Below are 288,358 nucleotides of genomic sequence, written 5' to 3'. Positions count from 1 at the left end.
AACTTTGTGGGAACAGTTTGGGGATGGCCCCTTCCGGTTCCAACATGACTGCGCACCAGTGCAGAAAGCAAGGTTCATAAAGACATGGATGAGCGAGATTGGTGTGGAGGAACTTGACTGGCCTGCACAGAGTCCTGACCTCAACCCGATAGAACATCTTTGGGATGAATTAGAGCGGAGACTGCAAGCCAGGCCTTCTTGTCCAACATCAGTGCCTGACCTCACAAATGCGCTTCTAGAAGAATGGTCAAAAATTCCCATAAAACACTGCTAAACCTTGTGGAAAGCCTTCACAGAAGAGTTGAAGCTGTTATAGCTGCAAAGAGTGGGCCAACTCCATATTAAACCCTACGGATTAAGATTTGTATGTCCTTAAAGTTCATGTGTATGTAAAGGCAGATGTCCTTTTGGCAAAATATATAATTATTGTGGCCCACACAAATAATTTGTTCTTGGAAGAATTTGATGAGAAATATTTGAGGTTTTCACTGCTTTTCACTTGAATGTGGCCTCTTTCATGCATCTATATTAGTTTTAATATTGCCAGTCCATCAAGAAAGAACTTCATCAGCTCAGGTAAAGCTGCTGCTTTGATTTCTCATGTGAGAGGAAACTCTGTCCTCTTTGCTTGTCAGAGCTCATTGAGTCCTTAGCATTTCACTCTATCATTAACTGTCTTAATGATCTCTTCTCACTGGAGCAGCACTGAAGCTGCTGATGTATCAGTGTAGCTCAGATTTCACTGTGTTCCGCTCACTCACCTGTTTCACAATCAAGGCATCTCTTGATGGTCCACTGAGATCCAGGGATTCCACTCAAATAGGTACATTTCATAACTGTAGGATTTGTTTAGTTACAACTATGTAATTACAATATTATAAGGCTATAAAAATTATGTTATTGCAACATTGGGTATTATTAATAATAGTAATCATGAGCTCTTTTTAAATAGGTCCTTTCCACACCTTTTTTTAGCTGTTTCATTTGCCCATGATTGATTGTTTCTCGTGGTACATGCACTATTAAGGGATATTAGGCATTAATGATGCTTTTCTGTGCTAAATGGTTTCAAATGTTGCCTAAATGCACATTTGCCCGCTAGCATGTTTACATTGTGCACACAGCTGCCACCTGTCATGTGAAAAGACTTTGCAGACCTGACACATAAAGACCAATATACCATTAATTCAGGAGATAACCTGTTGTAGGCGGATACTAAAATTTAGAAAATGCTTGGCTTTAGCCTACAGATAGACTGAACATTTGAGTTTTCCATCTGATGCAAGAACAGAGATTTCACCCTTTATATCGGTTACACTTTATTTTAGCTTTCAATTCTCGTAATTAAGTTGCTTATTAGCATGCATATTATAGGATATTGGCTGTTTATTAGTACTTATAAAGCACACATTAATGCCTTATTCTGCATGACCTTATTCCCCCAGTATCAGCACTCTAAGCGTTTCACCTCCATAATTTTACAAAAACTACTGTTGTTGTGTTACGGAATAGTAGTTTTACGAGTTTTTTTTAGGCCAGAATGTAGTCATTCAGACCTTAAATATGCAACTTGTATAAACAGCGCATATTTGACAATTTGCTTAGATGTTATCGGGTTAGGTTAGGTTAGGTTAGGTTAGGTTAGGTTAGGTTAGGATTAGGGTTAGGGTTAGGGTTAGGTTAGGTTAGGTTGGGTTAGGTTTAGGTTAGGTTAGGGTTAGTTAGGGTTAGGTTAGGTTAGGTTAGGTTAGGTTAGGTTAGGTTAGACGTTTTATGTAGATAGTGTTTAAACATGAGGTATAATTCATTTTGGGTATATCAAACGGGCAATTTTTGGTCTTATTCATCTTAGTATCAGTAGTATTTTAAAAATTATTCAGGTTTTCTCCTCCGCCATTGACGCTTGCTTGTTGGTGCGAGGTGCATTCTGAGATACCTGGCTGTCTCGAGTTTGTAAATTAGGAGTTTATTGAGTCGTAGTTCATCGTGAATATATGTTCGCCATACTAAATTGTTACCGACTTATCAATCAAAAGAATCTGCACACTACAGAATTTAATATTTTCTGTGATGATTCATGTGGAAAATAACTGTTGTATAATATATCCCAATTGTAATATTTCGCTTGATCTTACATTATTACATAGACAAAGGACAGCACAAAGAATTCTTATAATAAAGCTAGCAAAGTGCAGCAAAGGAGACTTCTAAGATGGTAAAGCATTACACATTATCAATAATCACTTTGTAAACTGTATTGTGGTTATGTACTGCAGTATTTTCATGAAAAGCTTATCATATTCATGTTTAAGCAAATAAGGTTCTCACATATGGGTTACATTACCTCAGACAGTGATAAATGTGCACCTTTGACTTCATACTGAAAGGTCCTATCTCTTCTCTCCACAGACGTCAGATATGGTGAAGTAAATGAAAAGATAGTGGCTGACTGTGGATGCTAACATCGGTCCTTGTGAAACCTGACCTGGAAAAGACTGAGCTATGTGATATGCCGGCATATGGATCTGATCTCAAAACAGTAGCATGGTTTAGTCAATATTCAGCCCTGATATAGGAAAAGAGAAAAAATAGCTTTCACATTTCAGTCATGAAAGTGAATTTGAATTGTTAAATGCACTATGATTTTAAGATTTTCTCCAGAGAGTCTGCCACATGTTCCCAGAAACTCTATGATTATTTTATGGAAACATAATAATTCATCTATGCTGCATAATGGAAGAATTTATTCAGACGGTGTTTCCAGAATAACAGGATATTATTAGAATCATAGAATATTACATTCATATATCGTTACAAAATATATAAATGTTTTCTGTATTGTTTCTAATTCATTAAAATGCATCAAATGTGGTGGCGCTAAAGACGACATGAAGTGGCTTGATGAGTTTAGCACTTATTCAATTGTCCCAAAGTCAATAGGTGTTTTCTCAGCAAACTTAGCATATATACAACAGCTCGTTCTGGTTCTTGAATCTGATTGACCGAGAGCCTTTTCCAGCGGTGCGATATTCCCCCAGTATCAGCACTCTAAGCGTTTCACATCAATAATTTTACAAAAACTATTGTTGTTGTGTTACGGAATGTAGTTTTACGAGTTTTTTAGGCGAGAATGTAGTCTTTTAGACCTCAAAAAGGTCTTTTAGACCTGCAACTTGTATAAACAGCGCATATTTGACAATTTGTTTAGACGTTACGTTAGGTTTGTTTAGGTTAGGTTAGGTTAGGTTAGGTTAGGTTAGGTTAGGTTAGGTTAGGTTAGGGTTAGGTTAGGTTAGGTTAGACGTTTGATGTAGTGTTTAAACATGAGGTATAATTCATTTTGGGTAAATGGGCAATTTTTGGTCTTATTCATCTTAGTATCAGTAGTATTTTTAAAATTATTCAGGTTTTCTCCTCCGCCATTGACGCTTGCTTGTTGGTGCGAGGTGCATTCTGGGATACCTGGCTGTCTCAAGTTTGCACAAGTCACATCCTGATGCATCCCCGATAAAAGGGATGGAGCAAAAACACATCCAGGGATTTGAACTGTGCTTGGCTAGATGTGAACTTTGAATTGGAACAGTACTTGGGCTGCGACTGATGACGGCTAATGGGTTTTTGAATGGGCTTTTGTTTAAATGCCTGAAATAAGTTCTATAGTTAACACAAGCTCAAGACATTTATTTATTTATTTATTTTTCTATGGCTCCTTGTGATTTTTATTTTTATTTTAATCTTTTACTTGTCTTGAAAAGGTAAGTATGGAGCCCCTAAAGGGACATAGTGGTAAAAAAAAAATGAGATTGATGGAAAAATTATATGTTAATGCTTTTGCGTTCAAGCTGAGGGAATGCAAAGTTTCTCTGAGGAATGTAAAACTTTTGTGAGTGAACTTGGCATATTATTTTCCACCACCATGTCTTTAGTGTCTTTGATGTTAAAGTTAGTGAATTTGATGTTAAAGTCATGCAACCGGTGTGTAATTTGTTTATAGCCTATTTAGCTTTTTACTTCTGCTGATTGTATTTATGTTCCGAATTTTATTTCATTTGTAAAACGTATTATGATGAACAAAACATGTACGAATAATATACTTTTGTTGTTCACAGCTTTGGTGTTTCTGCAATAATCCAAAAGCTAATGGAAAAATACTATTGGTTTTTTGTCAAGGGAACCAGGGTGATGCAAAAATATGTATTCACTGAAGCTCTATCATTTTTATCTTACGTCACAGCTGTGATCCATGATTTTGATTGTAATTGCAATTACATTTCATTTTGCTGGAGGTCACAAGAGAAATATAGGGGGTACTCCTTAATGTATAAAATAAATAAGTAAACCATCAAAAATATTGAAAACCCCTGTACTAGTGCTAGACAGCCACAAATCTAGCAACATGGACTAAAAGCCACAAAACTCCAATTGTGATTTCATGGAGTCTCAACGGCTTGATGTCTGCATCAAATCCATACAACTCAAATGATAAGGAACAGGCGGCTGACCACAGTCAAAAGCTGTCTTGTGCTGATACACTCTAATTATCCTGTGACAGGATAAAAACCTCACAACTTTCGATGTCCCTTTAAACTGTCAGCAAGCCGCAAATTAGCTCACAACGTACTATAGCCACTCCAGCCACTCCAGCCCTACCAGTGTAACCCCAGCCCTATGGAGGAAGAGCAAAAAATCCAACGCGACATGCAATTGTTTATTAGTGTTGGATGGAGCCTGAGGGAAGTTTGGACATGTGTGCTTGCAGCGGTGGAGGTGAAGACGGAGGGAAACGTCTGTGAGGAAGAGGATCTAAACAGAGTCCTCTGCTGAATGTTTGGATAATAAACACCATCTTTGTTAGGGTCAGATTAAGATTATAAATCATGTCAGGCCAAGGCACGTGTTATAGAGGATGTGCACAATAAAAAAGTAAATCCAGTCCATTATTACACTGTTAGGCCTGTTTCACACTGCACAAGCGGCACACATTTATTCCAATGCCCATATTAAGATTTTCCAGTAATCACACTGCCTGTATTTATCCACACAATCTTTAGAAATATGCTTTTAGCAACTTAAATACTACTCGCCCAGTGTTTAAAAAAAAAAAAAACTATAAAAACAAGGCACCTTTTGGCCTTGAAGTTCCACATAAAAAAAAATTCCCTTGTGAAAAAGAAGTACACTTTGGCATACTTTCAAAAATAGCATTTACTATGAAAAAAAAGATACCTTTTAAAAAAAACGTGTGAATTGAATATAATGTTTTCTGTCAGTTAATTGCATGTTTTTGCAATTAAATAAAAATGTATAATGGTCTAAATTTATTCTAGATGCATTTGACTGAACTTTAGAGTGATTTTTCAACACGTCAAAATAAGCGTTCTTCTTTAAAGCATGACAAAAGACTATTATGACTATCAAATATTATGATTTAAAATGTACTTTAAACAAATTACAAAGAGCACTTATCAGAGTGTGATAAGAAACATAATCATTTAATGTACTCTTTTTAAGTCCTTTTAAGTGTAAGTTTTAATTCATAAATAATATATTATATGTATACATTTTTTAAATGTACTTTTAAAATTTGAAATAGAATTCAAGTGCACATTCAATACTATTAAGCACACTTATTTTTTTCAAAGGGTTTTTATTAAGTAAGTCTAAAAACTATAGCTAAAGAATAAAGCATTCAAAGCATTGTATTACTTGTTATAATGTTATTTCAGGAGCTCATGTTTTCACGACAAGGACAGTTTGCATGTGTTTTTGGTTTAATTTAGCACTTCTTGTGAAATAAATTTTTTATATTTGTCAATAAAAATTAAAAGTAATTTTACCAAGACTAAAATTAATATACACTACCCGGCCAAAGTAAAAAGTTGCTGTTTGGATTTAAACAGGCAAATGCTTATGAGTCTATTATTGCGTTATTATTGCAGTGATTATTATGTTTCAGCATGTTATATGTTTGGCCACAGTTCTTCTAACCCTAATTGATAGAGTGTTTTTAGATTTCCATTTCTTAAAGGGGTGATGAACTGAGAAATCAACTTTCCCTTGAGCTTTTGATATATAAAAGGTCATGGTAATATAAGAATATCCTGTAAGTTTCAGAGCTGAAAACTTCCTTGTCAGTCAAAGAAAATCTTTTATTGACACAGGGCCAGCAAACGATCAATCTCAAAATGTGCCCGGCTATTACGTATAAGTGTAGTGAAGCACCGCCTCAACAGAGGAAGAACAACGCCTCGCCCCACCCACCGAATTGTGCCACTAACATGACAGCTAAGAGGAGCATAGAGCTAAACCGCGTCAAATTTCTAAGCAGTAAACATCCCACATAAGCTTTTCGGATTCGGATTTTTAAGCATTCGGATTCCAATATTATGAATACATGGATGAACTTTATTTTTAATGAATATCCAGCTCACGTGGGGAAGACATTGCACGCATGTTCATTTAACCACGGAGTCGTTTGTAAATAAGAGACTGGATTTGCAGACAGGATGAGATTACATGAATGGATGAAGCAACACACTAATGTGAGTAAAAAATGTTTTTTTATATGTGATAGTATTGCATTGTTACAAATCGTTTGATATCTATGGATTATGTGTACATGTCTTACAGAACATATCTTAGCACGCTGTCACAGGCTGGAGAATACTTTATTTGTGGTGTTCTTGGTTCATTACTGTCTTGATGTGCGTTGTTCACTCTCTTGACTTGATATTTGAAGGACGCACGCGCGCGCGAGTATAATTCCAATCAATCGCAGGTGGATGAGAGATGAATCATTGTGTTTGTTTGATAAAGACATTTTGCGAGCCCTGGCTGTGGGCTGGGCGATTCATTCCGGTTGCTGTTTGCCACACGCTTTCACTGACAGGGGGAGCAGGAGCTCATTAAATATGCAAGTCTTATCCAATCCTAGCCGTGGGCGTTTACTTCCAAGTCTTCAGTGCGGCACGCCCATCAAAACCGTGTCTTGAGAGAGGTCAGAAAATAGCCTATTACTTATTCACTATGATGTTTTTGAATGTAAAAACCACGCAAACGCAATAAGTTGACCTCAGACAACATTATACAATTTTTTTAAAAAGCCAGTTCATGACCCCTTTAAACAACCATGTAGGAAGACACATCATGGCCATGATACATGTCAAGATTCAAATTGTGAAAGAATGATTGGGAGGGAGCATGAAGAATCATTTTCACACATGAATTGAAACCTTCCAGACCTTAAAGTCACAATATGTAAGATTTTTGTATTCAAATATCCAAAAGCCACTAGAGCAATGTTATATATTTTGTTGTACTTAAACTATCCCAAATGTTTCCAAGAATGTTTAAATCCCGAGAAATAAGCCATTTTAACCCTGTGTCACCGATATCAATTACCCCGCATTACCCTCAATTTCCGTTTTCATTTTGTAGAAACCATGGAAACAAACTGTGACGAGCAGGATGAATGAGAGCCGTGAAAGAGCGACACGAAGACGGGGCGGAGCAGGGAGCGCGGGAGGAGCTGCCGGCTGCCCATAACAGGAGGAGCCACCGCCGGCCGCCAGGGGGCGGAGGAGGATCGAGGCGTCCACCAAGCGTCCAGTGCCATCGCATGGCACCACTAGGAAGAGCCTCTCAGCTGGCTGAGGACCGAGCGGCAGAGTGTCAGGGAACCAGATGAGGATTTTTTTTATTTTATTTTTCTCGTCTCTCTCGTCTATGTCGCTCCTCAGGCTTCCGGCTCCTTTTCTCTTGTCTCATCTGTCCTTACCCCCAGGTGCTGCGGCCGCCGAGACTGGTCCCGGGGGAGAGTAGAGCATAGTCTCGTGGGTACCCCCCGGCCTGCGAGGGGCGATGGGGGTATGTGACGAGCGGGACGAGCGAGAGACGTGAGAGAGCAATGCGAGGATCTCTCAGGGAGAAGCTCGGACGCAAAAAAGGAGGAGCGACAACAGTGAAGGACAAGAGAGGACCAGGACAGGACAGTCGTCCATGAGGGGCTGCAGCTTTTACTTTCATTTTGTGTTTATTTATTAAAGTTTGTTGAACATTCACTGGTTCCCGCCTCCTTCTTCCCATAACAATGAAATGTATTACACAAGAACAGAATAGCATTATAACATAACTTTCAACACACTCAAATAATGTATATTGTGATAAAACAGCGCTGCGTTACCCCACATAAGCATGACCAGAAGAAGCGGAATTGGCATAATAAAAGCTCCACTGCTCTTGAGCCACATGTTGTGCTTGTCTCTCATTAACAATCGCTCCAGCGGCCTCGTTCAATTCCAACAGCTTTCAGCCCCACCCTGCTTCACACTACAGTAACGTTAATAAATCTTCAATACATTAGCTCATCCATGAATATAATTTCTGCCCGATTCCCATCGGATTCTATTCCAACAGCTGTCTCCTATGATTCCGCAACATCAAATCGTCATCCAGCTATGCTTTTTTTTTGAATAAGCGACCTCTAGAGGCGAAAATTACATTTTGTGCCTTTAAATTCATTGAAAGTCTTTGAGATGTGCTGGAGTAGAGTGCTTGACTCTTGCATTATCAATACAAGATCTGGACCAAAAATGTATGCACCTCTTGATGGATATATATGTTGTGGTGTTATTTGCATCAAAAGGTGCATTGTTTTTGGTCAATTCATGTGTTAAAAAAATGATTCTTCATGCTCCCTCCCTAATCATCACTGCAATAATGATCCAATCATAGACTCTTAAGCATTTGCCTTTTTAAATCCAAACAGCGATTTTGCTGGGCAGTGTATTTGACATGATAAAATACTGACTCAATTTAAAGGATGCTTTCATCACAAAAGAAGAACACAGACAGCAGAAGCGCTGTCAGGCTGAAAGCTCAATGCAGGTCTGCTGGTTTATGTGAGCAGTGTGAAACAGACCAGCATTAGCACAAGCATTATCCACACCAGCTGGAGATACTAATCAAACACTGAAACATCGGCACAGGAAGTTTGGGGTTCACAAAGTGCAGCATGCTGCTTCCTTTTCTCTCCCAATTTCCTAAAATTACATTCTCATATCAAAGCGGAACAGATATAGGGCAGATAGGAAAGCTGGAGTATGCTTGATGTGAAGGAGAACACTCTTTAAATAATAAACTCCCCCGCTAGCCTGCTGAGAACAACAAAAAAAGGAAGGAGAGTGTCTCAAGATTCAAGGAGATGCTATAAAACTGCTCTTCGCCTGGAGCAGGGCCGAGGCTTTTGGGAAACCGAATGAGATTACCAGTACATTTCGGAGGGGGGTCAGATAAGGGCCATTTTAGGGAGTTCGTTTAATCCATAAATTACTAATAGAACTTTGCTTTATAATAGCACCCTGAAAATACCTGCGGTGGTCTGTTTTCAATAACCAAAGGGAGAAAAATATGATACAAGAGCAGGTCAGTACGGGTGAAAAAGTATTCACAGCGTCTAAACCACCGGCAGTAATCCGACTGGTGTTGAACTGTTTTTTTTTTTTTTTCTTCTTCTTCTTCTTCCACGTCCTGTGTTGGTTTTGGACTGAAGACCTTAGGAAATAAATCTAGTAATAATATGATTTAAATGTACTGTTTTATAGAATATATGAAGCCTATATTGTCCAATTTGAAATTGAATGTGTTGAAGTATTTGCGGTGTAAAGAGTCTACTATAAGAGTATGAAGGGGGGAAAACGGAAATGAAAAATGAAAACAATTTTTTTCCCCAGAAAGTTTGGAACAGTACAGCAGACCTAGGATATTTTTGGTTTCCATTTTGATGTCCAGTGACATCTGCATGAACTAATATTTCTACCTGATTCACAACAGTCCAAAACCACCAACAGCTCTTTGCATAAACATCTGAAGTTCATATGAACCATTCACAGAGAATAACTCTGCCAATTTGGTAAAGTGTGAAAAGAATTGTAAAGACAACAGTGTAAATGATGAGATCCCTCAAGAGATATAATAATTAGTATCTAATGTTCTGTTTGTGTCCCAAAGGCCTTATTATAACTCAGAAAAGTCACATTGTTCTTAAAATTGAATTGTCAGTTTGATAAAAATTTTAAAAATATCATAACAGTTAAAAACATGCTTTGACTTCCATTAAAAACACTTCTGCCGGCGCTTATTTCAGTATATTTCTGCCAATTTGATTGGATTTATTGTATTTTTCTACAATGTGGTTTTGCTGGGGCTCAACAGACCCCAAACAGAAATAATCCTTTTTAGATAACAAATCTTATTTGCGAAAAGTGCCTTATTTTGAGAGGTAAATCTTTAATCTTTTACTGTATTCAGGTCAAATAAATAGATAGAACTTGATGGGGAAATAACAGATTAAAAGCACACTTACTGCATCCCATTTTTGTGTGTGTGTGTGTGTGTGTGTGTGTGCCCTCTGCTAATATTGGCACCCTTGGTAAATATGAGCAAAGGCGGCTGTGAAAATTAATCTGCATTGTTTATCCTTTTGATCTTTCATTTAAAAAAAAAGTCTCCAATGCATGTTGGCCACAATTAGATATTCTTATGAGTAACCTTTTTAGCACACCAGGGTGACTAGGAGCATGAAATTGTCCAGCCATGACTATAGGAGTATAAATATGAGGAAACACAAAGGCCAAATTTTCCAGAAAAATCCTCCTCACTCACCCGAAAACAATCTCCAGCATATTCAGTTGTCAGACACGACTGGAACTTCAAAAGGGACCGGATTCTATGGTCAGATGAAGCTTAAAAAATAGCTTTTTGGCAGCAAACCCACCAGATGGGTTAAAAGTACCCCGTGTCCATGGTTAAAAATACTACTGGATCTTTAATGTTGAGACCCTTTTTTTTGCTGGAGGTCCAGGACATCTTGTTCAGATACATGGCATCATGGATTCTAGTAAATATCAACAGATAAAAAAAATCGAAACCTGACCGTTTCTGCTAGAAATCTTATAATGGGTCGTGGTTGGTCTTCCATCAGGACAATTCAAAACAAACATCAAAATCAACACACAAATGTGTCACTGAGCACAAAATTAAGCTTCTGCCATGACCATCCCAGTTCCCTGACATGAACCCTATATACCACTTTTCCGCCCGCATGAACCGAGTGCTAGTTCAGAGCTAGAGCTAGGGCCATTTCGGAGTTGATTCGACTGCCTTCTAAGAACCGGTTTACCATTCCACATGCTAGAGAGCCACCACAGAGCCAGGTCTTATGTCACTGTATACATCTCATCTTTCTCAACAACGCTAGCGAGGCAGCAGGAAACACAAACACACCAGGCTTGTTCGTGATGCATCGCCGCTGCAAGATATCAAAGTACCGCAAGAGCGATTCAAAAGCATAAGGAGTAGTATGCTCTTGTACTTTGATGTTATATGGTGATCGGTCTGCACAGCGCAGATGCATCTCGAACAAGCCTGGTGTGTTTGTGTTTCCTGCTGCCTCGCTAGCGTTGTTGAGAAAGATGGAAAGTCTTCCATCAACAATGGCGAACGTTGCGTTACTATTGATGCACATGGCTTTGCGATCCTAAATATTGGCATCAAAACACAGTGAATTCAACACATTCGTGTATCTCGTCGTAATTTGTAGCCTATAGACTGAGATTACAATTGAGCAGCTATTAGCTCGATAAGCTGCTATTTCAAAACTGCCGGTCACAAGTTTGTGTTCGTCTTGTTGGTCACGGTAACCCTGCCCCCAGCCCCTGATGCAAGCGGTTCTCACTTCTAGACCAGCAATGTTTTGGTGCTACTTAAGAACCACTTTTCCTGGTTCGAAGCTGGTGCTTTGGGTGTGGAAAGACAAAGAACCGATTTGAAACTAGGCTCTGGCTCCGAACCAGCACTCAAACTGCCTTGGTGGAAAAGGGGTATTAGAAAATGAGTAGGATGAACTGAAGAGAAGCAGCACCAGCATGGATCTGGGAATAGGAAGGATCTGGAGAGATTCTGTATGGAGGAATGGTCTCTGATATCTTGTCAGGGGTTCTCCAAACTCATCAGGCATTATAGAAGAAGACTCAGAACTGTTATCTTGGGAAAAGGACATTGCAATATTTAGCTCCAATGATTGTGGCCAACGTGAACTAGAGAAAAACATTTATTTCATAATGAGATTTTACTCATATTTTCCAAGGGTGCCAATATTGGTGGAGGGCGCTGTGGTATGCAAAAAAACAATACAGCAAAAGAGAAGTAAATTCATAGTATTCAAAGAGGCAAAAAGTGAATGACCTACTACTTCAGCCCGATTTATTTAGTGTGCATTCGATGGACACTTTACTATCCCATGAAGCTACGGGAGAGGATTTATGAATGGCAGTGAAGTGATGCAACTAACGCTGGTAGGTCATGTGACAGCGACAACATGGCGGATGTCCAAATTTCATTCATAATACCCATATTCATAGAACACACTACTAGAGTCCCTACTAGAGAATGCGATTTTGGATGCAGCACCAGTCATTTTTTTGTTTATGTTGGGCTGCTTTATATGGCGTTCAGCTTATACTGACACCTAGTGGTGTGAATGCAGCATCATGCTAAAGTTACTGATCAGTCAGCCATGATTTATTTATTCCACAAACAAAAATGTCTGATAACACTTATTCGTAATCGTGTGGTTATTTGATCACTGAATTACGGTCTCTAGGAACCCCGCATAAGTCAGTATGAACCGAAAATGAGGGTTAAACTGGCAAAAGGAGCATGTTCCAGACAGAGAAAAAGAGGAGAATGTGTCCGCAGGAGGATATGCCCTGTGACTCTTTTTTCCTGTATTTATCCTGGACCGTCTGAGATAGTGATAGAGTTGTAAACTGTTTACGGTTTGCGTCTCTCATCCTCCTCAGAAGAATAGTGGGTGAGCTTTTCCTGCGCAAAACATCACTCATAAACAAACCTCTTGCGCAAGCATTGTGTCCTCACTATTTCAACATGTATTTACAGACGCAGATGTATAGACAAATAAACAAGCGTTGTCTGTATAAACACACCTCTTTTTCTCATCATAATGCCTCTTTGAGAACAATTTCATAACTTAATATGTCCAAATCATTCGTCAACCTAATGCATACGTGTGTGAGTGGCCTGCAAGCATCAATCTGTCTAATTTTTTATATGCATACACACACATTAGCTCACTGTAAACTAAATATCTGGGTTAATGTAGGCAGCAGCGCCCAGCTCACCCTCTGTTTACAGAGCCCCGTTTGATAGTCAACACAGGCTTATACACACGCACATGGCCACACACTCTCATACACAGGTGGGGGTTCGTGCCTGCACAGGCTGTTGCATTCTATGCTTTACATGTGATAGAATAAATAAACAGCAGCAGGCAGAAGGACTGTAGCTGTGCCTCTGGGCTTCCTGCGATTCTAGGAGACAGAAGACACTGCTGTGATTTTACATGGTGTATGGGACAAAGGCTGCGTTCGAAATCGCATACTCTCTTCAGTAGGTAAATATATATTGAATACTTCAAGACCGCTGAAAATGTATGTGTGCAGAACGAATGTAATCTGGACATTCTACATTTGCCATGTTGCCCTTATCATGTGATCTACCAGCGTCAGTTGCGCAGCCATTCACAAATCCTCTCCCGTGGCATCATGGGATAGTACATTTTGCTGTATTGTGAATTCAGACATACTTCATTTGTCACATACTGTTTATATAGTAGGGAAGCGTGCGATTTTGAATGCAGCCAATGTCTCTGGAGATGAGCAAAAAATCGGACTTATTGCTTTATGCATTATTTCTCTCACACAGGGTGTGCAATGAAATCAGACAGGCAGCGAGTACTAAACATGAGTGTGGATATTCAGTGCAAAGTGAATATTACACCTAAAATGGAGTGTGATATAATGACAATATAAAGGACACACATTATTTAAAACCTTATTTAAACATTCCACACTAAAAAAACACTGATCGGAGGAACACTTGAGAAAAAAATATTAAAAAGCCTTAGTAATAAATAAATAAGTAATAAATCAAATATTGTTTTCTGTTTTTGGATTGTAATTTTCCACTACCAAAGAGCGCATTTGAATGTCTATCATCTGTTTTTGAATGAATGAATGAATGAATGAATGAATGAATGAATGAATGAATGAATGAATGAATGAATGAATGAATGAATGAATGAATGAATGAATGAATGAATGAATGAATGAATGAATGAATGAATGTAATTTTACATTAAAAATAAATAAGAACACAAATGATCATAAATTATCATATATTTGCATATATTATATTATTATCTTATATTAATTATATTATATTATATTATATTATATTATATTATATTATATTATATTATATTATATTATCTTATATTATATTATATTATATTATATTATATTATATTATATTATATTATATTATATTATATTATATTATATTAATTATTTATTATATTATATTATATTATATTATATTATATTATATTATATTATATTATATTATATTATATTATATTATATTATATTATTTAGTGCTGGTTAATCTATTAATCATATCCAAAATCAAAGTTTGTGTTTACATAATATATGTGTGTGTGTGTGTGTGTGTGTGTGTGTATAATTATTATGAATATATAAATACACACACATGCATGTATATATTAAGAAAAACATGTTATATTTATATATAAAATATTTATATGTATATATAAGATCAATTATATAAATATATATACAGTATATACATACATTTCTTAAATATATACATGAAGGAGTGTATATTTATATATACATAATAATTATACACAGTACACACACATATATTATGTAAACACAAACTTTTATTTTGGATGCGATTAATCGCGATTAATTGATTTCCCAGCACTAATTATATTATATTTATTATATTATATTATATTATATTATATTATATTATATTATATTATATTATATTATATTATATTATATTTATATTATATTATATTATATTATATTATATTATATTATATTAATATTATATTATATTATATTATATTATATTATATTATATTATATTTATATTATATTATATTATATTATATTATATTATATTATATTATATTATATTATATTATATTATATTATATTATATTATATTTTATTATATTATATTATATTATATTATATTAATTATCCTCTGTCCTTCCTCATCATGAATATATTGCCTTTATGTAAATGTGGTAATTTTTTTTAAATGACTAGTACTATTTACATAGTTACATAATAATTATCGAGTCCTGGGGGGTATTCCTGAAAGCAGGTTATGTGACATACCCGGGTTTGTTTAAGAGTAAGTTAGCGGATAACCTCAACTTTCGGTTCCAAAAATGGAGGTAACTTTCAGGGTATGCAAGTAACCATGGCAACTCACTCTCTGAACATAACCTGCTCCAGAGCAGCTCATGATCCATGGTTAGTTTGCTTAAGAGGTATTCAGACGTGTTTTATATAATTAATATAGTTATTAATATAACCACATTTGTTTCAGTTACATAATATACAATATTATTTATTAATTCTAAAGAATTAGAATAAAAAATTTATAAAAAATAAGTCTGTATCTGCATTCAATTAATTAACATCAAACAAACAAAAACATTTTTATAAAGATTACTTGTTAAACGAAAAGATGATTGCACAACCACCAAATAGCGATATGCACTAAGTAGGTTATATAAATCGTCATTAAACAAACGAAGAAGAGGAAGTAGAATGGCGCATTTTTTCTTAGCGTCTGTTTCAATGGTGAATAATCGATTCGTCACTCTGTTGAGAATGCCTTGTGTGTTAACCGGGAACATACTCTGAGTTGGCTGAACTTACTCCCGGACTCGTTTTTGGAATCAGCATACCTTGAGTAAGCAAGGTTTGGGTTAATCAACTGAGAGTTCAAGGTATATGTGACGGTAAATTAACCTTGCTTTATGGAATACCCCCCTGGAATTATTCATAAAAAGTTGTTTTTTTTTCTTCGAAAATTACCATTTCAATTTCTGTTTACCAAAAGAATAATAGTTTTGCATGCTGCCTTTGTTTGATCATTTCTATTTGATTTATTTTTGCACATAATAGGGTACAGCGGGGCTAAAGGCACACCTTAAGAAAATGTGCTTTTCATTACTCCCATAGTGTATGATTACAGAAAAAAATATATATGTTTGTATTGAACATTTATGAACATTTATTATCATGTTTAATATGGTGCCTTTTGCCCCAACAGCAGGGGGCCTTTTACCATAAATACCATACTTTTACATTTTCTTCCGCTATTGAAAAACTGTTGCTTTAATTACCTTGAACAAAAACTGAAAATCATTAACAAGACCTTTGTCTCAAAATATAGTCAATAATTTAGCCGATTCTTATTTGCTACTTAAATATACAAAAATTTTAAAAACATCAAATATTAGATAAAATTTGCACAGAATCAACTTTGTGCTATACTGCCCACAATTGTGTCAAATATCAGTACATTTCGAGGTGCATCTTGAAAAGCAGATGTTTTGGAAAGTGCTGAGGCTAGTTTTTGTACCATGTAGTGGTTTAAAGGAAAATAAAAACAAAGGAGCCTTTTACCCCGTCATGACTTTACCCCTGTTGCACCCTACCTCAAGATATAACCCTACCTAGAAATATTCACTGGCATTCAAGACATGACAGCTAATCATGGTCTCCCTGATACAGCTTTCCTTACACAAATAAATTTGAACACAAAATCTTGATGTTGATCTTGAAGTGTGAACTTGCTGTGAAGTATATGGATGGATGGATTAGCATGAATACCGTAAGCCATCATGACTAAGGGCTAGGGTTCATTGTTTCAGACTGCTCTGAATAGAAAGACATGACATTTAGTGCTGGTTAGACAAAGGGATTGAGATGATTCAGACGACCACAGTTAAGACATGAACACTTTTGACAGCAACATGAAGAAAGAGAAGGATTTCATCATTTTTAGAGCTTCTCCGGTGCTTCAGTGATGAGCACATGGGAGGGGGGTGACAGTGATCACGGCTGCACATCATGAATGGCCCAGACTGGAGCACACTTCCAGATGTGCTGGCCGGGGGCCCTGATGGGTCTCGCTGTAACCTCAGGCCAAGCTCAAGCGAGGCTGGGGGTGGCGGGGTGCACACATTCCAGCATGTTCCACTGCTGCCTTGGGACCGCTCCTGGAAGTGTTACACAGACCCTGATGTGTGAGCAGGAAGTAAGCATGTCAAAGCTCTGATTATTAAACATCCGACTGTCCGGGATCAGCCGGAACAGAGTTATCACTACACAGCCATGATTGTCTGAACAAGTCAAAGAAAACACACACACACACACACACACACACACACACACACACACAAACAACTCTTATGATAGTCACATATCTGAAAGTAGCCTGAAATTTGCCCATTATTATAATTTATCTTCTCTGTAACCATACAACAGCTGAACTAAAACAACAAAGAAGATGAGGAACAGAGATTGAGAGTGGAAGAATGAATAAATGAATATAAAAAGTGTTATCTCAAACAGTCTGCCTTTCAATCAGTACAATGCATAATTTATACTTTTTCCATACAAAAAAAAAAAACTGCAAATCGATCTGCAAACCAAAAAGGTAAATGTGAATTCCCTATAAGGCTGCATTGTCTCTACACTGATAAACCTGCAATTGTAACCTTAAAAATGTTGTGCATTTTCTAAAACAATCATTTTGGGCTGGACATATTGAAATTCTCATTTAAATAGTTAGTTGCATGTGGAATTAGTGGGACGGGTATTCTCATTCGTGAGAGCATTTGAATGGACAAACATCTGTGTAGTGCAACATGAGTCATTTTTCCAGAAAGTCTGTAAATGTGTACATCTGCTAAAAGTTGATTTCAACAACTTTTATGAGTACACTAGCATAAATTATCTCAAAACGTATATACAGGGAAAATTTAGATTTCATGGCTTTGAATATTCTTGACTCTTCAACAAACTGCTTGCAATGTTCCTCAAGTTTCTAGGAATAATAGCATCTGCTGAGTGAATAAATGTTCATGTAAATATTATTTTGTGAAAATTGTACTTGTGTGCTAAAACTGAATAGTTTGCTCAATTGCATTACAAGTTCAAATCTATCCTCTAAAAACGAAGAAAAGCTGCACTGGCCAACACATTTCAGAACACATTTCAGGATATAACTTTCAGTTTAACATTTGGTGTGATAGACCTAGAGCCTTTCAAAGTACATTGAAGAAATAAAGATCAAACCGATATTCTATGATACTTTTTTTTTTCCTTTTGTGCTACAAGAAAGACAGAAAAGCTGTCATATGTCTTGGAACAACACAAGGATAAATAAATGAAGACAAAAGTGTCATGTTTAGATGAACTTGTGAACTTTAATTACAATTAAATGTGAAAACAGTGTGAGAACATTTTTAGCAAAGTAGTCAACTTTAACCCAAGCATAATTTCAGATTATAATTCCGTCCATTTTACAGATTCTATAGTGGCAGTGATTTATCCGGTGGACACAGCTGTGGTTTTGTGTGGACACCTGGGCACTTCTGGACCTGCCGTTCTAACAGCTCTTAATTGGAACAATTGAAGTGAAATGTGAGTAGTCCATGTGAGAGGAGCTGGAAGTAACAGCATCATAAGAGGAACACACGATCCAGCCCTGCAGTGACAAAAGGGCCACTGTCCACTCAGATGCAATTTTTTTTTTTTTTATACTTAAAGCATTAGAATAATTCTCTGGAGAAAAAAAAAAGTAACGTCCAATTATGCTGTTTTCTATAGATAAACATTACAAGATTTTAAGGGATAGTTCACCCTGAAATGAAAATAAAGCCATCTTTTGCTCACCCTGCTGTTTTTCCAATGCCTTATGTCTTTTTCGGACCTCAAAAAGCAGAAATTTAAAAAAAACGTCCTGCATGTGCTCCTCCATTTAATGTGAGTGAATGGCGACCAGGCTAAAACTTCACAAAAAGGATACAAAAGTATCATGCAATGATACAGGGAGACGCGCGCCATATATGAAAAGTGTTCAGGAGGCAAACTATAAGGTTTTGCGAGAAAAAAAAACTTATTATTCAGTCAAAATACTGAGTATACTGAGTCTGTACGTTCCTGTGAGTGCGTGCGAGACGTCAGCAGCCACACTGTTGTCATGGCACCCAGGATAAGTACACACACACACCATTTTGAGAAAGCAGGCTCAATAGAAACAAACGCGACTCTCGTCTCTTCGATAACGTAAATAATAAGAAATAATACAATAATACTAATAATAAGGTAAACCTCCTGAAGTGAATGTTGTGTACCGGTTGTCATGACAACATTGTGTGAGGGGGCTGCTGACGGCTCGCACGCATTCACAGGAACACGCACAGATTAACGGCCGAGCTCAGTATTTTGACTGAATAATAAGGTTTCTCTCTTGCAAAACCTTATAGTATGCCTCCTGAACACTTTTCATATATGGCGCACATCTCCCTATATCATTGTGTGATACTTTTGTATCCTTTGTGTAAAGTTTTAGCCTAGTCGCCATGCACTGCCATTATATGGAGGAGAGTGTGCAGGACGTTTTTTTGTTTTAATTTCTGCTTTTGAGGTCCGAAAAAGATAGAAGGACATAGGGCATTGGAAGGGTGAGTAAAAGATGGCTTTATTTTCATTTCAGGGTGAACTATCCCTTTAAAACCTGAGTGTAGAAGAGGAGGTAGAACTGTATCAGGCTCTAACAAAAATGTTAAGGAGGCAGAGCCAGTGCATTCAATCAACAATATTACAGCAAAACTTTAGGAACATAGGCTCATTGGAACACATTTTTACAAAACTCCAAAAATGTACCTATACACAATTCCAGTTTTCAGCTGAAATGAACACTAGTGGCAATTTTTTAATAACACTTGTGTCACCGCCAGATTGATGTATGCTGGACCAGTATCTAGGTTCAGAGGAGCATGCAGTAATCACACAGACCATCAAATCATTTCACATTATGAAAGAATAAAAAAGAAAGAAATATATGAAATGAAAGTTGATTTATCCAATTTAGTTTAGACATAATCTATTTGAGTTTTGTTTTTCCTTATTTACTCAGTGTTCCCTTTCGAGGGAACTCGTGCTGCGTCAGAAGTAGCGACGAATGGAAACGCCTCTGCCTGTTTACATCTTGAAGCACGTGTGAAATTTGTCCAATGGCATGCGGGACTTCATTCTGTAGCACAGCATGTGCTAGAGAAGCCAGTTTGGTTGTGCCCTGCCATTCATCAGCTTCAGGGTGCCGAGCTGACTACTCGAAATATACCAGAGACCAGTCTCAAGAGACTGATTTCCTTAGTAGACTATCTGGCAGCATGCAAACTGCCAAATGTGTCTTAGTGAGCCCTGCAAACTATAGAAAAAGGCTACACAATACAGTTTGGTTCTCGTCCAACTCGATTCAACAGGATCCTGCCCACAGTAGGAGACCCCAAGCAGGCTCTGGTCATGGAACACAAACTCAAAGCTCTTTTGGAGAAGGGGGGTTGCTTCTGATTCTAGATCTGCACCAGCTGAATCGTACATTGAAAAGGATCAAGTTCAAAATGTTAACTTTGAAACTAACTCAAATCAGATCTGAGGACTGGCTTGTCTTGATAGATCTCAAGGGTGCATACTTCCATGTATCATCCTTTCCCAATACAAAATTGCTTTTGGGGTGGGGGCAAAGCTTACCAGTATGGGGTTCATCCTTTCGGTCGAGCGTTGTCACCCCGCACCTTCACAAAGTGTGTAAATGCAGCTCTGGCTCCGTTGCGTCTCCAGGGCATCCGCATACTCAATTATATTGACGATTGGTTGATTCAGGCTCAATCAGAGCATATGGCTGTTCTGCATCGAGATGCCATCCTCGCCCATGTGAAGGATTTGGGGTTAATGTTACTAAATAATGTTCACCAACAAGACACATATATCAAGAACCAGCATATGAATCTCAACAATGGTGACATACTTAATGCTGCAATGCATGCTGGGAGCCATGAGTTTTATATTGTGGTGGCTTAGTAGGATTGGAGCTAAACTCTGCAGGACATCAGCATCAAACTTGTCTACCCCTGATTTAGAAGTACAAAAATGTACCCTTAAGGTTACCACCCGAGTGACGGCCACTTGTACCTTAAAAGGTACAATTTTGTACACTTTTTTTTTTTTTGAGAGTGCTGGCTGTGCCGGATTTAATGCTTTGCAAGAGCAGTTATAGAATCACTGCATAGTAAAAAGGAAACATCGGAAGTCTTGCTATTTTGTCTAATTGTCAGTAATTCTATCTACATTTGGATACTCTCGCACCCAGACTGGTTTAATGTGCCACAGTGCAGTTTCTCTGTCAATTCTTTATTATATATTCCCGCATATTTTTGCTATTTGATCTCCTGTCCATCCAAAGCTTTCTCTATGTCTATGCTCAACATTTTCTTCACTCAACCGATCATTTTCAGCGTCACCTTCCATCTCCTCATCTAGCACACTCACTCTCTCTCATCAACACGTGCGCTGTCCTTAAAGGGACCGTGTGGGTTTTTTTCTCACATTATAACAATGTTTTATACATTTCAATTGCTTAGTTAAGTAACCTGGAATGTTATTTTAAGATGTCCTTTTTTATTTTGGATACTTAAGGTATTTTTATTTCTGTTACTGTTGAAATTTTAACCTGGGTCAATGCTGTAATACAGGGAGTCAGTTGATACTACTGTATATTATTGAAGGTTTTAAAAAAAACGATTTGTACAAACACTGAAATTACACACAAGGAAGTTTTTATAATAATAAAGTTAAAATACTAACTTTATGATTACATTACGTTTCTACTCCAACTTGTTTTTTGAAATATAAACATTTAAATGGTGGCTGAGAGATGTGGAAGAGATGATCCGTTCATGGTAACTCCCCGCTGCCGCTTCGCTTGATCTGAGGTGGCAAAAGCATCTGTCACGGCACATTAAATATCGCCAAACTGTATTTATTGTTTGATTTTCATTATAAAATGGACATCATTTGAAATGTGAGACTTTATTTCATATGAAAACAAAGCACAAAGCTTATTGCGATTTAATGGATGAGAGGTAGGCCTATGCAACAATGTTCTGTTCACTCATCAACTGAAAACAGTATAGACTAAAAGATTAATTCTGGGGATTTAAGAATCACTATCGGTTCATAAAAATAAGAACCAATTAAAATTGAGAAATCAATATTTTTACCCAGACCTATTTTCTATAGGACATTGCTATGGGCTTTCTAAGATGGTGGTTGCTGGAGTTTTGTTTAGTTGTTGCTAGGGTGTTCTAGTAATGGTTAGATGGTTGATACTGACTCAAGTCAAAAGAGATCCGTGACCCTAAGTCAGGGGTTTTCAAACTTTATGATGCCAAGGACCCCCAAATGATGAACCTGTTATGAGGGACCCCCTTCCTAAAATCCATTTATATGTTTTTATGTATGAAAAACATTAAAAACTGTTAGATAAATAGTAAGTGTGACATTATAAATACTACATATTGTTTTTTAAACTTAAATTGACTATATTTAAAGGGATAGTTCACCTAAACAGTAAATTATCCCATAATTTACTCACTCTCAAGTCATCCTAGGTGTATATGACATATACGTCTTTCAGACTAATACAGTCAGAGTTATATTAAAAATGTCCTGGCTCTTCCAAGCTTTATAATGGCAGTGAATAAAGTGCATCCATCCATCCATCATAAAAGTGCCCCACACGGCTCCGGGGGGTTAATAAAGGCCTTCTGAAGTGAATCGATGGGTCTGTGTAAGAAAAATATCCATATTTAAAACTTTATGATGTAAAATATCTAGCTTCCCGCGGACCGCCTTCTGTATTCAACTTACGAAGAAAGTGTAACGCTTCTCGCAGTTCAAACATTTTTTCATAAGTTGAGTGTGGAAGGCGGTCTGGCAGAAGCTAGATATATTACTTTACAACCCCAGTGAGCAAGATAAAGGGGACTAGTGAGAAACTCACTAGAAAGATACAAAGCAAACATATACAATTCTGGAAAGTATGTACAGCAAGACGCATTTAGTAATGAAACAGTTAGAATGTTTGGTAGACTTTAACCATTTTTGCTTTGTCTTTTTTATTCTCTGAAATTTTCTGGGGACCCCAGTTTGAAAACCCCTGCCCTAAGTGATAATAATGAGTAATACAAAAGAGAATTAATGGAAAGAAACAAACGTTGTCAATCTAAACATTTCCAAATTGCTTTTGTTGCATAAAAGAATATTAAGCTATATATAAACAGGCTGAAAACTAATAAGGTCAACAGACTGAGCAGGAGAATAAAAAAATAATCAAAGAGAGGGAGAGAGGAAGACAAACAAAAGAAAAAGCCCAGAGACAGAGAGGAAGTTTATTAAGGCAAGAGAGAGCATGAGAGTGGCAGAGTTTAGATCATTAGTCTACTGTGCTGGTTTCCATTATTACCGCGCAATGCCAGCCTTCTAGTTAATCACACGGCACCCATTTAAGACTTCTGCCTTCAATCACAGGAGCGTACAAATATATACACACACAAACACACACACACAAAACCCTAAAGCCTAGGTCATGAGGACCCTTCATGTCAGAAAGCCCTCTCCGCCCAGCCTATCCATTGGTGAAGGCACCTTTTATAAGGCTGAGCGAGAGGAGAGAAAGGAATCCACAGGAAGCAGACTGAAAAGCCATAATGGTACTTCAGATGGATTGAGAGGAGGAGACGAGGAAGGAAAAATCTTAATGAATCTAGCATCCTCCTCTCCCAGAAAGACGCTAAACCCAATATTTTGTTCCCTCTGATGGTGATGTAGACAACATTGCCAACTAAAATGAAATAGTGGTTGTCATATATATATATATAAAAGTACCATGGTATTAATATGTTTTTGGACACTCCCTAATGGTATTCTTAGATGTACAGTGGCCACTTGAACATTTTATACCATTACTGTGTACCGTATCACAACAGTGTCTTGGGCACTTAATAATTCTTTATACAAAAGAAAAGTAGCTCTGAGTCTCCACAGTTGCAGCTATGTCAAATGCCCTTTCAAATTCCCTGAACTACCATTACTAAATCACCCACTTCCAGATTAAAAAGTGTATAGGAGCAGCAGAGGAAAAGCTTTTCCCTGCAGACACAAAGCAAACAAATTAAAATGCTCGTTGTAGAGATGCTTTTGGGAAAACAGCCTTCACAAACGCTGTTTCTTTAGTAATTCACAGATAGTCTTTTAAAATCTAGTGTTTGCTTATGAGATCAGCAGTCAGGCCTGGCATTGGCTCAGAATGATCAGTGTGAATGTAGCTCAGCTCACCAGGGAACTTTAATTCAGAAGACTGAGACCAAAATTATCTTTAGCTTTGAGGCATTATTGTCAAAACATCAACGCTGCTCGTTTCCATACATTTTGAATACATTTCCATTTTGTTTCCAAAGTATTATTTTTATTCAGCAAGGATTCATTCAAATAATCAAAAGTGATGAGTTTTACATTGTTATATTTAAAAAAAAATCTATTTTAAATTAATGCTGTTCTTTTGAACCTTCTATTACTCAATGAAACCTGATAAAAAATATTAAGGCAGCAAATAAAAGGGTGAAAATTCAGCTTTGCCATCAGAGGAATAAATTACGATTTATGTAGAAACTGTTATTTTAAATAATAATATTCACCAAGATTACTGTTTTACTGTACACTGTAAAATCCAACAGTGATTCTAACAAACATTTTTTGTTAACTTTACTTAAAGTAATCTGTACTATTCACATACTATTCCTTGTTTACTTTTTGTGTCTTTTTTTGTGCCAAAAAAACAACAACTCACCATTATGGTGATCAGTGTTCACTTTGGTTGGGCACTTGGAACATTTATATTATTATAATTCTCTTCCAATTGATGCAACATGAAATCATAATTATTTGGTTTCAAAGGAGAAGTAATAAATAGGTTGCTTTTAAATGTTGACCTAATAATACGCCATAAAGTATGTATCATATGCACGTGAAAAATGGCGTACCATATGCACGCCAAAACTCATTTTGGCGTGAACTATACTAACTAAGCATTTATTAGCACAGCATACTATTCCTATTTCACTTTATTTGCTTTTGGTTTTTTATGGCAATCAGTTTGCATGCTTTTTTTAAGTAAGTCTAACTAATTTGATTTTACAGTGTATATGATCAAATGAATGCAACCTTGGTGAACATACGAAAAAAAAAATCAAAACATTAAAAAATCTAACCAACTCTGAACTTCAGAATATATTTTATATTAGACTGATAATTAAACCCAAGTTTTCTGGTATGCTATAAAAACCTACACTTCCCTTCAGGCATGTAAAACTGCACTTTTCTTCAGGTATGTAGGCCTATTTTCTCCCCCAAGCACCAAAAATGAGTCAAGACTACCACAAGTGCCCTTAGAAATGTTGCATGGTAACCCTGAATACAACTTCTAACGTTTACTACCAGGGTAGTTTGACACTAAAACGTTTCTCCGATGAAGTGTTTGTGCTGCGTTGCTAAACCCCTCACTAAGCCGAACTGGAAATGCAGTTTAGAGTCCCATTCAATGAACGAGAGAACGGAAAATACAGCCCGAGATATAATCAATGGGTCTTAGCATGTGGCTCTGATCAAGAGAGCATAATCTGATAATGTCAACTAACTTAGGCAAATGTGGTAACAACACTGATTATTAAAGTCATGAAGGACCTCGGCGTCCAAAAAGCACGAAGAGAACGAAAGCAAGAACATCTCAAGTACATTTCGCCACATGTGAAATTCAATTAAGCAGCGGTTGGCTCATTAAGATGGCGACTGCTGCCCAAGGTCACCCAGAGTTGGACGGTTTCGTTGAATCGCAATGCTGCGTTCTCATTTGAAAGGGTGAAAAGGTTAAAAGCATGACGTGGACTGTTAGATCTCAACCATGAGACACAAAATGATTTCTAAACAAGGAACATGGCCTGTTATAAAATGGAGAAAATATTGATTGTGGCAGATGTTTATTGCAGACAAAATATTAGTGGGCTCTCATGAAGCAATGTAATCTAAAAAACGTAAACTCATTATCGATTGATTTAATGAGGACTGGTCTGTTTTTCAGTCTGTTATGAGTAAGTGCCGGATGAGGGGGGCCTGAGGCTCTGAAGCGGGTGGTTTGGAGGTGGGGAACTCAGTGATGAGCGACAGACATCTCAATCATCGTTTCAAAATCTCTTCATGTAAGGAAGCCAAGCTCTGAAAATAGTCAACCAAACAGGCTACATTCACCTTTCTCTCAAACAATCAAACAGAAAAGTCACCAAATGCCTTTAAAACAACATATTTTATGGCGTCCTAAATAGGAGAAGATCAAAGTGTCTCATTGAAGCTTAGCAAATGTACAAACAGAGTTATGGAGTGAAGGTCAGACAAGCATCTGTAATCTCCTTTAATGGTTCCTGGAGAGGGATTCTTTCAAAAAAAAAAAAAACAAGAAGAAGAAGAAGAAAAAAGAAAAGAAGCAGAAAGAGAGAAGGAAGTAGCGAGAGAGAAGAGCGAACAATCTCGGGGACATCCCTTACTAAGACTAACAGCTGTTTAAACATTTCCCAGATAAAGAAATTGGCTCAATTTATACAAAGCAGGACTTCAAAAGGCAGGAGTGAGCTGCTTATATTTACATAACTCACGGCTTGAAAGTCTCCTCACTCCAAAGACATGGAGCCCATTAATGCCGAGCAATAAAACTCGAACCCCTGTCCCGTTCCTTCCATTTTCATCCAATTTGAGCTTGCCGATGGGTCGGTCTACTCCGCTCGGCTGCGACTGCCCCACTGTCAGATATCTGACAGCTCAAGTTTACATTAATAAAATGTGATCATTGCAAAACCATATGCTCCCTAAAACCCCTGCGTTTATCCAACTTATCCCAGGAAATCGCCCCTCTCTGTGCCTAAGCACTGTGTTCGTAGTGAAAGGGACCTTCTTGTTAAAGATTTGGGGAGAGATTATAATTAATAGCTTTGCATTTCATTCCTATGTTTTGAAGGAGTGTAATTTGGCCGTAACAAATAAGACCTGTGAGGATTATGTGTTAAATGTCTATGTTGATTGTGGATAGAGGGATATTAGTGGTCCTGGTTCATCTGGTGCCCTAAGCGAGATAAGACTCGACCAAAGGGGGGGACAAACATGTAGTGGTTTATAAGTGCGATAAGACGGGATAGATTAATGGTACAGTTTTTCTTTAGCACGTAAGGGGACCTGGGTTCAAATCCTGACTAAACACATTTCAAATTCCATGGGAAAAGGTCATGTAGATTCGGAGACTTTGGAGTTTAGTCATGTGAATGGATGATTTCTGCCACAGTTTTGTTTTACCCACAGTAATTGTGCAACTTATTTTCAAAGGTACAAATACGTTTTTGCGAATTACTCAGAAATGTGGCACTTCTGAGACTGTACCGTATATGTCCTCCCAACTGAGCTGAGCTATTATCAGTGTAATTACTCATGAATTAATTACTAGTTATTCATGTAAAAATGTAATGATTCATAAAAAAGAATTTTGATATTATTTTTTACAAATCATTGATAAAAAAAAAGACGGAAAATCAATGCTATTTTTTATGCTCACCCCACAGCATGTTGTGTATTTATTAATCCATGAAGCATAAGATCATGGCGTGAGCTCATAGAGGGGAAGTAATGCAGTTCAGAGCCCTGTGCGTTTCTGTCTGGATGAAGCTTCAGCACCCCTCATTGGTCAGTCTAGGTAACATCCTATTATGACTTACCATTTCCATTTCTTTACGTTCATCTATGTTTGTGTTCAAATGGCATTTAAGGATCCCCCCAAAATAATTCTGCTTAAACTTTATGCCAACTGTAAAAACAGTGTTAACTGTTTACAAAGGATTTTTCTGTATATATATATATATACTGTATGTTAACTCTTTAGTAGTGAAGTTTACTCTTTAGCTGTTTAGCTTAAAACAATAAAAAACGGAGTTAAAAAGGCGTAAATAATATGCAACAAAAATATATACGTCTTGACATTCTACACAGAGATAGAGCATTTTGTGCTTTTTTGTTTTAGCCGTTGCAGAAAATGTCTTTACAGTGTAACACTTTATTTTAGGGTTCAATTCTCATTATTTTCTAGTTGCTTAATAGCATGCATATTACTATTGCCAGTTTTGACTGTTTATTAGTACATATAAAGCACATATTAATGCCTTATTCTGCATGACCTTATTCTACATCCCTTAATCCTAAACTTAAACACTACACCAACTACCTTATTGAGGTAAATTCGTAGTTAATAGTGAATATGTGTTCCCCATACTAAAGTGTTACCCTTATACCCTTTACGGTCACACTTACAATTGCGGTTATTCAGTCATAATGGACCTAAATCTTTAGATATGACCACCGTAGAGGTATTAATAATATAGAAGTTTATTATGGAGAACTTGATCTCAAATTTTTATATTAGTTTCAAAACAGTAGAGTTTTGCAAGCTGTCCTTTATAGTGTGAATTAAGAAATGCCTGGAAGGTAATGCCTAAATAAACAAGCATGTATAGAGTTTAAATTATTTCAGCATCACATCCGTTCCAAATCTCAAGAGGCTTCTCATTATATCGAGCTCGCACTGCACAACAGTCTGTAATACTGTTACAAAAGATTTTTTTCTGAATTTAGTAACAAATATGTTTTGTTACTAAACAATGTAGTTTCCAAATGTAGTAATATTTACCTTTTTTAAAGGCTAAAAACGCTCATAACAAGAAGATTCATATTTTAAATATACCCTGTTAAAAAAAATCTTATTTACACATTTGAGTCTGCAGTCTGTCAGATTCTTAAAAAATGTGAGGATGAAAAAAAATATTTCCAATCCAAGATAATGTACAGTAAATAATAATATCAGGAAAACTCTGAAAGGCATTAGCAAAACAACTTTTCTTGTTTTCTGCTTTAGTATACCTTCAGAAAGTACAAGTCTGCAGTGGGCAGTGCTAGTATTAGCAGAGAGACTGAGTGCAAGTTTGCCCGCGCTGACAGGTGGACCCCACGGCTTTTCTTTGAACAGCCGGTCTGATTTACAGCTAAGAGACACAAAGCGTTCCAGCCCTCTGATATCACCAGCTGACATTAGTAATTAATACAGTCTTAAGGAATGAGAGCACACACTGGGGAACACTTAAGAACCGGTAATTAGGCACAACAGTTGCTAGTTTGACAGTGATGGTTTAGTAGTCTGATTTCTGATGGGCCATAAATAGCCATGAACGTCACTGTACAAAAATATGACATAACTGTAGCTAAACAGCAGTCAAAATCAATATCATTTAAACTTGCATATAAAAACTTAGCCTTATTTCTTGACCCAGACTGAGTTTCCATTCAACACAGATGGGACGCAGAAAGGTAAAGGTGCAGACAGCCCAAGACGCTGACTAATTCACTCATCTGCCGCGACTCAACGCTCCATTCAGACTGTCCCCGAGACAGACAGCCTCCTCCAGGAACATAACGCATCTGATAAAATCTCCCCAAATATTCCAGACATGCAGTTCAGACAAAGGAGACAGGGTGGGGGGGAGGTCTCCCATTATCGTTCCGGTCTTCAGATAGCCCGCCGTAAAATAGGGACGTCTCTTGTCACTTTTCGTGCTTTTGCGGGACAAGGTCACTTCAGTTGTGATGGCAAGGACCTGGTCAAAAGGAGACTGAAGTCTGAGTCCTAACGCCAACTTGTCTCTGAAATTGAAGGGATAATTATCCAGGCTTTGGTTGCAACAGGTAATAGCCATTGAATGTGGACTGTGTCTTTTCGTTTTTGGAAAGTTGTTGCTCTGATTAACGATGCAGGTATGTACTGCATGTGGTCTTGATGAAGGTTAAATATGGTACACTTCACAAAGTGGATCACTAATGCCCAAGGGTTCCCACAATTTTCCCATTTTGATTAGGCACCGTCATTTTCTCAGTACAATTTACATAAATATGTACGTGGCTGCGTTTACACTGATTACTGTATCCTGGGAATGCAGGCACATATTCTATCTTTCCTGTCTCGGCTGCTTTCTGCTTTCATACAAAAAAAGCCAAGAAAAACTCCTCAAATAAAATAAAGAAACTGACAGACAAACGAGAAACTTAGCACTAAAAAATCTATATAGATGTGTGTGTGTGTGTGTGTGTGTGTGTGTGTGTGTGTGTGTGTGTGTGTGTGTGTGTGTGTGTGTGTGTGTGTGTGTGTGTGTGTGTGTGTGTGTGTGTGTGTGTGTGTGTGTGTGTGTGTGTGTGTGTGTGTGTGTGTGTGTGTGTGTGTGTGTGTGTGTGTGTGTGTGTGTGTGTGTGTGTGTGTATATATATATATATATACACAGCTTTACAGAAAATCATGATGTTAATGTTTATAATATCTTAATATCTTCTTGCCTTATAATTGCATTTATCAGATTAAAGAAAGGTAATAATATAGTTTACATTTTGCAATGATCCAAGTGATCAAGCAGCTGAGATTTGTTTGAGATGTATGCAGACATAAAGAACTGGGCAAATAAAATGGTTAAAATTTGTGAAAAATCAGGCAGTTGATATTTGCTATATATGACTTTGCAAGAGTATACATTAATAAAGCTGGATATAATATAAATCCAACTTTATTTATATAGCTGTGTGCAGCTGAGAATTGCTATATAGTATATATTGCTTTACATTAGTATACAAGTTACATTTATCGACAATATAACAATCAAGCAGTTGATATTTGCTACACTTAACGTGAGTATACTGTATGTGTATGGATAATTCTAGATATACTTATAGTAGTAGTATAAATTATTATTAAGTATTAATTCATTATGATTATTTTGTAGGGGTGTAACGATATGCTCATGTCACAATTCGATACATATCACAATACTGAACTCACAATAGGTTAACAAAAAAATTTACTTTTTAAATTTTGTATTACATTGGTGGTGAAAAATTAATAGTTTTGGACTTGGTGCTGGTGCTGGTAACCCAATGCACAGGACAATAGTGACACCAGAATAAAAATTAAAAAAATAAAAAGCTGAAAATACAGATTTATTTTAGACAAATATGCTTGCACTCGGTCACTGACTAGACATTTGGCATTATCAGGACCCACAAATATTCTCCCATTGAATTAGTATAACATTATATTCAACATTATATAGTAGTTTAATGTAGTACTGACACTAAAACGTTATTTTAATGGATTTTAGTTTAAAAAAAAATCATACAGAAATTTTCATTTTGGGTGAACTATACACAATACAGATTGTCACTATCCGCGATACATGTTGCATTTTTGTTTTGCGATATTGTGACACAATATATTGTTACACCCCTATTAGTTTGCTTTAACTTTATTTGTTTTATATATTATTGGTAATATAACCTGGTATTGTTCTTTTTTTGTGTCAGCCGTAATTATAGTGTATATATATATAACAATGGGTGACGGTTTTTCTTATTAACATGGCCAAGTTAGCTCATATATGTTGCTGAACTACACCATCACTGGGCTGCGAAGAGCCATTCAAAAAATTCTGTGTAATCACTATATGAGCCACCATTAGCAAAGATGGCAATATTCACAACATACTGTATACATCTCTTCAACAGCCAAGCAACTGCCAATGACATGAATGAGAATGCGAACAATGAATGCTAATAGTGTTTACATTGAAAAACCGTGACGTCACCTTTGAACAGCTCGTTGAACATCAAAAGACAACTGGGAATGTGTATTTGGTTTGTGCTGCTAACTGATCCAAAGGTGGCCTTTGTGAGCTCTGGATTAGGTTAGCTGCCTTAGAATCAGTCCCAAACAATAACTGGATTTCAAAGTGAAAGGTGACCCCTCTTAGCCCAAGGTGCAACATTAAAGAGATGTTTAGGTACACGGCGTGTGCCAGGCGGGTTTTTATGTACCCACACGAGCTGAGGTCAGAGCGGCTACAGCTGTCAATGCAACAGAACAAGCAGAGTTAGGCGGCCACGCAGATAAGCCATGGATGCCAGGCGCCCTGCGGACGCCCTTATCAGGTCTCCACTGCACTCTGGGATAGATAACGCCACTCTCAGGACGCTTGCTGCACTCCCTCTCATGTTTACTGAGCCACATCAAAGGCCGACGCGTGAGCGGGCCGGTCATGTTAGTCATTGACAAATTAAGCAGGGACTCATCTGGTCAGGGAGCTCCCCCCCTTTCTTCTCCTGCACTACTGGAGTCGCTACGCAGCCCGTCCGGTTCTCTTGCTCTGCCCTGAGGTGTTCTCCACACAGTAATTACTCCTGGGTAATGACAGCCAACACTTCAGTAGGTTGTAAACGGCAGGAGGCTTGTAAAGAGGCTGTGACCGGTGGAGGCGTGAGTGTGCTGGGGTGAAACTACAACAGCAGGGAATCAGGCCCACCCACCAAACCAAGTCTACTTTGCTCTACTGTACACTTCTCTGCTCTTACTCTACTATACTACACTCTAAACAGCTCTATTATTCACAATTCTACTCCATACTACTTTTACTTTACAATGCCAAGAAGCACAAATTATACTCTTTCAAGAAAATGTTGCTATATTCTCATGTTAACACTTTAAATGCATTATAAAACTGTTCAGTCATATTACATGTATTATATGTACTATAGTAATAAATGAGGCATAATTGCATGCAATTGACCCTAAACCAAACCCTAATCCTACCATCAGAGGTGGACAGTAACTAAGAACATTTACTTGAGTACTGTACTTAAGTAGACTTTTTGAGTATCTGTACTTTCCTTGAGTAGTATTTTTTCTGGAAACTTATGACTTTTACTTCACTACATTTGAAAGACAAATATCTTACTTTTTACTCCACTACATTTCTATCAAGGCCCTCGAAGTAGAAAGTCGTAGCCGCTTTGACAGTCAGTGGATGATTTGTTTTCTTCTTTAAAACGTGATTAGTTTTGTTTTGGCAGACAGCCTATCAGTAATCACTCTTGTAGGATCACATGAAGTTCAATGATTTGCAAGTATATTTTGAACACCAATCAATTGATGGCAAAATATAAGGCGGCAGTTCCTAGACGCGCAACCATGGTCATACTTAAAAGTTAAAATTCAGAAGAGCAGACGTGGATAAGACTGAAAAAGTGCTACGACACGAAAGTGCACACAGAAAGCTGCCTCTCAGACGCCAGACCACAAGTACTGAATTTTAGTCTGTTGAATCTACTAAAATTGTATTATAGTCAATTAAAACTAGACTAAAACAATGCGGATGCCTAAAATGTTATAGTCAAAAGACTATGACTAAAACTAAATCAAAATTTGTTGTCAAAATTAACACGGGTATTAAGTATGATTGGTCAAATGATTTTTATAGATTTACCCGCCAAGTTGCCATAGCCTTGTGGAAACCCACAATGTTAGTTAGCATGCAAAAATGTAGTTGGGCTAATAATGTTATCTAAAGTCCTTTCAGAAATATGTTTTACATAATTCTGTCAGATAAACACAATGTAGAAACCTTTCTTTTCTAGTATGATTTTGACTTTGATGAGAGCTTTAACTTTTAAATAAGTTTTTAAATGAGTTCAAGGTATGCTAGAATGTCGGATGGAGCATGACTGGCTAAAACCACGTGCATTCATACAACAATGCAACAATAATAAAATTATGCGTTTACTTTTACTTTTGATACTTAAGTACTTTTAGCAAGTACTTCTGTACTTTTACTTAAGTAAAAATCTATCTTTACAACTTTCACTTGTAATGGAGTAATATTTAACCAATAGTACTTTTACTTTTACTCAAGTAATGGAGTTGTGTACTTTGTCCACCTCTGCCTACCATAACCTTATAGTAAGTACATGTAGTTAATTAACATTACTCAGTACTTAAAATTACACTGTAACAATGACATCTTAAAATAAAGGGGAACACTTTATTGTTACACTTTACATTTAGTTACTATAGTAATTACTATAAATTGCGCTTAGTTACATAGAACTAACCCTAAAACAAAACAAACCCTAACCTTATAGCAAGTAGTTACATAATATTACTCAGTACTTAAAGGTATAATTACAGTGTAACAAAGACACCTTCAAATAAAGTGTAATCCTAAAAATGTGTACCCAAGTATTCTTGTTGTAATTATGTCTTGCAATGCTTGAATAATTGTAACCACAGTTATAATAAATTATGATACTTTATTTCTGCTCCTTTAGAAAGTATAATGCATTAAAAATTGGAAAATGCATGGGACCTGCAAATATTATAATGCATTTTAATTTTGTTTACAATTATTCATGATATATTATAAATCATGTATGTTGCAATCATTACATATTTTTATAAATAATGCCTTTATAGTGCATTGTACTGTACATAAAGTCTTCAAATAAAGTGTTCTCATTTATAGCAACCCATACTGTATACATAAGCAGAAAAGGTAACAGTGATATTTGTATATGTCATTGCACTAGAGCAATACAAAATGGTTATAATATTAACTGGGAAATATTAGGTTTGTAGTGAATCTTTTTAACCCCTATTAGAGTAGTTAGATGTACATAACCTGACAAGAAAGACTTTAAAATTCTATTTAATTTATAATTTAATTTAATTTCTATAGCACCTTTTGCATTAAACATGTTCCAGAGCAATTTCACAGAGAATATTCCTTTACAAAACCCAGTTGTGAGGTTTATGTCTGTGTTGTAGTTTGGTTTTTCCAGGTTTGCCTGTTTGTTTCCTTGGTTTCTCATTGATTGATTATGTTTACACCAGTTGCTTGTTTAGTTGTTTGGTTTAGTCACTCGTTGTTCAGTATTCGTCGAGTTTAGCTGGTTGTTCCGTTCATGTTTTTTGATCCTGAGAATCCATAGTGTTTTTTGAAGTTTTGAGTTATGTAAATTAACTGTTGCGAATAGATCCAGCTCACATTTTTAGTTCTAGCTTTTCAAACAGCGGTGACAGAAGAACGACAACAAGCAACAGGTGTAGACATAAAGCAAAAACGGAAATGAAACAAACAGGCAAACCTGGAAAAGCCAAACTAAAACACAAACATAACCCTGACTCCAGTGACCAATAAGGTAAATACAGCAGTGATGAGAAGAACCAAAAGGACAAACTATTGTTTGCTTTTACAATGCAAGAATGGAGCAGTTTTGGGGAACGTTACATTGAACAAGTAGTGCTTTACAATATTGCGTTACTCCCTTAAAAAGTAACTAATTGCATTTCTTAGTTACTTTTTAAGAACAGTAATGGGTTATGCCCATTCACACCAAAATTGAAATAACAAGGCTGAAGGAAATGCGAATTCACACGTGTACAGTAGAGGGCGGAGCTCAAACAAACCTTTCAGCTGCGCGGCTGTCCTGAATTGCAGAAGAATAGGATGCAGGAGAAGAAAGTTTAACACATTGAAGGTCAGCAGCAAGTACATTGGTCAATAAAGTGAGATTAAATGCATACAAATATTTGTTTCATTTAACATTTAATTATTAGGTTTGTGTAGTATTCTGATTTTACATTTCACTGATTTTATTCATTTTGAGGATTCATTCTGAATCTGCTTTTAGTACAAGTGTGATGAGCAAATGCCTGTTCACATTTAGTCTAGAACTACAATAACCATCATGTTAACACACAACCTCTCCACTTACTCAGGATTTTTCTCAACTTGGGGACAAGAGAGCTGTCAGTCAATAAATGGGAAAACAAAGTAACTCACATTACTTATTTGAAAAAGTGTCTCAGATATTTTGTTGTAAATTTAAAAGTAATGCATTACTTTTAGGGGTGTGACGAGACACTTACAGTATCTCACGAAAACGAGACGAGATTTTTACATAGTATTTTAAGAAATCCTCAAAGATGAAAAACATGACTAGAAATATTTTTGCAGGTGTATTTGAAATGTTTTAACTCATCATCTTGTAATGAATGTAATTTCAGTTTTACTTTCTGAGTATGAATTTGCTGTCATATGCAGTAAAAGACAACAATACTCAAGCACTGTAAAAGGTTTTGAACTCAACTGACTAGGTTTTCTTTCTTTCTTTTTTTTTGATTGTCTCTTCAGACCTTAGAACTGCTCATTATTTATGAGCTTCTACAACTTTTGACCTCCTAACTGAACTCCTTCCCACAAATTGATCATAGATCAAGTACAAACAATAAGTGCAACCATCATGAAAGTACTCAATATTCTCAATATATTAAGTGCAAATAGAGACAATTTTTTTTCTTCTAGCATAATACAGAGCTAAGAGATGGTTACAACTACACAGATATACACTCACCTAAAGGATTATTAGAACACCTGTTCAATTTCTCATTAATGCAATTATCTAATCAACCAATCACATGGCAGTTGCTTCAATGCATTTAGGGGTGTGGTCCTGGTCAAGACAATATCCTGAACTCCAAACTGAATGTCAGAATGGGAAAGAAAGGTGATTTAAGCTATTTTGAGCGTGGCATGGTTGTTGGTGCCAGACGGGCCGGTCTGAGTATTTCACAATCTGCTCAGTTACTGGGATTTTCATGCACAACCATTTCTTGGGTTTACAAAGAATGGTGTGAAAAGGGAAAAACATCCAGTATGTGGCAGTCCTGTGGGCGAAAATGCCTTGTTGATGCTAGAGGTCAGAGGAGAATGGGCCGACTGATTCAAGCTGATAGAAGAGCAACTTTAACTGAAATAACCACTCGTTACAACCGAGGTATGCAGCAAAGCATTTGTGAAGCCACAACACGCACAACCTTGAGGAGGATGGGCTACAACAGCAGAAGACCCCACCGGGTACCACTCATCTCCACTACAAATAGGAAAAAGAGGCTACAATTTGCACAAGCTCACCAAAATTGGACAGTTGATGACTGGAAAAATGTTGCCTGGTCTGATGAGTCTCGATTTCTGTTGAGACATTCAGATGGTCGAGTCAGAATTTGGCGTAAACAGAATGAGAACATGGATCCATCATGCCTTGTTACCACTGTGCAGGCTGGTGGTGGTGGTGTAATGGTGTGGGGGATGTTTTCTTGGCACACTTTAGGCCCCTTAGTGCCAATTGGGCATCGTTTAAATGCCACGGCCTACCTGAGCATTGTTTCTGACCATGTCCATCCCTTTATGACCACCATGTACCCATCCTCTGATGGCTACTTCCAGCAGGATAATGCACCATGTCACAAAGCTCGAATCATTTCAAATTTCTTGAACATGACAATGAGTTCACTGTACTAAAATGGCCCCCACAGTCACCAGATCTCAACCCAATAGAGCATCTTTGGGATGTGGTGGAACGGGAGCTTCGTGCCCTGGATGTGCATCCCACAAATCTCCATCAACTGCAAGATGCTATCCTATCAATATGGGCCAACATTTCTAAAGAATGCTTTCAGCACCTTGTTGAATCAATGCCACGTAGAATTAAGGCAGTTCTGAAGGCGAAAGGGGGTCAAACACAGTATTAGTATGGTGTTCCTAATAATCCTTTAGGTGAGTGTATAGCTTTCATGTTGAGAGATATTTGCATGCCTCAGGGAGCCGCTTTGAAACAACGGTAACATATTGAAATTGCGTTTGAATGCGCGCTCGCATTTACTTTCACTTTCAATTTCATGATCGTGCGTACTTTGTGAATAGTGGTGCTGAACGCGCATTTTAAAATAGACATTTGTCTGCACAACGAATCCTCCGCCACGGTCTGGCAGTCTTCTCGCCATGTGATCAGTGATCAGTGCTGCGCACTATGGTCGACTCGAACAGCCCGCATTGGACTGTTATCCACCTGAATTAAGTTGTTTTTATTTCTATAAAAAGCAAAATGACAGAGGAGGCGTAATGTAAATGTAACGGAGACATATTCTATCCTAACACCCTCACACTCCGTCATGAAAATATGACCCGAGACAGCTTTTCACCTCGATGAGAAATCTCGTCACAGTTTAGTCCCGTGAGGCCTCGTGCCACGAGATCTCGTCACACCCCTAATTACTTTACTAGTTATTGGATAAAAGTAATATGATTACGAAACTCAGGTTACTAGTAATGCGTTAGTTACCCCCAACACTGGAGAGATGAACACTATACATAAATAATATTTTATGCACTATTTGTTTATTCATTATTTGTAAAAAAATAAAAAATAAAAAAAAATATCTATATATATATATATATATATATATATATATATATATATATATATATATATATATATATATATATATATATATATATATATATATATATATATATATATATATATATATATATATATATATATATATATATAATAAAAACTAGTAAATAATGTTACAGGATGATTTCATTTAATGTACAGAGATGTCACATAACACAACATCTCTTTTTATCTCTCATTTTTAAACATTTTTAAAAAATTGACAAAGGCATCATCTGACATTCACATTTCTATGAGGCAAGAGTCGTATCATGAGACTAATTATATCACATTACCTCAGAAGTTTCTAGGGCAACCCCTTCCCCCATGAAAGTGTCAATTGTTCAACACACAATGCTAACAGCTGTCTGTTTACCACAGCGGTTTCCTAAAGCGAAAAGGCTCACCTACTTATTTACTCTGAATGTAAACAGTCTGATATAATAAATATCACAGTTTGGAGACAGTTATGAGTTTGTCCTGGACTAGGGATGGGGGAAGTTTCCTATCTGCACCATTCCAAGGGATTACATAAAAACAAACAAATTTTTTACATTTTCTGAAGAAATATGGTTGCCTGTATAAAACTCCTTGCCATGAGACAACACAACTCTCCTTGACAAGCTGCAGGATTTGAAGTCCCCTTCATGTCCACAGCCCAAACTGTTCATCATTAGAAGACCATTTGAACATTTACAGATTGCTTTGAGGTTGTACGTGTTAAAATATGAAGTGATTGTGTACATGTATGTGTTAACGATAGATGTCCAGACAGCAGGAAAGCCTCTCAATATCCGTAGACTCCAGAATTCAGACAGACAGTAGATTGACCCATGACCCCAGAGCCTGCTGTCTTGTTATCGCTCTCCCATTATCTCACAGGGAATCTCTGTCTTAAGTCCACGGCGCCTCAGGTTATTGTGGGAGAGAAACTGGCTTGAGCTTTGCAGGCAGCAAAGATCAAAGATGGCTGGATGTGCAAGTAGTAATACAACCTAAGCCATTACATTTGGAATCTTGGTTACTATACAAATCAAAAATGACTAGTAATGAGTATTAGAAAGGAATTGAATTTGCTTTAAAACATTAAGCTTTCAACTTGAGTTAAAATGTCTGGGCAAGCAAAAGTGTCTGGCATAAAAAAAAAAAAACCGATTGCTTCCTTTTTTTTTTTTTTTAAATGTAGTTTGAACCTCCTTAGTGCTGAGGTTGGAAAAAGCAGAATGATGTGAAAGTCGCAGTAATTTAAAGGGATTCATTTTTCCTCAGAGTACGGCAAACACGGCAGAAAGTGGCTAGGAAGGAACAGCAGTTAAGCATTTATCACCATTTCCTATTCATCATGCTAATTGTTCAGGCGCAGAAATATTGTTTGTTTTGGACAATTAGGGTTTGGTTTAGTGCCCTGTGTCAAAGCCCACAGCTGTAAAGAATTTCAGCCTTCGCTATATGACACTTAATTTATGACTCTCACAAATCAATTATACTTTATTCTGTGCAAATAGCCGGTTTGTCTCTTCCCCCAGTGGAAAATGACATCGTCAGACTGCGAGGGCTATTAAACAACAATGTCTTCTGTCAATATGAGCCTATGCTGAGAGTAGAGTCTCGCGTGTGTGCGTGCGAGTCTCGTCTCTTGACAGTATTTAGAATACTCACATAGACATGAGGGGATGAAAGGGCGTTTTGTGAACGTCGACTTCCAGTTATCGTTGAAACATAGTGCCGCAGTAAACAGTGCAGCACTGGGTGGCCATGCGAAAGTTTAAACAAAGAAGGAGGCACACTGAAATATTCCGCGTTCAGCAGAGCAGTTACGAAACTCCGAAAGAATGGAGGGCCAACACAACAGTGCATCACAAACAAGTGCTAAATGTCAACATGCAGCACTCAATGTGTCATACAAGGATGTGAGCATCTAAAGAGACAGACAGTAGAGAAAATAGTCAGAAAAATTACCTTCAGCAGGTAGAGGGCAAAAAAAATCAATATTGAAAAAATGGTATATGGACAAAAAAAATCATAGCTGACTCACTCCTTAGTGAATCTTTCTCAAGGTAGGTCATTGTCCATAGACAATTTGATACATATTTAAAGTATTGTTCTTATTTTATTATATTAATGTTTTATGTAAACAATGAAAACATTAACTAGGCCCTTTTTTATTTATATTTATTACTTTTTTGTGGTGGGGCCAGTAAAAAAAAAAGCCTTAACGTTGAGCACTGAATCGGTGATCCATTGTTTTGAATCTGTTTATTTACATGAACCATCCAAACAAAAAGACTGACTTGAAAGAATCAAACTTTTCAAAGCTACTGTGAGATGAATAAAGTAAAAGAAAGTGGACCATTTAGAGCTAACCGATTCACCAGAATAAATTGCACAAAGCTACAAACATATGAGAAAGGTCCCTTTGAGACAAACCGATTCATTAGAATCAATCGGATATTCCAGCACTATAAATAGGGAACCATTTAAGATGAACCACTTATAAATAAACTCGTGACATTGTATGAAATCATGACATTAGCATTTGTATAACTGGACTTTTGACTCGAAACCTTATAGTTACTGAAAGTTAACATAATATCAGTTTGTGACAACTTAAAGTCACCCTGTAGTCAATCATTTTATCTTTGATCACCAAAATGACATATTTCTGTGATAAAAAATTCTTCATGCCTTAAAATAGCTTGAATGTAACTATTTACCCTTGCTTCATTTAGTATATGTGGAACCATGAATATGCAAATTAGCCCCGCTTCCACTCACTCACACCAGCTCAGAGACCCACTCTGTCAACTTTTACTCATGTTACTATAGTTAACGCTGCACAAAAGTATCGCTCTTTACAACAACAGACACATAACAGTAACTAATATGAATAGCCTTTTACTTGACTACGTTATCAAACAGCCAATAATGTGGTGCTAATGTTACACAAACCATGTTCCTGTTCATCATCTCGGTCTGCCTTCTAAATATCAGCATCCTACTGACATCATAGAACATCAGTGGAAAAAGGCATATACTTCATCTTAACATCGCAATATACATCATATACATCATTCGCCTGCTATATTGCCTAAAAAAATACCGGTATGGCTTCTCTTGAGACTTCCCTGCTTCAGAGCATAGTTAATGATATGCTAAAGACCGCCCGCATGTTGATGTGATTGGTTCCGAGGTGACGTAAGAAACACAGACGATTTCAAACAACGTTTTTGAGACCGTCTTTGTTTCACTGGACTTTTAAGAAGAAAATACTCAGCAACGGTGTTGACATGCATTTGCACATGGTTTGTCTGAATGCATATTAAAAACACCACATAGACATACACTGGTCAGGCAAAACATTATGGCCACCTTCCTAATATTGTGTTGGTCCCCCTTTTGCTGCCAAAACAGCCCTGACCCGTAGAGGCATGGACTCCACTAGACCCCTGAAGGTGTGCTTTGGTATCTGGCACCAAGATGTTAGCAGCAGATCCTTTAAGTCCTGTAAGTTGCGTGGTGGGGCCTCCATGGATCTGACTTGTTTGTTCAGCACATCCCAAAGATGCTCGATTGGATTGAGATCTGGAAAATTTGGAGGCCAAGTCAACACCTCAAACTCGTTGTGCTCTTTAAACCATTCCTGAACCATTTTTGCTTTGTGGCAGGGCGCATTATCCTGCTGAAAGAGACCACAGCTACCAGGGAACACCGTTTCCACGAAAGAGTGTACATGGTCTGCAACAATGCTTAGGTAGGTGGTACATGTCAAAGTAACATCCACATGGATGGCAGGACCCAAGGTTTCCCAGCAGAACATTGCCCAAAGCATCACACTGCCTCTGCTGGCTTGCCTTCTTCCCATAGTGCATCCTGGTGCCATTTGTTCCCCAGGTAAGAGACGCACACGCACCTGGCCATCCATGTAATGTAAAAGAAAATGTGATTCATCAGACCAGGCCATTGGACTGTAGCTATGCAGCTCCATCTGCAACAATGCACTGTGTATTCTGACACCTTTTTATCAGAACCAGCATTAACTTCTTGAGCAATTTGAGCTACAGTAGCTCATCTGTTTGATCGGACCACACGGGCCAGCCTTCGCTCTCCACATTTATCAATGAGCCTTGGCCACCCACTACCATGTCACCGGTTCACCACTGTTCCTTCCTTGGACCACTTTTGATAGATACTGACCACTGCAGACCAGGAACACCCCACAAGAGCTGCAGTTTTGGAGATGTCAAACTTGCTCAAATCCTTACGCTTGCTCTTTTTTCCTGCTTCTAACACATCGACTTTGAGGACAAAATGTTCACTTGCTGCCTAATATATCCCACCCACTAACAGGTGCCGTGATGAAGAGATAATCAGTGTTATCCACTTCACCTGTCAGTGGTCACAATGGTATGCCTGATCGGTGTAGAAACAACATTACATGATTTTCACCATAGGGGGTCTATATTTAACACAAGCTCAATATATTATTTTCATTTTATTCTACAACACAAAATACATTTGTAATATCCCCTTTTGATTTTTAATAGCTTTTACTTGCAAACAACTGGCTAAATGGAAATACAGAGGTTGTCATTAAAGCTACACTATGTAACTTTTCCGTCCACTAGAGGTCGCCTGTTCAAAACAAAGGCGTAGTTTGATGACGCCACGTTTGAGCGCAGAATCTTGGGACATGTGGTCTTCACCTCACAGCCGGTGGAAAACAGTCAGGATAGGACTCGGGCAGAAATCAGGTTAATGTATGTGATTATTAACATTACTGTAGTATGAAGAGCAGGACCGAGTGTTGTGGAGCTGAGCAAGGCCGCAGGAGCGATTGAAGAGCGGGACTGTTATTATGGCATAGTCGCCTGCGGGACTTTTATTATGACACGGTTGCCGGCGCCACTTCCTCTTTTCCAGTCATGAGAATGAGGTAACGCAATTCTGTTTATCGTATTAGATATATCTGAGTGTGTTGAAAAGGAAGTTATGACGTTCGCGCGGCGGCTGCTATGACACTTGTTCACACTGCAGTGAGAGTAAAGTGTTTCACTGAATAAAACCGGAAACCGAGGGTGACGCAGATATGACGCAATCGACAGGCGACTCCCTCACACGCATAACTCACACGTCCCGGTTCCTCGGTTAAAATAGCAATTTCTCACGATTTACAAATAGTTGGAAACATTTGGGATATTCTAAGTACTCAACTGAACAAAATATAAAACACTGGCCTAGTGGTTTCAGGATATTTTACTGCAAAAATCCTACATAGTTCATCTTTAAACATCATCACACCAAGCAGGTAAATCCATCAACTCACTAGTTGGCTTTCACAGCCTCTTTTTTTAAAATAAAGACTGAAAGAGCTGTCGGAAGAGGTGATGTTGAAGTCATGCAACCATAGTGTTCTATATTCAGCTTTTTATTCATAAACAGATGTGTTAATTTGTGAAAATTGCAGTACTCCCTGTTGAAAAAAACTGCATATGCTGGTTAGGTTTGTTTTGAAGCATGGCAGCTGGTTTGAGTTAGGTTTAACCCTCTGGTGCTCTTCGTTTAGGGGTTGCATTGGTTGTCTTCCCGGTCATAAGTGACCGGACACCTAAAAATTAAACTTCCTCCACCCCAGTAAAACCAATGCAATTTATTTTTCTTCAATAATATTTTTACTTTTTAATTTAGTATTTTGAGATGATTTGATTGTATTTTTTAATATTTATGCAATAATTATGGTCTATTTTTGCCATTGAAAATTATACAAAACATTTTTTTTTTGAATTTTTTTAACAATTTTTTAAATTATTGCAGTATTTCAGGTTAAAATAGAGACTAGGCCCTAGCCCTAGGCAGATTAGCGCCCTCTTTTGGAATTATTTAAGAAATAATGCAACCATGGTTGTAATCACTGGAGGTCTCTATGGAGAGGCTTGGGAAATCCCTAGTTCTCTTTTGAACACATTTAATTTTTTTTTTTTTTGTTGTTGATGGATTTGAATACATATTTAAAAAATCTCAAAGACTATTTATTATAAAGTTTTAGATTTTTTTTTTTGTTAGAAATATAGATTTTTCTAACTGAAAAATGTGTGTTTTTGCAGATTTCCCATTCATTTCCTACGGTGGTCATTTTTGACCGAAGAGCACAAATGGGAGTATTTTTTACCACCACTTAGCATGCTCAAATCGTGCCCTCAATTTTTTTGTGTTTACATACCTAATGCTAGAAAAGTCACCAAATTTCATATCATTCTGATGAAGCTGTGATTTTTTTAAATTCTAAATGTGGTTCATAGGTTCAGTTTTTCATAAGTGTGTGTGCGTATAAGTGTGCGTGTGTGTGAGTGGATGTGTCAATATCACACTCTTGATGTTTTAGAGTGTCACCCCTTTATTGCTGTGTACTTTTTTTCAGCATTGTGGCCGATTTGTAGGTTGTACACACAAATATTCAGATAATTTTTGTGTTTTTGCCGATTTCCCATTCATTTCCTATGGTCGGTCATTTATGACGAAGACAATGAACACTACTTTTTTTTCACGACCAATTAGCATGCTTGATTCATGACCCCAATTTTTTTGTGTGTTTACATACCTAATGCTAGAAAAGTCACAAAGTTTCATATCATTCTGATGAAGCAGTGATTTTTTAAATTTCAAAACAGAAAATGTTCTGGTCAGAAATGACCGAAGAGCACCAGAGGGTTAAGCTGGTCCTTAGCTGGTCATGAGATGGTTTAAGCTGGTCAAGTGCTGGTCCTAAGAAACTAGCTCCAGCTTATAACCAGCTAAGGACCAACTAAGGACCAGCATAAACCAGCTTAAACCAGCTGCCATGCTTCAAAACATACTGCATATGCTGGTTTATTCAACAGGCTAGCTAAAAGTGCATCCTCATTTATTTTTACACTCTTCCTATCACTGCAAACTCATTAGCATGACCTTTATATGGTATTGAAGAGACCTTTTAAGAGAAGTTTTAGTCTTTACAACCTCAAAGCTAGCATAGCTTGTTAATAAAATGAACTATTGGTGTTCATCCCATTCTTGAGGCGTTTTGTTTACTCGCAGACTGATGTGCAACATCTTGGATAAACAGAGACATCTTGGCTGGGTTAAAAGCAGCGACAAAGCAGCGGCAAAGCAGCAAATAGCAAATCTGCTGCCAAGTTAAGAAATGCTGCCGTCAAGGATGCAGCCACAGACAAAATACTTTCCTCTTTCAGCTGAGATCATTCAGAGTTACCCAGCTCTGTACTGAAGTGGAGGAAAAAGGAAACTTTGCTGACCATTCGCTCAGCTATAAGGTGTTGTGTATTTGTAATTTTAGGCTGTTTACATTGGTTTAGATTTGCAAATCGGCATTATAGAGATGGAAATACAAAGGATTCTGAAAAAGACAGAAATAGTGTTTAATTTGGCTTTTCCATTCATCACCTTTGTTTTAGATACTTAAATGGCAAACACTACAGGCCCACTGGAAATCCTCAGGATTTCTTAGAAACAACTGGGGTGATAACAAACACATCTCATTATTTCTGATCAGACCTGACAGCAAAGGTTAAAAAGCGTTTGAAGTCTGCAGTGCCCCTGCTGTTATCTAAAACTAGCCGCCTGCAGACCTCTCACCATGGGGCATCTGGACTGGCGGCACTCAGCCCCTCTCAGCTCACCGGTCTGTGCTGGGCCACTTACACAGATTAATACTTAGCTAAGGGTCAGGAGAAAGTTTAAGAAAGTTTCAGCAACAACAGCTGAGTTCTGTCTAGAGCAGAACATCAGGTGACAACAGCAAGACTGGTTTAATAAATGAATACAAATTAACATTGAAGTCAGCTAAATACTACAGAGGCTTACATAAACCGAAAGTCTGACACCACTAGTGAAAATGCTTTTATAAAATAAAATAAAAAACATGATTTGGAAATAGAGAAAACATCTTAGAAACTGGAGTCACATGATCAGTGTCAAAAATGTACTTGCACTCAAAAAAAAGAGTTTTATATGGCACCAAAAATAAAATAAAAAAAAAACTTTTTAAATGCAATATCGCACCAATTTTGGTGCTTCAGTGGTTCTTCAGAGGATCTTCACCGGTTCTTTGGGTAAGGTGCTATATATACTGCTACTCCATATACAGAACATGTGAAGATATGATACTATATAGCACCAAAAGTGGTTCCTCTATGATTACGACGAAGAACCATTTTTGGTGCCATATAGAACAATTCTTTTTTTAGAGTGTATGATTAGTGACCTATAGTGAAAAATCGAATGAAAATATCTCTTATTTAATATTATTAACATTGAATAATCTAAATGAAGCATTTCTTACAATTATTTATTTATTTGAACTAAAAAATATAACTTTCTAAATTCTAAATATTTCAGTTTATTTCTAGATTTCAAATCCCAGATTTTCAATTTGGTGTTCCACTGTTGTACACTTTTCGTTTAAATGAAGCAATGGTAAGGGTTTGCTTCAAAGAATTTGAGGTTCAAAGGTTGAGCAACAGTGCCCCCCTGAGCTAACAAACTTGTTTATGTCATTACACCGTGACCTATAAACTATGACCCGTACAACTTTGAATGAATGTCTCAACCTCATTTTTCACTGTCACTGCAACGTCAATGCAGCTGACAGGATATAGCCTATAAGTATAACTCAAAATGTAAACAATTTAAACATGATTTTTGTCTTTCACAAGCTCTCTTGTTCTCTTTTGTGAGACATTCACCTGTGTTTCATCATGTAGCAGGAATGATTAAGAATCGAGTCACTTTGACTCCAGTTTTCCATAAAAAGCTAGAATTATGTCTCCGAATAGACTCCGCACGGAGGCAGAAGCTTTCAGCAGCCTCTCTAATAAGGCAGCTTTGAGGACACAATAAAGCATTGTCTCCTGCCTCTCTCTCTCTCTCTCTCTGCGGAAGGAAGTGGAAGAGCGAAACAGAAAACCAGGGGCTGTATGAATCAAAGCAATCATCAGAGCGATGCAGCCTGGGGTCAGGATCTTTTCCACCATAGCTATGGTGACGGAGATAAGGCAGGTTTTACTGCGATAATGCGGGCAAATGCACGCTGTCTTTAAAAAGAAGCTCATTTTAATGTTCTGTCCACTCATGAAAGGACCTCGGTATACTTTAAGATCGCTATGAAAAAAAGAACTTTAAAATTGAAATGTTACGATTTTTTGTTACTTTAGTTTGGGGACCAATTCTCACTATGATCCCAATTTATATTAGGTGGCCTACTATGTACATCAAAAAATAAGTATAATATACTTCTTGTGTTCATATTGTATTGCAAAACACTTTTGCTGATATTGAGGTGGGATACGGGTAAAGTTAGGGACAGGTGTGGTGGTATGGGATAGGGTTAGGTATAAATGAAGTGACAACAATGTAATTATAAATGTAACTACAGAAATTAATTACAGATGCTCAAGAAGTTATTTTTAAAATGTAAGTACTATGTAAAAACGTGTATGAACACAATAAGTGCATTGTATCAAATTATTAATTTAAAGGTTAGTACATAGTAATTAAGTGGGTACCTAATATAAAGTGGGTCCCTCACGATTAACTAGTTGCTTATATTGGCCGTTTATTAGTACTTATAAAACACATATTCTGCATGACCATATTCTACATCTCTTAATCCTACCCCATACCTAAACTTAACCACTACAACAACTACCTTATACTAGCCATTAATAAGTAATCCTCAAAATTATTGAGGAAGCAAAATTATTAATTCAATTATTGAGGCAAAAGTTGTTAATAATGAATGTGTTCCCCCAAACAAAAGTGTGACCGATTGTTTGTTGTTTTATCAAAATATCGCTCTATTTATGTCCAACAAATCAACCAACAAAAATTATGTGATTATGTGAAACAAGTTTGTCTGAATACGATTTGGAAGCAATCAGTGGTCTCATTCCCTTGTGAAAAAGAAGTGCACATGTACTTTACTGAATGTGCACTTGTGTACTTCAAATCTTAAAAGTACTTGTACTTGCAGATAATATAATGTTAATTAAATAAAAGGTCACCCAACAATGTCCCATAATTTACTCACCCTCAAGCCATCCTAGGTGTATATGGCCCTGTCCAAAATGGCACTCTAAAAACGGTCTTCCTACGAGTCCACACTTTCATGACGTAATGGTGCTTTTACTGGACTTAACGGACGCACGTGGCAGCCATTGTAAGTCCACAAGACTGAAAGTGCAAATGAAGTGTGTCATTTGGGACAGGGCCTATGACATTCTTCTTTCAGGTAAACACAAATGGAGTAATATTAAATACTATCCTTCCAATCTTGGTTCCCAACTGTAATGGCACTGAATAGTGTTGAATAGTTGATTTGAATAGTTGAACAAATTGAATAGTTTTTGTAGCTCCAAAAAGCACAAAAATCCATCATAAAAGTAATCCATACTACTCCAGTGGGTTAATAAATGCCTTCTGAAGCGAATTGATGGGTTTTTGTAAGAAAAATATCCATATTTAAAGCTTTATCCCCCGGTTTCACAGACAAAACCGGGTGAAATTATCTGTGAAACCGGGCCTATAAACCATAATCACTGGCTTCCAACAACGGTAAAACTAACACCAATAACACAGTTCTTTGTGTATGTAGGGTGGCCCCCTTATAGTCAACTAAATTTTGGTCGATGAGAAGAGGCTTAGGCAGACTAGTCGAATTTGAATTAGTCGCTTAGTTGCAGAAAACAAACTCCACAAGAAGTGGCGAAGTCACGCAGTCCATGACGGACAGATTGTTAACACGCCTGGTCCATGTGGTAATTACAGTATGTCGGGCAGGAAATCCAAACTTTCTTCTATCTTATTTATATCTTCACCAACCTTAAATATGCTTATCATTTGAAACATGTAAGTAGTAGCCTAACATTAACCTAATGTTCTCTATTCTAATGTTAACCCTGATAAATGTGCGCTATTATTTGGCACATATCCAAGTGTCCATGCGGAGAACACTTGCATTCTTTTCCTGATAACAGCGAAAACAACTTAAAATACTCCATCATTTTCGGTCATACAGATTACAATTCAACATTCTAAAGTATAAAGGGTTTTTTATTAGTGTAAACTCACAATAAAAATAAAACTTGTGCTTTTGTAAAGAATACAAACAGGATATGCTTTCTGCCGTCTCTGGCAAGTCACCTTTACTGTATTTATAAAGTACTTCATACAATACAGATTGTTTCAAAGCAGCTTTTCAGTGATAAATTATTCAATGATGTAAACAGAGTGCTGCACAGCAACTATAAAAGAAAATAGTGTCATTGTTCCGATGAAGTCCATTCAGTGTTGATTCAGTTCCGTTGTAAAGATCCTCAATTATTCAATTAATACATTTAATTTATAAAGCAGTTCTGCAGAAGACAGTGATATCATCCAGCTCAGTTCAGTTCTCATCCAATAGTGTCAATGCAGTCAAATCAATGATGTTGTTGAAAATTAAATGTCCCCAACTAAGCAACCAGAGGCCGACAGTGGCAAGGAACTTCAGTGAACTTCTTTCTGGAGTGCATAACAAAAATGACCCAAAACTCATACTCATTCAAGTATATGCTTGCCTCACAGACAGGCCCATTGCTAGTAGGGCCCCCGGCCGTAGGGGCCCCTGTGATTTCAACTGTGGGGGAACCACTTCTGCCGCTAGCTGAGCCAGAGAGAGCAGTTGTCATGTATAGGTATGTCATCCTGTAAGGAAACAAATGAAGTCCTAATGAGTGAGTCTTTGGGCCCTATTTTAACGATCTGAGTGCATTGTCTGTTGTGCACTCGCCTATAGGCGCATATTACTAACGCACCGTCAATGGCGCAGTCAAAATAGCCAACAATGCGCCTGAACCAAGCGGCAACCTCCCGCAGTTTCTCTTGAAGCCAATACGGAAGTGAATTAAACTGCAGTTCATCGACTGGCCGCTAGAGACAGGCTCCAGAAGGGAGCAGAATCTCATTGAGCTTCATGTTAAAATGGCCACCTTTACTGCAGAAAAAAAACAACTGTGAGGGGGGTGAATTTTTTTATAACTCATTCGTTTACATTATATAAAGCCTCAAAGTTTAACGTGACAGGTGGATAGCTATTTATCTGCTGTCTGTTAGTCATCGCGTCACCTCAGCTCCACCCACGTCCCGCCTCTTTGCCCATTTTCTATTGTCCGGGAGTGACGCATGATGACGCGCTGCCAAGATGACAACGGCCAGCTCGTCCCTACTTTACGCTTCAAAACTGCTCTTCAGAATCCTATGGGGGACGTCACGCATACTACGTCTATATTTTTTTACAGTCTATGGCCTGAACACACCTTGTTTTCAGATCAGCAAGCATTTGCATTTGCATTTGCTATTTAAACAACGTGGCGCTGCACGTGAAAATGATAACTGCATCGCGCTGAAACTAGTGTCGCATTGCGCATTGGCCCACTGAATCATTAGAAAAAAGAAAAAAATAATAAGAAGAAAAAGAAAAAGAATCAATTCAAATAGCCAATTCAAAAAAATGTAATGGACTGCAGCAATTAACATTTTACCTCTAGTAAATTAGGCTACATGTTTTTTAGTTGTCTATTCAGAATCGCGGGAGAATCATGATCTCTATTTTAAACAAAGAAATCCGATTCTCAATTTATCCAGAATCATGCAGCTCTTGTCTACATTTACATGAACCATTTCAAATTCGAAAACAAATATTCTCTGATTACGTAATCCGTATGAAACGGATGACATAATCAGAGAATCTTTGCACCTGACACTGACTCAGAAAACACTTGTTTACCAATAAATTATTCAAATGTTTAGTAAGTCTCCTTCCTGTTGTATTCCAACACATTCATAATCACTGCTTTTCCCGGTGCACTGCAGCAAGTGTTATGCATGTTCTTGAGTGCTAATCTATATTTCAAAGGCTCAATATTATGGTTTAGTTTTTCTCTGTAGTGTAGAACAATGTTAGCAATGTCCCATACAATATATTCTTCTCAGCCCTGGAACTCGTTGCAGTCGTAGTAAGATGGAGGAACAGACAAATACAAAATGCACAGCATCGACACAGTCATGTTTTTGATTAGTAATTTTTACAGCGTACACAATAATACATTATTTGTTGCTTCTCTCACACTCTCTCTGTAGACCTTTCTCTCTTGCCCCCCCATCTTCTCACTCTGTCTATCACTTGCCACTATCTCACTGTCACTCACACTGTGCCCAGACACACTCATGTGGCACCTCACACCTGCAGAGGGTTCCCCACTCCCACCATCCCACCTATCAGATCAATGTTCCCTCTTTCTCTTCACCCGTCACAGGCCCTCAGAGAAGGGACATGTCCAGCGTGATAACCCCCCCTCAGGCAAGGTCCTGAAGCCTGGGCCTGTCTGCGCTTAATGGACCCTCAGTCTGACAGGCCCTCCGTCGCCCCTCACCTCAGACAGTGTGGCACGTCTGGAGTCCAGGCCCGAGTGTGCAAGAGGAGTACTCAGCATTAAGTGCACCTAAGAGTAGCCTCTTCAACGGCACAAGCAAAACAGAGATGGTGTTTAGGAAGCACAATGTCTGCGCCACATTTTGGCAAGCTTGCGAAGCGTCTATGCCAAAAATATTTTTTCCATCCTTCAGAAAATGTGGATAGAGAGCAGTCCGGCTTAATGCAAACATTAAACCTGTGATAAGTCTCAGCCATGGGTACAAACAGTATGTAATTTCAGGTGCAAGGGTTCCATTCCACAACAACTTCAATTTCGTATTAAATCGGATTTTGCAGCTTCAAATTTGAGTGTCTGGATTCTGTTCTTAAGACAACACACAACAGAAAGGAAATGAAAGTTTCACACATATTCCGTCACGGGTCGATTCCCGTCGCTAAACCTAAAAAGCTTTTCTGTAACTAAGCCTGGATGTTGGATGTGTGCAGGCGATAAATAGAAAGGGTGTTAAATTAGCTGCTAAACTACATCTAATAGGATCCCAACCGAAACAACAGCTAAAAGCCGACTGTAGCCTCTTGTTTGCACAAAGACATCTGCTTAGGAATTAAGTGTAAGAAACTGTTGAATCTAAAAGGGTCCTTTTAGCACTGCGAGCAAAGACAATGTCACCCTGTTAGAAATCCCAGTGCCCCCTTTGAAGAGAAATAAGAGTGGGCCCACATACGCTAGGTAATCCTATTACCCAGGAGACAAGGGGATCGCTGCCCTCGATCAGGGGTCAGGGCCTGAATGACCTCACTCTTACCCGAAACAATAGAGTGGAGAAAGACAGTGGGCTTGAGAAGCTGGCAGCAGTGCAAAAGGGAAGTCTAACAGACAGGTTTATCAGACGTTTACATTACCTGTATATTAGGGTTTGTTTCTGGGTTAGGGTCGAGCTGAGGGATAGGCTTAGGGTTATGGATAGAATAAGTCATGCGTCCTGGGAAATGTTCAGACTGGGAAAGTCCGCTTAAACATTAACCTTTTCATCCAAGATGAAACCGTAAAGACAAAGTGCAGGCCTGGCCACTCTGCTAAGCTTTTGGCAGAGATGATGGGCCTGTTGGAACTTTGCAGCTTGTTTCTGTGTGTGCTGGCAGAGCCGCTGCAACCGAGACTTTAATGTAGCTGGCATGAGTCCGCACAGAGGTAGGTAGAGGCAATGCAGGCATCTCATCAGAACCACTAAAGCTACAAAAAAAAAACAGCTGTTTCTTTTCTTTTCCTGTTCTAGCATGAGAACAAACAGGTTTTCGTGGGTGAGAGCAAAAGAAGAAGAAAAAACGGGTCATATAAAACATCAGCCTGCCCTGAAATTCGGTTACTCAATTTTAAGGTGCACTTGTTACAGTGCAATTATACATTTAAGTACTGAACACTATTAATTAACTAAATGTATATTTACTATAAGGTTAGAGTTTGGTTTAGGGTTTGCATGTAATTATGGATCATTTATAGTTATTACTATAGTAACTACATGTAACATATGTAACAAGGACATTGTAAAATGAAGTTACCAAACAGTGTACTCTTACTTAAAAATGTAATAATAGAGTATAAACCATGAAAAAAATAGAGCACGGAGTAATCCGATATGTTTCATCAATTTCATCTCAGGTTTGAGAGAAATAAAAATAAGATTGTTGGCCGTATAAAGCTACAAAATTCATGTGGATATTATAATTCAGCTTAGGAAAAAACTGATGAGAAATTTTGGAGATTATATTAAAATGTCTGACTTTTGATTGCAGATTTTATTTGGTAAATCAAAATGCAGTTTGGCTTTTGAAACACATGTGAGGGGGCATTTTCTCAGTAGAAAAATCTGAGAAGCAGAAGTCCCTTAGCTTTGCATTTAATCTAATTTCTGTCCAAGATAAACAGTTCATGTGTTAAATATCATTTAGGATTTTTCTTTCCACAAGGTGCCAGTTTTACGCCAGCTAAAGGCTGGCCCACACTAAAAGATTTTTAAATCTTATCAGATTTTCAAAATGTGAGAGATCAAAAAACATACAAAAATATACTTTAGTTCCTCTAGTGTTCCTCGAGCACACCCTACACTAACAGATTCCATTCACAAAGAATCAGAGTCCCGACTGTGAACACAAATCTCGCAAAATCTCTTGCGGTCAAACGTGACTGTAAAAAAACATGGCGGACGACGGGCAAAAAGAAATGCTGACAGAATAGTGTTTGGACAGCTTTTTACAGAAAACTTGCAGATAAAAAAAAAGGTTTGGATGAAGTCACATTATGCTTCCGTCTTCTGTCAGCTTGCTTTCTGATTGGTTTTCATGTCGTTCCACGTGAGATTGCGTACACGTTTGTCCTCGGTGTTCCCCCCATACAACAGGATTTCTGATCATAAATATTCAACATGTTGGTGTCACAGACACGTCAGGTTCCACCCTTCACCAATCACAGCGCACTCCATCCCCAGAGTACTGATCACTATCACCTGCACCTCATCATGGCACTCATCACCAGCACCATAAGAAGCACACGCACACAGCACTCCACGTCCGGTCTCGTTCGCATATACTGCTACCTATGCTTACCTCAAGGACTCTCCTATCGATACTACCTGTCTCCAGCGTGTATCCCTCCTTCCGTGTTTCCTGTCTGCTGTGTGGGTGTGTTCCTGTCCGTCCCTCTGACCTCCAGCGATCTCCAGTCTCCAGCGATCTCCTGTCTCCAGCAATCTCCAGGCTCCAGCGTCATTCTACCTTCTTTGCAAAAGACAGTAACTCTCTCACTCATATCACCTTCCTAACTACCATCAGCCGCTTAACTCACCTGCTCCACTTCCCATGCTCTACTGTGGTCAATAAACTACCATTCCTGTTAACACCTGTGTCTGCCTCCTGTCTACATGTAACAGAAGACCGGACCTTAACCGAGACCCAGTATGAGCCAACCGGATCCCTTCCAGGAATTGGTAGATGCGCTTCGGCGCACATTTCCTCCACAACCCACTCCAGTTACTGTCCATTCACCTGCACCAGCGAACACCAACCCATCTGTCAACAACCCTCCTTCACTACCTCCGTATGCTAGTCCCATGGCCAAACCGGCGCCCTACTCAGGATCGGCGGAGAATTGCAGTGGCTTCCTGCTGCAATGCACACTGGTCCTGGAGATGCAGCCGCACTTGTACCCGAGCGACACTTCCAAGATAGCCTTCATTATCTCTCAGCTCAGCGGCAAAGCATTGATGTAGGCCGATTCCATCTGGTCACAACAGGGTGCGGTAACGCAATCATATACAGCGTTCATTTCCCACTTCCGGGAGGTGTTTGGGAAGCCTATCACAGATTCGTCAGCTGGTGAGAAACTTTATTATTTAAAACAGGGATCCCTGTCTATTTACAATTATGCTTTGCAATTCAGAACGCTTGCAGCAGTCAGCGGATGGAATGAACAGGCGCTGATAACTACATTTCGGCAAGGATTGGAACCTCGGGTACGGCTGCATCTCGCTGCATGCGAGGACTCCATCGGCCTTGAGAAGTTCATCCAGCATTCCATTCGCTGTGCCACTCGCATGCATCCAAGAGTACCAGGACCAGTATCCCTTCAACGTACCCTTCCGCCGATCCGAACCCGTCAGCTCCCCAGAACCAGCCCACGAACCCATGGAGTTAGAGAACTCCCGACTAACCCCTGAAGAACGCCGCCGTCGGCTGACCCTACGTCTCTGTCTGTATTGTGGTGAACCTGGGCATGTCATAGCTGCATGCCCCACCCGACCTCCGCGACCCATGGTGAGTGCCATTATTCCTGCTGATCACTACTCAAAGCTCACCATCCCTCTGTTTCCCCCACAGGACCTGACGTAGTTCCCGCCGAACCCCCCCTTCCACTCATCCTGGAGGACGGTACGGCCTACAAGGTCAATGAGATCTTGAACTCCCGACGTCGCGGTGGTCAGCTGGAATATCTTGTGGATTGGGAAGGATATGGTCCCGAGGAACGCTCCTGGGTCCCAAGGAACGACATTTTAGATCCCAGTTTACTCCAGACATTCCACGACAGTCATCCTGAGAAGCCAGCTCCGCGGGGTAGAGGACGACCACCACAGCGTCGGGGTTCTCGGCCCTCTGGAGCGGGCCGTGGAGGGGGGGGTACTGTCACAGACACGTCAGGTTCCACCCTTCACCAATCACAGCGCACTCCATCCCCAGAGTACTGATCACTATCACCTGCACCTCATCATGGCACTCATCACCAGCACCATAAGAAGCACACGCACACAGCACTCCACGTCCGGTCTCGTTCGCATATACTGCTACCTATGCTTACCTCAAGGACTCTCCTATCGATACTACCTGTCTCCAGCGTGTATCCCTCCTTCCGTGTTTCCTGTCTGCTGTGTGGGTGTGTTCCTGTCCGTCCCTCTGACCTCCAGCGATCTCCAGTCTCCAGCGATCTCCAGTCTCCAGCAATCTCCAGGCTCCAGCGTCATTCTACCTTCTATGCAAAAGACAGTAACTCTCTCACTCATATCACCTTCCTAACTACCATCAGCCGCTTAACTCACCTGCTCCACTTCCCATGCTCTACTGTGGTCAATAAACTACCATTCCTGTTAACACCTGTGTCTGCCTCCTGTCTACATGTAACAGTTGGATATTTAAGATTTGAGATTGTTCCAGCCCCAACGTTCTTCCAAACAGATTCAATCATTCTTAACACACATAACACACATCACACCACAGGAAAATCTGTTTGGAAACTTGAAAACCATCAAGTTAATCGGGACTTTACCTAGGATTATTTTATAGGTGTGTAGTTTTTTTTTGCTTTTTTTTTCACAAAGTGACCTTGCCAACTATTGGCCTGGCATGAATAATACAGCATTTTTAATCATTTTCACGGATTTGTGTGACAAAGTTGTCTTTAAGCAAAAAACATTTCAGTTTTTAGTATATTGTTGTCATGTAAACGTACTACAGGCCACATGGTTTGAGATATATTGTTAATGTCCAGAGCACAAACTAGCAAAATAAGCTACATGCAAAACTTGGTAACACTTTGTTTTAGGGTTCAATTCTCGTTATTAAGTTGCTTATTAGCATGCAAATTACTAGAATATTGGCTGTTTATTAGTACTTATAAAGCACACATTAATGCCTTATTCTGCATCTACAACCTTAATCTTACCCAATACCTAAACTTAAACAATACAAAAACTACCTAACTAACCATTAATAAGCAGTATATTAGGAGTTTATTGAGGCAAAAGTCATAGTTAATAGTGAATATGTGTTCCCCATACTGAAGTTTTACCCAAAATTATGTTAGGTTACGGTGGTTTTTAATATCTTAACAAACACAACTAATTAGCTATTTTGACTGTAAAAGAACAGCATATGTGACATCATGCATTAGTCACAGCTATTAGTCTGATGATCAAAACAACTGAAGTGCTGCATGAACTAAGATCATAGTTACCAGCTCCATAAAGTGTCGGTTCTCAGTCATCGTCTTATCACTCATCTGTGACCTTTCCGTTTCTACTGTTTTTGATCAGCAGGAAAAACTCCCTTAACTGCAATGATTAGAACATGCATTAGGGGCTGATCAATCAGAAGGCAAATGCTTCTCTTAATAATTGATGACAGGCAATTTACACACTGTCTGTGCAGAGGACTCTTCCCCAGTGTTTGACGAATACAGGCGCCGTAGACTATTGACATGCGCCAGTATGATGGAGTTCAGCGGTCCCCGCAGACAGCCACAGAGACTAGCACTACATTAACTGAATGATGCTGAAGATATCCCCAAACAGACAGCTGAAGTACCTTAACAAGAAAAAAGTTGCTTCGCTTGAGTAACGATTCTGCGGTACATGAGCCTTGAGACCATCAACAAAGTTAGAGATGGTCTTTGGAGTAAACATCAACAGAACTTCCACCTCCAACAACACTTATGTATTTCTGAAGCCATGAACAGTCAAATATGGCACATATACATTAGATTGGACATCAATGAAATCAAATATCATTGGGTCTCTCATTTATATCATGACCCAACGTCAGTGATGTCCAACATAATTCACCGTGTGAAAGTGACCAAGTGAATAATGACTTAAATTTTGGTCTGTTTGTCACACAAAGATGTTGTATCACTTCAGTACTCTTTTCATGGTGTTTTTGTTGTTCTTGGTGTTAGACAGATGTGATCACTAGCCAGTCCATTGTATGGAAAAGAGCTCTGTGAAGTTTCGTTCACTTCCATGCACTGACTCCATTGCTGTTATTTTCTGGCCTCAAAGACTGACTATGGCAAGAAATAAGCATTTGAGTGCAGACTGTGAAGAAGTATTTCATTGGCTGGGCCTACTTAATTAATATGCCTCTTCACTGGATGAATCTAAAGGAGAACTAGGGCATCTCAGTCTCAAGTTGTCTTTTCCTACAGCATGAAAAGCCATTTAAAGCTTAGCTGACAAAAAAAAGAAGGTAAAAGAATAAATCTACTTAGTATTTCTCGATAGACATGCACATTGATTCTAAAGGATCATGACAATTATGGCGTGACTGACCCTGATTTTTTAAATCTTTTAAGTGAATGATTCATTCAATGATTCAACACTCACTGGTCGCCACCTACTGATATATTGAAGTACTGTCCTTTGGATGAGACGTTAAACTGAGGTCCTGACTCTCTGTGGTCATTAAAAATCCCGATAAAGATAAAGAGTAGGGGTGTAACCCCGGCATCCTGGCCAAATTTGCCCATTGGCCCCTGTCCATCATGGCCTCCTAATCATCCCCATATACGATTGGCTTTATCACTCTGTCTCCTCTCCACCAATCAACTGGTGTGTGGTGGGTGTTCTGGCGCAATATGGCTGCCGTCACATCATCCAGGTGGATGCTGCACATTGGTGGTGGATGAGGATATTCCCCCCTTCTATGTAAAGCGCTTTGAGTGCCTAGAAAAGCGCTATATAAATGTAACAAATTATTATTATGTCAAAATCAGTTCCTTGAGGGCAACTGTCCTGCAGAGTTTAGGTGTCTCTGATCAAACACACTTGAACCGGACTTCAGGATAGAAACTTCCAGGCAGGTGTTTTGGAGCTGGTTGGAGCTACACTCCGCAGATCGGAGTTTGACACAGGCGACCTATAGAGAAAGTCTATCTGAACGAATCAGTGGGTGAGTCTGAATCTTTTTCGTGTACAGAATCAAAAGATTCAAATCCCTAGTATGAATCAAAATCACCACCACTATCAAACATTCTACTTTTGTGTTCCACAGAAAAGAAAACAGCATACAGGTTTGGAGTGGCATGAGGCTAAGGAAATAATGACAACTATTACAAGAAGGAAGTGATAGAGACACCAGTATGTCAGCAGGGAACCAGTATCCAAAACACAACATATGGTGATTTTCAGCAGGGAAGTAGCCAACCTTTCCTTTCCTTTATTCAAATTCAGTTTTTCACTGGTTTTATTTATTTAAAAAAAAAATAGACAAAATATCTATAAAATTGCATATATGTGTGTTTTCTTTGAGTATCATATTTGATACATTATGGCTCATATACACTCCCTTAACCTAAAGGATTATTAGGAACACCATACTAATACTGTGTTTGACTCCCTTTCGCCTTCAGAACTGCCTTAATTCTATGTGGCATTGATTCAACAAGGTGCTGAAAGCATTCTTTAGAAATGTTGGCCCATATTGATAGGATAGCATCTTGCAGTTGATGGAGATTTGTGGGATGCACATCCAGGGCACAAAGCTCCCGTTCCACCACATCCCAAAGATGCTCTATTGGGTTGAGATCTGGTGACTGTGGGGGCCATTTTAGTACAGTGAACTCATTGTCATGTTCAAGAAACCAATTTGAAATGATTCGAGCTTTGTGACATGGTGCATTATCCTGCTGGAAGTAGCCATCAGAGGATGGGTACATGGTGGTCATAAAGGGATGGACATGGTCAGAAACAATGCTCAGGTAGGCGTGGCATTTAAACGATGCCCAATTGGCACTAAGGGGCCTAAAGTGTGCCAAGAAAACATCCCCCATACCATTACAACACCACCACCACCAGCCTGCACAGTGGGAACAAAGCATGATGGATCCATGTTCTCATTCTGTTTACGCCAAATTCTGACTTTACCATCTGAATGTCTCAAAAGAAATCGAGACTCATCAGACCAGGCAACATTTTTCCAGTCTTCAACTGTCCAATTTTGGTGAGCTTGTGCAAATTGTAGCCTCTTTTTCCTATTTGTAGTGGAGATGAGTGGTACCCGGTGGGGTCTTCTGCTGTTGTGGCCCATCCGCCTCAAGTTTGTGCGTGTTGTGGCTTCACAAATGCTTTGCTGCATATCTCGGTTGTAACGAGTGGTTATTTCAGTCAAAGTTGCTCTTCTATCAGCTTGAATCAGTCGGCCCATTCTCCTCTGACTCTAGCATCAACAAGGCATTTTCGCCCACAGGACTGCCGCATACTGGATGTTTTTCCCTTTTCACACCATTCTTTGTAAACCCTAGAAATGGTTGTGCATGAAAATCCCAGTAACTGAGCAGATTGTGAAATACTCAGACCGGCCCGTCTGGCACCAACAACCATGCCCCGCTCAAAAATGCTAAAATCACCTTTCTTTCCATTCTGACATTCAGTTTGGAGTTCAGGAGATTGTCTTGACCAGGACCACACCCCTAAATGCATTGAAGCAACTGCCATGTGATTGGTTGATTAGATAACTGCATTGAACAGGTGTTCCTAATAATCCTTTAGGTGAGTGTAGTATGATATAGGAGTATATGGAGCTTATACTTTAGGAGGAAAAGGGTCTTTTCAGAGGCCCAAACTGCATATAGTGCAATTGCTGATATTTACATGGCCAAAAATTAAGATGAAATTCTGACAGTTTGTAATGTAAATCAATAAGATTCTTATCAAAGTACATTACATAAAATATCACTTGTCACTCTATGTACAATTTATTTAATTGCTTAGTTTTAAAATCAGAGCACTGTGGTTTTTATTGTTGGGGCAAAACATATGACACAATACAATGATGACTAAGGTACACTGTTGAGCCAAAACATTATGACCTGTCACAGGTGAAGCAAACATCATTGGTCATCAACTTACATGGCCACATATTAAGGTCTGAGCAGATGAAGCAAACAATTAGTTCTCGTAATGACCGTGTTGGATGCAGGAGAAATGAGCAGGAATAAAGATCTGAGCGACTTCGACATGGGCCAAATTGTTATGGCAAGGCAACTGGGTCAGAGTATCTCTGAAAATTCAAGGGTTGTGGGTTGATCCCGGTCAGCAGCAAGGGTCCGAGGAGGGACAAACCACAAACCGGTGACAGGGTGTTGGACGCCCAAGGCTCATTGATGCACGAGGGCAACAAAGGCTATCACGCCTGGCCCAAGCCAACGGAAGGTCTACTATGTAACAAAATTTGAATGATGCTTATGGGAGGAATGTGTCATAACACACAGTGCATCGCACTCTGCTGTGTATGGGGTTGCATAGCCGCAGACCAATCAGAGTGCGTATGATGACCCCCCTTCAATCGTTTGAAAGCGCCTACAATGCGCACACAAGTGTCAGAACTGAACCTTGCAACAATAGAAGAAGGTCGTCTGGTCAGATGAGTCCCGTATCTTTTACATTATGTGGACGGCCCTTTACATGTGTGCTTTAACAACCCGTTCTCACTCCCAAGGCGTCAAAATCCGAAGCATGGTCAAGTGCTTTCCGCGTCACAATAAAGACGCTAAAGGCACGCCTAGGCGTCACTATATCTACCCGCTGAGTGCTCCATACATTTCAATGAGAAACCGTTGGCGTCATACACAGACACGTTGGGCATGGGAACGTTAACGTCATTATGATCATGGGTTATGATTTTGTCATTATGACATGTTGGAGTCTGATTCTCAATTTAATCAGCCAGCATTATTTTATTTACGCTATCTAGACACGTTTTAACATGTAACCCAACTACATTCCATCCCTAAACCTACCCATTTGTGTGGTATATAAAACACAGATATAACAGGCAGATACGACTGCATGCACAATTTATTCAAAAAGTGCAAATATTCCAAATATTCCAAGGCCAAGCGATTGATTTGTGTGAAGGAAATTCCCAAAAGCGATCAGCGTCTCCATCCGCCGAAGATCATGAAAACATTACATTTCAAATATGGCCGCCCGTTACGTCAGTTTTCATAGTGAAATTGCATTGGCTCTCGTATGTCTCATGACCAATTGAGTCATTACGTAAGCTTTGATTGTAGAATGTCATTGGCTCTTGTGTGTCTTGTGACCGATTGCGTCATGTGTATTATTTGAATGAGATATGAATGAGTGCATTCACGGAGCGGCGGGATCATCATCTCAACGATTAAAGCATTAAGATCAACTCTGTTCTTTACATAAAGACATCGTGTGACTTCAGAAGACTTGGAATGCAACATGAGTTAATACTTTTATACTGTTTTAGGTCAGTTTTTGCAATAAATACATGTGACTGTACTTGTATTTGCCTGGTACGTGTTTTATATTGTTTAGAAATGGGTAGGTTTAGGGTAGGAGTTGGGTTAGCTGCTCCAAAATATAAAAGTAACCTTTAAATATGAATAAAATATTAATAAAATCATGTCTGCTTTTACAAATGCAAAGAACAAAATGCGTCTTGATCTGACGCATTGGGTAAGCAACTGAAATGAATGGAGCACCTTGCGTGTTGATATAGTGATGCCTAGGGGTGCCTTTAGGGTCTTCGTTGTTACGCAGAAGGCACTTGACCATGCTTCGGATTTTGACGCCTTGGGAGTGAGAACGTGTTGCGTTTAACTGAAGAGGTGAGCCAGGATGCACATAGGATATTACCCTTCTTAAAACTGTTCTTTTTCAGACCAAGGAATCAAATAAAAGTAAACATGTTTTTCTCTCATTCCTGTTCTTGTTATCTCTTCTATCTGTCTCTTTCACTGTTCCTCCTTTGTGTCTGGACTGAGGGCTTTAAACCTTGACTCAGAATCAGGCTCATGCTCAGGCTCAGGGGCATTGTCATAAATTACGACTGCAGCCACAGACTAGCAGTCTGCGAACCCTGTCCCTTTAACTTCATTTTCTCCTTCGGTCTCTCAGCGTACTCCCTTTGATGCCCTCAACCATTAAGCCTAATGGCCCTTGTCTCGCACAAGCTGTTGAGGTTCGTTAGGGTCCGATCAGGTGTCTGGGGAATACACACAGTAAATCAATCACAATGCTTTAGGATTTGGGAGTGGACTGAAACCATATGGGAGGCTCTATGACTATGCCACATCAGCAGAAGAGCAGAAAAGGTCACATTAAGCATTGCATTATAAGACAGTGGACATCACCCCCTCCCAGTGAAGACTCAAAGGTCGTTTACGTGCATCCACATGTCTCTAAAGGTATCGTTTAGCTGCTGGGACTCTGCCACCTGAAACCAAGACTTCATTTTTAAAAGCATATGAGTGTAATAGTTTTAGTAGTAGTATTACTCTTGAATAAAGTACACTGTGGAAAGAAAACCTACATTAAAATCCTGTTAAGCAATTAGCTGCACTTATATAACAACATATAATAGAAATTCAACACACTCTCATGGGAATTCGTAACTATTTTACATTTTAGTGAATTGGTGGCTAATTCATATTAATTTAGACAATCTCATTCGAATGCTTTTGTACGACCAGTTTAAACCCCACTGACATTTAGGTTCAGGGGTGGACCTTCACGCTTAAGTTTTTCATAAAAATCGGACATTTCCGTACAAATCACATCATATGAATTCATACAAAATCCTCACATCATAAAATAGTTGCATTTTCTCATGAGTTCAGGTGGGGAAAATTATATTAGATTTAACAAGATAATGTCTAAATTTACTGAGATTATTTTGTGTTGTTAGTTTGGGTGTTTTATTCTATATTTTATGTTATTTAATTAAAGCTTGTCTTTGTGTATGACTTTATTTGCCATTACTCATGTAAAGCCTTTTTTTTTTTTTTTTTACGATATTGTTGAACTTTATGTATTATTCTTTGTCACTATAATTTTAAATAACAGGATTTATACAATATACGAATTGTTACAAGCACTATAATTATAGTATATCCAATTATACCCGGATACATACAGTACACTCACATTAAGCGGTATATAGCAAATCTCAAGTGCATGATTGTTCTGTTGTTGAAAAATGTAAGCTATATTTTCACCCAGCGATATATTAAAAGTGGGATATATAGTATCTACTTTACCTGCATACATACAGTATACTCATGTAAAGCAAAATATACCATATAGCAAATCTCAGATCTCTGAGTGATTGTTTATATCGTCGAAAAACGTATAAAGTTGCATGTATATATATATATATATATATATATATATATATATATATATATATATATATATATATATATATATATATATATATATATATATCATATTTAACAGCTTGTTTACTTGTGTTATTGTAAAATGTAAACTATATTATCGCCCAGCTAAAATCTGTTAAATGCGACTGTATATTGAAGATATTAAGATATTCTAAACATTAACATCATGATTTTTTTCTAAAGCTGCTTTGGAACAATGTGTGCTGTGAAAAGCGCTATACAAATAAATTTGACTTGACTTAACATGACAGACCACCCTTTAAAGGGGCTATATGCAACTTTTTCCCCAAAATAAACGTAACAATAGCCTTTTTATTTTACCATTTATGACTCAAACATCTCCTGATGAGCATACTGACACCTTGTCCGCTCACAGTGGGTGCACCTATAAGTCTGTATCCTATTTTTCCTATTTTCTGGCGGGTCGTCTTTTCCCGCGCTGTCTGCGGATGTGACGTCACCACCGCTGCGAGAGCGAGCAGAAAATGAGAGCTGTTCTGTTTTTTGGCCACAGGTGTCAGTCGCGAGTTTAAATTTCAGAAAAACGGATATAGCCCCTTTAAGGAAGCTACACAGTATATGTTTAAAATGCATGCTGTTGTGTACATACATGTTTATTGTACCATATAGAACACTTCTATGTCAGCTGATGTATTAATATTTGGGGTCAAAATAGCCTTTCCGTGGGCCCCCTTTAAGCGAGGGCACTCATGTGCACCATTCCCTCCACTCTGACGCCCCTGATTAGAAAATACGTCTGTGAAAATTCCCTTATTCAACAAAAGAAAGTCACACAGGTTTGGACCATTACATTTTGGACCATTGGAACATTAGGTCCAATAGCTAGGAGAAAGAATCAGGCCACACTCGCTTTAACTGAATCAGCCTTGAGCACACCATTGCCCTTTTCTCTATGAAAAACCTTGAGGATTTCCTCCCAGAGTATCCTGGGGACAATTAGCGCACCAGTCAACAAAATAAGTGTGTCCATCTAAACCAATTACGCCGCCTAAGTGGAGAGCATGCTAGCCACTGGCGGGAGGATGGCTCCTGTACTGATTAACTGGCAGACACATTGACCCGCCTGACCTCTTAAAGCCCTTTGGGGGAAACCCTTGTCATAAGGAATAAATCTGGGACTCCCTGTGTACAAACGTAGCAGAGAGCTCACAATAACCAGTAATCCATTAAGCAAAAAGTAGATATGGCTAATAGCATAAACATGGTTCATGCTGCATGGATCTTTTTCAAGACAAAGGAGGTTATGGCCTATGCGGTGAGCAATTTGAAAGGAACAATGTCTGTGATCTGTTTAGGACTGCAAGGAAGTTGTTTGTTTAGTCTATAGCGACTTTGGTTTCACATTGACCTGATTAGCCATCTGCAGTTATTGCAAAGAAAAGCTTTGATCGGTGATGAAGAGAGGAAGTTTTATGGAAACCTGAACGCTGTTTTGATGGAAACCTAGTGAGTAAAACCATCCAGTCAAAATGTCACATCTCTATTTGTAATAAAGATTACAAATACATTGGCAGCAAAATATTACTTGTGACCATTGTATGAGTCATTTTCATAATATAGTCATCTCTAAGAATTTATTCACATGGTACTCCAAGGTACTAAAATACATGTTTTAGTACCATGGTACTTTCTGATACTTTGACAGGGGACTTCCAAATTAAATGGTTTAGCTTTTAGATTTAATAACTTAAAATCATTATTATAAAACTGTCAATTTGGTCTGGTTTATTCTTGTTTAGTGACGGAGCCCTAACACTCCTGCTTTCTTGTCATTGTGAGCATGGAGTCCGAGATTGCTTGGGCCGTACGCTCTTCCATCCTTGTGAGTTCTGTGTGTGGAGCCTGGTGTTCAGATCCCAGCACTTCAGTCTAGTTTGGTTTCGGTTCAGTGTCGGTCGGGGTTCGGTCATTCATGCTCCATGTGTTTGAATTTCATTGTTCACTAGCCTCGTTGTGTGAGCGTACGGCTTCGAGTTCGCTCGGGCTGTATGCTCTTCTGTCTGCATTTGTTGTGTGCTGTGTAGCACGCAGCTCGTGTTTTCATCATCCGCGTGCTTTTGTCACAATCACCAGTGAGAGTGCCCCTGATTACCACCTGAGGCCACTCCACCCCGGACTGTCACTCCATCAAGGACTACATCTCCCATAATCCTTTGCCCGGACTCATCAGCACTCATTGATTACATCCACCTGCACCCCATTACCTTGATTATCTGATTATTGGTTTATTTGTCCCACCTGTCCTTCCTTCTTACCTGTTTTTTGCTCTCCTATTTATTCTCCTTGTGTTTGCAGTCCTGTGTGAGTTCGTCATCGTATGTACCCCTCGTGTCAAGCCTTGCTAAGCTTTGTCCTGCCGTGTCCTGTCCTGTCTAGCCCTTCCCAATCCTGCTACTGCTGTTTTGTTACTGTATTCTTCTCTGCATCATTGGGTCCTCACTCCTCCTTCATCCCCTGACAGGACGAACTCACCAACAAAAGAGGACTCTGTAGTACAATGGGCATCTTCTTCTCCCCATCTCCCAGTTCCTGGGGCTCCTTAATATCAGAGGGTCTGGATCCGCCCTGGTCCATCCATCCTGCTCCACCCTGGTCCTGAACCAGGACTGCAGATGGTTAAGGATTAGTTACTTGTAATTATGCATCATTTACTGTTATTACTATAGTAAGTACATGTAGTAACATGTTACTATGAGTATAAGTATAATAATTATTTTGATTATTTAAAATTATTATTTTATAAATGATTGATGATTTTAAAATATTGTAATTATATCATAATATATTAATAATAATCCAATCTTGTTGATTGTTACACTAACATCTTTTAGCTGTGACTTCTGTACCTCATTGTCTACTGACTATATCTTGACAATCTTGGCAAAAAAATTTGTGAAAAATTGTGGACAATTGTTCATTACTGTAGATACATTTCATGCCCACATTGTGTGTGTGTCTGTTGTAGGGGAAACAAAGTGTATCATTCTGTTAATGGCTATGTCTCACAGGTGTCTGTCTTGTACAGTGTGCACATGCCCTTTTGAGGTTAAATTCAATACGAAGTTCAAGCCCTCCTTAAACAGTTTATAACCGAATAAGGGGGACAACAGAATCCATGAATGCCCTTAGGAATGAGACAGTGCTCGGGGCTCTGTCAGAGGAATCATAATTTACTATTTTCCCCCTCCCTTTGACAGATCTCTTTGTTCCAGCCGAAATTACACATGTCAGGTCATAACAGCATTTCCACCAGCTGACAAGCAAAGGCATGGCTTTAAATGAGGCCCATTATCATGAATCACATTTGAAAATGTCAGAGCCCTAAAATGCAGGAGGTTTACCAGAGTTCTCTTAGATCCTGTTTGTCGTCCCACTGCTGATTATATTATATTAATGTATCAGTTACATTGAATGTGATTCCCCATTGACTGGGCATCAAAGCAGATGCTACAGCGTAGGATGGTTATTGGATTAGATGGGGGTGCTAGTAGAGACAAATATATCAAGAAACTATTCAGCTCAAAGTCATGCCACAACGTCATGGATTTATGCTTGTAACGATCAGCCTTTAACACTGGACAAAGATTACATGTTTTGTTAGTATGCAAAAGTAGATGTGCTTGATCCCCGATAATTCGGATTGTGCTGTTGGTTACAAATTACAGCCTTAGTGAAAGATGAAGTATAATTTCCACTTCAGCCAAAGTCACAAACCGCTCTGAGTATAATGTCACAGATCTCTTCCAAATTACAGTAGCATGAAACGTGCTGATGAAGTGTGATATCTGTCTGAGCAGGAGGTACGAAAATACATATGTTGACAGGCAGGTAGGACATCATTCGAGCACATCATCAGTGATACTACCTGGGGTCACAGGGTGTTTCAGGTCTTTCGAGTATCATACACCTTCACCAAGGCGACCCGACCAGGATTGGTCAGACCCCGGCCTGTGCCCCAGTAGCACCCCACAGATCTGCTCTCTTAAGCCAAATACACCTAAACACTTTCTCGGCTGCATCTGTGGTGGTGTGAATAACTCTTCTTTGTCTCTCTCCTGTGATTCTGAGTGCCGTGTATGCCTTGCACAGCGACTGGCCTGCAAAGCCCGGACACGCAACCTCCACTTGGCTCTCCAACCTTTCCTTTGGCAGTCATTCCTCAGTTCCTCATACTTTGCTCTTTTCCGTTCACAGAGCTCAAGCATTAGAACGTTTCTTGATGAGTCTGACCACAACACAATGTCAGGCCGCAGTGTAGTCTCTGTGATGTAGGGAGGAAATCGCATCCGCTTTCCAAGGTCTGCTTCCATCCTCCAGTCCTGTGCAGTAAAGAGAAGCCCACTTGCCTTCTGGTGTTCACAGATGATATATATACATATAAATACATTTAGACCACTCATACCCCTTTTCCACCAAGGCAGTGCTAGAGCTAGATCGGAGCCAGAGCCTAGTTTCAAATCGGTTCTTTGTGTTTCCACACCCAAAGCCCCAGCTCCGAGCCAGGAAAAGTGGTTCTTAAGTAGCACCAAAACATTGCTGGGCTAGAACAGGGCTAGAAGTAAGAACCGATTACGTCAGGCGCTGGGGGCGGGGTCAACAAGACCAACACAAACTTGAGATCCGCCATTGTTGAAATAGCAGCTAATGGAGCTAACAGCTGCTGCTCGTTTGTAATCTCCGTCTATACAAATTACGGCGAACTGCATGAATGCGTTGGATTCGCTGTGTTTTGATGCCGATGTAGGATCGTAAAACCATGTGAATCAATAGTAACGCAACGTTTGCATTGTTCATGGAAGGCTTGTTCGCAGCGGTGCTGTGCAGAGACCGATCGCCGTATGATAACCAGTCCAGCGAGAGCATATGACTCCTTATGCTTCTGATTCACTCTGATTCACTCCTTATGCTTCTCATGCGTTTTTTTTATATCATACGTGGATCGGTCTGCGCAGCGCCGATGCATCTCGAACAAGCCTGGTGTGTTTGTGTTTCCCGCTGCCCAGGGTTGCCAGGTTTTCGCAACAAAACCCGCCCAATTGCTACTCAAAACAAGCCCAATCGCGTTTCAGGGAGCTTCCCCGGTAAAAATCACATTTAGGGGTAAAATATGTGTTTTTTTGGCATGGTTGCCTACTAAAATTTATGCTAAATATCACATAATTGGGATCGCTTCAACCCGCCGACATGAAAAACAGCCCGCGGCAACAGTGATGAAGTAGCCGCGGACTTGGCAACACTGCCGCTGCCTCGCTAGAGTTGCTGAGAAAGATGAGACGTAAACAGTGCCTCTGTAAACAGAGACATGGCTCTGTTGTGGCTCTCAGCATGTGGAAAAGCAAACGGTTCTTAGAAGTCTCCTCAGTCGAACCAACTATGAACTGGGACTAGCTCTGGCTCTGAACTAGCTCTAGCTCTGCCTTTGTGGAAAAGGGGTATTAAAGGGTTACTTCAGCGATTAGCATTAAGCTTTGTATCAGTAGAAACCTGGTAGTATATTCGAATTATCGTACTTTCACCCCTCATGTCCCCCTCAGACGAGAGAATTATGCATTTTATTTCTGGGAAAAATCCTCAGATGACGCAAATATCATCATTTTGTGTCATCTGAGGATTTTTTGGCCAGAGGCTAGAGACTACAGCCAGTAGTAGAAGTTAGTTCCGCATGTTTTAAACCCGCCCATAGGGGGTGGGATCTGTACGTTAAATAATGTTTTATCAACAAAGCTCAGGAGGAGCACGTTCAGATAATTGACAAGAGTGGAGAGTTACTCAGCGCATATGCATGGTAACGTGGTTAGCATAACACGACAAGTTAGCTTGTTACTTTGCTAACTTTTCTGTTTTACTTCTAACAACTATATCACTATGTATAGGCTACTGTGTGATCAGAAATCGTGTCGAGTATTAGCGAGAGTCTTACCTCTAGGCAAATGCGTTTAGAACCAGATGGCCCAGGCTGTTCGTCATCTGGGAAGGTGAATATCGAAGGAATCATGGCGTCCTTCAGAGTGGCTCTCTTCATTCAAAGCCCATTCGGTTCATAGTCTTTCTGCTTGAAATGGCGACTGCACACCCCACATTTTCAGGTTTTCCATATTAGTATCCTCTCCAAAATTCGGGTGGTTGATAGCCCGCAGCCACTGTTTGCACCACTCCAAATTTTTAACCGGCAAATGATGAAAACTTACTGCTTGTCCTTTTCTGGTTTTAGCTGTACAAAGCAACTTAGCACCATTTGGATGGAAAATGCACAACTGTTTAAGTTATTTTAGGAACTAACTCGTCATGGAGACTCACGATATAACATCTTTTTAGTTTCTAGTCAACTAACGTTAGAACCGGTAGGCGTGGCTTGGGAGTGGTCTCGTTGGGCAGCGAAGCAAGTGCATTCTGGGAGTTGTTGTCTTTCATCCACATGAGCCAAAAACAAATTTTCTGTCTTTTCTCAGTCTAGAAGGCACCAAATTCAAAAATAATTTCACATTTCTACTACATAAATGACCCAGTTAAAATACAGATTCATCTTCCCAGCGCTGAAGTACCCCTTTAACTTAGTGATTGCTATCAGGATGTGAAGAGACTTTCAACCAGCATAACAAAAAATGTTTTTGGAACAAATCGCCTACCCTGCCTTTAAAGAAACACTCCACTATTTTTGAAAAAAGGCTAATTTTCCAACTCCCCTAGAGTTAAACAGTTGAGTTTTACTGTTTTCGAATCCATTCAGCCGATCTCCGGGTCTGGCGGTAGCACTTTTAGCATAGCTTACCATAGACAATTGAATCTGATTAGACCATCAGCATCTTGCTCAAAAAAAGATATTTTTAGATATTTTTCCTATTTAAAACTTGACTCTTCTGTTGTTACACCGTGTACTAAGGCCGACGGAAAATGAAAAGTTGCGATTTTCTAGGCCGATATGGCTAGGAACTATACTCTTATTCCCGCGTAATAATCAAGGAACTTTGCTGCCGTATCATGGGTGCAGCGGCGCAATGATATTACGCAGCGCCTTAAAATAGGCTAACTTCCGTCAACATAACCAACATGACAACCTGCTTGAACAGGGAGCGTGCCTTGTAACCATAAGCCCTATTTGGACGGTAATTGTTTCTCGTGGGGTCATAAGATACTTTCATCATTGACAGGGGCTAGTCTGTTATTTTATTGCCGTTTTCTCCCACCACACGGCCAAATTACCTACTGGTAATTTAATTGCCATCCGAATCCACAAGAATATATTACTTCAAAATTCACTGTTTATATCCTTTTTCACCTTTTTGGATGCATTTTAAAGATCTAGACTTGTATTACTGAAATGCTGGCAAGTATTTACAAGAGCAATATAATTCATCACCGCTCAAAAAATAAAAGCACGTAAACATTTGAAATGGGCCGTTATTACGGCAGCAATTATATATGATAAAATAACCAAGCAGCATTATTTTTACCTCATTTAGCTAAATAAGAGGCTGTATTAACTTATTTCCGCTCATTTCCATGCGGAATAAAATGTCATCCTTTATTTTGAGAAAAAATACAAGACAGATAACCATTTTAACTATAATGTGCGTTATAGGCTATCTTCCTATTTGTAAACAGATTTAAATAATTGAATATTCGTATTATTAAATTAAAGATGCATTTATTCTTATTATTCCAAGCATTTTATTTAGAGCATACAATCGTGTTATTGACCACGTGAGCGGCGCGTTCCCAGGATCACAAAATTCGCTCCTCAACCATGAATAAATCACCATCCGAGTGCACGAGTTTTATCACTGAGGTGGCATGCAAATTTTAAAAAGCTGCTGCTCTCCATGTGTTTTTCCATCGTCTCCGGGTGCATTCATATGTAAATAGCAAGAGCTTATTTTGTCCTTTAGATCGAGAAAAAAAAACATTTACCCGCCCATAGACCCTCCCCTCACAGAAATCAGGAAAGAAGTGGTTAAAAATTGACAAAAGAGACAGATGAATATACTGGGTGTAAACGGCTGTGTGTCTCCCTCGTCCACTTGTGATCTGATCGCCCAAAACGCATCTTAATACCAGGGCCTTAGACACATTAATTCTGACTCAAGTTGTTGGGCAGAGCTTGCTGGGTAAAGTGATAACATTTTCCGATGGCAAACAAACCCAACCCAATGAATCAGCTTCAGATTTACAGCTCAAACATTTCAGAATGGAAACATCTGGTCTAACACTAATGCTTAAAATAATAGCACGTTCAGCTTGACGACAGGCCATTATCTTCACATTTTATGGTATTTTTCCCATTATGTGGAGGTATAAGGCATGGGGTTCGGTTATCGGCATTTATTGAATATGTAGAGTATTGATTCAGTGTTGATACACAAGGGCAAATTGTCATGATGGAGGCTTCAGCCAAGTCAATAATTGTCATTTTATCCGAGTTCAATACTTGAGTAATATATTCCACCATATGGACCAGCTGCAACCCCATTTATTTACAAACCATGCGAACACTAAATTGTGCGAGTATCTTTTATGGCTTCATTACTACAATACAGGTGGATTGTTTTATAGATGGCTGGTTTTTCAATGCATTTACAGAGCAGAGTAATAAAAAGGTTTTGGAAAGTGACCATGAATATTAACAGCAATCAGTCTAGCACATCCTGTACAACAGGCAAGTGTTTAACCCTCACAAATCCACAGCTCTCAAAAACTTTTCCCCCAGAGAAGAGATTCAAAGCTATATAGTGTTGGTCATCATAAAGATGAGCATATTCATATTGTGATAATGCTGTAAGAGGATGAGCCAAGCCACTGAGAGAATTCAGAGAGTTTTGTGAAATATGCACTATAAACTATAATGCTCAAAATTATGTATTGGTTTAAGAAGGGTAAACACAAATTAAACAAATTAGTTGAATACAATGAACTTTTATGAGTATTTTGAACTTTCTTTTTCTTTTGAGTTTACAAAATGACACATTTTAAGTAATCTCTGATTTGTTTCATTGGTTTGAGTTTTATGAACTTGTTTCTTTTAATTTAGACAAACCTAAATTTAACTGAAACTGGGCTGGGATTTCTATTTCCCAGCATGCTTTGCATAACAATCGAAAGAGAGAGTAAATGCTGAAATTAAGTGTTATATAATGTTTTTTTGTGCAAGATTAATGTACAGTGGGAGAATTAGTAGTGTTTAATGTTTTGTTATGCTAATTTAGAAGAGTTTCTGTTATGTGGGGGGGGGGGGGGGGGTACCATCATGGTGACGAGTGGAGCATGAGCTTGGTTTGAGAACAGATTTATGTTAAATGTTTTATATTGCTGCATATTGCTATGCTAATGCTATGAAAGCATTGTGTTACGAATTAGCAAGTTAGCATTTACTGAATTAGCAAAAGCATTGTAAACCCAAATAAGTTAGCAAAACTCAAAAAAATTGAGGCAGCCAGATGCCTCAAATTTTTTAAGGTAAGAAATTTCAAGTTTAAGTAAGTAACTTGCAGATTTTTATTTTGTAATCATACATTTTAATTGCTCTGAACTTGAAATAGGGCCTATTTGAGTAAGCTAATTCATACATTTAACTTAAAAATAGCATGTCATCTCAAAATTATACTAGTGGAAACTATCTTTAACTTGCTAATTCGATAAATGCCACCTTGCTAATTAACACAATGCTTTGGTAGCATTGGCATAGCACTTGCTGAGTGAAGACAGCAATACATTTAACATATGTCTATTCTCAAACCAAGTTAAAGCTCCACTCATCACCATGATTAGCCTGGATGCCAGCCGAACTTAGCCCCGCCCACAACATTTTTACTCGGGCAGTTCGGTCTGGAATTGATCGGTAGAGAAGTAATTATGCCCGAACAGAAACTGTTCGGACCAATGAAATTGTCAGGGCGGGCTTTAGACGATGATGGACAGATGATAAACAGTAACGTAATCATCCACGTCATCAAAAGCCGCTTGGGTTGAATTTGTTCTAATCCTAAACGGAGAACTTGTTCATATATGCATTCACCTTTACTATTTCTCTCAGAAATGATGATCGTGTTGGTAAGTACTCTGTGTATCCTTAAATTATTTTTTTACAACACCGGCAAAGATCGTATACACTAATCTTGTTCTTCTAACGTTAGGCTACTTATTCCAGCGTGCGTGCAGGTACAGGGTTGCCAAGTTTTTACAACAAAACCCGCCCAATTGCTAACGTTCCTCAATACTAGCCAAAAACAAGCCCAATAGCTTTCCAGGGGGGGTTCTCCGGGAAAAAAAGGCATTTGGGGGGTAAAATATGTGTTATTTTGGCAGGGCTGGCAGCTAAAAATCGCATTCCTGGGTCTGTATATCACATAATTGGGGTCGCTTCAACCCACGGACATGGCAACACAGTGCAGTTGAGTTCTGTTGACATTTGACAACTAACGTTATGCGTCACTCCGTTGCTCTGATTGGTTGTAGGTCTATCCAATTGAGGTCTTTCCTGGTTCGGTTGAAACACGCCCCATAATCACAGCCCAACGGAGCGGTCTCAGACTCATATTCTGACTAGAATTGAGTATGACGACGTCAGGCTACACCATGATGGCAACCCTACAAAAAAACAAAAACATAACAAAACTCTTCCTAGCATAACAAAACATTAAACACTACTCAATCTCTCACTTAACGTTAATCTTGCACAAAAAAACACTTAATTTTAGCATTTACTGTCCCTTTTGAGTGCCATGGCAAAGCATGCTGGGAAATAGAAATCCCAGCCCAGTTTCGGCTAAATTTAAGTTAGTCTAAATTAAGAGAAACAAGTTCATAAAACTCAAAACAATGAAACAGTTAAGATTACTTCAAATTTGTCAGTTTTGAGAACTCAAAAGAAAAATAAAGTTCTAAATAGTCATAAAAGTTCACTTGTTTGAGCTCATTTCCTTCATTTGAGTTGGCTCTACCAATTAATTATTTTGTGCGCTAGGGTTTACAGTGTAGTCAAGTTTCCCCTGCTAAAAATATTTAAATTGGGATCACATGATAAGTTAAATGTATGAATTAGTTTACTCAAATATTTCAAGGTAAAAGCAATTAGAATGTGAGTATGAAATAAAAATCTGCCTGTTCTGCTTACTTAAACTTTGAATTTCTTAACCTTTATAACAGCGTGGATGGTTGTATCACCCTGACATTTTTTACTTTATGTTACCAAAAATGAATAATCAACTTTATTTAAGTAATTTTATGCATGAATTGCATTTTGAATGTGTTTTTGAATAAAATAATATGCGTCTGAAAAGATATGCGTCATTGACCCATTAGACACTATTTTCGAGACACTATGACCTCTAGTGAGCTCTCTCAACTGGCAATTTAACTGGCATTAGAGAGTTCCTTGACCTGAACTCTCTAATGATAATAACAGCTCTTAGCGAGCACAATAAGAAGGATTATAGCAGCAATATAGTGTGCACTAATACATAGAGAGAGTGTAGCAGTGACAGGTGTGACGCCAATCTCTTGGCCCAAGGCACTGTAATGTAATGTGGTCTTCAAATACAAGGACTTTACAATGCGGGATTGTCTTTCTGGGTTAATCCCTTCACTTTGCACCATTGTCCATCAGGTCAGATGATATAAATCTGATAACCATTAGACACTGAGACTCGATCCAGTGAGGAAGTGCAGTAATGTGGGGAATAGTGAGATATTAAGAGCACTGACACACACAATTCATACACTTTATCTCAATGTAATTCCTCATAATATCATGACAGACTGGTAATGTGAACTCATTTCTTGTCACAACACCATCAGCATCATTGTCCACATACTCTCCCCTCGAAGTGGGAGAGTACGTTATTTCTGCGATTATAATACATCAAATCAAACTCAACCAACCAATATGCCACAGTCTAAATATTAAGCAATTCTGGAATCTTCTTACATAAGACAATTAGAATTACTAGACTAATGCTAAACCAAAACTTGAAATGTGTTTGTATTTTTATTTATTTAGTTATTCATTCTTTTAAAATGATGCCCAATAAATACATGTTATTTATGAATGATTTTTACAATTAATGATGCCCATATTTTTAAATAAATAATTGTTATTCTACATATGAATACTTTTGAAAGTTAATGATGCCCATATTTTAAAACAAACAAACAAACTAATAAATAAAAGTTATTTTATTTATTGAAAACTTTTTACAATTAGTTAATAATTATAATCAATAAAATTATAATTTTTGAATACTTTTTTCCTATTCCCAGGTTGTCTTTAAAGGAACGTGTTATCAGGTTGCGTTAAATATCTAAATGAGGACATGTCATTTTTTAAACACTATAACCTTCTAGTGTTATATTGCTATATATTTTATACTATATATATATATATATATATAGTATTGGCAAACCCATTCTGGACTGCAGAAGAAAAGGACGCAAGAGAAGAAAGTTCTGTGTAACTGAGATGTTTATCTAAAGTCATTTTTGCTTATTAGTTTGGATGAATTGGATAGTCAAAGGTCAGCAGCAAAGACATTGGTTAGTAAATTGAGATTAATAAGTATATTTGTGTTAGTCAACATATTTAATTATTGCAGGTTTGTGTAATATTCTGAGTTTGTATTTCACTGTTTCTATTCATTTTGAGGAATACCGAATCTGTTTTTGTGCAAGTGAGATGAGTAAACGCATGCTCACATTTAGTCTAAAACTAAAATAACCATCATGTTCACACAGAGCACAATGCCGATTTCTCTCAACATGGGGACAGAAGAGATGTCAGTAAATAAATATAAAAACAAAGTAACTTGCGTTACTTATTTGTTGTAATTTAAAAGTAATGCATTAAAAATTACTTTTAAAAAAGTAATCTGATTACATACTTGTAATGTGAACACTCATTAATTATATTTACTATTGACAATATCGTTTAGGGCCCAATTCTCACTATTAAACCAATTGCTAATTAGCATTCATATTAGGATATTGGCTGTTTATTAGTACTTATAAAGCACATGTTAATGCCTTATTCTGCATGACCTTATTCTACATCCCTTAATACTACACAATACCTAAACTTAACAACTGTACTAACTATAAATAAAGCAGTAATTGGAGTGTACTATTGAGGCAAAAGTCATAGTTAATAGTAAATAGTCAGAATTGGACCGTATTCTGATGTGTGACCAATAATACATAGGCCTATAGATAAAATAAAAAGGACATGCATAGACCTGTTTTGATTTTAAATAAAGCCTATTCTAAGCCTACTCTTTTCTATATAAGCCTCTTTATGTTTCCATTTGAGGACGTCCCAAAAGGGGGGTTTTAGTCAGTTTCATGTAACACCTGGGGACATTTTTCAGCAATTTTCTTCCCCAAGAATAGTTAAACATGCACACTCACGCGCACTCTTCACTCAAGAGGAGCAGCAGATCAGAAGTGTTTGCTTGTCAGTTTAGCACCATTATGGAGGGTGTGGGTTTAGCTGCTGTCAGGTGTATGTCACCATCACTCATGCTCTGAGATTAGCCTTCTAGAAAACGTCAAGTAAAACTATTCAGCGGTGCAAAGACGCTAACATTACTCGACTTTCAGTCTAGTCTCCTAGTATTGACCGCCACCTAGTGGTTGAAAAACGCAGGGACATTGATTCACCGCCAAACCGTGAAAAAAGTTGAAAAGTACATTTATAAGTTTAAAACAATTGTCAATAAACAATAAATGCAAAACTATGGTCTCGCTCTGTGTTTGCGTTTAAACTTATTATAACTTGGTTATTATTATATAATAATTTAATATATTATTATTATAACTTGTGCGTTTTTTCCAGAATGGCTATATACAGCTAAGTAAAATTATGCTGCATTATTTTCCTGTTTAACACTGTAAAGCTGCTTTGAAACAATCTGCATTGTTAAAAGCGCTATATAAATAAAGTTGACTGAAGTCCATGATGTGACTAGATTCTTCTTCAAGAAATAATAGGCTACTTTAATACTTAAAACACAAAACTGAGTGTGTCTTTATTGCAATTCCAGGGGAAAAGATCAAACCCTGAACAAGACGGCATCCAATACAATAATATTCAAACCCATTTCAGAGAGAAGCAGTGAAAGAGAACAGCCTCCATTAAACCCAACTTCCGCTATAGGCTCTTAAAAATGCGAAGTCTTCACTGTTTTCAACAGAGAGTGAAAGTGTTAATAAGAAAAAGAAAAAGAAAAATCACACTCTGACAAGTTTTAACATGCAGAATCTGATTAAAACGATATTATTTATCAAATATATATGACTTTTTGGTAACACTTTTTGTAAGGTTTCATTTGTTAACTATTAGTTAACATGAACAATACTTTTACAGCATTTATTAATCATAGCCTATGGTGATTTCAATATTTAGCTTACGCATTCAACTTACACATTTTTTGTAATCCAAAGCTGTATTTGTTAACGTACTATGAATTTACATGAACAAATAGATTTTTCTAATGTTAACCAAGATTAATAAATCCTATATATATTAATAATATATAATTCATTAATTAATAAACATACAGTTAATAAATAATTAGTTAATAAATGGGACCTTATTGTAAAGTGTTACTGATTTCCACCCTCAAATTTAATAATTTAGACCCTTTGCAGATGTTTTTAAAATATGCAACCACAATATAATTAGATTTTTTTTTTTTTTAATACACTCCCTATGTATTTAAATCCATTAAACTGCAACTGTCCTTCAGGCAACACCACATGAAGTACTCAAACCAAAATAGTGAAAGTTCATAAAACACCATAAAATGTTACTTCTGATCCACTTCAAAACTCCTCCGATAGACAAAGTTTCAAACATAGGGCAACAAACATCCCGCTAAAAATGAGCTGTACACTCGGTCTAAACATCAGCTTATAACCACACATCACATTAGCTCTGGAACTGGTGTTGGAAGATGTTATCTGCTTTACATTAACAGACATTATTGATATTAAATAACTTACAATATCGAAATACATACAAAAATGTAAATTCCATCATACAACAGTCAAGAAACAAAACACGCCCCACGAAAAAGCCCATTTCTAAGGATATAACAGAACATGCGATCCTCACCCTTTACAAAGGTTTTATCAAATAATAATAATATAATAATCAAACGAGAAATGTCTCTGATAGTTTCTCTGAAAACAAATGCAGCAACTCAAAATTAGAAAGACAGGGCTAACAATTACATTGAATACTGGTGTGAATATTTAATGTACAAAGAATAAAGTATATTAGCAAGTATTGTGGGGCAAGAACATTGGATATTTGGAAAAAATAGAACAAGTATAAAAATATTATATATTGTATGTCTACAACTATTTGGTCATTTTCAGAAAATCTGTACAAGCAATTCATGAAATTTAAAAGATTGGCTTGAATAATGCGGTTTAGTTGAAAGGGTAAAAGATTAAATACATCCTTTAAATGAATATTCCTTTGAGAGACCTTTTGCATTCTTTCTTTTATATATATATATATATATATATATATATAAAATAACTATAAATCCGAAGAGATTTATTTTTTACCCTCACATTCACACCATTAAAAGTGAAAAGAAAGGGAAAAAACACAATGATAATAGATTACAAATTAAAACAGTGGCACAGTCAAAACATTAGCAGTTACTCATTCTTGTGACCATGCAGAACATCGGAGACCAGGGCGTAGGTTGGCTTGTTTGTGTTAGCGTGTGCAGTCTGACGGAGGAGTTCAGCAGACGCAGAGAGTTGCTTTGCGGTGCTGTAGTATTGTGACGCTGGGCGTCCGTTTGGGACTCTTGCCGGTGTTGCGCTTGGGTACGGAGCGTTCCCCAGTCCTCCGGCGGGAGCTGCTCGGGGTGAGGGGGCTGCGTCTGGGCCTCTTCCCCACCGGACTTGACACATCTGGTGAGGACAGGGGCATCGCTGGGGTCCGGTTGCCCTCAATGGGGCACACAGTCAAGGCAGCTTTGTCCGTGAACTCAATGTAAGGGAGGTTTTCCTCTAACGGAGGTTCTGCGCTGAGACTCACTCCTGACAGACCGTTCCTCCTCTCCAGCGCCGGTAAAGACTCACTGCTGGCTGAGGACAGGTCTGGATCCGGGGTCTGTAAAGGGTCAAAGATTTGGTCATTTTGTGTTTTACCCATTTCTGATTCTAGAATTAGCATTTTATTATATGATGCAGTGCCGCCTGAGGGATCTGAGATCACGGTTGTTCAGCTTAGGCTTGCGCCCTTGTCCTTTACGCACTGAAATTCCTCCAGATTCCTTGAATCTTTTAATTATGTTATGCACTGTTGAATGTGAAATATCCAAATCTCTTTCTTTGAGGAACATTGTTTTTAAACATTTCAATCATTTTCTCACGTATTTGTTGGCAAACTGGCGATCCTCGGCCCATCTTTGCTCCTAAAGGATTAGACCTTTCTTGGATGCTGCTTTTGTACCAAATCATAATTACAATCACCTGTTGACATCACCTGTTTCAAATCACATCATTATTTAACCATTTTACCTCATTACTAGCCCTAAATTGCTCCTGTCCCAACTTTTTTTTAAATGTGTTGCAGGTCTGAATGACAGGAAAGGATGCATATTTACAAATGACATGAAGTTGACCAGACAAAACATGAAATATTTTGTGTTCATATTGTCTGCAATGAAATACAAGTCAAAGTAAATTTAGAAATCACTTCTTTTTTTTTTTTTTTTTTTGCGTTTTCCATACTGTCCCAACTTTTTTTGATTTGGGGTTGTATACAAATTACAGGTGTTGGGAAGGCTACTTTTAAAATGTAGCTTGCCGAGCTAGTAGTAAAAGCAGGCAAAGTCCTTTTGAGAAAGTTGACAGCTAGGATAGCTCACCCAAAAATAAGAATTCTGTCATTTACTCGCCCTCATGTTGTTCCAAACCTGTATGAATTTCTTTTTCTGCTAAACACAAAAGAAGATCATTTGAAGAAAGTTGATGGGATCTCATTGATTTCCATACTATGGAAGTCCATGGGGCCCATCAATGGGTTGGTTACCAACATTCTTCAAAACATCATCTTGTGTGTTCAACAGAAGAAGAAATTCATTAAAAAACTACAATGAATCTATTCATGAGGATTATTTATATTATAAGATTTATTCTATTAAAAAAAAAACATAAAAGAACAACAGAGCAGCATTTACTTGGCATAAAAACAATAAAGACCTAAATTAGAGAATAAATCAAATTAAGTGTAATATTGCGGAAATATATAATAATATTGTGATGTGAACTATTACTACAGTTTTCGATTTTAATATAATTTCATATGCGATTTATTCCTGTGATGGAAAAGCTGAATTGTCAGCATCACTACTCTGGTTTTCAGTGTCACATGATCCTTCAGAAATCATTCTAATATGCTGATTTGGTGCTCAAGAAACATTTCTTATCAATATTGAAAACAGTAGTACTGCTTAATATTTTTGTGGGAAGTGTGATAAAAACATTTTCCAGATTCTTTGATGAATGGAAAGTTGAAAACAACAATTCTATTAATTTGCAATAGAATGTTTTGGTAACAACGTTAAAAGTCTTGAACTGTCATTTTTTAACAATTTAATGCATCAGATAAATTTTAATGATCTGAGCGCATGGCGCAGGCGTGTCCGAATCCACTTTTGCTAGTTTAACGATGGAAAAAAAAACGGTGTGCGTGCCAGGCGCATGGTCCAAAAGGGTTGTACCTAGTCTCTTAATGAGTCATGGATGTGTTTTAAGCATAACGTGCAATAAACCAATCAGAGTCTCATCTGTCATCTCCCATTCCCTTTAAAAGCCAGTTTGCTCTTGCACCATGGCGGATTCGCTATTTACATGGCGGAATTTGCGAGCGGAAAGACTGAACGCTTCTCCCGAGAGGAATCCTTTTATTTTTAATATTTGGCATGTTTGTGTGCTGCTGCACGTTCTTGTGCGTGTAATAAGCAAAGTGTACGCGTGTTGTGCACCCGCCTATAGATGCATATTACTAACATGTCCTTTAAATAACAAAAAACAAATACTGCGCTATTGACCAGGTTTCAGTTGGTCAATGGCCGTCTATTTCAGTTTCCTCAAAATGGCAATGCACCAACAATGCGCCTGAACACATCTCTTTTTCAGACCAGCACGCCCATGGGTGCACAAATGGCCACAAGTGCATTTGCTATTTAAATAACGTGGCGCAGGACGTGAAAATGATAACTGCGTCGGGCTAAAACTAGCAAAAGACACTTGCGTTGCACCTGGCATCCCATTGCGCCAGGTGAATGATGGGGCCCATTATTCTACTCGATCTTCAACCATCAAACATTAAAGAGGAAATGGAAAAGTTTAAAAGTATTAATTGCTACAACAAACCATGAATAACCCCAAAAGCTTGATTATTTCCACAGCAATATTACAAACACATTAAATATCATTGTAGATCTTTATTATGTAACGTGTTGCTTTAAGCAAAAAAGTTCATTAACGGGAACATTGAGTTCTAATATTTCAAAGTTATTTCTGTCGTTCAATAAATACTGTATTTACCTGCTTTAGAAACATTCCAGTAAACACTGCTAATATTAATAGAAGTGAAAAGGGAAGACAATTACACTTTAAAGCATCCGTGTGAAAACAAACTTGGAAAGAGTCATAAGGATTTGGGGCATGAAGGAAATTTTACAGTTAGTTTAGTCAAACGGACAGATAAGGATTATTTGTAGCACAACCTTATGATTAGAAATGATTTTTTTTCAGTCTTTTTGAGTGGAACTTTTCTCAAACTGGAAGTGCCACAATAATCTAAATCGCAGTAGGCTAGTTAGGAAAAGGTGGATTTCAGAGATTTTATTTATTTAGATTAATTTTGCAATCCTCTAATGGTTAAAGTTAATATTTATAATAATTTAACACTGTTAAATGTAATATTTAGCAAGTCTCCAAATTTATATACATTTTCCATACTGTACATGTTTTAAGCCTAGAATCGTGCAGCATTTGAAACTATTTATTTTTAGTTTTGGTGTTACATTTATTTAGATAAAATAGTACATTTTAATATCAGTAATACCATGACAATAATTATCAGTTTATCATTATTGGCCAAATTTTAATATCGAATCACTAAATAAAAATTAAATTAAAAAAAATGTAATACAAATCCCAAAGGAAGTACCAGAAATGGAAAAGATTCCAACTACAAACAAATGGCGACAACTCTAAGAGACAAAATACAAATAAAGTGAGTCTAAAGTCTGGTCTTCATCACAACTTTACGACAGGGGATCCGCATCACGGCTGCTCTTTTGCATTCTCTTGCCCTGTTCTGTATTTTTCATTTCCCCTCTATCAAAATCATAACAGCACCAGAAGAGCAAACAGGAAAAACGATCAAAGCGGCCTCCCTAAACCTCAAATCCACTCCACTTAAAAGGATTAAAAACACAAACATCTGTCCACTCTCCAGCTCTCTGAGCCAAAGCAAAACAGCCAAGAGCAGCTGGAGGAGCCGTGCTTCAAACACACTGGGGCCAAACAAACACGGAGACATGGCTTCCATCGGAACTGCTCTGACAATGGAGGCCTCGATCGGGAAAGGGGGAGACGGAGAGAGAGAGAGAGAGAGAGAGAGAGAGAGAGAGAGAGAGAGAGAGAGAGAGAGAAAGTGACAGAGAAAAGCAGGCAGGACTGATGAGCAGTGTGCCAGAGTCTCTTTTGGTGGGCATGGAGCCAAAGTGTGGCTAACATGAGCAGGAACTCTGTAAAAAGTCTTATCTGAAAACTTCTGATTAGTTGTGAGCCTGGACAGTGTACAGAAATCTCTTGAAGTTCAAGCGTATCATGAACTCTTGTTTTTGTCTGCTTGAAGTTGCAGACAAGTGTTGTGAAAAGCACTGGCACTTTGGTACCAAGTCAATACTGGAATTGTTCAAATGTGACAATACCAGACTCGAGATACAGATAGTATTGACAGGTGCACTGCCCACTGTTGCACTCTGAAGACCGTCAAAAATGTCTATTTAGAATTTTTTTTCCAGCCAATCTCAGGTCCTGTTTACACATGGTATTCAGATGATGCCAAATACAAGTGTAAACAGGGTCTAAAACATTTTGAGCTTGTCCACTTGCGACCACTTCAAGAGGTAGTCAAAAACACATTCGACCGGATTGCTTTTGTAGAGTTTTCAAACTGCCGCAAAAGACCGCCTACTCTCTGCCTACTGACCTAATGCATAAACATTATGGGAAATGCACTAGTAGCCAGACGGGATTTACACTGTGTCGCCTGGAGACCCAAGTTTGGTTTGAAGACGGAAAACGTACGAAGCACAATGTTCTTTCAGCATTATTTCTAACACGCACGGAGTGGTCTTACGGCTGTCAGAGCAGAAACAAAAGCTGCTGCTCTCTATATGTTTTTCTGTTTTCTTCTGTGGTGTTCATATGTAAATTGGGTGAGCTTATTTCGTCCATTAGATCGGAATATCTGAAAAAGTCCATACATTTACCCGCCCATAGACCCTCTCCTCGAAGAAATCAGGACAGAAGTGGTTGAAAGTGGGCAAAAGAGACAGATTAAAACATTTGGTATGTCTCTGCCTCGTCTACTTGTGATCCGATCGACCAAAATATACCCCGTGTAAACAGGGCCACAGACATGCCTGCTGAGATCATAAGTGCAATGGCCAATCAGAGGCATTTAGTACAGCTCAATACTGAATTCTGCATGCTTGCAAATCTTATCATTATAACCAACAAAGTGTAGAGACAATGTAAATAAGAGATGCAGCTTCTTTGATTTTTAACATGAATTCAAATTTCGCAAGAGTGCAGAACTCTGTGAGCTTGAGCTGAAATGAAGTGATTGACAGCTTCGATGATTGTACTCGACCGCTCTTTTTTGCTTTCTGTATACAAGTTGAATAAAATTAATACATTTTTCGTGTTGCTAAGATGCCCACATAAACATGTGTTTAAAAATAAATGTAAAAACAAAATTATCTCTATAAATTATTGATATAGAAATGTATATTGATATTGGTGGGGCAAATTTTTTTTTAAATAAAATAAAACCAAATAGATCGGTGCTGAATATATGTTTAGTAGCTTTAATAAGCCTAAAACGCTCTTTGCTCTATTACTTCGGTTTTTGTTCCTCTGACTTTTTACTTTAGTTTTTAAAGCAATGATTACTTAATTTAATAAATATTAAAACATTTTTGAAAGCTATATGGCAATGGTACCTTATAGTTTTATATTTACTTGGGCATACATTTTCATTTAATCTATTTATTTTAAATATGTTGTATATACTAATAGTAAAATAAAACAGTTATGTAGTCAAAGAGAGTGTATTGCAATAGTTTTTGCTATAGTATTGAAATTAGTACAAAACACTAAATACAAAAGAGAAATGTTACTGGTAACTGGAAAGGGGAGTAAAACCAATGATTATCTTTTTAAATTAAAGGCAGTTGGACACGACAGTGGACTCACAACTCACCAGAGAACCTGTGGTCCATGGACATTGACATGTGGCCAGGAATTGGGTCTTCAGACATTTATATGTGCAAAGCCTGTGAAAGCTTTATCTTCTATACCAGTGCTTCTCAAACCTGTCCTGGTCCTGTTTTTTTTCACAAAATGGGCCACAAGAAAAATATTAAGAATATAAATTAAAACAGTTATAGGCTACCTCATCAGCATATGTTAAAGTAGATTTATCTCTCGCTGTCTCTGTGAGAAGATGCGCCGAAAGTGAAAGCAAGTGAATTAATGAACAAGTAGCTAAATGAATAAAAGAGGCACTGGATAGGCTACACGGTGGTTTGAAAGACTTAAGACCTATTTGCACGGGATTAGAATTATCTGGGGACCTCTGGTGATTTGTAATAATTGCAGAGAATGTCTGTGATCTTAATCCCGTGCGAATCGGCCATGTCTGTATTATGTAAAGTAAAAATTCCCCCGCAAATTACCTACCATATTTCGCCAAACATGAGGGCCTGTGATAATATTAGTCCCGTGCGAATCGGCATCTCTGTGATTTGGCCGGGATTAGGCGGATCGTATATAATAATTTGTGCAAGGTTTTTGTTTCCTGTGCGCATTCTTATCTTTATCTTTCACGAAGAATGGAGCTAGGCTGCATAAAATGCGCACCGCTATGAATTCCGTGCGGCCGCGCGGATTATACTTTCACTTGAATGAGCACCAATTTGGGAGTAAATTGCTTGAATGGTATTCAGTTTCATCGGGCAGCGACGATATGTTGTATATACTAATAGTAAAATAAAACAGTTATGTAGTCAAAGAGAGTGTATTGCAATAGTTTTTGCTATAGTATTGAAATTAGTACAAAACACTAAATAACGTTGTTTAATAATATGTTTAATAACGTATGTTTAATATTATTCTTAATGAAAAACACAAAAACAGAACAGTACAATGACAAACTCGCTTAAATGGACACTTTTACATTTAGGTTTTTAAACTGAATCTTCCGCCGTGTATTGCTATTATAGTTCAGTTTTTAATTGTAGCGTCTGTTCTCTAACTGAACAAAATTATTTGTATTACTATAAAACAATCAAAATGATATCGATACGACTGTTTATAATTTCATACAGCTATATCTAAAACGAAAAAACATTTACAAGTCTTGGCATCATATCCGGGAGATAAGTCAGTAAATTCGAGTAAAATCACAGTCTTGCTTATCCCGTGCGAATGTGCCACGCAAAATTCAGATGTGGGGGAGTAATTTCTAAATCAAACGAGGTCCCCATATAATACTAATCCCGTGCGAATAGGGCTTTAGATTATCCATTTTACAACTCGAATGGGTGGCATGATGCAACAGTTTGACAAATTGCTTCTATTTGATAATTGCAGACAGAAAATAAAGATCTCCCTCTTTTCGTTTTCTTTCTTGCTGCATTAAAGATTAAATGGTTCAACCTCTGCTTTCGCGCAGGCACAGTGATGAGAAATAGGGCAATCAGTTCGTAGCTCTGCTTCAGCTGTACGATACCCTCACGATAGGCGACCAGAATTTCTGACATGCCAGAAATTCATCCGACCATCCGATTGCCGATCGGGAGAGGTTTGTCGCCTCTCGTTTCCCTCTGTGCACTGCATGAACACCTCACGATAAACGACGCACGATAAAACTGAAAATCTGCCCGAGCCAAAAAAAGAGTTCGAAATCGCACAGTGTATGCCCAGCTTAATACTGGGTCCCCAGGACAGGTTTGAGAAGCAGTGCTAGACAACACTTTAAATACAATATAGGTAGATATAAATCCGGATGATCACTTATATCATTGTTATATATCAGGAGTGTCCAATCCTGTTCCAAACACTGTCCTGCAGAGTTTAGGCATTAGAAAGGCATTATAGACATAACATGATTTTCCGTAAATCTGCTTGGAAACAATATGTATCATGAAGAGCTACACAAATAAATTGGACTTGACGCTTGGTCACACTTAGATATTATGGTAAACTTTGAAAGGTTATCTGGATAGCTGTCAGCTGTTACCGTCAGACAGACGATAGCCCCTATATCGTTATCTAAACTTGCATTGTAAGGGAAAAGGTCAATCACACAGCTCTTTCCCATTTTAGATGCGTTTTGTGTGTTATTCGCTGCATTCACGCTGAACACCAACACTGCCACTCAGTCTGTGTAACTGCAGCGACTCCTGCCTACTGTGACGTCATGTGTCATTACATGTGACATCAGGGTGTCATTTTTGCGCTACCGGTGGCACCAAGCAGAATAGAAAAAATTAATTTTAGGATTTTGTTTCCTGAAAACACCCTCAGCCTGCCATTGCTTTTCAAAGTGTGGTTTTAAGCATCTCTTGCTGACTTTACCTTGATGAGTGGTGTGTTGGAGCGGGACCCTATAGCTGGGTCACAGTGCGGGCCCTCTGCTAGGCTGAGTATGACCTCGTCTCTGTGCATAGGAAGGTGGGGTTTGCCAGGCTCAGGAAGGGCGATAACTATAACGCTGGTGTTGTCTGCACGGAGCATCCGCTGACGCCATCGCATCAACGCATGGCAGCCTAACCGACGTGCAACCGACATCCCGAAGGGTGCCTGTAGGATGTAAAACACACAGTCTTTAAGGCCTGTTCACACCAAGAATGATGACCATAATGATAACTACATTATAAGGATAAGTTACGCTCTGTTTATTGTAAGCACACGCTGCAGGTTTGTCGTCTGCTGCTTTCAAGGGTCATTAAACTCCAAAACACATTTTTTGTGAACAGATATGTACAGGCTGCACATCACTGAAAACACTAAAAGCACTCATAAATTTTACAAACACGTGGAAAAAAAGTGGAGCAATTTCATTCTTCTGGGTTGAATAGCAAAGTTGAAACAACGTCACGGAATGGGAGGTAGAAGCGCGCCTTCGGAGTGTGTGACAGATCTGGTTCGGAGCGCTTCTCTGCATTTATTCATGAGTATGAACTCTTTTAACCCAATCACTGCGCTGTTATCAAGTATGAGATCGCATTACAGCGGAAAATTCAAACAACATGAGTAGGAGCGCGCATAAGAACTGTTCGGGCGCAAAACGCCACGATGAGTTTAATGCTCACCACGTGGATCATATAGATCAGATACAGACCAGAAACAAAACAGTTTCAAGTTTTTTATGGACATATTTCATATACTCTAGTGATCTAAACATGGACCAGCACAGTGTATGCGCACATATTTAATCACGTCTTCAAATGAAATATGTGCAAATAAGGACACTGCACATACAGCTGATCATGAACGCGATGACACGATGGATTATTCTGATACACAGAAGACAATGATGTAGACCGAAATTTCAAAGAAGAATGGGCAAAAAAGTAATTATGCCTTTATTCTTTCTGGGTTAAACTGACGTGTTCGTAAATGTATTGAAAATATTATTAGAGCTTTTAAATGTTCTTCCGCGCTTCTCTCTTGTATTTGGCAGTTTAATGTTATATAGGGTTATTTTTTAAACGCATCAAGGTGCCCTCAACTCCGTGGTCATATTTTAATATTATGTGTCTGTGTTGCAGGTCTGTTTTATTTGTTGTTGTCTCCCCTCTTCCCCCCTCTACACTCCCACTTTTCCACAGCTTTAAACTCCCATTTCTAGAGACTTTTTCCAACTCTGAGGTGAGATCGACCAGGCGAAAACAGGGGGGTTTCATGACACTTTAAAAGCTTGAGCTCTTTAAAGCAGGATGGATTGGAGGTCAATATTTTTACCGTCCATCAGCTGGAAAAAAATCATTCTAAAAGGCCCCATTTACACTGCATGGTTCAAGTGACCCAATTCTGATTTTTCCCTCTCATGTGGCACAGATCGGATATTACATGTTTACGTGTAAGCAGGAAAAAAACGCATGAATTCCGATATCCTCAAATCCTCAGGCCTTATATGTGGTAATAAATCCGATATAATTCGGATATGTGCATTTGCATCTGCCATGTAATCGGATATTCCCCAGTAAATGCGAGTCATACGTCATTGAAAAAGGGACGGAGGCGAATGACTTCAACTCAGGTGGACACTAATTGCGATCAAGGGCTCTCCTCCAGTGTTAATTTCGTTGACGAATAATTTGTGTCATAATTTTCGTCAACAACCTTTTTTCACTGACGAAAATGAGCCGATAACTAAATAAAAACTAGTGTTGGATGACAAAAACTATGACAAAAATCAACTGTCATTTTCGTCAACAAATAAAAACTAGACGAAAGTGTTTTTTAGGGAGGGACGATTAGGGAAGATATCCAGTCAGAACTGATATATCCTGTGTAACAGATGCACACATTTGATTTGAACGTGCTGATCTAACCACTGGAAAACACGGCGCTGTTGCACGCTCTACAGGCTCACCCCCAATACAGTGCTCCAAAGCGGCTCACAATCAATGGATAGCGCACATTTATGCCAGGCAATTGTTTATGAACTAATGCTGATGAATAATGACAATTACTTTACGATGTTTATATAGTAATATGTTTAAGACGGTTGTAACAATGCATATTTTATCTCCTCATCTGAACTTGAATAAGCAGCTGCAACTGCAACAGAGGTGCAGACATTTCAAAATAAGAGTCCCGCTGTATTTCGAGCTTGTTTATAATTACAAGTCACGCATTATATATTCGTTTTTGGTTACACAATAAACTGTATTTAGTTTCATTCCCATTTAATTCATAGTCTGGAGGAAAGACCAGTATTTGACACATATTCAATAAAGTATCAGGGTTATAATAGTTAACTAAAACCATTAAAAAAATCTTCAATACTTGAAATTAAATAAATAAAAAAAATAAACAAACTTATTTGAAGCTTTAGCTTAACCTGATATGGCCTACTGACTAAAACAAAAATACAAAGTTATAAAAACTATATAACTGTTTTTAAAAAACAAACAAAAAAGTGAATTGAGCCCTTTCGTGTATTTAAAACAAAACAAAAACAAAATGATGTCAAAATGTCAGTTCAAGTGACCATCGGTTATGTAATGCTTAAATGCTTAATGTATTACAATTTAACTAAACTCATTAGATTTTAGGAGACTAAAAGATTTAGTCGACTAAAACTAAAAACAATTCAGGTGACTAACATATGACTAAAACTAAATGGCATTTTAGTCAAAAGACTAGGACTAAAACTAAATCAAAATTTGCTGTCAAAATTAACACTGCTCTCCTCTTTTTTCTCCACCTTACGAGAGCAATGTTTTGCTGACTAATAAACATTGAATAATAATTTCGTCTGCATCCATTCCATATCGTATCGTTTTACTTCCTTTTCCGGGTCAGAACGTCTTGGGCTGTTTCGCCAGTGTATAGTGTAAATACAATTATCGGATACAGGTCGCTTTTAAAAGATGATGTAAGCAGGTCGTCATAAAAAAAACAGGTATAGTCACCAAATCGAAATTGTGAATCAAGACCTGCAGTGTAAATGCGGCCAAAGTGATTCCAACTATGTCTGTTTCTCCGTGCCGTTATCGTTATAGTTGTGGTGTGGACTCAGCTATTCTTTTATATTTAGAGCTAATCTTTATAGTTATCATCCTTGGTGTGAGCAGCCTTTAGAAATGAACACAAACAGCAGTTATAATTAGAATAGTACATCATGTGGTTATAAACAAAAAACATTTTTTTTCATACCACAGCTTCATCATGGCTCTGGCACACAGTCACCGCCTCCTGTGGCGGCACCATGTTCCAAAGGCCGTCACTGCCAACGATGATGTAACGATGCTTTCTTGGGTCAAGGGTCACCACACTGGTGTCAGGCTCGGGAGACACCACAAACTCTCCACTGTAGAAGTCATAACTCCATAGATCACCTGCACAGACAAGTTTACAACATTTGCATACAGTCGCATTTTCCAATAAATATATCCTGGAGATTCTAGAAAAGCTTCAGAAAAAATTTATTCTGAATACTAAATTCTGATATTAAGGGCATCAGCTAAAAACAAATACAGATAAATTCTGGTTAAGGTTAAAGTTAGCCTGACGTCGTCATACTCAGATTCTAGTCAAAATATGAGTCTGATACTGCTCCATTGGGCTGTGATTATGGGGCGTGTTTCAACCGAACCAGGAAAGAAAATGTCTCTGCACCCAATTGGATAGACCTACAACCAATCAGTGCAACGGAGTAAGTGACGTATGTTGAGTGACGCATAGTTGTCAACAGAACTCAACCGCACGCACGCTGGAAGAAGTAGAAGAGGAAGATGAGTGTAAACGATATTTGCCGGTGTTGTAAAAAGACTCATGGAGTACTTACCAACACGATCATCGTTTTTGAGAGAAATAGTAAAGGTGAATAAATATACGAACAAGTGCTCCGTTCAGTAAACGAATTAAACCGAAGCATTCTTTGGTGACGTGGATGATTACGTTACCGTTGATCATCTGTCCATCATCGTATAAAGACAATTTGCTTGGTCCGAACAGCTCTGGTTCGAGCATAGTTGCTCCACAATGGATCAAGTCCAGACCGAACTTCGCGACCTCAAATGTTGTGGACGGGGCTAAGTTCTGCTGGCATCCAGGCTAGGTTAAAGTGATAGTTCACTCAAAAACTAAAATTCTGTCATCATTTACTGACCCTCATTTTGTGCCCAACCTGTATGACACCCTTTCGGTGATCTGCAGCAACTAAGTAACCAGAAGTAATTCATTTCCAATTATAATTGGTAATGTGAGGCGAGATGATGGGACGGCACTTAAAGGATTAGTTCACCCTTTTACATCATTTACTCACTCTCCTATAATTCCATACCCATAAGACCTTTTGTTCATATTCCAAACATAAATGAAGGTATTTATAATGAAACCAGAGATTTTTGTTCCTCCATTGAAAGTCCATTCACCTAAAACTTCTACGCTTTAAAATGTTCACATACATAAAACATCAACATCATAAAATGAATCATGTTTAATCCAAGTCTTCCAAAGAGACAGTTGCTTTATATGATATACAGATTTTACTCACATATAAACACTGATCAACACACATAAATAGAGCACACCAAATATTGTAAATGGTGGCTTGCTGGAAGCATGAGAACCAATGAGGCTTGTTCTCGCAGGTCACGTAAACACGTTCAAGCTTCCACAAGAACCAATGAGGTTTGTTTTTATACGTCGAGCAAGTAGAGTTACCTCTGTAAGTAAAGCCTCTGTTTAGCACATTGGATGTGCTCAATGTTTATGCATTGTTCAAAGTTTATACTTGATAAAAAATTATTTCTCAAGTTGTAAATAGAACAGATTACTGGAGTGTGTTTTAAAAGAAAACACTATTTCCGTCTTTCAACTTTTCACAAAATGTCAGGGTTAATTCTCTGTAATTTACTTAGCCTGGATGCCAGCCGAACTTAGCCCATAACATTTGAGGACGGGAAGCTCGGTCTGGACTTGATCCGATGTGGAGCAACCATGCACAAACCAGAGCTGTTCGGACCAATCAAATTGTCAGGGCGGGCTTTATACGATGATGGACAGATGATCAACAGTAACGTAACATCCACGTCACCAAAGAGCGCTTGGGTTGAATTTGTTTACTAAACAGAGAACCTTTGTTCGTTTATGCATTCACCTTTACTATTTCTCTCAAAAATGATGATTGTGTTGGTAAGCACTCCGTGTATTTTTTTTTTACAACACCGGCAAAGATCGTTTACACTCATCTTCCTCTTCTACTTCTTCCAGCGTGCGTGCGGTTGAGTTCTGTTGACAACTATGCGTTTCTCAACATACGTCACTTACTCCGTTGCTCTGATTGGTTGTAGGTCTATCCAATTGAGGTCTTTCCTGGTTCGGTTGAAACACGCCCCATAATCACAGCCCAATAGAGTGCCGAAGTAACGACGTCACTTTGTAGGCCAAAACGCGGAAGTGAGTTAGCATTTTAGCCCTACCGGTTCCCTCGCCCTAAAGTCTATGGGTTTTTTGAATGGGTTTTTGCTAAATCGCCTGAAATAAGGTCTGTGGTTAACAAAGCCTCTAAATATTTTCACGTTTTGATCTATGACATAAAACACATTAGTTAAAACCTGCTTGTGATTTTTAAAAACTTTATTGTGTCTTAAAAACGATGGTTGCTAACAAGTTGCTAAAAGGGACTACATCCTTTGGCGGGGACTTTAGACGTCATCGTGACAAACAGGCCATCTCTCACTAGCCCGCGTTTCAGCCTTATAAAGCCTTATAAAGGAAGAACTTATGTGGCTTGAATAAATCGCGCTATTCGCGCAAAGTTGGGTGCTTCAACATTTGGAGTTTACTCTCTTCACATGTTCGTCTCGTTGAGAAATGGCTGACATGGGCTGTGTTTACACGTCTTTTTGTGTTAAAATCTACTGTTAATGTGTGACAAAACGTAGTTTTAAGACTTTTTCAGTCGATAATTTAGTTGTTTAAAGCTCAAATCTGTGGTATATTTATAAGAAGAGTGCCTATTTAAACATTTTATCTGGTGTTTTCGGAGTTGTGAGCTCCAGTGAGTCAGCGGCGGTCAGCGCTTGTTTAGCCGGCGAGAGTTGACTTTCCTCGGCCAGTCCTTCTGACGTCTGCCGCTGGCTCTGATGTCTCTGTGGCGTCTCCAGCTATAATTAGTCTTGTGGAGATTTAACGGCCCATATTTGCTCTCATGGATCTATAATTTGTTCCCTGGCAAATCGTTTAGGCTGAGTGCAAAGTGAAGTTTCATTACTTGTTTATTTTTAGGCTATAACTGTACGTTACCGTTGTAAGTTAGCCGACTAGCACTGACTTTGAATGTTTGACTGAATTGTTTGCTTTATTTCATGTGTAGCTTATTATACGTTTTGTATTATTGATCATACATAAACTTGCATTTAACAAAAAGAGACTGGGTTGTGTTTCATGTCATTTAATGTTCTCACAGTGATAATCATATAGTCTGAAAAAACATTAACAAAAGATAAATCTCAGAGAGGCACGCATAAACAAAATTAGTTTCTAACATTTTTGGAAAAAACGAATGGGCAATATTTCTCATGAAAAAGTGGACAAGTGTTCATACACAGCGCAGATCATAATGAGCGAGCGTGCTTTTAAATAAAGTTTGAGGAAGCTTGATGATGACGTTGATCCGCGACCATGGTGTGCTGTAGTCCGTTTATAGCCTACCGTTAGCATTTAGCAGTTAGCATAACTCTTTGTTGAACACAGATCTTATTTTTTGCGATTTTCCAAAAGTCTATGGGGAAAATGAATGGCTTTTTGATCGAGGCCAACGATCATGCGCCGCTAACTTCCGGGTTGGCCTACAAAGTGACGTCATTACTTCGGCACTCTATGGAGCAGTATCAGACTAATATTCTGACTAGAATCTGAGTATGACGACGTCAGGCTAAAATGTACTCGCAATTTCTGAGAGAAAATTGTTTCTACATTATTTTTTTCAGCGTATGTGAATAAAAGCCTAAATTAAATCTGCTGTTCATCACAAAGTGATCGTGTCTCTTCAGAAGACTTAAATTAAACCACTCAAATCATATGAAGTGTGAGTGTTTTGTGGAATCGATTTTCAATGGAGGGACAGAAATCTCTCCAGTATCATTAAAAAATATCTTCATTTGTAGTTTGAATATTATGTGGCTGACCGACATGAGGGTGATGACAGAATTTTCATTTTTGGGTGAACCCTGATGATTTATAGGCACTGAATTTGATTGTAATGGATTTTACAGGGAACATGGTTTGAATAATCCTTGTAAACACTTTTGACTTTTTAATGAGAACTGAAGTCAGTACAAACCACATATTACTCAAAATGTAATATTTTTTTTCTGGCCGTTTACCCAGAGCTCTGGCAACAGCGAGGAATGGGATCTGATCGATCGGGGTGCTCCTTCTGACTGGGCCGTTGTGAGTTAGCCTAGGCCTCTTCCACACCACACGGTTCACGCCAGACTTCTTCACCACACTACACTCACACGCAAAAAAAAAGGAAAAGACTGCATGTTATCCAAGAGACTGCTTCTTATGATGACTAGAAAGTATCAACAAACATCAAGCTCTCACCTTCCTCCCAGTCCCTCAATTCTCTGCTTCTCTTTCGGGAGCTCGGGCTTGTGGTCTTGTGTGACCTCCACAGCTTTGATGACTTTATCAGAGGGATCTTCCCTCACTCCCAGCACGACAGACGAGTCCCCGACATGAGCCACAAACATGCGGTCCCCTCTGATGACCACCACACTGGCTGTAGTGCCCGAGGTACTGGGGAGGCCAGTTAATGTTTTTGGCCATTCAGCTGAAGAACAGACACAGGGTTAAACACAACTGCAGCAAGCCCGTTTCCACCACAGCTTGATTAAAACCCAGTTCTGTAAGTCACAATAATGAGAAACTTTCACATAATAATGACTTAACATCTCATAATACTTTTATCTTTATTTGTATTTAATATTATAGATTACACTTGACTTTAATGTAAACAACCATTTTGCAGAATGTACAACGTTTGCTGTGTTCTTGCATTGACCCGGCTTTGACCAACAGATGTCGCTATTCCCACCTAGACACATGCATACATTTAGAAAAATGTATAAATCAAAAAGTTTATTATTTTTCTTATTCAATACAAAGTCATTATTATGTGATGTTAGGTCGCTATTATTGCCTGAGGAAGGTCTTTTGACCGAAACATTATTCAGCAAGTGATTTTTCTTTGTTTTTGGTTTACGTTGTACATTTGATTGACGCACCTGCTACAGATTCTGATGTGCAAGGTACTAATATATATTTAAGTTTTTAAGTCATCATTATTATGAGAAACTTTCATTATGATACTAAGTAATTGTTTCAAGAAAGTTCCTCATTATTATGAAGTACCAAGTCATTATTACGAGAAAACTTAAGTTTAAAATAAGTTATTATTTATGAGAAAGATTCTTGGGGGGTGGGGGGGGGGGGTAATTCTATAATAATTCTAATCTAATTATTAGAAGATACAATGTCGTTATTACAAGAATTACATTTTTTTTACAATTTTTACAAAGATCTCATTATCAGATGTTTAGTCATTATTATTAGAATATTTCTCATTATTATGAGGTAGGCTATTACAAGATATTAAGCCATTATTATTAGAAGGGTTCTTCTCATTAAAATAACATGTTAATTCATAAAAAATAATATATTTTTTTCCCTAAATAATTTTACTTATTATGAGAGCTTTTCTTATTATTAAATGAGATATTAAATACACAGTTATTGGACAGTTTCTCATTATAATGGTAGTAAATCAGTTTTATGAGTAATTTTCTCAATATAATGAGATACTAAGTCAAAAAGTTTCTAATTATTATGACTAAGAGAATCATATTTTAATCTGTCTACGCTGTGGCGGAAACGGGCTATCGTAGTATAATGTATTTGCTTAATCCCTCTAAAACTGTTTAAAGGTCTGAAACTTTTTTTTTAGATGGACCTGTCAATTTCCGCGCATGCGCACTGCAACCCATCCGTTCGTTTTTTTTTTCGTGTTTTCAGCAGTAACGTTAGCATATAGCGTGGCGCTCAATTTCAAAAAGTGTATAATGCGACAGCTAATTTACACAATCGCAGCCCCAGTTTTTATCTTCATCTGTATTACCATAGAATAATTTAAGAATAACACGTATGTGATTTCAGGCGCTAAAAATTGCCTGGAGTTCTTAAATTACACTGTTGGTCATCATAACATTATAATCGGATCTACTCAGAGTTTTTTTTTTTTTTTAAGCACTAATGTCGAGTGAAATAGTCTTGAATGTACTTACGAAGCTTTTTCCACATTGCATGATGACATGCGATGAAGCCCTTACGGATTGCGGCACAAACTTTCCGGTAATCCTTCGACCAAAAGCCTCGCTGCTTCTTGAGAAAATCCCAGAGGTGATCTCGAGCGAAGAGCGCGGCTTCTCGCCCTCCGTGGCCGTCAAACACGGCGAAGAATGCGACCGATCTCCTGCTGTCCGCTGCCGCCGGTTGAGTCCGCGGCTCCTCTGTACCGTCGCTCTCATCGGTCGACAGTGTGTTTCTCCACGTTACTATGACGGGTAAAGGCTTATTTGTGCAGTCCGGGGGGTCGCTTTCACAGACAGGCTCTTGGTCCGGCTTTGGATCAGTGTGTCCGGCCGCTCGCAGCTCATCGTCGCTGGGTTCCAGCTCCACGATCACCTCAGTTAAATCCTCCATGTATTTCCTTCCTCCTTGTTCGGAGAAGACGCTCACTCGCAGCGATAGGTCTGGATTCATGGCCAAGCGGACAGCCCTTACTGATAGATCGATCTTAAGACTGCACAAACGTGGTTAAAAGATTATGGTTAACCTCAAAAACATTTATTAATATGAGCTCGTCTTTTGTTTATTTTCTAAGCTTCCAGTCCTTCCTGCCTTCACATAGCAATGCAGGCAGAAGCGCCATCTGTTGGACAGGAGGATTGCAGACGGATAATGTTGGAGAATATGGCAAGCCGTTTTAGGATTTAAAACTTTAAAAAGTATCAGATGAATAAGTAATGGTTAAGAGCTAGTATCTAATAATAGGTTCAAGTATCTAAAAAAGAACTGGGGGGGGGGGGTGTTTTGTTTTGAAAAAAAGTTTTTTCCTTTAAAAATAAAATCACAAACCACAGTGGAGCTATATATTATTTTGACAATTTTTTTGACAGTTGTTCCTATTTAATTTTTTTACAATAAATATTCAGATTCAACCTTGAGCTTTGACGTATTAAATAGCTCAGATATAGCTTCGATATTTGACCACTATTTAATGACACTAATAATTCTCTCTATTTTTGTTAGGAATGCGAAATCAATCGGTAGTGATTGATATTTTGAATAGAATAACGAGACACTAACCTGTACATATTAAATTGCGTTTGCTCCAAAGTATTTTTGATCACAGTGCTTCGATACACAACATAGGCTACTTTAGTCCAAAAGAGTGCACATTTGGAGAAATATGTATTTACACGTTTACCTCATATTTATTTAGATAGAATAGAACCATAATTTCTTAATGACTCGTAGAAACACGATTCTCTGCCGATTCATCAGTCAATATTGCGTGATAATTCCCACCTTACGGTGACTGTAAATTTCTACGTTCTGTCCAAGCGGCAACCTTCCAGTTTCTCTCTTGAAGCCAACACGGAAGTGACTTAAACTGCAATTCATCAACTGGTCGCTAGAGACAGGCTCCGAAAGGGAGTCAATTCCATATATCCCCCATGTTAAAATGCCCAACTTTACAGCATAAAAAAACAGCCTGCTACAAAAAGTGGTTTTGGTCTATATAGCTAATTTTGCCCTTCATGACAACTGTGAGGGGGGTGGATTTTTTTATAACATCCATTTAAATTATATTAAGCCTTAACGTTCTGCATAATTAAGGGTGTGGCCACTTGAGTTGTGGCTGCTGCCTTTTGTCTGCTGTCTGTAAGTCCACCCACGTCCCGCCTCCTTGCCCATTTTTGGTTTTCCGGGGGAGATGCATGGTGACACACTGCCAAGATGGCGACGACCGGCTTCGTCCACTTTTGGGCTTCAAAAATGCTTACGAAACCTATGGGTGACACCACAACGGACACTACATCCATATTTTTTAACATGTTCTGTCTCATAATACATTTATGCGTCCATTATTATATATAATATCTGCATAAGGTCACAATAGAGTGAATTTTAAGCAGAAACATTGTATTAATCTCATACTGTCACTCTAAAATAGATGAATGGTGTGCGCTGCTCTGCATGGATTGAGGAACGTGGAACAGGATCACGAATCTCTAAGTGGGAACTCTTAACAGTTAAAGTCCACTCTGTTGGTGGTCTGTGGAGTGTGGAGTAAGTAACATCCGAGTAACATCCCCCAAAAGGGATACAAATTATTCAGCAGAGGCAGGGATACATTGACCAGAAGGGGGGAAATCTAGGCTTGAACAAGCCTAGACAAGTTAAAACATGCCTGAACAAGTATCAGGGGGCAGTCAATGGCTGTGTCCCAATTCAAAGGCTGCATTCTTTGAAAGACTCGGAGATGCCTTCAAAGGTTGGACTGAGAGTTGTTAAATGGGAGCCTATGGAGGACTGTGACAGTAACAGTTGGTGAGCGACAGTAACGTTTGGACTTTTTAAAAAGTTATATTCAACTGCCTAAAAACAAAACAGGGATCACAACCTTACTAAAAATGTTCACCATGGTCCATTTATGTACATAATAAAGAGTAGGGTACAGCGGGGCTAAAGGCACACCTTAAGAAAAATGTGCTTTTCTACTCCTATAATGTATTATATAAAGAAAAATATATATGTTTGTATTGAACATTTATGGAGCAACAGATTTTGTGTGAAAATAAATCATGAAAGTGGTTTTATTTAAAAATCTTAAAAATGTATGGGGTGTCGAGGGGGGCTTCACACATGGGGTAAAAGGCTCACCAGCATGGGGCAAAAGGCACACATTATTGATACAAATACTTTCGCTAAAATAATATGTTTTTAATGATGTCAAAGTTAAAGCTACACTATGTAACTTTTCCGTCCACTAGAGGTCGCCTGTTCAAAACAAAGGCGTAGTTTGATGACGGCATGTTTGAGCGCAGAATCTTGGGACATGTGGTCTTCACCTCACAGCCGGTGGAAAACAGTCAGGATAGGACTCGGGCAGAAATCATGTTCATGGATGCGATTATTAACATGACTGTAGTATGAAGCAGAGCAGGAGCGAGTGTTGTGGAGCTGAGCAAGGCCGCAGGAGCGATTGAAGAGCGGGACTGTTATTATGGCATAGTCGCCAGCGGGACTTTTATTATGACATGGTTGCCGGCGCCACTTCCTCTTTTCCAGTCATGAGTGAGGTAACGCAACTCTGTTTATCGTATTAGACATATCTGAGTGTGTTGAAAAGGAAGTTATGACGTTCGCTCGGCGGCTGCTATGACACTTGTTCACACTGCAGTGAGATTACAGTGTTTCACTGAATAAAACCGGAAACCGAGGGTGACACAGATATGACGCAATCGACAGGCGACTCCCTCACACCCATAGCTCACACGTCCCGGTTCCTTGGTTAAAATAGCAATTTTCTCACAATTTACAAATAGTTGAAAACATTTGGGATATTCTAAGTACTCAACTGAACAAAATATATAACACTGGCCTAGTGGTTTCTGGATATTTTACTGCAAAAATCCTACATAGTTCACCTTTAATGCTTGTTCAAAACAATCACTTTAGCCAAGTTTGAACTATTTTCTGTTTATTTTGATGAATAAAAGAATACATTTTTGATCAATAAATATGCAATCAATAAATTCTGAAAAATATAGAAACAAAATCATTTAAAAAAGTAAAGATTCTGAAAGCATTGAAGGATATCCCATAATAATTGAATATAGATTTACAGTAGTAACAATACAGTATATTTTATTATATGATGTGATTAATATCACATTTTTAAATATGATGGTTTCATTATAAATATGGTGATTATCTCTAAGGAGGACACCCAACTTAAAGGTCCTGTTCTTCGTGATCCATTTTTCAAACTTTAGTTAGTGTGTAATGTTGCTGTTAGAGCATTTATAATACCTGTAAAATTATAAAGCTCAAAGTTCAATGCCAAGCGAGATATTTTATTTAACAGAAGTTACCTTTCAAAGCCTACAGCGAACGGCCGGTTAGGACTACATCCTGGTATTTCCTGCTTTAATTACGTCAGTAGAGCAGTTTGTCGACTAACCTCCGCCCACAAGAACACGCGAAAAAGGGGGCGTGGTCTTGCTGCTCCCGCGTGGAGAATAGGAAGTGTTGCGTTCGTATAGTTTGTTTGTCGCCATGTCGTCGAGACGCTGTTATTTTCATCCCGGAGTCAAGTCACCTTTGTTTGGCTTTCCCAGGGACGCTGTACTTAGAGATCATTGAGCGCATGCATCCCCGTTATGGTAAGAGGCGTGACCTTTCCGGTAACGTGCGCTCTGCGTGCCCTAAGCTGCTGTCGAATCACAACACGGGAACCGCTGGCACAATCAGAACTCGTTACGTATTTCTGAAGGAGGGACTTCATAGAACAGGGAAATCTTTCAAGCCGTTTTGAGGACAGTGAAAACAGCAGTATACAGATAAGTAAATTGTGTGAAAAATACTGTGTTTTTTTACACGCGAAACATGAACACATGTTATATTGCACACTGTAAACACAATAAAAGCTTCAAAAAAACACGAAAAACGGGACCTTTAATATATGATACTTACAATCTGAATCTAACCATGTCATGTCAACAAATGGAAAAGTCAGCTAACTATTTATTATCATGTTAAATATGGTGCCTTTTGCCCCAACAGCAGGGGTGCCTTTTACCCCAATTACCATACTTTTACATATTCTTCCGTTATATAAAACTGTTGCTTTAATTACCTTGAACAAAACTGACAAACATTAACAAGACCTTTGTTTCAAATATATATTCAATTTTAGCGATTCTTATTTGCTACTTAAATCTACAACATTTTTAAAAACATAAAATATTAGATCAAATGAGCGCCGAATCAACTTTGCGCTGCTGCCTGTGATCGTGTCAAAGATCAGACAAATTTCCATGTGCATCTTGAAAAGCAGTTGTTTTGGAAAGTGCGGAGGCAAGTTTTTGTGCCATCTGGTTTAGAGGAAAATAAAATCAAAGGAGCCTTTTACCCCATGGAGCCTTTAGCCCCGTTGTACCCTATAAACTATATAAAATCATTTGAACCGCTTTATATATATATATATTTTCTTTTTACAGTTCTGTCATTAGCAAGTCTTAAAAAATCTTGTCATCACTACTGCACAATGAATTCTGGGGTACACAAGGCCGTGAAGGGTCCATCTGTTGTATCCTTCATTTCCTGCGAAATGATGCAGGGGAATATGGCAACTTGTTTTAAGACTTAAACCTTAAATGTACTAGTATTTATTTTGCTGTTACTAGTACTTATGTTTTTAGCTACTAGTATCTAATAAATAAGTACTTGTATTTAGGCACAAGTATCAAATGAATAAGTAGTAGTATCTAATAAATAAGAACTATTTATTACAGTGAGGAAAATAAGTATTTGAACACCCTGCTTTTTTGCAAGTTCTCCCTTTTGCAAGTTCTTAGAAATCATGGAGTGGTCTGAAATTGTCATCGTAGGTGCATGTCCACTGTGAGAGACATAATCTAAAAAAAAAAATCCAGAAATCACAATGTATGATTTTTTAACTCTTTATTTGTATGATACAGCTGCAAATAAGTATTTGAACACCTGAGAAAATCAATGTTAATATTTGGTACAGTAGCCTTTGTTTGCATTTACAGAGGTCAAACGTTTCCTGTAGTTTTTCACCAGGTTTTCACACACTGCAGGAGGGATTTTGGCCCACTCCACACAGATCTTCTCTAGATCAGTTAGGTTTCTGGCCTGTCGCTGAGAAACACGGAGTTTGAGCTCCCTCCAAAGATTCTCTATTGGGTTTAGGTCTGGAGACTGGCTAGGCCACGCCAGAACCTTGATATGCTTCTTACAGAGCCACTCCTTGGTTATCCTGGCTGTGTGCTTCGGGTCATTGTCATGTTGGAAGACCTAGCCTCGACCCATTTTCAATGCTCTAACTGAGGGAAGGAATTTGTTCCCCAAAATCTCGCAATACATGGCCCCGGTCATCCTCTCCTTAATACAGTGCAGTCGCCCTGTCCCATGTGCAGAAAAACACCCCCAAAGCATGATGCTACCACCCCCATGCTTCACAGTAGGGATGGTGTTCTTGGGATGGTACTCATCATTCTTCTTCCTCCAAACACGTTTAGTGGAATTATGACCAAAAAGTTCTATTTTGGTCTCATGACTTTCTCCCATGACTCCTCTGGATCATCCAAATGGTCATTGGCAAACTTAAGACGGGCCTGGACATGTGCTGGTTTAAGCAGGGGAACCTTCCGTGCCATGCATGATTTCAAACCATGATGTCTTAGTGTATTACCAACAGTAACCTTGGAAACGGTGGTCCCAGATCTTTTCAGGTCATTGACCAGCTCCTCCTGTGTAGTTCTGGGCTGATTTCTCACCTTTCTTAGGATCATTGAGACCCCACGAGGTGAGATCTTGCATGGAGCCGCAGTCCGAGGGAGATTGACAGTCATGTTTAGCTTCTTCCATTTTCTAATGATTGCTCCAACAGTGGACCTTTTTTCACCAAGCTACTTGGCAATTTCCCCGTAGCCCTTTCCAGCCTTGTGGAGGTGTACAATTTTGTCTCTAGTGTCTTTGGACAGCTCTTTGGTCTTGGCCATGTTAGTAGTTGGACTCTTACTGATTGTATGGGGTGGACAGGTGTCTTTATGCAGCTAACGACCTCAAACAGGTGCATCTAATTTAGGATAATAAATGGAGTGGAGGTGGACATTTTAAAAGGCAGACTAACAGGTCTTTGAGGGTCAGAATTCTAGCTGATAGACAGGTGTTCAAATACTTATTTGCAGCTGTATCATACAAATAAATAGTGAAAAAAGCATACATTGGGATTTCTGGATTTTTTTTTTTTAGATTATGTCTCTCACAGTGGACATGCACCTACGATGACAATTTCAGACCCTCCATGATTTCTAAGTAGGAGAACTTGCAAAATAGCAGGGTGTTCAAATACTTATTTTCCTCACTGTATATGGCAAGCTGTTTTAAGATTAAAACGTACTGGAATCTATTTTCATGTTACTAGTACTTATTTATTAAATACTAGTTGCTAAAAAAATAAGTCCTGGCATGTATTTAAGTACGAGTATCAGTAGCAGCAGTAATGTTTACTGGCCTTTTTTTTAATTTTTTATAATCAACTGCCTAAAAACAAAACAGGATTCACAACTTAATAATGACTAAATAAAACTATATAAAATCGCATCTTGGTAAAATATAACCGCTAGAACCCAATACTAACATTTAGTAGTGTAATCCGGCAATTTAAAAAAATCCTGTCGTCACCGGCGCACAATGAATTCTGGGGTACACAAAGCCGCAAAGCGTCCATCTGTTGTATCCATCATTTCCCACAAAATGAGGCAGGGGAATGTGGCAAGCCGTTTTAAGATTTAAACCTTGAACGAGTATCAGATGAATAAGTAATGATTAAGAGCTAGTATCTAATAATAGGTACTAGTATCTAAAAAATAATAATGTATGATAGCCCAACAACGCCCCCTGGAGGTATCTTTATCCAACTTCATTCATGCTTGAACAAGCCTAGACACAAGTCAAGACATGCCTGAACAAGTATCAGGAGGCAGTCAATGGCTGTGTCCCAATTCAAAGGCTGCATTCTTTGAATGAGTCTGACGTCAAAGGCCATGCCTTCGAAGGTCAGAATGAGCATTGTTAAATGGGACGGTATAGCCTATGGAGGACTGTGACAGCTACCGTTGACAAGCGGCAGTAACGTTTGTACTGGACTGTTTAGTAATATTCAACGGCTTAAAAACAAAACAGGGATCACAACCTGTCTAAATATGTTCACCTTTGTCCATTTATGTACATAATAAAGAATTTAAACTACATAAAATCGCATTTTGGTAAGATATGTCAACATTTGAACCGCTTTATATATATTATTATTGTTATAAAAAAAAATTTAGCATTTGTATCATTAGATACATGGCATCACCTTGCCCACGAAATGACGCAGGGGAATAAGGCAAGCCTTTTTAAGATTTAATCTTTAAATGTACTGGTCTCTATTTTCATGTTACTAAATAAACATACATACAAAAAATCATACAAAATGGATGTTATTTTCTATTTAGTACTGTCCTGAATAAAATATTCTATATAAAAATGTTTACATATAGTCCACAAGACCAAAACAATTGCAGAATTTATTCAAATAACCCCGTTCAAAAGTTTATGAACCATTAATTCTCAATACTGTGTGTCGTTCACTGGATGACCCACGGCTGTTTCTTTTTTGTTCAAACAAGTCCCTTGTTTGTCTTGAGCAGTTAAACTGCCCAATGTTCTTCAGAAAAATTAAGCTCACTAAGAGCTGGGGGTGAAAACCTTTGAGCACGATGAAGATGTCCAAATGTTTCTTATTTTGTTTAAATATCTTTTTTCTTTTTTTTCTTCATTTAGTAGTGCCCTTCTGAAGCAACAGAAGATTCCCAGAAGACAAATTGAGTACAATTTACCTTCAAATTCATTAAGTTTTCACCCCCCTGCTCTTAATGCATTGTGTTTCCTTCTGGAGCATCAGTGAATGTTTCAACCTTTTTTAGTAGTTGTGTTTGAGTCCCTCAATTGTCCTCAGTGTAAAAAGATGAATCTCAAAATCATACAGTCCCTGCTGGAGAGGGTTCAAATATGCAAAAGATGCTGGAAAAATGAAGAATGTGCTGGACCTGGAGGATTTTTCTGAAGAACATTGGGCAGTTTAACTTGCCAAGAGAAACAAGGGACTCATGAACAACCATGTAAAAAAAAAAAAAGTAAAATATCTTACTAAATAAAAAATAACATGCATATTGTATGATCTATTTTATTTAGTTAAAATTTAGTTATTTAGGTAAAAAAATATATATAAAACGCATCTTGTATGTACACCCTTTCATGGAAACGGTATTCCCTGCCACAAAGCAAAATGGTTCAGGAATGGTTTGAGGAGCACAACAACGAGTTTGAGGTGTTGACTTGGCCTCCAAATTCCCCAGATCTCAATCCAATCGAGCATCTGTGGGATGTGCTGAACAAACAAGTCCGATCCATGGAGGCCCCACCTCACAACTTACAGGACTTAAAGAATCTGCTGCTAACATCTTGATGCCAGATACCACAACACACCTTCAGGGGTCTAGTGGAGTCCATATCTGCGTTTCCACTGTCAGGCACTGCTAGTGCGTGCCCGGGCCAGTCATGTATCCACTTTCACTTCCGGGGATTGATCAGGCCTCGTCTGGGCTTCCTCTGGGCCAAAAGCCAGGTTTTCTTAGCCCGCCAAATACCTTGGTCCAAGGCGGGCCAGCTCGGGCTTGAGGAGTGGTTAAGAACAAAGGCGGAGTTTACCTGAGCCTCTGGAGACGGCATTATTTCATATACCAGAGCATCAGCATTAAAGACTTTTTAAATCATTTTTAGCTCAAAACTCACTTTCAGACAGCAGCGAGTGTTTCGAATAACTTATGTTTGTGATCCACTGTGGATTCTGACCACTGTATAAGGCAGAAATATTTATATGCGATGCAAAAGACCATGTGCGCTGACCATTACTATAGTAAACATGGAAAATACAACCGCGTGAAGAAATCAGACGAATCATATAAGTTAGGCTATCACAATCGTGTATTTATTTTATCTTTCAGTAAGTCTCGTCTCTTTATACCGGACTGTCTGATGTCCATATTTAGCTCCACATGTCATAAAAAAAAAAATTAACTGTTTTTCGAGCTGACTGAAAATGTAACTGTTTTGGGACTGTCAGAGAGTGCCAACGCTCCTCGGGTCCTATTTTTGGTGGAGAATTTGTAGAAATAATCATTGTTTCTAAATGTGATGTAGCTAAACGTCCTGTGACTACAAATGAACAGGTACAGACTGAATAAGTACGCATTTCCTCTTTATTGTGTGAAATAACGGTAAATACCACTTTGTTTCGGTGACTAATGTTCAATCTTGACATAAATCAATTGATTATGATCAATATATCACATATTGTTGTAAAACATTGACACTTAGGTTTTAAATATAAGTAAATAAACAATGCCAACAAAGGGCCGCTTTTATCATGCTCGTTTTGTGATCTCGCTAGTTATTTCTTTCTGATTAGTTTTCTGATAAAACTTCAATTTGTTTGGTTTGTGTGACGTTGTTCCAGAGAGGCGGGTTTTAGTGAAGCGCTGCGGAGCTTCTGGCCCCACAGTGGAAATGCAGCGTGGTTTTGGGCTCTGTGCTACAGGTAAGGGGCAATTAGCCCAGCCTGGCCTGTTGAAAGCCCTGGCTCGCACTGGCCCGACAGTGGAAAAGCGACTCATGCCTCGACGGGTCAGGGCTGTTTTGGCAGCAAAAGGGGGACCAACACAATTTTAGGTCATAATGTTATGCCTGATCGGTGTATACTGCACATTTTTGCAAATGTTAACAGTTGGACTTGAAATCATTTGCAAATGCAAACAGTTACTGCATGCAGCCAGCAACCTTTCTGTTCCCAGCCCTGAGTTTCAGCCACTAAGCCAAACCAGCCTGAAAATCAGGTTAAATCAGTTGTTTGAGTAAAAACAAAAACATCTGCATAACAATGTAAATAATTGTAAAACCCATCAAATTAATTAAAGGAGTAAACAGATTCCCGGCATAAATGTTCAGATACAGTAGCTCAGATGTTGGAATTCACTGTGACGGTACCAGTACTGTGATAGTGTCAGATACTGAATGACTAACATACTGTAAAACCTAACAGTTGTATTTACTAAAAAAAAATTTGTGCACTGCACTCAAATATTACCAAATGTTGTGTGGACACAATGAAGGAAACAGAACTCAAACTGAATGAGTTCTAGAACATTTCTAGTTCCCAGAATGATAATTGGATAATAATTGTGATTAAATAAGTGAAAATTGCATATTGGTGGTGACACCTGATGATGGTAATGAGCAGAATCACTGAAGGAAAGAGGAACACAAGAACTACAACTGAGTTCAGCCACAGCTTTAGATGAAATCAACTGAAGAATAAAAGAAGACATTACATCTCTGTAGATCTCAGCAGAGGAGGATTAAACAACTCCACAAACAGCACTACCAGCCTCACACATTACTAACCAGACTAAATTTATTTCTGTCATTTCTGTTATATTGAAAATAATAGTTTCGTTTGTCAACATGATGGTGTTCAGCGTTTGCTTTTGTTGGGATCTTGACCCTTGACAAAACATGTCTTGCTCTGGCTGCTTTAACTGTGTTTACGAAGCACATTTGTTATGATAAGAAAAGCCATGAGAAAATGTGATCAGCTAGTTTTGGTTGTTTTTTGCTGATGATATTATCGTCATGTAGTGACTGAATCATGCTCTAATGAGTATAATGCTCTGGTTATAGAAGTTTTGTGTTATTATTTTTTGTATTTTTCATAATAGAACCTATGTGATCCTACAGCACAAGATCCAGGATGGTTGTGGTAATCAAACAATATGCTGTTTGTATTTTTCATAATAGAACCTATGTGATCCTACAGCACAAGATCCAGGATGGTTGTGGTAATCAAACAATATGCTGGATTTAAATGAATAAAATTAATACTCAAAAGGTTTTAATCTTCAACAGTACTCGGACACACACAGACATCAAGAATCAGAGTATAAATCTCAACAATGGTGACATTCAAAAAAAATATTCAGATAAAGATCAAAAAGCGTGACCTTTTCAACGTAATTGCGTTTTACGTGACGTCACGAGCGCGCAACACTGAACAGAGCAAGGCGAGCATTTGTGCTTATAAAACTTAAACTTTATTTCTTTTTTAAAAAATGACAGATCGTTTCACTAGATAAGACCCTTATTGATCGTCTGGTACCGTTTGATGTGGTTTAAAGCCCTTTTGAAGCTGTACTGAACCTCTCATTTGGACCTTGAACCGTATGGGGTCTATTGACTTCCATTATATGGAGAAATATCCTGAAATCTTTTTATCAAAAATCTTCATTTCTTTTCGACTGAAGACAGAAAGACATGGATATCTTGGATGACAAGGGGGTGAGTAAATTATAAGCAAAAGTTTATTTGAAAGTTAACTAATCGTTTAAGCCACTACATGATGATTATACCAACATCATTGTATAGCCAACATCAACTAATCACATTTTCTCTTGGCATTCCTTAGCTCAACAAATGTGCTTTCTAAACACACAGTTAAAGCAGACAGAGAAAAAACTAATGTTAAAGATTTAAGGGTCAAGAGCCCAACTAAAGCAAACACTCATCTCCATCATGGTGACTTCAATTAAACTATTATTTTCATTAAAACAGAAATAAAGTCAGTCTGGTAAGTAATGTGTGAAGCTGGTAATGCTGTTTGTGGAGTTGTTTAATCCTCCTCTGCTGAGATCTTCAGAGATTTAATGTCTTCTTTTATCTTCTGTTATTTAATCTAAAGCTGTGGCTTAAGTCAGTTGTAGTTCTTGTGTTTCTCTTTCCTTCTGTGATTCTGCTCATTATCACCAGGTGTTCATCACTAATGCTCAATCATCACTTAATTAATCACTTAATTTCTTGATTGCAACGAGTGTCTTATTTTAGTGAACTCAATTGAAATAAGTTCAAAGTACTCAAAACTATTGTTTTCTAAAATTAAAAGAATTAAGATAATCAGTGTCCTCAAAGTTAATGAGTTAGCTTAACTTACTAGATTTGACTTTGTGTGTGCTATTGTGAGCTAGCAGTAACTGCAAGCACTCTGAGTTCATTTAAAGTTTGTAATTTCAGCTGTTTTACTCAATATAGGGAAGGTTCAGCTATATCAAGTATTTGAATGCAGTGTAAAGTTCAATTGTATATTAAGAAATATCCTTTTTTAGTGGACTTGATTAAATTAAGTGCAGAGTACTCATAACTATTGTTTTTTTTTAAACCTAAATGGTTTGAGGTAATCGTTGTCCTCAAATGAAATGAGTTAGCTGAACTTGTTGGGTTTTACAGTGTACCCGTTTGCCAAAGATTGAAAAAATAAAAGAATACAAGTATTTATGGAAGACACTTTTATGTTTATCTGATAAAAGTCTTTTGTGAGGTGAATTCTGTGTGCAAATGGTAATTTGTAGATCAAATGGACTTTGGTTTGCTGGTTTACTGTTCTGATGTAGTCAATGTACAGTGTTTGTTGTAAAGTATCTGGACAATTAAGATAAACTAAAAATGCATGAACATTATCAAGCAAAAAATGTGTTAATGCATTATGATGTATTACCAGAAAAACCTGTAATTAAGTTCATCAGTCATACAGAATACAACACTGTCTCAATAATTCTGTTTCTCTGTTTTTTCATATAAACACTAAAAGGTATCAAATCTGCATGATAAAAAAAGAACATTTCACTTGTCATTAGTACAGTCCAACTAAACAACACGTTTTGTACAGTATGAAGAGTGTAACTGTAAAAAGGTTGTGCTGAAATTCCATTATTTAGAAATGTGGAAATCTTGAACATGGGTTATTATTGTACAGCACAAAGCATATGTTAACACTGTATCATTTTGATGTACACTTATATAAATATTTTACAACTGTATGTCCGGTGCTGTAATGCAACCTTTAAACAGTTTCTGACAATTAACATTTTTCTGAAGCACCTTATAAGTTGAGAATTTCATAACCAGGTTCTTGAGTCTTCTACAGTGGATCTTCACTGTTGTGGGATGGCATCTGCTACTGTTTGTTCAGTCCTCTCTGTCCCAGCAGTGCTCTTGCAGTGCTCCGGTTTACTACCCAGCTGATGGCCGTACTCAAACCGGATCCTTAGTTCTCCCACCTGTGAGTGTGGAAGGATGTCTGGAATCCATTCGATCACAAAGGGCACTGGCTCCGTCTGCTCAGCAGAACATGTCCCTGAGAAACAATGCCACAGTGTTTTAGTTATACAGTAAAGCAGAATACTTTGAGCAATAACTATCCGGGATGCCCTGTTAGATACCCCACAGAGTGTCTTACTCTGATAGTTAATGTCTTATTTCTTGCCAGTGTTATGCTAACCCATCAAAAAAAGTCATCATGACATAAAAAGTCAAAATCATGAGATATTAAGTCATATTTGAAATTGAGTCAACATTAAGACAAAAACTATTTTTTTTAATTTTTTTTAAGACGAAACAATTATGACAGAAAGATTAAATTATGAGATACAAAATCATAATTATGAGTCTTGACATTAGCACTATTAATTATAATGATCTTATAATTTCGACTTGTTATAGTTTCATCTTTTTATGTCATAATTATGATTTGCCAAACCATGATTTCTTTATGTGGCTGAAATGGGCTTCCACAGAATCAAGTATTCCAGAAAGTGGTGTAATAATAATATACACCAATCAGGCATTATGACCTCATATTGTGTTATATATGGTCCCCCTTTTGCTGCCAAAACAGCCCTGACCCGTCGAGGCATGGACTCCACTAGACCCCTGAAGATGTGCTGTGGTATCTGGCACCAAGATGTTAGCAGCGAATCCTTTAAGTCCTGTATGTTGCGAGGTGGGGCCTCCATGGATCAGACTTGTTTGTTCTGCACATCCCAAAGATGCTCGATTGGATTGAAATCTGGGGAATTTGGAGTCCAAGTCAATATACCGTTTCCATGAAAGGGTGTACATGGTCTACAACAATGCTTAGGTAGGTGGTACGTGTCAAAGTAACATCCACATGGATGGCAGGACCCAAGGTTTCCCAACAGAACATTGCCCAAAGCATCACACTGCCTCCGCCTTCTCCGGCTTGCCTTCTTCCCATGGTGCACCCTGGTGCCATGTGTTCCCCAGGTAAGCGACACACACTCACCTGGCCCTCCACATGATGTAAAAGAATTCATTAGACCACGCCACCTTCTTTCATTGCTCCGTGGTCCAGTTCTGATGATCACGTGCCCACTATTGGCACTTTCGGCGGTGGACAGGGGTCAGCATGGGCACCCTGACTGTGACTGGTCTGCGGCTATGCAGCCCCAGAAGCAACAAACGATGCACTGTGTATTCTGACACCTTTCTATCAGAACCAGCATTAACTTCTTGAGCAATTTGAGCTACAGTAGCTTGTCTGTTTTGATCGGCCTTCGCTCCCCACGTGCATCAAATGAACCTTGGCCATCCATGACCCTGTCGCCGGTTCACCACTGTTCCTTCCTTGGACCACTTGACAGATACTGACCACTGCAGACCGGGAACACCCCACAAGAGCTGCAGTTTTGGAGATGCTCTGACCCAGTCGTCTAGCCATCACAATTTGGCCCTTGTCAAACTCGCTAAAATTCTTACGCTTGGCCATTTTTTCCTGCTTCTAAAACATCCACTTTGAGGACAAAATGTTCACTTGCTGCCTGATATATCCCACCCACTAACAGGTGCCATGATAAAGAGATAATCAGTGTTATTCACTTCACCTGTCATAATGTTATGCCTGATCAGTGTATCTGGATACTGTACTGAATATAATGTAGAATATTTCTTTTGTGGGACCTAAAACATTTCCGCTTTGACAACTGAATATCAATCTCATATTTTAAGAGAAAATTGGGTATTAATAAATCTAACACAGAGCAAAAAACTTGCTAACCCATGAGTTAAAAATGTTTGAAAATGTAAAATGTTTGACCATTTGTTGCTTTGGTCATGTGAAATTTAATTAAAAAGACATATGATGTATTTTCATGTCAACAACAACAACAAGCAATATTGTAGAATGTTTGATCAGAAAGAAACTTTAAAAAGTTATTTCAGTCAATGGAAACCCTTTGGGGTCCAGTGGGGATGGGAATTGAAATTGAAAGGGGAATGTGATTTGGCACAATCCCAGAACCCATAAATACGACTTTATACAAACGGTATGTTTACACGACAACAATGTACTAAAAATGAAAACGTTTTTCCTTTGCGTCTTTTCGCATACAGATGACAAAGTCAAAACGATCCCCAATCACATGGACCTATGAAAACAACTAAAAAAATCTGTATTATGCTGCCAGCCCAGTAGTTGCTAAAGAAACACTACAATAGACTGAACATGTAATACGCATGCACATGACGTCACTGTTTGATGGTGAACATTGGGATTTTCGTAGTTTTCACAAAGACTATAACGGTATAGTTTTGCCCCCAAAGCGGCATTGTCTTTTAAATGTATGACCAGAATGCATTAGAAGTTTTCGTAAACGGCCCCTAAGTGAACATATCAACTTACCCACTCTGAGGAAGGTGCGTAGCTCCATTGGTCTGATGGCCAGAGGCTTATTGGTGCGAGAATGGTGGCAGGTGTCTGATCCAGGATCAGGAGCGGTCTCCCGGCAGCGGTAAAGTGAATAGGACCCATTACTGTTCTTCACAAAACTCTGAGTGAGTTCCAGAGGTAACTGTTCAAACAAAGTGCTCTCATTTAGAGACTGCCCACAGATGCTATGGCCATTAGTGAGGATCTGAAAACGCAAAAAATGAGTACACACCTCTGGTGTATCAAAGATTCGTTTCACGTGCATCAGGTTGGTAATGTGCCAGGTGTATTTAGAGAAAGAGCCCAGAGGCAACGCGTCATTACGCACAAATGCTACAGAACACAGAAATGACCAAATATTCAAACAAGGTATATGTTTATATATCAGAACTATATTGTTAGCACATGATCATAGTTACACATATTATGCTCACTGGTGGTGTAGTTGGGAAGTCTTCTCTTTTTTGAGCCCAACGATAAACGCTGCTGTAGGGCATTGAAGAAAGCCTGAGGGATGTGGAAGACCAACGGCTCCGGCTTGCCTGTTCACATGAAACTTCAACTTCAGTGTCAACTCCACATTCTAAACTGAACATCTGATACAAATGTAGAAATGCTTGAAAATTGACAAACACTCTGAAAAATCACACAAAGCCTGTCAAGAACATGTCTGGTCATAATTCATCACAAAATCAACAGAAAAATACACTCACTGGCCCCTTTATTAGGTACACCTTGCTAGTAATGGGTTGGACCCCATTTTGCCTTCAGAACTGCCTTAATTATTTGTGGCATATACCTGCCCAAGAACTGCCACTTACTGGATAATTTTCTCTTTTTTGGACAATTCCCTGTAACCCCTAGAGATGGTTGTATGTGAAAATCCCAGTAGATCAGCAGTTTCTTAAACACTCAGAAATACCAGCCTGTCTCTTAAAGTGTTAGTTCCAGTGTTAATTTTGACAACAAATTTTGATTTAGTTTTAGTCATAATCTTTTGACTAAAATGCCATTTAGTTTTAGTCATATTTTAGTCACCTGACTTGTTTTTAGTTTTAGTCTAGTTTTAGTCGACTAAATATCATAAGATTTTAGTCGACTAAATCTACTGTAGATTTAGTCTCCTAAAATCTAATGAGTTTAGTTAAATTGTAATACAATTCAAGCTCCATTTAATTTTGACATCATTTTGTTTTTGACATTAAAAATACACGTAAGAGAGCTCAATTCACTTTTTTGTTTGTTTTTTTAAAAACATAGTTTTTATAACTTTATTTATTTTAGTTAGTAGGCCATATCAGGTAAAGCTAAAGCTACAAATAAGTTATTCATCAGAATTAGTTCATATACAATTGCGTGGCATAAATGTGCGCTATTCATTGATTGTGAACCGCTCTGGAGCGCTGTATTGGGGATGGGTGTGTGAATGCGCAATAGCGCTGTGTTTTCCAGCGGTTAGACCTGCACGTTCGAATCAAATGTGCGCATCTGTGACACAGGACATCAGTTCTGACTGGAACTCTTCCCTAAAAGACCCTCACTAACATTTTCGTCTCGTTTTTATTTGTTGACGAAAATTACAGTAAGTTTTCGTCATAGTTTTAGTCATCGAACACTAGTTTTTATTTAGTTATCGTCTCGTTTTCGTCAGTGAAAAAAGGTTGTTGAGGAAAATTATGACGAAAATTATTCGTCAACGAAATTAACACTGGTTAGTTCACCCAAAAATGAAAATTCTGTCATTAATTATTCACCCTCATTCACAGCTCCTCCAGTCGTTGCGCCATTCATTATACACCCACTGGCTTCCCCCCAGCCTCCCAACTTGTACATTTTCCCTCCTGCCACCTCCAACTCTCTCCATTCCACTGCCTCCAGCTCCTGCAGCAGACGCTAGCATGTAGGCCTGTTCACACAGGGACGATTTTCGCGCACGTTTATCGCCAACGTTTAACGCCTCGTGATTAAACAATGGGCGCCAATGTGAGTGTGCACACCGACGCGTAAAACGCCAGGCTTAAAAGCGTCATTTTTTTAAAAAACGCCTCGGGTTCGTTTTTTTATTTTGACGCAGCGCGTTAAAAACTGGCCGACCAATGAGATCAGCGCTTTTGTTCACGTGCCTGGAGCTGCTGCAGTGACAGTAAAACACGACTTGGTGGCGCTCAAGCACAAAGCGGTCTTGCAGCAGAAGCTAGCGCAAGGCTATCTCTTCTAATGGCACTAGCTCAAACAGCTTAATTTTACTGCCCCTTTTCCCTTTTTTCCCCTCACTCTACGTTCCTCCTCAAGCAAACCATGCTTTTTCTGTTCGATCGCAGACTGGGCTTACCCGTCCGATGCCATGAGTACTGAACTCCCGTCGGATGCTGCGAGAGCAGTCACGTTCACCCTGTTTGTTGGTCGGCAGGGCCCAATTGCCCGACACCATGAACTGCTCCCATCAGAGGCTGCGTTGGCCCTTGTTGTCGAGCCACCACCAATCCATTCGTTGGCCGGTAGGGCCCACTCATCTAGCGCTGTGAGCAAGCTGCATGGACCCTCCCGTTTGAGTGGTTCAACTCACTCTGTATCTCATCATCGGCTGGTAGGGCCCACCCGTCTGACGTCATGAGCTGCTCCCATCGGAGGCTGTGTGGGCTCTCCTGGGGGGGCGGACCAAAACACACTGCTCCTCGTTCAATGGGTAGTAGGGCTTACCTGTCTGGCGCCGTGAGCTGCTCCTATCAGGAAGCTGTGTTAACCCCCCACCCCCGGTCAGGTGCTCCAAATCACACTGCTCCTTCATTGGCTGGTAAGGCCACCCACTCCTGGTTAAACGGCCAGGCTCCTTCCCGAAATACCTTCCTGCCAATTTATGGCACTCAGTTTTGGGGGGTCTTTTAGTCAATCCATCTGGCGGCTGTCCTTTGCTTTTTGGGGGAGTAATCTGGGTTCAGGCCAAATTCCGAGCTTGGAGCCCTCACCTGATCAAACCCAGCCTGATCTGCCGGCAATTTGATTTCGCCCTGCAACTCAGTCTGGAAACCCGTACATTCATTTCTACTGCTTCTGTTACACTTTTGCGGGAACCAATCTCAGATGGCTTATCCACCTGGCATGCTATTGGCGGGTTTAACACGTTGACGGATAGAGAAGCGATGGGTCGGGATCTGATTGGTTGACGGACTATCCCTCTGCATACAGAGTTATTTGAATTGTGCTCGTTGATCACGCCTCTTGTGGTCTGATTGGTTGAAGGACTATCCAATTGCGTACAGTTATTTAATTTATGCTTGTTGATCACGCCTCTTGTGCAGTACAAAATACAAAGCAGACTCCCCAGACCAATGTTTAATCTTAAATTGAGCTTTGTCTGGTGATAGCAAGACAACTCACCTCGGACAGCACACCAAATACGCATAACCTTTACTCAATCTGATTATATGCAAGTGTGAACGTGTGAAATAATCGTTTCTTTTTTTTTCTCGACCTTGAGGTAAAATATGCCCCAAATGTTATTGACAGGCTTTGAGAGAGTCGCCCTAACATTCTCTTACCATCAAACTGGAAGTGCATCGTCTGATGGATCCTCTCTGTAACACTGGCCAACCACTGCTGGAAACCCAGTGACACATGCGTCTCATCCACCGGCTGACTGCTTCCTGTTTAATTCACCCGATGACATAACACACATCAAAAACAACAAAATATAATAATGAAAGCCATGTGTACGTCATTTATATTTTCAAACTTAAAGGGGTAATGTGATTCTAAATCTCTCAACATCAACCTACAAATGTTTTGCATCTGTAACAGTGCTAAAGAACAATGAGAGCCTGAGTGCTGGAAAAGAAACAAAAAGAAAGTCAAAGAAAAAGAAAAAGAAAAAGAAAAGCAAAACCGTGTAAGAGGAAATATCTGGAGCACCTGGGTTCTTAATTCCAGTTGAACTGGAGTGTTTTCTGTGTGTGGGCTTGCGCTGGTTTAGGGTGGGAGCAGAATGGTCTTTGACAGCCAGAAGAGACGCAGAGGACACAGAGGAAGCTGTGTGAAACAGTGACAGGTACAGAAAGCCAAAGAATAAAAGAGGAAAACAGATTACAGAGGAGGTGGTCAGTAACTGCAGAACTGCATAACAGCGGCATTCTAGACATCAACAAAAGATTTCAGTGGGTGGAAAAGAAGAGGCTCCAGGAAGGATTCATTTTGAGCCCCATTGGCAGGCCCACAAAGAATCTGCACCAACAGAAAACTCAGATTTCCACAAAATTAGAACATTCATCATTCACAAAATCCCCTGCTACTCCCTGCGTTTATTAAATATTGGTGAATTTTATGTAGTTGATATATGTAGCACTCTCAGCTTAGTTTAAAACATTTTCCCATTCCAGTTGAACACCCCTTTTTAAAAAAGGCAGCTAGCAACGTATCTAGCATCTTTTTGGACAAACCGTAGCTGTATAAAATATTTGGCTTAATCATCAAATGAATGAAAACGGAACATCCTACTTGTGGTTTGTTACTAAGATGGAGGTTATGCACTGTGTGCATTTTGTCATGTGTAACCTTCTCTACGAGTCATCATTTTAAACGTAAATATATTTAGAATGTCATACTCATTTTGTTGTCAGAAACAGAAAAATATGTAAATGAGAGCTTTATTCATAATTCCCCTGTATTAAAATACAGTATGCGAGAACAGAGCATGAAAGAAGAAAATACATTTAAAGGGTTAACACTAGGCAGTATATAAATACAACATAATGACAGCATTTGTCATCCAGTGACATTTAGCTATTTTCAAGCAGACTTTAGCTACTTTCCAATGAAAGTAGTTGGCAACAGTGGCCCCGAGACAACCTGTGAACTTTTGTGCAGTAAGTGTGTTGATGGCTGTCAGAGGTCACACATTCTTGTAGGGTCTGTCCATGAGCTTTAACTTACCCGTAGATGACTCCACAAATTTAAGTCTCTTTGAACGATGAGAGATGGAGGGCTCAATGTGCTGCTGAGACTGAGATATACCGAGTGCTGTGGCATCTGCCCTCTCCTGCAGTCCTGGACATACACAATAATTCTGACGGTCATCTCTGATGCATAGAAAACACTTAATGCACTATATATAGAGCTGTACCAAACCTAACTACCAATCTAACTGGACACCACCGTCAGTCATCACAGATGTGCTCTAGACACAAATGCTGGCAGTAATAGTATACTCTCTTCTAAGATAGCTAATTCTTGCCAAAACCTAAAGAAGCATTGCATGTATCCTCAATGGAGGCGGCAATTTCAGAATTAACTGTGATAAGAAAAAAAATTAGTCAAGAGGAAATTATTAATATACTTTATTGAGTACTAATAAGTATCAAAAAAAACTTCAGACTTTTTTAAAATATAAAGCCTTGCCAAATATTTGTCTAATATATATTTCTGTATACCTTATTAGATAATGTTGTGAGCTGAGCATCACAGTAACATCAAAATCTATTGGAAACAATTCAGTCAAGTCTCCTGTGCACTTCACTTAAGGAGCACTATTTTTGTGCTGTATAAAGCCGCATTTCCACCGAAATTACACGGAACAATTTGTCCCATCAACTTTTTTTGCTGTCTGCGTTTCCATCACGGTCTAAAGTACAGTGAAGATTAGGCAAATTAGTCCGGTGCCGTAGGACTGCGCGCGACTTTCCAGTTTCCACGGGATTTTGTCCTCCGCATATAAGCTTAATAAAGCCTGAACCTCATTGTCGGTCCATCGGTTATATATTTTTTAAACTCCATTGTTGATTAGAATAGCAAACAACTCTCACTACACTCACCGCAACAGACTTTTAAAAATGGTGGTTGAAATAAAATGCTGCGTGGAGCAGGGACTTTCTGATGGGAAAATTTTTACCTGAAACTTCATTTAGGCCCTGGTCTCTGCGGTCAAAACACAACGAGTACTCCAAAGTCCCTAGTTCCTGGGGAAAGTTCCTGCGGTGGAAACGCGACATTGCTTCCTAAGTGAAGCTCGCCTAAATGAAATTTGTCAATTTTGGAACCTGGGGTAGGATGTAACTTTAGAGCAGGTATAGCCAACCCTGAAAGACTACCCTCTTGCATACTTCAGTTAAACCTGCTATAACACACTTTAATGTTTTTCAAGAACTCATGAAGTAATCACAAATTTCACGATCCGTTTAGATCTGTTCTGACAGATAGATCTGTATAGCCTTGATGGTAAGAGGAAGGACCGTGTAGATCCGCTCTGACGGTCGAACAAAGTAGTGGGCAACTCTGGCCCTCGAGATTCACTTTCTTGCAGTTTAGCTCCAACCCTAATCAAACACACCTAAACAAGCTAATCAAGGTCTTCAGAATTACTAGAAAGCGACAGGCAGGTGAGTTTTATCAGGGTTGGAGCTGAACTCCGCAGGAAAGTCAATCTAAAATGCCAGAGGCCACCCCTGCCTTAGACAGAAAGGAGAATCACTAGGGTCAGTGGTTCTCAATTCCAGTCCTGGCAATCCACCGCTCTGCACATTTGCATTTCTGTCTTATTTGTCACACTCAGTTCAGTTCATGGAGATCACTCCTAATGAGCTGATGGTCTGATGATTAGGTGTGTTAGAGATGAGAGAGAAGTGGTGGGTTGCCAGGACCAGAATTAAGAAACACTGCACTGGGTTTTTCAGAAGAGAGTTTATGTGGATGGAAGTGCAGACAACCTAAATCAGGGGGGGTCCAATCCTGCTGAGTTGAGCTCAAATCCTACTCAAACACACCTGGATCAGGTCGTGAATCAGTATATTGTGTACACGAATTAGGTTATTGTAAGTATCCTGGCTCACTACACATTGGGACACTGATGGCTAGATTTCAGGGAATTTCAGGGGGTCAGAGGTGTTGTATAAAGCCCCATTCACACCACCAGCGACACACAGCGACAAAGTGACATGATACCCAATAATTTCAATGGAGCACTGGCTACTTCCAGCGACAGTGACCGTTGGCGACAGAATGTAGCCAGAATGTCAAGCGTCTCGCGACAAAAGTTCCGAAATTTTAATTTTATGCAATTAAGAAGCGATTTTCGCGAGCGATAACCAATAGGAGTAGACTGTCTGTGGAACTCACGTCACCGTCTCGAGTGCAAGCAAGACTGACAAGACCGAGTTCCGGAGCGATTTCACGGTTTTATATGATTTGACTTTAACCACATTGATATAATAAAATGATGCATGGAAAAGAAACTATCGGCAGTCTTAGTGAGTTTGATTCATACATTGATAGTTAGTGTTGTTAAGCATATGATGCAGTGAACAGTTTAGCACTGCTGCAGTTCATATTACAGTTTCCCCTGCATTATGTTGATTATTAGGAACAAGAAAATTTTTGACAGTATGAGTGAGATAATTTGTTGATAGATCGATCGTTAATCTAGTTAATGATTTAAGGCTCTGAGCACTGCTGTAGTTTATATAACAACACTCTCCAACAGCAGAATGTTACTTTTAATTATTTTAAACCTAATTCCTAGTCAAATTAGAATAATATCATAGTTTTATACATCACTTGTTTATATATAATTTTCTAAAGAAATGGCCAGACGTGCAGTCTACCAATGACATTAGAGCAACAGCACTAGGAACGCCCACAAGCGTCTCACAGTACAGATACTAGCGACATACAGCGAAAAAGTCGCTGGGGGTGTGAATGGGGCTTACCGCTTTACAACAAAATTTGTATACATTGTCATTTGCACATGTATTACATTCTAAATTAGGTATCATAAAGTAATAACTTTTCACATATTTGTCGTGGTTACTGTTTAATTAATATACTCTTGTCAATAGTTAGATCGGGTTAGTTCAGAATAATTATATAACTTTATTTCATTTAATAAAAATGAATTGGACCATAAAATGTGCCTAAACTGTTGCTATAGAAACAAATGCAATTTTCATGAGCATCTGATTGACGCATAAACCGAGCACTCTTATTTCATTGTTGTTAATATTGTTGATATTTTAGCAAACGGTTTATTTTGTATATTCAGTTAAAAAGCATTAAGTAAACGTAAACTTTATAAATCAACATACACTGTGCATGTGCATTTTAGAAACTTCTTGCTCCATTAATTTAATAAATGCACAAAAGCGGGGTATTCTAGCATATTTAACTCAACTGCTCGGGTAATGTCAATGTTATGCCTCATTTCAGGGGAGGCCAAAATTACAATTTAAAATCAGTCAGAGCTATAGAAATATATCTTAATATTTACAAGTAAAGCTTCGTATTACAAGTATATATTACAGGGCTATTTTTCTAAGACCTACCCTACATCTTATTTTGATGTCCTTCAGGGGGGATCAAGCCTTCTTTAGGGAGGTCAGACCCAAACTAAGGGGGCTTTTGTTCCATGCCGTTTCTAGGCATTGGCGAACTAGGCGGACACATAGGGAGCCACCAGTTGGAAGAGGCGCCAATGAGCAAGTGTGTGTCTAAAGCAGAGGTCTCCAAATTCGGTCCTGGAGGCCCACTGTCCTGCAGAGTTTAGCTCCAACCCCAAATAAACACATCAGTGTCTTACAAGGCCCTAGTAAGAGACTGATTAGCTGGTTCAGGTGTGTTTAATTGGGGTTGGAGTTAACAGGACAGTGGCCCTCCAGGACCGAGTTTGGAGACCCCTGGTCTAAAGGGTGACATGTCCAAAAGGGATTTGGCCTAGGGCGTCAAAATTGCTAGAAACGGCCCTGAGAGGATTGCAATTGAAACAGCTCTTGAAATGGCTGACTCCCTGATCAGTGGCCTGCCTATTAGGAAGCTGAGATGCACCCAATATCCTAGGGGCCATTTACACGACGCCGGCTTCCACTAAAAACAGAAAACTTTTTATTTGTTTTAGCGGTTTCATTTACAAAACAATTGTGTTTCGGGGCCTAAAAAAGCTAACTTTTGAAAACTGTGACATCATGCGCATGCCTGTTCCATGTTCAGTCTATTGCCGCATAGTTACAAAGTGACCTTGCCAACTACTGGCCTGGCATGCATAATACAGCGTTTTTAATTATTTTCGCAGATCCATGTGAACAGGGATTGTTTTGACAAGGTTGTCATCTGTACATAGCCTGACAAGCCAGACCCACATCAAGATGTTGGGTCTGGAAACTCACCATTGACAGGGCTCAATCCGAGGGGCGGGACAAACGGTTGTCTTTCAAATTCCCTCTGCACGCAATTGGATAGCGCCACAACCAACCGAAGCGGAGCTAACGTTAGTTGATAGATTAAACTCTGAATAAATCTTCCTTTCTTAAGAATGACTTCAGTGCCGTTCCTTGTTCTTTCCTCAAAGAAAAGCTTAACTCCAAGTCTTCCAGAGTCACGGCCAAAACTGATTTGAAAGATGCTGATCGTCAGCTTCTTTATTTACCTGTAGCACCAAGAACCTCTGCAACTCCGCTCCGTCATTATGTTAAGCCCGTCCACCGACTCTATACATGATGTGATTGGCGTGACCAGAGTTTGGTTTTTCCAGCTCTGAGGTCTACCGAGAGTTGCTAGACTACACTCGCGGCAAGTTAGATTTGCTGCCGCTAGGGTGTGTCTAGATTGCTAGGCTAATCTGTACATGAAAAACGCAAAGGAAAAAATTTCCTTTTTTAGTACATCATTGCATAAACGTACCCTTAGTATTACTAGAAACTTCCAGGCAAGTGTGTGGGAGCAGGTTGAAGCTAAACTCTCGCAGGAAATTGGCCCTCCAAGGAGCAGGATTTGACACCCTAAGCTAAATGGTTGACTTACCATTAATGTTGTAGTTGAGGAAAGCTGAAAACTCAGTGGCAAGCTTCTCATCACTCGTGAAGGCACAAACGCAGGCATAGAAGTGCAGGCAACGTTCAGGCAAACCGTGCTCATGGGAATTTTCTCGTTCTTTGTCATTAGGGTGACCCCCACTTCTCGCCCCCAAATCCCCCTTGTCATTGGGTGCATAGCATGCACAGTGAAAGGGAGCAGCACCCTCAGTCTTCTCTTTAACACTAGATAAGCCTACCGTCAAATGCAGCAGTCCCAGAGGGTGGGCTTCACCTGGCTGGCATTTAACTATTAGGGTACCTTTGGAGACCCTCTGCACTAAGGGTCCCGGTGTCTCTGTAGCCAGCCTCCACAACTCTTCCTTGGCCTGGGAAGTGGCCACCAGAGCCTCCAGCACAGAGCTCTTGAGTGGCAGAGGTGTTGCTTGGGTCTGACACTCCATTGCTTGCTTCACATGATTACATGGACTTTTGGATGTTTGCGACACTTGCTGATGGGAACCTTCAACTGTCGACTCGCTTTCGTTCTGCTGGCAAGAGGGCATGTAACAACGACCTAGGTTGACACGGGTCAGCAAGGTTCCATCTGCGGTAGTAATGGCTGTATCCGTGAGGACTAACTCAACAAAGCCTCGCTGTTCGGAGCCACGTCCCCGCTGACGCACAGAGAACACCTGCGGCCCTCCAGCTCTGCCACCACCACTGTCCGTCACAACTTGAATCACTTCAGACACCCCTTTCTTCAAACGTCCTGTCCCATGGTCCCCATCCCTGAAGATTGTTCCACAGGCCTTGTTCTTGCAGCTGAGACCACGAGTGCCATTGTAAACACCACACTGAGGGCACTTGCGAATGCCTCTTAGGGTAGCCTTGCCCAAGTTGGACAAGAACGAAGGAGTCTTCCGCTTGTCCCGAGGTTTCCCGCTTAAGTTACCAGAGGTTTGAGTGACAGGAGAAACCACTGTTTGTGTCGCCAGCGGTATTCCAGAATTTACCAGAGGACCATCCATTGTTAGCACATACACTGAAACACAGTGATACAGAGGAACATTTAATTTTTCCATGAACTAGGGGGGAGCCCTAAACAAAATACTGTTTAAAGGGATAGTTCACCCAAAAATGAAAATTAGCCCATAATTTACTCAACCTCAAGTCATCCTAGGTGTATATGACATTCTTCTTTCACGAATAAAATCTGAGTTATATTACAAAAGTCCAGGCTAATCCAAGCATTAGAAGTGGATTAATAGTTTTTGAAGTCCATAAAAAGTGCATCTGCCCTTCAAATAACGTGCTCCACGTGGATCTGGGATGTTAATAAAGGCCTTCTGAAGCGAATCGATACGTTTGTGTAAGAAAAATATCCATATTTAAAACTTTAGCCGATATTTGCCACATTTTTTAACGTGTATCGGCAGATACAAGGCTGCTGCGTTCGCCGATATTTTTCTCCCGGCATTATTTACAGACAGGCGTCCACAGGCAGCGCTGAGCTGCTGGAGACGCTGCAGTTCATGCACTGCCCCTCCCCCAACTAGCAGCACTGTAATCTTCTCTTCAAGACAACGATAAGTTTTAAACTTTCAAAGCATCTTTTAACTGTTTGACTTAGTTGAAATATTGCCATACACTTTGAAAGTGGAAACATGTTGCTCTATATGTGCTTGCAACTATAGCTAAGCAAGTTTGTGCGTCCAAATGGAAAACGCAAATGCTGAATGCCTTGTCTGTAAAACTGCTTGCCATTGTATTTAGGGAGCTGCAAATAGCTAAGTTGTAGGCTATTCGTATGCATACGGTAGCTGTTACGAACACTGGTCATAGGATTAAGTAATGCCGACGTTGTACCGTGGTATATGTGGGAGTTTTATTCAGCGACCACCTGGCTGAGGTTTAGACTAAAGGCCCATTTATACTTCTGCGTCGAGTGTACGCCGTAGTGTACGCGCGTAGCCGACGCCGTCGTGAGCATTTATACTTCTGCGCAGTTGTCTGCGTCAATGTGCAATTACACATGCAGACGCTAGTAGGCAGTGTCCTCGGGCATGTTGGTGTAATCAAGACAACAGCTGAAGAAGAAGCAGCTTGATGTGTAGAATCTGTACATTCATGTCGGAATGTCAGCAGCAGTGAGAGAGCGGCTTTTCTTGCAGCTTGAGTTGTTGTATCTAATACAAATTAAGCATCTCTAGTTGATTAGTAAAGTTAAATAAGGCGATCTGGCGCTGGAATGCATTTGTGAAACCATGCGGAGCTCGTGGCCGCTGTTTTCAGCAGCGGTGGCTCAGCAAGCGATTGTTGTTGCGGAGACTTCATTCCCGAAATATACCCTAATGTGTCCCTGTTCTTGATATACAATTACTGATTAACATCTTTGGTTTTAATGAGAAAATAAATACACTATATTCAGCGGATCTATGTATTTATTTACTACCATAAAGAATCGCTGGACTGCAAAATAGTGTGTTATAGCAGACGTAAGGAACTATCATCCAATTTCTGGACACACACACACACTCCTATCGCAGATTTTTTATTTATTTATTGACCTGAGGGAGGGGTTCTGGTAGACCAATCACAGCGCTTGCGGTCCGCGTAGAATTGACGCGTTGTTACATTTTTGGAGAGGTGCGCGTCAGGCTACGGCGTAGGGTACGGCGTATCCAACGCGTCTATGCGTAGGGTACGCCGTACCCTCTGCGTGCACTCGACGCAGAAGTATAAATTGGCCTTAAGCGGCAACCTCCCGCAGTTTCTCTTGAAGCCAATACGGAAGTCCCTTAAACTGCAATTCATCGACTGGCTGCTAGGGACAGGCTCCAGAAGGGAGCAGAATCTCATTGAACCCTATGTTACAATGGCCAACTTTACAGCAGAATAAAGCATGTTTATTTGTGTACAAATTGTGGTTTTGGTCTATACGGCTATACGGCTCATGACAACTGTGAGGGGGGTGAATTTTTTTATAACTCATTCGTTTACATTATTTAAAGCATTAAAGTTCTGCATAATTAAGGGTGTGGCCACTTCGGGTGACAGGTGGATAGCCATTTATCTGCTGTCTGTTAGTCATCACGTCACTTAAGCTCCGCCCACATCCCGCCTTTTTGCCCATTTTCTGTTATCCGGGAGTGACGCGCTGCCAAGATGGCAACGGCCATCTTGTCCATACTTTACGCTTCAGAACGGCTCATCAGAATCCTATGAGTGACGTCACGGACACTAGGTCCTTATTTTTTTACAGTCTATGGTTTAGACGCGTGTGCGTGTGTCTCCAGTGTTTCCCACACATAGACTAAGTCGCGGTGGTGCGCCACAGAATCAACACCGGCCGTCACATGCTGCGTTTTTTGGCGGCTGCCAAAGCAAATTTTTATCCCGCTAAAGCCTTATTTGATCGGTGAGTGATTAGACTGACTGTTGCGCTTCTGTTGCTGAGAGAACGAGCAGAGAGCGCGCCCCTCCTCGGCTGCGCGCGCGCACTCTCACAGTCTTCAAACTGTCTTGCTCTCCCTCCCTCGCGTATATTAATAAAAATCAATTGAGAATTGACACAATGGTAAAAGGTCGGAAGACTAAAGTTTCACGCGGAGCATTGGGAGATTTTTTCCTGAATTACCGCTGGCTCTACAAGAGATTAAGTTAAGTGCACCTAAGCATTAAATGACTAGGTAGTAAATAGTTTTAAAATGAAGTATAGTACAGTCAGTGCGCACTTTATATGCTGCTTGCTTGTTGATACTGTGTGCAATAGTGTAATTATTTTATTTATGCTTAAATATTTATTTTCAGAATTTATTTTCACCACTGAACTTTTTTTTTCTTGTTGTACCTCATCATGATCATTGTGTAATTTTTATGATGTAAATTGAGGGAGCAAAAGCAGTATCGGCTCCAAATATCGGCTCAAGAAAATCGGCACCCTGTATCAGTCATCGGCTAAGCCTGATGAAAAAAAATCGGTATCGGCACTAAAAAAATCCCTATCGTTCAATCCCTAGTCCAGATCATGCCTATGGAACCTTAACTTTCATATGAATTCATTGAAAAGTTGAAACACTCACTTTGCTCCGCACCGCTCCGTTATGAATGCCAGAGCTGAGCGACCGTGCGCATTTACATTCTGTGAGTGAGATCCCACCCCAATGGGCGGGTTGATAACATGCGGAACTAGCGCCATCTACTGGCTGTAGTCTTTAGCCTCTGGCCAAAAAATCCTTGAGACGAGAGAATTATGCATTTTATTTCTGGAAAAAATCCTCAGATGACGCAAATATCGATTTTTTCCAGAAATAAAATGCATAATTCTCTCGTCTCAGGGGGACATGATGGGGGAAAGCATGATTATTTGAATATACTACCGGGTTTCTACTGATACAAAGCTTAATGCTAATCAATTAAGTAACCCTTTAATATGTGGAAAAAAGTAGGAAGTCACAAAGTCTCAAGAAAAACAAAAAAAATTTTCTACAAATTGTGACTGAATTACCCAGAAAACAAGTAAAGAGTGCTCCTTTTATAATCACTGAAACTCTGATCGTCTGTCAGTACAGTATGATAAAAACAATGGTACATTTAATAAGTACATTTAATTTTCCCTATAAAAATTTGTTTTTTGCACATTACTGTTGTTAATAAAAGATAATTTTATCTGCACATCAAATCAAGCTCAGTGCTTCACTGTTAAATTTCCAATAAACAAACATGTAATAGTATTAGTAGTAACTGCACTTATTAACAAAACAACGCAAAACAATAGTAATTTTATGATTAAATTACCTTTATGATACATTTTCCTCCAGTTCCACCAAATCAGGTGTTAGCGCCACCATCTGTAGAACTTATTTTAATAGTGGCACTTATTTATCGTTTTATAAGTGGCACTGGTGCCACTGCTCTCAAATGTTAGTCTGGAGCCATGTACTACGATACAGTGCAGTGAAATCGTTAGATCCTTTTTTTACTGGAGCACAAACCCTAGTGAAATAATTGCTGTCCCAGTAAAATATTACTGATAAATCATTGTTTAATGGTGGAGATTACCATATTCCATGTAATGATTTGCAAAAAGGTCTGAAATTGTTTGTGATTCAGTTTGATTCACACTTACACACTAAATGAATGAACCTCCAATCCATTGTTGGAAACAAAATTAGCAAATGTCTTCTATCATTTGTCAGCAATGAAGCAGCACTTCAATTGCGTGCAACTTTGAATGACTCTATACTGTAGGTAAAGACAATTAACATAATTTACAAAAAAAATAACAGTATGGGGAATTTTGATTAGGGGCTTGAGCAAAATTACTGATGAAAGGATAGAAATGCTCCTGGTACAATGATAGTATCAAATGACCATGGCACTGAATGACTAAAATCAAATACTATGTTATATAGTATATAAAATACTAGGTTTCAAAGAATACCATTGTATGTTCAAACAATCCTGTTGTTAGCATGGCACATAGTTCTGCCACGGTACCATGTCCAGAAAACCATTACTTTTTTGGTTAATCTAATGCAATATAACTCTTTAAGCCGATGAATGAGGATAAATAAAACTGATTAAATTATTAACCCTAACCCTCATCAGGTAGGTCTTAGTAAAATAGAATATTTGAGTAGTTTTAGTATACACTTCATAGAGTAAATTTAAATAAAGGCAACAAAAAAAAAACATTAAAAAATCATTAAAATATTTCTTAAAATTCTTCAACAATATTTCAGAGTACATTTGCACAAATGGCATGAATATGTCATTGACATGTTGCTGCAATTAGTACAGTATAGATAAACAACGCATTGAAATGACATCGAGTTTAACATTAGCTGTGTGGTAGTGAATGAATGCAATGAAGTAAATGATGATGGGAGACGGCCAACCTCTACAGCGGCGCTTTCCAGGCGCTCAGTGGTCAGTTTCCACGGAGGATTTCACTTCAGAGCCTCAGGAACCGTCGCCATTCCTCCTTACATACAGACTCTTTGCTGCGGCTGTAACGAGCTTTCCGATTGGCCACTGGGTGACCAATCCATAGAAATGTATACGTAGAAACCACATTCGACCGCTCCAGACACGTCGTCGAGCTCGCCATCTTGGAACGGTGAACTCACATTAAGAATAAATGATACCACAACATTATAGAGCTTCCGATTGTGAAACCGCCGAGATTTAAATTCCTGAAGAAATGGGATAACTTTTCACAGATGAGAATGTGTTGGTTTGTGTTTTTATATGTATTAACTCAATATTACAGGTTTTTATACTATGGTAACTTTTTGACCGTTCCAATATGGTGGACGGCTTACTTTCAACCTATGCGTTCAACACAGCAGCACATAGATAAATGCTACCTTACTGTGCGATCGTGGTTAATGTGCAATTTTCACCTAGGAAACTCGTGTTTATGATAATTCCGAAAGCAAGTGAAGGCAGCAACAGCCATTAATGAGGAATCTATGTTTATCTATGGACCAATCATAGCTTACGCATAATGGAAACTAAAGTCTGTAGCAACTCTAAACTCATTAACATTGTGGAAAAATACTTATTTACCCCTAGTTTTGTTTATTTCCTTTCTGAATTATGTATAATAATTATTATAGTTTTTTGTTTACTTTTTTAATATTATGAATTTACAATTGCTTTATTTTTTTCTACTAGATTTTGTTTTACCTTTTCCATATTAAAAACATACATATCTTACATTACTACATTTTACTAAACTAAATCCATACACGTACAAAAAAAAGTGACAATTATTTTATTACTAGTGAGTTTGGTACTTATATCAATATTTAAGCAAATTAAAACTGTCCCTTCACTTATTTCCACCACAACCAACTATTTTGCCTAAACTAGCAACCCTAGTGTGTGCATGTCTACACAAGGTAGTGTAAGACAATCCAGCTAAAAGACAACATAACAGGGCAGACAGAAATGTTGGTTTGCATCTGCATTTTAATGGGACAAAGCAAGAAACACATAGTAGGATGAACATTATTTTGTTTTTTAAAAAAATCCTCAAAACACAAGGTCTAAATTTATTCGTAGGCACTGCCTATGTTTAATGATCATCAGTTTCTTCAAATGAAATCAACTCAAATAAGGCAACACAATTGGTCTCGTGTATTAAAACTCCAATGGGCAACAGTGCAAAATTCTGATCCATTAAGGTTTCTCGTCTTGATACTAAATACTTCATTTAAAAAAAATTCAACGTTTCGATTTTATACACAGAATTATTTGCAATTCTAACAAAATGCTCGTTGCAGCACGAGTCAGCAAATTCTTCTCCAAGAGTTCTCTGGAAGAATCCTTAAAAACGTATGGACCAGCATTTAACAGCGCCGCTAATGCCGAAGAACAGTTGCGATGAAGCCCAAACCCATTCCCACCCACAATTCCTCCCTCCCACCTACCTACAAAAAAAGCAAGCAAGCAAGCATCCATAATCAACATTTGAATTTTCTTTATATAGCGTCCCAACAGTTAAACACAGTTTGGTTATTTACATACAGAATGGTATACTGTACTTATAAGCCCTCAAAAAAAGTGGAATGCAAAACAATTTAAAATACCTAAAATTTGAGTAACATCAAATTCTTGTGAAAACGTATTAATATTGTGCAATATTCATCTGCCTTTAAGGAAAAAAATGTGGCAGTCATCCCTGCAATTGGTTTAGTTTGAGAAATTGAATGTCTAATTAAAAAAATACAACAGTTGACATCCATTTTATTCATTTTATAAACAAACAAAAAACGTTGACATTTCACACGATTCGTTGGTGTCATCGCTTCTCTCAACGAAACAATTCTGCTTTTAAAATGGCAAGTCCCGAAAAAAAGAAAAGAAAAAAGGCAAAGCTTCATATATTACAAAATCAGCAGCTGAAATCGCTCTAAACAAACCAAAAAAGCAAAATGGAAAAGGTTGCAGTTATTGTCGATTTTATTCATTTATAGTACTTTGAGTTAAAAATGGCATAGTCCTCTCCGAATAAGTCAGTCGGAAACCAGGCCGAAGACTTGTGGATTTATGTGGGTGTGTGTTAATGTGTCTGAATATGCTTGTGTACCAAGGGGGTGTGGTTTAATCCCAGTGTAGGGCAACTCGAGACACCGCAATGAGCAAGATCTGCCTCAAAAAGTCTCAAACTCTAGGAAAATTACAGGTGGAGGGTGGGGAGGGTCAAGGGACAAAAATGGCACACACCCCCTCCCCAGGCCAGGCATCTTGTTGGGAGAATGGGGTGGGGGAGGGGTCGGGTGTAGATCCCTGCTGCGGCCGCAGTGGAGTGCTAGAGTTGTCCATCGCCCCATCAGTGTGTGTGGTATCCTGCAGTGCCCATGCTGGGCTGGTTGGCTAGCACGGTTCCATTGACTCCCTGCGCAGGCTCCACCACGCCTCCGTTACTCACGGCACTCACACCAGTCCACCCAGCGCCAGCCTGTAAGTGACTACAAGACAAAGTAGCTGATAGTTGGTGGAAGAGAAGAGAGCAATTATATAATATTGGGTCTTTATACCAGAATTTTTTTTTTATTTTAGGATGGTGGCCCCTCATATTGATCATATTTAAGAGTTTGTGAAATGATAAAAGCCCTGCTTTGGACTACCATTGGTTCCTTTTTGACTCCATGCCCTCCGTTTTCCAACACAACATTCGAAGATGATTTGTGGTATTTCTGCTGTAATTGACAAAGCTGCATATTTTCAGACTTTATTAACATAAACTGGGAGTATTGACAAATGGAACCACGATTTATTTTGTAATTCCAGAAGTTTTTCAGTATAATTAAATTAAAACGCAAATCCAGGCTAGATTAACATTTTAGCAGCAATAACCAAACAGAAACAGCTCTGTATAAACATGTGTTATTAAATGTGATCTGCATTCGTTATAAGCATAAGACAACTTCAAACTTAAGCAATCAAAGGCAGCAGTTATAACCCTTAAAAGGAACATGCCACAATTTTTTTTTAAATCGCCTCATTTTCACAGTTAAACAGTTGAGATTTACCGTTTTCGAATTCCTTCAGCCGATCTCCGGGTCTGGCGGTAGCACTTTTAGCATAGCTTAGCTCTCTGTTCAAGCAAGTTGTTACATTGGTTATGTTGACGGAATTTAGCCTATTTTCAGGCGCTGCGTAATATCATTGCGCCTGCTGCACCATGGTATGGCAGAAAAGTTCCTTGATTATTACGCAGGAATGAGAGTATAGTTCCTAGCCATATCGGCCTAGAAAAATCGCAACTTTTCATTTTCCGTCATTCTTAGTACACAATCGAACAACAGAAGAGTCAAGCTTTAAATAGGAAAAATATCGAAACTTTGGTCTTTTTTTTTTGAGCAAGATGCTAACGGTCTAATCAAATTCAATGATCTATGCTAAGCTATGCTAAAAGTGCTGCCGCCAGACTCAGAGATTGGCTGAATGATTAGAAAATGGTAAATCTCAACTGTTTAACTCTAGGGGAGTTCTTAGCCCCCAAACACAATGTAGACTGCACCACAAAGTAGTTCAGCTCAAATATTAATTTGACTAGAAATTGCTTTATGTGTAAAAACAACAACAAAAAAAACAAAACCTGAATAGTCCACTAAGCGTGGAGTTTTATATCGACAGCGCCAGGATTTTTGACAGTGCTAGCAACTTATTAGTTTATCATCTTGTTTAAGTCGTTTAAAATTATTTATATTAAGGGTATTACATACTCCGCAAGAACAGAGAAAAAAAGTTCTCGCAGCTTATTCTCAACACATCATCTGGAGCAGAACTTTTTTCTTGTGGGTATTTGAGAACTATTGTGTGATTGGTCAGAAATTAAAGTGGGCGGGGTTAACATGGAGAAACTGCTTTTCTCGTGAAGTATGGAATGTCCTGGCCAGAATTTATGTTCTTCTTGTTCTTGCCAGCTCAAGAAAACAACTGATTGCTTTCTTCTTGCGGAGTATGTACCAAGCTTTACAAGAAAGTAGGTAAACGGTATATGAAATGACATTATTGGACACGCACGACCGGCAAACATGAAATCCTTGATATATCCAGTTTGTCGCTGTCATAGTTTGAAAACAAGGATTTGAAGTTTGTCGGTCGAGCGTGTCCAGTAATGCCATTTTATACACCGTTTACCTACTTTCTTGTAATTTCCACCAAGTGAAACTTTTCATTTTGATTATTTATATATAGTATGTAAAAAAAAAGAAAGTGTTATGTACTCAATCTCATCTTTAAAATAGTGTAATATCACATATATTAGCTTTATTTCAGCCACCATGATCTCCAAGATATCGGCAATCGGAAAAGTTCATTCAAGTCAACCACTAATTATATTCATTATAGAAGTGTCCACAACTTTAGGGTATTGATTTTCATGAATTTTCCAGTCATGGCTTTATTTCCAGGTTTTCCTGTTATGATGGTGCTACTGCATTATTATTTTTTATTTTTGTATTGCCATATCAGCATCTGTGGCTATTTTCAAGACAAGATCAATATAGTAAATATTTAAGCAAAATTAACAGTTGTAGCAATAAAATGTATAAAAAAAATATAAAATAAAAAAAAAAACATCTCATAAATAACAATTACATATAATTTTTCATTTCAATATTTGATGGTTTTTTTTTTTTTAGAGGATTACCTAACAGCATTACATCTCATTAAATCTTAATTAAACCAGTGCGTTACACTAGAAACAGCCTTTTACAATATAAAGCAAAATGGAGGAATAACGATCTGTAGACTTACTTGAAGCCCTGTTGGTTCCAGGGCTGTCCGTACACGTTGTAAGTAGGTACCTGCCAGCCGTTTGGGACATACTGACTTATTTGTTGTGCATTGCCGTACCACTGTCCCCACTGGCCGTATGGCTGCGCGGCGAAACCAACTTTGTTCTGCTTTAAGATCAGAAAAATACAGAGCATAAATCCCTTGCCCAAGATTTACTTATAATTGTACGTTTATGGTCTATGTTTGCAACAATACTTGACAAGCAGCAATTCCACTTTACCACTTTTTACATTTTGCTGTAACATTACAGGGAATGAAAACATACTACTGCTCACCTGGGGTACCTGCACCTGCTGCATGGGGCTCACCATGTCTGTGGTCTCTTTACCCCAGTAACATTTCACTAGGTGACCTTCTAGGGATGTGCCATTAACGGACACTATCGCATGAGCTGCACTTTCATGAGAGTTGAACCTACAGAGATTAAGAAGAGTTACGTCAGCCTCTGCCGTTCGGACATGTGACCACCACATTTCATTTGAATAACACAAACATACCGGATGAACGAGTAGCCTTTGTCTGGGAACACTCGAATTTCCATTATTTGGCCAAAAGGGGAAAACGTCTGTCTCATGAGTTGTTCTACAGCAAAAAGCGAAGAACAGCACATTAGAAAAAATTATTTCCATTAGAACGAGCTTGAATTCAAAAGGGTTACACAGACTGCACTGCACAATAAAGGTCCAAACAAGCACTCACCTGTAAGGCCTGTGGTGACTCCTCCACAATAGACAGTGCAGTTGCTGGGGCTGGACTGGTTCACTACCTCATCAAACGACAAGTGCTTGGTGTTTGCTGTGAAATTGATTTTTTTTTTTTAAATACAGATGAACTACAAACTGTCTTTAAATTTGAAGTTATTCAAAGATAAGGTCCATTTTGCTGTAGGCATCTATTATACACCCTTGTGTATCAAGACACATTGCATCAGGATTGACAATGACAAACACGTTCTTACAAGTCCCACCACTAACGCTAAACACCGAGTGACATGTTTTGACATGCCATATTATAACCGAATGAGATTTGACTGTGGATGATTAAGCAAACACTTTGTGTGAAAACATCTAATATAACTAGGGTTGGGTATAATTTGGGTTGTTTACGATACCGGTGCCAAACCGATACTTTTAAAAAGAGAGCCACAAAACGATGGTGTATTAATTTAAAGAATGGCTTTTTTTAATTCTTTAAATTGAACAATTTATTAAAAAAGTTTAAAGTATACTTAAATATAAATAGATACCAAACAATTTACATAAAGCTGCAGTGCGTAACTTTTGGTGCTCTAGCGGTTAATAAACAGAACTGCATGCGTCTTGCGGAAGATTATTGCAGCCAGAGCTACTTCTCTCCATTTATGTCTATGTCGAGTCACGCAGGGACTGTGCTCCTCCGCAGCGGTTCCTACTAGCCTACAAATCTAGACGCACCCTAGCGGCAGAACACTTATTTTGCCACGAGTGTAGTCTAGCAACTCTCGGTAGACCTGAGAGCAGGAAAAAAAACTCTGGTCAGGCCAATCACAGCGTGTGTAGAGTCGGTGGGCGGGCTTAACATAATGACGGCACGTCAAGCTGACGAACAGCGGTCTTTTGAATCGGCTTTGGCCACGACTCTGGAAGACTTGGAGTTAAGCTTTTCTTTGAGAAATGAACAAAGAACGGCACTGAAGTCATTCTTAAGAAAAGATGATCTGTTCGAAGTTTTGTCTACCGGATATCAACTAACGTTAGCTCGGCTTCACCTTCTTTGCTCTGGTTGGTTGTGGCGCTCATGGCACTATCCAATTGTGTGCAGAGGGAATTTGAAAGACAACCGTTTATCCCGCCCCTCGGATTGAGCCCTGTCAATGGTGAGTTTCCAGACCCAACATCTTGATGTGGGTCTGGCTTGTCAGCCTAGGTTCCTACCAGTCCGGCCTGAAATAGTCCCAATATAAACACTTATTATAAGTGTACCATTAATGATTCGGGGTAAGACAAAAACAGTTTGGAAAATGGATTCATGTTGTACATTCTCATTATATAATTTTTTTGTAAATCTTGAACAGGGCCTAATTTCACACTAATTTGCTATGCTACAAACCAGCGTCAAGGTTCAGCATTATTTTGCAGAAATATAACCATATTCTCGGGCTAAATATTTCAGGACGCTTCGCCTGATTGTTTCCATGGTGACGTGTCATGCTTCTCACGTGACACCGCAGCCTCAATAGTGCTGTATGACAGTTTTTATTCGCTTTTATTTCGTTCTACCTTTTTTACTCAAAATATTCACAAACTTGTTACTATGTCATGAACTCTCTGATTTTGAATGCGTGTTAGTTGATCTATAATGGGCGCCGCCATATTAGTTTGCGCTGCAATTCGGAGAATCGGATCTGTCGGATTTACATCACGTAAATTCATCCACATCTCATGAAATACATGAAAGTAAGTGACTGGTGAACTGGGAGAACCATAGAGTTAACTATATACTGTGTATCTGATATAAATAAAGCCCAATTTATACTTGTGTGTTGTGTACGCCGTTGGCTGAGTGTTGCAGGTGTAGCCTACGATGTACCCTGACGTGCACCTCTCCAAAAATGTAACGACGCGTCAATTCTATGCGGACCGCAAGCGCTGTGATTGGTCCCCCAGAACCCCTCCCTCAGGGGTATCATGCTCCCTCTGCATGTTTAACTGCACATCGATGCGGACAAGGACGCAGAAGTATAAATGAAAAGCAACGCGTAGCCCACGACACAGAAGTATAAATCAGCCTTAAGACCCATATTAGCACCGGGTTTCGGTACCCAACCCTAAATATAACAAAGTCATGCGGACCATTTTATGGTCCTCGTCTCATTATTAGGGCGGAGCGGCCCAAGCCGCCATAGTGAAAAAAGCACTCTAGATGTTCATACATGTTTGTAACTAGGGGTGCACCGAAATTTCGGCCGCCGAAAATGGCATTATCGGTTTCGGGCCGAAATAAAAAAAAAACAACCGAAAACGTAAACCGAAAATGAATGTCACCCACCCCTCCCATCCGTGCACAAGCGCTTGTTTACACTTTCGCCTGGCTCCGCAGCGTGAGCCTCCCATGACTGCACGCGCTCCTTCCCAAACAGACGAGACGTTTATACTCGACGCGGTCGCCGTTGTGCTATTAAGCATCACTGACGGTCGAGCCGTTATCACGCGACGCGTCTGCCTTTCAAAGATTAAGCATGTCAGCGGTATGAGAACAAATAGACACGTATCCAGCTGAACTACCCATTGACAGAAGCGACAATCCCCTTGACTACTGGCACGCGAACGAAGGCCGCTTTCCATTGCTTGCGCGGATTGCACACAGGTTATTTATCTGCCCCAAGCACCAGCACAAACAGTGCACACAGACTATTCAGTGCAGCATCTCATGTTCTTAATGAGAACCATTCTGTGATTTTCTGTGCAGTTATTCAGATAATTGTGGATCTTTTTTTGCACAACTGTTAAAAAACTATTTTATTTGATGGAACATAAAACTTGAAGAATAATATTATTTGGTATTATTATTTATATTTATTGTAAAAAATATAAATATTTTAGGTTTTGTTATGCAACTTAATAAAAGTTTGATTATTTTATTGGTTTGTGATTTTTCTCTTTTCATTTCAGATCCATTAAATTCAAGCAATATATATAACATTTTTGAATACTTTTTTAAAAGAAGCCATTTTCGGCTTCAGTTTCGGTTTTCGGCCAAGTGCATCCTAAATTTTCGGTTTCGGCCCAGAATTTTCATTTCGGTGCATCACTATTTGTAACAACAAGGGTTAACGTAAATGACAGTATTTTCATGTTTGACAGAACAAACTTTTTTGCACGAGTTGGGATCTGCAAATGCATTTGAAAACTCACTTTCATAGGTGGCTTTTGGCGCCGGGGGTTTTCTTGTAGCCCAGTTAGTCCTGATCTGCCTGCCGCCCAACCACTGACCTCCCATCTGCTGAATGGCATTCTCTGCATCCTGTCAACAACCAGTGCAACAAGAACATCAGCACAGCAGAAGCTTCTGAGATTAGCATTCAAATGCAGATGTTCCACACCCGGGTTCTGCTTAGTTAAAAACCTGTATTTCCTGATGTTGAGATTGTGACTCACCCATTTGTTGAAGAATGAAACAAAACCATAGCCTTTTGACTTCCCCGTCGCCATGTCTTTCACTACACGTGCGTCTCTGAGAAAAGAGAAAAAGAATCTAAAATTCCAATGTGCCATTTTAACAGGAAAACATGACATTGTGACAATGAAATGCTTGAGATTGAATGATTTAAAACATTCAGCGAATGTTGAAATGTGCAAAACAAAACACTGCTGGCTACCAGAAAACTGCTCATTACAAAAGAACACCATCTTAAGCATTCATAAGAAAAATAAAATATTTCTTAGAAAAATATTTCTGACAGTGCCAGAAAATCATTTCCGTTTTACACTACACAATTTAACAAAGCAAATGAGATATTTGCATATTTAATAAAATGGCACAACTGAGTTATAAAACCAAAAAGACTGTTTTTGTATTATCCATATATGATTCCATATGATATGAGCCGTGTATAAGGCAAAACAGTTAAAGGCATTACATGACCTTACACGTCACTGGCTTTATTAGTGTACAACTGTTTAAACAGACTCAATGACTCCGTAGTAGTTGAATGCAACTCACTGGGGGTGGGAAAAAAATGGGATTCAAAATGCATCATGTCACTTACGATATCCTCCCAAAGGGTGCAAAGGCAGCTCTGATATCATCAGTGGTGATTTCTGGACTGAGGTCTCCAACAAAGACGTGGAAGTGATCTTAAGAGCACCAGACAAGAGTTACTTGGATTAATACCTCATTTGTAATAATCCAGACATTTAGTGGGTATAAATTATTGCCAGATCGATGAATGGGCCAGGTCTATTTAATCAAGATATCGGGCCTTCTTTAGACATTAAGGAACATGAAAAGCAACTCACTGCTTGTGTCTTTTTTCTGGCTGCTTGGTGATGTAGCCCAGTTGACCTTTACCTCCTAGGAGAAGGAAAAAGATTGAAAGGTTAGAAATGATACAGACATGCTCAAGTCGCTGCTCTCTACTTATCTGGCAATAAATCACTCTCCTTAACACAATGGAGGTCTGAATGTACAGCAGAGAGGAGGGAGACCTGACGATACTTAATTCACACTTCACTGTCCTAGTGAGAACTTATTTGAATAGGCAAAAAAAAAATCTTGGTAGTAAAAAGGTCCAAATAACAAGGGACTTACAAAACAAGTGAAATTACCAACTTGTATTACTCCTCAAATGGTCCTTCATTACCTGTTGAGGATAAAATATTTTGTACTGAGCAGGCATAAGATGCTTAAATTGCCTCTAATGTATAATCTGGAGGAAATAGACTTGTCTATTCAAATGCTAGATATTTGAAGGGATAATATTGAATATACACTGCTGGTCGAAAGTTTGGAGTGAATAACTTTTTTGAAGAAATTAATACTTTATTCAGCTATTTACATTAAATTGACCAAAAGTGACAAGAATTTTACAAAAGAGTCCCATTTCAAATTAATATGGGACCCTGGACCACAAAACCAGTCATATAGGGGAAATTTTTTGAAATTGAGATTTATACATCTGAAAGCTAAATAAATAACCTTTCCCATTGATGTATGGTTTGTTAGGGTAGGAGATACATTTAAAAATCTGGAATACGAGGGTGCAAAAATCTAAATATTGAGAAAAATCACCTTTAAAGTTGTCCAAATGAAGCAATGCATATTACTACTACATTTGATATATTTACGGTAGGAAATTTACTAAATATCTTCATGGAACATGATCTTCACTTAATATCCTAATGATTTTTGGCATTAAAAACTAAATTGTTCATTTTGACCCATACAATGTATTTTTGGCTATTGCCACAAATATACCCGTGCGACTTGTTTTGTGGTCCAGGGTCACATTGTTCTTTGGAACTTTCTAATCAAATAATACTGAAATAAATTGATGTTTAACAAAAATATCACAATCGGCATATTGGAATTATTTCTGAAGGATCATGTGACACTGAAGACTGAAGTAAAGATGCTGAAAATTCAGCTTTGCTGTCACAGGAATTAATTACATTTAAAAATATATTAAAATTGTAATATTACTTAATGTTTTTACTGTATTTTTTTAACAAAAGCAGCATTGGTAAGCACAAGATGCTGGTCAAACACATTAAATCTTACCAACCCCAAACTTTTGAATGGTAGTGTATACGATGAAGCATCTAGAAGCATAAAATTAAAAAGCTTTAGAGGTGAAATTACTATGAGAGAATGTGGGTGATGTTAAAGTCTTTTTTTCATAATGTTGACTTATGTACAATAAAAAAGTGGTAATGGTTGGAGCGGTACATCAATTCGACATTGGATTTCGTGCCTGTGCTTTAGCATTAAATTCACATTTCAAGGAGGCGCTTCATCTAACAATGGAAATACAAAAGCATGGGTCAGCCATGCTGGAGCTTTTCATGAATGATGTAGCATTGTCACCAATCATTATTTTGGCAAATCGGAGTAAACTATAATGAGATTTATGAAAAAAGTGAACAAAAGTCAAAATCTCCCTCTCAGTTCACATTGCACATCCAGTATACAGGCTAATGTTGAATTCTACTTCTCAAAGTTTGCAGAAAATCTAAACTGGTCCACCCTCCCGTCCCAGCCCAACTCACCCTGTAGATACGATAGCTTACCTTACCCATTATTTTACGCCCATTCATGGCTGCGAGTGAGGCCGCTGCGTGCCTATGCTCGAAGAACTCCACAAAGCAGTATGGATCGTTACCTGCCGTCTGAAGGGAAATGAGTGAGATTAGACTACAGCAACTTATTTAATAAACGCCTTCACAAGAGACGTGTAATATCTTTTACAACACATTGAGATGCTGATGTGAACGATTTTTTAGCGGCGTCTTGCACTTGAATGATGATATACACAGAATTTTCAAAATATCTATATAAAAGTCTTGGCGAGTATTCATGTAAATATAGTCGGTTATGTCTTAAAGGGATAGTTCACCCAAAAATTAAAATTAGCCCATGATTTACTCACCCTCAAGTCATCCTAGGTGTATATGACATTCTTCTTTCAGAATAATAAAATCGGAGTTATATTACAAAAGTCCAGGCAAATCCAAGCATTAGAATTGGATTCATAGTTGATGAGTCCATAAAAAGTGCATCAAATAACGTGCTCCACGCGGCACTGGGGTGTTAATAAAGGCCTTCTGAAGCAAATCGATGCGTTTGTGTAAGAAAAATATCCATATTTTAAACTTTGTCAAGTAAACTTTTGGCCGACCAACACTTTTCCACAGAAGGCGGTCTGCCGAAAGTTTACTTGATAAAGTTTTAAATATGAATATTTTTCTTACACAAGCGTGTCGATTCACTTCAGAAGGTCTTTATTAACACCCCAGAGCCCCGTGGAGCACGTTATTTTATGGGCAGATGCACTTTTTATGGACTTCAAAAACAGAGCAACTATGAATGCTTGGATGGGCCTGGACTTTTGTAATATAACTCCGATTTTATTCGTCTGAAAGAAGAATGTCATATACACCTAGGATGACTTGAAGGTGAGTAAATGATAATTTTCATTTTTGTGTGAACTATCCCTTTAAGTGAATGCAAGCAGTTTTACATCCATGCATTAGGTCTTAATATAAAAATCCTGCTGCTTTCTGCATCATAAATGTTATTCAAACAACAAAAGAAAAGAGGGAATCAATCACTAGTGATTTATACATTTGATAATTCAATTACTGTATTTCTTGAATGCTTGTGTTAAATAGAAGTATATTGTGGTTGTTAATACAGTAATTATTATTAATAAATTGGAGGAAAAGACGCATTGCGATGTATCAAGAATAGATTTATAATAAAATGGTTACCCTCTGAATCATAATCGAATCATGCGGCAAGTGAAGATTCACATCTCTACTACTATCGAGATGCTTATGAAAAACAAGAAAAAAAACAAGTTACTGGTGCAAGAAATAATAAATTTAAAAAATCAATGCTAAACATGTACATTTAAAAATATCCATACATCTAAATGCTAAAAGACGGCATTAACACACAACTTGCTGTATGAGCAAATGATATACTCACATCCACAATCATTTTACAGCTCTTACAGGGGCCAATTTGACCAAAGAGCTGCATAATAAGGGCCTCAGTCACATCCCGTGACAGGTTTCCAACATACCTGCAAAAAAGGGGGAAAATAAGAACATAACAATGAGCTACCTGTTGAAAAAAGAAGATACATTTATTTAAATGTATAATTTGATACAGTAATTTCAGGGGTCCATGTGTGCCATCCTCAAGTACTTGAGTTACGATGATCCAACTAATCTACATTACAAAGGAATTAGGTAGGCATGAGGACCCACGGGCCGTTACTTAACCTTAAAAACCCTTATTAGTCATCCAGCAATGAGCTGCTTATTATTGTGTATACAGGTTTGAAACAAAGAGATGACAAAACTGAGCAAGCACGAGAGAGCGCACGACCAGCAACAAAAGCTCTCGCGCTGTCGGATACGAGGGACGAAAAGCCAGATATGACCAAAATATGCACAATTTTAACATTTATAATCCGTATGTACACTGGCTGCGTGTCAATTGTATAAGCATGCAGCATGTATAGAAGTAAAGATTTACAAATACGTCAGTAAATACACTAGACGGGTTCTTTGTCTAGCAACTCGGTAACGACAATGAGCTTCAGTAAGTACAAGGCAACTTCACACACTCAAACACAGACAGCAGTGTGTGAGAGCGGCCCGACTGTGGCCTCAACAGGCCTGCTGCAATTATCTAAATTAAACTCAATAACTAGCACATGGTGTTCGAAATGCTTTGAAATCACACGGCTGCCCTGTGCCTACCGGTCTTGAGCGCTAAATATAAAGCGAATCTCTTTTTGCAGCAATCAAAGCTTTTGTTTGGGGCACATAACGTGTAACGTTACACGTCTTCTTTGTGGTTGTGTTTCCCTTAGCATCACACTCAAGACTGTTATGAGCTAGAAATGACTTAAACGAAATGGCAAAACGGAAAGAACTTTATAAAAACCTATGGCACGAATGACTTGGTCTGAAATGAAGTTGTCTCCCTAACGTGTTGGCGTACAATACCAATATACGTACAGGGTCTTGGGCTGCTCGTCGTCCATCATATTTTCCCGATCGAATTAAGACAACGAACCCTGAGAGAAAATCCTCGTGTAGATTTGAGATGATCTCGAGTTCCGCCTATGTCTCGCTCTTTCCAGTGTTGTTACCCTCTCTGTTCTCCGCCAAACCTGTTATAATGAGAGTAAATGTGAAATGCCGCCTCGGCTGACTCCAGTTATGAACAATGGAAAGGCGACATAAGATGGCGGAGGAACCGGACCGGAAATGCATGAGCGCATGCGCGTACGAACTACAAAGCGCACAAAAAGCAAGCTTTGAAAATGCGTCTGACCTCCGCACTGTATATTAAACACAGATGTATTTACCGTATGCGCTGTGTTTAAAATGGTATAACAGTAATATAATAGGGAAAAAGTCAGTGAAAAATTAAGATTCACTGATAAAAAGCCAATGCGCCGCCCGGGAATCGAACCCGGGTCGCAAGAATGGGAATCTTGCATGATACCACTACACCAGCGGCGCTCTGTACTAAATAGAAAGAATTACGACATACCTAGTCGCACTTATGTGATAGAAATAAAATTATGACATACTACCTAGTTGTTATTAAATAAGATCGAAATTGACAAAATCGACTTTTGCCCTCACAACGTTTTAACCAGACTGTAAAAATGGTTTTAACTCATAATTTCGACTTTTATGTCAAAAAGTTGACTTTTATTTCATAAATATGACAGTATGTAACAATGTAACTTACTTTTTGTCTAATAATTATGACGTTATATGTAATATGATTTACCAAAGCATTTTTCTTAGGTGACGGAAATGGGCTTTTATAAGAGATATATTATACGCAGTTTTGCATGAGGATTTTCTTTCGGTTTTATTGTACCGCAATGTATTCACTCTTTCAAAAAAATATCTTTCAAAGTTCATTTTCAGTAAGTTGCGCAAAATGTTGTTGACAGGGTAGCCATAGAAACACTTCAACCATGAGGAGGGACGTAACTACCACGTACAGTTTGGACTTTTTGCATTGTGCGAGCGTGCTGAACCTATCAGTATGCCTATAATCAAAATTCCTATCAAACATTATTTAGGAATAGTTTCTCATTCTCAACAAGAGGATTTCAAACAACGTTTCAGAAAATGGGCCGAAGAAACTGATACTGCACGAAATACCACCAGTGTCAGAAGGTATCTAATTTCTAACTAATATAAATATTCGTCCATTTAACAACAATTTATTATAATTTTTGATTATTATTAAACTGACATTGACTATGACATTTTTCTTATTTTATAGAAACCCCTTTGAAACAACAGAAGGCTTCATTGACAAATACAATCAGGCACAAGGCTCCAAGGAGCAGGAAAAGTATGAAAATCTCGCAGATGTGTTTCTTAGTCGATGCAAGGTAACGTTATTAAACATGTTTCATTCATTGTTCACCCAGTTTAAATAGCCTAAATTGGTCCAAATCAAAATCAGAATCCTGGAAAAGAGCACCTGACTAGTTTTAATGAAATTGGAGCATTACTTTCTCCAGCCACAAGGTGGAGAGAAACCTCTATTGATGAAAGCACTCGACTTTTTGTCCTCAGCGTCGTGCTGGATTCACATCCGTTGGTGAAGGCAAACATGTTGATCTCCGCGGGGCCTGGACCCAGCTTCTCCTGCTGAGCTTGTGCAATGGAAACGTTAGAAATGGTGTGTCAATTACTTGCAACGACAAACAGTTTATTTTTTATTTTCTTTACAAAAGAGTCATGTTACAATGTTACAGAATTCATAGTGAGAACCATTTGTTGACTCCAGTACTCAGAGCAATATAGTATTACATGTTAATGCTTTAACACTTTTAAAGGCAGGGTAGGCGATTTGTTCCAATTTTTTTTTTTTGTTATGCTGGTTTAAAGTCTCTTCGCATCCTGATATCAAGCACTAAGTTAAATGGTCTAAATGTTATACTTTTGTGGAAGGCGAAGAACCACAAAATGTTCGTCCAATCATTGCATTCGGTCCAGTGCAATGATACAATGTCCTACCTGCCTGTCAACATATATTTTCATACCACCGCGCACTCCGACATCACACATCATGCTATGCATGCAGAGAATAGAATGTAAAAAAAGATGGACGACACACTTTCACTCTCTTCCATTGTAGAAAAGTGAACCGCCAATATGACGCTGACATCTTGTGCTGATTTGGGACCTGCGTCTGTGCAGTAATGACCTCAGGACCTGAGTCTGCGCAGTAGAGAGCAGGAAGTAGAGCCGCGATATCAGGGTTGCCAACTCATGCATTTGGTTCTCAATAGTTCTAAACAAACCAGCGCTGTCTATACATTTGAATGGCTTAAGCGGATGGACAGCAGCTTCACTATACAGGTATTTGCAGCAATTTTTAGTATTTACAGTATCATTTTATTCTTCACTCAATCATTGTATTATTCACTCTCTTTAATAAGTGAAGTGAAGTGAAAGTGACGTGTGGCCAAGTATGGTGACCCATACTTGGAATTTGTGCTCTGCATTTAACCCATCCAAGTGCACACACACAGTAGTGAACACACACACACACACTCACACACCGTGAACACACACCCAGAGCAGTGGGCAGCCATATTGCTGTGGGCAAGCCATCGGTGCCTTGCTCAAGGGTCACACGTCAGTCGTGGTATTGAGGGTGGAGGAGGGCTCTGGTCATTCACTCCCCCCACCGACAATGATACTGTAATAATTATGACCGCTTAAAATATTTGTTATTATTTATATTACAATTAGTGTAGTAATTAAGGTTAAAATAGAGAATTCAAATGTAAAGAGGCAAATTAGAGTCATTTTGTGGCTGGAAAATTTATTTTTAATTTGTAATGCCATTACCCACTAGGTGCCTGTATGGCTCTTTAATATACATGTATCTGGTCTAGTTGCTCAAAAAAGTATTGCAGATCATAACTGCCTACTTATTTTTAGGTTTTGCATTTGAATAAATATTTAGACATTATCAAACACTAGATATCTTTAAATGTGAAATTTTAAAATGTTAATAACTTACATCCTAATATTTTTAATGATACTTAGATAAGCACACACAAGTGAATATTAATGAATGTTAGCAAATATAATATAACCCAAGAAAAGTTTAAAATAGAGCTAAAAAGGCAAACTTATTTTTCCTTATATGTACAGGAGGTTATGTACTGAATCAAGATCGAAATCGATCTCACTCCAACCTGAACTTAAAAGTTGGCAACCCTGGCAATATCAAAACAAAAGGTTGTGGCTAGAAAGGATACAGCAACGGTCGGAAGTGAGGAAAAATCTCACAATAAAATAACAATAAATAAATTTGCACTTACCAGATTGTGTTTTATTAACGCCCACACCTACCCCAACCCCAAACCTACCCTTACAACAATGCAAATACAGTATTTCAATGACGCAATATTGATGTGCGTATGCCCAGTGGCCGTAGCTGCATCCCTTCAAGTCTTTACCATACCAAAACCCCGCCCACACTCCCACAGTATCTGTTAGATACTGTAAAAAAGATGGACGACGCCCTTTCACTATCTTATATTGGAGAAAAGTGAAGCAGAACTCATTATGTCGGTGTAAAATAAACAGTTGAGGAAATGTAGAAATTAAAGTTAAAGCTCCAATCTCCTCCTGAATATATTTTTATAGCATCAAATAACTAACTAAAACCAAACTTATTTTAAAAAACGAACACTTGAACTTACATCCACATGATAAAAACGAACTAAAATGACAGAAACCATCTTTGGAAAAAATGTATTTGAAGTGGAATTTGATTGTTTAGTTTGTCTCACGTCCCATTAGAATGCATGGAGGGGGCGGGGTTTATGACCTATACTGGGACCATCCACCTGGGGGCGATCAAGATACTTTGGCTTCACTTTTCAAGACATGTGCGGCACACTTGACGCAAAGTTAGACAGACATCACAGAGCACCCAGCAGCTTCCTTTTACAGTTCCTCCTGAACCGAAAACAACAAGTTTATGCTGCGTTCATGCCATAACTACTGTTATTTGGAAGAGCGTGAAACACGTGACGTTATACTTGGAGCGGTTTGTGACTCGAATGTATGCGTTTCAATGGCAACATTATCAACGCGTAAATTAATCTGCAGCAGTCAGGTGGTACAGATCAGTGCTCTTTAAGTTGCTTATGCTTTCAAAGCTAGCTCACTATTGCTAGCCACTCTGAAAAATACTTATCCTACTTTTAAGACTGAATAATTACACACAATATTCTTTCCTGTAGCTCAAACAGTAGAGCATGGCGCTAGCAACGCCAAGGTCATGGGTTCGACTCCCAGGGAAAGCAAGAACTGACAAAAAAATGTAAAATGTGTAACTTGAATGCAATGTAAGTCGCTTTGGATAAAAGCGTCTGCCAAATACATAAATGTAAATGTAAATGTAAATATTCTCATACCATGATTACTAAAATGACTGGTACATACATTTACAAAAACATATTACCATGGTACTTTTTGGTTCATTTTGTTAGTGAAGTGACAGATGATGCCCATGATTTTTTTCAGATTCACTGGATGTCCTGGTCGTGTCATTGGACCATGCACCCATCCATGCAGATCAGATCCCTGTGCTATTCCACCTGGCAGAGTCAATCCAGCATTTCCTGTGCTCTGACACAACTCTGTCGAACCCTCCATGTTCTTACAAGATGAAGATGCTGCAGGTAAATGCTACACAATATAAATATCACTAAACATAAACTATAAACAAAAATGTTTTCACTAACACTTAAAAAACATTTCTATAAGATATGTTCATTGAAATCCGAGTGATTTGTAGTATTTTTAAACTGACTTGGATGTAAAAAATGGAAAAAAAAAAGGAACATGGCAAAAATGTCAAAATAAAGTTACCAATAAAATGCCATAAAAATCATAGTCATAAATTACATTTATTCAGTTATTTTCTTATAAATAAGCAAAGCCTTTTTATTGCCTGTAAAGAAATTACAGCCATGGCGAAGTTATTTATTGATCAAAACTATTATTTTATTTTGCTCTCTTTATTGTAGTAGTTACAGAATTACCCATATATAAGTCTTTGTTTATATATGTCTCTTTTCATATATAGTTCTGCTGACAGTTTTTGTTTGTTTGATTTTTGTTTTTTACAGCTTGGTTATTTGGTCTCTCTGAGGCTGTTCATCTTTCAGCTGACTGGTTATTTAAATGGACGTCAGCTAAACAGAGTCTATCTACACAGCTTGAAAGGTTGGATATTGTCTCAACTTAATCATTATTGCAAAAAAATAAAATGTTTATATGACTGAGTGCTGTGACAAAGCTACATGACTGCAAAATAAAAGTTAATGTATCAAGGAATTATTTTAGATTGTTCTGGTATAATTGTTACTGTTCTGTACCAAATGTTACGTTTAATATAGTAGATATCATGTGTGGTATATGTTAAAGGTGCAGTAAACAATTTCTGAGAAACACTGTTGATATTTGAAATCTACCCAAACAAACGCACCCCTCCCTTCATTGTTCCGCCCCCCAAAATGCACAAACACGCAATGCAAGAGTGGATGTAACTTTATCATAGTTGAAGCGAAGCAAAATAATGCTTCTTGAAAAATAAAGCGAAGATGATAAACCACAAGGAAGAACAAAAAATTGATCCACTTTCAACAGTGTTTCTCAGAAATCGCTTACTGCACCTTTAACATGCATTTAGGATTTTAGGATAACAGGTTTTAGGATTAGGATTACCTAGGATTAGGCTTTAGTTTAATGAAGACATTTAAGTAGCTTTTTTAAACACGCCTTTTAAAAAAAAAACATTACTGCTGTGCATCTTGAGGTAAAACAAAGGCACTGACATATATTAAGATATGTCCAATGCAAGTTGCTTTCAGTTAGAACAGCTCAAAAATGCATTCTAGTCTTGGACTAGTTTAAGCCTTGTCTGTGAAACTGGGAGATAGTATTATATAATGTGTATGGAAGCCCATTTCTGCCACATTAGAATAAAATTAATGCTTTGGTAAATCAAAATGCCACAAAATTTACATAAAAATTATGTCATTAATTATGATATAAAAAAAATCATTCATCATCACTTTTCATGTGACACTGTATCTCATAATTCAAATTTAATATGTCATAACTGTGACTTTAATGTCATAATTATGATTTAACAACGCATTCTTTTTTTCATATGTGGCAGAAATGGGCTTCCATAATTATGCTATATATGATGTATTTATATTTTATTAAAATGATGGGTAAATGATGGTCCAGTTCTCACTATTAACTAGTTGCTCATTAGCATGCATATTGCTAGAACAATGTCTGTTTATTAGTATTTATAAAGCACATATTTAATGACCCTATTCTATATCCCTTAATCCTACCCAATACCTAAACTTAACAACTACCTTACTAACTATTAATAAGCAGTAATTAGGAGTTTACTGAGGCAAAAGTCGTAGTTAATAGTGATAATTGGCCCCTAAAATAAAGCATGACCAAATGATGCATTGAGGATATGTGATTCCAAAGTTTAGATGTTGCTATTGTTAAAAACCATTAGGCTGGTAAAATTGTGGGACACGTTTTGTCCAATGTCACAAGAATCAGTGGAATGTATATGAAGTTTGCAGCTGTCTTTATCTGTTGACAGAGCTGTTGAAGTGTGAAACACGCTACCAAGAGTTCCCGAACATGTTATTTTCTGTTCACTTCATGCTGCACGTTGGGGAGGTTCTATGTGGTCTCAAACTTACTAAGGACACTTCAGGGCAGGTTTGAAGGCTAGGTCAATTATATCAGAAAAGGAATACTGAACGGTTCACTGTTTTGAAAACTCTATTTGATTGACAGGTCTCTGTGGAAGCACAGGAGCATGGTGTTAACCAGGTCTTAAGGCAGTGCCTTCTCAGCTATCACTGTGTGCAAAACAATGGCAGTCAGCTCTCTCAAGTGATCAAACAGCTTATGTTGCTGAGAGATAAACTTCAACAAGACAACTGGTGCGTGAAGTGTGTTTGGGAGATACTTTCCACGGGTTTTTATGTTATGTAAGCAGCTTACAGGTGGAACTGTGGGTTAAAATTCCAGAGTAACATCAATCTTTTTTACCTCCTCTGTTCTCAGGGTCGACTGTGGGTTAGGATTGATGATTCTGGGAGAGGCTGCCAAATCTAGCATGCTGTGCCTTCAGACCCTTATGAACCTTTACATGGTCCAAACTCAAGAAATCACACAGGTGTATTAAAAAAGTAGAGGGATGACAGAAACATATTTAAGTACTTAACGGAATGGTTCAAATAAAAGTAATAATCAGAAAGTAATATGGGTTTAGAACAACTAGATGGTGGTTCACTGACAAAGAGTGTCCAGCATAGATAGATACAGTATACTTAGATTGGCTGTTTCTGTGGGCTGCTATACCTAACCACTCAAAAGCAAGTTGACTGTGCGTCTGCAACTGTAGTTAGAAGCATTGAATATCTATATCTATACAGAGGCATCAGCTAACATGCAAGTTACCTGTGATAAATAAATACAAAATCTGTAATATAGAGTTAATACAGTACATAAAAACACAAACCAACACATTCTCACCTGTGTAAAGTTATCCTATTTCTTTGGGAATTTAAATCTCTGCGGTTTCACAACCAAAAGCTGACGACACACATGCATGTCTGGAGCAGTCTATGTACTGTATATATGGTGTCCAAGATAAAGATAATGATGTTATTTCCTGTTTTTCAAATATTAAAATGCAGTGAAATTAGAAGTTAGAAGCATAGAACATACTCATCATATAAGACGATACACATATAGATGTATTTATGAATTGCATTTTAATGTTGCATTTTAAAGATTGGGCAAAAAAAAAATCAGCGTTATTGATGCTGGTGACAAATAAGATGGACAGAACCAAAACAGAATGTCCTTTTTTGTGTAAATATATATATTTTTCATATTCAAAAAGTTTCCAAATAAATCTCTAATCATTACATTTATTAATACTCATTTTGTGAAAGTATTTTTATTTGTTTGTTTGTATTTTGTTTTTTTGCAGGAAATGACATCACAGAAAGCATCCTGGCCGTGGCAGTTGGAGCACATATACTGCTCCATTTTGATTGATATTTGCCAGAACAGCTACTGTGCTGAAATTAAGAAAACAGCCCTCATTGGGCAGTCAAACTCTTCTCTGTGCAGACGTTCTGGAGGACTTTTAACTTTGCTAAAACAATGTAAGTTCTTTAGACAGAAATATGCGTAAAGGCTGGGTCCGAAAGCTTTAAAATGCTGCTTCATCTGATAGATTTTTGAAAGCAGCATAGATGTATCCTTCGCTGCCTCTGATATCCTACAATCCTATGTGTTCCATTACGTAGCAGCTTAGTTAAAAAAAAAAAAATGGCATCTAAAAGTTGGTCAGTTTGTGTGTAAATGTAAATTTTTGACCAACGTTTTCCACTTCTGATGTCATTTCTAGCAAGAAATTACTATTGTAGTAATTAAATATTTGCTTAGTTATCACCCAAGCTCTCTCTATTTTGTTCATTAAACCGTAGATCGTTAAACCGTTGCGCTGCCTCAGAAGTGCAGCCTGCAAAGTCATTGCCTGATAAGGCAACGAGGCAACAAGTCAGCTGCCTAAGCTTTCGGACACAGCCAAAGTCTGCACAAGACTAAGATCATACTCAGAACTAGAGTGGGCAATTATATAATAAAATGTTTGACAAAGTTAATATACAGAGGCTTCCAAAAAGTATTGCTTTAAGTTTCTTTATTACACCTGTAGTTACTCTGAACTGCAGGAGGCCTATGTTAACTTGAAGAGAACTGACTTCATACATCGACTAAAAGTATTTGCAAAATAATGCCTGTCCAAGTACTTTTTGGGGATACTAGTGAAACTGTCTGTCATAAAGACAAGTAAAGCAGAAATCTGTGTTTTTAGCGCATGAAGACAAATGGAGGCTGCGGTACAGTGTGGTTCAGGGTTTGGCACAGATCAGCCGGAGGGTCACGCTGTCAGAGAGTCTGAGGAACACTGCCTGGTTAACACTACTGAAACACCTGAAGCAGGAGACAGACCCCCGCATAATCAATGCTGTGAGGATCATCGAGGTACTCAAGCTTCTTGCTGCTACAGAGTAAATGTAGTCCAAATATTAACACAGTATTCACAACTGAAGACAAAAACAGATGTGCTTATTTGCTACTTCTGCTTCTTTCTACTTTCTAGAGGGATTTATGCTTCTGAAGTCAGTAAACACTCACAAGCATGTGTCCTATTTTTCTGCAATCCAGAAAGGCAGCACAGCTGAAAGGTTTAAGAGCTGCGCCCTCTACTGTGCAGACATACATTTGCTTCCTTCAGCAGAATTTCCTTCTGTATTTGGTTGTGTTGTGAACTTTTGCAACGCGTTTTTGTATTTGGTTGTGTTGTGAACGTTTGCAGCGCGTTTCTGTATTTGGTTGTGTTGTGAACTTTTGCAGCCCGTGTCTGTATTTGGTTGTGTTGTGAACTTTTGCAGCGCGTTTTTGTATTTGGTTGTGTTGTGAACGTTTGCAGCACGTTTCTGTATTTGGTTGTGTTGTGAACTTTTGCAGCACGTTTCTGTATTTGGTTGTGTTGTGAACTTTTGCAGCACGTTTCTGTATTTGGTTGTGTGGTGAACTTTTGCAGCACGTTTCTGTATTTGGTTGTGTTGTGAACTTTTGCAGCTCGTGTCTGTATTTGGTTGTGTTGTGAACTTTTGCAGTGCGTTTCTGTATTTGGTTGTGTTGTGAACTTTTGCAGTGCGTTTCTGTATTTGGTTGTGTTGTGAACTTTTGCAGCTCGTGTCTGTATTTGGTTGTGTTGTGAACTTTTGCAGCGCGTTTTTGTATTTGGTTGTGTTGTGAACGTTTGCAGCGCGTTTCTGTATTTGGTTGTGTTGTGAACTTTTGCAGTGGCACGTTTCTGTATTTGGTTGTGTTGTGAACGTTTCCAGTGGCACGTTTCTGTATTTGGTTGTGTGGTGAACTTTTGCAGTGCGTTTCTGTATTTGGTTGTGTTGTGAACTTTTGCAGTGCGTTTCTGTATTTGGTTGTGTTGTGAACGTTTCCAGTTGCATGTTTCTGTATTTGGTTGTGTTGTGAGTATTTGCAGCACGTTTCTGTATTTGCTTCTGTTGTGAGTATTTGCAGCGCGTTTCTATATTTGGTTGTGTTGTGAGTATTTGCTGCATGTTTCTATATTTGGTTGTGTTGTGAGTATTTGCATCACGTTTCTGTATTTGGTTGTGTTGTGAACTTTTGCAGCACGTTTCTGTATTTGGTTGTGTTGTGAACTTTTGCAGCTCATTTCTGTATTTGGTTGTGTTGTGAGTATTTGCAGCTCGTTTCTGTATTGGGTTGTGTTGTGAGTATTTGCAGCGTGTTTCTGTATTTGGTTGTGTTGTGAGTATTTGCAGCGCGTTTCTGTATTTGCTTCTGTTGTGAGTATTTGCAGCGCGGTTCTGTATTTGGTTGTGTTGTGAGTATTTGCATCACGTTTCTGTATTTGGTTGTGTTGTGAGTATTTGCACCTTGTTTCTGTATTTGGTTGTGTTGTGAACTTTTGCAGCTTGTTTCTGTATTTGGTTGTGTTGTGAACGTTTCTAGTTGCATGTTTCTGTATTTGGTTGTGTTGTGAGTATTTGCAGTGTGTTTCTATATTTGGTTGTGTTGTGAGTATTTGCAGCATGTTTCTATATTTGGTTGTGTTGTGAGTATTTGCATCACTTTTCTGTATTTGGTTGTGTTGTGAACTTTTGCATCACGTTTCTGTATTTGGTTGTGTTGTGAGTATTTGCAGCTCGTTTCTGTATTTGGTTGTGTTGTGAGTATTTTCAGCGTGTTTCTGTATTTGGTTGTGTTGTGAGTATTTTCAGCGCGTTTCTGTATTTGGTTGTGTTGTGAGTATTTGCATCACGTTTCTGTATTTGGTTGTGTTGTGAACTTTTGCAGCTTGTTTCTGTATTGGGTTGTGTTGTGAGTATTTGCAGCACGTTTCTGTATTTGGTTGTGTTGTGAGTATTTGCAGCACGTTTCTGTATTTGGTTGTGTTGTGAGTATTTGCAGCATGTTTCTGTATTTGGTTGTGTTGTGAGTAGGGCTGTACGATTAATCGAAAAATAACCGAAACCGACATTCAGAACCTCTAACCGACGTATTTTTCCCATGTCGGTTATTTCGGTTTTCACGTGACTCCGCCCCGTCAGTCACATCAAGTGCAGTTTGCAGGCACACAGATGCAGGAGCGGTTATCTGTGTTTATAGATGCCCAGAATCACTATAGTAACTGCATGTTTTACACAGTTTATATACAGGTCAGTTAATCGCCGTTCTTATAGCCTATACGTGCTGCCACCGACACACACACACACACACACACACACACAGAGACGGCGCGCGCAAGCCCTGAAGCCAGATCGCTTTCACTTTCGTGCTCATAAAGTTTGTCAAGTAAATGCGTTTAAAGGCTTGCCAGTTTCACCATTTAAAGCGATTGTGCACTATTCAAAAACAACAATCGGAAAACTTCTCCGTTCAGTGCTCAGCTTTTTTCTGTGACACAGAGAGCCGAGCCGAGCCGTGTCGCGTCTCTGACAACGCGCGCGCCCTGAAGGCAGACCTCTTTCACCTGCGTCCTCACAAAGCTTTGTCATTGCATGTGTTTTAAGCCCTGCCAGTTTGAACATTAAAGCGAGTTTAGACCATCAGATGTGTATTATGTTGAACTAATGCCTGATATATTGTGACAAACACTTTTTAATTAGAAAAAAAAATTCCACCTTTAATAGTAGAAAATATTTACAGTAGGCCTACAAACCTTATCAAGAACTTACTCAAAAACCTTATGAGGGCAACAAAAAAAAGAGCAAAATAATCATTCATTAATCGTAATTGAGGCAAAATGTTCAATTAATCGAGGTTTTTATTTTTGGTCAAATCGTTACAGCCCTAGTTGTGAGTATTTGCAGCGTGTTTCTGTATGTGGTTGTGTTGTGAGTATTTGCAGCTCGTTTCTGTATTTGGTTGTGTTGTGAGTATTTGCAGCACGTTTCTGTATTTGGTTGTGTTGTGAGTATTTGCAGCGCGTTTCTGTATTTGGTTGTGTTGTGAGTATTTGCAGCGTGTTTCTGTATTTGGTTGTGTTGAGAGTATTTGCAGTGTGTTTCTGTATTTGGTTGTGTTGTTAACTTTTGCAGCTTGTTTCTGTATTGGGTTGTGTTGTGAGTATTTGCAGCTTGTTTCTGAATTTGGTTGTGTTGTGAGTATTTGCAGCTTGTTTCTGTATTTGGTTGTGTTGTGAGTATTTGCAGCTTGTTTCTGTATTTGGTTGTGTTGTGAGTATTTGCAGCTCGTTTCTGTATTTGGTTGTGTTTTGAGTATTTGAAGCTCGTTTCTGTATTTGGTTGTGTTGTGAGTATTTGCAGCTCGTTTCTGTATTCGATTGTGTTGTGAGTATTTGCAGCTCGTTTCTGTATTTGATTGTGTTGTGAGTATTTGCAGCTCGTTTCTGTATTTGGTTGTGTTGTGAGTATTTGAAGCGTGTTTCTGTATTTGGTTGTGTTGTGAGTATTTGAAGCTCGTTTCTGTATTTGGTTGTGTTGTGAGTATTTGCAGCTCGTTTCTGTATTTGGTTGTGTTGTGAGTTTTTGCAGCTCGTTTCTGTATTTGGTTGTGTTGTGAGTATTTGAAGCTCGTTTCTGTATTTGGTTGTGTTGTGAGTATTTGCAGCTCGTTTCTGTATTTGGTTGTGTTGTGAGTATTTGAAGTGCGTTTCTGTATTTGGTTGTGTTGTGAGTATTTGCAGCGCGTTTCTGTATTTGGTTGTGTTGTGAGTATTTGCAGCTCGTTTCTGTATTTGATTGTGTTGTGAGTATTTGCAGCTCGTTTCTGTATTTGGTTGTGTTGTGAGTATTTGCAGCTCGTTTCTGTATTTGGTTGTGTGGTGAGTATTTGAAGCGCGTTTCTGTATTTGGTTGTGTTGTGAGTATTTGAAGTGCGTTTCTGTATTTGGTTGTGTTGTGAGTATTTGCAGCGCGTTTCTGTATTTGGTTGTGTTGTGAGTATTTGCAGCTCGTTTCTGTATTTGATTGTGTTGTGAGTATTTGCAGCTCGTTTCTGTATTTGGTTGTGTTGTGAGTATTTGCAGCACGTTTCTGTATTTGGTTGTGTGGTGAGTATTTGAAGCGCGTTTCTGTATTTGGTTGTGTTGTGAGTATTTGCAGCTCGTTTCTGTATTTGGTTGTGTGGTGAGTATTTGAAGCGCGTTTCTGTATTTGGTTGTGTTGTGAGTATCTGCAGCGCGTTTCTGTATTTGGTTGTGTTGTGAGTATTTGCAGCTCGTTTCTGTGAGTAGGGCTGTACGATTAATCGAAAAATAACCGAAACCGACATTCAGAACCTCTAACCGACGTATTTTTCCCATGTCGGTTATTTCGGTTTTCACGTGACTCCGCCCCGTCAGTCACATCAAGTGCAGTTTGCAGGCACACAGATGCAGGAGCGGTTATCTGTGTTTATAGATGCCCAGAATCACTATAGTAACTGCATGTTTTACACAGTTTATATACAGGTCAGTTAATCGCCGTTCTTATAGCCTATACGTGCTGCCACCGACACACACACACACACACACACACACACACACACACACAGAGAAGGCGCGCGCAAGCCCCGAAGCCAGATCGCTTTCACTTTCGTGCTCATAAAGTTTGTCAAGTAAATGCGTTTGTTGGCAGCAGTCTGAGTATCTGCAGCGCGTTTCTGTATTTGGTTGTGTTGTGAGTATTTGCAGCGTGTTTCTGTATTTGGTTGTGTGGTGAGTATTTGAAGCGCGTTTCTGTATTTGGTTGTGTTGTGAGTATTTGCAGCTCGTTTCTGTATTTGGTTGTGTTGTGAGTATTTGCAGCTCGTTTCTGTATTTGGTTGTGTGGTGAGTATTTGAAGCGCGTTTCTGTATTTGGTTGTGTTGTGAGTATTTGCAGCTCGTTTCTGTATTTGGTTGTGTTGTGAGTATTTGCAGCACATGTGTTGTCAAACTGATGAAGATGTTTTCTTTATTTGCTGTTGTTTTTTCTATTTGCATGTTTTCTTCAGTTGCACCGTAGTGAAAGATGAAACCTTTACATTTATCAAAAATGTATATATATAAAAATAGATAAATAATATGTGAAAGAATTTTTTTTTTTTTTTGCAGATTCAGGCATATTCTCCGTTATCACTATATCACACCTAGTTTTGTGTGTTGTTTGCTTGGGAGTGGGGCATGCACGGTGAGCCCTCAGGGGGCTGGCTGTGCTCACTGTGATAATTTCACTGTGAAAATGCTCCGCTCCCACTTGGCTCTTTTCAGGGGAGATGGCAGCCAGGTGACTGCACCTCATGGCTCGGGACCAGTGCAGCGTCTGCTATTGTGGGGCTCGCAGATGGATATGGCTGAGGAGCTTTGGACGGGTCTTTCTCTTTCCCAATCCTATCAACAGTTCCAATGTTCTCAGACCGGATCCGAATATATATATATATATATATATATATATATATATATATATATATATTATACTGTGCACTTATGCATACTTCTCATGTGTTTCTTTCTGTCCCAGACAGCTAAATACGAAATATCGGTCACGCCTACATTTCTAAAATACAGGGGGTGGCTCAACTTACCCCACACTTCCTAAGCATTTTAGTAGCATCTTTTAGTAGCTGTGACGCAAGCGTGTGATGCTGACGCTGTATTGTATTTACAACGTAATCTGCGTAGGAGACTGACACAGGCTAGAACTAAATTGTTGAATAAAATCGTTATTTAAATTTTTTTTGCTCACAAAAAGTATTCTCGTTGCTTCATAAAATTAAGGTTGAACCACTGAAGTCACATGGACTATGGACTATTTTAATTGTGGTTTTACTATCTTTCTTGACCTTTAAAGTGTTAAGTATATCGCTGTCTATGGATTGGTCAGAGAGCTCTAGGATCTCACTGAGTCCGACTGGAGTGTGAATGCCCACCAAGCTCCAGTCCACACTCTGTCTGACTGGTGTGTAGACGCCCTCCAAGCACCAGCCTGCAATATGTCCGACTGGAGTGAATGAGAAAATGTTGTTAAATATAGTTTTAAATGGAGCATGTCACCCTGTAGGACGTCACTGCTTTGACATTTTATGTCAAATAACATAGTAATTTTTTATCTTCGTCCTTTTGATATCTGTTGCAAGTCCTAGTGTAGGCCTATCTTATGTCCACTGTTTAGAGCAATTGACCTCTTTAAACTGTCAGATGGACCAAATATACAAGTTTTTATATTCATACTTGCAATTTATACAAAACTTTACATCTCTGTTCAGGATTAATGAATGATATGACCTCTACACCTGTTAACTGTAGTTCTTACACAAATTCCTCGTATTTCTTTTGTTGATCAGTTGGCAGTGAAAATTACCAAAAAACAGAGCATTTGGAATACATGAGCGTTGTAAGTAAACTGTGCTTTCTGTTTCATTCCCTCAGTCTAACTAACTACGGTTGCGTTAACCGAAAATGTGAAAGCAGTCTGTCATTTTGACCGATTACACCGAGGGTGATCTGCTTGTAACTTGTAACTGCAATTCTCACCCCTGTCCACTTGGTGGCGAGTGCGCTCTTGCTGACTATCAAGTTAATGGTCAACGAATGGCTTTTCTGAGATTCATGACGGATGCTGTGTTCGAAATCGCCCCCATACCCTCATTCACTATTCCCATACATTACTCCAGTAATATAGTCCACTTGAAGGAGTGAATGAGGAGTGAATGGAGTGAATTCAGACACTGAGTATACTGGAAAGGCCGCTTTTGTTCCGTTTCTGCTTGCTGTTTAATAATTAGGCTTATTTGAAACTTTTCAAACTGGCAGCTCCATTAGTAATGAAAAGATTTATATTGAACTCTGCCATGGAAACTAGGATGTATATAGGCCCAATTGTTCCCCAGATAATCCAGCTGCTTGTCTGGAAGGATCTGGGTGACTACTACATCATGGCTCTGGAGCAACCTGTTCCCTGCGAGCGCCGTTGAGGCAGATTTAATGAGAAGTTAGCCAGGGTTGTCATGTGGCAAGTAATACAAGCCGCTTACATGAGCTGCCAACGTGGAGTACTCCACCGAGACATCAAAAAGGAAAAGCTTTTAATCAACCAGGACTCCCTAGATGTCAAACTGATTGACCTCCTTCGAAGCTCAGCATATGCTACATTCATGGGTATGTATTGAATCCATAGAATAGGGATCACTCAAATAGCACCTAATGATTTCTAGCATGCTAGTGAACACCAAGGCAAAATGCTGTGGTAATGCATTACCCACAACACAAAATCTCTTTCTTACAGGCACATGACTGTACTGCCCATCCGAATTTAAGTCAAATGGCCAGTACCACTGGGAGCCAGTGACAGTATATTCATTGGGGGTGCTCTTGTTCTTGCTAGTATGTGGGACATTTCTAGACTTCCATGACTTGAATATGATCAATCTGAACCTTTGGTCCATTGCTGGCTTGTCACAAGGTGAGATCTTAATTACAACAAAGAAGGCCAATTGTAATTCTAAATCATACAAAAGAGAATTGGTTAATAAAACATGGCACGGTAGATAATGCAGGATTTGTTCACATTTCTAACCTCCAGTTGCGTCTTACAGTTTACAAAAGAGAATGTCTGTCCTATCTTCCTGCACAGACTGCTGCCAATATATCTGCCCTTGCCTGCAGCGTAAGCCAACACAGCGTCTTGATTTTTGCAGTCCATGACTGGTTTAAGGTCTAAAAATATTTCACCAGATATATTACCCAGTTTTTTCATGTAATTATATTGCATGTGTTTGGCGCATAAGATAGCCTACATATAACAAACTTAAAAAAAATTGTTTAAATCATATTTTATTTTATGTCCTCTGAGGACATCTTGATTTAATTTGTCTATTGTGAAATGGGAGGAAGTTGCCAAGTCAAAATAAGACTAAATAATAAACCTGATTTTTGCTTTTGTTCCACAGATGTGAGGAGAATTGGAAAATAGTTGTCATGCTCTCCGTCACAGCCAGCCCAGTTCTTGTCATGGATTCAGCCAAAGTCAGAACTGAGATTGGCTGGGTCAGGTTTACCAGAGATGACTAACAGCTCCCTGTCTCAGTCCATCCGTGCAAACTGTTAGCACAAAACTACTTTGTACTAACATTTAAATTAGTCTTTTGATGCAGTGCCCTTATCTTGTACATACACGGTTTTACACTGTATTTATATTTTATGACTTATTTATATGTATGTAGCTATGTATGTGTAGAAATAATAAATACACTTGAAAAAATAACAGTTGTGTTCTTTTAAATATGAAAAATCTCAAAATGTAATGTTTGGTTTCTTGTTTTTCTTGTTTTCTTGCTGCTGTCCATAACTTTTTTTGTGTTCAAGATTTACAAAAATTATATAATGAGAATGTACAACATGAATCCATTTTCCAAACCCTGTTTTTATCTTAGCCTGAATCATTATGGTACACTTATAATAAGTGTTTATATTGGGACTATTTCAGGCCGGACTGGTAGGAACCGCTGCGGAGGAGCACAGTCCCTGCGTGACTCGCCATAGACATAAACAGAGAGAAGTAGCCCCGGCTGCAATGTTCTTCCGCAAGACGCATGCAGTTCTGTTTATTAAAAGTTACGGACTGCAGCTTTAATATTTCTTCTATGCAGTAGCACTAAAAAGTAGTCCTCTAATGTGACAATTTATTTTAAACAAAACCTCATTCTGAGATTTTTCGACAAAATAGTCTAATTGATTTGTCCTAATTATATTACAATAAAAACAGTAGCTAGTCTCTAAATGATGCGTGTAGAAGAGTTTTTTAACAAAATGCACAGATCTGATTTTATTACATTTTTGTCCTGCCTGTTTACATTTACTTTCAATACAACGAGCACGTGTGTTTAAATTTAATGACCCACCAATACGTACCAGGCTGTCCGGTAGCATCATGGGCGACATCATGTGGGGGGCATAAGCAATAAATGTTTTTTGTTTGGAATTATCCATGAAATCAAAATGGACCATTTTTATTTTTTAAAGAATATTGCAGTGTTTATTATGAATGGTTCATTTATGCACACCATTATTTTGCCCTTGTAAGCTTTAATCAAAATAACTTCCCCTTGCTCTTGCAGCAACATCTCTTACTGGCGTGAGGTAATAAAGCTCTGTCTGACCTGTTTAAGCTCTGCTGCTTTTAATTGTTTTTCTATGTAAATATGTGCTAGACAGACATCTGACCGTTGGGCCGTGTCTTGTGCTTGAGTCCCTTGTCCATTCTCCAGCAATGCGGCTCTGCAGTTACTATTGCGTATGCATCTTGAGTTTTTAAGAGCAAAAACACATTCTCTGTGATCATCCCCTTACGCCTATCACTCAGAAGTAAAAAAAATATTTTGGTCAAACTGGACAGATAGTGAAACTTTCAAGTGTGAACAGCACGATTTGTGTATTGAACGGAAAATCGGTTAATTTTGCAGTAATTTACCGGTTTAATGTGTGAAAGGGTCTAATTGTCACAGTGATGTTCTGTTTTATGGTCGTTTAAGACTTGGGAATACTTAATTTTCCGCATTCCGCTCCATATTCCGCTTCCGGTGTTAGTGAGACCAGCTGGGGGTACTCACCCTGTGGTCTGTGTGGGTCGGACACGGACGGCCAAAGTATATTTTGGTTTCAGTTTGTTTCACCTAGTTTTCCTATTTCCTTTGTTCCCCATGTTCCCACTCTTCATTTGTTTCTGTAGCAACCCATTGTGTTCACCTGTGTTTCGTTTAGATCTATTTGGTCTGTGTATTTAAACCCTCTCTTCAGTTGAGTTCTTTGTCTGGTGTCTTCAATGTAACGGTTGGTTTGTGTTACTCCTGTGTAGTGTTTCTGTGCATTCTTATGCCAGAGTGTTTTGTTTTGTTTATGTAGTTTAATAAAGGCTGCTGTTAGTTTAAAAGGATCCTCTAATCGCTTTATTGTGGAACCAACCAACCCATGACAGAATACCAAACCTTAAAAATATGGATCTCGTAGCAGCCCACATTTGCCCCGAGTACTAGCTAATAAACCTTTGACAGAATGGTAACCCCATGGAGAGGTATATGGAGGATTTTTTGGACTTATACTATCAAATCCCCTGGAGTAGACATGCTAAAAGCATTTTCAGGAGGTTCTGGATGACTATTTGTACGTCTTCCTCTTGTCAGGAAGGGACAGCACAACGTTAGCCCAGTACTTCAGCTATTTCCTGGCTGGATGTTTCCGATTTCATTGTGCAGGAGATGGATGAGGGCCATGCCAGAGATGTTCCAACTCCTCCCTGAGTGCAGTTGTCTATTCCAGTCCTCCCCAGGTCAGTGCCCAGAAGCCATTCAGCCTCTTGCCACACCCGCAACAGACCATCAGCCAGAGCCCACCATAGACTCAGAGACTGAGCCTGCCACGAAGCTAGAGCCAAAGCAACTGCCAGAGGCCAATTTCGTCCTAGAGCCCGATCCCATTGCGGAGACTGACCAGGTGCATGAGCTGGCACCAATGTCCGTTACTGAGGCATATTAGTAGAGTTCAAGGGTATAGATTGGAGCCCAGCTCCGCCCATACTCCTGTCACTCAGGTGCGTTCACTAAGTTCAGGTCCCCAATGTATTAGTAATTGATGTTCTGGACGATGTCATGTTTCAAGGACTCCAGTCTCCACTGGTCCCATCCAGCCTGTCTCCATCGCCATTGGTTCTGCCCAGCTCCAAGTCTCCTTCGTCACGGATGGACCTCCCTCTCACTTCTCCTCTGCCAAATCCTTCAGCCCCCCCCCGGGTTCTCCTTCAGTGGTTCCCCTCAGCTGCTTGAATCCGCCTTGGGCTACCCGGTCGTCAGTTCCACCTTGGTCTGTGGATCCCTCAGCTCCAATTCAAGCCTCCGAGCCACAGACTCCATCTCGGCCCTCCGACCCATCGGCTCCATCTCACACTCTCTTGGCTCCACCGTGGTCTGTCATCCTTCAGGCTTTGCCAGGCTGCCTCATCCCTCTGGCTCCTGTCATGGTCATGCTCTGTTTTATGGACTTGTTTTTCAGGTTCCTGTTGTTCCCGCTCTTCATTTGTTTCCATAGCAACCCATTGTGTTCATCTGTGTCTGGTTTAGCACCATTGTTTGGTCTGTCTGGTGTCTTTAAGGTTAAGGTTGGTTTGTGTTACTCCTGTGTAGTTCTTCTGTGCCTTCTTATCCCAGAGTGTTTTGTTTAGCTTGATAAAGACTGCTGTAAAAGGATCCTCTATTCATTTCATTGTGGAACCAACTCATGACACTGATGTCTTTAACATTTGTTTGGATCAATTGAATGCAAAAAAAAGTAAAAGTAGTATGTTATCCATGCGTAAAATAAAAGATATTTTGTTCTGTCCCACCCCAACATTGTTTCGGTCAGTTGTGTTTGCCAGACCAGTTCTTCACAGTGAAATCTACAAAACGAAAGAATGCAGCTGTGTTTTGTTAAATTTCACTCTAATCCAGCTGAATAATGCATGAAGCTTTTGCACATTCAGTAAATTAAGAAGTTATACTATGCCCAACACTGAGATGACATAATACACCAGGAAGAAAAGTACACCTGAATATAAACAAAATGCACATTGTTGGCTTTAAACATTCATCTGGTGCAATACTGCATTAATCTCTGACACAATAAAATCAGACAAGTCAAGGAGAGAATTTTAATTCAAGTCTCTACATGATCAATATGACCTGCAGTTTCTCCCTTTTATTATCTCCTTTCCAGGGTGATAAAAGGCTCGTGGAGAACCACATAGAGAGAAGTTCACACACAGTTGATGTGTGTGTATGTGCACACAGCGAGCGGATCACTGGGCGTCTGGCACACACCCTTTCCCAGATCTGGGCTCCAGTTCAGCTCACTACTCATTCTGCAAACCACCGACACAAAATAAAAACCACCAAACCGAGGAAAGAGGCAGTTTCCACAGCCAAGACTGGAGAAGGATACCCTGAACCACTTCAGAAAAAATATGCTCGCAAGACACCAAGGTTATTGGCTTTTCTTTAAAAACATAAAAGTAACAGCTTTTTTTTCTTCTTCTTTTTTTTTTTTTTTTACATGGCACCAAGGTAATACCATGTTTTGGGAGCATACTATGGTTTGTAAATACCATTAACAGTAATTATTGTAGTTAGACAATATATCTGCAGATTTATTACTTTACTTTGTAAAATCTTTCAAAACATATATACATTACCATTCAAAAGTTTGGGATCAGACAGATTTTGTTTTGTTGTTGTAAGACATTAATACTTTAATTCAGCAAAAGATGGACTAAACTGAGCACTTTTTATTCATCAAAGAATCCTGAAAAAGATGTTTTCAACATTGATGATAATGATAAGACACGTTTCTTGGGCAATTCATATTAGAATGATTTCTGAAGGATCGTGTGACACTGAAGGCCTTGGGTAATGATGCTGAAAATCAAACAAAATATTACTGTTACTGTATTGGTGATCAAATAAAGTCACCCTTGGAGAGCAAAAGACTTCTTTCATAAAAATGTAAAATCTTGCAGACCCCAAACTTTGATCTCATTTGCTTTTGTTAAATTGCATTATGTATCCATACCAGCCGTTGGCCACTCTGCTCTCTCTCTATTATTGTTATTACATTGGCCATTGAAAAACTTATATGACCATTTAATGTTTCAGTACCATGGTATAAATGTACCACAATATTACCATTTAATACCATCACTGTGTCATAGTACCTCTACAGTATTTCATTTAATCTCTTTCATTTCAAATATGTGCCAAATTTGATCAGACAGGGCAAACATGGAACTTCTCATCTGGACCTGAGAACCAGGACTGATATTGATCTGATTAAAGTTGTGAAAGATCAAGTGAGTATTGCATTCCCTTTGATTCAACGAGCAATCCATCAGCCAGTCAGAACGCTAAGCTTTTCTAACCAGGTTTAGATTAGTATTAAGATATTCAGAGGTACAGTATCTGTTTGTTAATGTGAACCTAGGAGCTCTAAACTGGAGAAAGAGTCTAAGAAATATGTGCAGAGAATTGCTAATAATCTATTCTAACACTTTTAGTGGCAAAAGGAATTGAAAATAATGATGGAAAGAGAGGAAGAGATTGAAAAGTCAGTGCTGGAAAAAAGAAAGCAAGAGGACGAGGAGAAGATTCCGAAGAAACACATGGACAAGGTCAAAAAGAACACAAAACCTTACGAGTTACCATTAACCAATATGTGATTTTAGCTTTAAGGCTATAAAGCGCTGAGAAATAGTGACAAACACATCCTTAAAATTCAAACAAATAAAAGACTGAACAATTTTTATTTTTCTGTAACATTCCTTTCTAATGAGTGACAGACAAGACATTCGTTGGCTAAAATTGTAATGGCAACACTGGTAAAAAGACATACTCTTCAGATAGTCACCACACTTTTCAAGATTAAAAATAGAGGAATATTCTCACAGGGTCGGAAAGCATTGGCCTGCTTTCATTATCCTGATTCACTACAGTCACAGACCAATTTGGTCATAAAAGTGTGAATTAAGCAGCTAGTTGGAATACAGTGATCACAGCACATCTGACTGACCAACAGAACGACACGCCAGTGAAAAAGGAAAACATGCCAAATCATCTCAATTAACGTTTCAAAAAGAAATCACAGTAGCAAGTCAACAAATCATCATTCTTCACACTCAAGAAAAGCGGCCAACTCTTATAGCCAGCCTGAAACAAAACACCTAAAAAAAAACACCCAGAGTATAAGACTCGAACATTAACTCCCTTCAAGAATAAACATCACAGAATGAAGGAAAATGCATTTAAGAAAAACATTCGTATCATATATCATTATGTGTGGCAAATCTACATATCAGAAAGAGTTTCATAAACTTTGCCAGGGATCTCTTGGAGAATAACTGCCAGGCAATTTCTGACGACAGGAGGTCTAAAAAAATAGATCATCATTACATAAGACAAAAATGTTCATTTGCATAGTTTGATTGTATAATAAATCTAGCTTTTTCCATTCATAAACTTCAACACAATCACATTAAGTTTATAATCCATAAGCATGACACCATTTTATGATCGAGCACACCTTCCAACTCAACCATTGCAAGAATCTATATTTCTATCGATATAAATATATGCATGATTATAATCATATAGCCTAATATATTAAATAAAACATTTGATTTCTTTTATGATAATTTATCATCTCTGGGAACAATGGAATTAAATCTTCAATACACATTCTTTAGTACAATACACCCACTCACCTTTGGTCAATTTATGTTGCTACTGAACCTATTTACAATCATTCAGACTGAATAAAAAGACAAATTAAGACAAAAAATAAGAAAAAAGTGATCGATAAATACTATCTATATATTTCGAAAAAAACAGATAATGACACAAATCACTTAAGAAAGATAGACACAAAATCTGAGGCTTCATCATCTACATCTCAAGTCACATTAAATGGTCCATTTCAATGAATGTGATAAACACAGATAAACTTGCAGTCTTTTGCATCGCTAGAAATTATCAAGAGAATTTAAAGGAACACTACACTTTCATTTTCCAACTCGCCACCGTTTTCGAATGCATTCAGCCGATCTCCGGGTCTGGCGGTAGCACTTTTAGCATAGCTTAGCATAGATCATTGAATCTGAATAGACCATTAGCATCTCGCTCAAAAATGACCAAATAGTTTCGATATTTTTCCTATTTAAAAACAGGACTCTTCTGTAGTTGCATTGTGTAAGACCGACGGAACATTAAAAGTTGCGTAATATAACCCATGGTACGGCAGCAAAGTTCCTTGATTATTACGCAGGAGTGAGAGTATAGTTCCTAGCCATATCGGCCTAGAAAATCGCAACTTTTCATTTTCCGTTGGTCTTAGTACACGATCTAACTACAGAAGATAATAAATAGGAAAAATACAGAAAGTCTTTGGTCATTTCTGAGCGATATGCTAATGATCTAATCAGATTCAATGATCTATGCTAAAAGTGCTACCGCCAGACCAGGGTTGCCAGGTTTTCACAACAAAACCCGCCCAATTGCTACTCAAAACTAGCCCAAAACAAACCCAATCGCATTTCAGGGGGAAAATCTCGTTTGGGGGTAAAATATGTGTTTTTTTTGGCAGGGTTGCCTGCTAAAATTTGCACTCCCGGGACTAAATATCATATAATTGGGGTCGCTTCAAGCCGCGGACATTAAAAACAGCCCGCGGCAACAGTGTTGAAGTAGCCCAATTCCACGGGAACACACTGCGCCAGACCCGGAGATCGACTGAATGAATTCGAAGATGGTAAAACTCAACTAGGGGAGTTGGAAAATGAGCCTATTTTCAAAAAAAGTGGAGTGTTCCTTTAAAGAAATCGTTTAAAGATAGCAAAATGAAAACTGTCTGCTGTTAGTGTTTTCTACGTTGTAGCAGAAAATAAAATTGCTTATTTTATCACATCCCTTTAGAAAGACACCACCCTGTGAGACTAAGGCACAATTCAGAGTGAGGTGAGAATCCAATCCATTGCCCAATCTATATATTAGCTTCCATCTGGGAATTGTGAGGAAAAATTGAACAGGGCACAAGCCCTTTGATAAAACAGAAGCTTTTCTCTTCATCAAGTAACAGAACCAAGAACCATCCCCACTGTAGCAACACTTACACTGTAGAAAAACCGTACAACTTGTACGTTCCCAGCTAAAGACGTCAACTCACAGCACAGTGAATCACACATAAGACGCGTCATGTTATGTTAAAATAACCTGAGAGAGCTGGTTGGGAATTCTTGGTGATTTCATATTGCACTTTGCTGTGAAGCTTAAGGTTTACATTGACAATCATTTAATGAGTCCCCGACTGAAGGCAACAACCTTACGGCTCTCGAGTACATGAGCCTGTGTGACTGCAGCTCAGCTCAGCTGCAGGCGGTAAGTCCTGATTTCCATGGGTTTAAGGCTGATCTCCTGCAGGTCGCCTTCTCCGTTGTATGTGTGCATCAGAGACAGCGAGACAGGAGTGATGCTTTTCACCTTCAGATCTGTCAGGAGCTTCTCTAAATGAATCTACACACACACAGAAAACACAGTATGTTGATTAGAGCATTTCCAACGCGACATGTTCAAGCATGCATTGAGTCACGGCCGTAGACTTTGTTATAATTTCACTCGTAAAAAGAGAAAATGAGATGGTTAGCATATCTGACAGGGTTACAAGCTAAGCCTAAGTGGAAAGCAAACAACTTTAATTAACTTATGATACTACATTTGTAAATAGCTCATTCCATTATTTACATAAACATCATTGAGGTGAAGTTTATCTTAAACTAGGGCTGTCAAGCGATTACATTTTTAAAAATCGAATTAATTACACAATGTGGCGATTAATAAATCGAATTAATCGCAAATTAACCTCACATTAAATTTGGCTGAGAAATCACTCCCAAAAGATAATTTAAAAGGTCCCATGGTGTGGATTTTTTTATTATGTTATAATGTTTCCTGAGGTGTACTTATATTGTTAGTATGATTTTTACATCATAAAATGTCATAATTTAGAAATAGGCATTTTTCTATCCTGATTTTAGCCCTCTGGCTTGAATGCTCTGTTTGAAGGGGCGTGTCTGCTGTGAGACTTCAGTGTAAACGCCCACTGTTGTGATTGGCTGATATCTTTGCATTTGAAATGCGCATTACATGTGGAACCCTTCTCGAATACTTTTACTACGTTTTTTTTTTACTATTACAGCTGTCGAGATTACGAATCGTGAAAGTGTTGATTATAGCATTATTTTTAGATCTTTTCCCATCACATGAAAGGCTGCAGTGATGAGCATTGAGTAGACAGACAGTCCGTTTATCACGTGAATGCAGTGATCAGGCATTAATGAACACTGTTACTTACGGTTTGTGGCGGTGCTGTCGAATCTATATCGTAAAAGTCTATTTGTAAAGCCTGTGCTGACATTGCGACTGAATTAAATGTAAAAAATAAACTGAATCCATTTTCTCCAAATTCTCTGGGCGGGCAAAGCAGAGAAAGGGAAGGTAACCTTTCCAGATTGGCCCATCAGAGCTTTCATTTTCTCAAAGGCACAGCAGGATACCCAGAACTTGGTTTACACCCATCTCCATTTCTAGCCCCTGGGGGACCATAGACAGGCTAGGTGATCTCATATTAATGTTAAAAAACCTCATAAAGGGAAATTTTCATGTCATGGGACCTTCAAAGTCATTATTGTGTAAAAAATCAATAGAACTTTATGTGAATGAGTCGAACAGTCCTGCTTTGTCTTTATATTTTCATTGGCAAAACTGAGCAAAACAGACAATATTGTGTCTAAGACAACACAAAATTAACTTCTTCTTTATTAAACTGTTATATAAGGTCAATATGGCATTTGCACTTGTGCCATTCTGGACAGATCAGACTTGTGTGATATTGCACTTGTTACTCGTGTGTTATATTGCTTATATATCATGATGTAAACGTGAGGGCGTTTTCACACTGGCAGTTTAGTTTGAAACGGGGCGCGGTTCACGTGAAAAATTGGTAATGTGAAAGCTGTCATGCGTACCCGGGTGAACTGAGCTGGGTACTGATATGGCGGTATTTTTACCTTGGATACGAGCGAGAGTGAGCCTGCAGTGTATTCGCGCATAGCACCGGCAGGAACAACATTCCAAAGCATAATATTGTTACTTTTACTGCACTACGTTAAATTTGTTTTTATGTAATTAAGTATTAAAGGTAAAATATAAATGCTTATTTATGAAACGTAGTGCAGTAAAAAATGTGACATTATAATTTGGAATGTAGTGAAGTACAATTAAAACAGTGATAAAGTACATATACTTGAAAAATGTACTTGAGTAGAAAGTAAAAATACTTCACTACTGTCCGCCTCTGGTTTTTTGTCATGATTTGAGCATTTAGAAACAACATTTATGAGACAGTTGTTGACAGATTTTAATTGGTGATTTCAAATACGAAATTGAATCGTAAGCTTGGCGAACAGTTTTGGAGAATTTGATGTTTCCCCATTCAAAGTGATAGGAGCTGCACTTGCATGCCTGAGAGGCGATTCAAAGATGGCCGCCGAGTGAAATGACTCGCCTTAAAGGGACTTTGGTAGATAACTAAAAGATTTTAGTTCTAAAAAATCATTCTAAATGTAAAAAAGGTCCAGACCATAACTATTACAATGGCACAGAGCAATTATATCATTGGAATCACTTTCAGAACAATTTTTCCAGCTGAAGAATGATACAAACATTGACAGACAATCAGAATCCATCCTGCTGTAACGAGCTCGAGCATTTAAAGCGGCAGACAACATAACTGGAGTGTGTCTGCCAGTGTGGACGTTAATTTAGTTATCGGTATAGTTATCGTTATTGGTGTGAACAGGCCTTCACACTGTGACCCTATCAAAACAATGCTCTGTTTGGTTGAGCATTTCCTGAACAATGACGCAACTCGCTGCTAATGCTTAACAACCATAGTACAATGTATCACTGGAGAAATTAACTAGCTAGTCACGACTGTTTCCTGAAAGAGTGTTGTTTTGTTTGTATTTATTTTTTTACATACTATCAGTCCTATCAATACTTTTGTTATGTACTTTTTGTATTTGTATTATTAAAAAAAACTGAAAAATTGGAGTACTAAAATGACTAAAACTAAAATAAAAATCAATTCAAGCTAACTATAGATTATTTTAATAAAACCACTATTATAGTATTTTATAGTAGTTTAAGTTTTATTTATTTATTTTTATTAGTTTTTTGTTTTTAAATATTTCTATTCAGCTTTAATATATTTCAGTTTTAGTTTTAGTACTTTAACTTGTTGCCAAGACATTTTTAATTTAATATTGCTTTATTTAATTATTAAAAACATTTTTGGTTAACAATAACACTGTCCTGAAACTGTGGTAAATTTGTCACAGCACATTGGTTCAACAATGCTGGGGTGCATTTCCCAAAAGCATCGTTAGCCAACTATGGTTGCAAGTTCTGTCGTTACCAATATACTTGAACAATTTAGCGTTTACCGAAACCGATAATTCCAACAAAGATTTGCGAACATTGTTTCAAACTTGTGGGTTGAAAGGACAGCTCTTCAGCTGTGAATAGAAGCACAGTTTGTAGTTAAAATGTCGTGGACCTAAATAGATCATGCTCTTGGGCAGAATAAGCCAGCTAACATTCTTTCCATTCCATTTCCGCTTTCATTCCATTTAAATATATATACATTTTAATCTATATATTGTAGTGTTTTTGAGGTTTGCACATGTGCATAAATGCATAAGAGAACCCTGGTGGATGACATAAGAGGGAACCTGTGATGAATCAAACGTTAAATTAATAGGGATGGGCGATATTTAAACGTTTGCGATATACCGGTAAACATTCTCCCCACAATAAGAATTAGTCTTCCTGCGATAAATAACGATAAAGCCTAGTTGATGACGCGGCCCATTCGCAGCTCATGTGCAGAGCAAAAACAGCTATGGCGGAAGCTGCAGAGGAGTTTATCGCTAAACAAGGAGCTACCTCTACAATCTGGAACCTGTACACAGATATATTTTCACTAGCTGAGCGCTTAAGAGATTCGCTTTTTGTCAAGCGATCTGTAAAGTGCGCTATTTTGACACATCGGCCAAACAGTATCGGCTGATTCCAATATTAAAAAAAAGCCAAATATCGGCCGATATAAATCTGCTTTGGTGACAGTGGCGCAAAAAGTGGGTATGCGTTATATGCGGCGCATAGGGGCGCAGCACTTTGGGGGCGCCAAAGCGATGGTAGAAAAAAAAATATATATTTTCTATATGTAGCTGCTCTTGTGCGTTTCTATAATAATAGAATTTTGGATAACAATGGAATATCACGAGTGGGCGCGCCTGGCGGGGGCGCCGGAGCCGCATGGCAAGCCAAAGTGTTCATATACGCTTGGGCGGGCGTCGGAAACGCGCGTTTCCCGTGACCCCAGAGTTAAGAACGCGCGTTTATATGATAAATCACGCGTCGAGGACGCGCGCTATGAGTCGTACAAAACGCTCGTTATTAACGTGTAAACAGGTAAACCAAACAGGCAGTGCAAACTTGTGTTTGAAGGATCCTAACAGACGAAAGAACGTGCTCTTTCCTTGGTGTTCTTAAATGTGCATGCTCACTTTTTAGGGCACATCTCTTATAAAGTAACGTTACATATTGTTGACCATCTTTTTAAGTAATTACACTATTTACCACGATACACTATGGCTGTTATAAGAATTAAATGAAATGTCAACAAAATCCATCTTACCATTTATCAAAATCCACTTACACTGTAATTAAAATTGCCTAAATAATGTCATGAGATTTTTTGATTTATGTTCTAAATATAATATTTTAATTATAGAAATATGAAATGTTGGGAAAAATGTAATTATTCCAGGCCTATGAAACTATAAAACTGCCAGTATAGTTGGCGGCGTGAGTGGATTCTAGAATCATTCAATCCGTTCTAACCGACTGTTCAAAAACGGTGAATTATTCGAGAACGAAACCTATACTTTGTTTGAATCTATTTTTGTTATTTTTGACAACTTGTTGTTTATTGAACTGTTGTATGAAATTAATATCGCATTTTGCAATCGTGCTGATATAGGCTACTCTGGAAAATAGCACTCTTGCTCGTATGATATTGCTTAACTCAAAATTTCTTCTTTAAATAGGCTACTTTCAAACGAATGTTTTTTTTTTTGTTCGTTATTAGCCTATTTTTAATGAATGTACAACAACAATAAAATAGTGCAATAAAAAAAACTTGCGTATATTAAACTTTTGTTAAAAACGAATAAGACGGATGACATAAAATTGCTATACCCGAATTAAAAATAAATAAAAGATATTTGTAAATTCCCCTTTAAAACGGGGAACCCTCAGTTTGTGGTTTGTGTTTTTTTATTAACAAAAGTGATCTTGTGCTTGTGCCTCAGCTATCGTCCTGTCAATCATCTTGCTCGCGGCTATGATTACAGTTACAGTAAAATTTTGACCATCGATTCTAGATAAATGGGCAAGTGAAAAGTCACGCCATGTTACAATTTAGTAGGAACTAAAGAGCGCTCTAGAATGTTTGGTAGCAACATTGTTAGTATTGGGCATCGATAACCGGTTCCTACTTGGAATCGTTATAAAAATTCAGATTCTTTTCTTTCTTTTTGTTTCTTTATTGGAATCTGATCATAATGTTAATGTTTGTTAATTTGTGACTGTTTTTTTTTTATTTGTTTACATTGTTAATAATATAAATATATATATATATATATATAAATATATATATATATATATATATATATATATATATATATATATATATATATATATATATATATATATATATATATATATATATATATATATATATATATATATATATATATATAATGTACATACCTGTATAATATACTACATGTATAATTATGGTAGGCCTACAGTGGCTGATTTACTTTAAAATAAACCTTCATTATTTACAGCCCATACATAATGATGTCTGGCTCACTTATTGATTTATTTGTTATTTGGGGGGCACCAAAATTGTTGCTGCATACCCCTCTGGCACTGGGTAGTTGCGCCCCTGATTGGTGATATATCGGTCAACCACTAATTTCAATCGCAGCAGTTCTCAAGTTAAAAGCTCACTGAAGGTGAAGATTTTCAGTAAATAACCTAAGGTTTGTTTCTCACCAAAAAAAAAATGTCGTCAAAAGACTTGTACGTTTTATTTTTATATCACTTTTATGGTACTTTTGTGTCCTTTTTAAAACTTCTAGTCACATTTCATTGTAATTTGATGGGAAAAAATTACCACTAAGTTCTCCCTTTTATGTTCCATAGAATATGTGTTTTTTATGTTTAAAACAGATTTTAATTTTTGAACGAATTATCCTCTTGGGAACATATAATATAAGCTTCGATTTCCTTTAAAAGTCAGGTCAAAATTAAGTAGCAGTGATGAGACTCTCTTTGATTTTTTGATGTGTGTCTGTGTGTGGGAAGCCGCGTGATCTGCTTACCTTGCCACGTGTGGTGGCACACAGTAGGCCAGTGTTCCGATTGGAGAAGCCACAGTCAAAGCCTTTTCTGTGCAGTATCAAAGCAGCCTGCTCGGATGGACCTCCCCCTTCCTCCTGCAAGAGAAGCGAGATGGAGCCTCAGGCCGCATAAACACAACACTGTTTCCTCTTAACACGCACACACTGAGCCAATTATGGAGCACTGCTTTGCACTCATCAGCTGCAGCTCAGCACAGTGAGAGTCTCTCCCATCACAACTTGATGGAAAGAGCCACTCCTTGAGACATCAGAAAATAAAGGAACTTAAAGCAATCGTCCTGGTTCAAAATAACTCAAGCTTTATCATGTGACAGGCTGCAGATTTTGTGATCATTTCAATGTCCTTCGGTTTTAAAAATCAAACAAAGATTGCATTTACAGTAACGCACTTACAATGGATTGATGGGGCAAGGCATTCTGGGGGGTTTAAAAGCAGAAATGAATTTTCACTTTCTTTTTTTTTTATGAAGCACACATATTAGATCTGAAATGTGTATTATTTGATCTGTGCAAAACTGGACTTCAATAAAGTTGTTTTAAAAATGATGCGTAACTCCTTTTATTTATTTAAAGGGGTCATGACATGAGAAATCAAATTTGCCTTGATCTTTTGACATATAAGAGGTCTTTGTACCATTAAAACATCCTGCAAGTTTCATAGCTTAAAATATCCTCCTCATAAACAAAGCATTTATTTAATCAAGCTCAAAAAACAGCTTGTTTTGATATTGGGTGACCTGTGATGTTACACGGCCTTGAGTGCAAGACATGGACAAATACACTATATTTCCAAAAGTTTTGGGACGCTGCCTTTACATGCAAATTAAATTTAATGACATCCCATTCTTAATCCGTAGGGTTTAATATGGAGTTGACCCACCCTTTGCAGCTATAACAGCTTCAACTCTTCTGGGAAGGCTTTCCACAAGGTTTAGGAGTGTGTTTAAGGGAATTTCTGACCATTCTTCTAGAAGCGCATTGTTGAGGTGAGGCACTGATGTTGGATGAGAAGGCCTGGCTCTCAGTCTCCACTCTAATTCATCCCAAAGGTATTCTATCGGGTTGAGGACAGGACTCTGTGCAGGCTAGTCAAGTTCCTCCACATCAAACTCACTCATCCATGTCCCCAAACTGTTCCCACAAAGTTGGGAGCATGAAATTGTCCAAAATGTCAAGGGGGGCGTGGTTCAGCGAGGTCGGCAACGGGAGAGAAGAGGCAGGTGACGAGCGGTACGTAAGTGGGTTAAGTGCAGAATGACATTCACCTGTGTCACGTTGCAGTAATTGGCGTGGGGACACCGGATAAAAGCCGGATGGAAACAGGAAGCAGGGGAGAGAGAGCAGCTGAGGACTCGTGTGGCCGTGGGAGAAAGCTCTGGAGAGCGCACCTGTTATCGTTACACAGAGAGACTGAACTTGAGTTTGAACGCGCGGATAGCGCACTTTTGTTTTGTGTACAGAGAGAATTAAATAAACACACGAGTCCCAGCAAGCCGACCCTGTCAACTCTGGTCTGATCCAGAGCTTTCTCCCACAGCCACACGAGTCCTCAGCTGCTCTCTCTCCCCTGCTTCCTGTTTCCATCCGGCTTTTATCCGGTCTCCCCACGGCAATTACTGCAACGAGACACAGGTGAATGTCATTCTGCACTTAACCCGCTCATCACCTGCCTCTTCTCTCCCATTGCCGACCTCGCTGAACCACGCCCCCCTTGCCACAGTCTTGGTATGCTGAAGCATTAAGAGTTCCTTTCACTGGAACTAAGAGACCAAGCCCAACCCCTGAAAAACAACCCCACACCATAATACCGCCTCCACCTAACTTTACACTTGGCACAATGCAGTCAGGCAAGTACCGTTCTCCTGGCAACCGCCAAACTCAGACTCAACTATCAGATTGCCAGACAGAGAAGCGTGATTCGTCACTCCAGAGAACACGTCTCCACCGCTCTAGAGTGCAGTGGCGGCGTGCTTTACACCACTGCATCTGATGCTTTGCACTGCACTTGATGATGTAAGGCTTGGATGCAGCTGCTCGGCAATGGAAACCCATTCCATGAAGCTTTCTACACATCGTTCTTGAGCTAATCTGAAGGCCACATGAAGTTTGGAGGTCTGTAGCTATTGACTCTGCAGAAAGTTGGCGACTTCTGCGCACTTCTCAGCATGTACTGACGCCACTCTGTGATTTTACATGGCCTACCACTTTGTGGCTGAGTTTCTGTTGTTTCTAATTGCTTCCACTTTGTTATAACACCACTAACAGTTGACACAGAATATTTAGTAGTGAAGAAATTTCACGAATGGACTTACAAAGGTGGCAACCTATCACGGTACCACGCTTGAATTCACAGAGCTCCTGAGAGCGAGCCATTCTTTCACAAATGTTTGTAGAAGCAGTCTGCATGCCTAGGTGCTTAATTTTATACACCATTGGCCATGGAAGTGATTGGAGACCCTGAATTCAACGATTTGGAGGGGTGTCCCAATACTTTTGGCAATATAGTGTAGTCAAACATCATCGCACCATAGGTCCCGCCCACTTGCATTCAGTCGCTTAACGGCTGACATTTGCCTACACTCTCTTCCATTGTAGAAAAGAGAAGCCGCCAAGGTCCCAATATGGCGCTGATATCTTGCACTGATTACGCAGACTCAAAGCTGCGGTATCATTGAGTCAGGCTTTATACGATGATGGACAGATGATCAACAGTGACGTACTCATCCACGTCACCAAAGAGCGCTTGGGTTAAATTTGTTCTAATCCTAAACGGAGAACTTGTTCGTATATGCATTCACCTTTACTATTTCTCTCAAAAACGATGATCGTGTTGGTAAGTACTCCATGTGTCCTTAAATTCTTTTTACAACACCGGCAAATATCGTTTACACTCATCTTCCTCTTCTACTTCTTCCAGGGTGCGTGCAGTTGAGTTCTGTTGACAACTATGCATCGCTCCGATGCTCTGATTGGTTGTAGGTCTATCCAATTGAGTGCAGAGGCATTTTCTTTCCTGGTTCGGTTGAAACACGCCTCATAATCACAGCCCAATGGAGCAGTATCAGACTCGTATTCTGACTAGAATCTGAGTATGACGACGTCAGGCTAGAACTGCTCATTATGTCGGTGTGAAATAAACAGTTATGGAAATGTTTCTTTTTCAAGCTGAATTGAGTGGAAATTCTTTTCGGGTACACTTGTATTGAACCCGAAACATTCCATTAACTTTTTCTGTCATTATTCATGATAAAATTTGCACTCAAATCTATACTTGCCTCTTCATGACATTATGAAAATATTTATACAGTCTTCTCTGCCCAGCAGAATCTTTCATCACTGTAAACCTGGAGCACTAGATTAACAACAGAAATAGCAAATCACTCTGCACAGTCGACAAAGCTCTCTTATTGGTGGAGCAAAAATAAATAATGAAATAATTAAATGTAATCAATGTCTTCCATGCTTGAAAAACACTTTTATTTTCCATTTGCAAAGAGTGTCCTTGAGTGGATATTGCCATGACACATTACAAAGGAGCTTTTCAGTGACTTGGAGTGAATTCTGATGCGCTCTAATGGTGACACAATCAGTGTTAGGGAAAGTTACTGAAAATTCGTAATTAGTTACAGTTACTAGTTACTTCTTTTTAAAGTAATTGAATTACTTGACCAATTACTGAATATCAAAAGTAATTAGTTACTAGGGAGAGTAACTTTTAAGTTACTTTTATGTCTGCTTTTTAAATGTAAATATGAACATAATTTTTAGACCTATTTATTGTAATCAACAGGGCAACAGGCCTTCAAATCAAGCAGTAGTACAAAAGTCTAGACTGGGTAAACCCAGCCCGATCTGCCGGCGATTTGATTTCGCCCTGCAACTCAGTCTGGAAACCTGTACATTCATTTCTACTGCTTCTGTTACACTTTTGCGGGAACCAATCACAGACTGGCTTATCCACCTGGCACGCTATTGGCGGGTTTAACACGATGACGGATCGGCCCTGTCCCAAATGGCACCCTAAACCCTTGTGGCCTTCCTACGAGTCCGCACTTTCATGACGTAACGCCGCCGACGGGAAGAAGTCCGCAGAAGTGCGCATCGAGGGCGCATATCGACCGCAAAGGAGGCGCTCGCGAGCACCCTTCTGAGACCTAAAATGACAAATGGGACATCCTACGGTCTCGTGGACTTAATGGACACACGCACACGGCAGCCATTGTAAGTCCACAAGACCGAAAGTGCACATGAAGTGTGCCATTTGGGACAGAGCCATAGAGAAGCGATGGATCAATGCCCGTTGATCACGCCTCTTGTGGTCTGATTGGTTGAAGGACTATCCAATTGCATACAGAGTAATTTAATTTATGCTCGTTTATCACGCCTCTTGTGCAGTAGAAAATACAGAGCAGACTCCCCAGACTAATGTTCAATCTTAAATTGAGCTTTGTCTGGTGATAGCCAGACAAACAAAAGTCCCTTTTAATACTTGAAACGAAATGTCTTAGTCATTTAATAGTGTTTTTTTTTTTACCACATTAGGCCCAAATGAAATAAAAGTGATGGGCCTACAGTATTAAAACTAATTAAAAGAGAAAACCAAGGTGCCTTGAGGTGCTGCATATAATTGAATATGTGATTTAACAAAATGGTTTAACAAACATGCCTCTTAAGGCAAAGCTAAATAGAGATAAGAGATGAGATTCTCAACAAACGTTAAAATGGGCTAACAAGTCTCATCTCTCAAAGCTCATCAATCTGAAAAGCGCGGTGTGCTCTGATTGGCCAGAGATCCAGTGCATTGTGATTGGCCCGAACACCTAATGCGTCTGACGGAAATGTCACGCTTCTTACCATATTTGGAAGCTCCCAAAGCAAAGCAATGACAGTTGATAATGTTGGTTCTACCTTATCAATTCGAGCCCGATCCGGATGATGCAGATTAGGGATCGACCGATATGGATTTTTTTAGTGCCGATACCGATTTTTTGCCGTTACTTTGTAGCGCGTTACTCCCAACACTGGACAGAATGAATGTAGCCAATAAGTAAGATAGAAACAAAGCCCGAAGTTTTAATGGCTCTGCCTACCTAGGCAGCATTTTTAGACTTCAGATATCTTCTAAAGGCAAGGCAGCAATATAATGCTGCTTTATAATATTATTTTGGCCCAATTCTATAGCAGCAAAGGATGTACACTTTAGCATACGTTTGAAAAGAGTAGTTATTTGTAGTTAGTAGTTATTATGGAAATGATATACTTAATTATGTTTTCGTGCAACCTTATTTTAGTGCAAACTAATTATAATGTTACACGGCTTGTTAATTGCAATTAAATAAAAATGTATTATAGTTAAAATTTATACTAAATTTATACTAAACAATGCTTGAAAAGTTCCTTTGTTATGTGTCATGGCAATATTCACTCAAGGACACCCTTTATGCAAATGGAAAAAAAGAAAAGAATGTTTTTCAAGCATGGAAGACATTGATTACATTTCATTACTTATTTATTTTTGCACCACCAAAAGGAGAGCTTTATCGACTGTGCAGAAATACTCCCTAATCTGTCTATAGTGCCTATAAAAAAACAGTCTTCATGTATTTTACAACACTTCAGCTTGTGATTATTATCTAGTGGGGGTCATTTTTTAGGATTCTTTACCTAACTTAAGTCTCTGAGATCCTGACACCTTGCACTTCTGGATACTCCAGGTGGGTTGCAGTTCTGGAAAATGGTGGCGCTGGAGACTAAAGGGTTCTTGATGGTTTCACACCTAACTCTTCACCTTAATTCTTCATTCTTTTGCAGTTAACGTGTCTTCTCTTCGCCACCTGTTTTTTGTCTGACCCCGATGACCCACTGAGCATTTCACTGTCCAATGGTCATGCCTTAACTGCAATTTCTAGTATTACATAAGTATTGTATCCTTCTAATGGGCATTTAATAATTTTTGACTTTTCAGTCTACGTTAAATCTCTTTTTTGGCTCATTTTATCTGTAAAAGAAAACATACCTAATAATTCTGCACACCTGAATATAAGGTGTTTTTCATTTCCAGCCTTCATGAACAATTATATATCACTTATCAATGATTAAATACAAAATTAATAGTAGTCAGTTACCGTTATTGCTTCACTATGGTTCATCAAACAGTCCAAGCTGATATGTGCCACATAAACTGTTAATCAAGGATATTGTTCAAAATAAAAGTCAGTCTTTCTAGCATTGAGATTCTTCAGAAGAATACTGCAGAGTAACAGTGTTTCTTCTGGATTTAAGAATAACTATCCATATCCATTTATGAATACTAACTATGCATTTGACATGTTCATGTCGGCAGTCATGTGTTTATATGTCATTTCAATAAACAGTCACTTTGTAGGAAGTACTGAGTTCTTAAAGTTACAGTGTGTTTTAACAGAACAATGAAGTCTTTTATCTCAAAAGATGAAGCAAAATGTGAATCCTCATGATAAGACCCATTTAAGCATTTAAGCCAGCATGAATCACATCCTCCCATCCGCTATGAAATCTTTCAAACTGTCCCATAGGCCCTCTTCTGAGCATTTTTACCTTTATCCTGTCATGTTTTTTAAATATTACCATTCAGCCCGGGGAAATGGGACTCTGATATATCAATTTGAAGGTCAATACACTTTATGGCCCTCTTAGGAACTGAGCCAGCAGTCCTATACTCCCTAATTATGGCCAAAACAGCTTTCAGCTTCCTCTTTAAAAAATCCTCTAGATAGAAGATACAAACACAAATGAGACATACCTTAGACTGGATAGAGCGCAGGTTGACCAGGTGCATGTCGCAGGGGAAGGAGGCGCTCAGAGGGCTGTAGGGAATCAAGGATGGGGCGTCCGAGTTCTGACTGACTGGCATTGAGATGAGGGGATGGTTCAGGTACATGAACGACATGTGACTCAGTATAGACGGATAACTATTCGGTGTGGTCTCCTCATTCTGGGCCTAAGACAGAAAAGTGGTGTATTAGCAGAGAACATTAACCCGCTAGAAATTTTAGCAACTTTTAGCAACTTTTATGCAAATCCTGCATTTTACTGACCCTCATTTGCAAAGCAGCCACAACAAACATGTTCTGAAAACATTACTATAAACATGATGGAAGGACCTAAATAGGACCAAAAAATAACATTCTAGGTTGGCCCCTTAAAGCACAGTCCCGAATGAAACGTCCCAATCTGACTAACAGGGAACTGCATGGAAATGTTCTGTTAATGTCTCAAAAGTCCTCTTTGTAACATTGCTGTGTGACCATAGAATAACCAAAATGGAACGTCCCCCTAAAATTATATCGGGAACGTTTTTATATGAACAACAGAGGACCATGTGGGAACGTTCTGTTAGTGTCCCAAATGCCCTCTTTGTAATGTTGCTATGTGACCATAAAATAACCAAAATGGAACGTCCTCCTAAGGTCATATAAGGAGCCTTGAACTGCAGCACTTTTGCTCTAATCTTCTATAAAGGTTCGGGATTGTTGTTATCTTTAGAGAACTTTTAGGGAATGTTGCGCAAGGTCGCGAGAATGTCTTCTCCTACGTGGGAAAGACTCAAAAGGACCAATTGTGCTTTTTTACATTTTCAACTTTCTTTAGTGTGAAATTTTGCTGTTTAAGCATGAAATGCCTTGATTGTAGCCTCGAGTTCTCACAATATTTCCTCATTAAAAAAATTCCCGCCCAAGAAGTTGGCAAAAGAAGGGGCGAGGCCTGCTTGAGTTGCATTACTAGTGTGTTTAAACTCGTGATAATGGTAAGAGGCGTAACATATAGCCGAAACTCGCTCAAAGTGGTTGACCAATCATAACACACTGGTCCAGCCGACCAATCAGCATATTGCGCTTTTTGGAAGGAGGAGCTTGATAGAGACAGGAACTAAACAGGGAGTTACTGACTGACTGGGCTTTGACTTTGTAAAAAAGGCAGAATATGTTTTAACTCAGTTGATTCATTCTAACAATACAAGCCTGTGAATGCAAACACTTCTGCATTAGAGCAAAACTGTCTTTTACTGTCATAGTGTAGCAGCATTTCAAAGAAAAGTTATTTAAACTGTCAACATGTTTACAGCTTAGCTAGATTAATTATAACAATTACGTAACTACTGCGGTATTTTACAGTTACAATGACACAATAAAGTCTAAGTAGACCGTAACCAACAGGTTATTTTGTCAACCCTGCAGGGGAAAAAACTGGTTAAGGTGGTTAAGCCAGTTAGAAACCAGGAACTGGTTTGTTGTTGGTCCACAGTAGTCAACCGGTTGAGCCAGTTTAACCACCTGTTTAGCCCTCTAGGCCAACTAGTGACCATAAACAACAAGCTTGGACTCATTATCAGTCATGTAAAACCAGGATGCCATTAAGTATTTTCATGTTAAAGCCATTGATGGCTATGCTATTTATCTATCTTTGGGTTCAGTATGTTTTTTTATGTATGTTGTTTTAAAAGAAATTAATAATTGTATTAAGCAAATATGCATTCATTTGATAAAAATTGACATTTGACATTGAATTTTTTTTTGTTGAACTTTTGAACTTTATATTTATCAACGAATGAAAAACATGCATTACAGTTCTACAAACATATGAAGCAGCACAACTGTTTTAAACATTGATAATAATAAGAAATGTTTCTGAAGGATCATGTGACACTGAAGAATGGGTAATGGCTGCTGAAAATTCAGCTTCGCCATCACAGGAATAAATTACATATTCAAATATCTATTCATATAGAAAAGTTATTTCAATATTATTTCACAGTATTACTGTTTTACTGTATTTTTGATCAAATAAATGCAGCCTTGGTGAGCATGAGAGACTTCTTCAAAAACGATTTAAAAAATATTACCGACCAAAACTTTTGAATGGTAGTGTATATATCGAAATAATAATAAAAACATTAACAAATTACATTAAAAAAATTAATTTTCCATTGCAAATTAAAAAGTCATTTTAAAAGCTACAAAAGAATTTAGGCATCAAAACATTATGATGTTCAGTATGAAAATGGATATACATTTTTAGATTGGCTAAAGATCACATTTAACGGCGTTATTCAAATATTAGTGATTTTAAAGATTAGCTTTAAGTGAGCATTAGATGATGACAAAGGTACTAAAAATGTAAAAATGGTGGAAATGAGCATGGGCAATTAAATATCCAATTTCAATCAACAGAACGTCCACATTTCAGAATTCCAGACACTAGATTCAATGGTCAATGGTCAGATTGTTGTCATTAATGGATGCATGATTTTCTTCTTTAGCTCAATTTTTTTCTCCATCCTGATTACCTCCTCCGCAGAGTTCCTCTTCTCCAGCAGTAGGCGGAAGGAGTTGGCAGTGATCTTATTGTCCAGCACTCCCTGACCCAAACCTCGATTATCATCCTGATTGAGCCTGCGGTCCATAATCACCTCCAGCTGACCTGTGGAATCCACACCAATGAGCTTCATTAGTATGTCACGCATACTTCACCAGAACATTCACTGATGCCTCCAATGGACATGCATAAATCATGTGTGCCAAAGTCAATGAGACCATTGAGCCGTGTTTGAGCACCAAACAAATAAATCTATTTTTTTTAAAACAACCTGACAAAACCACACTTGACAGATTGAATTATGGACCAAAGCACTTTACATTCAATGGTGGAGTGTTTTTCACCACCAATTCACCTATGCTTGTGCACCTGCCAGAGTGTTAAATTATTATTATAATTTTTTTTTGTGTAAGGCGAAATCTATTCAAGCTAAGATCCGAGGATAACGGTTCTGATGGTCATTGATGTGTCTGGATGGTAGGCTGTCAAATGATTTGCTTATGGTTTTGTAATTGTTGTAGCATTAGGTTGGCATTTATAATTAACTGAGAGGGACAGACTCATTATAAAGATCATTTCATTAAATAAAATATTGTATATGTCCTTGAGCAGATGAAGTCAGTCCATTTTCCACAAGAGAAAGACTGTATTTTAAAAGTGTATCTGTTAACTTTGTTTTATGACTACTATTGCATACAAAGCAAGGTCAAAATATCTATAACCACACTACAGAAACACCTTCTATTTTGCTATGTTATATGATCAGAATAACAACTTGAGTGAAACACATTGATTACAAATCTATAGAAATTTGTCTAAAAGAAATAAAGCACACTTAAAACTCAAATCTATAGTTTTTATCAATGGTGTTCTTTGATGCTTTTGAAAAAAAGTCTCTTATGCTTTTGATCAAACACACAGTAAAAGCAGTAATATTGTGAAATACTATTATATTTCAAAATAACGGTTTTCTATTTGAACATATTTTACAGACATCTGGACCCCAGTGTAAATGGCTCTAAGGCCCTGTTTAGACTTGGTATTAAGATGCGTTTTGGTCGATCGGTTTACAAGTGGATGAGGCTAAATACAGGTGTAAACAGGGTCTAAAATGTTTTGAGCTTGTCCACTTTCGACCACTTCCAGAGGTAGTCGAAAACATATTCGACAGGATAGCTTTCACAGTATAAAATCTCATGTGGTTTAATGTGTTTAAACAGCCACAAAAAGCCGGCTGCTGACCTAACACGTAAACATTAGGTGTGTTGGACATCGGCTGCGGCTGGATGTAACCATAGACTGTAAAAAAATATGGACGTACGACGTAGTGTCCGTGACGTCACCCATAGGTTTCTGAAGAGCATTTCTGAAGCCTAAAGGCCTGTTCACACCAGAACGATTTTCGCGCGCGTTTATCGCCGACGTTTAATGCCTCGTGACTAAACAATGGGCGCCAATGTGAGTGTGCACACCGACGCGTAAAACGCCAGGCGTAAAAGCGTCATTTTTTAAAAAACGCCTGGGTTCGTTTTTTTATTTTGACGCGGCACGTTAAAAACTGGCCGACCAATGAGATCAGTGCTTTTGTTCACGTGCCTGGAGCTGCTGAAGTGACAGTAAAACACGACTTGGTGGCGCTCAAGCACAAAACGGTCTTGCCAAGCACACATTGATACGACGAAGAAGTAGTAAGTAGACAAAGAAGAAAATGAGCTGATAATGCTGCCTGCCAGTTAGCAAAAAGTGTGTGAATGGTTTGGCCATAGACATAATATGTCTATGGTTTTGGCAAGCACGTAAATACTGTCTCTATTCTCCTTCTGTGTGACAAGCGAGTGTCAGAGGCGTAAAGTGCCGCAGCACCATCTTGTGTACCGGGAGCGCATCTACTAAATGTGCACGTTCACTCAGCGCATCGCCAGCGCATCCGCGCCTCGATCGCCCCCTGGTGGCCGGTCCCAGTATAGTTCCTAAACCCCACCCCTCCATGTATTTGAATGGACGCGAGACACACTAAACAATTCAATTACACTTCAAATAATTGTTTCCTAAAGATGGTTTCTGTCATTTTAGGCAGTTTTTATTACGATAATTTCATTTCAAGTGTTCGTTTTTAATATTTTAGTTTTAGTGAGTTATTTGATGCTATAAAAACGGGGGGTGGGACATCATGATTGACAGCTGAGATTGACGGCTTCTCTGAGTGAAGTTGTCACTGAGGCACTAACGGACTTTTTTCTGGATTTTTGGGAGGAGATTGGAGCTTTAGCTTTAATTTCTACATTTCCATATCTGTTTATTTCACACCAACACAATGAATTACTCTGCATCTGCGAGAGTGTGGGCGGGCTTTTGATAATCACGCCTCTACTTCCTGCTCTCTACTGCGCAACTCCGGTCCCGAGATCGCTACTGCGCAGACTCGATCCCAAGATGTCAGCGCCGTGAGCGGGCCTATGAAAGCTTCAACTCTGGTCAGCGGAAGTCAATGAAGTCGCGTCGTCCATATTTTTTTACGGTCTATGGTGTGAACACTCAAGACGCGCCGAAAAACATAACGAGAAACGCTGGTGATAAGCGCGCGCGATATTCGTCCCGGTGTGTACAGGCCTTAAAGTTGCCATCTTGCCTGCGTGTCACTCCCGGATAACTGAAAATGGGCAAAGAGGAGCTAACAGGTGGAGTTAACAGACAGCAGACAAACGGCTAGTAGTGACAGAAGCGGCAATCCACCTGTCACTCAAGAGACCACGTCCTTAATTATGCAGAACTTTAAGGCTTAATATAATTTAAATTAATGAGTTATAAAAAAAATTACCCCCCTCACAGTTGTCACGAAGGGCAAAATTAGCTGTATAGACCAAAACCTGTAAACATGCCTGTAAACATGTTTTTTGTCTGCTGTAAAGTCAAGGGGGTAATCCAGCACCCGGAAAGCCTACCTTCCATTGGGGCAGCCATTGCTAACCAAGCCATCACCTGCTGTTAGCATTCCATTGACTCCCATTCATTTTGGTGTCATTTTGACAGCGAATAACTTTACATCTGAGGCGTTTAAAGACTCCATTTGTCCATTGTTTATTTCTAAAGAAACACGACAATGTATAAAAGGCACCATTACCTTGTATCTTACACTATCACCCCGTAGAAGCTGTTTTTGTAAAAATAGGCTAACGATTGCGTCATAACCACGTGACTCTGTGTCACACAGTAGAGAAATTACCGTATAGACAGGAGGAGAAGCTTGCAGGCAATCTTTTACTGTCTATGAGGCAATTTATGAAAATAAATAAATACTATGAAAAATGACAAAATAATTTATCAGAATACTTACCAAAAGTTGCTCCTGCTCACGCTCTGTCTCTGCAAGATTTGGTGATTCAGATTTCACTTTGCACAACTACTAGAAGACTTACAACTGTCAGACAGGCTGCTCACGTCACATCTACGTTGTCAAGTACGCTCAGCCATCAGGAAGTGAGTGCTTCTAATTGACTTCACTTTCCTCCGTGGAAGTCTATGGGGTCGCTGTGTCCATTTCTTTAACTGTCTATGTGTAAAGTTGGGCATTTTAACATGGAGCTCAATGAGATTCTGCTCCCCTCTGGAGCCTGTCCCTAGTGGCCAGTCGATTAATTGCAATTTAAGTCACTTCCATATTGGCTTCACGAGAAACTGAGGGAGGTTGCCGCTTGGATGTAACCGGTGAGAGTTGCCGCGTGCGGGCGGGGAGGAGCTGAAAACGGAGACACGAAGTCGGACTCTTTCTGCTTCCCGTAGTGACACTCATGTGGTGTTTGCATACTTTATCACAGCTGAATTGAATAAATGCTATATTTGTTTCAGAGACGGATGTTTCAGTTACTTTATGTACTGCTTAATACAGTGTCTATTTGTACAAGAATAAAGTTCAACATAAGCCTATACTATCAATGAAGTGTCTATGTTTTTTATCAGTTGTATTTTAGTAAACATGACACAATATAACATTGCGACCAGGGCTTAAAAACTGAAAAAAATATCAATCGGTTCACTCCGAGCAGAATCGATATTTTAACGTTTCCGTTTTTGCGTTCCTCAATAAACATTACTGTTCCGAAAACGGTTTGATATGAAAAAATACCGGTTAATAACATTATTTTAATTTAGCCTATACTTTAAACAAATATGTATAAATAGACTTATTTTCACTCAATAATAATATAACGCATGGTAATTAAACTTGAATATTTAATTCATAACATTTTTAAAACCAGAAATACAAGCATTAGAATTACAAAGCATAAACAGCAGACCTGTTTTAATGGAGCGTTAGACAATCGAAAGTGGCTCTTATGTCTAATTATTTTCAAAAGAGTGATAACATTCTTTGTACATAACTTTTTTTCAACACGACTTGTTTTAAAAATTGCATGAATAAAGAAAAAAATAAACTCTTTTAATGCACCGTCAACTGCTAATTTCAAAGCAAACACTGCGCAACACGTCCTTGCATCACATAATCAAATTCAGTCAGCTAATAAAGCTTGATAATTTAATGCAATATAACATATCATTTAATACGAAGCATCAACCGTCTATATAGAGAACATTGACCTGTCCTGTATTGGCAATCTGAAAGACTATAGGAAAAATGTTTGATAGATGCTAGTAGACTTGGACAGGCTTAAACAAAATCCATAAACTAGCCTAAATCGGTCTGTTTGAGCTTAAAGTCTGTACTGCTTATTTAAACGTACGAAAATAATGTCCTCCAATACCTGCGCTTTCATTGTAGACCTCAGCGGGGAAAGAAATGTACTTGAGGCATGAAAATGCGCGCTCTGCACTGACGGTAGATTCATAGATGACTGGTGCGCGGGCATTTCACTCACACTTGATCCGTCAACGTCACATGCTGGACTACTCTATTCATAATTGGTCACTGCCAAATTAAAATATTAAAGAGAACGATAAAATAACGTTATTAACCGATTAATGGTCATTTCAAATTAACGTTTCTGTTCAGAACGATTCAAATTGATTTTGATTTTGTTTCCGTTTTTGTTCCTCTTAAAATTTCGTTCGTTTCCGGTTTTCGTTTTCGTTCCTTGAACCGGTTCAGAGCCCTGATTGCGACTACATGAACAGGTTTTACTGTTATAAAAACAGATTTGTGAGCATTAGTGGAACTGACTCTCGCGGTACTTTGATGGCATATGTCAGAGTCACGTGGCGTCGGTGCTGTCCAGTGTTGCCAACTTAGCAATTTTGTTGCTAGATTTAGCAACTTTTCAGACTACCTTAGCAACTTTTTTTTCTAAAAGCACCTAGCAACAAATTTAGCAATTTCTTTAATTTATTTGGCAACTTTTAACAACTTCTGGAAAGTGACTCTAATCCAAACTACACACGTACAAGCTAGCTCAATAGGCCAAGCGGTTCATTCATAATTCCTTAAGATCGCTGTGGAAATGTGGAAATCGCTGTAAAAACCGGAAGATCATTTAGGTAGCATATTTACGGAGCCCTGCATATGACATGCAGGAAAACTAGTAGGCTAATTCGTGCACGCGATTTATAAATCGAGGGAACAAATGAGTAAATCGTGTGGACGGTTTAGCAAATCGAGGGAACAAATTTGTAAATTTTGCACACAATTTACTTTTTTTTCCCTTGCACGTCATGTGTGGGGCTCGATCCGTACATATTAACTAACACATTGCTTTAATTTATTTTACAAACAAATCTAAATTAGCATTTCAAATAATATCTACGCGTTACATAATGGCGTAGTTTTGCCTTGCGATTATAGCCTGGATGCCAGCCGAATTTAGCCCCGCCCACAATTTTTTTTGCTCGGGCAATTCGGTCTGGACTTGCTCCATAGAGGAGTAATTATGCCCGAACAGAAACTGTTCGGACCAATGAAATTGTCAGGGCGGGCTTTAGACGATGATGGACAGATGATAAACAGTAACGTAATCAACCACGTCATCGAAGGCTCTTGGGTTGAATTTGCTCTTATCCTAAACGGAGAACTTGTTCGTATATGCGTTCACCTTCACTATTTCTCTCAGAAACGATGATCGTGTTGGTAAGTACTCTGTGTATCCTTAAATAATTTTATTACTGGCAAAGATCATTTACACTCATCTTTTTCTTGTAACGTTACTTAATCCAGCGTGCGTGCAGACAGGGTTTCCAAGTGTTTTTGCAATGTCGCGCACAATTGCTACTCAAAACTATAGCCCAAAACAATAACTTTCCGGGGTGTTCTCCGGTTAAAAAATGGCGTTTGGTTGGCAAAATATGTTATTTTGGCAAGGTTGCCTGCTAAAATTCGCATTCCTGGGTTTATATAATCACATAATTGGGGTCGCTTCAACCCGCGGACATGGAGAAAAACACGGACTTGGCAACACAGTGCAGTTGAGTTCTGTTGACATTTGACAAGTAACGTTACGCGTCGCTCCGTTGCTCTGATTGGTTGTGGGTCTATCCAATTGAGGTCTTTCCTGGCTCGGTTGAAAAACGCCCCATAATCAAAGCTCAATGGAGCGGTACCAGACTCAAATTCTGACTAGAATTGAGTATGGCCACGCCAGGCTATTGCGATTACGTAATGACGTCATAGCGCAATGACGTCACAACGTCATTTAGCAACTTTTAGCAACAACTCGATCTGCCTTTAGCAACTTCCCCTGAAAATTTGTTGGCAACAGTGGTGCTGTCTCAAGTCGGACAACATTTCTAACCAGTGTCATGAAAAATCGGGTCCTCCCTCGAAATCGGGTTTCCCCAAACTGTCCGTTAATGTATATAAGTTAATGTAATAAAATACGCATAGCTTACTATGCATACAAAAACACATTATAGTGCATAATAAAACCAATTGAATGTAATTTCTTACAGTTTGATTAACTGTTAATTAATAAATAATAATAATAATACTAGCCTATTAAGGGATCTAGATCTAATAGCCTAGTAAGTAATTGAACAATTTGAATCAATTTGTTTTATTTATAACTGAAAAATGTGGTAATTTAACACTTAATTTAACACACACCGGTAATTACATTAAAGATGATTGAGAATATATGTGGGGTAAGTGCAAATGTGTGTATAAACTAAACTAACAGGCTAATCGCTTGACTGTATGCTATGCTAGTATAAGATAACTAAAACAGACATAAATGCTCATTATAACGTAGTTGAAACATGATTTTGTAGGAATTGTAATCAGGCACAAAAGATAGTACATATTAAAAGCAATTTGAACCAGTGGGATCACTTAGGGTCCAAAAGGAGACCTCAATTTGTCACTACACCACTACAGCACTGCTTCAAGTCAGCCGCAGATCAGTCAAGCCAACTATGTGAAGAGCGCTAACCAGGCGGGATTTAAACATTGGCTGAAGACCCATGTTTGGATTGAAGACAAAAAAACGTATCAAGCACAATGTTCTCTCACTATTCCTGATTCCTCACCGCATTCGCAGTGGTCTTGCAGCTGTCAGAGCAGAAACGAAAGCTACTGCTATCTCTATGGGGTTTTTTTTCTGTAGTTGTGTTCATATGTAAATTAAGTGAGCTTATTTTGTCCATTAGATCAAAAGATATGAAAAAGTCAATAGACCATAGACCCTGTCCTCGAATAAGTGGTTGAAAGCGGACAAAAGAGACAGATTAAAACACCAGGTGTAAAGGGGAATGTGTCTCCCTCGTCTACGTGATTTGGACATTGGTTGAAGATGATCTGACTCGATCGACCAAAACGCATCTTAATACCAGGTGTAAACAGGGCCTAACAGACATGGGGTAGATCCAAAATGCTTCAATAGTGATTTCATGAGGCTTTAAGATGAATAGAAAACATAAAGCACTCGGAAGTAAGTTAAAACTCTGACCGCTCTTGAGGCTCGCCGCTCCTAGTGACTGTGCGGTGAGTAGAGAGAGTCTGGCGCTGGAGTCCTGCAGGTAGATCATACTGGTCATGGGGTAGAAGTTTGCCTGCAGGGGGAGCTTAGCCATGGTTTTCCTCGGCTGCACCTGTAAAAACAGCCCAAGGCATTTTTAGCACTGCAGGGAGAAAAAACTCCAAATTCTTCCTGTTCAGAGACCCGAAAACAATGAGCATGGCCATATGGAGACACTTATCCGAACGGAAAACACTGTAAATTGATGTGCTTCGATGTCTGTGTGTGTGCACTCGTGTGTGTTAATGTGACTTGGAGGAAAAATGGATTGGATATTCCACTGTTTTTATTCAGGAGGCATTTGTTTTTTGAAGTCAGTTAATTAGTTTAGACCGAAGAGAAGCACTTAATCCCGGCCAATGCCAGAAAGACATCATCAGCTAATTAAATGCCACGCTAATACCCCAACATGTCAAGACAACTTGACAGAGTGATTTAAATCGACACTTGTTTGTTTTGGTCAGCCCTGCAGCACACTCTAAACTGTTTTGATTAATTATTTGTCAAAAGAAATGAAAAATAAACTGACATTTTCATTATGCCGTCCAAAAACAACAACAACAACTACGCATTTTGACACTATCAACCAAAATCAAACAAGACTGTCAAAACAATCACTCCAAGCACATTAACTAACTCTGATGACTCTTTTGTTGATTAGTTTTACTTGTCAGTAAACAGAATTAGTCGAGCTAGCCGTCTATGAGATCATGTATTTAACTTGAACTTATTTCACTTTCATTCAGCTCTGTAATCTTTATTCAGAGACTAATGATAATTTAGTTCCATCAAACTTGATGTGTGTGACCAGACAATAAGAGTAGCTTCTGTTGATATTAATGTGTTTTTGGGGATAAAACATATATATATATATACTGTATATATATAATATTAATATTATATAATATTTGTTTACTGTACCCCTTTTTGTTTAGTCTTTATACATTTTAAGCCCTATTCAGACGCTAATTCTCGTGGGGTCATAAGGTATTTTCATCATTGAGAGGTCTAGTCTGTGATTTTATTGCTGTCCGAATCCAGAATGTCAGTGTTTTTCTCCCACCACCCGGCCGAATTACCTACTGTTTTTTGACAAACACCAAGGTCGTGTGGCAATTTAATAGCCGTCCGAATCCACATCTCTGAGTTTTCAAGTATATATTTCTTCAAAATGTACTGTTTATATCCTTTTTGACCACTGCAGAGCACCGTACGGTTGCGCTTCGCTGTAATTTGAATGCATTTTAAAGATCTAGACTTTTGTTACTAAAATGCTGGTAAGTATATACCAGATCACCGCTCAAAAAAAGTAATATAGAAAAGAAATATCATCACCGCTCAAAAAAAGAAAAAGAAAAGAAATGCACGTAAACAACTGAAATGGGCCGTTATTACGGTAGCAATTACACATGTTAAAATAACCAACCAGCATTATGATTGCCTCATGTAAATAAGAGGCATTATTAACTTATTTCCGCTCATTTCCATGTGGAATAAAATGGCATCCTTTATTTTGAGATAAGATACAAGACAGAAAACCACTTTAACTATAATGCGTGTCTATATATCTTCCTATTTTTAAACAGATTTAAATAATTAAATAATAAATAGGATATTATTTTCCTATTATTAAATTAATTATTCTTATTATACAATTACCGTCCGAATAGGGCTTTAGTCTTTATATATGCGCATACACTACCTAAAAGTTTGAGGTCGGTAGTATTTTTTACATCCGTTAGTCTTCTTCTTTCACTCTTGAGTCTATGGCAGCCCATAGAATCGTAAAAAGTTGTGAAATTAGACACACAAATAGAGAACAGTCTGAACTTTAACCACTTATTTTGGAGTCTCTTACTCAATTCCTCTAGCACCACCAACTGTCCAAATTTGCACTCACGTTTATGCTAATAACTTTTGAACCCTAAGGTCTAGAAACACTTTTTTCCCCTCCGATTCCTTGGCTTAAGACGTTTTCATTTTAATAACTTCTGACAATAAAATCAAAACCATGTTTTGATGGGATTAATTTAGTAACATAGTTAAATGGAGTTACCATTGTGTCCTTTTTATGCAATCAAAAATACTGTTTAAGAGCTAAAATAATTCTATTGTAATTAAAAAAAACAAAAGAACGCAAATAAAAAGATATTTTAATTACAAAAATATAGTATTTTAAAACAAAACTCTTTACAGTGCAAGTAAATCTTTGTATTTCTTTGTGCAGTAGTCTGTTAAGGCTATTTTATTTACTTTAAACATCGGATTAAGTGATTATTTTCTCTTTAATACAGACAATGCTGAGTTATAAATAAATAAATTAGCAATGACAATAAAAGTCCGATATTTTTACCGATTATTGTTTGGAAGCTGGTTGTAAGTCACCCACTACAACTAACACGGCGATGAGCCTATGTGTGAACTGACATTAGGCTAATATTGTAGATCTAAAATGTTGGGTTTTGCTCAGTACTATGTGGAAGAAGCAAGATAATTTAAAAACTATATTACCGTGTAGTGAACTTATGATATTTAAACAACTATTGCTTTGTGTTGACCAGATAAAATGACAGAGAATAGGAAAACGGACTTAAAGGGTAAGTCAACCCCTGATCAGAGCCTAAAAAATATTTAGATTTGAAAAATGCTGGAAAAGTGGGCAGAGCCCAGCCAAGACAGGGGACGAACCGAGGGCGGGGCTGAGCGGGGGCCGTGCACCTGAGACCCGCAGTGACGGATTGATTGACAGCTGTCAGACTCGCAAAGATGGAGAGTGACGCCAGTAGCTTTGCAACAGAGCGGTCATTCGAAGTGCCACTAAAAATAGATCAGATACATGGGATGTATTTTCATTCAAATTAACTAAATCAATAGACAGCGTAGGACTAGTGGTGTCAACAATAATCGATTCAGCGATGCATCGCAATGCGGGGCATGCACGATTCAGCATCGATGCGGCAAAGTGCCATAATCGATTATGTCACCGTTTATTTTCTGGCCTTAAGTTGGACAATAAAGTTGTGAAGTTTCAATTACTTCCAGGGTCATAACAACAACAATCAAGATGGCTGAGGCGGAGGGAGATGACCGCGATAGACGGGTAATTAAAAACGCACCCAAAGCTTGGAGAGGGGACATCTGGGCACATTTCGGATTCTGATGCCGTCTTCACACCGCACGCGTTAGCAGGGCAGGAGCGGTGGGTATGGAGAGCCGGAGCCCGTGCCCCCATTGTGGATTCACACTGGCAGCGTTTGTCTCCCGCAGCTCGTATATTGCAAATACAGACAAATATTGTACATTATGTCACATTTTCCGGTCTTCTCCTCCGAGCCCCGTCTGTCTCGTGCTTTGATTTATGATGGGCAGCATATGCTGCAAATGCGACCGTGTTCCCCTCTGTCCCAAACACACATGCAACTTGTTGTATATAAGTAGTTCACATGATAAATGTAAGTTAACATTAAAGTGAATATATGCTTCTAGTTTTAATAATTTAAACAGGCTTTTGAAGTTTGGGCAAAAACTTCTGGCAGTGTTGTGTTTTAAATTTTTTTAACAGCTCTGGATGTCATATGGTGATTGTGAAACACACGGGGCACTTCACTACTTGATTTCATGGTGAAATGTGTTATTTTCCATGTTAATCTGGTCAGTTTTGATCAAGAACAATCCACTGTGGCTTTAAATCAGCGTGAGCAGCGCGGCAAAAATAGCTCGGCGCCGAAACGATCGCGGCACTGCTGCTTCTGCCCCAGCGATGCGCTGCCGCGCCGCCTCTGCGTGCGATGTGAACGCTCTAATCTGTTAACATGGGCGCCGGAAAAAATATGCGCTGCTTACGCCCTGCTAACGCGCCTGCCACACTAAAACCAAGCACGTTGGCAATACAACTAACTTCACGATTCACGAACCATGTTTATCGTTGGCATCCTGAGTTGGCTTCAACAACAACAACACAAAAAGTCGACACATCCCAGCCAAGAATTGAATTGAGTCCCTAGTGTCAACGTTACTGTGTGTGTTGCACTGAATATTTGTATTGCTGGGTGCCTGGGTGGTGGTTGTTGTTACAATAGTGTGACTGTATTTACGGATTAATATTTGCACAGGAGTTCATGAAGTGCCCTGTCTTAGAGCTTTTTACTGTGTGTAAAAAAAAACATTTTATCATTTTCTTTGCGTGAATTATAAAACCGATCAGTTTTAGAAACGTTGGAAGAACCAACATACATCACGATGGCAAACAACATCCAATAGGAAAATTCAACTGCAGTAGCCACCGTTCCACCTTAAGATGGCAGCACTCAGACGTTTTTACTCCATATATTGTAGAATTAAAACACTTTATACCCAAATGTCAAAACATTTACTTGAATCAATGAACAGCACTAATAAAGCCCTAGTCTTGCAGATCATTAACAAAAAAAAATATGTTTTAGGGTTTAGTTACCCTTTAAGATAATTTTTCAGTGCACCAAAATGCCACACATATATTTACAAGTTGCAATTTTGGCTATATTATATGTGTCCCCTTGAAAAATTGCCTTTGAGATATTTTTCTGTCCCCCACAACTGTTAGATGAAATGTACGTCTATGGCCACACCCACTACCCGGTCCCGCCGTGAGTCTGACAGGGTGAGAGTGGGATTGTGGCAGCCATCTAGCATTGCAGGTATATTTGCAATCTTTTATTTTTTAATTACAATATAGTTATTTTGCTCTCAAAACCATTTTGTTTGATTGCATAAAAAAGGCACAACGGTAATTGCACATAGTAGTTACACTGTTGTCCGGCTCAGTATGAAGTCAGTGGAAATATGGGCTGGTTCAGAGAGATATCCGCAGATCCCCCTGCCAAGCCCCGGCCGACCACCAACTCCAGCACCAGGCACTGCCTTGCCTTTATAATTCACACTTGCATATAAAATGTGTAAACTTGAATGTGGATGTGTGGGTGTCAGGAAAGAGAGTATAAATAATGTTCTGTTGTCCTACCTGGTAGCCATTGAGGTCAGTAAAGAATCGATCCTTGCTGTTCAGATCCGAGGTTATCCTCATTGCAATTTCATGGTTGATTTCGCCTCTTATATCTACAGTGTTAGAGATCTCAACAGACTGACCCTCTACACCTATGAGAAAGAGAGAGGAGAGAGAGAGAGAGGGGGGGGGGGGGGGGGGGTCAAAATGGCCGACTGAGCACAGACAATAGAAAAGGGATTGGACATCTGTTTCCTCCACTTCCAAACTACAGTTTCTGACACTCTATGGGAGGACACTCACGGATTGTGCGGATCAGCTGGTGGAGGCTTCTTGCAACATCTTCAACCTCTCTCTGTCAATGTGCACTGTCCCTAATTGCCTCAAGTCTGCCAACACTGTGCCTGTCCCCAAGACGACAGCTATCAGCAGCTTCCATTATTATAGACCTGTAGCTCTCACCTCCACTGTGGTGTTTTGAGGGTTTTTTGACTTTCTCCTGAACTAGATCAGCATCAATTTGCATACAAAAAAATCTTTGATCAGAACCAGGTCAACTGATGACGCGATCAACACTGCGCTGAACCATTTGGAGCACCTGGGAACATACACAAGGATGTTGTTTGTGGACTTTGGTTCTGCACTTAACACAATTATCCCAAGCAGAATGGTAACCAAACTGCTCCACCAATGACCATATATGCATATGGATCAAAGATTGTTTTAATAAACCGAACACAAACTGTCACTCCTCCACTCTGACATTTAGCATGGGAGCTCCACAAGGTTGCGTGCAAAGTCCTCTCCTCTATTCACTCTATACCCACGATTGCTACAAACTACAAACTACAAACTGTACATTTTCCAGCGACATATGACTGCTTTCCTTTTTTAAACTTGTTTGCATGTTTTTTCTCTACGGTGTTCCTGGCTTAAGCCGGATGAGAATATGAGCAATTAGATTTACCAAGTACAAAGAAAATAAGTGAACACTCCTTCATGTTAAATGTACATTTTGAATTAGACTAATTAAGCCTTTGGGAATAAAACAGTGCAAGAAACAAATATGTTCAGTTTCCTTTAATTAAAATAAAAACCCTTAAAGGTAGAAGAACATGCTCTATATAGCAGCACAACCATGAAAACAAGGTTGTTTTTATGGTGTACGATAGCTTGGAATATTTTCAACATGAGTGCGTCCTCATTAGCTCATAGCGAGATGGTAACCTGACACTTTTAGTGAGCAACCCTCACTGATACTACTGCTCATATTGAGAGTTACTGATGTGGTAAATTTATCTTAAACTGTGTGGCTTGCTTAGGAGGCGTGTGCTATTGATTTGGAAAAATCCTATATTAACACTAAAGAAAGGATCCAAACCATCGCTAGAAATCAGAATATTATAGAGACTTGGGCTCTTTTAACCTAACAACCACCCCAAACTGGCCCAGGACACAGAGTAAAGGCTGGTTCAGACCGTCATTCCAAAATCATATTTTTGTGCATATCCGATTGAAATCCAGATTTAGCAAGTGTGAACAGCAACAAAAAAAGGGGGGATGGGAAAAAGAAAAAGTGACCTACCAGGTAGGAAATGTGATTTTTACAAATCTGTTTCGACCTACATTCATAAGTGGTTTAAAATCCTATTTAAAATGCATTTCGAGATTTTTTTTTCAGTCTGATCGCTCTGATCCGATTCCGCGTGGTTTATCTGAATTAAACGTCAGACGTTGTTATAGGAAACATGCTGAAAGTCACTGCAGAAACAAGGTTGTGTTGTTGCCGGATAAGCATAAAATTGACAATATAACGGAGACATGTTTTGAAACCAGCGGAGAAAAAGCCATGCATACCATAAAAAATCAAAACAAATGCGATTTTTACAAATACGTTTTAAGCTACATTCATACGTGGTTTCAAATGTCTAGAAATCTGTTTCAGTTTGACTGCTCTGATCAGATTTTGTGTGGTCATTTTCTCACACCATGTAAAACGTAAACTTGTCAGATGTTGATATAGGAAACATGCTGAAAGTCACTGCAGAAACAAGGTTGTGTTACTGCAAAGTGGCGGTCGAGCAGAAAATTACAATATAATGGAGTATACATGTTGAATTTTGGGACCGGCGGAGACAACAGCACAGAATAAAGCCGCACATACCAGTCTCATACGTTTCTGCCTCATAAAACACAATAGTCCGCGCCGGCTACACGTTATAAATAAGACAACATCTGTATTGCAAACCCCTCTTTGTCTTCGGTGTATACCTACCAACACAACGCCATTGCCATAGAAACCAAAGCAGATATTCCGGAAAACAAAAAAGTGCCACAGAAAACAGCTGTGATACACAACGTGGACAGTCAATAACTTTGCTCAGATTCCAATCACATAGACAAATAATCGGATTTGGACAGACAGTGTGAACGTAGCTGAAATAGGAGAGCAAGTGAAGAGGTGGGACAAATGAACCAATAATCAGTTAACAAGAAGGGTGGGGTTAAGACAACCCAGCGAGCAATAGCCATCATTTCACCATCTAGGTTAACTATAGACCCAATATATTCGGGCTATGAGTAACCCACTTCTAGCCAAAATAACCTTTGGTTACATGTCGTTTTGGTTACAAGGTGCTTGGTTTCATTTCTTGATGAAATGAAAATTCTCTCATTAATTACTCACCCTCATGTCGTTCCAAACCCGCAAGACCTTCGTTCATCTTCGGAACACAAATTAAGATAGTTTTGATGAAATCCAAGAGCTTTCTGATCCCTCCATTGACAGCAATTTAATTAAAGGGTTAGTTCACCCAAAAATGAAAATTCTGTCATTAATTACTCACCCTCATGTCGTTCGACACCCGTAAGACCTCCGTTCATATTCGGAACACAAATGAAGATATTTTTGTTGAAAGCTGATGGCTAAGAAAGGCTTCAGATAGGCCTCCATTGGCATTCAGTACATTTACACTCCCAAGACCCATAAAAGGCACTTAAAACGTCGTTACAAAGTCCATCTCACCACAGTGGCTCTACAATAATTTTACGATGCGACGACTATAGTTTTTGTGCGCAAAAAAAATCAAAATAACACCTTTATCCAACTTGTTCTTGTCTTCCGTGTGTGCCTCCACGACGCATGCGCGAGAATATGATGCAGATCCGGCGTTCGGACACATGACCCAGAAGCTATTTGTTGACAAGCAGAGGAAGACGCGCGTATCTAAGCTGTTGAATTCTACATTGATTGTGCTTTAGGTCTCGGCGTAGTTCTCAAAATGGGGTTAAAGTGTGCATTTCATGGATTCCCGAACCCCGGCGCATGCGTCGTGGAGGCACACACGGAAGACAAGAACAAGTTGGATAAAGGTGTTATTTTGATTTTGTTTTGCGCACAAAAACTATTGTCGTCGCATCGTAAAATTATTGTAGAGTCACTGTGGTGAGATGGACTTTGTAACGACGTTTTAAGTGCCTTTTATGGGTCTTGGGAGTGTAAATGTACTGAATGCCAATGGAGGCCTATCTGAAGCCTTTCTCAGCCATCAGCTTTCAACACAAATATCTTCATTTGTGTTCCGAATATGAACGGAGGTCTTACGGGTGTCCAACGACATGAGGGTGAGTAATTAATGACAGAATTTTCATTTTTGGGTGAACTAACCCTTTAACACTTTGAAGGCCCAGAAAGTGAGTAAAAACATTGTTAAAATAGTCCATGTGACTCCAGTGGTCCAACCTTAATTTTATGAAGCGACGAGAATATTTCTTGTGTGCAAAACGAAGAATGAAGGTCTTACGGGTTAAGAATGACTGAATTTTCATTTTTAGGTGAACTATCCCTTTAAGCTTTGCATCCTTAATTCAGTTTTAACTCAAGGGAATAACCCACGAGAGGACTTCATTCTTTTCTTTTTTGGACAAAAACAAACATCACTCTGGGGAAAAGTCCCAAGGCCTACGGGGCATTGGCTCATGTGACTGCTCCGCTCTTTCAAAAACAACATTATGTACATTATCTCACCCAGCCAGAGGGGGTCACAAACCGACCGTCCAACCCCCTGGTGCTCTTGATAAGAAAAGCATGAAAACTTTCTGAATGCATTTCTTTCTTTTACGAAATGATCCATTTCATAATTTCAACATTACACTTTTGCTGGACTGTTTTTTGTCAAGTATCAAATTTCCTTGTCTGATGCTGATTAAATCTTTGTTACTCGGTGGTGTAATGCACTTCCTCTTTTGGCACTGGCGATTACACAGTTCAAATCGTTATAGTTTGAGGCACATTCAAAAGCTAACCTTCAAAATTCAAAGATTTTTATTGCAAGAATTGCACTACAAAAACGCTTTGTACATCATCCAATAAAAACAAGCTGCTATAGTACTGTAAATCGAAGGCTCTCTTATCAAAGATTACTTGGGGAAAAAAAGGACATCATCCAGCAGCACTTCAAGGATTTCGAAATTCTCTATTTTTTCTATCCCAGGGGTCAATCAACTTCCTGGGGTTACATCGCTGCCTTCCCACCACTGACTTTCAGCATAAACAAAAACCCAAAACCTGCCTAATTATACAGGATCTTGTTAAGACGACAAGTCAAACGTGATATTATGTCGTTTTGTAAATCCCTTGTGTAAATATTTGATTTACACACTGTAAATAGTGCTGACTATTTGAATAAGTGAGAGGTGCAGGTGTTTGCCGTGCTCTCTTACCCTGGATGTTGTAGAGCCGGAGAGTGTGTGTGATGTGTGTGGAGGTAGTGGTGACTTCAGAAAACAGTGGCCCTTTAGTGACTCGAATCACCGGTGGTTGAGAGGGAGAGTAATTCTGTATGAGAGAGAAAGAAAATCAATGTGAATCAAATCACACTCATAAAATCCGAGAGCAGAGCTACCAAAGACACTGCATGACAAAACTGCCTAATGCCCTGATGAAAGACTGAGGTGGGCTTTTATGAGGTTTCCCAGAGTTCCCTGTGAGCAGTGACCAAACTCTAATCAGCTGAATGACACACAGTGATGTTATGTTTCAAAAATACAGCGTTCCAGAAAACTCTCATTGCAATCATTTGTTTGCCGCAAATGAACTGCAAGCCTGCTGCAAATAAACAGTTTTTATATGAATGGGCGATATATAACCCAGTTTTTCCTGCAGAGCTATTCAGCAGTGGCACCACGGCTGAATAAATTCTACTTGCTTAAGTAAGAAAAGTGTGAAAGGTGGATTCTGAAATCCACTACCGCTTCAATATAATTGTATATATATATATATCCTAATTAAATTTATAATCAAAGCCTCAATCAATATTCATCCTCCTATATCATTATTATGATGTTAATGACTCTGTCCAGACCCATGATTGTTTCTTCCTTTATAATTTCTAAAGTTTGTATTTGGTCCTCTGAGTGGTGACTGAGGGTCTGTCCTGGTGGTGTGTGATGTTTCGCAAAAACACTTGATTTCAACATGTTGTCGTGTGTTTGGATTTTAGAGGCATCACACACCTCCAACTCGACAGGAATGCAGTAGCAGAGATTGCTCATTTAGCCCGGCTTCCAGAGATGAAATATGGATTTGTCTTTCAAGTTATTTTATTTTATTTCATTTTATATTTCCTTTTACTGAAACCCTAAAGAATCACGATGAATATGGTCTGTACTATTGTCTGTATCTCTCACTGAGAGAAAAGCACATGTTATCAATATGTTTTGGAAAACTTTCTCTGGTTGGGACCAGATCTCACCAACTCCAACCTTGGAAAGACTGTGTATCTGTGTATGTGCGCAGTATTCGGTGTTACAGATCAGTATTGGAGGTGGATTGCGGGCATGCTAAAAGATGAGGGGCTTGTTGTTCTGGACAAGCGCGTTAGTAATATGCACCTATAGGCGGGTGCACAATGCGTGTACACACTGCTTGTTATACACACAGGCTTATTATACATTAATAAGTATTATACATTTATACATTAAAAAGTATTATAGATTTATAGTATTAGAATTACCTATTTGCAGTAATGACGAATTAAATTGGCTACTTATTTAACTGTTCGTGGCAATACACACATGTTTTTAAACTGACTCGTCAGGTTGAGGGTGTCTATATTTCGCCATGTGAATTGCGAGTCCGTCATGGTGCAAGCGCCACTGGCTTTTAAAGGGAATGGGAGATGAGACTGTGATTGGTTTATTGCACGTTATGCCCAAAACACACCCATTACTCATTAAGAGAATAAGAACAACAAACTTTTAGACCGTGCGCACCAAACATTTTCCCCGTCATTAAACTAGCACTGAAAGTGGATTCGGACACGCTCTAAGTGCACTTGCGCCACGTGCTTTAGACCATGCGCTTAGATTGTTAAAATAAGGCCCAAAGTTTGTTAGTTGCTATGTTCCTTGTGTCTCATTTTTGTTCCCTTGGTTACCAATTGTGTTCACCTTTGTCTTGTTTAGTTTCTTGCTATCATGTGTGCATTTAAGCCCTCTGTTTGGTTCCCAGTTTTGTTGTTTTTTTTTCTACGTTTTGTTGGATAATTAAAAGTGAGCGAGTGTACCTGCATTTAGATATAGCATTTTCCTTCAGGTCAGTCCTATGTTCATAATAAAAAAATCATTTTGAATGTCTGCTGCGATATCTTGTCTTTTTAACGGTTAATGGGTTTCCCCATGCCCTGACACTGACAGCGCTAGTCAAATCGTTTGTCAGTTGTATCTTGTTCCGTGTTCAAAACGAGTATCAATCCTTTCAATATAAAAGTCTTCGCTACTGACTGACTCAGTCTTTGCCACCATCTAATGGCGTAATAATGACTTTTGCTGTTCATGGTCAGGGACTATTTGTTTCCAACGGAAGGAAGGCTTTTAGTGATTTTACTGCATGACAGTTACATATTTTTTGGCTTTAATATTTGTATTGTGTGGTAACCGTTTTATAAAAGCTATAAGGTACTCGAGGCTAGTGCTGTACTGTAAATAAGTCACAGCTGAAGGAGTTGCAGGCACTCTGCTTTGCATCGAGCCTAACAACACCCTTCAGCCGTGACTTATTCATGATATAGCACAGCCTCTCATACCTTATTCCTTACATTCGGTATCGCAGACTTGCTCTCTTGTTTCATACAAACGCAGCTGCTGCCATTTTGCAATAGTTGTTTTGTACACTGCAATAGATTATAAGAATACAAACAGCTGAGGTGCTCATGGGATACCAGGGTCTGGGTCTAATCATGATTCTAACCAAATCTCCCCTATCTTTATTCCCATATCTCTCTCTACTACTATAGCTATAAATAAAATGTAAGCCAACAAAACATTTAAACTGTTGGGCCAGATATAGCATATCTGAGTAATCGAAGAAATAATAAAACATTTATAGTACTTACTGTTGCTTCTTTGTCAGGCAGGAACAGGTAGGCGCCACTCTTGTCTTTATTGCTGGTGGTGCCGTACCAAACAAACTCCACTTTGACCTGGTGCTCCGAGTCATCATCCTTCAACCTTATTTTCTGCAAACAAGAGATGTTTTCTGAACGTAACACAAAGTCATTGCTAAACATATCACTTTATGACAAGGCAGAAGTCAATGGTCTAACCTCTAAAAGGCCTGAAGCTGTAGAGATAGAGATTTTGAGGTGAGAATTTTCAATGTGCACAGGAGCTACATCGTTTTGGTAGAACTGTCGGAAATGCTCCAGTTTACTGACTGAAATGCGGCTGCCTTCCTGAAGAAACATGTACTTAGCAGCTTCTGTCCTTGGCTCCATTCCTTCCATCAGCTGGTACACGCTCAGACCCAGAGGAGCAGCGTGAGCCACAAAAGACAACTGCAGAGGAGGAAACATTTAAAGACACCATGAAATGGCTTGAAGGGCATTTAGATGACCTCATGCTAACTAGGGATGGGACGATTACCGGTTTAACGATAAACCACGATAAAATGTACTGACGGTTAGTATTATTGTTAAAAATGTAATTATCATTAAAAACAGTGTTTGATTATCACGATTTTGAAAACTTGCGGTACATCCTGTCCAGCCAGCATCAGTCTGACGCAGCGTGCAATGCTGTTTTTTGAACGAGAGGAAATGGCAGAAGGCAGTGCCAGCGCTCGTGAGATTTTTCAGCCTTCTAAAAGGACCGAATCTGAGGTCTGGTCATATTTTGGCTTTTACAAAAGTCCTGAGGGAAACTTAATCAAGGATGGTCACCCTGTCTGCAGAACATGCAAAACGAAAGTCGCTGCAATAAGAGGAAACACTTCAAATCTGCTGAGTCGAGTGCACAAATCTGTGCACTTTCGGTCTTGTGGACTTACAATGGCCGCTGTGTGCGCGTGTCCGTTAAGTCCACGAGACCGCAGGGTGTCCCATTTGTCTGTTTCGGTCTCAGATGGGTGCTCGCGAGCGCCCCCTTTGCGGTCGATATGTGCCCGAGATGCGCACTTCTGCCTAGCCCGCACTGGTCCGGGTAACGCAGCGGACTTCTTCCCAGCAGTCAAAGCGGCATTATGTCGTGAAAGTGCAGACTCAAAGGAAGACCATGAGGGTTTAGGGTGTCATTTGGGACAGGGCCTTCGTGACCATCATACACTATTGTAAAGCAAAGTTAACTTTGACCTCAATACCAAATCTACGTCTGGGAAATAATTAGACATTAGAGTTTAAATATTTTATCTCACTCACTTGAAATTAACGTGAAGCTTCCGCGAAGAAAGGTTCGCAGCACAAGTGGCTTTGAACCAAAGACGAACAAACAAGTTCAGCCAAGCCTATTATCATTCATATTCAATATTATAGTAGTATTAATAGTAAAGTCCTCTGATTTCACTTTCAATACAATCAAAAACTGAGTGCAAGACGGCAAGTTGCATTTGAATGAAACTTGCGTGTCCGTTGTATAATGCGTTGCTATTGACGATGGTCATTATAGAAGGAAATGCCACAGAATAGAATCTTGCTTAAAAAGTGCTTAGAGCTGCTTGTTTTATTTGTGGTTTGTTGATTTCCAAATATAAAACTTGTTAAATGTTTTCAGTGTGTGCATCAGTTCTTTTTGAAAACTTTCATCTCATTTGAACAAAACCGTGATAATATTGATAACCGTGATCATTTTGGTCACTATAATCGTGATATGAAATTTTTATACCGTCCCATCCCTAATGCTAACAGACATGGACTAGTTTGAAGCATCTTCACATTGATCTTTTCCATACAATACCCTCCAAATGATGTGATATGATGCATCGATGTAGCAGACCTCACCTGGAAAACGTCGGCAGCAGCAAGAGTGGCATCATTCCACACTGCACTGACTTGAGCGCGGACCACATGACCAAGAGCATTAAGCACGCGCACGTTAGGAGTATTCACGTACACAGTAACCATGGACGTCCTGGCCTGCTCTGTGGGGTTGGAAACTACCAGCAACCTGGGGACAGCGAAAAAAAGCATTTTTACGAAGTGTTTTCTGCCACAGATTCTGCTGCCTCTAATTTATAACACATGTACCATGAGGCCATTCTCAGGAACTCAACGTTAGTCTGCTATAAAGCACAACAAAAACATTGATTTTGCTTTTATTGAGGAATTTAATAAATATATATATATATTTTTTTTTTGCATTACCTTGGTTTTCCACTAACTTCAAGAACAGTTTTGCGAGGTAGGGTATCTTGGGATGGCTGAACGTCATCCTGTGAAACAGAACCAGCAAAAATGTGACGTGCAGATGGCAATTTCCAAATTTAGGAGTGATGCCAGCATGTTGTGGATATGCAGTATGAACACTCACCATCTGAAGAAATGGATTTGAAGGATCATGGCTGTATGTTTGTTTGTCCTTCAGCACCAGCCAATGAGCTGAGCTCACAATAATTCGCTTCAGATTCAGAATTGAGTGAAACAACCTTAAAAATAACAAATATCATTATGTTTCTACGGGACAGGATGTATGTGCCTGTTTACAATTAAACTGTTAACAAGCAGTAATTCAATTCACTATGGATGCATGCTATATCAGCAAATGTAATGGATATTATTTCCAATTATTATGCTGGTCTGTTTTGCCTGATAATATCAGATAATAAGAATCAGAATTTTTTCTAACCGTTTTTTTTTCTTTACCAGAAAGTCAGAAAGACATTTTTAAAGACCCCCTGTGGTGAAAATCAAGTTGTTATGGTTGTTTGTATGTCAGACAAACCATGTGCAAATTCATAAGTCAACACCATTGCTGAGTATTTTCTCCTTAAAAGTCCAGTGAAACAAAGCCAGCCTTAAAAAACGCGGATTGAAATCGCTGGTGTTTCTGACGTCACAAACTACGTTTTAACCAATCACGTCAACGTGTGGGCCGGCTTTAGCATATCATCATTACTATGCTGCGATGCAGGGGAGTCTCAAGAGAAGCCACACCGATGTATATTTTTCTGTTGATATGAAAAATCGTGTACATTTAACAATAAAGAGGGTGAATTGAGTATATGATGTATATTGTGATGTTATGATGAACTATGCCTTTTTCCACTGACGTTCTATGATGTCAGTAGGATGCTGATTTTTAGAAGGCAGACTGAGATGGCGAACGGGAACATGGTTTGTGTAACATTGAGCTGTTTGATAACATAGGCAAGCAAAAGGCTAATCATATTAGTTACTGTTATGTGACCAACATTGTAAAGAGCGATACCATTGTGCAGCGTTTACTACAGTAAAGTTGACAGAGTGGGTCTCTGAGCTGGTGTGAGTGAGTGGAGGCGGGTGGAGGCTAATTTGCATATGCATGGATCCGCGTACACTAAATGAAGCAAGGGTGTAGAGTTATATTCAAGCTATTATAATGTATGAAGACATTTTGTTCACAGGAAAAAACATTTAAATATGCCATTTTGGTGATCAAAGATGATTTTTAAGGGATCAAATTATAAGTAAGATTGTGGGTCTTAAAGTAACACTCTGCTTTTTTTGAAAATAGGCTAATTTTCCAACTCCCCTAAAGTTAAAGTTTTACCGTTTTCGAATCCATTCAGCCGGTCTCCGGGTCTGGCGGTAGCACTTTTAGCATAGCTTAGCATAGATAATTGAATCTGTTTAGACCGTTAGCATCTCGCAAAAAAAAAATGACCAAAGAGTTTCAATATTTTTCCTATTTAAAACTTGACTCTTCTGTAGTTACATCGTGTACTAAGACCGACGGAAAATGAAAAGTAGCGATTTTCTAGGCTAGGAAGATATGGCTAGGAACTATACTCTCATTCCTGCGTAATAATCAAGGAACTTTGCTGCCATACCATGGGTGCAGCAGGTGCAATGATATTACGCAGCGCCTGAAAATTGGCTAACTTCCCGGAGATAAGCTGAATGGATTCGAAAATGGTAAAACTCGACTGTTTAACTCTAGGGGAGTTGGAAAATGAGCCTATTTTCAAAAAAAGTGGAGTGTTCCTTTAAAAGTTAATCTGGCCTTGCAACCAAAAGGTTCTAAACTACCGTTCAAATGTTTGGTGTCAGTGAGATTTTCTTTTTTTGTTTCTGAAATACATTAATATTCAGCAAGGATGCCTAAATGGATCAAAAGTGACAGTAAAGACTTAAATAGTGCATTTCACATAAATACTGTTCTTTTGAACTTCTATTCATCAAAGAATCCTGAAATAAATTTATCACGGTCAACATTAGTAATAATAAGAAATGTTTTGAGCACCAAAGACTGACACTGAAGACTGGAGAACTAATGTTGAATGTGAATCATATGTGAATATTGGAGATAGTGAAAAGGTGGCTTAAGAAACTTAATGCCAGTTTGCTCCAGGGGAACAGTGACTAAAGCGAGAGGGTTGGATAAGAGAATGCATTTTACTTCTATCTATCTCACATCCTATTTCTTTATAACATATTTCACATCCACACATCTCACTTCTATGTTTCAACAAAGATGTGCTACCTGGTTCCATAGTCCACAACCACCCAGTCTTTGCCCGTGCCTGTGATGGCATCATGGTGCTGGAAGAGACCTAGATTGCGTCTGGCTTCTGTCAGTAACTTGTAATTATCCACTGCAGGGTAATCACTGTGCTGGCCGTACTTCTGAATGTTGGCCAAGGTCAGAGAGTAGAGGACCTCAGCTGCCCTGTGGAAAAACATGACAAGTGACATATGAAACTCCCTCCTTCGCAAGATCAAAAGTTCCCTCAAAATCCAGACTGTTACAAGAATACATCTGGCATGAAAATACCTCCTGTATTAGGCTAATGTTCACATTACAGGAAAAGCAAGACAACAGTCTGCTTTGGTCCCTGTTGTGTTTGGGAGTGTCGGTGCGCTCCCACAATGGAGAACAACAATAAAACCAAATTTTTTTCCCCACATTATGATAACAATACAGGTGTCATCTCTCTGAAGAATGACCTTCTCAAATGTTCTACAGGACATGAAAATCTATAGCTGGGCAAACCCCACAAAACCTGTTGGAAATGGAGTCATATTTCATATCTGGAAAAAAAATAAAGACATTATAAGGCAGTGGATCTCAACCAGGAGCCCAGGGCCCACTAGGTGACTTCAGCAAATTTCCAAGGGGTGCACAAGATGACTTAAAATTATTTCTAATCTAATTAAAAATCTACTATCAATAACTATTCCATCAATAACTAAACAACAATAACTATTGTGTTTTATTGAAGAACACTCAATTCTTGAAACATCTGGAATCACAAAATGAATCATGGTTCAGTTATTTAATACATCAATACTCTCTGTTTCTGAAGTTTGAAAACAAGCAGAAACACAAAATATTGATATAAATATATATATAATTTAAGTAATACATTTAAATGTACATTAATAGTAGTATCTGTTGTACTGGTTTCAGTTTATGCTGATTTAAATAAAAAATAATTGCATTACAATAATGAGAATCTAATAAGTATGACTAGTAAGAAAAATTTAATTACTAATTTACAATGTAAAAAAAAAAAAAAAAGTCCAGTAAAATGAGGGTAGCAGACTTAATTTTCTTTATGTAAAATATCTTTTTTTTATGTTATGGTTAAATGAGACATGGACATGTTTTATTGAGATTCAATCAGATATATGTGCAAAATGTGCCAGTTGTCTAAAAGGTTTAGTGACATTTTATTGACAACCAATATCTTCAACAACAAAAAAACTATGACATCTCTGAGTACATTAGTAAACTGGAGTGATATTTCACAATAATCCATAGTTTAAATGTATTTTTTCCAAACAGACCTTTGAAGTGAGATGAGCCTAAGTAGATTCAGCAGATCAAAAACATTTCTGTATATGGTTCACACAGACAGTAGATATAAGACTGAAAATGCAGTACATGCGACCTACATACTACACATCAAACATACATCTGCTTTCTGCACCCGCAAGAACAGCCAAACACTGACATTACTAATTAATTAAACATGAAATGACCTTGGACTGAATATCTCTAATCAATCTACTGTGTGTGTCTGTGTGTGTGAAACTGAGCAGAGCTGAACAAAGTCCTATTTGCTGTGTGAAAGAAGCCATCGTGTAGAACGGGGGGAACAGTTTAACAACTGCATACTGATGAAAACTGACTCCTGCCTACATTTAGACACCCATCAAAATGCAAATACCGTGTTAAATAGAGTTCTCCGCATCCGCAAGCTGAAGGTGTACCCAATCTATTCACTTGTGTGATCAAGTACAGCCGTCTTTGAGAGGACGCGGTATACAGACGTACAATACAGTCAGTAAATGAGGGAAATTTATATCCTTATCACGGTCTTGCAGTAAACAATGAAATGCAGGGCAGCCACTGACATACACAAACACAAACACACACACATAAGTCAAATATCTAAATACTAAAAATCAAATATACAGAAAAATCTACTAAAACTATGGTACTATGGGATTTACCCCTAAAAAACATGGGACATACTACCATGAGAAATAAAAAAAAACATGGTATATCAACAAAGATTGGCAAATTTACGGTACATTTTTTTTCAGGAAAAACATGGAAATTTCCTAGTACATTTTGTGGTTAGGGTGTTTAAATTTAGAGCTCTATTGTGGTGTTATTTCGCCATTATTTAAAGGGTAAACGTACCTATTAAGCTCACCAAAGTCTACATTGAGACATTTTAGTGCACAGGGTATTGGTTTCAAGTTATGTTAAAATACAATATTAATCTCTCAAACATTATTTTATTTTATTTTAAATGACAAAAACATTTCAATTAAGATGTACATTATTAAATGCAAAAAGTATGGCTGTGCTTAATGGGTATATGTTTGTACCCTTTAAGCACAGCCCTGTTGCCATTAAGCTCACGTTTAGTTTTTTTTGTTGGAAAAAAAAACATTTTTAAGCAATAATTTTATAAAGATTACCTTGAAGTGAACCATTTGTTAATATTTAAAGTCTGTTTATGAAGTATTTACAACACATTTACACATTTTTTTTTATTAATAAATATTATTAAATTTAATTTAAAAGTTAAAAAATTACAATTTTGCTAAATAAATAATCTAGTTCATGTATTAAGTTCATACATATTTTAATATGAACAGCTATTATTGAAAATATATATAAAAAATTATACTTTTTCTTATTGAAGTCACACCGAAGCTGTGCGATTTTCATAGTAGTGCACCCTTTGAGCTCACCTTACAATAATATAAAGTCTTTAAAAATTACAGCAGTGTAAAACCACAGAACTGTACATTTATAATATAATGAATTTAAAAGTACAAGCAAGTAATGCAGCTAACAATGTTCTGCAGCATCTGCGCTATGTTGCTAAAACTATCTTTTGGATCCAACTGTAATTATTTCCCACATTATTTCCCACAGGTTCCAGGTAAATGTCTAAACATTAATCTCTTAATTTTGCAGTAAGAAGTTATACTTATCAAAAATAAAGGCTTAAACATAAAAAAAATGCACATTTAAGGGGCTCCTCTTTTGTGAAAGTTTTCAGACAGCTTTCAAAATGGCCGCCAGACAGTGTGAACACATGGATACCCATATCTCAGTGTGCAATGGTCTGATTAGCGTGAAATTACCTTATACTATTATAGTATTTATCAATATTTTGAATTAGCTTTATTATTTTTGTGTGTTTGTTATATTTTAGTTTTGATTTTAATTTAAAAAAAAGTATATATTTTTATTGTGCTTTCATTTAATTTTATTTCAGTTTTAGTTGTAGTAATTTTGGTACTTTAACTTGTTTATTTCCAAGATAACATTTCAAATGTTCTACATTTTTCTAATATTTAGATTTTATTTCATTTCAGTTTATTTCAGTTACCAAATGCCATAGTTTTAGTTAACAATGACAACACTGCTCTGTGAAGGAGAATGTAGAGGAAAATCTATATAGAAAATCAATATGTAGCACTGTAATGTCTCATTATCTAGAACGGAGCCAATTAATAAGAGCTGCGAAGACGTTTAAACAATTTCCTGGTGTAGACACTAAATAAATAAATAAAAAAACAAGGAGATATTTCTTTCCAATTCCACATATTATCAATAATTTAAATTTATAAAGAGCTTTTAGTAAATAAGATAATTTTTTTATGCTTCCAGGGCCAATATCATGTCAGAGAGGTGTCATAGATGAACGTTTATAAAGATCCCACACATGATAAGTCAAATAAGCCACAGTCAAATAAATAATGAAGCCATTGAGCTGCTGGCTCAAAACCGGCTGCTTTAGTTAGCTGTGACCTTGTCATGGGGCTTCGCTTCAGTCTAAAGGAGCGAGTATACTTCGGCCGTCCGTAATTTTCGTCATCAGGAGGGTTTGCGGATGTCTGCTCACCCTTTCCGCACAGTTTTTGAGTCCGCGCAGACGGTGCAGAGGAGTCCACTAGGACTAGGTGCAATACGCACAGTACTGTGCAGTCGTCAAAGAGTGTTTAAAGAGCAATACAAAAACAACATGCTTGAAACAAGTGTGCCGCACAAGTCCTGAAAAGTGAAGCCGAAACGTTTCGATTGCCCCCAGGTGGTTGGTCCCAGTATAGGTCATAAACCCCGCCCTATGCATGTAACTGAATGGAATATGAGACAAACTAAACAAACACTTCAAATTATTTTTTTCCAAAGATGGTTTCTGTCACGTTAGGTAGTTTTTAATCACGCTGATGTAAGTTCAAGTGTACGTTTTTAAATAAGTTTGGTTTTAGTTATTTGATGCTATAAAAACGGGAGTGTGACGTCATGATTGACAGCTGGGATTGACAGCTTCTCTGAGTGAAGTTGTCACTGATGCAGCAACTTTTTGGGGGATTTTCAGGAGGAGATTGGAGCTTTAAATTTAATTCCTACATTTCCATAACTGTTTATTTCACAGACATAATGAGTTGTTCTGCAGTAAACTGTACTAACCGATTCTGCGGGAGTGTGGGTGGGACCTTGATACCGCGGCTCCACTTCACGCTGACTACCGTGCAGACTCAGGTCCCGAATCAGCGCAAGATGTCAGCACCATATTGGGACATTGGCGGCTTCACTTTTCTATATTTTTTTACAGTCTTTGGCTTGAAATAAGCAGAGTAAACTAAGAAGCCTATACTTTTCAATAGTTTTTGATTCCTGTTCTTTGCTCTCTTGTTGTTTCTTCTTAACTTTGTTTGTAATGGTGGATCCACTACATTTCTTCTTCTATCCTGCCAAGCGAATGTCCTGTTCATGACACGACTCTGACAGTGACTGTTATAAAAAAAAAACAATCATACTGCGCATGTATCAAACTCTGCTATCTGCGGTTGAGTATACCTTGAAAGCTGTGTGAACACGACTGCACACGAGATGCGTCTGGATGCGGAAAATGTAAGTATACTCGTAACATGTGACCTTCAGCTTTGTGTGTTAGTTATCAGCATAGAGCCCAGGAATAAAGAGACAGTAACGTCTGTTATCACAGACCTCCATTTCCTATAGAAAAACTCTACTAGAACAGTGACCACGATCATCAGCGATCAGTTCGGGACTGTGTGTGTATGACAAGGGTGTCCAATCCTGCTCCAGGAGGGCCACTGTCCTGCAAAGTTTAGCTCCAACCCCAATTAAACACCTGAACCTGCTAAACAAGGTCTTACTTGACATACTAGAAACTTCCAGGTAGGCGTGTGGAGGCAAGTTGGAGCTAAACTGTGTGGGACAGTGGCCCTCCAGGACCGAGTTTGGACACCCCTGGTGTATGAGTTTGAAAATTTGAAAAAGGTTATTATATTCCATTAAAGACCTCATGAAAGCGAATTTGAGTTTTGGGGTTTTTAGTACATGTGTGTCAGGTCATCTGTATGCTAATGTACTACTAAAATTGACAAAACAAAAACTAAAAGTTGTTCCAACCAAACAGGCCAAACAAAAACTAGGTCTCTAAACTGAATATTTATAGAGAGAGTGATCAGACTTTGAATAAGCTGAATTTCCAGGTAATGTGTAATTCGTTTCAATATGAATTGCAAATGTTATTGCGCATATTAGTAAGCATTCTAACTGGTTCAAACTTAACTTTTTATGTTAATTTTGAACTCATGGTCTCAAAGGCAAATTAAGACCAGCCATATGGAAATGGTTTCAATTTTTGGACATTTAGACCATGACCAGAAATGTTTATGCAGTGCATGTGTATGCAGATTTATGCAGTGCTTTTGGGTTGTGCTCTTCATATTTTCACTTTGGTGCAATGAATGAAATTTGTTGTGCTACAAAGAGTACTAGTAATAAAAGAAAAAGGAACATTAAATGTTTTGCTTCCTGTAAATTTGTACTAATCATTTTACATTGGGGAAAAAGTTGTCACTGTTCTTTTCTCTCGTGGACTGATTCAGCAGTGAGGATCTGACTTTAGTTCAGTTTTATGTACTCTCTGACTTTTTTCTGCATTTGGCACATGGCAAGTATTAATATGATGTGATTGTAGATGCGTGCAGTATCATTTGGATCTAGTGAAGACGTACCGAAGATGTGATTCCAGCACTCTGTCCATGCGCTTATAGAACGGCCGTGAGGTGAAGTATCCGCTCCAGTAGTGGTCATCTCGATCCGCGTAAGTGAAAAAGTCTCCGCTTAGCACAGGGAACGCCAACTGGCCAACTTTCATGCCATCCGAATCCATGCCAGTGTTTTTACGCAAGGCCTCGAAATAATCTGAAATGGTTCCAAACTGGGCCTGCAAAGAGAAACAAAAGAGGTATATAGGGAAATATATATACACAATGATTGCCTGAAAATATACAAAGAGGTCAAACTGTGAAGCAAGACCTTGACGTGGAGCTCAGGGTGAGAATTCATGTAGTCAAAGAGTTTCTGGTAGTTTTCAAACTGTTGGTCCCATTCGACAGCTTCAGTGTAACGGAAATCATCTCCAAGTGGTGCCAGCACCACCTTGGTCCGATAAAGCTGGGATTTCTTCCTGTACTGGTCCAACAGCGTCTGAGCTCTAAACATGGAGAGACTAAACTAAGTGGAGGGAAATCTAAGTCTGATCGGAATTGAGGGAACACTAATCCACAAACAATGACATGAAAAAAGGGTTAAAAAAAAATGTATTCATTGAAACACATAACACAAGACATAGTTAAAAACAATCATTGTTATTTCTCGGTCGTCGCAAGTAAAAAAGGTAGTTCCTAATGTCTGTAACTGGACACGGTGTGTATAGTTGTACCTCTCCTGTACGTTGTTGTCTGTGATGGCCTGAGGAGGAATTCTCCACGGACAGCTGATTCTTCCTCCTGGCAGCCTTTTAAAATCAAACTGGCAGCAAATCTTTGGGTCAGGACCACATGTATGGGGAACATCGTAGCTGTAGAATGGCATCATGTGACACAAAATGTCTGAACTTGAGTCCTGATCTGTTGGAATCAAAAACAAATGCCATTTTAAATGTACCATTCTGAAGGTATGGCCACATTGTTGATTATTGTCGAAAAAAGTCCATTATCCATTCTCAATAGTGTTGCGATGTATGAAGCACCGCTTGCTACCAACTCGTTTTGTAGTACTGGAGACCAGTCTTGGCATTGAGACCGGTCTCAACCACATTTGTTCTCTGTCGGTCTCAGACTTAGAGGACTCAGGATTTTGTTTCAAGACCACAACTGCTGGGATATTACTAAATTGCCGGTGCATTGTCTGATTTATTTATTTTTAACATCATTAATGTGATTGAATGTAAAACTAGCTGCTTCAGATGCAATCAATAACATATTTCTACTGTGATTTATTTATTGTGCTGGTTCAGAAATGAATGAGGGATTGTGTCAAAAATGTCACCAAAATGAATACAAATGCTCACAAAATTCAAGATATTGTTGCTAAACAGTATTTGTATGAGATCTGGATTTTTATATTATAACATAAGTAATATCACAAGAGCAAGATAAATTTGAGCATGGCTGCAAAGATGATATTGCTTTTATACAAACATTCAATAAAAAATTAAATAAAACATTATTCTCAACATTATTTATGCATTTGTAATTTACCAATTCAGATGCATCTTCTGTACCACCTCTGCAGTGGATGAATTTTGTTGTTAATGATTTCATTTGATTGGTATAACCGCTCTATATAGTGTCTTTTTCTAATTATATTTATTGATTAAAAATAAGTTATTTCACAGGCGGTAATGTGAATCTTTATGAATTTAAGGGGTGCTGGTCTGGTCTTGGTCTTGACTCGGTCTCGGCCCTGCCTTGGTCTCTTGTCTTGGTCTCAAACCCTCAAAGCCTTGGTTTGTCTTGGTCTCAAACCCTGAAAGCCTCTGTCTTGTCTTGGTCTCAAACCCTCAAAGCCTTAGTCTTGTCTTAGTCTCAAACCCTCAAAGCCTTGGTCTTGTCTTGGTCTCAACACCTCAAAGCCTTGGTCTTGTCTTGGTCTCAACACCTCAAAGTCTTGGTCTTGTCTTGGTCTCAAACCCTAAAAGCCTCGGTCTTGTCTTGGTCTCAAACCCTCAAAGCCTTGGACTTGTCTTGGTCTCAAACCCTCAAAGCCTTGGTCTTGTCTTGGTCTCAACACCTCAAAGTCTTGGTCTTGTCTTGGTCTCAACCCCTCAAAGTCTTGGTCTTGTCTTGGTCTCAAACCCTTAAAGCTTTGGTCTTGTCTTTGTCCCAAACCCTGAAAGCCTCGGTCTTGTCTTGGTCTCAAACCCTAAAAGCCTTGGTCTGGTCTTGGTCTCAAACCCTCAAAGCCTTGGTCTTGTCTTGGTCTCAACCCCTCAAAGTCTTGGTCTTGTCTTGGTCTCAAACCCTCAAAGCCTTGGTCTTGTATTGGTCTCAAACCCTCAAAGCCTTGGTCTTGTCTTGGTCTCAACCCCTCAAAGTCTTGGTCTTGTCTTGGTCTCAACCCCTCAAAGTCTTGGTCTTGTCTTGGTCTCAAACCCTGAAAGCCTCGGTCTTGTCCTGGTCTCAAACCCTCAAAGCCTTGGTCTTGTCTTGGTCTCAAACCCTCAAAGCCTTGGTCTTGTCTGGGTCTCAACCCCTCAAAGTCTTGGTCTTGTTTTGGTCTCAAACCCTCAAAGCCTTGGTCTTGTATTGGTCACAAACCCTCAAAGCCTTGGTCTTGTCTTGGTCTTGGTCTCAACCCCTCAAAGTCTTGGTCTCAGACCCTCAAAGCCTTGGTCTTGTCTTGGTCTCAAACCCTCAAAGCCTTGGTCTTGTCTTGGTCTCAACACCTCAAAGTCTTGGTCTTGTCTTGGTCTCAACCCCTCAAAGTCTTAGTCTCCTTGGTCTTGTCTTGGTCTCAAACCCTTGGTCTTGTCTTGGTCTCAACACCTCAAAGTCTTGGTCTTGTCTTGTCTCAACCCCTCAAAGCCTTGGTCTCAAACCCTCAAAGCCTTTGATATTGTCTTGGTCTCAACACCTCAAAGTCTTGGTCTTGTCTTGGTCTCAAACCCTCAAAGTCTTGGTCTTTTCTTGGTCTCAAACCCTTGGTCTTTTCTTGGTCTCAAACCCTCAAAGCCTTGGTCTTGTCTTGGTTCCAAACCCTCAAAGCCTTGGTCTTGCCTTGGTCTCAACCCCTCAAAGTCTTGGTCTTGTCTTGGTCTCAACACACATTGTTCTTGGTCTCAACTTGGTCTTGGATTAGGTGGTCTTGACCACAACACTACTACTAACTAAAGTGAAATTGATCACACCTGACGTGGTAATTACAACTTCCCAACTCGTAAATACAAACTTCCCAGGAGGAATAATAGAAATCTAAAGCTACGAGATGCAGCCACATTGGCAAAGATTTACCCAAATAAGAAAAAAAGATCCATTGTCTATAGTCAATTGTCAATAGTGTCGCAATGTATTAAGCACACCTAACACAGAAGTCATTTTCAAACCAAGCAGCTGTCAGTTGGTCAACGTGGCAAATTTGTGTGATCAACTTGAACCTTTTGTGAAATCTGCTAGGGAAAATCTTGCCCTTACGTGAAATTTCCAATCGAGTGGATTCCTATTGAAATGACTGGATTTCACCCAGTAAAATTCACAGGACAACAGTAAATTTGACCACAATTAAAGACGATATTTATATTGATATTGAAATATTACAGCTAGTATTGTAATTGTTGTGTTTTTTATAAAATAAAATAAATATGCAAAATAAAACAACTTGGTCCACCTCTGAAATTACTTCTGTTTTCTGCTGATGTTCCCCTCTCGATTTTGGGACTTTCCTAAAAACATGTACGTAACGCCCAAATACTTATAATACAACAAATTGCTGAAGGACATAATCAAGTCCCAATTTTTTCCAGTTACACACTGAAAATGTTTTGTTTACACATAATTCAGTGTGATTTTGACAAACAACTAAGAGTCCATTAATTTTCAGGGCAGCAAATCATGAAACGATCCACTAATGTCTAAATCCAATCATATTTAATTTGCAATAAAAATATTCAATTACCCATTCAGCACAGCATGTGCTCCAGAGTGACCTTCATAAAAGCTGTGTGAATAAATAATGCAAGATTTCCCTTTAAACAAGGGACCAGATGTGAAGCACAGAGTAGTCTGGCTGTCTGTTAAATGGTGATATATGGAATTACGCTGAGTAGAAAGCTAATTCAGGCTGGCATAGAGTGCACGCTGTTGCGGCCAAATGAACTGTAATCATATTTGTTCAGCAGCGGCTACGGTCAGAGATCTAAGTTAGGAGTCCGTTTTTCCAGGGTTTTTTTAACTCTAGGTCTGGGAAAAGCAGCATATCCCAAACAGATGCACAACACCGAACAGGCAGACAACGGAAAACAATAGATGGGATGTGGGAGGACATTTCCCCTGACTTCTCTTTTGTTTGACGTTCTGAGAAAAGCTGGCTCCAATTCAGCCCTAGTAACGTTTTACTCATTTCCCTCAGCTGTTATTTTATATTCAAATCATTAGAGAACAAGTGCCAATGGAGCAACATACAGCAGCTCCAAAAAATATGAGAACACTTAAATACTCTGTCATTGCATGAGATAACACTTTTATGAGCCATTTTTTAACAATGATTTACCAAGATGATTTTTAGTGAGTTTAATTTTCAAGGTGTCCTGGCAGAATTACCACATGGTGTACTTCAACACATTAAATAAAGGCACTTCACTATGAATTGAGAATTGAGAAACTTTCTACATAGTGAGCGAATAAGGTTGTAGGGCTAGTTGTTAGTGTCTTTCCAAATGAACTTTTATGCATTTCATGTTGTTACACTTAACATGAATTATTTACTTGTGATTTTGCCTCACTAATAAGCACTCTTATAATGCAAACTAAAAGACATGCTTTAAAATGCTTATACTTTTTCAGAAAATTTAAATACTTCATGTTTTAAATATTTTTGTATTGCTTTATATATTTTATTAATTATTTTAATATTTAATATATAGCCTATCTAGTTGAATTCATCAAATTGAAAGGGGTTAGGCTGGTACTTCAGAACATAGCTGTCAACCCTCCCGTTTTTTCCGGGTTTCTCACGTATTTTAGCTCTTTTCCCGCTGTCTTCCCGTTTTAGTATTTTCCCGTAAAATATCCCGTATTTTTACGTTCTGATTGTGTTAACTCAGAACACGCAACTATCTGGTTTAGTGCCAGAAGACGCGAATGAGAAGTCGCGCGCACTGTGAGAAAATTTGTCTGTGCACTCATCCGAGAGCGCGCACGTCTCACAGCGCGACAATAGAGTCTGGGAAACTACGTCATTGCGCATTGCATTATGGGAAGTCGCCGCCATGTTTTAGGACACGCTCAGGAGCGTACAATGATAACAAAGGTGAATCACCTGAGGAAAAAACGACTGTATTTACTTTAATACTTTTTAAGAACTCTTGCTTGCACTCACTTATAATAAATTGACTAATATTTGAATCTCTTACGTTCATGAGCGCTCAGTCGTGCGGCCAGGATCCTGCACATATTCATCACGTTTCATGCAATCAGAAATCAGACGGCCGCCTTCCATCGCACCACACATTGGTTTGTCTTTTGCAGTTTATTTTTTAATAGCCTAACTAAAAAGTCTGTATCTGATATATAAAATAATAAATATACTTATAGCTTGATCTCAGCCAGTGGATAATTTATTCAATCAACATAGCCTATATCATATCGCCCTAATTCCTTAACGTTAAAGCATTAAAGGATAACAGATTATGGCTCGTAATGCAGCTTTTGAAATTATTTGTATTTGAAAGCGCTTTAGCCTACAGTACTAAAAAGTTTTACTGGACTTAAATGGAACAAGTACAATATTTCCTTCTACTGAGAGAAGCTGAACAATGAAGCATTTGCAGACGCGTTTCATGCATTATTTATGGTGTGAGCACATTCAAGCGGTTCAGAAAATATTCATCTGTAATATCGGTTATAAATAATAAATACAAATTATAAAGACACATTTTGGCTAAGTTGTTTATTTCCGAGTGTTATGCTGCCTTCACGTGCTCTCGGAATTATTGTAAATAGGAGTTTCCTAGGTAAAAATTGCACGTGAACGCGCTCCACCCCTCGAAATATGAACGAGATGAGTTCATACTTAATAACCACATAATCACGACTTTAGAAGTGGGAATTGTCAAATTTCCGATAGCACGTGAAGGCAGCATTACTTTCACTTACTTTTGTTATTTCCAAGCTGGTAAACTGAAATATTGCGCATGATTTGAGATATGTTTTCCAAGCAGGTTGTAAGAGAGGCTATGACAGTTCATAACACAGCAAGCGTTCACCATTCTAATGTGTTTTTAACTGTATAATACAAGTTTTAAAGTCTACCTCCACTACTACTCATTCTCTAATGTAGTGTCTGTGTCCTAAAGTCCGCGAATGCATTGCGTTGGTGACGTCACGTTCCCATTCTCTATATTGAGTTCTCTTTCAAGTCTTGCTCTTGAACGGACAAATTCACGCAAAAAGTATGTCAACATGTCCATATTGATGAGTATTCTAGCAGACATAGTCTGTATATGGCTTAAGTAAGCTTTATACAGTCCAGAAAACTAAAGACGACGCATATCCGAGGTCTTAAAGGGGCAGTAGCCTTTACAGCTGTCTACATCACTCACTGCTCTTGATTGAATAGCTTTTGTAAGTTTAATATGATTCATCTTTAATTTATACAGTCAAATATGCAATGTTATTTTACATTTGATTAATTTCTGTACCTGAAAACTAATGTTAGACGTACTTGAAAAACCTGAAAAGCATAGTTTATTTTATTAGTATCTTTGCTCGATAGTATTTATTTGTGCTGCTGCTTGTATTTAAATGATTTGTTCGTATTATTTTCTTTTTTTTTATTTGACAGTAGTCCTTTTTTCCCTGAACATGGCAAATACTGAACCGTACCGAAACGGTGAACCTAAAACCGTGATACAAACCGAACCGTGAGCAATCTGTACCGTTATACCCCTAGCGTAACGTATGATAAAATGATTGAAAAAAGGTTGGGAAACACTGTCTTAGGCTACTATCGAAGAAGAAGAAGACAGTTGCAGCCGCGGGCGGGAGGAAGAGGGAAAAAGTAGCGGGAAGTAAACTTCAAGGAGAGTATAGTAGATGAGTGTGATGTGCAATGATGGATCAGGACGCTGACGGCCAAAATCTAAATATTTTGTGTAGTTATAAACTCTTTAGACTCTTTTTTTTAAGTTTGTGGGTAAGAATCGTGTAAAAAAAATCCCTTATTTTGTGGATGGATTCCGGGAAATCTCCCTTATTTTCAATGTTCAATGTTGACAGCTATGCTTCAGCAGTGTGGAGATAAAAAAAAAAGTAGTGCTCAATTATTAAATAAATGAAACATCATTAGATAAGCTTCTGTACTACACTTTTCTTTGATCTCATTCATCAGAATAACAGAGCAAACAAATTACATTATAATAACACCAAAAATAAGCAGTTACAAAAACCAAGTCTTTGAGGTTTTAGCGTTATTTTTAGGTTTTCAAAAATAACATGCTTGTGTCACTCACAGACTGTCACACTGTTTGTTCCTTCTGTTGTGTTTTGATTCTGTCACATGTTACTTTGTCTTAAGGTGTGTTCGACATCGGCTGCGGCTGGATGCAACCGATCGGTGAGAGTAGCCACGTGCGGGCGGGGAGGAGCTGCAAACGGAGACGTGAAGTCGGACACTTTCTGCTTCCCGCAGTGACGCTCGCGCTGTGTTTGCATACTTTATCACAGCTGAAGTTAAATAAATGCAACATTTGTCAAATAATAGTCAATGCAACATAGTCCAACAGATACCTTTCCATCGGCTGTGAAGGTGAAGAGTCATGAGACAACTCCCATGATTCCACACTCAATCCAAGCTATGACTTTGTTTTGAATAAGTGACCTCTAGCAGCGAAACTTATATACTGTCCCTTCAATATAAACACAACTGCTCGTTTGCACAGATCTGTTAATAATATTAACATACGACTTTTGGTTTCATTAATGTATTAGTAACATGAACTAAAATTAATGTTTTAGAAGTATTTTCAATGTAGGTATGGTGCAATGTAATGTAGTTAAAGGTGCACTGTGTAAATTTTAGCGGCATCTAGTGGTGAGGTTGCGAATTGCAACTTCCCACCTCTCACCCCTCCCTTTCGAAGCACATAGAGAAGCTACGGTGGCCGACTCAGGACAAAGATCTCGTCGTCTTTGTCCTGTAGAGAGTACTAGTACTCTATAGAGGAGTTTGTCCTTTTAGGGCTACTGTAGAAACATGACGGCGCAAAATGGTGACTTCACTGTAAGGGGACCCGCGGTGTATGAAGATAGAAATGCCTCCTTCTAAGGTAAATAAAACAAAACGGTTCATTATGTAAGGTCTTTATACACCACTGAAAACATAGTTATGTATATTATATTGCATTTCTGTCAATAGATCTTCATAAATACTACACACTGCACCTTTAACCAAATGGAACCTTATTATGTGTTACTTTCTGTGCATGTACTTCTGCTTTAAAAAAAAAATGCTACTTGGTTTGAAAAAGTGGCACAAGTGCATGGTTTACTCCTTGTAAAATCTCAAGAGATTAGAGATATTTTTCATGATACAACATTTGGCATGAGGTGTTCGACTGAACTTGAAAACTACAACATGTAGCTACATGCAGGATGTTACCGAACAATATTTATCCAGCCATAAATGATGAAATGCTGAGGGAGGAGTTCAGGGTGTGATGCACGGTCACTGCTCCATTATTATCATTAATTTAACCTGGCTTCCTGTGTGATAAGAGCTTTCTGAGCTCCTGGCTTTTCTGTTTGATGAACTCAACCAACCTGAAAGCTGGCCTCAATACTGAGCAGAACGTTTACACATAATCAGGAGCGCATCAACTGGACAAGCGATATCAACCCACAACACAACATTTTACGATAGCTTCAAGCATGAGGTAGATCATTACAGCTCCTGTCAGCATCTCAGTTTGTGGTTATCTTTCAGGGCAAGGGGCTGAATGACCTCCAGTGATGGAGATGTATCTGGAACAGGGGTGAGCTTCCACTAGGCACAGACGGTGTTGGGTCCGTTACCAACTGCTTCAGGGCCAGCAGCTGCATATGCTTCACGGAAAACTGGATTTATCTCACTTCGAGTCTTCGACCTCTATTTCTAAATCATGAGGCTAAATGTAACAAGCACCCCCACATATCCAGTTTTTAATCAACGTAATCGCTAAATAAAACATGGATTTAATCAATGGGAAGCGTGAATGGCACCACAGAGCAGCTCATATGATTAGAACAGGCTCCTACAGAGATTTCCAATCAAATGTGTGAGGCCACTCTGACACACACTGAGACTTACGCGCGCGCACGCGTGTGCGTGTGTGTGTGTGTGTGTGCGGTTTGCAGTTATATTCATTGATGATCGAGCGAAATGATACAGAAATAACATTCCAATCAATTGTGGGTGGATGAGAGATGAATCATTGTGTTTGTTTGATAAAGACATTTTGCGAGCGCCTGGCTGTGGGCTGGGTGATTCATTCCAGTTGCCGTTTGCCACACGCTGTCACTGACAGGGGAGCAGAAGCTCATTAAATATGCAAATCTTATCCAATCCTAGCCGTGGGCGTTTACTTCCAAGTCTTCAGTGCGGCACGCCCATCAAAACCGATCATTTTTCAGAGAGCCTCAAAACCAAGGCATAAAATAGCCTATTACTTATTCATTATGATGTTTTTGAATGTAAATACCACGCGACCTCAGACAACAGTGTACAAAAAAAACAGTTCATGACACCTTTAAAACAAGAAAAAATATCTGCCAATGAGTAAAGAATTTAAAGTGAAAAGTGTATTTTTCTTACCCCATTGGCAGATATATTTTCTTGTTTTGAGCATGTAGTCACTTAATTTTTATCAATGTTTCAGAAAGACTTTTCTGCTCCTCACATAACTGTCTCTTAATTTAAGAATGTTTAAATATTTGTATTGGAAAACAAGACAAAGATACTGAGATAAAGGGTACAAGGGACCTGCAATCAAATACCCCATATGGTGCATTTACATTTAATCATTTAGCAGACCAAAGCGACTTACAAATGAGGAGAGCAATAGAAGCAATCAAAACCATACTGTGACTAGTCCCAGTTAGTTTAGCACAGAACACAAGGTTTTCTTTTAAATAGATATATATATAATAGTAAATGTTAGTATTAATGGGCCAAGTGTTGTCGAACTGGACACTATAATAACTATACTGTAATAAAGTACTTAATATATTAATAGGCTATATACAAATAGTGAGTTCTTCATTCATTGTCACTGTAATTAACACACTTATTATTGTTTAATTAGCTCATAGTAAAGGAATTGTTTTTGGCTGCTGTCCGGGGGAGGGCTTCGAGCTCGGAATTTGGCCCGAACCCAGAGTACCCCCCGTGCAGGCCCGGATTAAGAACATGTCGGGCCCTGGGGCTATGACAAACCCAAGGGCCCCCATAGTAGCCGATCTTGGTGCCATAACGTTTTCTACCACAGAAATAATTAGTATTTTTTTTTAAAACAAAATTTTCAAAGCACCGAGATACAATGAGTATATACTGTCTGAATTTTCTATTTTAATATTAAGTAGGCCTATATTTTTTTTTAATTTAATTTCTGTGTAAAGCACTTTGAATTGCCACTGTGTATGAAATGTGCTATACAAATAAACTTGCCTTGCCTATATAAATATTCCAGGCTGCAACACATTAACAGCATAAACGCATTAACTCCAGATTTGAGATCAAAGCCCAACCGGTTTCCAGAAAACTTTTGAGCATGCAACTGCCTTTTTTTGGAGGAACACTCCACTTTTTTAAAAAATAGGCTCATTTTACAAGTCCCCTAGAGTTAAATAGTTGAGTTTTACCGTTTTTGAATCCATTCAGCCAATCTGGCCGTACCATGGCTGCAGTGGCGCAATGATTCGTTGGTATTCTGTGAAACATGGTGGTAGTATACTCCTTCGACTTACTATCACAGCCCTTTACAACACACAGAACCATGGCTAATCACACAGGTAAATCCACAACACAATTTGTCGGCTGCAAGCCTGAAACTTTCTCTGCAACTACACAAACTTAGTGCCGGTCACATTGAAAGTTACCTAGCTGGGGGCTACTTTCAGGCGCTGCGTAATCTCATTGCGCTGCTGCAGCCATGGTACGGCCGCGAAGATCCGCGACTATTACGCAGGAATGAGAAAGTAGTTCCTAGCCATATAGGTGTGTAGAAAATCGCAACTTTTCATTTTCAGTTGGTCTAAGCACACGATGAAACTGTAGAAGAGTCAAGTTTTAAATAGGAAAAATATTGAAAGTGTCTTTGGTCATTTTTTGAATGAGATGCTAATGGACTGATCAGAATCAATGATGTATGCTAAGCTATGCTAAAAGTGCTACCGCCAGATACAAAGATCGGCTGAATGGATTCAAAAACGGTAAAAATCAACTATATAACGCTAGGGGACTTGTAAAATGAGCCTATTTTCAAAAAAAGTGGAGTGTTCCTTTAAGGAGTTTTAAAACCTGTGAGGTCCCAAATTTGAGGTATTTGGGGGGGTTTGTGGGAAAATTTTGATTTTTCTGATCTGTATATGTGCATTTTAAGATGTTTGAAGGCTAAAAAAATAAAATAACAAATAGCTTTCAAAACCATGTTAGTGGGCAGTAGATTATCTGTCACACCTGCTCTCTCCTCATTTCATCACTCTCTCATTCTCATTTCCATCACTCTTTCACTCTTTTTTTTCTCTCTCAGTCTCCTTCTCTTGCCCTGTCTCGCAGCAGCTTCTGTGTACATAAAGCACTCTACTGGTGAATTATTTCACAACATTTATTATATACACCTTGGAAAAAAGACCTCATAGCTGGCTACGGCCATCATGTAGGCAGCCTACAGTTTACCTCAACACTTCAGTTTACATGGTCTGAGCTTTTCAGTCTGGTTCAGCTAGTTGCTGTGCGTGAGACGATCCAGCTGCTCTCGCGCTGCGAGTCTGTTGGATGCGCGCGCGGTTTAATCAAGTAGCGCCGTTTCTTCACCTGGCTTTTGACACATTGTTACATTTTGTAATATTCGCATTGTTTTATTTTTGTAACATCGGTCACACTTTAGATTAGGGTCCATTTCTCACCATTAACTATGACCTCAATAAACTATTTACTACTTATTATTATTTATTACTTATTAATAGTTTGTAAGGTAGTTGTTGTAGTAGGTATTGAGTGGGATTAAGGGATGTAGAAAAACATCATGAATATTGAAGCACTGCATGATTGGACTAGAAAAAGATATTCATCCATAAAGACATAGTGGTTTCTTATAACTTCATTAAGATCAGTTGCTCACCCCAGTTCTGTCTCCAGAAGAACTCCAGGCTCTTCTGAGAGGAAAGGTGTTTCTTCACTGAGTAGTGCACTCTCTGGATCAGCATGTTGGAGAGACCGGCCTGTCGAAGCAGGTAGGTTTGGGTAGGAGAGTGACCGAAGGGATCCACAGCCCAGCCAGTCTTTGGTTTCACTCCTAGGTATACAATTTTAGGTTGAATAAACCAATGTATATATTTCAATCAATTGGCATTTGTTTGGAGTCTCTGGCTGAAATTGTCACCTCTTTTTAGCCTAGCTATAGTGTCAAAGGGCTCCAAGTCTCTCCAGTCAATGTATATTTCAGCATCAAGTTACAAAATACGCACTATTACATACTAAAAGTGTGTAGTACTATAAGTGCATTTCACCACTATATGTAGTTAAAACATAACATATTGTCTTGCGCCATTCGTTTTAGTAAAATAATTATATATATTACAAAATCTGATCATAATTTTTTCTACTTACTGTAATAATAATTTGTTTTTTATATCAGAATATAAAACATGCCGTGATTATTTAACTAGACGTAAAATGTATTTTACTTTATTGTATTTTACTGCTCTGATTGAAAGCAAATTATAGATATATTAATATACACTACCATTCAAATGTTTGGGGTCAGCTTTTTTGGGGGGGGCTGTGGGGGAGTTAATACTTTTATTCAGCAAGGATGAATGGGATTTAAGAATGTATAATATTACAGAATTTAAATTTCAAATAATTCCTGTTCCTCTGAACTTTCTATTCATCAAAAAAATGAAAAAAATAATGTATCACTGTTTCCACCATTTTTAATTTCATTGATAATAATAATAGAGCATGCTTTTTTGAGCACCAAATCAGCATATTATAATTATTTCAGAAGGATCATGTGACACTGAACACAGGAATAATCGCTGCTGAAAATTCAGCTTTGCCATCACAGGAATGAATTACATTTTAAAATATCTTCTAATAAAAACATTTATTTTACATTTAAATAATAATTCACAATATTACTTTTTACTGTCTTTTTTATCACATTAATGCACATTAATTTAGTGACCATAAGATACTCTTTCAAAGACACACACAAAAATCGAACTGAACACAAATTTCTGTACGGTAGTGTATATACAGCATTTATTTTAGCTATATCCCTTGTCGCATTTTCAGAAAACGCTAATACAATCATAAACTTCATGGAAAAGAGTAAAACAGGAGACGCCAGTAATCTTAAAGGGCATGTGTACCCTGAAGAGACCTGTGTTTATATTCATGAGAACATGAGCATGAGCAAACCATAACTCAGCAGCAAAAAGTTCTCCTGATTGTAATACTGGAAGCATGGCATCATCAGCTAAACAAGTGCTGTTTGAAATCCAAAGACTCATTGTAGTATCCGTCTCTTCAATCAATCTATATTTGAGAAACCGGTCTACTGACAGCTGAGATATCCGGAGAGCAGATGGTAGAGTGGATGTGTAGTAATGAGAGCCAGGGCTATGCTCCATGTTTTAATACACTAATAATGAACATTGAAAAAAAAATCTCCCAGAGGTCTTTGAGCCAATATGGGAAGCATAAATATGTAAAGGAGCTAAAATTCCTTATAGTATTGCAGTTAAGAGGTTTAGCATTCTGGGTTTCACAACCCACCTCTTGAGCTGGGGTTGATTCAGAATTTAAATGGGTCTGAAACAAGATATTGTAACCCAGTTCAACTTACGACCGCCCACAGTCCCTTAAAAAGGAAACTGGAAAGTTCTTTCTTGATATAATAAGTTCTAATCTAATTGGCTGACTTTACATAACTCCTGGGTGTAAAAGTACACAGCCTTTTTTTATCAATCTGCCAAAACAGTTGCATTCACAAAAAAAATTCTCACATTGGTATAATAATATATATGTTATGCAGCTATGAGGTAAACATGAAACGGCTCTTAGATTTGATGTGGAGTTATCAACCACTCTGTTGTTAAATAAAGGAAACAAAAGGGAAATAAAGAAGAAATACTGTAAATGTACATACCCAAATTCTTTTCCAACCACTGGTGACCTTCAACTAACTGATCTATCAATGCAAAGTAGTGAGTGTTTGCTTCATCAGGCATCACCCAGCCTCCTGTGGCCACCTCGAACTGACCGTTCTCTACAAGCCTGTAACAGGGAAAGAGAGTAAATGACTGCAAACTGCATTCACAAACACATTGTACTTCTGTAAGGATTTGCTGCATCAGGAATTGATTGGATCATGAAAAGCAGGTTTGTTTTCATTTATTAAAACTAAGGGTGCTTTCATTCTAGCACTTCTGGTGCGCACACAGGTTTGGTTCATTTGGATGACGTGAACGCTGTTTTCTGAACTCAGATGCACACCCACAAACCGCCTAAAAAGCATAGTCTGGGGTACGGTTCATGTGAACTCTGGTACAGTTCGCTGCTGATATAAACTGTATTTGATGATGTATTATTCGATAAAACTGTGTGTTTGTGTGTATTGAAGCATGACTGACGCACTGCAAGCAGAGAGAATGTATATCTAATTTCTGCTTGCTTTGACGAACGGTTTGGGAATCGAACAATACAGTGTAAACACAATCCAGTGGGGGCAGGGGGAGGAGGAAGCATTCAGTCACGGGTTTGGACCAGGCAATCGAAATCGAAGTGTGAAAGCACCCTAAAACTAACAAAAACGATCTTTCTTCGGAGCACTGCACATTAAAGAACATGGGTTTTTTATTTTATTGTGGCCATGAATTAAGAAATTGCTTCAACAACTTGATTTGTGGACACATTTTATTCATTTGTTCCCTAGTTTTAGTTCAATCGAGACCACTTTGTACTGATTTGCTTCCTTGTTTTAGATAAATCATGACCATTGCTGTAATAATTTGCACCCTCATTTTAGTTAAATCATGGCTCTGTTGGGTGTGTTCACACTTGGCATAGAATAAAACGAACCCTGGTGCGATTGCTCTGTTAGTGCGGTTCATTTGAATAAGTGTGAACGCTGCCATCCGAACCCTGGTGCGCACCAAACAAGCCGACAGAGACCTCTGAAAAAATGGGTCTCCGTCCACTTCCAAACTCTGGTGCGGTTTGAATAATATATGAACGCAACACGGATGAAAGAAATGTAAACGAACCAAAAACAGGTTCCCAAAGATGCGACCCTAAAAAGGACAGAATGTTCACGGATACCTGTTTTTTCAGTACCATGTCTCCTAGCAGAGTTTTTGTGTCTGTGTGTGTAACGGAGGGATTCCTGCCGCTGTTTTGACTCCTTCACGAGTTCTCAAAATACCATCCTATGTAGGCTACGCACATACAACAAGTGCATCTATCCCAGCACACAGCATTGTTTTGGATTTTCGGAAGTTCTGTCTCAAAATAGACAATACGTCATAAAAGCTGACCAATCAGGTTGTGAACATATCCCTATGCCTTTAGGTTTGTTATCTTTAGGTTAGGTGATACAAATTCCAATCTGAATGCTGTGGACCAGAACCAAGCGAACCAAACTATTAGTGTGAACGCATCCTTAGTTAAATCAAGACCACTTTCTACTAATTCACTCCCTCGCTTTAGTTAAACTGTGGCCCTGTTGTACTAATTCATTCCCTATTTTTAGTTCAATCGAGATCACTTTGTACTAATTAGTTCCCTAGCTTTAGTTCAGTCGAGGCCACTTTGTACTAAATCTCTCCCTCATTTTAGTTAAACTGTGGCCCTGTTATACCATTTAATTCCCTAGTTCAATCAAGACCACTTAGTACTAATTCGCTCCCTCGTTTTAGTTAATGTAATATTAATACATTTCAATATTTGATTTACATTTTTGAGTTGCCACTTGATGTCCAATGTAAAATCTGGGTCCAAAGGAAAACCAGAATGAGAACCACTGATTCAAAAGTGGAAGAGTCTGTTTGGATGAAGACATCCCATCTAGAACATTATTACCATTTGATGAAAGATTATGAAGACAATTTACTTTAGAATAACATGTACAATAACACCAGGAACGTAAAGTATACAAGGTCAATTTTGATGTTTTTAAACTAACATAAGCAAAGCTTTAAAGAAGACAAAAGAACTGAAAATGTTTCACCAGTGCAACATCATTGACAGCTTTTCTTCAGGGTTTTCATATACAAAGCACTTTCCCCACATATGTAGCATTACACACCAACACAGTAACCAACATTTTTCTATATTTTCAGATTTATTGAGCTATGCCGCTGCAAACTAATTATTTTCTTGAACAGAGAGCAGACACCTTGGGTAATGGCATCCCTTATTAGAAGTAGAGTTCTCCAGGCCTGATTGCCAGTCAGCAGCTTTTCTCAGTAATGCTGAATATTTCAGCTGTGAATCGTATAGCGTGGCCCTCTGGAGGCCAGTAATAAGAGCGGCGGTAGCAAAACCAAGAGCACTAGCTCAGCACGTAACTGACAGAAACTTTCAAAATTACTTTGAAAAATGGTCTGTTATTTTCAAATCAATCACTGGCCAAGAGAAAAAGCCACTAGGCAGCGCAGCTGTGATTAGATCCTTTATTAAAGTCAATGTGAATTCAAAAACCACCCTATTCACTTTCTTTATACATGTTCCTGGTCTTATTCATACATGTCCCTGGACGTATTGTGCATAATGCAATGCATATTTTTCGAAAAATTGAAAAAAAGAGTAATAACTTTACTCAGACATACCAAGTAATGGATGAGGAGCATCATTTTATGTTGACTTACTATGTCCCTACTATGACCCTTTCCCCATCATTTAAGACATAATTGGTTTTTAGACTACAGCTGCAATTTAGACCACAGAATATCGAGTTTCTAAATGTTTCTTATATCCAGGACATGAAATTGAGGTTCAGGTGAGGTTAGACCAATTTGAAAATATGTCGACATGCTCTTCGATTAGCAACATATAAAATATTTGAAAAGTCTCATTCCCAATACTGCAAATTAAATATATGTACATGTATTTCCACCATATATATATGTCAGCATAGATTGGAATTTATGGACTTATCTGAAGTTCCCATTTTCCTGAGCAGACTCCCAAGCACAGACAACTTGATTTATTCTGAAGATACACCGCCATGTATGTGGCAGTAAAAGAAATTGAATCATTATGCTAGACCTTGATTCGGCTGATATAAAATGAAATAAAACCTGCTCATGCCTGCCAAAATTCTTGATTTGGAGTCAGCCAAGGCCATCTTGGAAATAAACGGGTGGGGGGGTGGGGTTGTGGGGGGGGCAAATGTTCAAAAAGAATAGAGCTTGTTTGCTTCAAACTCTTTCTGTGCATCAAATCAATAATGAATAAATATTGCAGTTGGATTTTTCATTTGGCTCCAGCATTTACCTCAGGCCGTTTTGAAAGATGTTCTAATTGGAATTCAAACCCACAGCAGAAATGTTTATTACATTTCCACATGGCATTTGTGTCTTTTCCCAAGGCTAGTTCAACAATGAACACAACCAGTTCTGTATGTTTGACATGCATTTATAGCCCATCTTCTCCTGTGACAATGTTGTTGAGCTACTAATCATATGTACAGTACCTGTCAAAAGTTTGAAATATTACTTTTTTTTTTAAATACAGTGAAAACAGTAATATTGCAGAATGTTTTCTATTTGAATATACACTATAGTGCCAAAAGTATTGGGACACCCCTCCAAATAATTGAATTCAGGTGTTCCAATTAGAGGGCTGCATTGGGATTGAGTCCCGCCGGGTCCCACGGGACCCAACGTAAATCTCGCGGGAGGTTTGAATTTTGCTGCGGGCGGGAATGGGCGGCTAAAAAAAACACAGCGGGAATCGGCGGGATAGGGAGGTTGCCTGACGACATGATGGAGAAGATGTCAATAGATGATGTAGAAAAGAACCTCAAACGAGGTATTTACAGCACAAAAGCTAAGCAAGGAAAGTCTGACATTTGGAGAAGTTTCTTAATTGTTTTGGTAGGCAAAATCATGCGGTATAACGTTATATGTATCCACATATTGCGCAGCTGGCAAATACATAGCTACTTGATCATACCTCACCAAAAACGCTCAGCACTCCCTGCAGGTCAAGTTGACTGTTTGGTGTTTTTGACAAACAATACATAGAAGTTTAGTGAGTGCAGTGGAAATGGATTGTTTCTAAATGTCCGTTTGCTATTTTGTGTTCACATTACGTTCTGTTGAAGCATGTTTTCTCAGGTTTCCTTTCAGTCGGTCACGTTCGACGTACATCGGAACTGACCGACGAATTGGGATCTGTTTTTTGTTTCTCAATCTGTTTTTCTGTTTTCTGTTTTGCAAAGCAGTCTATTTTTGTGTGCAAAGTTTTTGATAAAAGCGAAATTATATTTGAATGTATTTGTCTTTTTTTTTTTTACATGCAGGCCAGGGAAACGAAACAAACAACCCCATGAATCTCTTTAATAATATCAATACAAATACGTGTTTTTTTCCCCTGCGGGACGGGAGAAGACACAAAATCAATGCATCTCTATTATTGTGCGGGAATAAATTCTCAGAGTTTTGCGGGTGCGGGCGGGAGTGGACATACATATTGCGGGAGCGGGCGGGAGTGTAACACATACGTTGCGGGAGCGGGCGGTAATGGTCAGAAATTCGGCGGGTGCGGGCGGGAGCGGGATGAAGAAAACAGTCCCGCGCAGGGCTCTAGTTCCAATCACTTCCATGGCCAAAGGTGTATAAAATCAAGCACCTAGGCATGCAGGTTGCTTATACAAACATTTGTGAAAGAATGGGTCGCGCTCAGAAGTTCAATAAATTCAAACGTGGTACCGTGATAGGTTGCCACCTGTGCAATAAGTCCATTCAGGAAATTTCCTCACTACTAACTATTCTACGGTCAACTGTTAGTGGCATTATAACAAAGTGGAATCTATTGGGAACAACAGCAACTCAGCCACGAAGTGGTAGGCCACGTAAAACCACAGAGCGGGGGCAGCGCATGCTGAGGCTCACAGTGCGCAGAAGTCGCCCAAACTTCCTGCAAAGTAGGCCTCCATTCTTTGTGTGGCCTTGTGGCCCTATGGTGTGGGGTTGTTTTTCAGGGGTTGGGATTGGCCCCTTAGTACCAGTGAAAGGAACTCTTAATGTCAGGGTTGGTGAAGGGATAGGAGCGAGGACTCAGAGATGCAGAGGAAATAGGTCTTTTAATGATAAAAATAAAATAAAAAACAAGACAAAACAAAACTACCCCGAGGGGGAAAAACAAGACTTGACTCGAGCTTGGCTTGACTTGAAGGGAGCAGGGAAACAGGAGGTACATACGACGATTCCGCACTGGACTACAAACACAAGGAGATTAAATAGGGAACAAACAAAAGAGGGTAACGAGGGAAGACAGGTGGGGCAAATGAACCAATAATCAGGAAACAAGGTGGGCGGGGTTAGACAATGGACACGAGCACTTGGCACAAAGAAACACTTAACAAGACATGTGCTCAAACCAAACATGACATGAACATGCAGCTAATGAGAACTCATCAGCTGCATGTTCACACAAAACATGACAACATGACGCAGCACATAGCCAGTGAAAAACACCAACCACGTGCTACACAACATAAGACAAAACATAACATGAAAGCACACGGCCGATGAAAACATGAACCGTGTGCTTCACAGAACACAACACAGACAGAAGAGCACACGCTCACATGACAAAACAAACACGCGGAGCATGAATGTCCGAATCCCAACACAACTGAAACCCAAACTAGACCGGAGTGCTGGGATCCGAACACCACGCCCGCACACAAAACACAAGGACAGAAGAGCACGCAGCTCGAGCATGCTCAAAGCTGCGCACTCACACAAGACAAGACAAACAATACAGGAATGTCAGGGCTCTGTCACAAACCAAGAATAAACTAGACAGAAGTGACAGAACCCTGACACTTAATGCTTCAGCATACCAAGATATTTTGGACAATTTCCTGCTCCTAACTTTGTGGGAACAGTTTGGGGATGGCCCATAGACCGTAAAAAAATATGGACGACGCGACTTCATTGACTTCCGCTGACCATAGTTGAAGCTTTCACATGCCCGCTCACGGCGCTGACATCTTGGGACCGAGTCTGCGCAGTAGCGATCTCGGGACCGGAGTTGCGCAGTAGAGAACAGGAAGTAGAGGCGCGATTATCAAAAGCACGCCCACACTCTCGCAGATGCAGAATAATTCATTGTGTTGGTGTGAAATAAACAGTTATGGAAATGTAGAAATTAAAGCTAAAGCTCCAATCTCCTCCCAAAAATCCTGAAAAAAGCCGTTAGTGCCTCAGTGACAACTTCACTCAGAGAAGCCGTCAATCTCAGCTGTCAATCATGACGTCACACCCCCCGTTTTTGTAGCATCAAATAACTCACTTAAACTAAACTTATTTAAAAAACGAACACTTGAAATGAAATTATCGTAATAAAAACTGCCTAAAATGACAGAAACCATCTTTAGGAAACAATTATTTGAAGTGTAATTGAATTGTTTAGTGTGTCTCGCGTCCATTCAAATACATGGACAGGTGGGGTTTAGGAGCTATACTGGGACCAGCCACCGGGGGGCGATCAAGGCGCAGAAGCTTCAATTTCTGACAGGAGCACTGCAGGTTTGGGATGGCCCCTTCCTGTTACAACATGACTGCGCACCAGTGCACAAAGCAAGGTCCATTAAGACATGGATGAGCGAGTTTGGTGTGGAGGAACTTGACTAGCCTGCACAGAGTCCTGATCTCAACCCGATTGAACACTTTTGGGATGAATTAGAGTGGAAACTGCGAGCCAGGCCTTCTCATCCAACATCAGTGCCTGACCTCACAAATGCGCTTCAAGAAGAATGGTCAAAAACTCCCATAAACACTAGGGATGCCACAATTCTCAATATAATATTGAACCGTTCGGTACGGCATTAACGGTTCAATGTGTGCTTGTAAATTGCGGGGGGGGGGGTACTCACGGAACACTATAGTTATTCACAATCACTAAAGTTCACTATTTGCATGCGTTTTAAAGCCTTGCTAGTTAAACATTTAATTTGCATGCTTATGCGCGGTTTTAACATGCGCTTTTCTGAGCACACGCACTAAAAGCCTGTGATTACTGGACTAAGTACTCTTACTGCGCTAATACTGTCAAAACCACACAAGGTTAACATAAACACAGTCGGTTATGTCTAAAGTGAAAGTAAAATCGGCACATGTCTGTATATTACATGCGTGCAGGTCTTAAATTGACAGCAGCGCAGCCTAGTGAACATGCTGCAGCTTGTCCTTAAAGGGACAGATCACCTCTAAAATGATGTCATTATTTACTCACTCTAATGTTGTTCCAAACATGTATTCATTTCTTCTGTTGAACACAGACAGTTGATGCTAGCCATTGACATCCATATTATTATTTCCTACAATGGGGGCCAGCAACTGGTTGGTTTCCAACATTCTTCAAAATATATTTTATGTCCAACAGAAGAAAGAACTTTATTCAGGTTTAAAACAACTTGAGCGTGAGTAATCGATGACTGAATTTTCATTTTTGGGTGAACTATTCCTTTAGTGGTTAATAAAACAACAAAAGACAAAGAGAAAATCACTCGCTGCTCTTGACTGAAAAACTTTAATACAGTAGCTTTATTAAGAATCAATGTATATTTTATATTGAAGTCTATGTCGTGTTTTATTTTTACATTTATTCATTCAATTTCATAGTTAAATACTGCTGTGCAGCTCTGAGCTGCCAGTGTAAATCTTTATATATATTTATTTTATATTATACTATACACTAGGAATGTGTACAAGGTTTTTTTTTTAAGTAAAGTTTTAAGTTTAAGTAAGGTTTTTCAAGTCTTTTAAGTAAAATAAAGAAAGAGTATTGCAATAAAAAAAAAAAAATCTCCTTAACCTCTTACTGTTCCTGTCGCCTAGGAATAGAATAGCAAGCCATCATCCGACCCAAACCGAACCGAAAATCATGGTTAAAAAACCGAGGTATGTGAATAAATATGTCCTAGAATCTATATTTGGTATAATTATCATCATTAAAACAAAGTATGTTTGTATCATACCCATGTCTGGACTTAATTTTTGCGCATAAACCGTCACCTGAGAGCTAGGCAATAAAGTACAAACTTTGAGCTTAATTAAAATGGGACCAAAAGCACAACAGAGTCCTCCAAAACTCCTCAACATCTCCCAGTCTTGCTTACACCAGACTTGTGTGTGAACGCTGCAATTAATGAATCCATAAATTACACCAACGCATGAGAATGAATGGATATTAACAACAGAGAAAAGCCTCACCTCCTGACAGCATCTCGTTTCTGCACGTCGATGTTGTCCCACCATTTAGAAAAATATGAGATCTCAGACCAGATCATTTTCCGCCGACTGTCTTCGTGTAGTTTCACCACCATGTTGTTGAGAATGTGCTGTGTCTGGTCTCGAAAGTAGTCATCGAATGTCTTCAGCCAGCCTGAACAGAACACCACAAAAAATTTTATTATTGACTTGATATTTAAAATGGTTTTAACTATAAAAAAAAATCTTTATTCACACTCATTTAATTCCAAACCATCCTTACTTCTGTGGAACACAAAAGAAGATGTTTAGCAGAATGTCTATGCTATTAAATGGCAGTGGATGTGGATCAGGAACAGCCATAGTCACCATTCTTTTTTTTATTGTATGTAAAGGAACAGCTTGGATATTATGCAAAATATCTCCTTTTGTGTTCAATGCAAGAAAAAAGTAATATGTGCAAAAAATGAGTAGAGTAGACATCGTTAAAGGGGTGTGAAACAATAAAGCATTATGGTATCAGCATGTTTTGAACATGCACTGTACCATTACCGTTATAGTATTCTTTGAGGTAACATGAAAATGCCATGTTATATGAATATGGTACTCATTAATTTATACATTTCATGGTATAAAAACTGCCATTCAAAAGTTTGGGGTTGCAAGAATTTTTTTAAAGAAAAAAAAAAAGCTCATTTATTTGACCAAAAATGCAGTAAAAAGAGTAATGTTGTGGAAAGTTAATACAAATTAAGTTAACAGTTTTTCAATATTTCTTAATAAAAAATAATTTTTGAATACATTTTCAAATATCAGGTTTGTGTGATGGCAAAGCGGAATTTTCAGCATTGTTACTCCAGTCTTCAGTGTCACATGATCCTTCAAAAATGATTATAATATGCTGGTTTGCTGCTTAAGAAACATTTAATATTATTATCAATTTTGAAACAGTTGTGCTGCCTAATAGTTTTGTAAAAAAAACAACAAAAAAAACATAATACAGCATTTTTCAGGATTTGATTCATTTAAATTGTACAGAGCCCCTAAGGGGGCATGGTGGTGGAAAAAATATGAGATGGGAGGAAAAATAATAAGTCAATGCTTTTGTGTTCCCCTGAGAAACTTTTGGCGATCACTTGAAAATGTTTGTGTTTCCTTGAGAGAGTGGTATGTCTGGTCGTACAGGAAGCAGAAAGAACCCGTTCTTCACCTGTGATGATTGGTATCTGGCTTCTAGTGTAAATGTACAATTGTACTTTGTAAACTATAAACACAATATATATAATATATAGCATAACTATTGTAACTGTACCTTTTTTTACAGTAGCGCATGACCTTGTATCAGTACCTCAAGGATTTATCAATTTTACAAGCTTGGGTTGACTAGCAATCCAAGTTTGAAGTTTTAGATGAAGACAATCGGAACCGAACAAAATTGCAAACAAAGAGAGACTTTGCAAACACTCTTACAGTCTTCAACTATTTATACAAGCACACCCTGCAAACAGACATACCCACTTAAGTAATAATTACAGATATTTTAATCCCACATGAAATGTACATTAACATGAAATGACAGTCATCATACGGTGCCCTCTACTAATATTGGCACCCTTGGTAAATATGAGCAAAGGCGGCTGTGAAAATTAATCTGCTTTGTTTATCCTTTTGAGTTTCATTAAAGATAATTCACAAAAATCTAACCTTTCTTTGAAGTAAAATAATTGAAAGTGGGGGGAAATCTCATTATGAAATAAATGTTTTCTCCAATGCGTGTTGGCTACAATGATTAGCACCCCTAGAAATTCTTATGAGTAAAATTTCTCTGAAGCATATTCCAATTCATAATTACGTTTTTTTTAGCACACCAGGGTGACTAGGAAGATGAAATTGTCCAGCCATGTCTTCCTGTTCCACAGGAGTATAAATATGGGGAAACACAAAGGCCAAATTCCCTTAAAGCCGTTATGAACTGAGAAATCAAAATTCCCTTGATCTTTTGACATATAAGAGGTCATTGTACTATAAAAACATACTGTAAGTTTCAGAAATCAAAACTTTCATGTTAGGTTAAAAACAGCTTATATTAAAGCCAATCTGTCAAAACGACAGGATGTGGAATGTGCCACTTTATCATGTAATAGTGTAGATAAACACCGCCTCCGCAGAAGAAGATCAACGCCTGCTTCTAAATCACTGCCTGTTTAGCCCCGCCCTCCATTTTGCGCAGGTAGTAAGTAAATAATGAGAGATGTCTACGCAGAAACCAAAAGATAAAGGTGGATCCGAAGACAACAAGATGCTGTGCAGTGCCAAGTTTCCTAATCCCAACATTAGGAAAGAGTAGATGAACTTTATTTTTAATTCCAGACCACGTCAGTAAGAACTTGGTCCTTTGTTCACTAACTAGAAACTAAAAGACAATGCTGTGCCGACTATATTAGATCTGACAATAATGTCGCACCACACAAGTGTGTTATTACATGGTCACTATTGCTTTGTCTATTATTACAGATCGTTTGATATGTATAGTATTTATTTGTTTTTAACCTAATCACAGCAGCATTAGGGTTAGAAAGGATGTACCTGAACGATCAACTTCACATTGTTTCTCTTAGTAGGATGAAAATAATCTGTTATTTATATTGTGATTAAATTATATACAGAAAGCGATCAAAGAACGCTCCCTTTACAATCACTAAGCTGTCAATCAAACATTGCGAGTTTACTGTATCTGGACACTTGCCAAAACTCCCGTTATGTAATCAATGACGCCGTTACACTGCACAACGAAGCTCTTACTGTATTTATATTGTGTTTGTATTGTTGTTTATGGTGAAAGCATTGCAGAAGTCGCTTTGCAATGATGAGATCTGAAATTCCCGCGATCAACAGACTGTCTGTCATCTGCTCAATGCTCATCACTGCAACCTTCCATGTGATGGGAATAGATCTAAATGTAATGCTATAATCAACACTTTTCACGATTCTTTAATCTCGACAGCTGTAATAGTAAAAACGTAGTAAAAGTATTCGAGAGGGTTCCACGTGTAATACTCATTTCATATGCAAAGACGTTAGCCACGTTAGCACAACAGTGGCCGTTTAACTTTATACTGAAGTCTCACAGCAGACACGGCCCTTAACCCTTGTGTTTAAAACCATATGAATGACCGGCCTACAAAAAAATGCTTATAAATCTCTCATTATGCAATATTATCACCAAATATTAGATTCAATCTTTTTGTCAACTTGTTTTCTGTATGTGAACATGAACATAATGAACATAACCGGGAACACCACAAGTGTGACTCTGTGCCATTTTGCCAAAATAAAAGCATTTAAAAACAAATGTCCTGGTTAAACATTACAGCACAATTGTCTTCATATTTTATTTAATATTGTGAAACTTATAGATACTATTATATTATAGATAAATGTTTTTTTCACTCAAAAAATTAGGTGCCTACTCTCAGCTAAATGAGGCATAGTGGCCTACGATTAATCAGTTCAAAATAGAAACATGAAACCAGTCCTAAATGAAAGAAAACAAGTTGACAAAAAGATTGAATCCAACATTTGGTGATAGCATAATGAGACATTTATAAAAACAAAATTGTAGGCCGATTATTTTTGACCGGAAACACCAATAGTGTAACAAGGTGAAAAAACTCAGTCCAATGCAATAACTTTAACAGGTATTTTCGGGAAAAAGAAAATCTTCTCCGGGTCAAAATGACCCTAACACAACATGAGGATTAAAACAGAGCGTTCAAATCAGAGGGCTAAAATCAGGGTAGAAAATGGCCATTTATTTATAAATTGTGACAATTTTTGATATTTAAATCCTATTAACATTATAAGTGCAATTCAGGAAACATTATAAAATAATTTTTAAAAAATCCAGTTCATGATCCCTTTAATCATTCATCACGATAAGTAAAACCAAATAATATAGTTCTGATGTACAGCAAAAGATTGTTGAGCTTCACAAAATTGAAAGTGTTGAAAATCCCCATTTTTGAAAATTCTCAAACAGCACCTACATCCCCACAAGTTGTTTGGGAGGGTTTCAAGAAAAATCCTCCTCATTCACCCAAAAACAAACTCCAGCATATTCAGTTGTCAGACACGACTGGAACTTCAAAAGGGACCGGATTCTATGGTCAGGTGAAGCTTAGAAAAATACCTGATAGGTTTAGTGCAAACAGGGATAAAAAGTACCTGTGGTGAGGGGGCGTGGTTTAGCGAGGTCTGTGCCGGGAGTAAGTGAAAAAAGTGCAAATGATGAACACCTGTCTCTTGTTTCAGTAATTGCCCTGGAGATACAGGTTATAAGCCATGCAGGAAACGAGGACGGGAGAGAGAAGCTGAAGATGCGCACACACACGCTGGGTCTCGAGCTGGGACACTGCAGAGAGGAACTGCCTTGAGAAACCAGAGAAGTTACAGAGAAACTGAGGTTTGATTTGTGCGATGTGCACAAAGTTTTGTTTCCCGAGTTATTAAGAAAATAAACCCTGTTCGAGTTCCAGCAAGCTGACCCCTTGTCTTCTTCCTTACCCACACACAAACTTTGTTACAGTACCCCATGTCTATGGTTAAAAATACAGCTGGATCTTTAATGTTGTGGGCCTATTTTTTGCTGGAGGTCCTGGACATCTTGTTCAGATACATGGTATCCTGGATTCTAGCAAATACCAACAGATAAAAAATCAAAACCTGACGTCCTCTGCTAGAAATCTTATAATGGGCCTTAGATCTTCCAACAGGACAATGATCCAAAACAAACATCAATATCAACACCCAAATGTGTCACTGAGCACAAAATGAAGCTTCTGCCATGACCATCTGAGTTCCCTGACATGAACCCTATAGAAAATGAGTGAGGTGAACTGAAGAGAAGCAGCACCAGCATGGATCTGGGAATCTGAAGGATCTGGAGAGATTCTGTATGGAGGAATGGTCTCTGATATCTTGTCAGGGGTTCTCCAAACTCATCAGGCATTATAGAAGAAGACTCAGAGCTGTTATCTTGGGAAAAGGACGTTGAAATAATTGGGTGTCAATAATTGTGGCCAACGTGAACTAGAGAAAAACATTTATTTCATAATGAGATTTTCCCCCAACGTTCAATTGTTGAAAATCTATGCACGTGCACTCACGGCCCATGCGAACGCTCCACTCATATATATATATATATATATATATATATATATATATATATATATATATATATATATATATATATATATATATATATATATATACAGGGAGTGCAGAATTATTAGGCACGTTGATTTTCTGATCATATTTTTTTTCCAGGCACATTTGACCAATTCCAAACCACAGTAATCCTAATAACTACTATTGATTTAGTATTTAATAATGTATAAGTGATATATAATTGTTCATGAAGGCTGGAAATGAAAATCACCTTATATTCAGGTGTGCAGAATTATTAGGCATGTTTTCTTTTACAGATAAATTGAGCCAAAAAAGAGATTTAACTCAGACTGAAAAGTCAAAAAGTATTAAATGCCCATGAGAAGGATGCAATACTAATGCAATACTAGACATTGCAGTTAAGGCGTGACCATTGGACAGTGAAATGCTCGTTGGGTCAGCAGGGTCAGACAAAAACATGTGGCGGAGAAAAGACACCTGTTAACTGCAAAAGAATTAAGAATTAAGGTGAAGAATTAAGGGTGAAACCATCAGGAACCCTTTAGTCTCCAGCGCCACCATTTTCCAGAGCTGCAACCTACCTGGAGTCTCCAGAAGTGCAAGGTGTCAGGATCTCAGAGACTTCAGTTAGGTAAAGAATCCTAAAAAATGACCCCCACTAAATAAGAATCACAAGCTGAAGTGTTGTAAAATACATGAAGAAGGTTTTTTTATAGGCTTTATGGACAGATAGGTTGAGAGTGACTCTTGAAGGACCAGCACCACATCCTCTAGTACCACTGTTTGAAGAATTCATCTTCCAGAATCTGGCAGTACGTTTTGGGAGTTCATTTTAGTCCATCCTGAAGTCCGTTTTGCAGAGATGGACTAAAAATGAACTCCCAAAACGTACTGCCAGATTCTGGAAGATGAATTAGTCAATTAGTCTGTTTTCTACATCTTTCACTCAGGAGCAAAAATATGCCTTTAAACTTTAAAGAAATAAAGATTTGACATTTATCGTGATAATTATCGATATCGACTGATATGGAAAATTATATTGTGATATTTTTTTTGGGCCATATCGCCCAGCCCTAACCTCCAGCACTGCTTATTTAAGAATTAACAAAGAAAACATTTTGCCGAAATAAATCCTAAAGCTTTTCTTTCAAGAATTTTCTCTTCTTTTTCCTAAGGATGGTTAAACCAATCTGAATTTTTTTTTTTTTTGCACTACAAAAATGAATTAAAATTCCAAAATAGAAAAAAATGCTCATCATAGAAAAGGTGCAGCCTATAACTGTTTTTTGTTTTGATGAAACATCTGGGATCTTAAAGACAGGACTGACCTTGAAATCGTTTCAAAATAAAATATTCCCTGGCTGAAGCATTCCCTAGTTTTGCAAACTGCTGTCTTTGATTACTCTAGAGACTCTGACAAAGCACAGATATGATTGATATTTACTTTCTCATAGATTAAAAGAGATAAAAAAGGCAATCTAGATGTAAAAATGAGATCCTACAATCAAAGTCGGAGAATATCAAGTAACACCTGTCATATTAAACTCATTTTTGGACAGACCGCTGTATATCTGAATGATTTCTTTCTTGTCATTCCTCATGTTGAATGCAAAATATGAACTGCACACTTGGCAATTCAGATGGGAGGGTCAAGTAATAAACTTCCTGTTTTTGTAGGATTCCATTTCATTGTAAGACAACAGTTAAGAGGAAGGGTACATCAATTCTCGTCTATCACAGCTATTGGAATCCCTTGAAAAAAACAGCAAGTCTATTCAGTTAGCTGGTCTAAAGGAATATTCAGAGTTCAGTATAAGTTCAGCCATCAACAGCATTATCTTTCATCGCCACAGGAAACAATTTCTACAATTCCTAGCTATTTTTAAGCTAAAAATCACAGTAAGGCACTTACAATGGACAAACATGGAACCAGCCAATAAACAAAACACAGGCCATTTCTTTTAAGTATAGCTGTGTAAATATTAGACTTATCGACCTTTCGTGTGTAAAATGATATAGAACTTCATTGTCATGGCAACTTTCTCACAATAAACACAAGGATACCTGAAAGGGACGTAACTATGATCCTGTTTACACTTGAAATCAATATGCGTCTCAGGTGATCCAATCACAAGTGGTCAAAAAGGGTCCAGGTTTCCTAACACAGAGATAGTCAGAAGTGCATGTGACCACATCACATCTGTAGCGTAAACGCTATCCGTACTGACAGCAGTGAGTGACTTCAATCATCCACTATGCTAAAGAGAAGTTTAAAGGTCCCATGGCATGAAATTTTCATTTTATGAGGTTTTTCAACATTAATATGAGTTCCCCTAGCCTGAATATTGTCCCCAAGTGGATAGAAATGTTGATCGGTGTAAACCCGAGTTCTGGCTGTATTTCTCTGCCTTTGAGAAAATGACAGGCCAGACTAGCCAATCCTGAAGTCTCCTGGTTTGACGTCCAAGCAGGAACGGTTACCTCCCTTTCCTCCGCCCAGAGAATCTGGCACGCCCATGCAAACGCTCGAGAGATCATTGCTTGTGGACGAGTGAATGCTGGCAGTTCCCTTTCAGTCGGTCACGTTCGACGTACGTCGGAACTGACCGACGAATTGGGATCTGATCTCAGAGACCAATCTACTTCGAGTGTATTAAAAACGAGCCAATGGAGATTGGCATGCGATCCACGCATTCCACGCACCGCCCCGCAGCGCGGGTATAAATAAGGAAGTGGAATGCTTGATCATTGCTTTCTACTTCGGAGCCGAACAGTGAATGTTTCCTGTTTCTACGAAGAGTGTTTTTGACGAGTCTCGTGAGAGGATCTGCTTCCAGTGCGGGTGTGACAGCGCGTCAGCGAGTGCCGCTTCAGACGGAGATCAGCTGTTGGTTCGCTGGGCGTTTCCTATTTCTGAGTGCACACACAGGCTTGCACCTTTGTACTGTGTGGTGCCGCGGTCATCTCCCTGAGTGCTTCAGCACGTTAAAAGAGCAGTTTCCTTTCTAAAAGAGCAACACGGTTTGACCCTGCGTCTTTTTCAAGATGTCATTCAAACCGTGTGTTTCTGGATGCGGTCGATATCTGTCCCCAGCTGACGGTCACGTTCGTTGTCTCACGTGTTTGGGCGTTCAGCACGCTGAGGCTGCGTTCGTGAATGACTCATGTTCCCATTGCGGGAACATGACCATCGCAGTTTTACGGTCCAGACTCCATTACCTCGAAAGAGGCGGAGCACCATTGCGCATCCCCCGATCTAGTGGTCCTCCCGCTGCAAAGCAGAGGGCTGCTACTTTGGCTGATGGCCTTGGTGGGGACCTGAGGGTTACTGTGAGGGCTTCCCCGACGGGTCAAACGGCTCCTCGGGCCCCTCCCCCCTCCGCTGCGCCGGTGGAGCTTCCAGAAGAGCGCGCTGGCCTCCCCCGGGAGGTCCCAGGCATTTCTTTTGGGGCTCCGGCTGAGGACATGCTGTCGATTGCAGCATCGGGGGACGAGCTAATGGGCTCTGAGGATGAAGATTCGGCTGCGCTGCCCCCTTCGGGTGTGACAGCGTTGCCCGAGTCCGACCCAGAGCTTACGGCTATGCTTTCCCGGGCCGCCGCGAGTGTCGGGCTCGAGTGGAACCCTCCACCGTGTCCCGAACCCTCGCGGTTGGACGATTGGTTTCTCGGGACGGCCCGTGCTGGTTCTCAGCGCCCCGCCCCGGTTCCTTTCTTCCCGGAAGTGCATCAGGAGATCACGAAATCGTGGGTAGCGCCTTACAACGCTCGCTCACGGTCGACTGACTCCTCCGTCCTCACTACTCTCGATGGTGGTGCGGCTAAGGGCTACGTGGGAATCCCCTCAGTCGAGCGGTCTGTGGCGATGCAACTGTGTCCCAAGACCGCTGCGGACTGGCGGGGTGCCCCGCGTCTCCCCTCCCGGGCGTGTAAGTTCTCGTCCGGTCTCACGGGCAGGGCTTACACCGCCTGCGGGGAAGCCGCATCATCTCTGCATGCTATGGCGCTCCTGCAGGTCCACCAGGCCAAGGCGCTAAAGCAATTGCACGAGGGTAGTTCCGACCAGGGTGTTATGCAGGAACTGCGTGCGGCGACTGACCTCGCTCTCCGGGCGACGAAAGTCACTGCACGCTCCCTGGGTCGGGCGATGTCCACACTAGTGGTCCAGGAACGCCACCTGTGGCTGAACCTGGCAGACATGCGTGATTCCGACAAGGTCCGGTTTCTCAACGCCCCTGTCTGTCAAGCCGGCCTCTTCGGCGACGCCATCGAGAGCTTCGCCCAGCAGTTCTCGGTGGCCCAGAAGCAGACGGAGGCCATCAAAAACATCCTGCCCCGACGACCCGCTGCTGCCTCCACCCAGTCGTCGTCGGCAGCACCTCCGCCTGCTCGTCGCCGAGGGCGTCCCCCTGCGTCCGCCTCCGCCCCTGCGAAACCCAAGCAGCAGCCTCCACCGGGAAAGCAGGGTGCCGGACGTAAGGGAGGCGCCCAACCCGCTCAGGGCTCCGCTAAACCAGCCGGCAAGCGCAAGGGGAAGCGGCCCTGAGACGGGCAGCCCAGGGAAGACGGGAGCTGCTCTGAGGGAGATGATGTCCGCATCTTTCTCCCACCCCCCGGAGGAGGACCGGGGGGCCCCGACTGGTGTTACATCTCTGCCGCTGGCTCTCCGGAGTCCAGCGGCACCCACATTCTCAATAAAAGAGCAGTTTCTATTTTCCCTGGGCCCCAAGAGGGCCAGGTTGGCAGTGCGCGACGCCCCCGGGCCTTGCCACTCCTTTCCTCCCCTCTCCCCCTCGCCAGGGGACAGCAGTGTGGGCACCGAGAACGCCCCCGGGCCTTCTCACCCACACTCTGCCCCGCCCTGGAATATTCGGACAACACTCCGGGCCGCCTCCGGGCCTCCCGAGTCGGGTCCGTCCATTCCACTTCGCTGCCCCACCCCGGGTACGTCTGTGGTGCCGTTGGTCCCGCTTGTACGGTCTCTGGGGGCTTGGCTTCAGCTCCCCAGGCCGTCTCGCTGGCTCATCCGTACCATCAGACTCGGCTACGCGATTCAGTTCGCTCGCCGGCCTCCCAAGTACAAGGGCATCCTCTTCACCTCAGTGCGGAGCAGCGATGCCCAGGTCTTGCGGTCAGAGATCGATGTCCTGCTGGCGAAGGACGCGATCGAGCCGGTTCCTCCAGCCGATATGAAGGCGGGGTTCTACAGCCCCTACTTCATTGTACCCAAGAAAGGGGGTGGGTTACGGCCAATCTTGGACCTGCGTATCCTGAATCGGGCCCTGCACAAGCTCCCGTTCCGGATGCTAACGCAGAAACGCATTTTCGAATGCATCCGTCCCCAAGATTGGTTTGCAGCGATCGACCTGAAGGACGCGTACTTTCATGTCTCTATCCTTCCTCGACACAGACCGTTCCTACGTTTTGCGTTCGAGGGGAAGGCATATCAGTACAAAGTCTTGCCCTTCGGGCTGTCCCTGTCGCCTCGCGTCTTCACGAAAGTCGCAGAGGCAGCCATTGTTCCGCTCAGAGAACGCGGCGTTCGCGTCCTCAACTATCTCGACGACTGGCTTATACTCGCCCAGTCTCGGGAGCAGTTGTGCGAACACAGGGACATGGTGCTCAGTCACCTCAGCCTGTTGGGCCTTCGGGTCAACCGAGAGAAGAGCAAACTCTGTCCCGCACAGAGGATCTCTTATCTCGGTATGGAGCTGGATTCGGTCAGCCAGACTGCGCGCCTCACGGAAGAGCGGGTCCGGTCGGTGTTGAACTGCTTGAATTCGTTCAAGAACAGGACGGCGGTCCCACTGAAATTTTTTCAGAGGCTCCTGGGGCATATGGCATCTGCAGCCGCGGTAACGCCGCTCGGATTGCTTCATATGAGACCGCTTCAACACTGGCTCCATGGCCGAGTCCCGAGGTGGGCGTGGCAGAGCGGCCAGTACCGGGTCCCAGTGACTCCTTACTGCCGCCAAACTTTCAGCCCATGGTCCGACGCTTCGTTTCTCCGGGCCGGGGTGCCCTTAGAACAAGTGTCCAGGCATGCTGTGCTCTTCACGGATGCCTCCTCCACGGGCTGGGGGGCCACGTACAACGGGCATGCAGTTTCAGGTCTGTGGACGGGACCTCAATTGCATTGGCATATCAATTGCCTCGAGTTGTTAGCGGTACACTTGGCACTGCGCCGCCTCAAGGGGCCGCTACGTGGCAAGCATGTACTGGTCCGTACGGACAACATTGCGGCCGTTGCGTACATCAACCGTCAGGGTGGTCTACGCTCCCGTTGCATGTTCCAACTCGCCCGCCACCTCCTCCTTTGGAGTCAGAAGCATCTGAGGTCGCTTCGTGCCATTCACATCCCAGGTGCGCTGAACCAGACAGCCGACGAGCTCTCTCGCCAGTCGACACCTCCGGGGGAGTGGCGACTCCATCCCCAGGCGGTCCAGCTGATATGGGACCTCTTCGGAGCCGCACAGGTAGACCTGTTTGCCTCTCCGGACTCGACCCATTGCCAGTGGTACTATTCCCTGTCCGGGGGCACCCTCGGCACGGATGCACTGGCGCACAGCTGGCCCCGGGACCTGCGCAAATATGCGTTTCCCCCAGTGAGCCTTCTTGCACAGACCCTGTGCAAGGTCAGGGAGGACGAGGAGCAGGTCTTGTTAGTTGCGCCCTACTGGCCCAACCGGACCTGGTTCCCAGAACTAACTCTCCTCGCGACAGCCCCTCCTTGGCCGATCCCCCTGAGGAGGGACCTTCTTTCTCAGGGACGGGGCACTCTATGGCACCCGCGTCCAGACCTCTGGAAACTCCATGTCTGGTCCCTGGACGGGACCCGGAGGTTCTAGGTGGTCTACCACAGGCAGTGGTAGACACCATCTCTTCTGCTAGAGCCCCCTCTACGAGGCGCCTCTACGCTTTGAAGTGGAACCTGTTCGTTGAATGGTGCTCTTCCCACCGGGAAGACCCCCGAAGGTGTTCGATTAGTGTCGTGCTTTCTTTCCTGCAAGATGGGCTGGAGCGAAGGCTGTCTCCCTCCACCCTCAAAGTGTACGTCGCAGCAATAGCGGCGTATCACGACGCAGTCGAAGGTAAGTCCGTAGGAAAGCACGACTTAATCGTCAGGTTCCTCAGAGGTGCGAGGAGGCTAAATCCTCCTCGTCCAAACTCGTTACCCTCTTGGGACTTAGCTCTAGTGCTCAGAGCACTTCAGAGCCCTCCCTTTGAGCCTTTGCAGTCTGTGGAGCTTAAAATCCTGTCAATGAAGACAGTGCTTCTGACGGCATTGGCCTCCATCAAGAGGGTAGGGGACCTGCATGCACTTTCGGTCAACGAATCGTGCCTAGAATTCGGGCCGGCCAACTCTCACGTTGTCCTGAGACCCCGGCCTGGATACGTGCCCAAGGTTCCTACCACTCCCTTCCGGGACCAGGTAGTGAACCTGCAAGCGCTGCCTTCGGAGGAGGCAGACCCAGCCCAGGCTTTGTTATGTCCCGTCCGCGCTCTCCGCGCTTACGTCGACCGGACTCAAAGCTTTCGGACCTCAGAGCAACTCTTCGTCTGTTACGGAGGCCAGCAGAAGGGAAAGGCTGTCTCCAAGCAGAGGTTGGCCCACTGGATAGTGGATGCTATCGTCTTGGCTTACCAGTCCCAAGACGTGCCTTGCCCGTTCGGGTTGCGAGCACACTCAACAAGGAGTGTTGCTTCTTCCTGGGCGCTGGCTCAAGGCGCCTCGCTGACAGATATATGTAGAGCTGCGGGCTGGGCGACACCTAACACGTTCGCTAGATTCTATAGCCTCCGTGTAGAGCCGGTATCTTCCCGCATCCTCGCCCCCAGTGGCCAGTAGCGCTAAGTGCCCGTTCTAAGTGTCGGCTTGCAACGCCACTCCCGCCCTCTGGGCCGGATACGTGCGTCTATTTTTCTCCAGTTGTGTTCCCCGGAAACGGCTAACCCTGTCGAGCTCCTCCGTCACCCCTGCGGTGCCAGACGTTGCGGCCGTCTGACGCCAGGCCTGCACCCGTATGCTTGTGAAACGTGTGTGTAGGCTGGGTTCCATATGTAGCGGTCCCCTCACGGCTACCCCATATGTGTATTCTTCCACGGTACCAGCTACCCTACTCGGCTAGCCCCGTGTCTTTCCCTTGACAGAGCCCGCTCTGTCGTCTCTGGGCGTGTTCTTTCCCCCCTGGGACCAGGCTGGAACCACCCCAGAGACTGCCATATGTTGCACTACCCTGCCAGGTTAGTCCTTATGTGTATTCTGCCACCTAGCCTTCTACTGAAGGACGTGGCTCCGCAGCGTACCATCTCCCGAGACGGGCACGCTTTCCCAGCGTTATCCAATAGTCACACTGAGTGGGTCTTGCAGAAACAGCAGTGACTGACCTCCCTGCTTGGAGCCCTGACTTCCGTACCATCTAAGACGGTCCAGTGCGCTCAAGCAGGACGCTGGAAGGGCCAGCGCCCTGGCGTTTTGGTAGGGATCCCAATTCGTCGGTCAGTTCCGACGTACGTCGAACGTGACCGACTGAAAGGGAACGTCTCGGTTACGTATGTAACCCTCGTTCCCTGAAGGAGGGAACGGAGACGTACGTCCCGTCGCCAGGTGCTGTGCTTCCGCTAGGGGGCCGAGTCACTAGTTCGGCTCCTCAGCAGAAAAAAGCAATGATCAAGCATTCCACTTCCTTATTTATACCCGCGCTGCGGGGCGGTGCGTGGAATGCGTGGATCGCATGCCAATCTCCATTGGCTCGTTTTTAATACACTCGAAGTAGATTGGTCTCTGAGATCAGATCCCAATTCGTCGGTCAGTTCCGACGTACGTCTCCGTTCCCTCCTTCAGGGAACGAGGGTTACATACGTAACCGAGACGTTTCTCAGTGTTTGGATGTACAAATGAAAACAGAAGTCTTTTTTCAGTTCCTTCTGATCTGTGATCACTGATTTCTGATGTGTAGCTAATTATTTATAATTCGTGCACACGCTGCGGCTTCTCTCTCTCCCGACAGAACAGTGTTTTCTATCTTGTGAGTCAGTGTTTTTGTACGTCCTTGTCGCGTCTATCTGTTCTAAAATGTGCATACAGTCATGAGTTTCTGCTCAACATCGGCAGACTCACATCTCTTTAGAGATAAACCTCACACACGCCGAAGCTCGGGCTGCACTGGCCGGTCGTTCTTCAACATCACCGACCCCCAGTACTGCATCTGGCCCACAGCGGAGGCACCAAACGCGGCGTGAGATTAAGCAGAAGGGGGGTAAGCGTGAGGGTATCCGGCTAGGCTAGCCAGCTTTCCCCACAATAAACTGGATTACATTCGATTACTGCTGTTGTGTCTTTGTTTGCGCTGTGTACTCAATGCGCGTCACTGACGCTTTTCATATGATAGGAAAATATCTAAAAATAATGCTATAATCAACACTTACTCGTAACTCGTTCATCTCGACAGCTGTAATGGTACTTTGCATGTGTTACAAAGTTGGTAATAATGATGAAGACGGACTCTGTGTGACTGGGACTCGTGTTTATTCAGAACTCTCAGATACAAACAAAATAAACTCGGGCTGACTGACAGAGCTCTCATAACTCAGTAGTTACTATAAATAACGTTGTTAGCAATCGCTCCGTCTCCGTGATGTCCGGATCGCGAACGAATCATTCTTTTGAATCGGTTCTTTTTAGTGAACCGAATCAGTTCACCAAATCGTACTGAATCGTTCTAAACGGTTCGCGTCTCCAGTCAGCGCTGATCCATAATTTACTAAAGTTACTAACTTTCTGACATGAGTGACAGTCCCTCTGACTAAAAGTAGACTAATAACCTGAAGTATATGCTGTAACTACAACAGTTCACTGAACTGAGACTGACAGAACTGATGTGAAGTGAACTCAGGTCCATCCGTCTCTCTGGCAGCAGCTCGTGCCTGCTCGTGCCTCGTAGACCTCGTTAAAACACGCCCCCTCCGCTCATTTCAAATGCAAAGATGTCAGCCAATCACAACAGTGGGCGTTTTTACTGAAGTCTCACAGCAGACACGCCTCTTGAAACAGGGCATTCAGCCACAGGACAAACAGCAGTATAGAAAAAATGCCTTTTATTTCTAAATTATGACATTTTATGATGTAAAAATCATACTAACAATATAAGTACACCTCAGGAAACATTATAAAATAATAGAAAAATGCCATGCCATGGGACCTTTAAAAATTTGCCCGGCTTTTATTTCACCTTCAACTGCCAGATCGAAACATACGTTTAAATAATTCAGAAGATTTCACCGAACTTCTTCAGCAGGCGATGTCAGTCTGACATCAACATGCAGTGAAATAAAAGTTTAGAATAAATCAACGGAAAATTGTGCGTGAAACATCTCGTTTGTGCAATTTTTTCAATTGTTAATGCTACATCAACACACTCTAACACAGTGTGATGTATGAAGGTGATGATGAGTGATGCATATAGTCATGAAACCAGAGACCCTCACTTGAAATCTGATCCGACTGGTCACAAGAGATTTGAGTCTGCCAGGTGTAAACAGCAATCTGTCTCGTCTGGCTACCCGCGATCGGACCACCCGAGACGGATCTTAATACAAGGTGTAAATTCCACCCACAGGAATTTTGCCGGCAACACAAAACCAGACGTTCATCCACCTGGAAAACTATTCCCACCTCAAAAATGACAATTTAGCCAACTATAGAATTTTTTTGACTATTTACACTAGCTCTTAGAGCTTTAACAAAATTCAAGCGTCATATTTCTGCTTATACAAATATGAAATACCGGTTTTATTTGCATGACTCTAACAGGAACTGTCTAACATGTCTGCATCTGAAAGCACACATCAAGCTCACATCCTCAGTCCCACTAGGGCTGGGCGATACGGCCAAATCATTCAGTATAAATATTTATCACAATATTCATTTCATACCATTAATGAAGTAAGGACATGCATTCTGTATGTTTATTAGACATAATAAATGTAAAAATAACTCGTTTTTTTTACCAATAAACACCCAGAGCAAGCTTACCCTTAATTTAGTGCGCCATGAATTAGTTGTATTTTTTCCCCAAATTCTGTGTTTTAAATTTTTTCCTGGATTCTGTTTTATGATTTAACCCTCCTATTATCTTTGGGGTCAATTTGACCCCATTCAATGTTTAACTCTTTCACCGCCAGCAGCCCATAGAATATTTTGTTGTATGAATATCTGAGCATGCAATATATCAAAAGAAAGAGCAGACCCTCTGCTTTTAAACAAATACAATTCTTTACTCTAGCTTCATGCATTCCTTTTTTATCAACACTTAAATATGGGTAACATTTTGAACAAAACGCTGAGAAAATCACGTTTTTGTCAAAGACTAAATCAAAATCTGATTCAGAACGATGATCAAACACAGATGGGGTATATCGAGTCCATCAACACCCCTAATGCTTGCACAGTCCTATAGCTCGCCCTGGGTCGACATTTCATTCAGTAACATTAGGCAGTTTTATATGATGTTTAATGTTGATGATCACGTTATTTTACATATGCATCTGCTTACATCCGAATCGCTTGTTTTTTCCATAGACTGTAAAAAAATATGGACGTAGTGTCCGTGACGTCACCCACAGGATTCTGATGAGCAGTTTTGACGCATAAAGTAGGGTCGAGCTGGCCATTGCCATCTTGGCAGCGCGTCATCGCGGGTCACTCCCGGATAACAGAAAATGGGCAAAGAGGCGGGACGTGGGTGGAGCTGAGGTGACACGATGACTAACAGACAGAAGACAAACGGCAATCCACCTGTCACTTAAAGTGGCCACGCCCTTAATTATTCAGAACGTTAAGGCTTTATATAATGTAAACGAATGAGTTATAAAAAAAATTCACCTCCCTCACAGTTGCGTGAAGGGCAAAATTAACCATATAGACCAAAACCACAATTTGTACCAGGCTGTAAACATGTTTTTTTCTGCTGTAAAGTTGGGCATTTTAACATGGGGCTCAGTGAGATTCTGCTCCCTTCTTGACCCTAGTGGCCAGTCGATGAATTGCAGTTCAAGTCACTTCCGTATTGGCTTCACGAGAAACTGCGCGAGTTTGCCACTTGGTCTTTTCATGTCTACTTTTCCTGTGTTTTGATCATGAGATTCTGTACTCATTCAGAAGATGCATAGCGCCCCCTAGCGTATAACAGTGAAAAACCGGAAACCCGGAAAATTCAGTGTTTGGCGGGGAAGCATTTTCTCACAAATAATGGGAAAGAGTTAACGTCTGTAAAAACACGATTTTTTTTGCTTCAGATTGAATGACTTTTCCTAATTGAATGGGGACAACTCTGTAAACATAAAATTAGCATGATGATATTTTTCCAATGTCCTGTACACATTTTTTAGCATCTGTGTTCTTTGGGGTCAATTTGACCCCAGGCTCTTTATGCTGTATAAAACATAATGAATATAAAAATTTTACACACATTTATTTTGGTTGTTTCAATTTTTCCAGGGCCCACCAGATATGCTGTCAGCCATAAATGACCCGAGACATTTTTGTAAAAAAAAAATAATCCATGCTTGTCTATTCTTGTAATTAGTTTATTATTTTCTATGCGGATGCGCTACCCTTTAAAATCACCCAATCATCCTAGAATGATTAATTCTTAAAAAAATAGAGCTATTAAAATAATCTGGTGAAATTGTTTTCATATCGCAATATATATCATGGAAAAACACCATATTGCGGAAAACCAAAATTTTGCAATGTCAGTTATTTCCAATATCGTGCAGCCCTACAAGAAAGTACAATTCATCGTTTCCTATAGCAGGCAAAATTGTTCAAGTGTTTTTACCAGTTGACTACTTTGTGCACATCAAATACTTGTCTAGTCAGTAACTCATGCACACCCCTGAATTTAACCCATACTCGTGTCTGCAGCCAATCGAATTTCAGCCGTCAATCACAAATATTTGTAATATTAATCACATACAAACATCAGGCCAAAGCACCTGAGACAAACACAAGTCTGTTTACTTGATAAATGGTGAGTCTCATTGACTACAAACACATGACAATGGTCAACAAACTTTATGACTCACCAGGGTCATTATGTGAATGGGGCACAACAAAGACTTGCAGTGGCTCATTGTCCCATTCATCAGCCTGATAAGAGATATCAAAGCCTTGTTTCCATACTCCACCATCAGGGTTATCAAAGCTGAGCAAATCATAAACATCCAGCATCTGAAATAAAGCAGGAGAGAACATCATTTTACTGGACTATAACAGGCATGCATACTTCCAATTGTTGACCAAGTGCAAGTTCATAATACGGGACATGTACATCAATATTTATCAGTAACGAAAGTGTATCATATTTTGCGTAGTTATTTAAAGGCTTTGTAGTGTGAATTTATGTCAGCTCTCTGTTCGCTGAAGCAAAAAAATAAATAAAAATATTTTCTTTTAAGCAATTCCTGCATGTATTTGGACAGGAAAAAAATTAATTATTGACAAGCACCACAAAAAAAGCAGGTTTTCTTTAGTGACAGGAGGAAAAATACCAATATTTCCAGTTGCACATGTAAATGATTATATTACATCACAACCCCATGTAAAACAATTAGCAGTGGAATAGGGTTAAGTAAAAAGGCAAGCCATAAACAAACGCACATGCAAAAGTATGTAAAAATTAGTCTGGGAGAGTGACGATTCAGGCATTGAGATATTTCTTAACCTTCTTCACAGCCAGTGGGGTATTTGCAAAAACAAGTCTCTCTGGCATTGATCTATTCATGTTTACTGACCCATTGTTCATGACAAAAAAAATCTTTATTAAGTATATTGTGCATAAAATAATAGCAAAACTGTTTTGCACCTCTCAAGGTTAATTTTCTCCAATGACCACATTCTTCATGGAATAATGTGTCTTCCTGATTCATAAACACAGGTGACAACTTGTGAACACCCTTCAACTTTCAGTTAAAGTTACCCAGTATGCTAAATGTGATTTTATTGTGTACAGTATGTCTTACAAAAAGAAAAAGACATTGAGGTTTTAGTTTAGAGGAAGAATTAATATCATCTCCCTTATCCCTCATTAATTACTTGATTCTTGATCTTAATACATGATTTTTATTCAAATGATTCAAGCAAATGTTATTTACAGACTGTTTTAAAAAGCTAGTTTACTTCCATATATTTTGCTTTAAAACCCTAATAAATTGTTGTAACTTTTAAATGTATGTATATGTAAACTAGTTACATTGCCATTCAAAGGTTTTGGGGTTGGTAAGATTTTTTTTATGTTTTTTTAAAAGAAGTATCTTATGCTCACCATGGCTGCACTTATAATTACAAATACAGTAAAACAGTAATAATATGACATATCATTAAAATGTTAAATAATTGTTTTCAATTTGAATGAGTGCAGTCACATCGATTAATCGCGATTAATCGCATCTAAAATAAAAGTTTGTGTTTACATATATATATGTGTACTGTATAATTATTATGTATATATAACACACACACATGCATGTATATATTTAAGAAAAAAAAAAATATATACATGCAAATATTTCTTAAATATATACATTAATGAGTGTGATGAAAAGTATTAATATATACATAATAATTATACACAGTAAGCACACACACATGTAAACACAAACTTTTATTTTAGATGCGATTAATCGTTTTGACAGCACTAATTTGAATCTATTTTAAAATAATTTATTCTGAAAAGCGGCATTTTCAGCATCATTACTCCCGTCTTCATTGTCACACGATCATTCAAATATGCTGATTATCTGCTCAAGAAACATTTCATCTTATTATTAATGTTGAAAACAGCTGTGCTGCTTAATATTTTTGTGGAAATCATGATTTGTGATTGTATATATACTATAATTATTTATATATAAAATGATGTATTACATGAATTATTTTTAAATTCATTATAAATTAAATACATTTCTTTCTGACACAGAAAATGTGTTGATAAAAATAAAATGTATATATTTTTGTATTGGAGCCAGATAAAATATTGGCCAGGTAGAAATCAGGGTTGGTATAAATATAAACCACTGGCCTGACTGGGCAAGTAGAAGAAATCCTTAGGTCGTGTGCCCTGACAATAATCAATTGGTCCCCTTAATCTTAAAGGTTCACCCAAAAATGGAAATTCTGTCATCACTTACTCACCCCCAAGTTGTTCCAAACCTGTATGCGTTTCTTTCTTCTGTTGAAAACATAGACTGTATAAAACTATGGACGTAGTGTCCGTAGGTTTCTGAAGAGCATTTCTGAATCCCAAAGTGGGCAAAGCCGGCCGTCGACATCTTGGCAGCACGTCACTCCCGGATAACCAAAAATGGGCAAAGAGGTGGGACGTCTGTGAAGCTGAGGTGATGCGATGGCTAACAGACAGCCGACAAACGGCAATCCAACTGTCACTTAATTATGTAGAACTTTAAGGCTCAAAGGGTTAGTTCACCCAAAAATGAAAATTCTGTCATTAATTACTCACCCTCATGTCGTTGGACACCCGTAAGTCCTCCGTTCATATTCGGAACACAAATGAAGATATTTTAGTTGAAAGCTGATGGCTGAGAAAGGCTTCAGATAGGCCTCCATTGGCATTCAGTACATTGACACTTCCAAGATCCATGAAAGGCACTTAAAACGTCGTTACAAAGTCTATCTCACCACAGTGGCTCTACAATAATCTTACAATGCGACGACAATAGTTTTTGTGCGCAAAAAAAAATCAAAATAACACCTTTATCCAACTTGTTCTCGACTTCCGTGTGTGCCTCCACGACGCATGCGCGAGAATATGACGTAGCGCCGGTGTTCGGGAATCCATGAAATACACACTTAAGCCCCATTTTGAGCACTACGCCGAGACCTAAAGCACGATCAATGTAGAATCCAACAGCTTAGACACGCGCGTCTTCCTCTGCTCGTAAACAAATCGCTTCTGGGTCATATGTCCGAACGCCGGATCTGCGTCATATTCTCGGGCATGCGTCGTGGAGGCATACACGGAAGTCGAGAACAAGTTGGATAAAGGTGTTATTTTGATTTTTTTTTGCGCACAAAAACTATTGTCGTCGCATTGTAAGATTATTGTAGAGCCACTGTGGTGAGATAGACTTTGTAACGACGTTTTAAGTGCCTTTCATGGATCTTGGAAGTGTCAATGTACTGAATGCCAATGGAGGCCTGTCTGAAGCCTTTCTCAGCCATCAGCTTTCAACTAAAATATCTCCATTTGTGTTCCGAATATGAACGGAGGACTTACGGGTGTCCAACGACATGAGGGTGAGTAATTAATGACAGAATTTTCATTTTTGGGTGAACTAACCCTTTAATATAATTTAAGCAGGCCCGGTTCCAGAATCAAATCACAGAGTGTGCTTCTGAAATTACTGAAGGGGGCTCTAGTAAAGTGCAGGCTAAGCAATGGCTCCACCGTAGCAGTGTACAGTGAGAAAATTATGATTATATATATATATACAAATTATCCCTTATATCAATAATTGGAATTTCAAAAATATTTTGCTACAAATGTTTGTCTATTAATCTGCCTTTACATTGCTTTAATGCGTTATTTTTTTGTTTGGGGCATAAAAAACAAATGACAAAAAAAAAAAAATCCTGTTATATTCTATATCCTCCTCTGTAGAGGACACCAGAACTATTTATTGAGAAAATTAAAAGACATGAATAGACAAAAACAATGGGATTTGTTTTTGCTTCAAGCTTTTTTTAAAATCCAAAGTATGTATAAAGATGATTCTTAATGTTATGAGAGATAACAGGATAATTTGATATGCCATTTTACTTTACGCAATATGTGTGTAAACATGGCCCTAAATGCCATTCCCATTATACGTAATGCATCTAAACACTGTATCTAATTTGCATATTAATGAGTTTTGGGACAATATGACAATGTTTTCATAAAAATATCTCATATTTCATAAGAATATCCTTATTATAATAAGAAGAAATCCACTAAATAATGTCCACTACAAAGGAAAAACCTCTATTCTGCATCAGGAGGATATTTCTGTCTCGTGCAGAGTGGCATTTATATTTAGATGTCACTTCCGAAACTTTGGCCGTCTGTCCTCTTAGCGACAATAGTTTTATTCAATGAATTTTATAGACTGTAGCCTCGAAAGTGAGCCAAGATCGCTATATGATCACTAAAATGCTGTTGCTTGGTCAGTTCATCGCGATCTCACAAAGTTATATTATAACAATGTCAACAATAAATCTCTTACTTACATCGTGTCTTGACTTTGTTTGATAATGAGAAGTTTCACTCAGCACTGAATAAAAATTCTGCCGCGGTGATATTCTGACTAACTTAAACACCTCTGGTTGCGTTCAAGAGATCAACTGTGATTGGCTACATTACTCACCACTGCAAAAACACGCCGTAAAATAGATGCATTTGACGCTCTCTCCAAAGCTCGGACACAAATTTGCAAATCTGCCAAATCTGATTCGCCCATATTCTTAGGGCGTTTTCACACCTGAAAGTCCGCACCAAGGTCCGAACTGAAGTTCATGTTTTGATACTTTTTATATATTCGGTTAGTTTTGGTTTGGTTTCACATTGCAATTATGTGAGCGGACTAAAGAACTTTACATGACACACTTGCGTCCACTCGTCATCATCTATGTGGGCTGCATCTGGACATTGATTGGTTTGTAAACGGACGTGCGTCTGACATCAGCGTCTTTGACAAGAGTGAAGGAACGGACGCATATCGTGGTTGCCACTATTGAACCGTGCGCATTGCTTGACTATTTTTTATTCGTTACGTTTAAAAGTGGACATTTCAAGCTTTATATACACATATTTCTCATGTTTGTGAGGCAAGTAGCCTGCTGAGTTTTGGTTTATTTGAGACGCGCTCCAGTTCATGTGTAAAGCATGTGATCGATCCCGCGATTATTGTCTGCTATAGATTATTTGCTTCTTATTTATTAAATCCAGGAAATTATCTGATTAAACGTTGATTAAAATTAAGATACAATTTATACAAAATGAAATTCCCATTAAAGAAATGCTTTCTAAGCAAAATCATACAAAATTTCATTCAAAATTATTTCTGACTTTCTGTCTTCTGACATATTGCGCATATTTTCACTTTTCATAATCAATGTAGCCTAGATTGAATTTAAAAATAACGTTATAATATTTAAACATAAACAGGAACTTCCTGTAAATGGTCTGAAAGTCCGAACCATACAGAAAATGCTTTCAGACTAGAAACGAACCGAACCTTTGTTCAGTTTGATCCGGACCGAGACTACCTCTTTTCGTCGGACCAAATTTCGTCTGTTTGGTCCGGACCGTGGTACGGGGGAGGTTTCACACCTGCAATTTTGATTCGGACCAAACTGAAAAGTCCGAAAATCCGGACCAAACAAGGTAGGTGTGAAAACGCCCTTACAGTAGCCTATCAACTGAGGGTGCTTTTGCTTGCGTTTGAGCGTGCTTAGCACCCTCTAGCACCACTCTTTGTACCAGACTGTAAACATATTTTTTTTCTGGTTGCCGCATGGTTGAAAACAATAGTAGATATTTTGAAGAATGTCGGGTGAGCAGACAATTGATGGCACCCATTGATTTCCATAGTAGGCAAAAAAATACAATGAAAGCCAATGGCTACCATCAACTGTCTAATCACCAACATTCTTTTGTGCTCAACAGAAGAAACAGGTTTAGAACAACATAATGAGTAAATGATGACAGAATTTTCATTTTTGGGTGAACTGTCCCTTTAAGACTCCCTTTTCTCTCTGTACCTGTACTCCATCCGCTGCCTTGGAGTACGTCCGTGTTGCGAACTGGCAGTCCTCTGAGTGGACGGGGAGCAGCGCAGGAGCAAGGGGCAGCAATTCCAAGTTCCCCTGACTCATGTTCCCTTCAGGAAACATTTTCCCAACTTTCACAGTTTCTCTCAGGTTAATTACGGAGTCCCTGATGTTGGCAATGATCTCATTGTTCTCTGAAAGCAGTCTTTCTAAGTGGTCTATTTTGTCCTGCAGAACACCAAGCTGACCCTGTAAAACAGAGAAAAACGTTGAGCAACACTTTGAACACTGCATTGGACAGGATCCACGCAGCCCTTCAGGACAAAAATTCAGACAATGACGTAACTGAATACGTTTCCACATAACCTAAATGACGTTGTTTACGGGCCTTACAGGCTTTGAAAATAAATTTTAACATCCAAAGTCATTTAACGCAGCACCTGGCCTGCAACTTTTCAGGCACAAGCACCGTGTCTGTGAAAAAGGGAGATTTACAACATTCGATTTCGAATTCTCTCACTTTCAGCAGTGGCTCTTAAAAGTAATTTAAACAAGGTGTTTAAATATCTGTCATGCCCTTTTACATCAGTGACAAAGAACATCATTGCTAAACTCTCAGGTGATTCACAATTGCTGCTGCCACAGTTTTAAGATGAGGTTTAGGGTTATTCCATTGGGAATAGAGTGGTGCAGGTATGACATCAATTTGAAGGCCAAAACACGGAAGCGAGTTAGCATTTTAGCACTTCCAGTTCCATCGTCCCAAAGTCAATGGGTTTTTTGAATGGGGTTTTGGTTAAATGGTTGAAATAAGGTCTGTATCTGTTCTATTACATTTAATACATCAGTATTACACCACTCATGATTTTTTGAAGCTGTTTCGTGTCTTGAAAAAGGCGGTTGCTAACAAGTGGCTAAATGAGACTACAGAGGCTGTCGGGGAGATTAAACGTCATCACGCCGAAAAGGTAAGATTGGTCCGCTTTTACAACCTTATTATGCTCATAGTTGTGCTCTTATAAACTATTCTAACTCAAACTTTCCAGGGAAATGTTTTTAGATAAAAACTGAATGAGTTGCCGGAAGCTCAGTGATGGTGACGTTGAAATCGTGGGACAGTGTAGTAGTGGGTGTAGTCCGTTTATAGCCTTTTACTTCTGGCGTCTGCATTCAGGCATCAAAATTCATATATTGTGTATCATAAACTTTTGTTGATCACAGAGCTTGTTTTTTGCGATAATGCAAAAGCCTATGGGAAAATCCTAGGGGGTTTTTTTGTTTGTTTTTTCATTGTTGTTGTGGGAAAGTGTGATGCTACTGGTTGGCCTACAAAGTGATGTCATTCCTGTACCACTCTATTGATTGGATCATTGTAATGATGCCATGTGAGTGACAGGTTGTCCTGCCTTCACGCCAGTAAACACATCATCATAATCAGAAAAGATATGTAGTAGCAAGAGGGAGGGGTAGTTATTTTAATTAAAGATCACATGAATTCATCACACACACACACACACACACACACACACACACACACACACACACACACACACACAAATTGTAATGTGCATAAATGAACAGATAAATAAAACGTATCAACACACGTATATTTAAAAATATACGTGTTATCCAAATAGTTTATACTTGTAGGACCAATTACGGAAGTTTGAAACTATTTGAATGCAAAACACACATACACACACACACACACACACACACACAGAATTGAGCAGGAAACAGTGTGTGTTATCTAAATAGGCAGATCGTTGGGGTTTTGAAAGACAACCTATGAACAACGCTGAGGAGGACTGCGAGGAAATGACCTTTGAGCTCAGTTCACTGTCGAAAGCGAGACAGAATCTCTCTTTCGGAATCGTTTAAGACACTATCGTGAATCTAAGTGGATATAACACAATAAAAGTATTTGGGAAACAGGAAATGCAGGCTTTACTAACTGATCACAGCCATCTTTGTGTCAGTGTATTACTTTAATAGTGTAATGTCACTTGGAAAGAAGCAAACTCAATTAAAACTGCTAGGTGTCTCCTTTTATCCACCAGATCACGATCGAATTAATATTATAAGTTCACGAACTTGAACACAGAAAACACACATCTGCTGACAGTAGGCTACTTTTTTATATAACACGATTTATTGACAAGCATAAGACCGCACGTGGAGTACTTACGTTTTGCGTTCTCTCTCCATTTGGGTTTTTGCTATAATCTAAGTGATCCAACATCAGGTACAAGGAAAATACCACCACACAGAATATGGCACTGCCAAAAACTGTGAACTGTCTGCTGAGCTTCATTTCTCACACGAGTCCTGTAACGTTACATTCACATGAAAGGCAAACTTTTAAAGGCTCGTGTCTCGCGAGCGGTGGTCCCGTAGGTGACAGAAGGCAGAAGTGAAAGAGAAAGGTCTTTTCGCCCAAGAAGAGTTGCACGAAAGGGGACACCTTCTCTGTCTGACGGCTGGGAAATGTCGCGTTATGTATCCACGGACTGAAAATCCACTGCGATCTGTCTTCAAAGTTTTGACGATGCGGAAGAGTTTGTGTGATTCAGCAAATTGTGATGGTCAAACAGGCAAAGGAAAAGCGCCAACCCTGCCCCCTTCCTGCGCTTACCGTGTGTGCTACAGTACAGACAGAGGAAAAGTGAGTGTGGAGTTGCGCCGCCTAACGAGTGAACACATCACACACACACACACACACACACACACACACCGTGCGTCGCTTGTCTGGTTCGCTATCTTTTGTGGGGACTCTCCATAGACGTTATGGTTCTTATACTGTACAAGCTGTATATATTCCATCCCCTTACACTACCCCTACCCCTAAATCTACCATCACAGAAAACTTTCTGCATTTTTACATTTTCAAAAAAACTCACTCTGTATGATTTATAAGCTTGTTTCCTCATGGTGACGCCCCCACAGTGACACGATAAGTCCCCTTAAGTCAGTGTGCATTCAGGTTGAAGTCCCCACCGGGATAGAAAAACATGTACACACATACACAAACACACACGTCTGGTTCGCTATCTATAACGTAATGGTTTTTATACTGTACAAACTGTATATTCTATCCCCTTACACTACACCAACCCATTCCACAAGACTTTCATAATTTACATTTAAAATAAAAAAAACAAAACAATTCTGTATGATTTATAAGCTTTGTTTCCTCATAGGGAACCTCAATTTAGGCCCCCACGGGGATAGTAAAACATGCGCACACACACACACACACACACACACACACACACACACACACACACACACACACACACACACACACACACACACACACACACACACACACACACGTTTCTTTTTGTGAAACGTGAGGACATTCCATAGGCGTTATGGTTTTTATACCTTTAAGTGAGGAAAGTGAGGACATGAGGAACGTCCTCATATTTCACCCACTTTTTGTAATACCTATGTCATACCCATGTCATTATACACATTTGTGTCCTGATATTTCACAAAAACTTGCCCACACACACACACACACACACACACACACACACACACACACACACACACACACACACACACACACACACACACACACACACACACACACACACACACACACACACACACACACACACACACACACACACACACACATTCATTTCATGTTTTATGGGGACTTTTAATAGACAATATTTTTTACTGTACAAACTGTAGCCTATATATTCCCTAAACCTACCCACCACAGAAAACGTTCTGTAGCCTATTTTTTAATTTTCAAAAAACATCACTTTGTATGATTCATACAAATACGACCAAAAATTTACCCAAGGACAAGGATTTCGGATATTGCCATCTTAGTATAATAATGTAGGGTTTACCAGGCCACACACACACACACTCAGGTGTGCCCATGTATTTTCTGTTGAGAAATTAGATTTCTAATGTTTCACGGCAGCATTCTTTATAGGGTTAATAGGTTTGGTAATGTATGAAAATACATTTTTATTTATTGTTATTGTATTATATATTTCATTGTATTAAAATATATTGACTTTTAAAATATGAATGAATAAATGATTAGATAATTAGGAAATAAGTGTATATTGTGTAACATGTATTTGGCAGTGCTGCATTTTTTTTTATTATTATTATTATAATAATAATAATTTCATATTTTATGAGGCACCTATTGGAAATCAATTCCTTTTCAGTTTCATACAATTAATCCATCCTTAACTTACATTTCCAGTGTCTGTCCTGACACAGTTCCATATTATCCTATCCTATCCTATCCTATCCTACTGTCCTGGCTGTTGCATCCCACCCCATCCCATTCCTATTCCTTTCTGCATTCCGTTTTGCAGGTGGGCTTTAAATTGCACACGTGGTGTTGCAGTTGGTTTACAGCTGCCTAGCTGCACCCGATCATAATACTGACAATTATACTCACAGTTGATTGGTGGACATGTGTCACGTGTCTCTTAAGTTTCGTGGTGACGTTCGCAGAGTTAGTTGACACAAGAAGCATCCAGGAACACAGGTACAGTCCCGTAACAGACGACTAATTTCTTAAACCAAAACATTGTGTGAGTTTTTTTGCGCGAAACTGGAGGACTAAACGCGTTAGTAAACATTGTAAACCACGCCCAAGAAGCAGCAGCGCTTGTCGACAAACATTAGTTAGCTTGTTAGCTGCTCTGAACTTGTATGAGGGCCCGCAGTCGACTGAATTGATCCAGCTGATCATATGAATCACGAGATTTGTTTGTTTCTTGAGACAATAATCTGTTTTAGGGCGTTGAATGTTGTGTTGATATGTTTTGAGGTAATGTGCCAAGCGATAGCATATTATGTCAAGCCCCTTGCGTAATGTTGACGGATGTTGCGCGTTTGCTGCAAACTACAGACAACAATAACATGACAGTGATGCGTTTTGATCAGACTGAGCTAAGTAACTTCCGTGGTGTTACTGTGTTCAGCTTTAATGTGATCTGTCATCGGTTAGAAAGCTTTAATTCTTTCTAATCCTCTTCCTGGAGTAGCACTGCATTGCACTTATATTTCCTGCATTTAACAAACACCCATGATTAATTATTAGCGGCCCCAAGACCTAAATTGGATTTCTTTTAATAGGGTATTGAACAAATGCTTAAAAGACAACTGCGTTTTCAGCATCAAAGATTGAGAACATGAACAGGTCACAATTGAATCATCTTTGTTTTTGGCCTGTGTTACATAAAACATGCATTTACATGTGTGGATGAAGTGTGTGATTTAGTGTATCAGGTGTCACACCTCAGTGTGTTTTAAATTGCATTGTAAAATGTAATCATTTACTAATTGCTTTTATCCAAAGCGACAAATGAGGAACATCACAAGCAATTCATCACACATGACACAATATTAATATTATCACAAGGCCGAGTTACAAGACTAAGTGCAAACTTAAAAAAAAAAAAATGCAGAAAAGAGAACAAGATATTAGATATATTTTATAATTTTATCCTTTACCTAAAGGAAGTGCCTTTATTTAACCTAATAGTTCAATAATATAAGTGCCTTTTGTACTGTGGCCCCCCCCAATATGTGGATGCATAAAGGATTTTATGGATGCAGATTTTCGACAAGCTTTGTATTGCTGCATTGTCTGTGAATAATTTAATTTATATGTACTCTCTCTCCATGTTACCTATACACAAATATCCCCGTTTATTTGTCAGCAGAAGTGCAACGGGTGATGCAAGTCACGTCATTTTGCATCAACCAGTGGACTTTTGACAGCTCCAGGGCTTTTGTTAAAACTACAAATTAAGTTTTGGGCAAAACAAAACAAAACAGCTCCCCTTCTCTGTTTTCTGCAGTCATAGAGTACCGATTACTTAAAATTGTCACTTTTCTACTGCTTAGACAGACAAGATTTACTTAAAGCCTGTCTTGCAGTGGTGAATAATTCAGCCAAAAATGAAAATTAGCCTATGATTTACTTGCCATCCTAGGTGTATATGGCATTCTTCTTTCAGACGGAATACAATCAGAGTTATATCCGGGCTAATCCGAGCTTTACAGAACGTTATCATCCATTGGTGTGGACGCTAATATAGTTATCTTTGTAGTTATTGTCCTTGGTGCGACCAAGCCTTAAAGCTTTTGTTTCTCTTAGGAATGGGTCAAGAAGCTGGAAAGTCTGCGTGGCCCAAACCAGCAGGGGGATACCAGACCATCTCGGGCAGGAGATACGGCCGGAGACACGCGTATATCAGCTTCCGGCCGGTCACCGATAAACAAAGAGCCACATCTGCTGTGGACTGTCGAAACATGGAGAGGACGAGTAGTCAAAAGGACCAGGCAGTGGGTACGTACCAGCTGGTGATGGAAATCACCATGTCATTTTCTTGCTACAAACATTGACAAATTGAATTGCAAAAGTAACGAATGCTGTTGGTTGAAAAACTGATAGTCCCACCCCAAAGTCAAGCCAAACCAACAAGTCAGTGTTTTGATAGGGCCGCAGATTGTTTATATTGTTCTGGAAATTAGTTTAAATAGGCCTTAGTTGTCACTAATGTTTGTATTAAAATATTATTTTAAAAATAACTTGGTGATAGTTCACCCAAAAATGAAAATTATGTCATTTAATTACTCACCCTCATGTCGTTCCAAAGACTTTCGTTCGGAACACAAATGAAGATCTTTTTGATTAAATCTGAGAGCTTTCTGTCCCTCCGTCGACAGCTATCGAGTGGTTTATCCAAAATGTTCTGAATAGACTCGATCGCTTTTTAAAAGATGAACAGATTTAGGCTTTTATTCACGTTTAAACATTGATCAGCGAACATGCACAGAAGCTCAACCGAACCTGTTTGACGCACAAGAACAAACCTCATTGGTTCTTGCAGAAGCTCAAACGTGCTGCCTAACACTAGAATGAACCCCATTGGCTCTTACTGAAGCGCAAATGTGCTGTGTACCACGAGAATGAACCTCAATGGTTCTCGCACATCAAGCGAACATGCTTGAGCTTCTGTTTACCACAACTGATGTGTGAGTTGATGAATGTTTATGTGAATAAAAGCCTAAATTCATCTGTTCATCACATAAATGGATCAAGTCTCTTCAGAAAATTTGGACTAAACCGCTCAATTCATATGGATTAGTTTTACAATCTCTCTCTCTCTATGAACTTTTTGAAGTGTAAAAGTGGTAGTTTTGTAGCTGTCAATGGAGGGACAGAAAGCTCTTAGATTTCATTAAAATATCATCATGTGTGTTCCGAAGATTAATGAAAGTCTTATGGGTTTGGAGCAACATGAAGGTGAGCCACCAATGACATATTTTTCATTTTTGGGTGAACTATCCTTTTAAAACTTAAATGACTTCCTTCAGCTAACAATTCCTGAGTAATTGGAAATCTGTGATCAACAAAAGTGGAAAGAGATTTTGATATTTCACTGGTTCTCATGGCGAATAAACAGCTTTGTGATTTTGGGAATATAACAGATTTTGAAGAGCTGAAGTATGCATGTGTGGGTTGTTCTGCTTTAGAGTGGAGCATTCATCACCTTTAAAAGGTGTAGACTGAAACCCTGTAGGAGACTATCTGACTTTATTATGCAAATATAAGAGAACGATGAGGGTGGGTAGAAAGTCGTTTTTTTATTTATTTTTAATTTAGTGACTGTCAAGAAATACCCAGGTCATATTTCACTTCTAAAACCAAAGGAAAACAATACATATATGTTTTTCATAAAGAAGAGTATAAAGAGTGTAAGACTTGTTTTTGCTTTGTGACCTTTTCATGACATTTAAGCAGTGTTCTCATTGTCATTCTGTAATTTGATTTAAATCCATTCGATGAGAACAATACATTTATTAAAATGTTTAATTATTAAATGGTAATAATAAAAATGATCTTTATAAAACAAACATTGTTTACACTGTGAAGTACACTGTCCGACCCAAAAAAAGTTGATGTTTGGATTTAATTAGGCAAATGCTTAAGAGTCTATGATTGGATCATTATTGCAGTGATTATGTTTCTAGCATGTTATATGTTTGACAACAGTTCTTCTAACCCTGAATGGAGCGTGTAGCTTTAATTTCTTAAAGGTGGGGTAAGTGCTTTCTGGTAACCGATGTTGATTTCAAATCACCAAAACAAACGTGCTCCGGCCCAGAGCCATAGAGAGAGAGAGTTGCGACAACGGAAGTTCAAAACGCTTGATAGTCACGTGATTCATGTAGACCTCGAATAGTTCCAGGAAGTGCTTTGACGGGCAATTCAAATTGATAGTCACAGTGACAGAACTGCGCTTTTTGGTAATTAATAGTCAATAAATGCATTGATTTTCAATAATTTTATTACACATCGACATGTGTATGTAGCATGAGTATGTAGTTACAGTGATGTTGTTTTTAAAATATATATTTTTTTAATGATGAATAATCTACACAAGCAGGCTTTAATGTACAAGTTATTTTGATTAAAATGTGCTGATCATTTACAATCTTACTGATTAAACGTCTTACCTTTTAAAAGTGCATCACAAACGGTCTGTTCTGCTGTAACTCTATGGCGCGGCTGCTACTTCCGGGAACTATTGAGAGTCTCCACGAGCCGCCATTGCTGTAAAAAAAAACCCGTTCCATTGGAGTCAATGGAGTTGTCGCAACTCTCTCTCTCTATGGCTCTGCTCCGGCCCACACATGCGTAACCCAGGCAACAACTTTGGCGGAATCTGCTGTGACAGCCAGCCGAGGGTATGATGTCATCAATAAGTGAAAGCAATGTGTGTTACTATTAGACTGGGTAAACCCAGTCTGATCTACCGGCGATTTTGATTTCGTCCCGGCAAATCAGTCTGGAAACCTGTACATTCATTTCTACTGCTTCTGTTACACTTTTGCGGGAACCGATCACAGACTGGCTTATCCACCTGGCGCGCTATTGGCAGGTTTAACACGATGACAGATAGCGAAGCGATGGGTCGTTGCCCGTTGATCTTGCCTCTTGTTGTCTGATTGGTTGAAGGACTATCCAATTGCATACAGAGTCATTTGAATGATGCTCGTTTATCACGCCTCTTGTGCAGTAGAAACTACAGAGCAGACTCCCCAGACTAATGTTCAATCTTAAATTGAGCTTGGTCTGGTGATGCAATGGTAATCCAGGTCGAATGTTCAGTGAAAAAGTCATCCCTTACATCCCAAAAACACAAACACAGTTCTCATGAACAACTCAATAGCACGAGCACGACAGTCCAACTAACGAACATATTACAAATATGACAAGATTAGAGGGTTATATTGATGACGAAAAGAGGAACCAAAGGAAACGCATATATTAGGAGTAGATTATCGTACTTTTCGGACACACTTTGAGAGCTGACGGTTGAAACAGACAACAAGGAGGTTTAGGCTTATACGATGTGGAAATGAATGGGTCTTTATCATCGCTGAAGTTAACGACAATACGATCTCAAATGGACAAGCAAGCAAACATGGCACATGAGCATACTCAAGCAAAAGCCAGCATATATTAGTTCTGTGAATCAAAACAAAATCAACATCTTCCACATTTGTTTTTTATCTGCCTTCTCTCTCTTTGTCGTCGCTCGGCTAATGTCCTTCCTGTGTCGTGTCTTTTGAATAATGACGTGCACTGACCCCCCCCCCCCCCCCCCCATCATTAGTAGACACGCCCCATACTGCTGATTGGCTATAAGTTTGTTTTGGTACTCGGCCCAAGACACTTTTTTTTAAAAGCCGTTTTGAAATACCACTTACCCCACCTTTAAACAACCATGCAGGAAGACACAACATGGTCATATTCCAGGATGACAATGTCAAGATTCATCAGGCTCAAAATGTGAAACAATGGTTGGAAGGGAGCATGAAAAATCATTTTCACACATGAATTGGCACCTCTGAGTCCAGACCTTAAATTCATTGAAAGTCTTTGGGATGTGCTGGAGACTTTACAGAGTGCTGGGGCCTCATTTATCAACGGTGCGTACGCACATAACAGTTTCACGCAAAATGTGGGATTTACCAATTTGTACTTCTACGTAGAAATGTGTGTAAATATAAGCACACCTTTGAGCATGCTTACGCAGAGAATCTAGTGGTTGAATAGTGATAATACACATGAAAAGCATTTAAGAGTGTCACAGTATGCATTAAGCAATCTACATAGGTCCTGTATTTCCTTTAATTATAAAACTAAATTTGTATACATACATGCATACATACATACATACATACATACATACATATACTGTATATATATATTAGTCATTTTAAACACGATGCGTAATTGGTGTCAAACCCTATAAAAGACAGCTGTGACAAATGTTGGATGCAATGATTTCCTTGGACCCAACCTACATCCAGTTCCCTTACCAAAATCCTCAACAAGCCGAAATAAAATGGGGATTTCATGTTATCGCCAGATTCCCAAACATAATTGGAACCATAGACTGCACCCACATCGCCAGAAAAGCACCATCAACCAACACATTTAATGATGTAAAGGGTTTCATTCTGTTAATGTGCAAATCATTTGTGTTGCAAATTTGTTGTTAAACGTCGTTGCGCGACTCGTTCTGTGTTTGTGAAGTTCCTCTTCTTTGCCATAATTGCGGTGAGGATAAAACACAATCACATGATTTTTAAAGGGATGCGTTGTCACCATATATGGTTCATTGGAGGCATTTCCGAATGCTAATGACCGCGAACGAGCATGGTACTTGCACACGTGGGATTTATCAACAATGATTGCTTGCTCATGTGCGTAAGAACTGCGTGCGCACGTTTGATAAATACGTATTTTCTTGTACTTAGAAACATTCAAAATTTCAGTCGTAGGACGAAATATAGAACCTTTTCTACGCACTGTTGATAAATGAGGGCCCTGGACTCTTGCATATGTTGTGATTTTGTTATTTTCATCAAGAGGTTTCAAAGAACTGTTGCCAAACATGTAACATGCTAGAAACATAATAATCATATTATGTAATCCAATCATAGACTCATAAGCATTTGACTATTTAAATCCAATCCTTTGTATTTATTTTTAAATTAGTGTTATTTTGGCGGAAATGTAATCATGAATGAGACACAAAAGTATAATTTCTTATTTGATTCTTTTGAATTTGGGTAGAAATGTAACCAGGAGATTTTTTTTTTTTTTGTGACTTTCACTCTATAGTGCATATACACTTACTTCCATATACAAAATAATAAACTTTTATCCAGTGAAGGAGAGAGTAACATCTGAAACCTTTTCCTTCTAGCGTCAAAGGGCAGCATTTCTTCGATGCTTCAGACTATCCTCCCGACACCATGCACAAATTCAGTGCGCTCGGAGTTAAACACAGCTTCAAATCACGAGGGCCACAACAGGAGGCAGTCATCATTGTGTAGAGTCCTAAAAGCACCCTCCAACCATTTCAAGAGACCAAAGAGTGAGCGGGTTGTGCCATATGATAGACAATATTGTTCTTCTATAGAAAAAAGTGATCGAGCTAGAGTCTGGCCAATCAATGAAGACCGCAAGCCCAACCCGGAAGCTCTGAGTTACATCAACATTGATGCCTATGAGCCTGACAGTAGCGGAGCCGAGGAGGAGGACTTGAGTTTAAACCCATCTCAGGCTGCTCAGAAGAGACTTGATGGTATTTGTGTTTTGGGTGGAAATGTAATTTCACTTGATGATTCACATCCTGATGTCTTTACAAAAATAAGTAAGCGTTCAGCGCAAGCGGCACCTTCTAAGGGCTCAACAGAACTTCATTGTGAGGAACCAGATTTCCAAAGAACTGTAAAAGCAAATAGAGAAGTTGGTCAGTTGTTGGTTGGTGAAGACCAAGCTCCGAAATGTCATGGGGTTACGGCCAGCGCTGGAGCCGTTTCCTTTAAAAGCACAGGACAAACGAACCCTGAAGAAACATTACAGTCTGAAATGGTTGTGAGGCCAAAGATCCGCAAACAGACGAGCGAGACTCACCTTGAAAGGAGGAAACGTTCAGAAAAAGAGGAAGTAAGCCATTTGTCAGGCTCAGCGGACAGAAACAAGTGTGGCTCGGCACCTCCGGGTTTCCTCTCGCACACAAGCCCTGAAAATGAGTTTTTCTTTGAATTTCCACCAATGGCCTTGAGTGACCTCAGCTCGGAGGACAGTAAATGTGTGAATGATAATAACGCTAAAGTAGATAATGATGATGATGATCTCTGGGAAGATCTAGAGAATTTTGGGGAGAAATGTGAGCCATCTACAAAGGATGATGAAAGGTACAGTATGTATTGCATGCATAGATTGTACTAAAATGTTTAAATGCACAGATTTGTACAGAATAATAATCTGCATAAAATAAGTATATAAAATACTATGTGCTTTATGGTATTATATATACAGAAAGAGAAACTTCTGCCTCAATGGTCATTAGCAACACAGCAGATTTATAGTGGTTATACTATGGCATTTTTCACAAATGGGGTACAAATTGATGTCATTACTTATTTTACCTTCTTTTTATTTATTTATTTGTACGTAATAGCCAAAAACTTTAGAGAGAAAATATTAGATGTCATAAACTTGCACTACAGTTGGGGTTGGTAAAGAAGTGTCTTATGTTCACCAAGGCTGCGTATATTTGTAAAAACATTAATGTAAAAACATTAATATAAAATAAATATTATTATATCAAAATAACTTTTTTTTAAACTAGTCTTCAGTGTCACATGATTTCAGAAATCATTCTAATATTCTGATTTGGTGCTGAAGAAACGCTTCTTATTATCAATGTGCTTTTTTTTCAAGAACCCCCCCCAAAAAAAAATTCTAAAGAACAAATGGTTTTATTTTTTTGTAATATTTTAGACGAATGTCTTGCCGGCAGTGTTGGGTGTAATGATTGCTAAGTAATTAATTACTGGTATTTAATTATAGAAAAATTAAGAGTAATCCCTTACTTTAATTTTGACTGTAAGTTAATTAGTTACTTCTGATGTAATTGTATTAAATACTGTATAGACTAGAACATTTCTATATAAAACAATAGTGGATTTAACATCAATTTAATGTCTAATGTTAATTTATGTTTTTAATGTAATATATATACGTATATTATATATTATAATTTTATATGAATTATTTGAAGGAAACCAGTGTCTATCAGTGTATTGTTCAACTGGTCGAGGTTGATATGGGATTTAGAAAGTAAGTAAAAAGTATTTCATTACTTGTTACTAATTAGAGTAATTAGTGCAGTAATTTGATTACACCATTGACGATGTAATTAATAACTTTGTTTTCGAGTAACTTACCCAACACTGCTTACCAGAAGGCTGTGTATGTGTGACGGGGGCTACTTTCAATTTTAATCAATTTAATGCTGAATAAAAGTATTAATTTTCCTTAAAAAAAAATCGTACTTGACCTCAAGAATAACAAGTTATTAGATTTCAATTCAGTTGTAGAAAAAGCATATTTTTAATTCATGTTTTAACTACAAAAAGCAGAATATTTACCTCCCACATTTTGTGCAACCGTTACTTATTTTTACAATCCTTTAATTATATTTCTCTAGCATAGTCATTTTTCGTAAATGTTTACATCACTACTGTTTTAGCCCTGTTCCAAAAGCTATTAAAGGATTAGTTCTTTTAAAATGAAAATTTCCTGATAATTTACTTGCCCCCGTAAATAAATTAAGTTTTTTGAGGAAAACAGTCCAGTATTTCTCCACACAATGGTCTTCAATGGCAACCAAAATGTTGAAGGTCCAAATCAATGCAGTTTCAAAGGGCTTCAGAGGCTCTGCACGATCCCAGACGAGGAATAGGGTCTTATCTAGCGAAACATCGGTCATTTTAAAGAAATGAACATATAAATTGCTCATCTTGCACTGCTCTGCGACGTGCCATGGATTGCGCAATCACGCCGGAAAGGTCACGCTAGATGTAGGCGGAAGTAGGGAAGTGAACATGCGGCGACTAATACAAACGCCCTTTACAAAAAATCCAACTTCATAATCGTCCGACATCGTTGTTTAACCTTTTTTTGCCAAAGGATGTTTGTATTAGTCTTCACACAAGCGCTTTGTAAACACGGGGGCGGTACTTCTGCCAACGTCTACCGTGACCTTTTCGATGTTATTACGCAATCCTTGGCACGTCGCAGAGCAGCGCAAGATGAGCAATTTAGGTTAAAAAGTATATAAATGTTTATTTGTTTAGAAAATGACCAAGATAAGACCCTATTCCTCATCTGGGATTGTGCAGAGCCTCTGAAACCCTTGAAACTGCATTGATTTGGACCTTCCACATTTTGGTTGCCATTGAAGTCCATTGTGTGGAGAAAAATCCTGAAAGGTGTTCCTCAAACTTTTTCTTCAGTGGAAAAGAAATTAAGACATGAACATTTTGGATGGCATACTTTGAAGTGAATTAATTCTTTAAAGAAATGTACATATACTATTTGTACATGTTTGCTTGCTTATTTCTAGGAAATTGAACAAAATCCCCCTAATCAGGGTTTTACATTTGTCGCAAATTTTGATAACTGAGTTACAGAAATCGCCAACTCAAGTGGACGAATCTCATTTTCTAAAGGTTAAAGCTACACTGTATAACTTTTTTAGTTTATTCTTTCAAGTAATAAAGTATTCTCGTAAGTTTATAATATGCCATTGAAAATGCAAACGGGTAAGGGTTTCGAATGCGGGTCGCCATGTTGCCCCTCCATCTTGAAAGTACATTAGCCAAAGAGGGACATACCCGTAAATTCAAGCTTCGCCTTTTGCGTTTTAACACACGATGGCACCGTGTCGAATGTGGACGAGGTCGAACTGGAAGCCATGTTAATCTTGGACTAAATCGGCCACCGTAGGAGTTAAAACGAAGTCGGAATTGAGAGGAACAGAAACTAAAATTCTCTGGATGGTCATATACCTTTTCACACTAGATGGGGGAAAATATCACACAGTGTAGCTTTAAGTCCCTTCTTTCATGGACGCTAAGCTCCATTTGATAGCCTATTTGTGAAAAGTCCCTCATATAATGCAAGTCAAGGATGAGTTTGGGCTTTTACTGTGAATGCTTGATAAGGTACTGTATACACTCAGCAGGAAATGAGTGAGGTGACAAAGGTGTGCTCAGTTGGTGCTCATTCTGCATGCTAAGGCTCTTCAGCTAAGAGGATTAGCTTGACTTTTACGAGGTGGGCTCACGTGTGTGTGTTTGTGTGTGTGTGTGTGTGTGTGTGTGTGTGTGCGCACGCGTATCCTGCTCTGTGTTCTAAGCAGCTGCTCAGAATTCAGCGAGGGCGAGTGGTCGGCCTCGTGGACGTCTGACTCTGGGCTGGAGAAGGAGAGGTGTACAAGTGAAGAAAGCTGGGAGACTCTGCCTGGCATGGATGAGCCGCCTGGCAGCAGCAGCAGCAGTCTGGAAGAAGTGCCTTCTCTCAACCTCGCTCTAGAGTAAGCACACAAACTCTAAACGCTCTAAATACTTGAAATAACATCATTTCACAGCTGTCACCCAATTGAAAAAGATGTTATACAAAAAAAAAAAAAAAAACTTTTAAATTATGCGTCCATATAAAAAAAAAATTGGTAATTGTTTTTAGTTTGGCTATAAAAAATGTGGTAATGCATTATATTCATTTTTACATTTAAATCATTAATTTTAACATTTTGTCAAGTTATTAGGCTTTCTGCATGTTAATAATTTGGCACAATGGGAGAAAAGGATTTTTATTTGTGGCATTCCAAAAATAATCACTTGCTGCACCATCATTTGAACAAACATCTGTAAGAAAGGTATTAGATGTAAGATTAAGTCCATAAAGTATGGGAACGTTTATTTGGAATTATTTAGATATTGATAGGCTATGTGCATGGAAAAAAGGAATTCATCCTTCAGAAATCATTCTAATTTGCTGGTTTTGTGCTCAAGAAGTTATTGTTATTATCATTGTTAAAGTAACATGCCACTATTTTTGAAAAATGTGCTCATTTTCCAATTCCTCTAAAGTTAAACATTGGAGTTTTACCGTTTTCAAATCTGGATCTGACTGTAGCACTTTTAGTATAGCTTAGCATAGATCATTGAATCTGATTAAACCGTTAGCATCTCGCTCAAAAAAATGAGCAAAGAGTTTCTATTATTTTTCCATTTAAAACTTGGCTCTTCTGTAGTTACATCGTGTACTAAGACCGACGGAAAATTAAAAGTTGTGATTTTCTAGGCCATTTATGGCTAGGAACTATACTCTCATTCCTGCGTAATAATCAAGGAACTTTGCTGCCGTACCATGCAATGATATTACGCCTGAAAATAGTCCCCAGCATTCTTCCTTGTGCAAGCAGTTTGTCGCGTTGGTTATGTTGAAGGAAGTTAGACTATTTTCAGGCGCTGCATAAAAAGATCTCCATCATTAGCTGGCAAATGAATCTGTCTACAGCGTTGATTTAGATTTTGTGTACATATGGTACTGCTCTTATTCTGATATCTTTAGTGACACAGAACAATGTCAAATTAATTTTGATTTCTCAAATGTTAAGGCATCCCTAAAAAAACAGTGTTTCTGCTGTCCTGTGTTTGTGTGGTGTTTTTCAGGGAGCAGACCCCTCTGGAGGAGGGTGAGATCCCCTGGCTGATGTATAATGAGGACTCTGGCAGCAGCAGCGATGAAGACCCTGATGGTGTTAGTCAGTTTGTGCACCCTGGACTCTTTATCCTGGATGGTAACAATAACCTGGAGGATGATTCCAGCATGAGTGAAGATCTGGACACTGAGTGGAGGTCAACAAGCCTAATATACAACATCAAATATTACAAGATAATGATGCAATTTTAGTTTGAAACATGGCCTGGAAAAGTTTTCATGAGGTTCAACCCAGTGATGCATGTCTAAAATATGAAAAATGGTATTGATTTATAAGAACATTTTGATTGAGTCAGTTGCAACATGCAATGATGACTAAGAGAGAGGCTGTATTTTAAAGTCCTTTGTTGTTCAGGTTCCTTGATGAATTTGGTGATGGTTTCGGGATGGCTCAAGCAATCTCTTACGTGGATCATTCCCAGCTCCTCACTTACATGGCATTAGAGGAGCGTCTCGCACAGGCTATGGAGGTGAGATACCTCTGCCGGTTGCATAAACATGTTTTTTTATGGAGCCGCACAATTGGTTTATATTTCTTTATTTATTTTATATAAATAAATAAATAAATATTATTACTACTACTAAATAAAATGACCTAATAAAGGCAAAATAGGAAATGTTATTATATGTAATATTTCACTGTAAAAAAAACATTTTAGGTCACATGAAAGAACACAGCCTCACTTCACTCCGCAAACATGCAGTGTTTTTAAAAAAAATTATATCTATATAAATATAGGGGTTTCAAAACGTGAACACATGCTATTTATTTCAGTTTAACTAATTAAAAATATTGAATGCAATTAACAACATCTGTAATTAAGAGACCACTTAACCTTGATTTCTCAATGTTAAGTGGTCTCCTAATGTTTTCCAGAGCTATATATAATGGAAATATCTGTCCATTAAACTATTTTATTGTGAACCTTCCAACCAATCAGACTCAATTATTCAGACAGACCATGGCATAAATGACTTGTTACATTAAAATGTTAAGAGTTATGTTATACTTTTATTTAAGATTTCCAGGGAAAACACTGCCAACTTGTACCAAGACTACTTTTTTACTTGGCTTAGATTTGATTGCAATCACCAATAAAATGTTGTTCCATATATTTTTTCTATATCGTCATAAATATAATTATCGCAAATATCCTTGAAATATCGTGATATAATTTTGAGGCTATATTGCCCACCCCTAATCTGAACCTTCCCGACCGAACCAGTAGAAAAAAACCTAAGTGTTGAGCCCTGATATATTAAAACAATCTTCACACAAACCCATAATGTCACATTTAGCTGTGCCTTTAAGTTCACTTGAATTAAGTTCCCTTTTTTTTTTAAAGCCTATTAAATGTTAAAAATTATAGCTTTCAATTATACTGGAATGGTTAATGGCTACTGTATAATTAATGGCTAAAGTTGAGGTGGAAAAATCCATGTAATGGAGTCAGTGCTGGGATCAGTGATACTGGCCTTCATTCATAGTGCTTAGTAAAATATTTCTTATGTTGTTTCTACATTTATTTTGGAGATGCAATGTGAAAGTAATACAATATAAAAATATATTAACTTTAATGTTAGGTGTGATTTATTGCAAAAAAATTTGCAGAAAAATGTGCCTTTTAATTCGTTTTTCTGTTGTTGTTTTTTTATCGATTGACAGCACTAATATATTTTAATTTATTTAAAACACAGCCTTTGTAATTTGATAACTGCACAAAGCCATATTGCAGTTTTGGTTTTAATTAGATGAATTGTGTGTTGCGATATCACTGTGCAGTCTAACTATAATAGGTTTTGAGGTCACTTAAGAATCCGATTGAAAAAAAAATTGATTGAAGAGTAGCTTGCATCATCTGGACCCAATTTTACAAATGGTCAAATTGAAATGGAGCCTCAAGATGTGTTTTAATTTGATTTATTGTTCATGTCTTCATGAGATCAAAGCATAGTAGTCTTCCATAATGTATGTGTGCTGCTTTTTCATTAACAAATAAATATTGTATTTGCTTGAATGGCTAAGTTATACAAATAAATGATCCATCTTAATTCAACCCAAAAAGACAATATTGGAGAAAGTGATGTTGTGAAAGCCCAGCAAACTTCATTGATTTCAGCCAATGAGAGAGCATGCTAGAAATGTAAGGCTTAATGTATAATTAACTTGCTTCTATCTTTATCCAGGGGAAATTAAATATGCTAATGGTTTTGTTGTGTTGCAGGCAGCGCTGGCTCATCTTGAGTCTTTAGCTATAGACGTGGAGCAGGCCCATCCCCCCGCCACTGAACAGATCATCGACTGCCTACCACAGATCACCGTGCATGCCGAAAACATTGGTACTACTGCCATTACTTGTATCTACATAAAGAGCACATAATACAATGCTGCAGTCAGCCTCTTATAGTAGAGTTTTTGAGTAATATTTAATGAAGAGACTGTGCCTTATTTTAAATATAGTCACTCCAAATGCAGATTGTTACACCATATTCAGAATATTCAGCCTCAAATGTCTTTCCCTGTGTCTGGACTCTAGTACTTTATAGAAATATTTACTCAAGTAAAAGTAATAATCTTAAAAGTTACTTCAGTAAGAGTAAATCACAAGAGACATAAAAGTGCAGTTCTGGTGCGTGTCTGTGACACTCATGCGCACAGAAAGATGCTTCAGACAGTTCTTGAACGGACAAAAACACACAAAATTATGCCAAAATGCTCTTTTTTCAGTTATCATCGTAAGCACAGTCTTAAATGAGTTAAATGAAGTTCGCTTACAGTGGCTAAAATTGAGGGAAAGTTAAATCATTAATCATTATAAAAATCATAGAGACATCATTAGCAGTATTAGTATCTGTGATACTGGCCTTCTTTCATAAAGAGATGCCATTAAACAAATATTTAAAATATAGGCTACTGTCTTTGTTGTTTCTGCCTTCATTTGAAGATTTAAATGTGAAATTATTACAATATAAAAATTATATTCACTTTTAATGTTAGGTGCGATTAATTACAGAAAAATGTGTGATTATTTAGGGGTTTTTTTATTGACAGTACTTGTTTATAAATAAAATAAAGCATGGAATGGGAACCACTGACACGGAGCACTGTGAAGACTCTTCACATGAGCTTGCGCTCATGACCACTACTGAACATAAACAACGAATCAAATGCACATTGACGGATCTTCTCCCATCTGTTCTCTAAAATGTAATCAAATGTGTATTTCTGCAAGTGCGTGGAAACTGGTTAACTATGTCTAATCAAAGGCATTCCTTTTCTAGAAAAAATTACACATCTCTTTACAATATTAAAATTAAGTAATGAGAGGAACATCGCCCAGCATAACAAAGAGACACATTTTTTTCATTCAAAATATTTTTTACTTAACAAAATTATCCACAAATAATGCTTTTTTTTGATGCATAAGCTCAGATCAATAAGGCCTATGAGCAATCAATCAAAAACCAGTCCCAATTGAAAGAAAACGTGTTGACAAACAGATTGAATCTAATATTTGGTGATTTAATATAGCATAACGAGTGATTTACAAGCATTTTGTTTTTTTTCAAAAAAACTTCGGTGTTCACAGTCAAAGTTGCAATGAAACAGAATTGGACAGAACACAGGGCCCTACTTTATATTAGGTGGCCTTAACTACTATGTATTTACATCAAAAAATAAGTACAATGTACTTATTGTGTTCATATTGTATTGCAAAACACTTGATATTGAGGTGGGATATGGGTAGAGACAGGTGTGGTGGTATGGGTAAGTTTAAGGGTAGGGTTAGGTGTAAGCGAAGTGTTGACAGTGTAATTACAAATGTAACTACAGAAATTAATTACAGATGTAATTACATGCAGGTTTATTTAAAAATGTAAGTACAATGTAATGACATGTATGTACACAATAAGTGCATTGTATCAAATGATTAATTAAAATGTTAGTACTTAGTAGTTAAGGCCACCTAATATAAAGTGGGTCCGAACACAACATTAGATTGTAAGTGTTCATAACTGGTTGTAACAGTTGTGCAGAGTGAGCTGCAGCAGACAGACTCTGTATGTGCTGTATTATAGTTGCGGTCAGGGTGTCATTAAATGACTATCAGTGACATGACAGGAGTACTGTATTTATAATTTGCCTTCCTGTTTCTTACTGCTGCCCATGTGTTTTGCCAAGTGTTTTGCCGATAGAAAATTGTAAGAAAGTCTTGGTCAGTCGGTGTGTCTCATACACATTTACATGTACATTTATGCATTTGGCAGACGCTTTTATCCAAAGCGACTTACAGTGCACTTATTACAGGGACAATCCCCCTGGAGCAACATGGAGTAAAGTGCCTTGCTCAAGGACACACTGGTGGTGACCGCTGGGATCAAACCAGCAAACTTCTGTGTATCAGTGCAGTGGTTTAACCCACTGGACCACCATCTCATAGACACTCAAGACTCTAATGCTGCGTTCACACTGAATGTGAATGGAGCATCTGGAGCGAGTGATTTCCATGTTAAGTCAATGTAAAGCGTCTGGAGGACTGATGGACGCGATTGCTGCCTCATTCGCGCGAAAGACGTGAATTGAGCATATAGCGCGATACGCGCGAGTGTTATTTGGTGCTTTTTGTGCATTTCCGTGTTTGAAGCAAATTCGCGTCTGACGCCCGAGTTGAAAAATCGGAACTTTGCTGTCTGTTCGCGCCACGTTAACCAATTAGGAGCCTGCTAAACGGGGTAAGTGACGTGACAAACAGGGGCAGGCCCGCCAGAAGTCACTCATTCAAAACAGTGGTTGTGTTTAAAGGGTTAGTTCACCCAAAAATGAAAATTCTGTCATTAATTACTTACCCTCATGTCGTTCGACACCCGTAAGACCTCCGTTCATCTTCAGAACACAAATGAAGATATTTTAGTTGAAATCTGATGGCTCTGAAAGGCCTCTATTGGCACAATGCACGGTACACTCTCAAGACCCTTAAAAGGTACTAAAGACGTCGTTACAAAGTCCATCTCACTACAGTGGTTCTACAATAACTTTATGGAGTGACGAGAATAGTTTTTGTGTGCAAAAAAACCCTAAATAACGACTTCTATAGTGATGACGATTTCAAAACACGGCATCATGAAGCTTCGAAGCGTTATGAATCAGTGAGTCGAATCATGATTCGGATCGCGTGTCAAACCGCCAAACTGCTGAAATTTGGCGATCCAAACTGCTGAATCGACTCACTGATATTCATTTTTGGGTGAACTAACCCTTTAAGGACTTGGCACTTAATCTGGACTGAAAGACTGAAGGACCTTGGCGTATTATTGCATTATTAAGGTATGACAATGATGAAAATTTTTGTTACTGTTCTTTCATGCATTTAATACACAAAAAAAAAGTAACTCATTCAACATGGAGGAATGACTGATATTGTCAGTGAGCAGTCATACGGAGCAATATGGGCGCCGTCATCCAGGCGCAGCTCCTGGAGCGCCTCGAATGTGCGTCTATTTCGCTTCAAACACTCGATTTATACGCGCATCCAATTCACTTTGGATGCGTGAGTGGATTCAAAATGTTCAAGCGCCAAACTAGACACGATAGACGCGAATTTGCCTCTCTTTTTGCATTTGGTGTTAACGCAGCATAACGTCCAAGCTCATCACCTTTTTAAGTGATTTACTTAAAATACTTTGTGTACTCCTTTTCTGTGCAATACGAACACCAGATGAGAAATGTTTTTCACAACTCAACACACACTTTGGATACTGGGAAAGTCATGCTCGCACACTAATGTCCCACTTCAACTTTATGGCCTGAGTGCATTTGGGGTGATAAATCTGCTTTGGAAAGCATAAAATGACTTCAGTTTCACCCCTAATGTCTGAAATGAGTAATCTGATGTGTGCGTGACTGGATCGAGTTGAAATGTTTGGTGTCATAGGTTTATGATGGAAAGCAGAGTTGAGTCTTTTACATACATTGACATGCCCACTCTCTTTGGTTCTGCAGAGCAGGAGCAGTGCTGTGCCATCTGCTGCTGTGAATACGTCAAAGATGAGATTGCAACCCTGCTGCCGTGCCGCCACATGTTCCATAAACTCTGTGTCACTCTCTGGCTCAGAAAGGTATTGCTGTTTTTCTTGGAGCTTGTGAAAGAGCCAAAAAAAACAGGCTAGTTCACCCGAAAATGAAAATTCAATCATCATTTACTTTCCCTCATGCTGTTTCAAACCTGTATGAGTTTCGTTCATCTTCGGAATACGAATGAAGATATTTTTAATATTCTCTTATCCTTTTTCCAATCATTTAAAGTCCATGCAGCCAACATTTTCCTGCATTTAAAGTACAAAAGGACATCCATATGCGTGAGTGGTTTAATCCAAGTCTTCTGAAGTGACATGGTTAATTTATATCATGAACGGATGAATTATTATTTTTTATATGTATAAATATGGTAAACAGAAGCTTGATGAGTGAGAATTAACCTTGTTGCTTCTCTAAACTTTCATTGCCCATATTTGATTTTCTGGTTGTCATAAATCACCCCCGTACCCTTATATAGTGCACTATTTTATGTGTACGTGTTTTTATGAACCTTTTGAAGCATCAAAGTTTTGGTTGCGTTGACTTCAATGGAGGGACCTAAATCTTTCAGGTTTCATTAAAAATATTTTCTTGTGTTGAAAGATGAACAAAGGTTTAATAGGTTTGGAACGACATGAGTGAGTAAATGATGACGACAATTTAAATTTTGGAGTGAACTAGCCCTTTAAGCTTATAATGACATAACTTTATAATATTTACCGAATGTTGTCCCCTTTAATTTTTTTTTTCATTTTCAGTCCGGCACGTGTCCAGTGTGTCGCCACGTTCTGACCCCGGAAGTGACCGATCCCGCGCCTTTGAGCTCCGAACAAGAAACGCCACCATCCAGTCACAGCGCGTCTGAGGGAGCGTGTTGAACAGCAGTCATACACCCATCTAAACATCCCGCAGAGAAGTATTGAAATAATAAATAATCCGTCTCACAAAGAAATTCCCATCTGATATTTCTTTGCTTGAATGCAGCAGCCTGCCCTGAACTAGTATTCAGATTCCAATTAACCTAGCGACTTGTGCTGCAATTCATGGCCCAAACGTGGCGAACTAAAAGTTATTTTCTGAGAAAATATGAATACGTATATATTCATTAGAAGCATATTTATTCATGTTTCAATTAAAATGTTTTTGTACATCCAGGCTAAACATAATAACTACATGTATTTCACTTTTCACATGTCGTGTCAAGTAAAACGTTCAAATGCAATCCCTCAATAAAAGCTCACATTTGGTTCAAACAATCATTTCTTTTATCATTTGAGTGCTCTGGCAAAATGGTTGCTACCCCAAACTCTCTTCAGATATCTATTCAGAGTAAATTCAGCCGCATTGTAACATCCAGACTTAAACGCACATAGCTGGATATGAATGGTAATGGCTGTGCGATTATATTTCACCGTGGTTCATAAACATATTTGTATAAATCATCCACATGATGGGCCGCTGAATAGGTAGTTTTCACAAAAGCACCTTTGGGAGCAATATCATTTCCTGAAGGCTGAAAGACTGAACTGGAAAATATGATGGTGGGGGACTATAAATACGAGATGGCTTTGTGCCGTTTACTGCAAAAGCAATTGGCATGTATTCAATGTCGAGTTATTTAGAGGCGGCAGCTCGTATCTTTGGAGAAAACCATCACCACAGAATAATACACAGAGAAAGGCACAGGTGTGTGTGTGTGTGTGTGTGTGTGTGTGTGTGTGTGGCAGTAGCCCACCAAAATCACTTTAAGGATTTATTACCTGGAATCTGGCAAAGTAGATATGTTATTTATGTATATATTTTTTGAAAGACCCTGTCAACAGTTACACATGATTTACTGTAAATAGCTGTAGGCACTTTTCACAAATGGTGTACTTCTCCCATTTTAACAACTCAATGGATCTTATACAAATAATCTACGCAATTATTAGTGAATATTTATACGCACTGGGAAACTTCTAAAAAAAATCTGCTTATATGCATATGCACGTGTTCTAAATGAGCGTGGTTAGTCATTTGCATTAAACATCCTCACCATCTCTCTATATAAGGGCTTTCCCATATACATGTATAAAAATTTGTGGTGGGCATAGATTATTTTTTTTAATCTAGATTAATCTCACTGTAATCTTGGAATTAATCTAGATTAAAATGGCTCATTTAAATTTTGCCGAAGGCATTCAGAATGTGTGCTCGTAAGTGATTGTTTGTCTTTTTGTAGTTTGAATAATAAATAACTTCTGTCCCTTTAAGACCTGACGCACGCATGGATCCCAGACACTGTTCCTGTGAGCTGGTTATGACTGTGTTTACGTTAAAACTCACCAAGATGGGCATTGAGACATTTTTGAGTGTATTTGACCATTAATAAGATGGAAAAAGGAGCTAATTTCTGCACTTGTATGTCAGAGGCGGCTTTATTACGGTGTGTGCGCGCTTCAGTTGCGAGCGCGAAATCTGCGGGAATTAGTAGAATTAACGTTATGTGCAACCCGCTGTCATGAGGAAAAATCCAGCAGAACACCCGTTCGCCATGTTCAGAGGGTTAACCGGACTGAATGAAAGGAGGCGGGTGCGTGTCAACTCGCTGTCGGTCGGAGAGGAGAGTGCAGTTGATATATCGATACTGTAGAAAATGAGTATCGTATCGTTTCAGATATTTCAGTATCGATACATATCGAAATATCGATATTTTTGACAACACTAGTAGGCATACACACAGGTTGGAAGACTCGTTCTCTCGCCCCCTACAGTGCAATTCGGCTAGGTATACATCCACGCTAAAATATCAAGGTGAAAGTCATCATAGCTTGCGTAGTATAGACCCAGCTCCCAACCCAACTTTGAGAATAGATTAACAGCGATATTTTTTTGTATCCCCTGATAAGAGTCTCACGTTAACGCAGCACGTTAACGCCGATAACGGGCCACCACTAATAAAAATGTATCTACACTCCGAGTAGGGCTGGACGATTAATCGGAACCGAAATTCAGAACCTCTAACCAACGTTATTTAGTCACGTGACTCTGCCCCATCAGTCACATCAAGTGCAGTTTGAAGGCAGACGGAAAGATTCAGGAGTAGTTATCTTTGTTTGTACAATCTGGATGCTCAGAATTACTATAACTAAACAGAATTATTCAAACTGGCAAGCCTTTAAAGCGATTTTAGCTTTTTTCTGTGACGCAGAGAGCCGAGTTGTGTCATGTCTCTGCTGTGTCATGCACGCCTTGAAGCCAGATCACTTTCAATTGCATCCTCACAAAACTTTGTCAATTGTATGTGTTTTAAGGCCTGCCCGTTTGAACATTGAAGCGATTTTAGACCATCGGATGTGTATTATGTTGAACTAATAGACAATTGCGCGCAGAGAGGAGTGCAGAAACTCATTGTCAACGCTGTCCTGTGATTCATCACTGAAGTAGCTTATAAACTCAACTGTTATAGCATAGATTTGTCTACCTTTTTGAAGTAACTACACACCACAGCTTCATAATTAATAGAGACGGTATGACTAATTCACACACACAATCATTAATGCATTCAAATAAATCTAATGTAGGCCTACTGTGCTAATGTATCTGTATCTGATGTACAACAAACAGAAATCTGTAAGAAATGCTACGACCCATAGACAATAACGGCTGAAAGAGAGCGGTTTCCTTATTAAAATATTTTAAAATCACAAAGAAATGCACTTTCATCAGAAAAAAATATCCCACCTTTAGTTGAACATATTTACAG

The 288,358-nt window shown here is 38.9% G+C and overlaps 6 protein-coding genes across 10 annotated transcripts; 2 read left to right on the top strand and 4 right to left on the bottom strand.

Moving 5' to 3' along the window:
- Positions 1-78,310: 78,310 nt before the first annotated feature.
- ppm1db (protein phosphatase, Mg2+/Mn2+ dependent, 1Db) lies at positions 78,311-98,198 on the bottom strand. Its single transcript, XM_079814360.1, has 6 exons — positions 97,603-98,198; positions 95,864-96,092; positions 95,641-95,765; positions 91,463-91,644; positions 88,151-88,375; positions 78,311-80,372 (listed from the first exon to the last, which is right to left on the bottom strand). The coding sequence occupies exons 1-6, from the start codon at positions 98,078-98,080 to the stop codon at positions 79,998-80,000; spliced, it is 1,614 nt and encodes a 537-aa protein (XP_079670486.1). The 5' UTR covers positions 98,081-98,198; the 3' UTR covers positions 78,311-79,997.
- An 11,367-nt stretch (positions 98,199-109,565) lies between these two features.
- cUnh2orf42 (chromosome Un C2orf42 homolog) lies at positions 109,566-129,577 on the bottom strand. 3 transcript variants are annotated; one of them, XM_079814124.1, is made up of 9 exons: positions 129,463-129,569; positions 123,570-124,604; positions 118,719-118,832; positions 117,702-117,818; positions 117,332-117,436; positions 114,227-114,334; positions 114,025-114,125; positions 113,766-113,934; positions 109,566-111,422 (listed from the first exon to the last, which is right to left on the bottom strand). In XM_079814124.1, the coding sequence occupies exons 2-9, from the start codon at positions 124,588-124,590 to the stop codon at positions 111,220-111,222; spliced, it is 1,938 nt and encodes a 645-aa protein (XP_079670250.1). In that variant the 5' UTR covers positions 124,591-124,604; positions 129,463-129,569; the 3' UTR covers positions 109,566-111,219. The 3 variants fall into 3 exon arrangements, with proteins under 3 accessions (XP_079670250.1, XP_079670251.1, XP_079670252.1); XM_079814125.1 differs by lacking the exon at positions 117,702-117,818 and having other exon boundaries at positions 129,463-129,571; XM_079814126.1 differs by lacking the exons at positions 117,332-117,436; positions 117,702-117,818 and having other exon boundaries at positions 110,563-111,422; positions 129,463-129,577.
- Positions 129,578-131,300: 1,723 nt separating this feature from the next.
- tia1 (TIA1 cytotoxic granule-associated RNA binding protein) lies at positions 131,301-143,850 on the bottom strand. Of its 2 annotated transcripts, XM_079815598.1 has the most exons (13): positions 143,611-143,850; positions 142,568-142,664; positions 142,348-142,410; positions 141,148-141,246; positions 139,378-139,432; positions 139,128-139,215; positions 138,517-138,592; positions 138,274-138,382; positions 135,080-135,175; positions 134,878-134,962; positions 134,656-134,794; positions 134,339-134,487; positions 131,301-132,042 (listed from the first exon to the last, which is right to left on the bottom strand). In XM_079815598.1, exons 1-13 carry the CDS (start codon positions 143,637-143,639, stop codon positions 131,904-131,906), a joined length of 1,224 nt encoding a protein of 407 aa, XP_079671724.1. In that variant the 5' UTR covers positions 143,640-143,850; the 3' UTR covers positions 131,301-131,903. The 2 variants fall into 2 exon arrangements, with proteins under 2 accessions (XP_079671724.1, XP_079671725.1); XM_079815599.1 differs by lacking the exon at positions 142,348-142,410 and having other exon boundaries at positions 143,611-143,841.
- A 773-nt stretch (positions 143,851-144,623) lies between these two features.
- On the top strand, positions 144,624-165,998 carry tmem232 (transmembrane protein 232; the record flags this gene model as incomplete). Its single annotated transcript, XM_079814187.1, has 13 exons — positions 144,624-144,795; positions 144,905-145,016; positions 145,204-145,309; positions 148,180-148,337; positions 148,788-148,884; positions 150,299-150,420; positions 150,499-150,647; positions 150,772-150,883; positions 151,721-151,883; positions 152,597-152,766; positions 164,504-164,769; positions 165,554-165,632; positions 165,837-165,998. The coding sequence occupies exons 1-13, from the start codon at positions 144,662-144,664 to the stop codon at positions 165,996-165,998; spliced, it is 1,830 nt and encodes a 609-aa protein (XP_079670313.1). The 5' UTR covers positions 144,624-144,661.
- Positions 165,999-166,049: 51 nt separating this feature from the next.
- Positions 166,050-264,547, bottom strand: man2a1 (mannosidase, alpha, class 2A, member 1). Its single transcript, XM_079815521.1, has 22 exons — positions 264,069-264,547; positions 261,872-262,129; positions 256,138-256,282; positions 237,866-238,037; positions 229,567-229,694; positions 227,533-227,706; positions 215,881-216,067; positions 215,475-215,652; positions 215,171-215,382; positions 209,130-209,315; positions 206,979-207,093; positions 206,813-206,880; positions 206,450-206,615; positions 204,782-205,012; positions 204,572-204,694; positions 201,900-202,014; positions 197,196-197,329; positions 192,128-192,269; positions 184,210-184,343; positions 181,666-181,863; positions 174,846-174,959; positions 166,050-168,843 (listed from the first exon to the last, which is right to left on the bottom strand). The coding sequence occupies exons 1-22, from the start codon at positions 264,192-264,194 to the stop codon at positions 168,691-168,693; spliced, it is 3,459 nt and encodes a 1,152-aa protein (XP_079671647.1). The 5' UTR covers positions 264,195-264,547; the 3' UTR covers positions 166,050-168,690.
- Positions 264,548-266,340: 1,793 nt separating this feature from the next.
- On the top strand, positions 266,341-285,871 carry pja2 (praja ring finger ubiquitin ligase 2). Of its 2 annotated transcripts, none has more exons than XM_079815520.1 (9): positions 266,341-266,411; positions 268,032-268,223; positions 273,163-274,159; positions 277,174-277,347; positions 278,489-278,674; positions 278,893-279,007; positions 280,763-280,877; positions 284,539-284,654; positions 285,372-285,871. In XM_079815520.1, exons 2-9 carry the CDS (start codon positions 268,034-268,036, stop codon positions 285,489-285,491), a joined length of 2,013 nt encoding a protein of 670 aa, XP_079671646.1. In that variant the 5' UTR covers positions 266,341-266,411; positions 268,032-268,033; the 3' UTR covers positions 285,492-285,871. The 2 variants fall into 2 exon arrangements, with proteins under 2 accessions (XP_079671646.1, XP_079671645.1); XM_079815519.1 differs by having other exon boundaries at positions 266,356-266,411; positions 277,171-277,347.
- Positions 285,872-288,358: the final 2,487 nt, after the last annotated feature.

Source organism: Gobio gobio, assembly GCF_949357685.1.
Source record: "Gobio gobio genome assembly, chromosome: 4".
Lineage (NCBI taxonomy): Eukaryota > Metazoa > Chordata > Actinopteri > Cypriniformes > Gobionidae > Gobio > Gobio gobio.
Note: the sequence above shows the minus strand (reverse complement) of the source record. Positions and strands in the feature narration are given on the sequence as shown.

Coding starts and splice junctions, on each gene's coding strand:
- ppm1db (XM_079814360.1), bottom strand. CDS start 98,080: ATGAATCCAGACCTATCGCTGCGAGTGAGCGTCTTCTCCGAACAAGGA. Junction 96,093..97,602: donor TGCAATGTGGAAAAAGCTTC/GTAAGTACATTC, acceptor TCTGTTCTTCAG/CTGAATGGCCAAAAACATTA. Junction 91,645..95,640: donor CGCTGTTGCCAGAGCTCTGG/GTAAACGGCCAG, acceptor TTGTCTGTGCAG/GTGATCTATGGAGTTATGAC.
- cUnh2orf42 (XM_079814124.1), bottom strand. CDS start 124,590: ATGGATGGTCCTCTGGTAAATTCTGGAATACCGCTGGCGACACAAACA. Junction 118,833..123,569: donor CCTCAACTACAACATTAATG/GTAAGTCAACCA, acceptor GTGTATGTCCAG/GACTGCAGGAGAGGGCAGAT. Junction 117,819..118,718: donor ATTTGTGGAGTCATCTACGG/GTAAGTTAAAGC, acceptor TGTTTCACACAG/CTTCCTCTGTGTCCTCTGCG.
- tia1 (XM_079815598.1), bottom strand. CDS start 143,639: ATGATGGACGACGAGCAGCCCAAGACCCT. Junction 135,176..138,273: donor GCCAAAAGCCACCTATGAAA/GTGAGTTTTCAA, acceptor TCAATTTCACAG/CAAACACCAAGCACTTGTCG. Junction 134,488..134,655: donor AGCAGGTGCAGGTACCCCAG/GTGAGCAGTAGT, acceptor CTGATCTTAAAG/CAGAACAAAGTTGGTTTCGC.
- man2a1 (XM_079815521.1), bottom strand. CDS start 264,194: ATGAAGCTCAGCAGACAGTTCACAGTTTTTGGCAGTGCCATATTCTGT. Junction 262,130..264,068: donor ATGGAGAGAGAACGCAAAAC/GTAAGTACTCCA, acceptor TCTGTTTTACAG/GGTCAGCTTGGTGTTCTGCA. Junction 215,653..215,880: donor GACAACAACGTACAGGAGAG/GTACAACTATAC, acceptor CTCCATGTTTAG/AGCTCAGACGCTGTTGGACC.
- pja2 (XM_079815519.1), top strand. CDS start 268,034: ATGGGTCAAGAAGCTGGAAAGTCTGCGTGGCCCAAACCAGCAGGGGGA. Junction 279,008..280,762: donor GTCTCGCACAGGCTATGGAG/GTGAGATACCTC, acceptor GTTGTGTTGCAG/GCAGCGCTGGCTCATCTTGA. Junction 284,655..285,371: donor TCACTCTCTGGCTCAGAAAG/GTATTGCTGTTT, acceptor TTTCATTTTCAG/TCCGGCACGTGTCCAGTGTG.